The sequence below is a fragment of the Psittacula echo genome (genome assembly GCF_963264785.1).
Source record: "Psittacula echo genome assembly, chromosome: Z".
In the NCBI taxonomy this organism is placed as follows: Eukaryota; Metazoa; Chordata; class Aves; order Psittaciformes; family Psittacidae; genus Psittacula; species Psittacula echo.
The window spans coordinates 59,989,548-60,277,905 of NC_137742.1; the positions used below are offsets into that span (position 1 = coordinate 59,989,548).

The 288,358-nt window shown below is 39.6% G+C and overlaps 5 protein-coding genes across 5 annotated transcripts; 2 read left to right on the top strand and 3 right to left on the bottom strand.

Annotated features, from left to right (window-relative positions):
• Positions 1-43,200: 43,200 nt before the first annotated feature.
• CAAP1 (caspase activity and apoptosis inhibitor 1) lies at positions 43,201-62,786 on the bottom strand. The gene is made up of 6 exons (XM_080636557.1): positions 62,579-62,786; positions 61,606-61,806; positions 60,454-60,538; positions 59,361-59,436; positions 49,112-49,182; positions 43,201-44,319 (listed from the first exon to the last, which is right to left on the bottom strand). Exons 1-6 carry the CDS (start codon positions 62,705-62,707, stop codon positions 43,976-43,978), a joined length of 906 nt encoding a protein of 301 aa, XP_080492683.1. The 5' UTR covers positions 62,708-62,786; the 3' UTR covers positions 43,201-43,975.
• A 203-nt stretch (positions 62,787-62,989) lies between these two features.
• PLAA (phospholipase A2 activating protein) lies at positions 62,990-84,847 on the bottom strand. Its single transcript, XM_080637079.1, has 14 exons — positions 84,656-84,847; positions 81,743-81,936; positions 79,440-79,540; positions 79,238-79,358; positions 78,723-78,890; positions 77,577-77,712; positions 76,915-77,084; positions 75,289-75,446; positions 74,156-74,372; positions 73,010-73,078; positions 71,900-71,971; positions 70,958-71,059; positions 69,185-69,349; positions 62,990-67,714 (listed from the first exon to the last, which is right to left on the bottom strand). Exons 1-14 carry the CDS (start codon positions 84,802-84,804, stop codon positions 67,155-67,157), a joined length of 2,382 nt encoding a protein of 793 aa, XP_080493205.1. The 5' UTR covers positions 84,805-84,847; the 3' UTR covers positions 62,990-67,154.
• Positions 84,848-85,088: 241 nt separating this feature from the next.
• IFT74 (intraflagellar transport 74) lies at positions 85,089-127,046 on the top strand. Its single transcript, XM_080637383.1, has 20 exons — positions 85,089-85,136; positions 85,833-85,973; positions 86,495-86,630; positions 87,148-87,196; positions 88,033-88,131; positions 88,293-88,353; positions 89,385-89,444; positions 90,459-90,520; positions 100,546-100,684; positions 101,699-101,761; positions 102,585-102,728; positions 103,351-103,391; positions 108,979-109,058; positions 112,329-112,382; positions 115,272-115,369; positions 116,357-116,483; positions 120,042-120,205; positions 121,439-121,564; positions 123,986-124,046; positions 126,621-127,046. Exons 2-20 carry the CDS (start codon positions 85,857-85,859, stop codon positions 126,734-126,736), a joined length of 1,797 nt encoding a protein of 598 aa, XP_080493509.1. The 5' UTR covers positions 85,089-85,136; positions 85,833-85,856; the 3' UTR covers positions 126,737-127,046.
• LRRC19 (leucine rich repeat containing 19) lies at positions 91,873-95,987 on the bottom strand (the record flags this gene model as incomplete). The annotated part of the gene is made up of 4 exons (XM_080637382.1): positions 91,873-92,195; positions 93,494-93,700; positions 93,896-94,406; positions 95,904-95,987. The coding sequence occupies 4 exons, from the start codon at positions 95,985-95,987 to the stop codon at positions 91,873-91,875; spliced, it is 1,125 nt and encodes a 374-aa protein (XP_080493508.1).
• A 10,124-nt stretch (positions 127,047-137,170) lies between the features above and the next one.
• On the top strand, positions 137,171-176,074 carry TEK (TEK receptor tyrosine kinase; the record flags this gene model as incomplete). The annotated part of the gene is made up of 23 exons (XM_080637453.1): positions 137,171-137,222; positions 148,381-148,692; positions 153,427-153,537; positions 157,166-157,318; positions 159,248-159,379; positions 160,763-160,903; positions 161,623-161,751; positions 162,767-162,921; positions 163,194-163,335; positions 163,711-163,872; positions 164,654-164,788; positions 165,641-165,934; positions 167,198-167,497; positions 167,995-168,152; positions 169,961-170,171; positions 171,156-171,266; positions 171,608-171,798; positions 172,194-172,307; positions 173,474-173,544; positions 174,112-174,152; positions 175,214-175,310; positions 175,793-175,892; positions 176,000-176,074. The coding sequence occupies 23 exons, from the start codon at positions 137,171-137,173 to the stop codon at positions 176,072-176,074; spliced, it is 3,387 nt and encodes a 1,128-aa protein (XP_080493579.1).
• Positions 176,075-288,358: the final 112,284 nt, after the last annotated feature.

Genomic DNA, 288,358 nt, shown 5'->3' on the forward strand with positions numbered 1-288,358 from the left:
TTATATTGAATAATAATACTACAGGCACTTTTTCATACTATGCATATTTGTCTTCTTTGCATATCTAAGGACTGTGATACCTGTGAAAAGTTCACAAAAAAGTATTACATTATTTGTTTCTTTTTCCCTAGTCCTGCAACTAGCTGAAACATTTTCCCATTTAATTTGGTCTAAATTGTAAAAATATTGCACTATTTCTTACTAAATCACTCTCTAACATACACTAGCTCATCATCAGGCAGATATATTATCATGTATTGCCTATTTTTAAGAAATCATGTTTATGAAATTCAATTTTTAATGATGCAAACCATATGTGTGGAACACGGCACTATCTCCTTAAACCTAAAGTCTCAGATCAGAAGGTTGCAAAGTTTTCTCTGATTTCTACATCACCTCCTTGTTACATAACCGTCTGAGTGAATCTGTTTCTAACGCACTGGCAGCAGCAGTCTGGTCAGGATAATAGGAGAGCTCTCTGCCATGAGGACCACTGAGATGCTCCTGAGGCCAGCAGCAGTGGCAGGTAATTTGGAGAGCTGTGATTCATCTGAAAGCCTCCAGTTCTTTTTGACATATGCAGCACTTTTCACCTGCTGCTGCCAACTAGAAGGACCTTGTGTCTTTATAACACATGAAGCCTCCTTGTCAATTGCTCAGATACCATAGCAACCAGGACAGATAGGTAAATTTTAGGAGTAGAGTATTTGGAGGGGATATGTGGGAGGCAAACAGGCTACAGCATACCAAGGCTCTTGGGCCTGCTATAGCTATGCTATATCCTTTCTGAGCAATAAATGTGTACTGTATGAACCCTCCTCCTGAAAGAAAAATGAAAGACCTAATGATGAGACTTACATGAGTGAGCATACCAGCATAAGTTGCCAAACTATGCTGGCTAAGTTGGGTTAATTTATGAATTCTAAAATACCAAATTTTCTTCCAAGTATGATATAGCAATGCCAAAGAAATTAGATCCCCATTTTCACCACACTTCTAAATTATCTCAATACAGAACCAGTAAAAGTCTGTGCTAATAGTGAGTAATTGGACTCTACATCATCCACAGCAACTGCAACTGTCTAAGGACTAGCAACCACAGCCTGGGTGAAGAAAGCACATGTGCCTCATCAAGCAGCAGTCCTGCTTAAACTGGCTGCCACACAGGTAAATGATCCCCAGAGGAGCAGGCTGTGGTAGAGGAACTGTCAAACATGTGAAAACAGTTGTTAACATTAATAACAGTGGAACATGTCTTGTTCTGCTACCAGCTGTGACCATTGTTGTTTTCAAAGGAGCCAACTCACCCATGATGGCAAAGAGTTTGAAGGAAGTGAATGGAAGACAAAGCTCTTGACTCTTTTTGATTAAGGGGTCTCATTCTTTAAGAGAATAGCATTAGAGTGCCACACTCAGTGACAGATTTGGCTTAGGCCCTCAGTACGTGATTAACATTTGCTGAAAATATAAAAAATCCGCTGTTAATAGGGAAACACACCATAGTAAACCATTGCTTGCAAAGGTTGCAATTTAAATAGCAAGTTAGTCCCATGGAAAATCTGTAATGGAGAAGTGATCTGACATAGTTTAGCAGATCCTGTACCTATTTTGTGCATTAGGAAAGAACGATTACTGCTCCATTTGTCATAAATATGAACCAAATAGAAGATCATCTCCCTTTCACATCAGACTTGGTTAAAAAACAGAATGTAACTACCAGCAGATACATTGTGATCCTCAACTTAATAGTCAGTTGCCATGGGGATGGATTATATAGAAAAGAAATTGCTTGTAGAAATGAGTTGGTGGCCAGTCTCATTACAAAGATGTCCTGTATTGGCACTTGTCAATTTCACCAGACAAGCTGCAGAGGTTTGTGTCCCTAAAAGCAGTATGTATGTGCTGGGTAGGGGGGCTTTATTATGCTTGATTTCAAGAAGTGAAAAGCCTGTCGTCTGTTAAAGTCAGCAAAGTCCAACAGGCAAGATGCTAAGCAGGGGCTGAGAAAGTGACAGTCTCCATCCTGCTCTGCTCAGTGACAGAGTGCATGGATCACATCAAATCCCCAGGGTTCTTTTGTTTAAGACCTACAGAATTGAAACATAGACTTTCAGATTGGTTGTTCTTAAGCAAAACAATATAAAATGCCACCCTGGTGATGATAATTTCTGGTGTTCTATATTTCATTGACTGCAACAACTACATTATGGACTATTAATATTAACATCAGAAGACATTTTTGATGTATAATTTTGTTTGCAAAAGACGAATGGGTGATGAAGCTGAACTTGCTGCTTTAAACAGTGACTGTTCAAGTAGAAAATTTACAGTTCAGTATAACTATTTGTGAGAAAACTGACTGAAAACATCTCTTTGAAAACAAGTTTAGTAATTTCTGGATTCCTGAACTGGTGACACTTTTAAGAGGTCTTACTGTCACAGAGTTGTTTCCCACCTCCAGCCTTTCCATCTCTCTCAAACTGAGCACTCTAAAAACAAAGATAGTGAGTAAATTAAATTTCATCATCATTGTGAAAGGAAATTGGGCTTTTAAACACTGATCTGACAAAAGGATGTCTGAGAAGACGTTCATTGTGCTTGTGTTCTGTGTAGTGTTGTGTGAATTTCAGCATAAACTTCTGCTCCTTGCCCTTTGCATCACTTCTTTTTTAATGCAACAATCATAATAAACACAGCAAACACTCTATGTGGGTTCCTGATATATAACATTTAATATCTCACAAACATGTTATCACAAAGCAGTTTATGGAGCAATGCATTTTGTTCCTGAAATGCACTGACTTGTAAGTCTACCTGCCAGCCCTATTGTGAAAAGAGCAAGGCTATCATGAATTCTTGTACTACTGGCATTTAAACTGCAGTGATTTACTGAGTGAAATTATATTAGTCAGGGCACTGAGCCCACACTCTTTTCCTTTGTTGAGTTGTCTCATGGGATCTTTCACATCTTTACATGAACATATCAATAAGAAAGGAGCAAGGAGATTAAAAATCTGTCTTTATGATTCTTCCTCTCAGGTTTCAGCTGTTTTCAGAGAAGGGAATAAAAGTCTCATACAGTAGATCTCTTGCAGAGAGATAGCAAGATAAGGGAATTCAAATGTCACAAGAGGAAAAAAGCATTCATTCCCTTTAACTGATAAATATCCAAAGATGGTTTTGAGTTAATTGTGTAGCAATGATGCTCAGTACCATGCAGGAATTTGTTCTTCATGAGCTTCACAGCAATATGACATAGAAACAATTTTTAGTCCGATGCAAATTCTGAATCAGACAAACATGACCCTTTACAAATCATTATGCCTCAGTTTCTGTTATACTGTATGATTATGTGAACAATTCAATTTTAGGTTGTGATTTTGGAGCTGATCTTTGTCTTTGTATACATGCACAGACACACAAGAGAATTAGGTTCTTGGCAACTTCTCAGGGATAAAGAAAAGTAAGAGAAACTAATAATATGAATTTAACACTACAGAACAGACACTATAAAAGCAGCTCTGCCCACCTTCCTCAATTTCCTGCAAATACTCTCCCCCAGACAAATATTCCTTCTCCAAAGCTAGCAGAAGAAGAAAGCTTATATGATGTTGACTGCACATAGATATTGAAAGAGAGGAAGAGCATAGCTGGATAGAAATAATGTAAAGAAGTACAGATAAGCAGGCTAGATATCCTAGATTAGAGTTGAGGTTTCAGTGATTTGACATGAGTTCAACAGTGGCAGGTTATGCAAACTGTAGAGGAAAATTAACTTTACTTTGGTGTTTAAACATTAATTTAGCAATAGAGCTGCATCCACATCCCTCATAGAATCATAGAATCATAGAATAGTTAGGGTTGGAAAGGACCTTAAGATCATCTAGTTCCAACCCCCCTGCCATGGGCAGGGATACCTCACACTAAACCATGCCATCCAAGGCTTCGTCCAACCTGGCCTTGAACACCGCCAGGGATGGAGCATCCCTCAATTGTAAGGAACAAATTCCAAGTGCCAAATGGAAATAAACTGCAGCAAATTTGTATATTTCCAGTTCAAAGCCATATTGTGTTACCTGTCTCTGTCTCTGTTCAAGACTGGCCAATATGGTGAAGATGTAGAATGGGGATGTGCTGAATTTGGCCTTTCATAATAATAACCTCTGCTGATAAGCACCCTGCTTCTCTTCTCTGATTATTTCCAAAGGCAATGAACAGGTTCAAAGCCTTACATTACTGAACTTTAATTAGGAGACAAGTTTGCATACATTTTAAATGTTAATCACTGTTCAGTGAGCTGGTGAACTTTGATGGGTCACAGCCTACTCACCACTGGAACAGTTTGTAGCTCCCACTGTCCATTGGCATTAATGCCAGAAACCAAACAAGGTAGGACATGTTTGGACATCATAGAATCCTCTTCAGAAATGCAGGTTTGTTACAGAGATTAAAGTATTAAGCAGGGAATTCAAGCTGATTCAAAAATTGCTTCTTTCTGAACTGTACTTTCATGTCTGTGTTTCTTCAGACATTATCTACAGGCTATAATTTCAGACACTAGTTTCAAAATGGTTACTTGCAGCAGAACAACTGCACAGAAATTATATGTATTATGCTATGTTTACAATAAGTAACAATGTCCTAAGCAGATACTGAAACTCAAATTATGCAATAAAACCTGAAGAAATTCAGTATCAGAATAATAACAATTCATTTGAGCTTCGTTTGTTCTCCCCTGGTTTTATATAAAAAAAATAAAATAGCATTTCAAAGAACATGTTTCTACATTTTGATGCAGCCAGGCTGATAAAGAAGGATAAACACTTGAAAAGCACAGTTACACAAGGTTCTTGAAGATAGAAATTATTTCCTTAAAGTGTTTAATCATGCTTTCTGAAACCACTTCCTCTGGTGACCTAATCACATAAATCATATTAAAAGGTTAAAGATGAAGTTCAATTGCACCAAATTATATGTGATAGTTTCTCTGAAATGGATTACTTTCCACTAAAAAGTGAACTCATTCCACTAAATAACCATATTATTTGCATGCCCTCTGGACTGAAAGCTGATATTCTGTCACATACTCTTGTGGATGGACTTTTGCCTCCTTAAAACTCTGCTGCATGGGAAAATAAGAACAACTCGTGTAGCCACTTTGTTTTAGAAAGTGTTCACTTAATTACTACCTTACTCCATGGAATGAAAATATTACATGTGACTTATGATTTCTGCAGAAATCTGTTGAAACTCTGCCTGTTTTACGGCAGAGGAAACCAAACATAAAGGTACAAAGGGAAAGCGTGGAGCTGGGAGATGTCACACTCCTATGTCCTGCACTATTTTCTTCCTCCCACCCCAAAAGAGATGTTTCTGTTGCAGACTTCTTACTCTTATGCATCTATTTTGGGTGACATCAATGTATTTGTTGCATTAAAGTTTGAAGTGCTAAGGTCATCACACTTTCAAGGAACGGGTGAAAGACCACCAGCATTGTGTAGTGGCTGTAGAGGACACTAAACAAGCCCCAGCCCAACTGCGCCCTCTGAAAGCCTGACTAGGGAGTAATCAAAGAACGGAAAGACGCCATTCACTTAAAAGTTAATAATGCAAAAAGAAGTGAGGGGAAACAGTAAGCCAGACCTGGCAAAGATGTTACACTGCCCCTACATTTAATGGCAGCAACAATGTAAGCCTGAAGAAGCTTTCATTGTACCTCTTAGAAAATATTGGATACTAGACAAAGGTTTTGGCAGCTGCAGAGTATATGGCAGGCACACAAAAGCTTGTAGAAATTGTGTTGTTATGGCAGAAATATATTAGAGAGATGGACCTTCTAGAACATCATCCCCAAGAATGTTGTTGATATTGATGATTTTGATTATTAACAACCTTAATATTCTAAAACATACTGTTTGGGTTTAAGGGTCAGCATTCAGTACAAGAAAACTGGACAGGGTTCATATGTGTGATAAATGCTCTAATGTCAGGCTCTCCTTTCATTAGTTAAACAGTATTTTATCAGTTCAGATAAGAACACTTAAAAAAAAAAAAAATCCTTTAAATCTATGCCTTATGGAAGTCCCTGCAACTTTATGTATACAATGTATACACAATGTAAAGAAACAAGGCCAGTTTAAGACTTTGGTGAGACATGTGAAATAATAAAATATAACAAACTTCCCTAAATTTCCACATCATAAATCACATTGTAAAAAGATCCTAGGCCCATCTTCCTGAAAAATCAGTGCCAGATAGTTGCAATACATAAGAAAAGAACAACTCACACAATCACAGCTCTTTCAGTCTCAATTGCAGCTGAAATTTTTGCTATCCAAAAAACAGAGAGGAGCTCCGGTACCTGTGAAAATCAAGCCAACACACTGGCATGCAACTGATTCTCTGCTGGTTGCCTGCTAATTATGAAGTAGTTTCAGTAGAATACCATAATTCTTAGCAGTTAATTAGGACTTTATAATATAGCTTTGCTAGCACTACTTGAACTTAATTATGAAAGAGGTAAAACGCTTGTCCCCACAGTAGCGAGAGTAAATACATCATTACAGAGGAAATCATCTTAAGAAATAAAATAAAATAAATTTAATTTGTCACCCAGGCAATAAAATTAATACCAAATGCAACAAAGGCATCCCACATTAATAATATTTTTAAAAGGCATCACGTCTAGCAAGATATTTTGGCTGTCCACACATTAAAATACACTATTCTTAAGAAAAAAAAAAAAAAAAAAAAAAAGCCTGAGCAGAATAAAAGAGAATTGTGTACCACCAATTGGAATTTCAGGGTTCGTGTGAATTTGCACATCTGTGTGTATACAGGTATGCATGGGCCCAGTAGGGCTTACGAACCCCCTGAGCCAGTGCAGAAGCCTCTTGAACATGCAGGAGCAAGGTTATCAGAAAATGTGCATTTCTTCCATCTCTGCAACTCTCTACTCAGTAGTCTTGCTGATTCCTCAGGGGAAACTGAATCCAGCTATGGGGGTTGCACTGAATTGTTCAGGACAGCTGTGAGTGCACAGCATTCCCTGGAAGCCTAACCACTTTGTACGGGCCAGTTTTTCCTCACACAGAGGAAGAATTCTGGCAGTATGACAGGCAGTTGTATATTAGGGGGAGAAGGGAAAAATCTTAGCCTCAAAATAGGCAAAACAGAGATATGAAAGAGGTCTCCAAGGCAGTGGTTTAGCTTTGAACTGGCTGGGTTGAGTGTTGAAAAACAGAACTTTGGTAAAATTCCATGTATTTAAAAAATTTTAGAGTCTTAGGGTTTGACTAGTGCAGGAAAAAAAAAAAAAAAAAAAAAAAAAAAAGGTAAAGGTGCCTGCAACAGACTTTTGTTGATGACCTCTGAACATTTTTAAAGTCAAGTACCTCTCATTCTGTTGTCAGAGCTAATGGATTTACCAGTCCTTTTATGCTAGTAAAAGTCAGGATTTCATTCACCTTCAATGCACACCGACCATGCCGGAGAAACACTGATATAAGCATGCCTCTGGATAAGGTGGGAAATATGTCTTTCCCTTCTCTGTTCAATGTCTTCCAGCATAACTACAACAAGCAGAGTTAATGAATTACTATTTCTTTTATACAGATCTGCTTTCTGAGCTCTTTCTGTTTTGTTCTTGCCATTTTCCATGGCATTCTCATATAGGCCTTCCTAAATACCTTCACACATTTTAACAGATAAAGCAGTCAACATCCACTGAAAGCAGTGTTGCTGCTGTGCCTGGCTGGGGAGCTACCTTTGCATGTACTGTTGGATGCTTATAAACAGACCTACTTTCTAACATACACTTTAGTACCTCCAGTGATTCACATCATTTTCCAGAACAGTTTCCAATTACAGTAAAACACTTTTGACAGAACTTCTATATGGGTCTGTTTTGGGTCCCTTTTGGCTGTAAAGGTATAACTTTAAATGTCAAGAGACATACTCAAGTATAAGAAAGCATATGGGAACTGGCAGAAGCATCACTATAAAGCTTATTTCTGGAGACGAGTTTCCTGAAGCATTATGCAAACTGTACACATAAGGCAAGTTTCCTTGGTTATTATGCTTTATGGCAAGAATTTGACCTACTTGAAAGTGGGCAACATGCCATTCAAACAGATGCCTGCAAATGTGGGTAACCAAGAGATCATAAGCAGGTAGGTGCCCCATAAGTAGTTAAAAGTAAAATTTGCATCCATTAATATCTCAGCAGCTGAACATCCTGATCTGTATGGTCCCAATTAAAAGAGGTCCTCACCCCATGTATTTAAGCTGGGATGAATACTCTTAAAGAACAAAAAGCCTTTTCCATGTTCATTTGAGGAAAAGTTTATCCTACTTCAGCCATGAAGAGCAAGTTGAATATAGGCTCCTAGTCCAACAATTCTGTACATACTGACCAAATTAAACCATGGTCCCTTCATTTCAGTTTAGCTGAGCAGGCTCCAGAACACTTAACTAGGTTATTTGCTTAGAGTGCACTCTTGGCATATTGTTGGTATTAAAACTAAGCATAGTGTCAACATTAATTAACACATGACAGAGAACAATTCTAGTCCTGCTAGCCAAGAACCTTGGACTCAAACTAGCCAGTTGTAAGCCTCCAAAACATAGTAAGTATATCACAGCTGGATGCACTGAATCCTGACCCTACAAAAACAATATGACATTATGATCATTTCAGCAAACACTGACTGAATTTCTCAGCTGAGTTCAGGTATTTTAAGATTATGTTTGAATCTGAAATTTCTCATATTCACAGCCTTTCAGGTGCAGCTGAGCAGAGTAGAGATCACTTTTTGTCCCTGGTTGATGAGGCAGGTTTTTTCAGTGGCACTGATAGTGAAAAGCTTTGGACAGAAAGTCTCTCTGATCAGGTTGAAAGCTGGTACTGTGAAACAAGTAGTTATACAGAAAGCTGTAAATATTGCATTTGATCCAGCTATGGCTGGGTTACAACCCTGATTTTGCCCTTCATTTCAAGTAGAAAAATTGAAAATATGAGTGCATAGTGATCAGCCAGGCTTCTCTATTGACACTGTGCATCTAGTACATTTGCATAGCCTTTGCAGACAAACCTGCATTCACATTTCATTTCAGACAAATATGCAGTGATTTTGCTCCAAGTGATGGGGTGATCAAACCAGCGCCTCTTCCTTTTAGTTGGCTTTGAACGTAATCACAGAGAGAGCAAAAGTCTGCAACTTCCAGGAAGCAACATTGCCAACAGCTCACAGAAAGCATGACAGATTAATAGACAAACCTGCATTTTCAAAATACACCTTAAACAAGCCAATGGGGCGAACACTGACCTCCCCTACCATGTACACTTCCATGATTACCAGTGAGAGTCTCTCCATTGCATTCAGACCCTTCCTTCACAACTAAAACCTTTTGAGCTTCCAGAACATTAAAAGAGACAACATGAAAATGTAGCTAAACATTCTTTTTTCTGAACAGCCTCAGGTTCTTCTATCCCTAATTCAAAGCGAAGCAAGCAGATAGCGACAAGCACAATATGCACTCCGCACACCTCTCTTAAGGCAATTTTAATGTCAAGAAGGGACAAAAAAATTAACGAATCTCAGAAAAGAGGATTCAGAGGAGATTAATGGTATGTAGTTAGCTACCTACACTCTGTGCTATATTATTGCTTTTTTTCATGCTTTCAGTGTAGTTTTTTTGTATGTGTGGTTTAGGCAATTGCTGAAAGATGAGGGACGTTAAAATTTCTGGCCTGCTACTGGATCACTTTTCAGTGCAATTCCTCCTACTCCATTTACATGTGAATAAATTTCTTTGAGTATTTGAGAAGTATTTCTCAGCCTCACAAGATCCGCAGAAATGACTCAAAGGCTCAAGATTCACATGCACTTAGGCTGAGACACACACACCTGTGTACTCACATGTCCCAGTCATACAAGAGGAGAATGTAATTCCTCCACCTGTACAGCTCTATCCCTATATCATCAGGTCCTACATTCTAATCTTCCAGTGTAAATGCAACTTTTAGCTATTCCAGTGACACCATATTCACATGGAGCAGGAGAGTCAGCTCTAAACAGGCTGTATTTCCTTCAAAAAGAAAGGATGGAGATATTTGTCCTTTGCTCAAGTCCTCTGTCAAGTCCTCATCTATCAGTTTTGCCTGAAAAGGTAATTCTCCAAGCCTACCAACCTCAACAACACTGGCAGCAGAATATTTTTTGATTGTTGGTTCACTGCTATGTCGCCACTTCGGGGTTGAGGAGGGACTGTACCAGGCTTCTGTATGTCAGGCACTGTGCTCAGAAATGGCCACTGCACGCACAAAGAGCTCCTCTCATAGTGCAGTATGATATTCTACCCTAGCCTACTCCAGCTCTGTACACATTATGATAATCCCACAAAAGGACCAGGGTCCTCTGGGTTTGTCAGACCAAACTGGACTCTTGAAGGCATTCACGCATATGCAATGATACTAGTCGATTAGACATATATGTGCACATTCAGTAGGTCTAGTGATGGAAATACATGAAGTCTATTACTTTCAAATTAGGTATCTGAGACTGGTCTTTACACTTTGTGTACAAAACTGTGATGTCCTACAACCTAAAAACACAAAAGCAACAAAAGCAGTGTACAAAATCTGGCACAACAGGGAAAAGGAGTTCTTGGGAGAGCTGTTTGAAGGGAAAAAGCCTGAGGAAGCATGTAGTATAACAATTCCAAGTTCTGCCAACCCCAGTTTTACAATTCAGTGAGCATTTTTGTAGTACATCCTTTTGCTGCTGTCTTATCTTACGCTTGGCTTGCAAACCCTTCACCACAGATTTTTTTCCTTTTATTCTGAGTCATCATAACACCTACCAAAATAAGCACAAAGCTAGAAAGTTACTAGTTGTTGTTACACTGAGTGACAAATTGTTGTTAGGTCTAATACATGCTGAGGCTCAAAACAAAGCACATCTCTATGTGTTACTCCAGTTCCGCACTCATTTATCGCATCATAAAATTAGAGTCAGCTTGAAAATACTGGACCCATTTATATCACCTCAGGAAAAGATATTTAAGACAATGCATCATTCCTTTTCCCAGTGCTGTCTGGCTTGACAGTTCAGCATGTTGTGAATGATTTTTATTCCATTTCTCTGTTGTGGTTACGTCTTAAACTTTTTTTCCTCTGTCATGTCTGTCAGCTCTACCTCTCACTCTACAATGCAGCTAAAAGGATATTCACTACCATGCAGGGAAGCAGCAAAAAAAATCTATGTATCTTATAACTCACCACAATAGGTCCTAATAAGTTGCTGATACATTTAGCAAATAATCATGTTTAACACTGATTCACAGTAACGGAGGGTGAGGGCACTTAGTACTAATTTGAAGCACTTGACAGACAGAAGGTCTGGATCCTACAAGCTTCTTCATCCTATTGCATCAGTCAGGGAGGGTTTATGTCATTAAATACAGTGGGAGCTGAACCAGACTCCAAACAACCCTTTCAATGGTCATCGAGAACTGGAAATTGTTTCTTTCACATCTCCATATCAAACTGTAACCAACTTCAGAAAAAAACAAGTTTGCAATCCAGTGAAAAGAACTCCACGCAAGTGAATTTTAATCAAAGGACTGTGACAACCGAAGCATATGGTACAAAACATAACCCTGATAACACAGCTTGTTTCAACACTATCCAGAGGCTTTCAACAAGTTATTTGCCTTTTAGAGATACACAGTTTCTAATATTTGAGGGGGTGTGCCAGGTTTTAAATCATTACATGCTGCTTCAGAAACTAATACTTTGTACCCAGTCAAGTGTAGTAATTTTATCACAAACGAGTTGCGGGCTTTTCTCATTCCAAAATGTTACATTGTATTACATGTTAAAAAGGAAAAAAAAAGAGTACCCGGCAGGTATATCCTAGCATCCAAAGAAGACTGTCATGCCAGCTCATTCTTCCTGGTGTTATTAGGTTAGGAGATAGCTTCTAGGTGAATGACATCAACCTACAATGATCACATTAATGCAGAATTCATTAATTAAAGATGAGGTCTGGTTTTATTCACTTCTGGTGTTAGCTGAATAACCTGTGGCATTTCCTTAGCAAGAAAAAGGTATTTCTTGCCTTTTCTAGTAAAAGAAGAAAAAATGGGCATGCCATATTCTTATATAATCATAAATCAGAATAGCTCCACTGGCAGCTCCACTATATCCAGTAGAATATAACTATTTCTAACTGAGAAAAACATGCACCGAAACATGGCATAGCCTTGTATGATCGCAGAGTTTCTACCTGCTGAATTTTAAAACCCAAGTAGCTTTTTTTTTTTTTTTTTTTTTTTTTTTTTCCTGTGGAAACCATAACTTATTTTCAACTTGTAATGTTGGAAAATAATTCTCTTACCTATTTTTTTAAAGGCAGGGACCAAGTTGCAGATTTGCATAAGAATTCAGACTTTCAGTTCTACGAGAGATAGTGGTTTTAAATTTTGCCCCTACTTTTCTTCAGTAAATATTAGTAACTTAAACATGTTTTCAGACTAATTTTAAATTATATCAGCACACATTTTATTCCACAGAGATCCTGACTTAAAAATATTTATTGGTTCTATAGATAAATACTCATAGATGAATTCAAAGTCAATTTCATGTTTTGTTAGTTTCTCTGAAGGAAAGAAGTGCACTGGGTAGAACTGGCAGGTCAGATTCCACTCTTTTTGATGTTAGTTCAAAGTAATTAGATGAAACTAATGGCATTTTTTTTAATTTATAGCAGTATCCATGGAATTAAAGTGTGTCTCAAAGAGTTGTACTGCTAGTCTTTCATCAAGACTAAGTACAAATATAAAATAAGATCAAAAATCTCATAGACTGCATTTTCTACCCTAATTAAATAAGTGATGTGTCTTAATAGAGGAAAGCCCACCTCCATAATGCAAATTCTGTACCCTGAACCCTAAAAATCTTGATTTGATCTCTGTGGCTTAACCTTACTAGCCATTTTAAACACATGCTTTGTTATAGTCTCGTTTTCCTGCAGGCAATGTTCACTATTAATCTGCTTACCACCTACTTACTTTACTTTATTTTACAAAGGCACACTGCTCCCTAGCTGCCTCCTCCAGTAAAATTTAGCTTAAGTATAAGCAGATATAATCAATATTGCAATGAAATGCTTAAAAAAAATATGGAGCATTATCTTTTGCTGGCTTTGGGTGAAATATGTTTCAGAACCAAATGTAAAGGAGTTTTCTGACTGCATTCCCAATCTTGCAATGAGACTACCCTGGTGCAGGTTTTTGTTTCTTAATAACTTTGGTCATTCTATCATTAACACATCATCAGTTCAGGGAAAAGAAAACCAAAAAAAAAAAAAAAAAAAAAAAAAAAAAAAAAACCAAACAGAAATAAAGCAAACAAACAAACAAAAAACACACACAAAAAAAAATATTTAACCTTCAAACATTTGCAGACCACTGGAAATAAAAGAAAAAAAAAAAAAAAAAAAAAAAACAATGAAAATCAACCAAAACCAAGATCCATTAACTTAATTCTACTACTTGACATACAATATCATCTACGCTAAGTGTATTATTTTATATATATGCACACAGGTAGGAAGGCAGTTAGGTAGGTACACAGAAAGTTTGATAGATACATACATATGTATATATTCATTTCAACATTTCTAGTTTGCAGCAGATCAGATGGAAATTGTCTCTATTCAACAGTTTAATGCAACTTACAGTTTCTCACATAGAAAAACTCACATAAATGAAAATAAATTGCTTAGTATACCCTGTAGAAAAAGCACCTCAGATTGTATTCTCATCTAATTCACTACTCCAAGCAAAGTAAAATGTTAGTGTTCAAATCTGACAGACACTTTGGCGAAGGGATATGAGGTTTTCACTTTGGTCCCTCACAACTCGTGTCCTCTGATTATTTTCTAAGTAGAATATTATTACTTTAGCGGGTTTCTGAATAATGTGTTTTAAGAAACTGTGCTACTTTGCAATATTCAAGACATCATTTTCTATTAGCTTTCAGTCAGGCCCTTCACAGCATTCCTTTCTCTTGCTGTTTTAGTCCATTAAAAGTCTGCCACTACTGAAGGTGAGAGTAGCTATAGATGTTCACTAGATAAGAAAATTAAGTTTTCTAACCTTGAAATTGGGATGGTGCCGAAATAGACCTGACTTTAATGTTCTCTCTTTTCTTTTTTTTTAATTTTTTTTTTCTTATTTTCTTTTAAACTAGTGGTGCTCTCTCATCTAAAAGGACAAGTTCAATTTCCCTTCGCTTCAGCACTGTTAGCATGGCCCTGAGCAGAATTAATAAATCCACCGATAATTTATTAAAGTCTTTCACAGTTCTCCACTCAACCAGCTCACACGGCATGCACTTTAAAAAAATGATTCTGTCACCTGGAATGAGAGGATACAAATAATGGACAAAACAGGACCAGAATGACTGCATTTAATGACTATACTCCCAAGAAGCTTTACGACAGGCATCATAAACACTGTCATGTTTCACCACAGCTGAAATAAAGCACTTACATACATGTGGGTGCTGATCTTCACCTTCACTAGTAATGTCTCTAAATCAGAAAACCTTCATGAAACAAAGGGTCTGCACCTTGCTGAATCCAGGATGTAGTTCTTGAGAGAAACTCACTATGAACCCAAATCTCTTACAGGGGTCAGAAAAGGAGTAGAAGCAAAAACGCTATCATGTTACTACCTAAGGCTGTATCATAGGTCTATTATGGAGATTATTCCTGGGACACGCTTTCTTCTGTGTCACTTTAGACCAGCAACGATCTTCATGGAATTAGTGACTTGCTAATATGAGAGGCAGAAGTTTGGTCTCCATCTTATAGGCTCTTACATTGCCAAAAAAAAAAAAAAAAAAAAAAAAGAAAAAGGTCAGGATGGCTTGAATGAAAACTGAAGATAAATATATAGTAGATAATCATAGAATCATATGATATTCATCCAGGATCAGACACTTTTCCCTTGAGGTAGAATTAAAGGTATGAAACAAAGCACTAAAGAAGGGAAAATGCTTTTGGAGAGGTACCCACGTGAGAAATTAGCAAATTACCTTGTATTCCAGCTAATTCACAATGATTATAAGGTTAATTCATCGCTTTCTCAGTGACCGTGTTTCACATTCTGCATAATGGACCTGCTACCTTTGTGCTGCATGCTGTAAAACCAAGAAAGAAAAGATCTTGCTGCAGAGAAGGTTGGTTGAACAAGAAAAATACCCTGCGAATGAAGCATGAGGGTGGGGGTGCATTGCACCTGCTGGAAACGTTTTCATCCAAAATCAGTTTCCAGATACACATTCTGCCTAGCTGACCGGATTTTAGTGCTATGGAAAACTGGAATAAATTAAATCAAAATATAAGAAAATTATAGAGCTGCTTATTGCGTCCCTGCAAGCCAAATATGTTGAAAACAGATCGGGGTTGAATTGGCTTGAATTGGCTTTCAAAAGAATAAAATGTTCACAAAACAGAACATAAGTGCTAAATAGTGAATGTTTAAGTTTCCTTCTTAAATAACTGAACAAAATGACAGCTACATAATGCCACTGATGTTTGCTTACACTCCCCAGAGTGAAAGGTAAAATCAGCGTTAACTTCAGACTCCCTGAAATCTCCAGTTAAACACAAGCTTCATGCATCTAGTTAAAAATAGATGCTGTTTTGAACATGTTCGTTAAAGCTGCTTATTTGCATATGTGCTTGATCTCTATTTATCGTGGAAATTTCAGGAATAAATGCATAGACATCTTTCTAGAACTTTTTTTCTGTTAAGAAATTGCCCTCAACTCCAAAAAAAATTTTACTATTAGAATTTTTGGAATTTTTTTGACTATTAGGATTTGGAGAGTTTTGCTGTACATGATTTCTTTTAATTAAAAATAATAATCCAGATTCAATCATTCACTTCTTTTTTATAGGCCAGTAGTGGATGATATTGTCAAGAATCACAGAATCACAAAGTGTCTGAAACTCAGGACACCTCTGGAGCTCATCTGGTCCAACTCTTCCAGCTCAAAACAGGATTGTGTACAGTCAGGTTTTTAATATCTCCAGGGACAGAGATAATCTGGTATAATCTTTCTTGGAAACCTGCTCCAGTTTTTTAACACCCTCATAGTAAAAAATTTTGTACCGTATTTAAATGGGCTTTCTATTATTTTAGTTTCTGTGCATTGCCTCTTGTCCTGTCATTGAGCATGACTGAGAAGAGTCTGGCTCCAGTCTCTATGCTCCTCCATCAGATATTTATACAATGGAGAAGATACCCCTGATCTTTCACTTCTGAACAGTCCCAGCTCTTTCGGTCTCTCCCTGCTTTACAGATGCTTCTGTTCCTTCATCATCTTTGCGGCCCTTCTCTGGAGTCATTCCAGTATATCTGAGGAGTGCAGAAGTGCAGCCAGCACTCCAAAGCATAGAAGTATCATCTTCCTTAACCTGCTGGCATCAGTCGTCCCATTGCAGCTTAGGATGCTGTTGGCCACTTTTATCACAAGGGCACATTGCTGGATCACGGTCAGCTTGGTGTCCACCCTGACTGATCAGGAGTCAGGAATATTTGGTGCATTGTTCTTAATTTATTCCTCTATTCCCCTCTACTGAAATTATTTTCTTCTCCACCCATTGTACTTTGAAAATTGAGAAGGAAAATTAATTAGTTTGAAACAGAAGAATTTTTATGAAATAAAGGTTTCTTCATTAATCTAGGCTGATGCAATTAACCCTTTCACTGTTTCAACAAACAAGGCTTCAGACTTCATTTTCTTCACCTGTTGCTGCAGTTCTCCAAAATTAACTAAAATAATTTTACCTCTCTAAACATTCTTGCTAAGTGTTGAGAGGAAGAATTTGGGAAAAAGCAGATACACAAAGGCAGTATGAAAGCCAGAATAAGTATGTTCACAATTTCTATCAATTATGTGATTTTGTTTTCCCATAAGCACATCCTTTCCTACTGTGACACCACAATACATGTCTTGAATTAGGGATGCAAAAATTTTCAGGAACTGAGGCTTAATTCACAACAGAAACTTAAAGAAATAGGTTTATAGTCCTGCAACATGGGGCTTGGATTTGGTTCAGCAGCCTTTGTTTAAGAAAAACTGCAGTAATTTTAGAATTTGATTCCAGTGTCACTAAGGTTTGAAGAAAGACAACAAAAAGTTGATATATAGGGTTCTGACTTTGACCTGTGTCTTCTCTCTTCATCTTGCTGCATCATCCACAAGAGGATTTGTAGGCTTATACTAAAATTAGCATAAATGTACTCATTTATATCATTCTTTGCTGCATGCTCAGCTGTGCCTATCAGCCTAGTAAGAAATTAGTAGGGTTGCAGTATCTTTCATTGCTAATTTGGAATAGGAACAAAGACAAGCCAAGCCATAACATTGATTCATTTAAAAACATGTTTATTGTCTTTCTCACTATTTAGCCTACTTAGCTATTTGCCAATACTACTTCCCCAAATACAATTCATGAGAGCTATTGTAACATTTTTAAAACCATAACTCAGTTCCTTCAAAATGGCAGTTTTCCTACTAACTGAAAAATGGGTTTCATGAGGATTTTTGTAGAGAAATCACCAATCAGAGGCAGAAGTTAATGCACATCTAGTGAACACTACTGAGTGCTTTTCAACCGCTGTTAATAATGAAGATTAGCTATCTGAACTCAGCAGAAGTGCTAACTAGCTTTCAGTGCCAGGAGTTCTCAATCTGGGTTCAGAACAGCTGCAAACAGTTCGCAAACAGTTCAGTCACACTTTTGTTGCAAAATATCAGTGGTAGCTGTGAAATAGCAAGTAAGCAAGGGAGTTTATTTTAATTCCCTGCAAGCCTGAGTGATTCCTACTAATGCTAATATAGGCATTCCTGTGCCATAATGACTCTATATTCCCCCCAGACTGCAAACTGACAATCTTACTGCGTATCAGTGTGCATAAAGAAGCATTATGAATATTAACTGTGCTTCCCAGTTTCTCTGTGGAAACCTGGAATGCTGGAGGGTCTTACTCCATTTTAGCTTTTGGGAGGACACTGATGGGGGGGGTTTGGGTGTATGGAATAATAGCCCTTTTGACATTTGGATGTGTAATTCCCCGTTCTGATATTTCATTTGTGGGCTGCAGTATCTTCTGGACTGCTTGAGACCTTATCTACACACATTAAAAAATAAAAACAAAAAACCATCCCTTTCAAGTGATGAAATCAAATGGCAGCTTTTTAAGTAACAAATCAGGAAATAGCTCCCTGATAGTGAATGTGAGCAAGAGAGGTGCAGATGGCGATTTGTAGGTGCATGTGCAAAAGCTGATCTTTTTTGTCACTTTTACTCTCTCTAAAGTGAGTGACAATCATCTTATGGGCTATAATTCTTTGTCTCTGCTCCTTGTCCAGTTTCTGTACCTCACCTTTCTCTGACACTGGAGGAAGTTATTTATCCAAGAAGTGCAGATAAATCCCACCTCTTAGCACACCAAACCGCACGCATTTTGCACATATTCATATGTGCATAATACTCCACATCACAAACCAAAGACAAAGAAGAAAAAAAGCCATCATCTGAGGAAGAGATGGTCTTCCATCTATCCAAGGATACGGGTTCAGAATTTCAAGAGGGGGAAAGTTTGCTCCTGCAAGTTGTTCTCAAAGCAAATCAGTATCTATAACCTGAAAATCTCTGCAGCTTAAGCACTTAGCCTCAGATTTTCAAAGAAACTTTCAGGGAATCTGGCATTCAAATCCTATGAAGTTGCACATAAGTATCCAATAGGTTCTCAACAACACTCCATGCTATGAGAGACAAGAGATGCTTTCCATATCTGTAAAAGAGGCCTAGAGTTCAGCATTACTTTTAGCAGAAAACTGAGGCATAATATCTGCATGTATAAATATGCAATCCATGTAGAGGTATGCATCTTCCTAGCATAATGAAGAAAGTTGGAATTCCTAAAAAAGCAGGAGAAAAAGAGGGAATCTGCCCTTTTATCTGTGGTCTTCAATGAGCCGCAATTCCAGCAAACTGAGACAGCTCAATCTGTGGCTATGACAGTCAGAGTGAATGAATTTACAGCTGGTGGACAGCAGTGCGTTCAGGGGCAACCCCTAAGCCCAATCAGACAGTGCTGGGGACTTGAATCTGAAAAATTGTAGCATCTTTCTGTTGATTATTAGTCATTATGCCTGAGCTTGAGGAAGAAAATGTGTTAGAGGTTCTTATAAAGCTGATCTGAAATTGAGTTTAAATTGTTAGATGGCTCCTACTGAGAAGGGCTGAACTATTCATACTTCAAGTGAAGTTCAAAAGGGATTTCCGCCTGGCTGTGCAGTGATAGAGAGCATCCAAAAGTGGGTGAAAGATAAGGCTGGTATTAGATGCTGCATGAAAGTCTCTCATGTCCCATTCTTTTGGAAAGCCAATGCTCAAGATTCCTGCCCCACTGTGGGACTTTCCTCCATGACTGGTCCTGCTGGACCCTTGAATGATGACATAGAGCTAGCCCTCAGCTGTATGTAAAACTAAATGCACACTTCATGTAAAGAACAGGCAAAAGAGAAATTCCTGGGGAAGAGGAGAAATTCCCTATGTATGACTGAGAAACATTAAAAATATTGGTGGAGTTTGACTGAGTTTGAGTCCCATTCCATCCTCTATAGACAAAAAAAAATAATAAAAAAAAAAAAAAAGAAAATCAAAAATTCTTATTTGTTAGAGATCAAAATGCAGGCACAAAACAACTCTAGAGGCAAGGCCCCTGGAATACTCATCAGACCACTTTTCTAAAGCCACATTACACTTGTAATGTGTGCAGACACACATTTTGCATAAAGTCTTGTCTGCAGTAAAAAGGTGAAAGATTTATTTCTTATTTCTCTGTGGCTGGGCTTCACCAAAGAACAAGCTGTGGACAAGAACAGCAGTAACTTTAGATCCCCCAAAACTGATTTGTCTGCTCTCCAGGCCAGCTGAAATGCAATCAACAGCACTGACCTACGATTGACAATGTCATCATAAACTAACACTGCAAACCAAAGGAGCCAAATAAAGGTGTGAGGACAACAGAACAGGAATAGAACAGGAGTCAGAAGCATTAAGTAGTGGAAGATAAAAGATCATGTTTCATCTTGGTACTACACATCTTATTAATATGAAGAAGGAACTCATGACAAATTATCCCTCATTTTCCTTATATACAATGGATGTCTAATATATTTGGTCACTTATCACCTGCAGTAATGAAGCAGTACAAGAATATACACTCATAACAGTGAATCTAATGGCAGGAACACTGGCGAGTCTCCTTCTCCATATTAAAGAATTCTGTGTTATTTGAAAAAGAAAGAAAAAAAGTCTACACTTGCATTTCACAAAGTTTAAACATATGACAGGAAGCAACATTTACACGTTCAATTCTTTCTTCCTTGCTCTCCTCCTGATTAGATGCAACTTTTTGGTCATGCCTTCCATGCATTTTTGGTTTTTACGTATAGATGAAGTAAGTTTGAATAGGACATATCAAGCTCTGTGACTACCTGTTTCTGGAACCCTCTGAATCATGTGTTTGGTTCTGTTATTCCTTCCTCTCTAGCTGATACTGTATGTGTACATCAGCAGCTGAGGGAAAGGATAGAGCTTCATCCCCACCCACTGTTCACTTTCCAGGAGGCAAAGGAAAACAAAATGCAGTCTCTCAAAGAGAGAGGGAGCCATAGGGCAGGATTTCACAGGAAGAACTATGTTCGGTCTAAGCTTTTAAATTCTGCTTTTCCATCCTTAATATCCGGAAAGCAGGAGGAAACTAAGGCAGGAAAGCCTCATTTTCTAGTTCTACAGCTACTAGTGAAGTTCATGTGTTCTTATTTCATGTGATCTTGTTCATGGGAGCTAAAATGATGCCCAGAGGGTTCCACATAAAAGTCAATTCAATATAATTGTAACACTTGTTGCTATTTATTGAGGACTCATATGTTAAGATGAGCACTCAAACTATGCTAATGTTACAAGTGCCTTGTCTTTATTAAGCACTTGCAGTATCTTCCATAGGCACTTGTAGATCTTCCATAGGTTGCCCTCCAAGGTGCACATCCCTCTTTGGACATAATTTCTTCCAGAGTCAGTGTAGCTTACTCTTAACCACATACTTGGGGGCCGATGGCATCCTTTGCTTTCAGCTTTTACATTGATAAATCATGCTGATATCTTCTGATTGGACAGTCTTTCTCACAGTTACATGCAAAACATCTGGGATATTATTTAATCTCATGCGTGAGCAAGCAGGGAAAAAACACAGCTAAAGGCTGTCCCCTTTCTTCCTTTGATGTTCTAGTCCTGCATCTTTTCAGCTATAGCTAAAACTTCCCTGGTGCTACAGTAAGCAGAGAGTCCTGTCATGTAAAATAAAAATAAAAAAGGAAAAAGGAAGCTTGCATCACATCTAATTCAAGTGCAAACGTGCAGCTCCAAGTACACTCTGGAGATGCAATGTTTCAATTTGCAGCATGCACAGTCCGATCACAAGCTCAGTGAGCAATCAGGAGCAAATGAACCTGCTGTACCCAAGATGTGGCAAGGCAAGGGATATGCTTTCCAGCAGTAGCATCATTTAAGACACCAAATCAGAAAGAAGAAATTAGAGCAGCTCCTCACAATTAATGCTTGCATTAAACCTAGATGTACAAGAGAGAGCTTGCAGCTATATTTTGTTGCACATAATCCTCAGTCCTGACAGGATCTGAAGTGTTTGTCCAAATGAAAGGAGAATATACCATTAAAAGGTCAGGGAGGAGGCAAGGGAGAGGGGAAGAGGGAGGAACATGCTTCTAACATCGTTTTGGGTGCTACTCCACCACCTTCATTAACAGCTGAGACCTGATACTGACAAAGACATAGAAATAGCTAGAAGACAGGCAATGTCCCATGTTAACAGAACACCTGCTGTACTTTGATGTGGCTTGATTTTCATTGCATGTGTCGTAGTAACTCCAGGGTGCCCCAAAAGAACACCAGGGTTCCACTCAGTGCAGTGGGATGCACAAAGAAAGTCTTCCACAGCCCTCTCAAATGGGGCTTGAAAGATACAAAAAGAACCTTTCTGATTCCACTAATTCTCCAGCAGCCAGGATGCAGCTAAGCTCTGGCAGCAACTGCAGCAACACAAGACAGAGACGGATGTGCAACTGCACACACACTGCAGAAGGGCTGCTTGGCTTAGTTTACTGCAACCCTTGAGCTGGGCTCCCTCTTCCACTATGTAATTTGCTGTTGCTTTCTTGCTCTGGGAGAAAAAGGTAAAAAGCCGGTGTTTTTCCACTTAAAGAGACACAGCACAGGAATAGTTAAAGTAAGAAAGCCTGAATGTTTAATCTCCCAGAAACATATGAGAAGAGCAATCAAATCTGTGATAAGTAGCTCCAAATGAGGTATGCCTGATTGCTTTAGGCCATGCTGTTTGTCAGTCTTTTAAAATTCAAGTCATTACCAGATGCTGATCTGCTATAATATTGTGATATTTTATCTGATTACACTTATGTGATTGTGCCATATCTGCTATTTGCCTTCCCATTTTTCCATGTATATTAAATGCAGGTGGTTTTATTATTCAGAGAGCTAGAAAGTGTTGACTGCTCTGAATATAAATGGGGATATTATATCATTACCTTGCTCTGAAAGCAGAGTCATTCAGTGTGTAAATCATATGCAAGGTACCTAGTGGAGGCACAATAAACTATAATGTCTTGAGAGAGAAAGCAATGAGGAAGGGATAAGGAGATAAAAATTTAAGGCATTGTTAAAGAAGGATAATCTTCATAATCCTATTTAGTTCTTTCAAACCACAGTTTTTGTTGATAATATAACCTTTATATTCAAAACTTTTTTTAAGTTTGTTAAGTATCTCTTGGTGAAGATATTGCCACATGGAACATTATCAATAATGGGACTGAATAAAAACCAAGATCACCAACCAACCAAGCATTTTGACTGCTTTCAAAAGGATGCAGAAGGGAGCCCCACAATTCAGCAAAAGCTCTGTGGACCTTTTCTCTCATCACCACAAGGCTTACTGTGGCTTACACGGCTTCAGGATTCCCTGGAGAAATGTGCAGGAATCACTTAGAGCACATCAGAACAGCAGATTAGGGTATCAGAGCAAAGTGACTTCATCTGCAGATATAAGAAGGTTAATCTGGAAACCCCGTTTTGCTTGCAAGCAAAATTCCTTGATGATTTTGCTGTGATAAATCGACAGCATGATAAATCCCACTGTGAGGATGCTTTAAAATGTTACTAAATCACAGAAAGGCTGAGACTGGAGGGACCTCTGGAGATCATGGGCCAAACTCTCTTGCTGAGCCAGAGCAGGTTGCTCAGGGTTTTGGATATCTCCAGAAATGGAGACTTAACAACATCTCCAGGAAACCTGTTCCTGTGCTCAAAACCCCGCACAGTAAAAAAAGTGTTTATTTATGTTTAAATGGACTTTCCTGTCTTTTGGTTATTGCCTCTTATCCTGTCACTCTGAGGAAAGTCTGGCTCCAACTTCTTAACTTCCCCCATGAGATATTTATAAACAGCAATGTGGTCACCCCTGGCCTTCTCTTCTCCAGGCTGAACAGCCCCAGCTCTTTCAGCCTGTCCTCACAGGAAAGATGCTCCATTCTTTTCATCATCTTTGTGGCTTTGATTTGTACTTGGTCTGGTATGCCCACGACTCTCTTTTACAGGGGAGCCCAGGGTTGGGCACAATAACATTTAGAGATGATCCAACTAGAGATGATAACATTCCTCTCCTTTGGCTGTTTTAGTGCAACCTCTTGTGATCCTGCTCAACCTCCAACTGCCCTGACTTGACAGATGCAGGTAAACACTCAATAAAAGAATTACAGCATAAAATGGCTAATAACTCCCCATCCCTGCCTCCAACAGTTCTGCTTGCAGTCAGAAAAACAGCAGAGATGTCAGGTCCCCCGAAAAGGCTATAGTACAAGCGACCCTGCTGCACCTCTGTTACAAGAATGACTTCAGAGACCATGACTAGAAGTCCTGAGGGAGATGATGTTGGTCAATTGGACAATAAATCTAAGTAAAGCAAGATAATCTTATGTAGACACTAAGAGGAGGTAAAGGTGAGCAGGGTGTGTAGAAGGAAGCTGGAGGAAACCTCTATAATTAAAACAGGCACCAACTTCTCTGAAAAAGAAGAATGAAAACAGAAAAATTAAAGAGGGAGGGGAAGTGGCAGTCAACACAAGAGCCATGGGTGAACTGCTGAGAGACACAGAACTTCCAGAAGAAAAACGAGCAAATAAAATACACAAACATGGGAGAAAAAGCCAGAACAGAATTGAAGGTTAGATTAAGGAAACAGTAAGGGCAACAAAACAGAAGAAAGGATTAGTGAAGGTGACAGAATTATGAGTAAAGGTGTCTTGAAATCTGAACTGAGAAAAGGGTACGTTATTGTCCTGGGACCACAGCATACAGTGTCAAGCTGTCAGGTATGTCTTTCATCCAAATGCGCAGGCAGCCCACCTAACCCAGAGGTAAGACAAGCAGAAATGCACTCCTCTCTAAAATGTACCTTCAGAAAACAGAAACAAAGAAAACTGTGAGGACCAAAAAAAAAAAAAGATGGACATAGCACTCAAAGTAGTGGACAAACCGCCGCCTTAAATGCCTTTCTCCTGAATCTTCATTGATTATATCTGCCCAGAGGATTTTCAGCACAGTGCAACACCCTAATGACATTGATACACAAGTGTGGGTGCCAAGGGAATTAACCTACAAGCTTGATGAAATACATCTGATTTTATCATGAATATCACAGAACATGTTATTCATGAAGCCTCTGTGCTGCCGGAGCCATGTGACACGGAAATTCTTGGTTTGACTTCGTATTTCAAAAGCCGCTTTTTGTCTTCCCATCTGTGGAGAAAAGTCTGAAGACATCAGACCACGGTCAAAAAAGCAGATAGCAAGTAAAAAGTATGCCATGTTTAAAAACATATTTTAAAATTCTTTAAAGAAAGTCATTTTCAAGATTTTGGAAATCTTGATTCATCATACTTGAGCTCAGTTTCACTCCTATGTCAAATCTCCTGGACAAGAAAGCTAATAAGTGTCATACTGCCTTCCCAGGATGAAAAGCTGTTTTGCCAATCACCATTTCATTTTTATCAATCTGATTAATAGAAAAAAGTTATGCATATAGTTCCAAAACTTCAAGAACTGATGGTTAAAAAACAAGGTCTTGACTCATGCTATAGAGGCTTCTGTGTGCGAAACACTCGCCAGTAAGTGCTAAACTAGGGGATTTCTAGAACTTTTTATTTCCTGGTATTTGCAGTTATAAAGAAAAGGGACACTGGTCCTGCTCTGCTTTCAGAAAGCAACTGGTGCACTGGCACAGAAGTTCATATTCCTTTCTCCTTGGTTCCAGCACCAGACAGAGGATTCAAATAACAAACTGTATTGGTTTTTCCTGTTGACTTCTAAGATCAAGGGATAAAGGGAACGTGGGACTAGATAAACTGTATTGGGATGCTTGTGCAGCTTTCAGTGTTTTTGTGAAACCTTACCTCAAAACTCACTTATAGTTGTTTGGATAAAAGACAAACATTTACGGAAACTGAATGGCAGAGTCAAAAGTGAAAGACAGTGCTGTAAATTTTCAAAGGAACACAGGTATTCAAGGAAATGGAACTATGCCACGCTTGGCTTTATTTAAAGCCTACGTTGCATAGTGTTTTAGAGGAAAAAAAGTTACATTTGTGAAAGCTGCAAAACAATATTAAAGGTAGGGAAGCTGCAAACTCCAATTAAAGCAGGATAAAGTCTTTTTGAGAGATTAGAAAGACAGATAAAAATAATCGAATGAAGCTATTTTCTCAGGAGACCATTTAGTACAAAGCTCCCCATATGCAGTATTTCCAAGAACGATGCACCCTTGATCACAGGCTTTCCTGGTCTGCAAATGTGCCACCACAAAGACCTGAGAAGCCACCTCAGTTAATCTAGTCATGGGTGGACTGATATCAGACTCACTGGTGGGAAGAACACATCTGAGTTCTGTGGGGTTTGCTTTCAACAGTTTTTTTTTCTTAATGTATAAGGAAGAGGAAGCTGAACATTTCTCAGATGACTGTGGTGGGCACAGAACAGTTTGTTCATTCTTATCTGTGTTAATACATAATTATTTGCCTTCTCCCTAGTGCTTCTTAAGCATGGGCATGAATAAATGCCATGTGATCATGCAGTTCAGACAGGAGCCACTGAATAAGGACAATAAAGCAAAACAGTAAAACAAAGCAAAAGCCACAAAACCACCCTTGCCCCGTGTCTGGGGCTGGGGGCTGCTGGAAGGGTCAGCATCAAGGGCTGCCCTGGGGCTGGCAGGGCAGGACATGGCAGCCAGGACTGTCCCACTACCCTGCCAGGGAGCCCCAAGCATCGGGCACCTTCCTGTGACAGGGATCGGAGAGGCATAGCCGGGACACTGGCCTATTATGAGGAGTCAGGATCAGCCCCAGTGAGGGGACCCAGGGTCAGGCTCAGCTCCAGGACTGGAGCTTGAAATTTATTCATTTGTGAAAATTATATCAGAAACAAAAATATGTTGCACAGTTTTTGTCTTTCTCCTGCATTTTTTTATGTGTTAATTCCTGTAATACTTTTGCTAAAAATACAGTCTGGTTTGATTGCAAATGCTTAAGGAGCATCTCTACAAATCAAGCCTGCAAAGTCATTCAGTGGATCCTGCAACGGTGCTAAGCCCTTCAGGCATAATGTAACGTGGTCCAGTGTGGTATCCAAGGTACTGAAATGTTTTCCAGCAGCACACTCTAAATTCCCTAAATCCTTTTGTTCCGCTGCCCCCGCTAGGAACAACTGAGAGCTGCCTAGCGCACAGCCTGCAGTCGCAGCCGGATGGCATTTTCCATCCGCTCCTGTCGGGGGTGGAGGCTCCGCATCCCTGCAGCCCAGCTGTCCGCACTGCTTCGGACACCTCCGAATGCAGTTCAACTCCTGTGAGTCGTGGCCACTTGCCTGCACTTCTCCCTGCTTCCTCTTTCCGTTGTTACTTCCATTTCCACTGCTGCCATATTTTGGTTAATAAGAAAGCTCAGTCAGTTCCGTCAAGAGACACCTCCAAACTGCTATGCAAATATTGCCAAGACTTGATGTGGTTAATGCACTGCCAGCAGTATCATTTTCAAAGACCTCAGTGATCTCAGAGTTTTCAGAAAAGTGACTTTGTGGCTTTTATCACTCAGGTCACGAATTACTTCAGGAACTTTACTCACAATTTAGGAACTTGGTACATTTCAGAAACAATATGTGCATGTAATGGACTAATAATGATCATAGAATCATAGAATCATAGAATGGGTTGGGTTGGAAAGGACCTTAAAACTCATCTAGTTCTGACCTCCCTGCCACAGACAGGGACACCTTTCACTAGACCAGGTTGTTCAAAGCCCTGTCCAACCTGGCCTTGAACACTGGGGCAGCCACAACTTGTCTGGGCAACCTGTGCCAGTATCTCACGTCCTAGGATCTAATCTAAAACAATCTTCTCCCAGTTTAAAGCATTTTTCCTTGTCCTGTCACTATTTGCTCTCATAAGAAAAGCATTATTTTAACTTCTTCCTTTAAAAGCTGTCATCAGGTAAGACAGATGCATGTACATGTCTCATGAAGCACACTTGCATTTATAGAGCTTTGCAGATGTTAGGACACAATGTCATGGCCTTTTGTCATTGTAACAGGTTCCTGTCCCATATGTCAGGTCTCATTCTTTGCCCTGTGCTGCCCCTCAGTTACACCAACACAGCTGTTCAGTAGTGCTGTAACACTGAGCAGCACCTGGGTTAGAAGCAACCCTGTCAAAACAGAAAATCTTGAGTACTTCAAAACCCTCTTAGCTCACTGACCAGTTTAGCACACCTTCTGCAGTGTGCTGAGGCTGTCTTTTTTGGGAGGGTGGGTGCTTCAGGGCAGCAAAAGGGCCTTGGCCACTGCTGTGCCTAGGGAGAGGCTGCCTGGAGCTTTGCTGAAGGATTATACTAATCTGGATACCTACTCTAGGAGACAAATTAATCTCCTCAGAAAGTCTTCAGCACTGTTTCGAACTATCATTAGCTCTTAAAAAGTTAGGCAAGCTTAAAATTACTTTATTACTAAAGAAATACAATGTGCTTTCCCCATGTCCTCCCATGAAAATGCATAAGCAAACTTCATTCCTGTCCTTATTTAGAATTTTTCCACTTATAAAGAGAAATTAAAATGTCCACCAAGTCCCCTACATTACACAAGTAATGCCTTGTCTATTATTCCCTCTCACCCCACTACTACAGCTACAGAGATATTCCTATTAAGCAGCTAGGGAAAGAAACACTAACTCCCTGATCAAAAGACACGGAATCAGAAGAGAAACCTATTTCTTAAAAAGCCTTTAGTTCAGGCACACTTTAGTGAATCCATTCAGCCTTCATATACACTGTCAGTGTTTTTTTGTGGAATGATAGCATTTAGTTGACGAAAATACTGATAGCCGCTGATTTCACCAGTACCTGTCATGATTTATTTCTGATTTTTCTTCCAAGAATTTCTGTGCAGAAACCTTTTCCATCCAGTATCCCATATGATTTTCCAGTTACTCCTTCTCCAAGGATATTCTTTGTTACCTCCATCTGCTGGTAAAAAAAGAAAGAGGCTTCTTATTTATGTGCATACATGCATACATGCTGCACATACATGCACACATGCTGCACATACATGCACACACAGGAAATAGTAGCACTGTATTTTCCTTCTCTTTATTCACACGGAGACAACATACTATACATGGTAAAACCTTAAAAAGCAAACTGTTTTGCTAGCTTTCTGAGTCAGAAAAACTTGCAGTACCTCAACAACAGAAGGCCTAAAACTTGACAAAAGAAATCACCCCTCAATTAAATTTTGCAGTCTGACTAGGATACAAATTTAGGCAGTCTAATAAACTATTTAGAAAGCTGTTTCTCATTCTTTGCAGATGGCCCATATAAATTGCATCCAGATATGACAGCAGTGCATTCATTAGCAGTGTTAGCAAAATAAATATTTTCACTAACTAAAATACATCAGCTAGAAAAAGAAATATTGATGCAGAGCATCATACAGTATAAACAGGCACAACACTGATAAGGAAATTCTTATATTTTTATTTAATAATCTACAAATGCATGTTATGCATACAAGACAGAGATTGATAGCCAGGTCATTTGGAAATACTGGGGCTTACATGGAATAAGAGAACATGCTGCAGTGGGGTGACATAATACAAATACTCTACTGTGGAGCAAGCAGTCCTTCAAAACAAAGGGTGTGAGCTCCTGTAAACATTCTCCCTCTTTTTCCATTTTTGCTAGTAGTAATGTAGGCATTCAATAATTAAAAGATTTTTAATGTTATTCATTACTTAGGCACTTCATGATCAGCTTTTCTCTTAGCATGGAACTTTGCACCATCTGGGTACTGAAACATGTTTGGAACACTGTTGAGTCAGATATCTACTGCAGAAGAAAATTTTATACTTGATCTTGAAAAAAGCTCTATTGCCTTAAGAACAAACAAAATTTAATAATTTTCCAAAAGTATGTGCATATTGGATTTTGTCAGTTTTGTTTTAAGGACAGTGTTACACCAGAACACCAAGAAATTGGATTACCAACTCCATTGAATTTAATAACCTAGGTCACAAACCCAACCAATTCTCTAGATAAAATAATATATGCTTCCTCTTTCTTTTAGTGATATATATATAAACCACCTGCTCAATATTTTTTTCCCCACAGACCAAAAGGTATGTTAACAACCTCTAGCTGCTGCCAATAAAACACTTGTTGGCTGTGAAAAACACAAATCCTTTCTGTTCTCATTAGCTGGGGAAAGATTTGGCTCATTAAAACAAGGCTGTACTTCACAAACAGAAAAGGAAGTGAGAAAGGATATGAAAGGGACAGGGTCAGGAGAAGTACCTGGCAGGTAAGGATGCTATTTGTAGTTGTTTTCCACTGTATAAGCCTCAGGATTACATCAAGAACTGGCTGTACTTTTAAGGAGAAAAGAGAAATTTCTAGCTCTCTGGTAAGGCAGACAGGGTGGTCAAAGACAGCAAAACACTGCTAGCAGAAACCTTCACAGGGAGTCTGAGACACAACCTAAAAACAGAGAGATAAATGCAAATAGGCATGATAAACAGGTGCAGGAAATGTAAAAAAAGAAAAACTAATTAGAACACGTGTGCAGAGACAACCACCCTGGGAATGTGCACAGGTTCTGCCTGCATGAAATTCTTGTGTTTAATGTAACTGCACATCAGCTCTAGCCTTGAAGGTAAGTCTACAGGACCCAAATGAATGTGCTGAACCAAAAAGATTTATAGATTATCAGGGTTTCCCATGAAAGACTGTCAGTTTTTCACCATAGATACAAAAGTAGTACCTCTACCACTTTTGAAGAGGTATGTTCAATGCCCTTTTTACAGGGGAAACAAAGAGTAGGATGGGAAACTTTAAGCCTAACTCAGAGCAGCAGCTGAAAATGACTGGGGAGCTCATATCCTGGACAGCCATAATTCAGAATGTGGGACACTGGTGCAGGAGGAGTTGCCTGAGTATTAAAAATAGAGAACTATCAAGGAGCAGAGAAAGGAGATGTACTCTCTGTTTAGCATGAGTGCTAATGATAACCGAACAGTCTTTCCAGTTCAGATGTCCCTTCTAGAGGGACTGGGTTTGGTAGAAGGAAAGGTTCATCAAGACTCCCAGGCACTTCAGGCAGGAGTAGAGCCTTGCAATGATGACAGTGGGTCCAGGGCCAGCTCTGAGGAAACTTCTGGGTTCTGGAAGGCACCAAGCTGAGCAGGTCCAGAGCACTTGGAGATAAGGAAAAGCTTTTCCCTCACAAGGGCAGCTGGGCAGTGGAGCTTCGCCCAGGGAGGCAGTATCACCTCCCTCCTTGGAGGGTTTCCAGCCCTCATGGGATAAAACCCTGAGCAACCTGGTCAGCCCCCTGCTCTGGGCTGAGCCTCTTCTGGGCAGGGGGTTGGAGTGTAAACTACCCAAAGTCCCTGCTGTCTTGAAGCTCCAATGTTCTCAGTTCATGGAAGACACCAGAATGATGAAGAGGATTCTTGGAAGACCTAATTAAAGATGAATTAAGTAACTGGAAATGGTGCAGTGCAGAGGAAGATTTTAAGGATCTCAATCTTTTTACCTTAACAGAAGCAGGTTGGCGAATGCACCGGTCACTGCTCTTAAGTACCTCTTAGAAAGCACAAGCCTGATAACAGAGGGCTCTTCAGGCTGCCAGGAGGAGGTATAACAGGATCCAATGACTGAGACAAAGTCTCAGAAAGAAAAAACATGAATTTTTTTTTAATTAACATAATTAAGTATTTAATTTATGGAAATCCTCTAGTCTCAACAGAATTTAAGTAGGCTTAATTTATAGTTGCCATTTAGGCCTTTTATTCTAGGAATCTTGAGCACTGAATAACTTCTGTTTTGGGGTTTTGAGCTTTGGGTTTGTCTTGGTTTTTTTTTCAGAAAAGGAGCAACACAGAATAGAGTTTTTTCTGACCCAAAAAAATGAAAGATGCATACCAACTGTTGACTGGGAAGATACAAAAGTAAAGTGTAGAAAAACAACCTAAGGAGGGAGAGGGACCTAGTTCCAAGGGCACAAAAGTATGGAGTGACACAGGTGACAACTGAAAGTTGATATTATATGGAAGACTGGAAAAAGGAACTTGCCGTAGTTCAATTCATTCTGCCTTTCTTGTGATAGCTCTGCAGGGTTAACAAAAACACAGATCATCAGCAAATCAGATCTATAACTTTCCAATGCATAAGAAGGAAATTCATGGTACGAGCTATCTATCTGTGTTGAGAAGGCGTTATGCAACTTGTATTGTCACTGGCCAGCACCATTACAGGAGTACAAATTATGGTTGTTGTCCAGGCATAACAGCAGCACACACAGCTCTGGATGCACATGCAAAGCAGACCTTCATTGTGTCCTGGACTTAAACCAATGCTGTGCAGGGGCAGAACTGCACTTTACCATTCCATGACAACTGAGGCAAAGGTGACTCAGAAGGTTAGATAAATAAAAGAGACAGATAGCAGCCTGTACATGGTTAATATTTATTTCTAAGTAGTACAAAGACAACAGAAGAGAGTACATGGTTAGTATTTATTTCTAAGTAGTACAAAGACAACAGAAGAGAGCAATAACTGGCTGAAAATGCTTTATACCTGCAATACCTGTATACCTGTGGGTATAAAGCATAGGCTTTCGGAGAAACGGCATAATTAATGAGGAATTTGCCCACCGTAGGAGGGATCAGGCTTGAGATAGTCTTAGGAACCTGAATGTGCACAAGTCCATGGATCTGATCAGTGGGTCCTGAAGGAGCTGGCAAATGAAGTTGTTAGCTACTGCCCATCATACAGTTGCAGTCAGGTGAAGTTCCTGACAACTGGAGAAAGGGAAATATAACCCCCATTTTCAAGAAGGGGAAAATGGAAGACCCAGGGAACTGCCTGGCAGGATCATGGAGCAAATTCTCCTGGAAGTCATGTTAAGGCACATGAAAAACAACAAGGTGGTTGGTGACAGCCAGCACAGCTTCATTAAAGGCAAACCCTGCCTGACCAATTTGGTGGCCTTCTAAGATAGGGCTACAGAACTGATGGATAGGGGCAAAGCAGTTGATGTCATCTACTCAGACTTGTGCAAAGTGTTTTACATTGTCCCACATGTGATCCTTGTCTCTAAATAGGAGAGACATCAATTTGATGGATGGACCACTTGGTGGATAAAGAACTGGCTGGATGGCCGCACGGAAAGAGCTGTGGCTCAATGTCCAGTTGGAGACCAGTAACAAGTGGTGTCCCCCAGGAGTCGATGTTGGGACCGATCCTTCTCAACATCTTTGTCAGCAACATGGACAGTGGGATTGAGTTCACCCTCAGCAAGTTTGCCTTGGACTAGAGTTGCTGGAGAAGTCCGGAGGAGGGCTAGGAGGATAACCAGGGGGCTGGAGCACCTCCCATATGAAAACAGGCTGAGAAAGTTGGGGCTGTTCAGCCTGAAGAGAAGGCTGCGTGGAGACCTCATAGCAGCCTTCCAGTATCTGAAGGGGGCCTACAAGGATGCTGGGGAGAGACTCTTCATGAGGGACTGTAGCAATAGGACAAGGGGGAATGGGTTTAAACTTAAATAGGGGAAGTTCAGGTTAGATGTAAGGAAGTTCTTTACTGTGAGGGTGGTGAGGCACTGGAATGGGTTGCCCAAAGAAGTAAATGCTCCATCCTTGGCAGTGTTCAAGGCCAGGTTGGACAGAGCCTTGGGTGACATGGTCTAGTGTAAGGTGTCCCTGTCCATGGCAGGAAGGTTGGAACTAGATGATCTTAAGGTCCTTCCCAACCCAAAGCTTTGTATAATTCTATGAATTTCAATACTGCATGCAGGCCTGGTGTTGAGCTAGAAGCAGAAGCTACAATCAGCACGTGTCCCAGTACTCTAGAAATATTAGGAATAGTGGCAAACATTGAGTTTTTAGTGTGATCAGGAGTCTATATTCTCATCAAATCAGGTTCACTTTTTTAAAAGACATAGAAAATACCTAGCAAATGTTTATCTTTGTATTATAGCCTATGTTGGACATTGCTTTAGTTACATCAGGGGGTGCTAATATGGTGAGTGGAGAAAACAGCTCTGACAAGGAAAACTGTAGAGCTGATCCAAAAAATTCCTAGTAGGCATTCTGGGTTCTGGTGTGAAAAAGTTTGAGGATGCCTTCCAGGCACTGTGAATGCCTTTCATAACACTTGAGCAATGAAATGACAAGATTCATTATATCTAAAAAGCCTAGTACATTTTAATTCCCTCCTCTTCAGTAATGATTTCTGTTTCCTATGCCGCATGGATACATAGTGGGACAGAGGCTGAGCTGTTGCAGATGCCAGGCAGTACGATGTCAATCACATTACCATGCTGTACAGACGGTCAGGGTAAGCTTCCAAACAATGAGCTATGCAACAAGGAGTATGATCGTCTCTTGAACTGCATCTATCTCAGCTATAAGCACATTCCCGCAGCTGCTCCAATTATCTTTGATGCAAAAATGTCTTTTGACCAGGTTGGCTCTTCAGACCCAAAATGCTGAAAGGAATTCAGTTAAAGAAATGAGCAGAGTTTCAGCACAATAAATGCAGTGACTTCTTCAGCCTGAATTATATGTGCAAGTTACAGTAGCCCCATAAATTTCACTCTGGCAGCATAGCTCCAAGCTTATTCTATCATCCTACTATTGCACTATGGGATGGAAAGGTCAGAAAAGTTTAGCTTTTCTGTTTAATTTCTTGTTTTCCAGGCTTTGTAGCAATGACCTTATGTACGGTTAATAAAACCACACAATAAATTAAGCTACTAACTAGAAAATATTCCAAATGGTGCACACTTAAAGATCCAACCAATTTGTTTCATAAGTGGGTATAACAAAGTAGCAGCAAATTATTTCTGCAAGAACATGGTCTGTATTTATTGTGTTCTTGAATGATGAGTGCTTAGCAGAAGTTTGCTAAGATCGAGGACTTTACCCATAATTCAATATTAACAGCCCTTTTTCTGCAGAACTACAAGGACCTTGCCTATCAGCAGTGTTTTCTTCTTGCAAAGTGCACAGAACCACAGCAAGATGCTTTCTTGATAATTGGTTCTGCAGGGATTTTTTGGTTGTTTTTTTTTTTTTTTGCAAGTCGATGAGCATCCCAAGTTTTGTTTAATTGCTGCATTTTTTGTTTAATTGCTATATCTTAACTTATATTAATTCAATGCATTTAAAAGGCTGCTGTGGCTGGAATAGAAAGGAGGTTGTTAGACTACCAAATATTTCTCCTGTAGGCTGACAAAAAGAAGCTGTTTCTTAACCTGGTGGCAATGAAAGACAGCAAATAAATCACTGCTTGAGGAAACCAATTTATTTAGTCACTCTGTGTCACTGTTATTTATTACTTATCAGCATATGCTGTTAGTTCAATTAAACACAAAAACCTAAAGTTCTCTTTCAGCCCTCCCCCCTCCCCAATTTTTAAAAACACACAACAAACAAGAAAAATTACATGAATCTGCAGTGCTAAAGCAGAACCCTTTGGGTTTATTGTGCTTCTCTTGTTTTAATTAAGCTTTGTTTATTAAATTTCTGCAGCCAAGGTATGGGGATTATTAATCTTCTTCAGTAGCTAAACATAAAAGTTAGCAGAGAGAGGGGACATTATAAAAGTACAGTTTAGAGCTCCCCACAGAGATATACATTTAAAAAATGAAATGAAGTAGTGAGACAAAGTGTTGATTACAACATTTTATCAATAAAAATGCAGGGAGCTGCAAACAGCAAACATTTTCTTCCTTTTGCATATTAAAGAATATGGAATGAAACCTGATTTTTGTGTATGGGCATTTATAACATTAGTAGCAAATGTTCATACCGTCTCACAATATAATAATGGATTATGTTGTACAGAAAACACAATGTACATTTCAGTACAGCCTTTCCTTCTGCATCCGTGTCCTTTGTTTAAGATATGATGAGGGTAGATAACAGAATTTTTGTTCCTCATGAGAGCATTCACAGTTCTTTGCTTAAAGGTACAATTAACGTGAAAAGCCTTCCTTATAAATAGAAAGAGAAAACATAAAATAAACAATATAAATATAAAACCTACTGGTCCATAGAAAGTTTGGCATCTGGAGATTTGCTGAATATGGTAGTCTGAATTGCGATTCTAACCATGTTTACAGGTTGACTGTGTCACATACTGCCCACTGATTCCTGACCCTGATTCCAGTTTTCAATGTTAAGCATGTATGATACTCCAACAGCTTTAGAAGCCACCATCCTTCATCGGCCACAGCACTCACTTCAGTTAAGATCACTCCCTTTGGCCTGTTGATATTTAATGAAGAGTACTGTCAATATTGCCTGTTTATGTAGTACATAATGGTACATAGATGGTACAATCGAAGGCCCAGTGGCTCCCTCTTCTCCTCCTCTGTTGTTTATGGCTTGGCTTCCCATACAAATTTCAGTGTTAATTTAGTGCTGTGGCAGTGATATAATGTGTTTTCAAAAACTGGTCCACTAAAAAGCGTTTCATTCACATCTTTGGTATGTCATACTTTTAATGAGACAATGAAAATCTTAGCAACCTTCATTTCTCAGATCTCACACAGACACTATTTTTGTTAAAACACCCCAGCATAGCAAAAGTGAAGGATTCCTGAGACTGGAATGACCCTAGCCTGCAAACACAGACATGCCTGCAGAGCCTCATCACTCTTGCTACAGATTTACCAACTGGAGTTTTAGTAAAAACATCATCTACCAATTCCTGCATCAGTTTGTCTCACCAAATGAGTAATTTACAGACAATAAATATCATCATTCCAAGACATTTATACAGGAACACTCTCAAGATGATGAAATTGTCACAATGGGCTCTTGTGCAAAGCAGGTACAACTGTTGTATTTTTGAAAAGAATATGCAAAATAGTCAGTGAAACAACTGATGAGGTTCTAGTCTTACGTGACCTGACACTAATATTTGGCAATAAAAGACATTTGAACTGCCTAAATTCTACCTAAATCCTGATACCTTATTCTATTAGTGGTTGTAGCTCTTCAGACCCACAAAATATGACAGAGTAGAAAAACTTAGATTGTCTAAACAGGGCCCTGCTATGGTGGATGCTACCTATTTTAACTTCCTGGCAGCAACATTAATAGCTCTATGACATTTTAATACAAAAATAAATACCATAAGAAACCTATTTCTTTAAAATACACTTTTTTACACAGTTAAAAAAGAAGGTAATACTAATAGAGTTGCTTAGATCCACTGAGTATTTAAAAAAGTTGGTAGAAACTGAAGACACAAAGACATTACCTGCCTTCGCAATGGCAGGAGGTCCCTACGGTTAATTTTCCAATACTGCCTCCACTCGTGTTTCATTACACCTGAAACATCAGGTATACTGAAATGTCTGCAACAATGTGCTGATGAGGCCTGGAAAGAAAGTTGGAGCAGGTATCAAACAGTTAATCTCAATTTTGCTTTGGATATAGAGCAGACAGCTTCCAAAAAAGATAGTTTAAGGAGTGCCTGTATTTGTAACAAAGAAATCTCACAACCATAGTGATACAGGAGTCTTTTCTGTAGTGATCCTGTAGTGATACAGGAACTGATGTAGCCAAACAAAAAGTATGCTAAAGCAGAAGCACTGGGATATGCAGCATAGAGAAATTCCCTGTTATGGAGGAGAAAATGCTACTGCTACTGCATCTTGATAAAGAGCAACCTACCTGTCCCAAATTCCAACAAACTGGGTTATACATCCTAGATCTCAAGTGCCACATTAGGACTGAAGTAAACAAGGTACTGGCCTCAGCCTTTCCATCTCAAGACAAGGACAGCATAGCTTCATCCTTAAAATTCAACATTTCATCTAAGTATATATATATATATATAACAAATTTTCCTTGCTCCTACCTTATATTTGTCTACATTGCAAATCATTCCCTTTTATTCTCCTTTACTATTCTGCTCCCATCTCTGTTTTTATGTAGGAAAAAGTAGTTCTTACAACTTGTTTATACAGTTTGGGTTCTGCTCCGAGAATACAGCACATCGAAGCAGACATTGTTGAAGCAACACAGCCCCCTAGTGTGGATGCAATTCAGAAGTTTAATTTCTATGCAGTTGTGAGATGCCAACTTTAACAAGGCTACATATAGTACAAACTAGACCGACTGCTTAGAAAACCCATACCAGTGATCAGGGTTATGTAGACTGGCAAATTTAATAGCTAAAATTATTTACGTGTGGAGCAGTTCAGCTACCATTTGTGAATGGAGGTCTGCATCACTCCAGCAAGACAGAAATAAATCATGGACCTTTATTCTGATCCTTGATATCTAAAGGACTGGAAAAACCTGGAGTATCTCTTGTGGAAGATAATCCATTTGCAGTGCCATTTTCAGCAGTTGGATTTTCACTACTTATTCTGTTGTGCCAACAGAGCAAATTCAATCAGGATGCTGATCCAGGCTGGGGGGAACAAACGGCCAGGATTCCCTGCTCAGATGGGTTTCTTCTTGTGGCTGTCTACATACCCACATAAACGCTAGCTTCACAGCAGTAGTATGGGAGGGAGCAGAAAAGGAGGCAGTCTGGAAACAGGTAAGCTAATCAAAATGTATTCATAGTTGCTTGCCAGCATTGGTATCAAGCGTAAATGTCTTTCCCAGTACTCTATTTCTGCCAGTCTTTACAGGAAAGTTTCAACATGTTTATACCAAACAAGCTTTTCTAGTCATATCTCATGTCATCGAACCATAGAATCACAGAATGGTTAGGGTTGGAAAGGACCTTAAGATCACCCAGTTCCAACCCCCCTGCCGTGGGCAGGGACACCCCTCACCAGACCTTGTCACCCAAGACGCCATCCAACCTGGCCTCTGTTCCTATGGTGATCTTAGAAGACTTTGTCTGCTTTTGTTCCACTCCCAACACATATGCCTTTGATACAGCCGTGAAGAGCTTGCACACAGTATTACAGGGAAATAAAACTGAGATTTTGTACGTAAATCTGAAAATGGAAGATGGAATGCAAGATCACAGATTCAACAGTTTATGGTGTAAGATACCCACCTAGACCAACTTTGCAGAACCGTTTGATGCAAAAGATGAAAATTCAGTTTTGAGTCTGACAATAATCAGGACAGATCCCATCAGGAAAGATGACATTTTCCCAGGTGCTGAAGAAAGCAATGATGCACTGAATGAACTTTCTTTTTTTTCTTTTCAGAGATGACTACTTATGCTGTACAATGAAATAACCATGCAGAATGTACATTTAGGCTTTTGAGATAATTCCCTGTCTGACTACAGAATCAGTCTGATTAACTAGTATGGGGTTAAGCCTTTTTACAAGCTTTAGATTTTCATCCAGCTTTCATGTATTCTGCTCACGTATTTTAATATTAATGCCAAGAAAAGCCCATGAAACATGTGACTTGAGGAAAAAAAAAAAATCCAGGTTTTTAACATTTAAATTTGGCCATAAATAAAGTGAACAAACATTGTTTTCTCTCTGCATATGGCAGATTGATTTAGCAATAAACATGAAGGCTTATATTACTGGGACTAAATTTGAGGACTTCATAATCAGCTTTTAATTTGGTGCTTGTGCTCTTAAAGTTACACTGTTGTTCTCTATATTTCTGCATCAATTAACCACCTCATCTCCCTTCCTGGTTAAAGGGCCTATTTCATGATTAATCTTCAATTATCTTCTGTGAAAAGGGCACGTTTACCAGCATCAGCAATCTCACAAAGCTAAATCAGTGCTAACAATTTTAAGATGGGGATTTAAAATGCCATACATATGACAACTTGCTATGCACTCATGTGCACAAAACGTTTTATCGGTTGCTACTTTTTAGGAAAACGTTGACATGCCTTACCCACAGACGAAAATGAAGTAACTTCAGTAAAGACAACTGCTTTTGTAGACTAATACTTTAAAAATAATAGTAGTAACCAAGCAACCATTTACAATCTTTAAAGCCCCCACCACGTAAGGAATCGGCTGGTGAAGAGACATATTGCCTCTTTACAGGATCCCTGCACTGTGGCTGCTGTCTGTGAAACTGTGCTTCCGCAAACACAGACAAGGCTGCAGGAATGCTACCGAGCTGCCTCAGTGGGTGAGATTCACAACACAGAGCCATGCCGCTCATGTTTAACACTGCATGTCAACAGTATTCCAGTAGAACTGCAGCTTCTCAAATCATCTACACAGATGCTTTGATCCCCTACGTTCTACGTTTGTATCTACTTAGGAGCAACCTGAAGCTAGTGATCAAAACTATCATTCACTGTGACTAATAATTACAATAATTTTAAACAACAAATAATGTTGTTGTAATCTTATAGCACAGCTTAAGAAAAGTTATGCAAGGCACTATGCCTCATAAGCAAAATAACCTAGAGTGTTACAAACAGAACTAATTCTTTACTGAGGAAATGCCTGTGATTTGTCTCTCAAAAGTGGCATCTTGAATTATTATTCTCCATAAAATCACCACAAAAATAATGTTAAAGCATCTGAACAGAAATAGTAGATACTTTTGGCTCTCTGGGAAGTCACGCCTTTTTATTTAACCTAATATAAGCACAGTCAACTCTCCTCCTCAAAAAAAAAGCACTGTGCTTCATCTATAAGGACAGACAAAATCCATTAGAATATATTTCTGTTGCAGCCCAGAATATAATCAGTCTTTTTCCTCATGATGACCAACACCCAGTGTATATTTTTTCCCAACAAACTGGTTGATCAAAAACCCATAAAAATTGTTTTAAGGTTTCATAAATAATTCATGACTGCATTTTACAAACAAATTGACTCTTCCTCCAAAAGAAAAATTAATTTTATTTTTCCAGGAAAAATCAAAGAGATATTTAGAAGTGAACAACAAAATAGTTGTATAACACATTTTAAATATTATGTGTTAATGTAATTTATATATAATCCATATAAATGGATTTTTTTAACTATGCAGTAACACAGATCAGTGCAGGAACCCATATAATTTATCTGAGCTGTTTTTAACCTACGCAGCAATGGTACAATATACTACAAATGAATTAGCACTTCTGTAATCAATCACAATCATATTTTTTATTTTTGTAAACAGCTTAATTTAATTTTCTTGGAATCCTTCTCCTCTTTTCATTTCAAATTTAATTAGGCTGTAATTACAAATCTTCTTTGTCAGATGCATAGTAAACCTGTTTCATCTTTGTCATGGTGCTTATTAAAGTTAGCATACACAACTTCTTGATACAGACCTTGAAATAATAACCTTTGAGAGTTCAGCATACTACAAAATGAACTTTGAAAGGTGATCTGGAAAGTCAATACGTAAACGAAGCTTAGTTCAGAAAGAAATGCCACATACGTCCAGCAGGTAGGCAGTGGAAGAGAACTACACTCTAGTTTATCTAGTCTTCCTAGCCGTATTCCTTGATGCCAAATGAATGGTTTGACAAAATCCCCGAATGGACTTTGTATATTTGACTATCTAAGTTATTCTGGTGGCACAGGAAACATAAATTTCTAATTAAATCTGATTTGCAGCCAGCTGTCCTAAAACACCTTTACCAAATATGGCTTCTGCATTAAGTAACCTTTTACACTTCAGTGGTTGGCAAAAATACATGTGAGCCACACAGGAGTATGCAGTCAGTTGGGAATCACCTTGGTGGGTGATGAAACCACAAGCATTGAGAGTGCCAGCAGCAAACGAAAGATATAGTTCTATAAACATTTATTCTTTCAATCAACTGTTACTGTATTGTACATTTTACTCCAATATTAAGGACTGATTTTTGTTTGTTCCTATTGCTTGGGATTTTGCAAGCCTCATCAATGCTATGGCACACTGTAGAACTGGCAAATGAACACTGACATGAAAGAGAGAGGCAGACAATAGGGGATAAGTTTTCCTACTGTTTGCACAGTAGGACTAGGAAACAAATGTCCTTGAGGTGAGATTTTTTGTTTCCACAGCAGGCAAAGTGAAGTGTTCATTGCCTTAAGAAACTAAGCATAGCAGCAGTAAAACTTATTTTTACAGTCAACCATAGTTCCACTAGCCTCTGACTCTACAAATAACAAGAACAGCACATCATGTTTCGACAGCTGTCTGTCTCTCATTACCTGCTTTTGTTTCCCTGTAATCTAATAAATCACAAGTTCACCAAACAGCCAAGTGAAATTAACTAGAGACAGCACGCACACACAGTTAAGTTACCTTTGGAATTTGATATATATATATTCTAACTTACATCCTGCATTTGCTAAAAAATAAAAAATGTTTCTGCCATCGTTAATAGTCAGGAGAAATTCACTCAGGTCACTGCCATAATTTTGCAAATGAACACTGTAATTCTCAGCTATATTTAATACAGGTTTTAGTTTATAATCAAACTTACACTGCACTATTTTTCTACCATTGTATTCCCAATAGTGTTGATTCTAGAGGAACTCAGTAAGACTAGGAAATATACAAGCTTGCTACTGAAGACAACACACTTGATGACCAAAAAAGAAAGGAAAATGGTGGAAAGGGGGTTAAATGGAAAAAAAGGGAAGAAAGATAACAAGGGGAGGAAATGAAAAAGACATGATATTTGCATAGAACATCTGGAGTAATATTACAAAATAGCATGTGGAAATTATCTATGGTACTGCTGCTAAGTATCTAATTTGCATTATAGGTAAAAACAAATGGAAAATCAGGACTAACAATATATAATAGTTTCACTTAACAAGGACCAGATTCGCAAACTTCATACCTAAGGAAAAAAAAAACAAACTCAATTTGTGCATGTGTGCATAAAAACAAAACACAAATATTTTAATAGGAAAAGGGGGAATGGGTTCAAACATAAACAATGTAGATTTAGGTTAGATATAAAGAAGAAATTCTTCACTGTGAGTGGTGAGGCACTGGAAGAGGTTGCCCAAAGAAGTGGTAAATGCTCCATCCCTAGCAGTGTTCAAGGCCAGGTTGGATGGGGCTTGGAACAACTCAGACTAGTGGAAGGCATCCCTGCACATGGCAGGTGGATTGGAACCAGATGATCTTTAAGGTCCTTTCTAGCCCAAACCATTCTTGCATTCTATGATTCTATGCTTTTAATTAACAGCCAAGTATAAAACCAGCACTAAATCAAAACAAATTCATAGTTATTTTAATTATTGTAAGAAATCATGGAAGGAAAATTAATCCTATAATACAATTTTCAGAGAAATGCCCTTGAAATGGATAAAAGTGGAATAATTTAAAAACCTTATAAAATAAATGTCCTTTCTAAAAAAGCATATATACTGAAGTTTGGTGGATTTTCGTATTTACAGGTGACATAACTACATCAGTTAAATGTTAAAAACCTCAAGGTCTTCTAAATAGTCTGATTTGCTGCGTTGCCCTAAATATTAAATGAAATAGCAAAAAAGCTTCACAGTCAAGAAAAAAACTCTCATTTTCTTTATTTCAGTTATGACACAGGACATAAACAGCAGAGTGACAAAATTACATGACAAACAGTATAAAAATCCACTATTTGTCACTTTCAGGCACTTTCATAACTTTAAAAATAACATGGTTCAACTGTTTATTTGAAAAGAAAAAAAATCTCTTCCTTTAGGAATTCAACTCCCTAATATTTAAGTATGCTTTTAAGTGAATAATCATTCATTTCTCAGAATACCTATGTTATGATGAGGTGGATGCCAAAGAGAAATAAGTAATCTTAAATACTATCACAGACTGCTGAAGGCAGTCACACAATGAAAGACCCCTTAAAAATGTTATTTTTAACCAAGTACATATAAATCAAATTTCTCAAATAGTAGAACAAGTTGTTAACAAACAAAACAGCTGGCAACTTCTAACCATGGGGTTAGAAAGAACTTGATTTTCCTAACCTTTCTGAAAGGCAGCAAGCTCCTGGTATATATATATATGTATAGCTCTATACTCTGTGACTCCTTGAGGAGACAATCCAACACAAAAAGATCTGATCTCAGTGAAGCATCAAACTACTCTGTCTGTGGACATCATGGAAGCAGCACACTAAAGGCAATGAAGCCAATTATCAGCGGCTTAAGTCACAGGTCATGATACAGAACAGGTTTTGACTGAGGAATGTTATACTCAACCCAAACATAGGTTAGCACTGAGGATAACAGACATCACATCCATCAAAACAAATACTGAAAATTTAATCTAAACAATCTCAGGGCTGTTTCTTTACATCACCAGCTTTCATCAGAGCCTTAATAGCTCTGGCTCTCATCTCAAGCTCCAGAAGCTCCAGCTGCTGTGCTGATGGCTGAACATCTTCTGATGGAGCAATGGCTAAGGTTGCTGCTTTGGGCTCCTTTGAGCTGGACTCTGCCAACCCCAGTATCTCATTCACACTTTTCTCAATGTCCTTCTGAAGGTCGTCTAACTGACTGGCTCCACTTCTGACAGTGTTCTCTTGCACATCTGGGCCTTCTTCTTCATTGCATGGGCCTTCTATGTCACTATCATATGCATCTGCATTTATGCTGAGGACATCACTATCTTCTCCCTTGCCTGTAACACAAGTGTAACAATCATACAGCTGCCGAACAGAAACAATTTTCTTTCAACTTATAATATCACTTCTGCTTAAAGTGTTTCTCTGCAGATGAAGAGTTGCAAAAAAGATTCACGAAATTAAGACAGCTAATTCCTCCTCTTTTTCTCCTCCAACTTTTAAGGCTGATCTAATTTAGACAATTGTTAATGCATTTTTATGCCCATTTAGAAGAACACACAGTATAGCAAAGGAGCAGTACCAGGAAAATTTATTCCATCCTATGGAGTTACATGATCTATTTTCGCAGTTAAAACGTCACAAGGTTTTTTTATCACAAGGAAGACTCTGCAGTGCAAAACTGATTACTGTTTATCGTTAAAGTAAACTTAGTAAAGTTTTCAAAATGTACTTTTAGAAATGACACTTTAAAACTATTTCACATATTTTAAACAGAGTACTTTTTTACAGTAGTAAAACAAACTCCACTTACAATTCAGAATCTCTCAGAAGTCTTTCAGACATTTAACTCAGTAAAAACATGAACACAGTTACGGCATTGACTTTTAACGCTGGGTAAAAGTTGAATTTTATTAAAACAAACAAAAAAAAATTAGAAGAGGCAGTGCAACTAAAAAAAGGCTAAACTCTTAAGAGAACCTGAGCAACTGTTCTCATAACTTGGCTACAGCGAGACTGCTGCTTTTGACACATGGGCTTCAGAAATTATTAGTTCTTCACCAATCATTTCATCTATGGGAACTTACAGTAGGACTTGCTCCTGCTTAAAACAAACAATTTATAGATCAGATGATGGTAAAGTTACTGATTCTAAAGCTTTATAATCGGTTTAGGTAGTATCACTATCCAAAGGTATAGCTGTGTTCCCTTTAATTAACAACAGGAGTCTAGAGCTAAATATCTGTGGGTTTGAAATACATATAATTTCTTACCATGAAGATTCAAAGAAAGTTTACATTCTTTACGAAGACAGGCTGAGAGAGTTGGGCTTGTTCAGCCTGAAGAAGAAAAGGCTCAGGGGAGACTTTAGAGCAGCTTCCAGTACCTAAAGGGGCCAACAAGAAATCTGGAGAGGGACTTTTCACAAGGGCACATAGTGACAGAATAAGGAGGATTGGTTTAAGATGACACTAAATTAGATTAGATATTAAGAAAAAAATCTTTACTCTTAGGGTGATGAGGCAGTGGCACAGGTCCCAAAGAAGTTGTGGTTGCTCCATTCCTGACAGTGTTCAAGGTCAGGCTGGACAGGGTTTGAAGCAATAAGGTCTCGTGGAAGATGTCCCTGCCTGTGGCAGGGGAGTTTGAACTAAATGATCTTTAAGGTCTCTTCCCACCCAAACCATTCTGAGAAAGTTACTTTAGTCTATAATAATTCTCTATATATCCAAAATATTCTTTAAGATATATTCAGACAGTATTGCAAACCTGGTTTTTAAATTTTCTTTAATTCTTCTTTGAAAATATGGGACAGCATGAAGACAAGGGAGCCAAATTCTTCTCAGCACTGCTCACTAACAGGATTAATGGCAATGGGCAAAAATTAAAACACAGGAAATTTCATCTGAACACACTTAACTTCTAGACTTTGAGGGTGGTTAAACACCAGTGTAGGTTTCCCGGAGAGGTTGGGGAGTCTCCATTCTTATACATATTTAAAATTCAACTGCACAAGGTCCTGATCAACCTGCTCTAGCTGACCTGGCTCAGCAGGAGCATCAGCTTAAATGATCTCAGAACAGTTCCTTCTAGTCTAAATAATTTTGTGACTGATTCTTAAAATTAGTGTGTTGACATCCGGCTTTAAAAGATTCCCTTTCATCGAACCGTTGATTTTATTTTTTTTTTAACTGTTACTTTCATCAACCCATACCTTTGAGTTCCTGAACCTCAAATCTGCAAGGCAGAAGTAGAGATTTACAAGGACTGCTCATCAACAACAAAACAATCTATACACTCAAAATCCAAGCAAGTACTTCCTTTGAGAATTGCTCTTTTTTAAGAGCCTGCAGTCACAATCTTGCTGACATTCAAAGAATATAAAAAAACCATTGACAATGCAATCTACCACAGCAGGAACCTATGGTTTTAATACCTATAATTATCTTCCTATCAGTGGCTTTTTTGTTCAAGATGCTCACACATGTTTTACTGCTGGAAAACTTCTCAAAATTTTTTTAATAATTCCTCTCAGTAAGAATGTACTTTTGACATGAGTTTCAGATACAAGACAAACAATCCTTTAAAAAGGAATAAAGGATATTAGAAACAACATTTTTAGAAGTCCTTGGTTTACACTACTGTTGCACTGTATTTTACTATACAGGAAATATTTAAAAATGCAACAAAATAAATGTGAGACTTTAAGAAAACACAAATGTGAAGTGTAAGAAAACCTCCCCATCCACATAGTGATTTTATTTTTTTCTTGAGTTTTTGTGCAAGCCCCTCACAATAGGTGGAAGCTGTTGTACAAGAATAACAGTAGAATATGGATTAGAAAAATTAAATTCTTTGTTCAAAATCAGTTTAATCAACCAACCTTAAAAAGAGACCACTTTTAAAAGAAAGCTAAGTAAGGCTTTAGAAAAATACTACTCTCTTTTAAAATATTTTAGAATGCCTTTTGGTACAAGCATGCATTTAATTCATTAGCAGTGCACAAAAGCCTTAGAAAATATCTATTTTTCTTGGGGCTTATGACATTCTTGCTATGCTGAAGGTGTGGGGAAAAAAAATAATCAATACTGACTACTAAGAAAGCTATTCATGCACATTTTCTGCTTAAAAAAAAGGAAGTAATGAGGGGATGGGAGAGAGAGAGGCGGGCAAGCAAACTAGTTCTTATTTTCTAGTCAAAAAATCTCAAATTGGTTTTATAAGCAACAGTAACATTTTAAAACTAACTCCAAGGATTTTATTGATTCAGGATTAAAGATATTCACATATTCACTCCTGATCACAGGCTATGATTTTTCATGGCATTTCAGTTTCAATTTAGAAATACTGCCTCCAAAAATGTATAATACTGCACTCATACAAGCTCATTGGCCTACAGATCTTCAATTAGCTGGTAGGCTGTATTTCCCTCTTTTGCAGTGTGGTTTTACCCAGTGATAAAGATCATGGTTCATATTTCTCATCATCTTTTTCATTTTGATAACTTTTCATTTTTTCTTCAGCTACAGTTGCAAAATTATTTTAGCACACTTAATTCCATTTTTTTAATTTTATTTTATCCACTTTTGCTTACCCTCTCATTTTCTTTTTTTTCGCAAAGCATAACAGGCTGCAGCTCAGCAGAACGATTTACATTTTTAAATTCATAGGGATGAATTTTGGTTCTCAAAGCTCTTTAAAGCTAACATGTTGAGTGGAGCCACTGTTACAGCCCAAAGCCATCATGATACTCTGGTTGATTAAGTCATAAAAAACAATGAAGCAATCACCTACAGCAGTCATCAATTCCCTTTCATAATACAAAAGTAAGAGATCTGCAGCAAACCTGTCAGTTGTCTGGTCAGTCCATATAGTACAACAAGCAACACCTAAAGCATTCCTCACGAAGCCATAACAACCTGTTCCTAAAAATTTTGATGCTTTTGACTCTTTCCTCTCTGTTTAATTCCCCTCACTAACTACTCAGAAAAAAAACCCAACATTTTTTACAAAGTTATTCCAAGAGACATCTTTTAGACAACATTCTGAACTGTAAAACAGGAGCTGCAGGAAGCAAATAATGTTCGATATTTGCAGGAGAGAATATAGCTTAGAAGAGTCTGCAAAACTCTTTGATTGGAAAAGCTATTTCTGATGTTACTGCATACAGCTCGTCTAAACGAAAATAAACAGACTGAGACAGAACACCTACAATTCTAGTGCTTTGTGCAAGAAAATAATACTGGCAGTTGTTACACAGTGCTGATTTAATGACTGGAATATAACAAATACTGCTGCAGTTTAGGAAAACTGTTTCATGATGCAGCACGTAATCAAATGTGCACCACTAACTTACCTGCTTTTGCATTTTCTGTTCTTTCAATCATTGTAGTTTCTGAGTATCTCACCCACTACATTTTTGCATTTAAAAAGAGAAAATATACAAGACAACGTTCATCCTCAGAGATTCAAAGATTTAAGTGTGCACTTCCCCTGGCACTAACTTCAAGTAAAAATATGTCAGTTACTGGGAGTGTTGGGTGTTAAGCACCATACCATTGGACCTTAGCTCTGCAGTCAAAGCAAGCAAGGTACCATATACTAAGACTGAACAAAATTACAAGCAGTCCTTTGGCAAAAAATTATTATATAATGGATTTCTATGAATATCAAAACAGAGTACTGTCGACTCTTCTGATCATCTCAACAGAAAGCAAAACTGACTCTAAAAAAATACAGCAAATAGTAATAGCAGTATTAGCAATTGCCTGTACCAAGAAACTGAAATTACTGAAGTTTCTCTTCAGCTGAAAAACTAGATATGAAGAGCTAAACGAGCCTCACAAAAGCGTCAGATATGTTTTAGAAGCTAAAGTAGCAAATTTCGAACAGCTGCAATTTGCTTCTAGCCAAAGTTACTACAATGTCTTCTTCAATGTTCCCTTCACCTTTTCTGAAATTGGTCCCAAGGGAGATGTTGTAACCCCATGCAAGCTGATTTCTAAGAGGGTGCTTCTCTTGCAACTACAATAGATTGCAGCTACTGTTCAAAATAGAGCTGTCACTTACATGGAATTAGCCCCAGCCCAACAGCAAGAAAACAGATTTTCAGCTTTCTCTACTACATACCTTGTTTTGATTCCTGACTTTCCAGCTTGTCTTCTCTGAGACAGGAAGTAGAGTCTATACTGTTGTCCTGTCTGGAAACAAGTAAGAAAACATTTTAATCTACACCTTTTAAAATTTAAGAGAACTTTCTAAGAAATATTTACTTTAATTGAAGAAATTATGTGGAAATTATGTGAAACTTAATTGGAGAAATTAAAGCAAATATTTCCACTATGCCCTGGCCTTTCAGAGTAATAATCTTCACCACAAGTCCCTTAAGGAGCTTTTCTCTAAAACTCAGAATAAATAGTCACACAGTTGAATGACTTGAAAAAACCTATCATTTCAATTGCATTTATATAGTGTTTGCTGTTTACTTTTGAAATCAAGAAGCTATTTTCATGAAGTTACCATCATCCCACAACCATCCACCTCTCCTACATCACAACCTCATAGTTTCACAAAGGCACTCTTTTTAGAAAGAAGCGCAACTCAACTGAGATTGTATTCAGTATCTGCATTTCTCTTATTTCTTCTATTTCAGGATTTTTACCCTTGACTTCTAAAGTTTCAACTGCTTTATACAACAAATGAGGAAGAGATACTTTTATGAAGTGTTCATGCCTTCACATATTTTGCACAAACTAGTTACATAAACTGTGAAAATACTGAGAAATATACAGGAAGAAGGAAGGCAGAAGGAACCAGAATCACAGGACGAGTCTGATGGTCACATTTAGTGAGCATTTTGACAACTGAATTGACAATTTCCCACCCTAAATATTGGTGCGGCACTGGTTTCATACGTATTAATATGGAATCAATGCAACTATGCTGTGGGAGCTAAACAGCACTATAAAAAGGATAGCAGTATTCTGGTAACACAGATGTAAATATAATGACTTTAACACTTGGGTTTTTTCTGTAATGACCTGAAGGATTTTCCTAAAATTGAATACAGATTTATTTTCCCTATGCTTTCAAAGATTTTTTTTTTTTTTAAGGTGTCCAATCACTGTGTCAGGAGGAAGAACACCAAAATACTTTTAGCCATCCTGGTTTGAGAGAGAGTTATTTTGATTGCTATTTCCCTTTCTGTAGTAGCAAACATTACAAATCAATAGACTCTTCTATTTCTCCCACTTTTTGTACCCATTGCTACATAAATGTGTATGGCAGCATGGAATAATAAAGGAGAATGTGTAGCACACAGCACCCAGAAAGACTTCTGAATCTTCGGCACCTTAAGTAAAGAAACAGAAATGTACAGCTGTTGTGGTTTAAGCCAGTCGGCAAGTCAGCCACACAGTTTCTACTCCCCCTCCTCCGCCCCCAGAGGGATGGGGAGGAGAATCGAAAAAATGTAACTCCCACGGGTTGAAATAAAAGCAGTCCAGTAACTAAGGTACAACACAAATCACTGCTGCTACCACCAATAATAATAATGATAAGAGAAATAACAAGGGAAGAGAATACAATACCACCTGACGAAAACGAGTCCGACTGAGCAGCGCGTGCCCTTTCGGGTAACTTCCAGTTACATCCCCGGGCATGACGTGCTGTCGTATGGAATACCTCCTTGGCTAGTTTGGGTCAGGTGTCCTGTCCCTGCTTCCTCCCAGCTTATCCCCCTCCCTGGCAGAGCATGAGACTCACAAAATCCTTGGTCAGACTAAACATTCTGACCAGCAACTCAAAACATCAGTTTTATCAGTACTATTCCCAGGCCAAAAGTCAAAAACACAGCACTGCACCAGCTACTAAGAAGGAGAAAAAGTGACTGCTACTGCTGAACCCAGGACAACAGCCTTTTATTTCCTGTTGGAACTTCCATTCCAAGGCAGGGCTGAAAGAGAAAGAATGGATACAACTAGATGTTCAAATAGCTGTGCTGAGCAGAAAGTTCTATATGTATGGCTAACCCCTTCTGAAAATTATTTCAACTTTGCCTCTTAAAAAGAGAGTTTGCTAATTTGTTTTCTATCCTAGTCATCAGTCTTGTATTACAAAGGCCAGAGGCATTGCAGGATGGATTATAGCCCTCACTCATTCGATGTAAAATAAACCCATGAATCCAACAAATAAAATTTGTCTGCTGTATGTGGTATCTCTGTGTGTATGTGTTGAACAAATAAAAAGGTCTGCTGTATAGGGTGGTTTAGACATGTTAACAAGAGTCTCAAATCTCCCCACTGTTATGGGGGAAAAGGAACATTGCACAATCACTAGACTTGAACATGATATCACTATGTTCAAGTTGTTAAGTAGATCAAACAGAGGACAGGCTGTGAGGGAAAGTTTTGCTCCAATACACACCCCCCTGTGGTCACAGTTAACTGAGACTACTTTAGGCTGTGCTGCCATCCAGCGAGACCTGGACAGGCTGGAGAGTTGGGCAGGGAGAAACTTGATGAAATATAACAAGGGAAAGTGTAGAGTCCTGCATCTGGGCAGGAACAACCCCAGGTTCCAATATAGGTTGGGGAACGACCTGTTAGAGAGTAGTGTAGGGGAGAGGGACCTGGGAGTCCTAGTGGATGGCAGGATGACCATGAGCCAACACTGTGCCCTAGTGGCCAAGAAGGCCAATGGCATCCTGGGGTGTATTAGAAGGGGGGTGGTCAGTAGGTCGAGAGAGGTCCTCCTTCCCCTCTACTCTGCCCTGGTGAGACCGCATCTGGAATATTGTGTCCAGTTCTGGGCCCCTCAGTTCAAGAAGGACAGGGACCTGCTGGAAAGAGTCCAGCGCAGGGCGACAAAGATGATTAAGGGAGTGGAGCATCTCCCTTATGAGGAAAGGCTGAGGGAGCTGGGTCTCTATAGTTTGGAGAAGAGGAGACTGCGGGGGGACCTTATTAGTGTATATAAATATATAAAGGGGGAGTGTCACGAGGATGGAGCCAGGCTTTTCTCAGTGGCAAACAATGATAGGACAAGGGGTAATGGGTATAAACTGGAACACAAGAGGTTCCACTTAAACTTGAGAAGAAACTTCTTCTCAGTGAGGGTGACAGAACACTGGAACAGGCTGCCCAGGGAGGTTGTGGAGTCTCCTTCTCTGGAGACATTCAAAACCCGCCTGGACACATTCCTGTGTGACCTTATCTAGGTGTTCCTGCTCTGGCAGGGGGATTGGACTAGATGATCTTTTGAGGTCCCTTCCAATCTCTAACATACTGTGATACTGTGATACTGTGATACTTCAGTTAGCCTGTGCAGCCTATACCAGGGGAAACACCCTCTCAGTATTCACAGTGCCAAGTCACAGCTTACGACCAAAGTTTTGCTGGTCCTCTGCTATAATACAGTGCCGGACTCTTGGATATTAACATTTCTCTACCCACCTCCACTACTGAGTGGGGTTAGGCCAGCTGCCAGCACAGACCACCAACTAAATCTGGCCATGACGCAATCACAGCACATCTTCCCAGGAATTTCAGGTTTTGGGTCTCTTGTCACTTGTCAAGGCTTATCTCACTCAGTTTTCCATTGTACTGTCCTGTCCATTAGGTTATCCATTTAATGGTGAGCCACCATAAGCACAAAGACCCAGCAAGGAGCCCAAGAAAATGGCAAGCAGAGCACCTCAAGTAACTTCACCAGTGTAGAGGGACCACCCTACCTGAACTGCTCCTAGGGTTGTGAAAGGAGAGCAACCAGCCCATCCTCCTGGTAATAAAACCTTGTAAGAACAGTCAGCTAGAGAAATCACTTTATAGACTGAAGGGTATTACTGTCTACACGAGGAAGGGGGTCTTTATGGGACGCTGTGGAAGAGCATTTCAGGATTGCCCAAAACATACTCTTTTAAGGAACATATGTCAGCAAATCTTTTTAACCAAAAGTACTCCTATAGCACATTTTACTCCTTCCAAACTGATTGGATTGGACTGTATTTCTGGTGAACTTCCACTACTTCATTTAACAGGCAGGCATTCTGCACCATCTTGTGGCCAAGCAGAAACATTTCAGTTCAGTTTAGTTTTGGTCTTGTTAACCTTGTTTAATTTGTTAGTAAAAATACTTTTTGTCCTAATTATCTATATTGCATATAGGGTTAAGAATGGGTAGTAAAACATCATGTCTTCAAACAATGGCAGCAGCAGATGTATTAACCTAAAATTAAGATACAGCATACCAGCATACAAATTTAATACCCTCTTCCATGCCATGCTCATAAGTGATCACAGTGATTTGTATCTCCATATTCTTATCAGTCTTTAAAGCTATTTCCCCCTCAGGATAACAGTTAAGTTCAAAGTCACTCTTTCAAGAGACAGACTCAGCATTTTTTTTTTTTTTTTAACAGAAAAACATTTGCACAGTATGTTCTTTTCAGCAGAAAGAAGCTAACTACTACAGTTCATTGGTGACAAATACTATGAATATCTATTTGCCTTATGCTAGCTTTTCACGTTGACATGCTCCACACTAGTGCAGTGTTCACCTGGGCTCACATACATGGATTCTGTATAGAACCTATTACTTCCAGAAATCTGCACAGCTGACAAAGAAATCTAGGTTTGAGGGTGGTTGGGTGCAACTCCAGCAAGAGTGAGGTAAAACTGCAGCACAGGTTAGGAAAAGGGGTACTGGTCAGAAGAGTGGATAGCTAAGGATTAAAACTGCAACACTGGTTGGTCACTAGGATACCAGCCTTCAGTAGCATAAGTGTTGTCAGAGACCAGGAGGAAAAGTTCTGTGACAGAAAAATGTATCTTAATGTACCATGCATGAAGACAGTCTGACAACATAAGATACACTCATGCTGAGACTTTCCTTACAGGGCTTTTAACTGTTGTTAAGAAACTTACTTCTAAATCTCTGGAGTGAGCCTTGAGATCAGTATCTCTGCTATTTTTGGCATAATGATTATGTACCTTCCTAAACTAAAATTTGTCTTTGCAGTTCCAAGTCTAAAAAACATTTCTAGTTGAGTCCCAAGTCCTCATAAGCTTCTGGAAAATTTCAGTTCTAAGGGTAGTTTTCCAGGACAAATGAAAACTGAAAAAAACCCAGAAAAAAGCCCTTAGGAAGCAGTGGTCCTCAGGAAAGGTATCCTAAATGACAGATGCTAATTAAACAGTTTAATGAGTTATGAAATGTCCATCAGTCTGATTACAGGTGAAGTTTGAAGATACCAGAACACAAGATGGTGAACAGATGCCAAATGCAGATATATCTGTTCAGAGACTCACGTAGCCTATTGTTCCAGTGATTCCAAATGACGAAGATAATCAAATTGTCCTAAAGGTGTAAATATCAGAAGACAACTGCATGCTGGAACAGCCCAGTACCCAGCAGCAAAACATGTTAAAACAAGGCACGCCTTTAAAATACTAATCTTTCTAAAACAAAACAAGCAATACTGGACTCATGACTGCAAAGCACAAAAAAGCCTATGAACTCTTGAAAGAGTGAATATTAAATTGTAAACTTTCACACAGTAAAAAAAAATAAGCACATTAGATTTTCAAAGCAAAAGATAATTTGCTCACTTTATACACAAGAATATATGATCACTAACAATACTAGCATGCTTGTTCTTTTACTATATGTTTTGTTACTACAACAAATAATTTACTTAGTCCTTCTGTTGGAGGGTATTTAAAGAGCCAATTCAGGAAACAGGAAAAAACCGGCTCAAAAGCATGCTAATATCTTTTGAATGAGATGGAAGAATGCCTTCTTCATTTTGTAGGACATGAACTGGCCAACTCTTTTCAATTAATTATCTGTCATTTAGTTCGGAAGCGTGGCATACAACAATTCTCTTGGTTTAACAATATACCACTGCAGACAGTAACACAGAAACACTAACAAAAATCCGAGAACTGCATAACCAAAAATCTACACAAAGCTGAAGTAACAAAGCATATCTATTGTAACAGCAATTTACAGTTATTGGCAAACACCTGCCCTGCTTCTTCAGTTCTCTTGTCGGCTTATTCCAGGATTTCTAGTGTTTAACTCAGGAAGCAGCTAGCGACAGAATAACAGAGCAAGTGTTTTACATGCTAATGGAAGCATGTGAAACTTTTATAGAGCTTAAATTTAGGACTAAGCCTCAGGACTTCCAGTTCTGCTGTCAGAATGAGGATATGTGCATTAGAAAAAGGAAGGCTCAATGTTCAATTTACAATTACAGATGCAATACCATCCAAAGCTTCTGTCATAGTTTAAACCCTGTCATCAAGTTAGCCACGCAGTCCACTCCCCCACCCTGCCCTTTCTTCCTTACCTCCCCCGCTCCTGGAGGGACGGGGAAAAGAATCAAAAGAATGTAACTCCCACAGGTTGAGATAAGAACAGCCCAGTAAGTAAGGTATAACACAAACCACTACTGCTACCACCAGTAATAATAATGATAAGGGAAAAAACAAGGGAAGAGAATAAAATACCACCTGACGAAAACCAGCCCGATTGAGCAGTGAGCCAGCCCTTCTGGGAACTTTCAGTTCAACATCCTGGGCACGACGTGCTGTGGTACGGAATATCTCTTTGGCTAGCTTGGGTCAGGTGTCCTGTCTCTGCTTTCTCCCGGCTTCCCCTCCTCCCTGGCAGAGCACGAGACTCACAAAGTCCTTGGTCAGACTAAACATCTGAGCAGTGACGAAAAACACTGTTATTATCAGCGCTGTTCCCAGGCCAAAAGTAAAAAACACAGCGCTGCACCAGCTACTAAGAAGGAGAAAAAATGACTGCTACTGCTGAACCCAGGACAGCTTCACATAAAGATCTGCATTTTGCAATTTTCCCTGCACCTGAAGAAACTAAATCGCTGCTCCTTTTAGATGGTACAGACAGGAAGCTGGTGTTTAGACAGGTAAGTCCCTAAGGCAGCGGGAAGAGGGATGGTCAAACTACACCTTTCTAAGAAAGCCTGAATTTTTTAATACCCTTGTGACACTTGTAATTTCTTCAGATGTATTAATTTAAGATTTCTGCATTTCTACTGATATATAGATTGCTGAAGGTACAAGTCCATTGATTTTTTTAAGGAACTATAAAAGATTAAAAGAAATAAACTGATGTTTCCAATCAGTTAAATTTTTTACTTGAGTACCATCTGCTTTTCACATTCTCCCCTCCCATGTTTACATGTCCATGAAAACAACTAAGACAAGCTGTATTTAAACAAAAAAGCTTTAATGTTGTGTCATTGATAAAATGCAGAAAAAAGTTTTCATTTACAAGAAAACAAGTAATGAAGACAAACTAGGAAGAACAAGCAGTAAGAATAAAAAAAAGAAACTGCCTTTTTAATTCTGAAAAGTCTTCTTTCTTCCAGGGCAAACAAATTTACCCATTTAAACTCAGGTTATAATTAAAAATGTGATAACGATTACAAACAAGCAAAGTTTAGCTTACCAATGTGGTTTTCCCTATTTGTTCGCTCTTGCATCTTTAGCTTCACTACCTACTGACTGACTTGTTTCTGTTCTGGCTGAAACACAAGTTTTCTGAAGTTTTGCAAACTTGCATTTACATTTATTTACAGAGAGGTTACGATAAAAGTTAACCTAAATGCCAAAAGATTAGACCTATTTAGTAAAAAGGGCTTGTGGAATTTTACAGTTGTAAAAGTGTAATACTGCTTTACTTACTGAGCACTGCACTTAATGATTAACATAAAACCTTAATATTCCTCATTTCACCTACTTCTTCCTATCCCTTTATTTCTCTATCATCCAAGCAGCTTTCCCTTTTTTTTTAATTGTTAAAGCTAACACAGCTGAACCTACGAGACAAGGCTCTGAGATGGCACCCATCTGTGTAGCAGTACTATTTTTTCACCCACTGCATTGTAAGGGGAAGAAAGTCACAATTCCTACATCAACATATCTTGCCTGACCAGCTTGGTTGGGTCTGAAATATTAAACTGTCAGGGTGGAGACAGAGATAAAAGAACAAGGGGCACCTCAACTATTCTGTTTGTCAAAGGAAGCAATCTGCTCTATAACTTTGATCAATATCTCTCAGTTTTTTACATTTTTAAACATAATTTCCTATTTTTGCTCTCAGTTACTCCTCCCATCTTTCATCTGCAACGTAAGGTGACCTAGCTTTGTCAGGTTTTGGTAACTGCAGCAATGGTTAAAGAACTTGGTCAGTTTTAATTCTGCTGTACCTCAACACAGCTACAAGAAAAGGTAAACACCACCAACTCACTTTGGTTTACTCACTGCTTATACCTGGAATATTATTCATGCAACATAAAACCAGTAGATTCCCAAACTGCAATTTATATCCTATGGATGTGTTTTCCTGGAACTTTCCTACTTGCCCCAGGCAACTGGGTTATTTAGTATCTTCTGATACCTGCTATTTAAAAAAAAAAAAAGTAAATCACTCTTGCTTTCCTTTTTTTTTTTTTTTTTAACCCATTAATTGTCAATAACAATTTCCCCTTCTTAGGCTTTTAGTAGCTCAAATCATTACTAGAAAGTAATGCATATAAGCAAGACTTCACTCAATCTACTGTCATAAATACATGTCTCAACAGTAGTTTTGAAACACCTTGCAGCCATGGAACTATGCAGCCATGGAACTGCCCTCCTGAAATCCAGCAGCACTAATCCTGCCATACCTCTTTAAAGTCAAGAATATTTAATGTATTTCGCAACAGTAAAGAGCTTGTGAATTAGGCCTTAAAGAAATCATATAATTTCTCCAAAAATCAAAATCCTGGGGCATTTTTCATGGTTTCCTCAGCCAAGTTTGTCTTCTCATTTTGTTAGAAATTTACTGGCAAAATATCAGTCATTTAACAAAGACTTCTTTACACAGAGACCTGGTATTTAGCCTTTTTTTTTCCTTTTCTTTTTTTTTTTTAAATTTTGTTTTTTTAAAATAGCCAGCAGCGGGCAATGTCCAAAAATAAGAAAATTAATCTACATAAACGGGTGTACTGACACCACTCACAGATCACGTAAGCTTGGAAGTAAGGGAAGTACAGTCACAAATCAGCTTTAAATGGAACGCCAGAAGAAATAGTGCCAGAAAGTATTAAAGCTATCACACAAGAAAAACTGAAACCACTTAACTTACTATCATTCCATTTGCTAGTATATTTGTATGATGAGATGCGATCAAAGAAAAACTACTTCATTCAATAACCTTATAACTTGCTCTGAATCAAAGACAGGATCAGAAACCAGGTCCCTTAAATCAAAAATACTGACCAGAATGTGAACTATGGATTATTATCACCACCTTTCCTAACCATTTGTTTCTATTTGGTACACCTAAATGAACTAACTAAACCAGCAACTACAAGGAACTTTAATGTGCCTAACATTGGTATATTGCCTTGCATTGTGTCAGAGGTTTATCCAGTTTGTGCGCTGAATCAGTGGACCAACTGCAATCAGGTCAACGTAAAAGCTTTTTATTTTGTCTTTTACAAACAAGTTAGACTCAAAAAATTGGGGGTGTTAACTAGTAACCTTCTTTTTCCCTTCACTACTTCTATAGAAACTGTTGGAATGTGTTCACCTATTCAACAAAGTGACTTTGCAATATACTACAAAAGACTTGCCTTCAAATAACAGACAAGTATTTTAAGAAAAGGTTATAAAGTACTGGCCTTTACAAAACTGACAAATGCCAACCTAAAACCAAGAAACTAGAAGCTTCTGTTCTTGAAACTCTAGACATTCTACAACATGGATGAGGCCTTGGGTGGCATGGTTTAGTGTGGGGTGTCCCTGCCCATGGCAGCGGGGTTGGAACTACATGATTTTAAGGTCCTTTCCAACCCTAACTATTCTATGATTCTATCCCTGACTGAGAACATGGGAACAGGCAAGTGTTGATGTTGCTTCAATTGGGTCAGGAATGAAGGAACGGAAGAGTGGAAGAGGAGTGATACACCTCAGCTGAATTGAAAATAAACAATTCGCTGACCTAAGTGGGAAAAGGCTACTTAACCTGCTTTATCTCACTGAAAGAGCGTTAACTTAAACCATATTAATTCACTTCTCCTGCAGGCTAGGAGTGTGCACATGTTCAACTACCACAACTCAGCTAGGGGACAGTAAAACCGCTATGAAACCCAGTTACATGCTTCTGACAACACTATAAAGTGACAAAGTCACTTTATAGTTTAGCGCTTGCTAGCAATCACAGCTCACTGTCATTCAACTGAAGTAATTACATAGCCAAGGATATAGTGACCAGGTCTTTCAATGTTACATTTGATCACTTCTCATAAAAAACGACTGCATTGTTCAATAATCTTAAATTCAATGTTTTGTCTTTTACTCACTGACTGACTGATTCACCTCCAGTCTTGCCTCTTCCATCTGTTTCCTCTTCAGGATCAGAATCAGCTCCAATCTTCCCTAGATATACACAATTTCAAACATGAAAATTTAAGCAGATGATATAATTAATGCTATATAGTTAGGCTTAGTCTTAATGACTGCAATCAGCAAAAGTTTCTTCTCCTCGGTTAAAGCAGATGCTCTAAAATTAGACTTAATCAAAACCAAAAACCTTATTTGTGAGTTTTCTGCTAGCCATATGGCTGGCATTTTCAGTCCTATGGTATTATGAAAATACCCAACAGAATAGACATTGCTAGTACAATACTATAGACACTAAAAATAAAGCACAGGAGACAAAAATAATAGAAGGTACTCTGCAACATTCAAGATTCAAAGAGTTCCACTTCATTGAGAAGGCAGAATATGTTTACAAATAAATTCTAGAGCCCTCAAATAGCAAGTTCAAGAAGATACTGAAAAGCTGGAATGTCATATCCTTAATTTAAGTACATGAACCATTTGCCTCAGCAGAGCAGAGGGATCCACCCAGAATCCTTTAACTACACCGAATATCCTAGGACAATTGCTAATGTAACTGAACTGGTATTGCAGTTATGCAGATTTCCCTGCAGAGAATCAGGAAGCAATTTAATGTCAGTTTATCTAAATTAATGGATTGCAAACAATACCTCTACACTCCTAGGTCTGGTTTTTTGTTGTTTTGTTGGTTTTTTTTTTTTCCAGTGAGTCAAAAGCTTTGCTCTTCATTTGGGTACTAAAGAAAACAAGCTTATACTACTGTTTTCTGAATGTGTTCTGAATAGTTTCTAAATCAATGGACAATTTTATTCAGGCTTAAAAGGTCAAAGCCAGCATATATACATATACACCCCCCCCATATATGCTATTAGCAGGTGTATATACATAATACTAACATACATATGTATACTAATATGTGTAAGTAATAATAAGTAATATATACTTATTAGTGCATATATGTCTTCATAAAGTAACTAGAAAGAGAGTGAAAAATCCAGTTTAAAAGCAGACTATTCTCTGGGGTACAGTGGCACTTAGAAGTTTCATTCATACCTTCAAGTATCTTCAACAGCTTTTTTTCAGATAACAGCTCCAACTGCTCCAAGCAAAGCCTTTTGATTTCATCCATGGAACAGTTCTAAGACAGATAAGACAGATCGCAAACTACTAAAAATTTCTGAGGAAAGAGTAATCATGAATAAAAGAGTAATCATGGTAAATAGCACTCCAACTGTGTTGAATGAAGAGTTAACTCAGAATGCAAGTCCCCTCCCTATTCTGACCTGCATTGATAGAACTGCTGAAGAACACCAGGTAGGTGTTTCAGTTTTGACAACCACCAAAAATAGTGTGTATGCTTTTTTCTGGGATAGTGGTAAGGAAGGGAAGCAATACACAGTATCAGTTACTTGACCTATGGCTTGGGAGTTTTTACTGCAGCTGCAACACTGAACAGTAGAAATATTGGGCCATGTGTCTGAAGCACAGAACACCAAAGAACTATAGCCCTGTTTGGTCCTAATTCCCCATCACTCGGGAGCAGGTGAATCACATAATTAAGCAACAACATTTTAAAAACTATTAACAAACACCTGTATTGCAGGTGCCACTTTGTCTGCAGCTTCTTCTGTACAGGCTAGTAACCTAACCTAACCAAGTCCTGCAGTTCACAAGACTCAAAGGGCACATGTACTAAGCCAGTAAAACTAAGAACACAACCGCCAAAATCTACAGAAGTTACAACTTCAGAAGCTATTTATCAAGAAGGGGTTTTATTGCCTCATCTCAGATTTTAATTTAATGCCATACAAAGAAATTCAGCTGACACAAACAGAAATCAAGCTTTCATTAAGAAATCAACATATCTATTAGTGAACAACACTACTGAATCCACACAATTATGAAATTCCTTTTTCATTTAACTAACCAGTAGAGACAGACAGTATACAAATATGCAGCCTACAGTTCAGAAATGGCTGAGCACCAGAAGAAGTAAGCTGAAGTAACTATATCGAATCTTAAGAAAGTCTCACTTTCAAAGCCATGAACAAATATCAAAGGCATTTGTTTAAGAAATATACAGGCAGCTTTTAAGCTGGAAATCCACTACATGTGAGAGATAAATGTGCTTTGTTACACAAGCATTCAAGCTTGTAAAAAAAGGTATATAAAAGGTATATACAAAAGGTAATTGTATTTCACTACCTTTAAAATATCAGGGAGCATCTTCTGTAGTTTTTTCTCTCCTATGACACAGAAACACTGTTGAAGCATTTCTTTTTTGTCTGTGATGTAGAAACTGACGGGTTTGAGTGATACACTGAGATCTAGTCCTCCTTCTTCTATATCACTGAGTTGATCAGCTTCTTCCACTTTTTCTCCAGATGGCACACTGCATTTTGCTTCCTATAATAAAAGAGAACAAGTAGTGTTTCTCCCTTTTTTAGTGAACTGCAGAAGGAAACCTACAGCCTCATTCATGCTTGCAATAGTTTTCCCTTCATAAGCGTAAGGTGCATCTTAAGGTGGGCTTCTGAACTTCCCTACAGCGTTTTAGCTTGCAAGGTAACTGCATTACAGAAGCTACACTTTCAGTTATTGAAGCCATTCTTATGTTAGAGTAACTTTTAAAAGCTTAAGGAAGTGAAACATACTTTTAAACACACTCTGGAAAATATTAGCTGCAAATACCTAGCTGCTGTTTATATGTGAAAGCATGCTTTAAAGCAGCAGAAATCCATCTCTCATTTGCTGTACAGTAACACCCGTAATTTCATAATTTGCAGGCAGAAACACGCTTTAACACACACGCTTCACTGAGGAGGGCGCGGCACGCGAGTGTGTGTCCTGGCGCACCTACATCTTCTCGGAGAGACCGACACCCAGGTCCGGCCACGGACCAGCCTCACTCCGGAGGCCGCACCGGCCGGTCTCTACCACCGGTCGTGTTCTGTCCGAGCGTGACCGGTGCGGGCAGCCACCGGACGCAATCGCCGGCCGAGAAGAAGGCACGACCGCCTGCCCCCGGCCCCTGTCGTAGCCAAACAGCAGCGACCACCGGACGCCACGGAACGGAGACGGGCGGACGGCAGCCGGGAGCGGCCCGAGCCCTCTCATTTCGAGGCGGAAGAGACACAGCAGCATTAGGCTGCTCCTCCCTCCCTCCTTCCCGCACTACCTCTGTAGCGCCGTGGCTAGACTCAGTCCTTCGCCGCTTCCTGTCGCCGCTGTCCACCACGGCTCCCTCGGGGCAGCAGGACCGCGACCGACGCCGCTTCTTGTCGCGGGAGGACTTCCTGCCCGGCATCCCCCCCCGGGGCCCGCCGACTCCTCATCTACGCACAGCCACCGGCTCGCCTTCCGGCGGAGCCTTCACAGGCCGCCGAGCCGCGTGCCCCGCCCCTTCCGGCGGCTGCGGATGTGAGCAGCCTATTCCGGGGGCTGCTGATGTATGCGGAGCCGCCGCTGCGATGGGGTAGCGGCTGCGTAGGCCAGGGTCCCGCACTCCGCGGGCTTTCCGCTTGCCTGGGTCTCGAGCGGTCTTGGGATGCTTCTGTAATGTTTTTCGAGTAGCGAGGTGGGGATACAACTGTTCGCAAACGTAGGCAGGCCAGCCGTTTACAGAAGTATCTTTGACCCTTCGTAGGTACTGTTTAATCTCCATGGGACCTCCATGAGCTGCAGGGGCTCAGCAGCCTCAGCATGGTCTGCACCACGGGCTGCAGGGGAATCTCTGCTCTGGCACCTGGAACACCTCCTGCCCTCCTTCTCCACTGACCTTGGTGTCCGCAGGGCTTTTGCTTTCACAGGTTCTCACTCCTCTCTTTAGCTACAGTTGCCGTCAAATATATATACATATATATATATATTTATACAGTTCTATATGCAAGGCCAGGTTGAACGGGGCTTTGAGCAACCTGGTCTAGTGGAAGGTGTCCCTGCCTGTGACAGGCGGGTTGGAACTAGAAGATCTTTAAGGTCCCTCCCAACCCAAATCGTTCCATGACTCTGTAATCTTGCTGCTGAACATTTAATTTCACAGTCTATTCGGTACACATTATTAAAAGCTGAGAAATGTCTGCTGTTTTGAGACTTAAGATTTATTGATACTTTAAAGGAGAGTGAAGAAAAAAAAAAAGGAAAATGATCACAGGATAGAGTAACTTACCAACTTAAGCTAAGACTGCTTAATTAAATATTTTTAAACAAAGAACCTCACAGAATTGGAACCAGCAGGTTGTAACATCTCCTAAATCATTTAGTTACCTCTTTAGTACTGATCTACAGTACTACTCTAGTGGATTAATTTAGAGTATTACATTATAGAGGAGTGACTGAATCCAGCAATTCATGAATGTATAGTTTAATGCTTTTAATAAAATAGGTTTGCAGACTGAAGTTAGTCCATTTCTGCCTGCAACCTGAGCATGACTGAGTAGTTTTTAAGTCTGCTTAAGATCAGACCTTAGGGAGAGCAAGGTCCATCAAAATAAACATAATTACGGAAATCTTGTAATTTATATATCCACAGTTATGTGTCTGTAGTCTCCATTAGTTTTGGCAAGTACAGTGACTGGTGGTCACCTAAGTCAGCTTTGAGTTCTCATTCAGTTCCCTAGTAAGACATTTCATATTGTATGATGAGTGATGGTCTAAGCAGATCCCGAGTACTTCCCTTTCATACAACCTAAGGCAGGCCTATTGAGAAAGGTTTAATGTAAAGTGCTACTACATGTTATTTGCTGTTCTTTCTAAGAGCTTTCATTCTAGCTTGGAAAAAGATGCCAAACTAATGATTATATCATCTTCTGAGAAGCTTTGAATTCACAGCAGAAGACACAATTTCTCACCAAGGGGCTCTTGAAATCCCTCAAACATACTTTTACTGTTCTCCTGATGAATCACATCAGGAGCACTTAGTACACAGAACAAGCTATTTGAGGTTTAATGCTGTGGATAGAAAGCCAGCTGAGTTCTGTGCTAGGCACATAATTGTTTTCAGTGTCCTCAAAATATTGTATACTATGTATACCATGGACCTCTTCTCTGGCACGCTTCCTAACCATAGATTTAATATCCTTCCACCGAAACAGGAATTTCACCCTGATGACATCCTTAAGGTCTTCTACTTGTTAGTGACCTCAGCAGCAGACCGTGTAGTACACATATATATGTGTGTGTTCATGTACATGCATCCTCACCTGTACCACAGAGGAGTTTTAGAAGAGTGTAATTTAAAACAAGAGCAGTACCAGTTACTTATTGTCAAGGGAATGCTGACAAAAAGAGGACATTTAGTTATACATCTAAACACAGAAAAAAAAAAAGGTACTCTGCTCTGTAAAAGATGTGAGGTTCTCCCATTTTTGCATTCAACCTGTGTTAGCACGTACTGAGTTTTACTAGCTTGGGAAAATCTTCACTGAAAGCTGCACAAACACATGAAAGTGTAAGACCACCACCACGCTTCTGTGTCAATAAAAAACCTCAGCAAACCAACAAAACAAACAAACCAAAAAACCTTGTTGTAAGATGTTACAACATACTGTAAGATCTTGGTGTGTACTGCAACTTTTTTTTTTTTTTCTCATTAACAGCCTAGGCTGCTACTGCATGTCTCTGTGGAGACAGTCCAACAATTCCCACAGGAATGGAATCCAATGACTCCCACTCTGTTTCCTCAGACAGCGCTAAACCACGGAATGGTCAGGTACCACAGTACCCTGTAGTAGCAGCTGTCCTTCTATTCAAATGTTTCTGGCCTGATTTGTGTATCTTACCTAACACAATACTGAAATCCCCAGATGAAGGATTTGTTGCTGTGCCCCATCATCTCCCTGCAATTTGAAATTAATTTTGTAGTACCTCTTAATGTACCATTTCTTAGAGTTGCCAAAATGTATTTATTAACACAAACATTGATTTTTGGTCTGGGAAAATTCATGACAATTTTCACGTAAAGAGGTAATCTGTAACACAGCAATCCCACAGTAATAAGACTAAAATGTTAGTTGAGTATAAATTTCTCAAAATAGCATGTCTACAAACACAGTTGAAAATCACATTAAAAAAAACTAGGCTTCAAGAACAATTATATAATAGGCAACCAAAATTCAATAGACAGGCACATCATTTCACAGACATGTTTCCTAAAGATAGCCTCTTAGATATTTTCCCAAGAAAAGGTTGATCTATTGTTTAGCACTGTAAATCATGACTAATCTTTTGGACTGCCTTATACATGAACCTGTGATGCACTAAATGAGACAGCCTGTGCCTAAAGCTGTAATCAAGACTGTGAGGATATGTGTCTGAAAATCTATCAGAATTGTAACACTACAAGTGTGCAACTAAGTGTCCAAGAAACAAGGTCTGCTGGAAGTAACTCACAGTTCACTGGATGGAGCAAAAAAACTTAGAGCTCTTGGTTACATAATCCTTCACACCTAGCACAAATGAGGCAGACAGGTATTGTGAGAAAGAGCTCGTGTGTCTGAAAAGCTTGCCTTTTTTTTTCATGTTTTCCACTCTATTAGTCAAATGGAAAATGTACCTTGAATATTGACCATCTTCATTGCATCTTAATTCTAAACCAGTGTAACATTTGTAGGAAATCATATCCCCCTTTTGAGCTGAACATCTTGATCTGCTCAAATAGCTGTAAAATGTTATTTTCCCTTTTCACAGTCTCCACAGTTACTATGTTAAAGCTACTTCATAAAATTTGACTTTACATTTGTACAGTTTAGAATATTTGAGTTCTAAGGGCCTTATAATGATCATCTAGTCAACTGCCTGACCACTTCAGAGCTGACCAAAAGTTAATGCTGTTAAAGCTAAAATTGAGGGCATTTTCTAAATGCCCATTAAACAGGGACAGGCCTGGGGTATCAACCACCTCTAGGAAGTCTCTTCCAGTTTCTGCTCTTCAGTGCATTCTCTGCACCTGAATTTCTCTCCCAAAAATTAGTTTTTATTTATTTTATTTTAATCACCTATTATGTAACATGCTTTGGGATGAGATACTTGCTATCAAAAGGTGGAGTATCCCTGTCATTAGAAGTTAAAAGCTATTGTAGAAGTTCAAGCCATTTTACAAGCTACAAGATACTCACTTTATCAGTGAAGTGCAACATCTACATGACAATTAAAGATTCCACCCCTCAAAAAGTCACCTAGTTCTAGGTTAAAGAGCCATAAAGGAGCTCGGTTTCAAAAAGGAAGTGGAAAAAAGCAGATGCATAATGAGATAAATGTCATTTCCTTAGCAGAATATTTGACCAGGATTAATATTAACCACTGTTAACTGGTAAGTATGCGAAAAGCGCTACTGAACAGTTCTCAGAGCCCCGTATCCCCTGGCCAAAAAAGAAAAAAAGAAAGTCAAGAAAGAGGCTCTTGCTGAAAAGCAGAAATATTCCTGAGGTGGGTGCTGGGAGTTGATGGTCACTGAATCACAGCCTTTTCCTACATTGCCATCTAGATAACCTTTAATAGCAAGATTGTCTGACTTCTTGGTGATCTATTTTTATCTGAGCTACATCAAAAGGACTTCCTGTGAAGATCCTGTGCACTACAAACCTCAGAAAAGCAGTCAAATGACAAACAGTGTAAAAAGTTTTATTTGCTTTGTGTCTTGCAACAAACCAAGTGTAATTCATCCCCAGTGTTTTCTCAATTGTAGTTTGTCACAAAATATGAACAAAAGCATCTTTTTTCTGCATACAGTGTCTCCCAAGTGCAAAGAAAAACAATTATAGCAGATTAAGCACAAACCTACAGCATTCCTTTACTTTAGCCGGTTCTGATACAGAGGCATACTTTTTTACTTGAGAGTCAACTCCAAGAGCCCTAGCTAATTGCACAGCATTTGTATCATCACTGATTAGCGTCCCAAGAGCCACAAGCAGTCTAAAAACAGCTTCAAGATCTTGAACAACTTCCATAACTGTGCTGATTACTGATAAACACTGAGCTTTGCCCTCAATGTTGTTGTCTTTATGTAAACACACAGCATAGTTCAGTGTCAGTGTGGCAAGTGCAATGTGGATGTTCTTATTGCCTGATTTTGTTTCTATTGCTTGTGTCATTATTTCACCCCTGTGTTCCATCATGAGCTTCTGGCCTGCCTGGCTGACAAAACAATTGCAAAGAGCTCTAAGTGCCAACAGCTGGTTTGCTTGCTTTCCTTTAGGGTTCAGAAATTTAAGGAGGATGGCAAGATGTACGTGATCCTTTTCACTGCAGAAGTTCTCATTCACAGTGGGATGCCTGACAGACAATCTAAGAATGTCTAGGGCTGGAAAGACAATATCTAAGAAACAAAACAAAAAATGTTTTAGTATTAATATTGTACAAATGTGCTGCTGATTTTCTTTCAGATACAGACTTTCTTAAATCCCTAGCTTTGGGAACAAACAATAACAGTTTCATGCAGAAAAAAAGCAGCTGTTTGAAATAAAGGGAAGTACTGACAAACCCATTCTAGTAAAACTTCCATTAATCACAAAAAGACAAGGCTCCTTAATTTAGGATAAACACAGTGCTTTGCAAAAGTTTTAAAATCCTAAAAACTAATTGATAACACTGAAGGCAAACACAAAATACGGTTAACTAATCCAAAACATCTCTGAAAGCTTCTCAGTGACTTAACACCCCTACATAGGCAGCATCTCCTTTTGTCCTCATTCTGTATCTTGCAGTTTGGTATAGCTACAAAACTGCTTACAGAAAGAAAATTGAGAAAAAAAGAAAATTAGACCTTCAGCTCTCAGTTATAGTTTGCAAAGAAAACTAACAACAGTAAAAAGATGTTCTCAGCTGGTCAGCTGGAAATCATTGTAAGGAAGTGGAACTCAAGAGTTTGTTCCCACCACTTACCCAAATTTCAAATATATCTGCTTCTTGGGTCTGCTATTGGTATCCTGTGCTTATAACCAAATCAAAGCTGAACCTGCTTAGCTAGCTACTGGGCAGTTTTCCCTGCAGACATGCAGAATCTTGAGATTTAATGCTTTATACAATGCAAAGAGTCTGGAAGGTATAAATACATTAGCCATCAGCAGGTATGCAAAACATAGTTTAAGTGATGTTATATAATGAACACGAATTTTTAACAGCAGAATAATTTTCCCATTAATAAATCTTGAACTGCAATTTCAAGAAAGCAGTTCAACTGGATGTTTTGATATTTGTACATGCAATGTATCCATTTTTCCAAATGTGCCCTAACAACTGAAACAGCCTTTCCAATACATCAGTGCTGATAACTCTATGTTATCAAATGAAATTCTATCACCTTCACTTCTATTCATTCAGAATGTCATTTCACTAATGCAGTTCTGACCACATAACCTAGCTTCTTTTCTACCATATTAAACAGGAGATACTTTTGAGATTATTTTTTTTTTAAGTAATTTATCTCCATAAATTTCATCTCTCATTTGATAATTTAGGACTCCAACCTCACACTTGCTTGCTCTATTTCAAACAAGATTCTCACTTCTTTCTCGAGGATGCTCCTGCTAATGAAATAACCATACCTTATGTTATATCAACTTTCTGCTTTATGTTTACTATTGTGCCAACAGCAAAACCTGACCAGTTACCAATTTTGCAACTGGTGCCACTGCATTATCAGTGCTATTAACATCTGTTTACCATCTTCTGGTTTCTATTTAGGAAGCCTTTTTGCAACAGCCAGCATAGTGGGACTTCTAGTTCATAGTATTGATGATCAACTATTGATGAGATGATGGTACAAAAAATAATCATAAGTATCTACCTTCTGGCCAGTTAACTGCTCTCCATAAAGTCTGAAGTTGCTGCGCTGTAGGTGTTTCTGCAGAGGTGTTGCATGTTGCAGACAACAACTTTTCTAGAATTATCAAGTCATCTTCTGTAAGCTTATGCTCTTCAGTTGCACTGCTGTTAAGTTCCTTTAATTTGCCTGAAAGACCAATAGAATAAGCATGGGTCTCTGAAATTAGAACTTCACAAATTCAGATCTTGAATTAAACACCACATAAACATTTTACAAACAAGTTGCAACTACTGTAATTTGGTTTCTTTGGCGGGGGCGGGGCTGCGGGTGAGATTTTTAAACATTACTTCTCCCAGTTTTGTTATTTCCTCATTTCAAGTTTTAATCATCACAATGATTGCAACAATTAAGCCTCTCTAATCATAGAATCATAGAATAGTTAGGGTTGGAAAAGACCTTAAGATCATCTAGTTCCAACCCCCCTGCCACGGGCAGGGACACCCCACACTAAACCATGTCACCCAAGGCCTCATCCAACCTGGCCTTGAACACTGCCAAGGATGGAGCATTCACAGCCTCCCTGGGCAACCCATTCCAGTGCCTCACCACCCTCTCAGTAAAGAATTTCTTCCTTATATCCAATCTAAACTTCCCTTGTTTAAGTTTGAACCCATTACCCCTTGTCCTGTCACTACAGTCCCTGATGAATAGCCCCCTCCCAGCATCCTTGTAATATACTGCAAAGTATTCAGAATTCACATCTTAGCCTATATACTGGCAAAAATGCAGAATAGAATCACAGCACCAGTAGTTTTCATAACTGAAATGTGATTACTTTTTGATCTTTTCAATTTTTAGACAAAACTGTATGTTCTTAGTGTAATCAGAGTTTCTGTATTTTTACTTAATTTAGGTGCCAAAAGCAAAATATGATTGCACTATGTCCTATATTCAAATTTCAAAGTAATTTTAAACAGTATTGGAAAAAATATTTTAATATACAACATTTTGCTTGAAATAGATCTAGCATTAAGCACCTCCAAATCATGATTCTTCCAGAATTCATGAGGGCCATGTCAATAAACACACAAGCAGGCAGCACCACATTAGTACGTAGCAGGTATATTATGAATACAAGCTAGTTTTACAAAACCCTTAAATGTACTAAGGCACTCTAAAGAAACATACTGAAGGAAACTGGTGACAACTAGGGTAGAGATTATGTAGAACATTTACAGAAAATATAGAGGAAGAGATAGAATAGAAATGAACCCTCAGAAGAGACTGAAAACGAAGCCAATAGCTTTTATCAAACATGAATAGTTACTAAATATTGTATACTGTTTTCCTGTTATGTAGTGTTCCTTTTAAATATAGAAATGAACACTGCAACCCGTGAAAGTGTAAAATGACATACTTCGGCACTTCACAGATTACATTATACAGCTATCTGGTGAACCATGAGCAAAATCAGGAAGGAATTGTACAAGACCTGCATACCCAGCAGTTCAAATATACCAGCTTAATAAAATTAGATGCCAAACGACAGCAGATATAAGCCAAGGTGGGGAAGAAATGATATTCTGCATTAGGTAGAGTTCTCGTGAAATTCAGTCATATTCCTAATCCTCCAAATACATGCACCATTCAAGTGATGAATGCAATTTTAAAAGGTCAAAACCAAGAAATAGTAGGAAAGCTATTGGAGACCAACTAGCTTTTTGAAAAAATCAAAAGTAAAGTCACTTCCAAATAGATGAAAAATAAAACCATCATTGGAATTAAAACACTGACCCAATATCTGTGAAGGATTGGCCTTGTCAAAGGTGACAGCATCCTTTTTTGGAAAATAAATATTTTCAACTTTAGCTTCAGATGACTGGTAGGCGCCCATTCCTACATAAAGAAAACCCAAAAAGTTCAACAGTGTACCAAAGCGTCTGAGACAGAACAATATCCTATCAGCAAGCCTCTCCTGAGTAACACTACCCAGAAGAAACACCTTTTAAAAAAATTGAATGCTTATGCAAATAGCTGTCATTCCTTACATTATTTTTCAACAGTTAAAATTTAAAGCAATACCATTACAAATTTTCTTCCCTTGTGTAAAAATTTACTATATGAGTGCAAATTAGTAACAGTGGTTTCTCAATTACAAGAGTTAAATGCGGAGTCTTTCATAGGAATGGATATTGCACTTAAGACATGAAAATGGCAAGCTTCATTTTAGAGAAAAGATCCCTTCTGCCCCTGAAATCTTATCCTTTGATTACTATCATAATGAATAGGCAAATTTTTATCTGTGTATCTTCTGATATATATGACCAAGTTATGTCATATGCAATAGTAGCCTGAAATCTCTTTAGAAAAAGAGTAATAAAAACCTTTAATTATGACCCATAATGATTTCCAAGAATCACAAGTGATTTAGTGGCTGATATTGTATAATTTCCATGAACTACATATACAGTTTCTTTGACCAACAACCTATTAGGAAACCACAAATACTCTCAAACCCAGACTACTATCATACATTTTAAACCTGTGCATGATACCTGCATATAAAGGAAGGCTATTATCCCTATTTTCTGAGTAATTTCCAGAGTAAAAGCAGCTTCGATCTGCTTATTATTTTAAATTAAGTATAAATTTTCATCAATACAGAATCCATGTCAACAGAAAAAAAACAAAGCAAAAGATCAGGGATGCTTTTCATTAGCAGGCATCATTTCTTACCTGTATATGGATCAACCCCACCCACTGGAGCTACTTCATTTGATGCCGAACCAGGAACATAGCGACCAGCACCTGAACAGAGACATCAGGCTTTTTAAACACTACCACTGGTGAAAAGGTAATGTATACTTGTACTTATTTACTACTTTTCAACCATCACTATTAAAGGTGTTATTTTGCACTAGAGGAGTTAAAAACAAGTCTTCGCAATTCCTAAAATTAAGGATTAAATCTATGCCTATATGTAAGGGTGGTGCTGGAGGTAACAATGCCATTCCAAGCTGAATGACCCACAGCTGGGAGACATTCTGGCATGGTTTATGGCACCCACTGGTGCCAAGACCCTCATCACAGCAATACCTTATACATGTCAAGCTTCAAGGGGGAGGGCACTGGCTGCCCAAGCCTGGCTTCCCTCTCCAAGGGGAGGTGGACTCTGGCATTGGGGCCTCTGGTGAAGGAACTGAAGGGTCTTTGCATCTGCAGAGACCACAGCCTGAGCCACGCAAAGCCAGGGAAGAAAGACAGATGGGGACCACAGTAGAATAGGAACAGAGAAAGACTGTCAATATGGGGCATCTATAGACTACAGGACATCTTTGAGGAGCAAGAGCTACTTATCAAGGATGAGATAAGTCTGACAATGCAGAGCTGGAATGTCTTTTCCAATCGGTTTGCTGAACTAGTGAGGAGGTCATTAAGTTAGCTATACCAGGGAGGGTTCGAATCTAAAATATAGGGTGGAAACTACAGAAGGAAAAGAAGGAATAATAAGGAAAAAAAAAGTACTTTGGTGAATATACCCATTCCCATGTTGGCCATGCATATAAGAGTTTGACAAAACACAAGGTTTAAGACCTTACTCCTCTGCTGTAGAGGACAGAACAACATGAGGCAGACCAGACAGCAGAAGGCTGCCCTCTGGCAAACAGATCTGGACATATTTTGACAGTGGCAGGGTCCATGTCCACCTTATTGGTCTGTCCCAAATCACTGCCCCAAATGGAGGACTGCAAGAAATAGTCATCTGGAGTCGAACACTGAATGCAACTGAACACCATAACAAACGTATCATAAATGCACGCAAGACAGATTACGATTTTACGTTACCTGTAAATGGATCTGCCCCAGGTACTGTACTTGATCTAGATGAAGAGCCTGGAACGTAACGTCCAGCACCTAGTGAAACAGTAAGAAAAGCGATGACTGCTATACAGTTTGATGTTATTAAAATGTCAATAGTTTTCAGACAGAAGCAGCTCAAAAATTCAGCTGAACAAATAAATCTTACTGTTTATTGTGGTATTATAAGAAATCTGATCTTATCCACATAAAAGCTCCCTGATTTTGAGGAAATTCTTCCTAATTATTTGAGGGTCAGAAATCTGTTTTCTGGAGCATATATATTACACTTTTGGATACAGCCAAATCAAAATATGTAAGTTCAGATGACTGCAGCTCCGTGAGTTACATCTGCATCTAGTTTGCCTTTATTCTTATTTCTAGCTCATTACAAGAAAAGAGATTTAGCTCAGTTATTGTGATGACATTTTATTCCTAACTTCTTCTTTGTGAAACTAGTTGAAACAAGTGGTTTATTTTGTAAATATGATAAGCAGGATATAATTAATTAACTGATTCAGTTCATGAGTAATTAACTTGTTCTTGCCTGGAAAAGGGTAATTTATGTATTTCACTCAGTTTCACTTCATTCTCTAGCTACATTTTTGTATATTATGAACTGGCTTAACAGCACCTGGCCACTTCTTAAGACTACTATGAAAATTGGTGCTTTCTCCCACTGAACAAAAAAAAAAAAGACTAGACTGAAAAAATACAACTGGCTTGATTACTAATTTTTTCAAGATTTGTTCTGACAAATACTTCAGAAATTTGCCAAGTTTTCATATTTGTCTTGTCAGATCTATCTGGGCCTTGCCCTCAGTCATCTGAAGACAAGACAGTACCGTACAAGAAGCTCAAGAGCTATGACACTGCAATCTGCCTGAGCAGACAGTGGGGTGGATTGAAAACTGACTGAAGAGCAAGGCCCAGTCGGTGGTAATGAGTGGTACAGTATCTAGCTGGAGGCCAGACACTGGTGATGCACTCTAAGTGTCAGTACTACATCCAGTCCTGTTCAATATCTTCACTAATGATCTGGATGATGGGGCAGCATGCACCCTCAGCAAGTTTGCTGATGACACAAAACTGTGAGAAGCGACTGATGTCATCATTCAAATTTAAAATTTTTACCTGTAAATGGATCAGAAAATTCAGAACTTGTACTCAGTGTTTGTCCCTTAGTGTTGTCCATAATAAACTTGGCCACCTGATCCAGAAACATAGGATTTAGATCATTCTTTTGCAGGAAGTTGTATGCAGTCAGCCAAGGATCATCAGTGATGTTATATGGCAGTTTGTAGGAAGGCCCACTTTCATTTACATCAATAGTGAAAACATAGTCATACTCCTTTAAGCAGAATAAGAATAAAAATTAAAACAGAAGTTTGTCAGCAGTTATTACATAAGCATGTATCAAACACAGACCAATAATCAACCAGGTTATAAGCCTAAAAACTTTAACCCTGCTACTTGCAGATTGTAGCAATAATACTCTCCTACCTGGGCTGCAATTAAAAAGTACCGAAACCATATCCTGTGTTTTGCAGAATTCTCTGTCTCAAGAAGAGCAGAGTAGAACAATATAGCACAATAATGCGTATGCAGATATATATTACAAAATAACAGATACATCAAGTAACTGTCATGAACAGCTCTGCCTGCCTGCAAAGCTACAGGGCAGTCAGATGCCTCATAAAACTTCAGTATTAAAAGCATGCTTCTAATACTTGAAAATAACAAATTCTTAAGATTTCTTTAAAGCCTGAGAGAAAGTAGTATCTCAAAGGCTTTCCTTCTGTGGTGGCACTAGACAAGACTTTTCTGTGTATATTTCAGTAAAGGAAACATTTTTCAGCTTACCTGTGTTTAGGCTCAAAAGTTACTATAGAAAAGGGGCAAGAAAGCCTGGTGCCTAATATTTTATGTAAGCTTTCCATTATAAATTGTACAATTCACTTCCTCTAGAAAGGAAGTTAAAACTAACTTCTCAGGGTGTTAGCAATAAGTGTTAGAGAACTTGGTAATTTCTGTACTAACAGTTTACCTATTTCCAAAATAATTCCTCTCCACTGTTTCAAAAGTAACATATGAAGCAGTACCCAATTACACCTCTGAGTTTTAATAGATCAAAAAAGACAAAAAGTACCAACAAATACTTATTTTCTAGATTATATTTAATTTAAGCAAATACTAGAATAATTTTTAATGGGAAATTAAGCATTTTACTTAGGAAGAAATAAAAGCAATTAAAGTTTGCATTATACCTTTCCTTCAAATAAAACTTTTCCAGATGTTTGTTGTGTGGCTCCAGAAGAACCAACAACATCACCAATCTTTATCCATCTTCCTTCACTAACACTCCACTGATAAGCTTCTACTTTCCCATTATCTTCAATAAGCCTTGTCTGTCCATCTCTTGTTCCTGTAGACAGAAGTGTTTAAGACTTTGAACAAATTCAAGAACATGATTTACTTTAGGAGATAAAAACATCTTCAAATACTGCTCAAATCTAAAGACGAAAAGATAGTTCACCAACATCTCAAGACGCAACAAAGGAACTAACAAGATACTTGTGGTTTAATACCAGCTGCTCACTCACTCTCCTCAAGTGGGACAGAGAGAGAATTGGAAGATAAAAGTGAGAAAACTTCTGGGTTGAAATGCAGTTTAATTGGTAAAGCAAAAGCCATATACACAAGCAAAGCAGAACAAGGAATTCATTCACCACTTCCCATGGGCAGGCAGGTGTTCAGCCATCTCCAGGAAAGCAGGGGTCCATCATAAGTAATGGAGACTTGGGAAGACAAAATGCCATTGCTTTGAAATCCATCTCCCCTCCTCCCTTCCTCTTTCTTCTCCCAGCTTGAAATGCTGAGCATGGAATCATATGATAGGGAATATCCCTTAGGCCAGTTGGGGTCAGCTGTCCCACCTGTGTCCCCTTTCCCAGCTTCTGGTGCACCCCAAGCCTCCTCAATCATGGGGTGAGAAGCAGAAAAGGCCTTGACTCTGTATGAGCATTGCTCAGCATCAAAGAAAACACCCCCAAATTATCAGCACTGTTTCCAGCTTCTATTGAGAAAATTAACTCTACCTCAACCAAAACTGGCACAATACTACGTGTCGCAAGAATAGCAAAAACATTGACAACATCCTTTTACAGTTATTAGTGATGGTATCTGCCACCAAAATAAATTGCAAAAGCAATCCAAGTCAAGTATTTCAAAAGTTTACCTATTTTCCAGGGAAATGATAATTAAGAAAAGTGCGTCACCCATGGTCTGAACAAGACAGAAAGCATATGACTAAGACTTATGCCACTTGCTGACCAGAGTCAAGACCTGAGGTCACTGCTTACTCTGCGTTGGGAAAAAGTATTTGTGTATTTACGAGTAAACTTAGCTACTGCTGCTTCCACTGTATTCTCAGTAATCTCCGAACTACCCAGAAAGCATGACCCGAGTCAATCGGGACTGTTTTTCAAGCTGAAAGCTAAAGCAGAAAATTTGCATTTACTTTTTGTTTAGGAAAAAGTTTCCACATTCAGTAGTCCTTTTGCAAATTACATAACTGCCTCATATACTACTGGCATGGCTGGCATAACGAACCCAAAACATATCAAAGGCATTGCAGCATCCCAAGTTCCACTTTTTTCTAAATTATCCCATAAAAGAAGTATTTTTTGCTGTTTTAGTCTACAAAAATAAATATAATTAAACTACAGTCTTTCCTCCAAAGAATCAATGAAAGAATAGTAGAGCGGAATTAAACTTTTTCTCCAGCAATTTTAATGAAAGTGATCAAAGCCTTAATTTTTGAAACTATGTGAAGTTTCCGTATCTCAGAACCAAGATTTGGAGGCATCTCTAACATAAATATATGAACTTACCAGGATCCTTGAGATGTTCTCTTCCAGGAAGGTCATCAGCATTAATATCTCCCAAATCACCAGTTTTAGGGTCAATAGATGCTTGAGAAAGCTCATATTCAAAAGCCTGAATCTCCTCAGCACTTGCTGTACGTTCCAAAGACTCTGTAAACACTCTTATAATTCCATCACTGAATGGAGAGAGAAGATTCAAATAGAAATACTATTTTAAATGTGAAAATTAATACATACATTCTAATAGTGACTTTTATGTCTTAAGAAACTACTATTTCTAACCCATCCAACTATTTTTATGAAACAAATTAGCTCTAACGTTAAAAACACCCAGAGAAAGACGTAAGCAGGTAACCTTGTCTGCAGTATAATCTAAAAATCAAGGTATGATATACCTATTACAAGGGGTCTTTATAGAGTACTTTTAATTTCATTCTCAGTCTATTCACAATTTGCCACATTCCTGAAGAACTCGCTCTATCTCTGAGATTCACATAAAAAAAATGAGTTTTTGGATGAAGTATAGCACATTTAAATTTAATTCCCATACACACTTTGATGGCTGCATTTTTAAACATCAATGAAACTGATATCCAAAGTGATGCTTTTGATTTCATCTAGGGCTTGCAGATTTAGATCCAAAAATACAGATGGTAAAACCCAGATACCTTGCACCAACTACAATGTCACCATTGTCTAACACACAGCAGCACCACACAGACTGAGCTGGGAGTCTGATTGTTTGAGCACATTCCCCTTTCTTCCAGATTCTAAGAGATCTATCCTCTCCAGTAGTCACAAAACCTGAAAAGAAATAAATATAAATTTTTTTAAGTATATATTTAGTGTACTGTGATATTAGATGCCATTCTGCAACTGGGTATCTAAAGATTAGAACACTGAAGGACCTATCTACGGTTTTCTTCAATTGCAAAAAGAGAGCTAAAAGAAAGCCACCTCATAGCTGTCTTCTCAAAAAATAATAAAGTGCATACCTTGCTGCCCAAGCAGCCAGACAGGGAATGAAATTATGCTCAGGACAAACAAGATTACTTCCTCCTTTCAAGAATTTAAACAGAGAATTTTGACAAGGTTTGTAACTATCACTGTTTTATCTTGCACTGTACTTGCATAGTTCAGCATTTGTTTTAAATTCAGATTTTTGGTAGCCCACTTTTCCAGGAAACATGCAGTAATAATAAAGCACTCTCAGAAGTCTATAAACACCTTAATGAGGAATTACAAGGCATAGCCGATTTACTACATGCACATCCACCAATATGCATGCACTTTCCTTGTTCAAAAGCAAACCCATACACCACACAAAGGTCACTGACTTTGCATTTCTTCTGCAACTGTCAGCTGCAGTTAGCTCTGAACCTCTAAAGCTCTAACTCTGAAAACAAACACAATTAAGCCCCACACGTAAAATTCTTAACTTAAACTACTTACAATGTACTTCAAAAACAGGTGACAAACTGGATGACAGTTTTGCCTATCACTTGGCTGAAGTTTCACTTAACTCTTACAATTCGGCCTAACCCAGGACCTTTCATCTCACCTACTACCAGAGCAATTCTGCCAGGGGTGTGATCTGGAGTCAATCATAGTATTTTTTTTTTTCAATTATTTACAATTAAATTTTAATTATTTTACAATTAAATTTTAATTAATTGGAAATAATTGTAAATAAACAAGTAAAGTAAACACTACCCAAGTTCTTTAGTTGTGGCAGGTCTGCAGAACTACAGAATGCCTACTCTGTTATTTCATTTTGGAAGAATTTTGGGTTCTAGTCACAAAAATAATCCTACCTTTGCATTGAGGGAAGACAGAGATGCTGTATATATAATTCGTATGTCCATAATACACATTCAGGCATGTGCCAGAGATTTCCCATCTTCGAACAGTAGCATCATTAGCACAGGAAAGGAATTCCATTTCACTGAGAATAGCTAAACCTCTCACACAATCTTCATGTCCTTTACAAAATAAAAGTAAAACTTCTAATGCATCTTGTCTTTCCATTAGCAGCAGTATACTATTTCCGTTTAGCTCACATCTAAATCCTGACAATCAATCTTCATTATGGGAGCAGTTTAAAAAAAAAAACATAAACAAAATAAAGAAAATAATTCATTGCTCATAAGTCTCTGAAAAAAAAAACAAAACACAACTAATTCTTTTAAAAGTGATGTGATTTCTGGCCATACAAATGAAGAGTCTTTAAAAATCCTGCCTGAACATTGTTCAATCTATCTATGGTTTTGTCAGATTTTTCAAATTAGCACTTGACCCTGATGAAATTACCAACTGCAGCAAAGCTTACCAGTGAATGTTCTTTCACATCTGCCTGCCTTCCACAGTTTAATGGTTTTGTCAGCTGAACCAGTCAACATTAATCCCTGTTCAGGCAGTATTATCACTGCCCATATTGCAGCTGTGTGACCCTGCAAAATAACAACATTGTTAGGCTTGTCAGAATCAAATTCAGGGTACCTACTTTATATTCATGTAGAGGAACTTCATACCTGTAATGTCATCATACATCTGTCATTCAACCAGACCTTGGCCGTTGTATCCCATGATCCACTTAATAATGTGCCAAATTTCCCAGATGAAAGGCTGCAAACTGGAACCAAGATTCAAATTAGCACTGACAAGTACATTGCCACCAATCATATACCAGCAGTTTAAAAAGATTTATTTAAGGGCCTTTACTTGGTAATAGTAGCATATTTAGTCTTGAGGAGTCTGGGGAAAAATTAAGTAGAATTGTAGTTTCATTGTAACCTAGGAAGCAGGTGCTTAAGAATCTCTTCACGTTAGATTACAAAATTTCACATCTTTTACCCATTCATATTTTTAAATTTCTCTTATTATTAGATCTCCTCAGACTGATATTTTGACAAGCAAGTTAGATAACTAGTCAAGACACAGAATTAATGCAAAGGTTTAGTTTTAAGATTACAGAGAAAGCCAAGATTTCACCAACATGATGAATTAATTTATGTCCTTCCTCAAAAAAAGCAAGAGATCTTACAAAAAATACTTAGCTCATCTCATTGGAAGACAAAATACTGCTACCAAGAAACTGCAGCAACATTTAAAGACTTTGCAAAAAGTTAATCTGCAAATGCTCCAGTAATACATTAAGTGTAAAACTGAAGATACCACAGTGACAATATGGTTTACTAATAAGTTTACAAAAAGAGTTAAGTCATAAACAGAGAGTACCCTGTACACCTAATTGTTCATTGAAGGAAAGTATGGCCTTATGTTTCTTCCTTCTCTGACTCCAGACTGAGAACTGGACAGTGTTCTATCCTGCCACTTGTCAAAAGTACCTGGTCATTTTTCCTCCCACTTTGAAACATACAATTTTACAATTAATGTAATTTTACATTTTATAATGTTTTACATTACTGTAAAAATTGCTACAAATACTTCATTTGTAGTGGAATCCACAACATGTCTAGAATACTTCATTGCTTTTTTTTTCCAGCCCTGGAGGTAACGTGTCACAATATTTTAACCATTGATCCATCCCATGTTTCTCATAAAGTACATAAGCTATTCCATGGCTCCTTACACAGGCCATTATTCTCTCAGAGAAAGCCAGGAGGTTTATAATACAAAAATACATTTTAAGTGGTCTTTAAAAGTCCAGGGTATTTTTGAACTGGGCTCCACAGCCACTCAGTAATACAGATGGGAAAAGAAAAAAAAAAACCAGAAAAAAAACCCCACCTCAAAATCTCCAAGACTCTAAATGTTTATTTTTGACACCTAGTAATTAAATGATTAGACAGTTCAGAGGTCTGTTAAGTATTAGATCAGCTCACAAAATGCAAAACTTGGTACGCTAATATGAAAATTGCTGAATCTTCTTTTATATAGCTCAAAAGAAGGTGTACAAAGTTGGTTTAATATGTCACATGTTGTACTGACCTGACTAAAGAGAGATGAAATTTCTGCAGTGAGATTTTGTTCTTTACTATGTATTTAAAGCACCAATTAATATTAGGTCCCTGTCTAAGTTAAAAAATGGGCATTGAAATCTTTTATTTTAGAAGATATTTATTTAGGAATCTGACTTTTTCTACTTCTATCAACTTTGACATAAAAATTAAGCTTAATAAATGTAGAGCTAAATTAGCTGCTCTTCATTTAACTATTTTAAATTAAATGCTCTTAACTGCTAAATTACTGCTTCTTAATCATGCAACTTCGAAGTAAAAAGGTTATCCTATCATAGGCATATAGTTTAAAAAATGGGATTTATGTCATGTAGACATATAGTTAAAAAATGGAACTTGTGTTATATGGAAAAGCCTGAACAAATACAAGTGCCTCCTAAAATTTCAGGATAACCCAAGAACAACAGTACTGACTAATGAAGAGAACTGACAGCAGGGGTGAAGGCTTTGGCCTTGTGTAGATGGTTTAAGAAACAGGGCTAATGTATCTCTAATCAGGAAAGACTCCTTAAAGACTGTTTCATCCTCAAGACACAGATATCAACAACGAACAAACATCTCAGTTATGCGTGTGAAGTGGCTATCACACACCAGGTGACAGCCTGTGTTTTCGAGACAATTCTGTATATTGCCACGTAAAAGCTTGAGCATTCATCAGTGAAACTCAGAAGTCCTTCTAATGAACTATCACTGCATGAACTGCGATTATAAAATACTATTTGCAGAGGCCATAATTAAGTAGTTTTCTATGTTAAACATTAAAGAAATCAAAATTGAGTGTTTAATTTAATTTCTTCTCTAACAAATTTTGCTAACTTTTATGCAACAAACTCCAAAATAAAGTTACTACATACCTGTGTTCTTATGACCCTTAAGGATGTAAAGAGGAGCTGGGTTGTCAATTGTGAAAATGCAAATATTATGATCATTGCCACCAGTTGCAATTAGCCCGCGAGGATAGAGTTCACTTGGAGGTATGATGCATACGCAGGATACAAAATTTGAGTGGCCGCTCATACAGTGGATTTCAGTAAAACCCCTGTTAAGACTAAACATAAATGATAATCAGTTCAGAGTTGTAACAGAAACAGCACTTATTTGAGGCATTGAATTACAGCAGGTGTTATTATACTCCAGCTCTCGAATTAATAACTACGCTTGCACTGCACTGAATAAATACTCTGGATGACTTAGAAAGAATGAAAAGCTTAAGAGAAAATTATATCCCAGCATTCCAACCATTTATGCAATATTTAAAGCTTCCATGGCAGGCCTGGAAGGACTTAGTTTTGGTTGTCTTTGCTTACTGGCAAACACTATGTTCAATTTGATCAGAAGTAGTTACAGTTTGCCTTTTGAAATCTTTTCCTGTCTCAAGCCTCAGATACGTATCCCAACATATCCTAAAATATAAGAGTATCTAAACAAAGGAAGTTTACTGCCTCTCAAATCACTGGCACTTAATTAGGAGCACCGTAGATGTTTAATAATTAAGTAGATTATAACTGATTCAAGCAGCACTCATCTCTTCATCATGGTCCATCCTCAACAGTTATAGCACTGACTGGAAAAAGGCCTACTTATTCCCACAGAGTAACTGTGGATTGCAGTGGGGTTTGCTTGTTTGGGTTTTTTTTTCCTTTCTGCATTTGTTTCTTCCTTCCCCTCACACATCCCCCTCCAAAAAGAAAACAAAACCATCAAACAACAAAACTCATATCAGACTGTAATGTTTGAAATGCTTAGAATATGTATGGAAATCATGATACTCTTTTAAATCCTGAAACTTCTTCTCTGCTGAAGGCACAGAGAACAAATGAAGGTAACGTATCTTCCTGTAAAACAAAAATAAGATACAGCAGTCTGTCTACTGACAGAACCCTGCCTACTGTAATCCCAGAGTCTTCAAAGCAGAGATAATAACCACCAATGCTATGATTCTGCATAAGTTACTCACGTCTTCCTCACACAGCCATCAAAAATTATGGGTTGGAATTAGATCTCCTTTCCTGCAGTAAGTTTCCAAGCAATTTAACAAGTTCTGCCCCTTGTGAGGACACCTTTAATGAGATTAATGTTCCTCTCCCTCAACTCCAGAGCTACAAAGCTCAATTTGAACACATATGTGAGCATTCAGGTGTATTTGCCAATTATCTCTGTTTCACTGGAAGTGTTCAGAGATATCAGTTATTTAGCTTAAATAAGTAAGTTTTAAATAGTTTGAGTCACTTAGAGTTCTGGTATTGTGTGGTTTAACATGAATAGCTAGATTTACTAAAGCCTTGGGTCATAAGCTTTGGACTTTCCCCCAGATACGCTTTTGGCTGAAATACAGTTAGTTTTCCTAGTAATCTGGTACAGCGCTGGTTTTTGTGTGGGAAGAATGTTGATACCACACAGATATTTTAGTTGTTGCTAAGTAATTTTTATTCGAGGCCTAGGACTTTTTTAGTGCCCTACGCTCCAGCAGGTGCACGAGAAGCACAAACCAGAAGGCAAGAAGGCTGCCACCATCAGCAGAAGCTGCGACTCAATAAAATAAGAACAGTTAACAGTCTGCCTGTATGAAGACAGAGTCCTGCAAAGTGTTAGAAGACTCCAAACAAAAACAAAAAATCACCACAAAGGCACGTGAGGGGTGGGTGCACAGATCATAAGGGTCTAATTGCCCAGGATTTCTTTGCTCAGGTCCCTCTCCAGAGGCACCAGCACGGAGCTGTACCACTCCATTAAATTATTTCTCACTGGAATCAAAAAACTGACACTCTGCTGCAAGGAACCTTGAAGTGAGCTTGAAGGATGGGGGGGGTTCAGATGCGGTGAGCAAGGAGTTGGAAGGGCCATCCATGACTCAGAGGGACTCTGGTCTCAGCAGTAAAGTCTCGGGTGGTGTGTATGCAACTCCTTGAATGGCGTGTGCATGAGTGCTCGGGTAGCAGCTTCTCCACCAACAGGACAGCAGTGGAAATAATATCCATGTCTAGCAAATTCAGACTGCAGTTCACAATTTGGAATTATAGGCTAGTAAGGAGGTATGTCCTGTGTTCAATGCCCTACACATCCCCATGTCCTATTCAGACTGCTCAGCAGTACCTCTTCTGGTCACAGTGATATCCTGAAAAATTCACTGAGTGAATTCAAGAAGATAAATCTCCTAGAAGACAACCCTGTACAACGTGAAAATAAGAGAAACGAATGTTGGGTGTTGTGGGTTTCTTTTGGTTGTGTTGTTTTGTTTTGTTTTACGATTCATATTATATTCTATGTTCAAAGTCTGCTCAGCAAGGGCCAGAAAAGAGGCTTTAAAAAAATACTCAAAGCATATCACCTTACTGCCAAAAATGCAACATTGCTACTTAGCAGGATTACTTTGGCACTGAATACCAAGAGATGGAAACAACATAAATACCACCCGGAGAAAAGACGCACAGATTCACAGACATCACTAGCGCCTGCAAAACACGCTAAACACACCGACACTCAGTTAATTGCCCGAGCAAACCCGACCTGGCGTGGGAGCGGCAACGCCGTGGCCATTCACAAACCCATCCGGACATCTCCAGCGAACATGCTTCCACCACCGCCGCCACAGGCACATACCGCCGCCACAGCCCCGCCGACCCCGCCGGGTCGCAGGAGCGGGCACGACCTCGGGCCAGCAAGTGGGCTCCCAAAGCCGCACGTCCGCTCTCTTCCGCACAGCACAACCCGCAGCGGCCGCCCAGCGCCGGCGGCTCTGTCGACAAGGGCCGCGGCCCAGCACTCACCCGTCAAGAGCCCAGAGCCGCGCAGTCCGGTCCCGGGAAACGGACACGAAACCGCCCGGCGGAAACAGGCTGCGGGTCAGGCCCCGCACGTCCTGCCCATGCCCCAGCAGGGAGCAGCGAAGCCGGTACGCGCCACCGTCACTCGCCATGGCTGGAGGCAGCCGACGCGTTCTGACACAGCAACCACCCCTACTGACGGAAAACGGCGGGCGCCGCGCCGGAAGAAGTATCAGCAGGCAAGCCATCGGCGGGGGAGGAGACTCCATGTCCCGGCAGGCAGCGCGCCCCAGCGCAGGGCACAGCACTGCACTTTCTTCACGGGGCATTCTGGGAGCTGTAGTTCCTCGAGCGGCAAGCTGTCGGCCGTCGCCGTGAGTTCTCTAAATCTCGCGATAGCGGTGGCGCGGCGGTGTTTGGTTGTGGAGTTGCTGCGATACCAGCGGTGTGGTGTGTGGAGAGTTCATGGCGGCCGGGGACTCCGGTGAGAGGAGCTGGGCCGCGCCCGCCTGCGGCTCCGTGAGGTTCTGTAGCTCCAGAAGCCCTCAGCGTGCCTGGGGGAGGGTCTTTGTCGACCCGGGGGAACTGCGGCACTTCTGCCCTTTTAGGTCACGGCCAACAGTACCACCATCTCACAGGCCCGTCTGAGCCACTACCTGGCAGCTTCAGCCATTCAATAATTGTTTCTATGTACTATGGCCGTGGCGTTGCTCCTCAGGGGCTGGTGAAAGCTGCTAGGATTTGTCAGGGGGAGTGTGTTCTGGGTTTGTGTTGGTGGTGGTGATGCCTGAAGGACTGTCCCCAGATAACCCAGATAGGTGTTGACAACAGCTGTTCACTTCCAGTTTATTTCATGAGACACTTGAATTCTGTTAGCAGATGCCGAAACAATAAGTGCCACAAGAATTAGGAGGAATCATCTGTTTTAACAGTACCACCTGAGGACTCAGCGCTTGGGACTGAAAAGGCACTGCTGTCTCTCTTTACTCATGGATCTTCTGTGATCCCTTCTGAGCACTGTCTTGTACTGTGCTTTCTCAGTAAGGAAGTGCTTCACAGATTTTTAAAGAAAACTAAACTCCTTTTGACAGGGGGAAGAATTAAGCTTTATAGAGTTGATGCCTGATATTTTTAAAAGACCTTGTGCAAAATAAAGGAGTATTTCTATCCATTGTTCCAGAGAGAAGTTCAAAAAGAAACAAATATGGCCAGCAGTCACAGACCTCCAATAGCTCGTCCTTCTTCAAGAGCGGGAATAGGGCTGACCACAAGGCCTGCCACTTCATCAAGGACTCCATCAGCAACCACAATAGGAACAGGGGTATGTTAAAAAAAAAAAAAAAAAAAAAAACAACCCACGAAAACTTGATATATTTAGACTTTTATCATTTTGGTGGGGTTTTTTGTTTGTTTGTTTGCTTGCTTTGTTGTGTTTTGTTGGTGGTTTTTTTTTTAGTACCGTGACTGGAGTGATAGTTTCTCAGGAAGAATTTTAAGATTTAAGCATTGTAAAGAGTTTTTGGTTTTGGTTTTTTCCCTCATTTTGCCTGAAAGGGGTCAAGAGAACACTTGCATCTAAAGTTCAGCTGGGAGACCTCGTTAGCATTAATGTTGCAGACAGAGGGAACAATGAAAAGCTGTTCAAAAGTAATTTCTTACCCTTTTGCAGCAGACATTTGACTGAAGCTTTGTCTGAGGAGATGTAAATACTAAAAGATTCCTACAGGAACAGTATAGAGACGAACTGAAGCTTTTAGTTGCTGTGACAGTTGTGTAAGGATAATAAAGTCATAATTCAGTGTTGGAGGTTTGTAGTTTGGTTATTTGGTCCTTTTCTTATAGATGCCTCCTAGTACATCAAGACCTGTTTCTCGTGGTGGCCCTTCAGCTACTGGAGGAGTCTTATCATCTCAGATTAAAGTTGCAGACCGTCCAGTGACTCAACATGGTTTAAGTGGAATGAAAACCGCAATGAAAGGTATTTTTTTACTGAAAGTAGCTATCAAGGTGTCTGTAGACATTTTAAAGGAATATGTAGGTTTCTAAAGGCAACTTTTTCATTCCTGTACAAAGTGCTGAGTGAATAGCTATGAATGATAGGAGTAGGAGAAAGGAAAGGAAGATTAAAACATCCCTATTATTTTCTTAGCTCTTGGCAGTCATAGATGACAAAGGATTTTCTGTGCCTGAGCTGTCTTTAAAAATCATTCAGAAGCATAGAAGAAGACAGATTGTGTCTTCTTCCATCACTGCAGAATAATTAAAATACTGTGTTATGTAGTAACTGTTAGTACAGCTGAAAAAGTAATGTTTATCTTCGCAACAGTGTGAAATTAATTTCTGCTTTGATTTGTTATAATGAGGTACTATCTTTTTAAGAACACTGAGAAGATGGCAGTTCTCTGCCTGTAAATTCTGCAAATTATTTTCATAATTTACACTTCATCAACATTAATTGTTTTCTAACAAAATGTCATCTTACTGTCCTTTGTCAGGTCCTCAGAGACAGATAATGGATAAAACATATTACCTTGGTCTGCTGAGGTATGTCTTAAGAACACATTAAAACTGCAGGAGGTTTAATGCTCTGTTCCCCTTCTGACATGAAATTTGTTGTGCTTAACAAGAGCGTGGGATAAGTGGTGTTCACTTACAATAAAATCTGTCCTCTTATAAGAGGTATGGTCATTTTGTAGGAGGGAGGAAATTTTATGCTTATGTGTAAGTCCAAGAGAATGCCTTTGACATTTTGTGATTAGACTTGCTAAATTATATGCACTCCCACAGCGTTAGTAAAAAGAGGGTCAGTGATTGTGAGCTTCCGCCTGTAATGCTTCATAGGTCTGATAGCTGCATTTGGAAGAAGTAGCATCACAAACTAAGCACTTTGTAGTGTACATTTCAGGTGGTTTACTTGAATAATACATTGAGCTAATGCTAACAAAGGCAAGGCTTAGCAGAAACTGTACTGTATACAAGGCTATTTTGTCAGTTGATCATATTGCAGTATTGAATGATCAGTCCTAAAATACATAATTTTACATATGGATGATATCCATATTCTGTGAAATAGTATGATATATACCATACTATGATCTTTTTATCTGTCCATTTGAGAATAATTTACATCTATTTCACCAGCAGGGACACAGCTAGTTAAAGCATTTTATTTCATATCCAGGTTTTCCAGCAACTACTTACGAATTTATCTGCTAGAAACAGTCATCTTTTTTCCTCACTTACACAGCTCTTCTTTGAAATATTGATTTGAAACATCATGCAGTGTGAGAAAGAGATACTGATTGCACAGCTAGAGTAAAATACAATTTCTGTTCTGTGTTATAGTTGTACATTCCAATGTTTTGTTTATTTTTTTGCAGAAGCAAAACAAGTGAACTAACAACAGAAATTAACAAGCTCCAGGAAGAAGTAGAAATGTACAAGCAAGAGAAATCTGTCTACTTGTCATATGAAAAAAGGTGAGATGTTGCAGCTAATTCAGTGCTAACTTTCTCAGTAACAAAACTATTCTCAGGTATTGTGCTGCCTTGAAGGAACCATTAAGTAGTATCTTTTTTTTTTTTCCATTATTTTATTTTTACATGTACAAGTCTTAAGTTTGATTTTGTTTTATATTTAGGGCAGAGGCTCTAGCTGGAGAAATCAAAGAATTTCAAGGTCAGCTAGCAGACTACAACATGGTATGCTGCTATCAACTTATGATACTGAATGCTCTCCCATATCTTGTTTACTTTGTATTGCTTTTGCTTTACTTCAGCATCTTTTTTATTAACTTTTCTCTGTAAAAATACATTGCTTAGTTCCACCTCAGTATTAATAATAAAATACACTCGTTAATACCACCTCAATAATTTCCGTTATTGGAAAGTAAAACTATGGAAACTAAGGAAATCATAAAAGAAAAAAGAACACCACACTATACATTAGGAGAAGCAGTTGCATGTGGATTTAAGAAATCACTGCAGCATGATGTTTGTGGGTTATGTACAGCTACGTATAATGACAATAATTTCTGAAAACTTGGCGTACTGTATACAGTTCTGGTGTCTTCAGCATAAAAAGGACATGGAGCTGTTGGAGGAGCGTCCAGAGAACGGCCACGAGGATGATCAGGGGACTGGAGCACCTCCCGTGTGAAAACAGGCTGAGAAAGTTGGGGCTGTTTAGCCTGGAGAAGAGAAGGCTGCGTGGAGACCTCATAGCAGCCTTCCAGTATCTGAAGGGGGCCTACAAGGATGCTGGAGAGGGACTCTTCATCAGGGACTGTAGTGACAGGACAAGGGGGAATGGGTTTAAACTCAAAGAGAGGAAGTTCAGGTTAGATATAAGGAAGAAGTTCTTTACTGTGAGGGTGGTGAGGCATTGAAATGGCTTGTCCAAGGAAGTGATAGATGTTCCATCCCTGTCAGTGTTCAAGTCCATGTTGGACAGAGCCTTGGGCAACATGGCCTACTGTGAGGCATCCCTGCTCATGGATGAGGGTTTGGAACTAGATAATCTTAAGGTACTTTCCAACCCTAACCATTCTATGATTCTATGATTTTAAAGCTGCATGTAATCAGATTCCCACATCATGTTTTTTCCATTTGCAATAACACAAAACTGTGTTTTCGTAAGTGCTTTGTGAGTTACTACTTACTTGTCTGATTTTTTGTGTGTAATTTAAAACAAAAGGAGAGCATTAATAGGTTGGAATTCTGTCTCATTTCAGGTTGTGGATATACTTAATACTAGTACAGATATGGCAGAAGTGATTCACGATTACAATATGGTAAGAAATAGGATATATGCTATGTTTGAAGGGTGAAATGTTGTGTTACATTCTTGGAACTTTGAACGTACAATGTATCTAAAATGGCATAGCACTAATTTAAAACTTACCCATTTTTTCAAGTTAAATAAACCATAATATGGGCACGTGTTTGCAGTGAGACAGTTGTCTGAAGTGTTGCATTAACAGCCCCATGATATTTTTCTGTGGTTTAGATTTGAGAAGGATGTTGTCCCAACCCAAATTTTGAGTGTTAAGATATATTCTTTATTTGATTTGGGAACACTACTAGTCTTATGAAAGGCAAATTCACTAGACTGGACTGCCTTGTAAAGCTGCCCAGTCTTCTGGAAAGGTAGTTATATTGTTTCTTCAGCCTTTTAAATTACTCCCATGTTATAAATATTAAATATTTATTAAATAATAAATATAACCACAAAATCAGTGAGCTTTCATTTGCCTTTCTTTATTTTCTAATACAGATAGAGTGTTCCTCTAAGTCTTAAGACACTAGTGGCATTAAGCATGTTCCATTTCTTAGGATAACTTTGTCCATAAGCAAAAGAAACTAGTTTGTTTTTAGAATAGGTTATTTTGGTCAAAACAACATTTTCCCCTGCATTTGATTGCACAATAAAGTCACAATATCTGTGTCATAAAGAAAAGAATACTTTGCAAGTGTTACATTTTCATCATGTCTGTAGGTTTAAACAGTATTTTACTAAATGTTGCAGGAATAGATCCCACAGTGAATTGATTTGTAACAAACTTGATTATATTTTTTAAACATAGAGATGCCTTCTTATTTCCTTTGGTTTCCAGTAGAAGACTGTAATTTCAGAAGGCCTTTGCTCAGTATCAACTGTGAAAAATCTCTGGAGCAGGTGGCCTCTGCTGCTCCTTCCTCTAATGCATTCTGAGCTGCTGCTTCTCTTTCAAAGGAAACTTTTCAAATTTATATATAGAATGCGTATCTTTATTACTGTATATTATATCACATTTTTTTTTTTTAAGTTAAAGGTTCAGAATGACCGAGACACTCAGAGTGTGGATAAAATTTTCACAGAAAGACAAACGTGAGTACATGAAGTGTATGTTTCTCCAAAGCTGTTAAAATTGTAACTGAACTTGTCAAAATTGAGGTGGTATCTGATTCAGAAGTTCCTTTACAATTCCAAGCATGCCACATGTGATACCTGAGCAATTTCAGGATGGTATAGTAGTGCCATACTGCAGCTGGGTTCCTAGCTTTAAACTCTTCTGATTAACTGCTTGGAGGAGATACTTACTATGTCATCCAGGAGGACTTAAGCGGCAGTGGAGACTCCTGTCTTTTGAGAACCTGAGTTTTGTGAGTTGTGTTGTGGAGTCCAGAGTGGGAAAAGTAAGCAGAAGTGGGAACTAGCACTGAGTTTCCTGTGTGGTTAGGTAGGGATTTGTGGAAGGGAAGATGACAGCAAGATGCTTGCAGTAACAATTTGTATGCCATGAGAATGGCTTGTGTAGTGATAGGCTGAGAGGGTGAGTTTCTGAGATGTTTAATTTAGGGACCAGAGATGTGAGGGAGAAAGAGATATGATCTGGCTTGTTGCAAGAAAGAGCAATCTCAATTATGAGATTCTACGTATAGATAAGCACTTTAAAAAAACCAATTTGCCTTGTAATAAGAAGTCACTTTTCAATAAAATGGCAGTTTTCAGCAGCTCACAAATGTGTCTATTTTATCCCTGAATGCATTTTTAAGTGTTAAGGAAATAAGTATAAAAAGAAGAAACTTGATTCAGTAGCAAACTAAGGAGTAAAGGCATGAGGTATGCAGTAATAATAAGTTCTTGTTGTAGTGTATGTAGGTTCACTTAAGGGAATGGAGCGGTTGGTCTTTCCTGATCTGCTAATTCGGGTAAAAAGGAAAAGGAAAAAGAAAACAACCCAACAAATGCTCTGTTCTTCTGATAGCTTTGGTTTAGCCTAATAGCCTAATGAGCTGTGACACCATTGATTTGGATTCAGTCCGCGGTCTGGCTGTGATCTGCTCCAACATTTTAGAGAAATTATTTTTCCTTTTTGGACTTATTCATAGTTAAAGCATTAGTGATTATGCCAACTTTACAAGCTACTTTGTAAAGAGTTCATGTTAAGCAGTATACAGTAAGCTCTCCTCCTGCCATAAGTAACCATTAGGTTTTTATAAAAGGTGGATTCTGAGTACTTTTTGCATGTTTTGAACTACTTATTGTGACACTGAGGCATGCACATCACCACATTTTTTTAACTTCATGATTCATGCAGCAAACCTTGTTACGGATTTGACAAGATGAAAGGAGATGGACTGCTTAACCTCCTTTTGTATTGTACATAAGTAGCATAATACGGAAGTACAAGTGTACTACAGTTTTGAGAAATCAGTTCTTCATCCATTATGACATTGTTAACTCTCCTCAGTTACATAAGAATCAATGTATTTATCTTCAATAAATCCATCTTCCCCAGGCACAAATGTTTGAATTTTCTCAAAGAAAATTGGATCTTCATTGTTTGTATCCGATAATGTAGGAAAAGAACTCATGTCAGCTGAGAATTCCTGTTCAAACATCTCTGAGTCATTTTCTTCCAGATGACGGTGACTGTAGCTTATCAAATAGCGATACCATGTTGGGCATTTTGCAGCCATAAAAATCAGGAGTGTAATGCTTAGGACGAACCCTAGGACACCTGCTAGGAAGGTCCAGCTTTTGCCAGGAAGTGGTAACTCTTTAAAACAGACAGGAAAAAAGGAAGAGTCATCCTCATGAGGAATACCAGCAAGAACTCTAGTATGAATTTTTTCATAGTTAAATTGGGAACTCACAAAATAAACAATCATAGGGGAATTACTGAGTATGTCCAAAGCTTTAGTAGAATTTTATTGTTATGTTCTTGGGGAGTTAGCCACATCACCTGACTAAAAAATGCATGTACATCTTATATTTCTTAGCAATATATATCCACCATGCATATTTATAAAAAATAATATCTTCAAAGTCAGATAAAATTCTGGAGGCATGTAAACTATAAAATAATATTTTTCCAAAATTTAAATTCCAAGATTGGGCTTTGGGAAAAAAAAACCCAACCAAACAACAAAAACGAACAACCCCAAACAGTGATTGACTTCAAATTCTATTTCACAGGCTTAAATTTCTATATGGTGATGATGTCTGCAGCCTAAAATATTACATCTTTTGTTTGGCGTATCCTTTCAATTGTGCTTCTTTTAAAATAAAAGTTTCAATAGACTGTAGTTTTCAGGAGTCTTTATTTAGAAGCTGGTTTTGTGTGGTGGCCCCTGTCCTAACATAGAATCTAGCTGTTATGGTAAAAGAAGTTTATAGCAGTGGCTGTCTACTGTTTGTGTACATATCTGGATAATAATATTTCTTCTGCTTTAGTCAGAAGCAAGAAGTAAAACATTACAGTATGGAAGAGCGGAAATTTGCATGTGAGAAAGAAGAAAGTGACTTTACCAAAAGAAAAGCTAAAATATTACAGAATGATGATAGAATTAACCTCAAAATGGGTAGAAAAGTAAGGAGGCTGAAATTTTGAAAGAATATGGGATGGGCACATCTGTCTCCTTTACACTGAACACAGTTGAAGGTAGGAGTAAAATTATTGCTCACTATTGCTCACTATTTCACATTTAAGAAGACAGCTACTTCTAGAAAGCAGTGATTTTGGAAGAAGTAACTGAAATTTTTAAAAGATCCTTCCCCAGTTCTGCTAGGTAGGTATGGGCAATTACCTGAATTTCAAGTCTTTGAAATGTCATCGTCAGGTTGTAGTATCATTTGAGAATTCAGATGTGGTTTGTCAGTTTTTAACACTTACTCAGTAGAGCTTAGCATTCACTATAGCCTGTATGCAGTCTACCAAAACCTGGAAATATGCCTGTTCCATAATCACAGCTTTTATGGAAGAATTATAGTGTATGAGGTGTACAAATGGTACGAAATTGTGGAATAGCAAATCCAACAGCCTGTAAACAGTAATGTGGAACATCAGTATATTACCTGCATGCGTCCCATTGTTTTCAGTGATATTTGGAGTCCGAGCTGTTAGGAAGGCACTACTTTTAAGCTTAATGGCAGAAGTGGAAGTTACAGTGTTTTCTAAAGAAGCTTGTTCAATTTTGCAGTCAGCTGGTTGAATAGCTGCTGTTTTGACGGAGGATTTTTCCTTGGTGTTTGGGAACGTACATATAGTGTTGTTTTCATTTTCTGTGGATGCGAGCAGTGGAAAGGCTATGAGATATTGTTAATTAATTGGCACTCAGATCTAAAAAAAAATCATAGGTAACCTAATGTATTGTTGCAAAAAACAAATAAGTTAATAGTGGATATTATCCAGATCAGTAAAAAAATAAGGCTGTTTAATATAAACAAGTATGAAATGTTGCTCTAACCAAAACTTACCCATTGTCACATTGGAGGCAGTTAGCCATATCTGTAAATCAAGGAGGTCACAGGAGCAGGTCCAGGGGTTTCCAGCTAAAACTATTTTAATCAATTTAAATGATGATTTTATATGAAAATATTTAAGAGAGTTATACTGTAGATTTAAAGCTGTCAGACTTTTTAGAGAAGTAAATATATCTGAATCTAGTTGAGTAATCATGTTATAGGATAGATTCAACACTGACAGTCGGTTTAATCCTGCAAATGCTGTCTTATGAACTGTGCTAATATGGTTGCTGCTGATATCCAGAATTACTAGTTTTGTCAGATTGCAGAAGCTATTGTTATACAGTACAATAACCATGTTTTCATTCAGGTAAAGTTCAGTGAGTTCAATAAAACTTCGAAGGATCTCTTTGTCAATATCTTTTAAAGTGATTTTATTATTTTTGAGGCTTAATATAGTAACATTTTGGGAAAGGTTAGTGGGTATATTAGAGAGGTTCTTTCCAGACGCCTCACAAGTGACCTGTTGAAAAACAGACAACAATTAAATACTATAGGGAAGTCCAGTGAAGATGTCTCAGTGATGAGTATTGACGGCATGAAAAATCTTTCTTGTATTTTTTAATTCCAGTGCTTTAAAAGTTCTACTGCTCTTCATGCAATTTTATTTATATTTTTCTTAATATACCCATGGTCTGGTGATAGAGGGGAATGAATGCTCCTAATATATATAAACCTGAAGTTTCAGATCACTTAGTGCTTGAGCTCTGTTTGGCATACAAGATTTTTTTCTATGATGATTATTCAAACTATTTGGCAAATATTCAAATAGTTTCACATGATATTTTGGAGTTAGTAGGGCTCTCTGGTTTAGTATTCTATGTGAAGATTGGCTAAGTAGAAAAAAGATTCATTTCCCACATAATCGGGAAAGTAGGTGTCAGAGAGAAAGTGGATCCAAGGCTGAAAACTAATTCAAATATGCCTTTTTGAATGTATTGTTTTATTTTAAAAACAGCTGTATTTACTTTTAAAAACATGTTTGGAGTAGACCTTCAACAAAACATTTAGTTTTATTTTTGTTGGATTTTTTTTTTTATTATAACACTTAATTTTGGTTTTCTGGGTTTTAAGTTTAGCATAGCTGCAGTCTTTTCAGGTTTGAGAGTGTTAACTCTCTATACCTTAAAGGACTACTGTTTACTGAGAAGAGCAGATTTCTTTATACGTACATGTGTGCATCACTGCAAGCTATAGTTTAGTGTCAAGATACTTGAACTGGGTTTAAGAAGAGATTCTTAGCCTTGGAAACTGATTAGTTGTGTTACTCCTCTTCCTAAATAAGTAGCCTACGTTCGGCTTGTTACTGCTGTGACTAGATTGAGTATAGCTAGATAGCTGGTTTAAAAACAAGTGTAGTGGACTGCCTTTTCTGCACTGCATATACCCACTAAGTGGTTTTTTTGTTCTTCATCTTTGTCCCAAAGATTAACAAACAGTATATACGGTACTGAACCAGTGGGCAGTGAGTCAGAGCAAGTAGTGCAATACCAATTTTATTACTTGACTGTTAATCAAGTTTTCTTCCTTCCCCTCCGTTCTCCAGTAAATACAAAATCCATTACATTAATCTCTGGAAGAAAAAAACCTTTAAAATTTCTTACATACATTTTGATATGACTTGGGCAAGTACTAACTCAGTAAATCTCTAAACTTGAGCAGTTTTTGGCCTTGTCCAAATAACTATTGCTTTTTAGGTCTATTCCAAAATAATGTAAAGGTAAAGGAGGCACTCCTGTTGTCAGCAAAGAGATACGGCTGGTATACAAATCCATCTCAAATATGTTTCAGTGACTGCCAGCAGCTAGTTGTCCATTTCACAGAAAGCCATGTAATCTTATTTGTCTCTGTGTGCTTCTTTCTTTAGTAATTCTGTGTTTACAAGGTGGCTTTTAAAATGCCTTTAGCTTCTAGTGTAACTTTCAAAAATAAGGGTAATTTACATACATATAAAACTTACAGTTTGAGAAGTAATGTTGCAGTCAGCAGTGACAGGATTCAAAAACAGTGTTCCAGCACAGATCACAAGCCAAGAGGGCATCATGTTTACAGCCTAGTAAAAAGCAACACTTTTGTATGCCAGTATGAGAATACCGCTGTCTTCTGTAGTGGTTTCTACAGTGATTCTGTAGTTGAACAAATTAATAGGTATAGTTATTTCAATGATAATTTAATCAATTTTCTTCTACACAAATACAATGAAATGCAAAATTGAGAGGAAGAACATAGGTTATTAGAATTAATGCATTCAGCTTTCACTTTATTGAGCTAAACCTAAAATCCAGTGAGCAGACTGTGTCAGCAAATAGAAGAGGGATTACTAGACAGCAGTTTCTTGTATGTGTAAAATGAGTAGGCATGGATGTACTTATTAATTCCCTGTTAAAGCAATTGCAGGTACTTGGAAGACAATGATAGGAGCATACTGCAGAAAGTATTCAGGCTTGTGTGCTCTCCTGAAATAATATCTTATGTTGCCACTGACAGAGGTAGAATACTGTACTAGATGAATTGTTGTTTATTCAGTTCTTTTGTAAGTTATTTTTTGTGAATTTTTACTTAGAAGATTATCTTCTAATGTCTTTATTATCTATAATATAACATAAGATGTAAACCAGGTCTTCTGATTATTATAAAGGTACAGTTTTGGAACTAAGTAAACATTGTTCAGTCTTGATCCTGGGGTTTTTGTATGAATTTGAACTTTATTGTTTTGAGAGTCAGGAAAGCTTTTCTGACCAGTGGTATTCACTGCAGCATTAACGTCTCTCACAGAAAGTGTCACTCATCCATCTCCTTTGAATCAGGCATTATTTGCAAGATCTCATAGAATCATAGAATAACCGGTTGGAAGGGACCTCAGGAATCATCTAGTCCAACCATTCTAGGCAAAGCATGACCTGGACTAGACGTTCCAGCACTCTGTCCAGCCAAATCTTAAAAGCATCCAGCACCAGGGAAACCACCAGTTCCCTAGGGAGATTATTCCAATGGCTGATTGTTCTCATGCTGAAAAAATTCTCTCTTGTATCCAGTTGGAATCTCCGCAGGAGTAACTTGTGCCCATTACTCCTTGTCTTTTCCATGTGACTCCTTGTAAAAAGGGAGTCTCCATCTTCTTTGTAGGCACCCTTTAAATACTGAGACATGGTGATAAGGTCTTCCCTGAGCCTTCCTTTCTTCAGGCTGAGCAAAACGAATTCTGTCAGCCTTTCCTCATACTACAGGCTTCCCAGTCCTTTGATCATCTTTGTGGCCCTTCTCTGGACCCTCTCAAGCCTGTCTGTATCTTTTTCGCATAGCGAGGACCAAATGCTTATTGTATCTTGAGCTGTAGAGAGTATCACTGAATTTAGCAGAGAAGAGTGAGGGAAATTACATAAGGAAACTCAATTGCATGAACGATGCTAAACCTAGGCAACCAGTCAGATTTAAAAAAACTCCACAAATGTTTAAAAAGAGTGCCAGGAGGCCTTTGCCAGTCAGCATGGAATATATGAGAGCACAGAACAAATTGGTCAAGTCTAACTGATTGCTTCTGCAGATTAGGGTGTCTGTGGACTGACCTCATTCACATAGCTGAATCAGCCTTGGAAACTTACTAACTTCTTGGAAATAAGAAAATAAAAGCCATTTACGCTGCTCTTATCCATTGTGTATTTCTACTGCTGTTGGAAATCTACATTAAATACAAAAAGAATTCATAAACCATTTTGTTAGACATTGTCAGTGGCACGGACCAGGGGTACTAGCAGCAGCAGCCACTGTGGTACCATAAAATTATAGAATCAACTATGCTGGAAAAAAACTGTAAGATCATCAAGTCCAACTGTTAGGTTCTGTATTAGGCGTTGTTCTTGTCAGCGATGGTGCTGGTGAGCTGAGTAATTCATTTATTGGGCCAGTTTGTATATTACTAGTAGAAAACCTTTTGCAGTTTGAGAACTTTAAGTATAGACTGTTAACGGTCGGATCTTGTGGTATACTTGGACCTTAAAGATCCTGCTTCCAAGATTTTCAGAAACAGAGTGGCCTTAACTAGGCAATATAGAAATAGAGATTAATAATGTTATTGTAGTTTGCAGATTTCAAGAAAAGTATTGTTTCCAATACAGTGAGAAAAATATATTAAAATATTATTTTGTATTAAAATATTATTTTAAAATTAGTCTGTAAGTTGGTAACAAGTTGAAAATGAAAGTAATCTTTAAAGTTTTTCAAAACTTCAAGGAAAAAGTTAAAATGTCTGAATTAAGGAGATGCCATTAATTTAAAAAATCCTTTTCTTGTTTAAAACTTCACTCTGTATAAAAATTTGCTCTACATATGTCTAAAGCATAGTTCCTATTTTTTACTTTAGTTTCTAATGACAAGTTAGGGTTTTTTTTTTACAAGTTTGATTTCCTGTATTGTATGTGTGGGAACCTGTGGAAGAACAGTAGAAGAAAAGGGAAGTATCTGTAATTTTAATTGCAATCTAGCTTTTCACTAAAACCAAACTTCAGGAATTGCTGTTTAAAGTAATTACTTTGGAAAGAAACTGAGCCTGGCAGTACATTGGTAATACCTTGTAATTACAAATGTTTTCTTAAAAAGTTTTCCTCTGAGAATTTTTTAAGATGTTACTGTTTAATAGTAACGTAATTCCTATTGGTTTTCTTGCATGTGTAAAGAAAAAGATTCTGGGAGGTAGTGGAGTTTATGTAATCAGCTACTCTGTTTTCCAGAGAAGACACAGTCTATTCCCTGGCTTTCTACTGAAGTACAATTTACTCAGCAACTTGTCATGTCCAAGGTTCATAGTAATTCCTGAACTTTTAATGTATCTCAAGATGTACTTTTTTCCAGTCTAGCAATAAAGTTACACTAATAAATCTTTGCCTATATTTTGAAAAAGATGTGGCAAATGTCTTACCTTTTTGTTGCTTGTTAGAGCAGCATATGTACACAAGAGCAGATTTTTCAATGCACTGACAAGAAATAATGATGCAACAGCACTTTGGTTTTGTTCAACCTTTGTACCTGATGAATAAGCAGGCAGTGTAAAAAAAATAATAAACCTAGAAGATCCTTAGCAAAAGATTGACTAGGTTGAGCAACATCTTATAATCATCTTGGATTTAATTGGATCTGCAGCCAATAGGAAAGTCTAATAGTAGTATGCTCAGGTGTCAAGTTCCAGATCATATAGAAAGTACTGAGTTGAAATGCCACAAGGAATTTACAAGAAAGTTTGGTTATAATCAATTAAAGATAGGCTGGAGACAGCGAAAGACTTGCATTTTTTTTTATGTGATCAGTCATCAAATGAAGAAAATGTCAAGATATTTGCATACTAAAGTAAGGATTTCTAGTAGTTAAATTGGTGTTAATTCTTGTGGTTTGAAAAAACATCAGAAGAGCTGCAGGGTGTGATACATAAAGTTCATTGTTTGCAAAGAATTACAAGCACTTAAGGACGCATGTCTGTTTCATTTATTTTCTACTAATTTCTATGAAATTCCTGGAGGCTAGTCAATTAAGAACATAGCTAAAGGAAATTTACAAAAAATCCTGAGACTATGAATTGTGTACCTTCCTTCCCTTCACAGTTCGTGAAAGATTATTTCAACTGTGTGCTTGTTTCCAAGTGATTTCTACAACTAAGAATGGCAAAATCAGCTGGATACCTGCCTTTGGGATTTAGAATCATAGAATCCTTACGGTTGGAAAGGACCTTAAGATCATCTAGTTCCAACCCCCCTGCCATGGGCAGGGACACCTCACACTAAACCATGTCACCCAAGGCTCTGTCCAGCCTGGCCTTGAACACCACCAGGGATGGACCATTCACAACTTCCTTGGGCAACCCATTCCAGTGTCTCACCACCCTCACAGTAAAGAGCTTCTTCCTTATATCTAACCTGAACTTCCCCTGTTTATGTTTGAACTCATTACCCATTGTCCTATCACTACAGTCCCTGACGAAGAGTCCCTCTCCAGCATCCTTATAGGCCCCCTTCAGATACTGGAAGGCTGCTATGAGGTCTCCACGTAGCCTTCTCTTCTCCAGGATGAACAGCCCCAACTTTCTCAGCCTGTATTCATACGGGAGGTGCTCCAGTCCCCTGATCATCCTCGTGGCTGTCCTCTGGACTTGCTCCAACAGCTCCATGTCCTTTTTATGTTGAGAACACCAGAACTGCACACAGTACTCCAAGTGGGTCTCACGAGAGCAGAAGGGAGGGGCAGAATCACCTCCTTCGACCTGCTGGTCACGCTCCTTTTGATGTAGTCTACTTTTTTTTTTTTCTTTCTATTTTTCATTAACTCTTCTCAAGTTTCAAGATGCAAAAAGTTTTAAATTGTGAAACCAGCAGTTATCAGATCAATGACTGCAGCCAAGAATTCCCTTAGGCTTGAAAGATGATGCAGAATTTCAGGGTAAGTGAATACTGAAAAATTCATAGAAGCAGAGTGGAGCTGATGTCTTCTGAAGTCCATCTAGTCCAGCCCTACTGCTTCTAGAGCAAGTTGTCTGTGAGGCTGGAGGAATACCAGAGTTTGAAATAGATTCTTAAAACAAACATCAACTAGTAAAATTTACAACTCTGTTTTTACAGCACAGAAAAGTTAATTCAGACTGTAGAAGAAGGTATCGAACGTGAAAAGGTTGTAGCAGAAGACATGATAAAAGACATGTCACAGGAAAATCAAGCTAAATATATGGAGATGAAGGCTGCAAATGAAAAACTCTCTCAGGTTGGTTGGTCTCGTTGTACTTATATGAAATGTTTCTCAGCCTGGCTCTATTGGTTCTGGGTACAAATTAATTATTAAAGAGCTTGAGAACAGAGTAATGCAATAAAAAAGTTTGCTGGTATCTTAATCAATTGTAGAATTGCCTTAAAAACAAATAGAGCAATTGACTAAAAAAAAATACTTTGTCTTTTTGTGTATCTTATATAGAGAACAAATGATGCTCATTATCTTCCTTTTCAATTTGGGGACTGATACAAGGATTTTAAAAGTCACTGTAGTGCTTAGATGTTTCATCATGTGTAAAAAGCAAGCAAAAGGGAAGAACAACCTCAGCAATATTTGTAGCTCACTTCTGTAGAAAGTTTTCTTCTGTGCAAAAGTGAATCTGGGGTTTTTTGTTGTTGTTCTTGTTGTACATCTCAGTATGTCAGAAAAATGAACTGGGCTTTGTAAAATTTTTCTGACTTCACGAATTGTATTAGCAAGAGCAGTAAGATTTCTAGGTTCTCTGGGATCATCTGGCTTCAGGCACACAGTCTTAGAAAGTTCTTCTGTATAGTGTATACATTTTAGGCATCTTTTGAGGCCTGTGCTTCCCAGGTGTGTTAGGACGAGCTAAATCATTGATTACGGCCTAACTGTCTCTTTCTGGACTTTAAAGGAACTCAGGTGACTAGTTCAGATTTTAAAATCTAGCTTTAAACTTCTGATGCAGAAATGATAAATTCCACCCTCAGTACTAATTTTACGCAAAATAGTGGTAAAAGGGTAAACACGTTTTTCATCATAGTCTAACTGCAAATAATGCTAACAGTTTATTGAAAAAGCTGGATGCTGAAAGTAAGTGGATATTGTATCTGAGTCACTTGGAGAAGCTGGACCCAGTCTTTTAAATTTTTAAGAGCAGCAATAAGATATTTTACACATTTTATTAATAATAAGTTTCAGAACAAAAAATGTTACCAGGTAGTAATTTTTATGTGAATTTTGCAATATTTTTTTTTTTCTTTTTAGGAATTGGTTGTTCAACAGCAGGAATTGGATGCACTAAATATAAAGGAGGAGACTCTAAGAGCTGTATGTATGATAAGAAGTGGTCTCTGTACCAGTCTTTGCTCAACTCTAGTGTAAAAAATAATGCAGAAATTATGGGTGGAAATTTCTATTGCTTGAGTAAAAATTGTTTCTGTGGATGCCAAGCATTAAATTTATATGGCAATAGCAAGGTGTGTGACTTTTGATTAATTTGGAATTGCTCTGTAAAGATAAACATGACATTATCATTCACATCCTTCTCAAGGATTTGTGAGACCTGATTTTTCAATATATTTTCAGCTTTCAGGTTGTGCGAGAATGATTTTCTTCTTCCAAATTCCATTTTAAAAGCAACTGGTACTTGGAACACAAAGTGGTACTCGCTAAGATATTTTTTTATCCCACATGCATACATAAACACTTCTAATACACTGCCATATTGCTAGATTGAGTATAATTTTCTTGTACTGGCTCTTCCATGGATAAAAGGATCTGTGAGCTGAAACATCAGTCATGTATATATATTCAGAAAGTATAAATTTCAGAAACTACTAGACATTTTTCCAGTCCTTTTGAAAACTGTATATGGTTTGTAATCCCCTAGAAATGATGAGGTAGTTAATCTACTCAGAAGATTGGCTCGAGGATAGGCTTACATAAAGAAGTAACTGAGTAATTCCATTCCAAAAATACCATATTGAGAATATGGATTACAAAGTTTATTGTTTATACTGTCTCTGTACTGTTTATAACAAATAAGCTTCAGTTTCAATGTATAGGTAAGTGTTGCTTAACTAAAGCATAATTTCTGCAATGCTCTTTTGACATCTGAAAATAGCTAGTAGGTGTTTACTTTTCCCAACAGGAAATAGAACACTCCCAGGTGAAAAAGGAGGCTGTGCAGATGTACGAAAAGCTCCATGAGCTCGAGGAACGTCGAGATCAAATGATTGCAGAGGATAAGAATATGGAATCTCCGCAGGAGGAAAGAGAAAGGTTACTAAAGCAGGCAAGAATATAAAATAATATCATGTAAAAGATTCTCTGAGTCAGTATTTTAAGGGATGATAATGTTTTAAAATACTTTGGTTTGAATCTTGACTTTATTTGCTCTTTAAGCAGCAGAAACTAGCTGAAATTAAAAACAATTAATGAATTGGCTGGATGGGATATTTCAGGTTCAGACAGAACAAAATTGGCACAGTCATCAGTCATGTTGTCATGGGAAAATTGATCCTACTGAACAGTTCCATAACATAATTCCAGACAGTATCCTTGGGGGGTACTGAGCAGACACACTAATCCAGGAACAATTTAATTAGTTTACAAGCATCTATGCTGTGTTGTGTAACTTTCTATATATACTGTACAGATTATTGGACTGAATGACACTGGTGTGCCTGATTTTTCGTTATGTACTTAGAAAGCAGGAGAAAGTTTGGAAGAAGTAATGCTTAAATCAACTTCCATTCAGTGAAGAGTCATTGTTGGACAATGTGGCAGCAAGTTTGTGATTTCATATATTGACTCTCTATTCCCTGTGTACTGAATTAAGAAATCTCTTTTTTTGTTTTCCTTTCTTCATTTGTAGATTTTGTTTCATGTGTTAAAATTGTTATAATTTTTTATAGGTTAAGGATGACAGTCAAGAAATAGCAAGTATGGACAGACAGTGAGTAATCCCATTATACTGTTGCTACAAATTACATTTAGAGCCTGAACACAGATAGCTGAATTCCATTATATGTTTCTATGGACTTTTAGAACATCACCACGTTTTCCAGCCTCTGCTAGTGTTAACCTTCCACAGAGAATAGAAAATACTCTTCTGTTTCAGCTAAACAACTTCTGTAGTGATAGGACATTTATTTGTGTATAGTAAGATACCTCCTATCCTTATGAACATGCCTTAAGAATATAAATCATAGAATCATAGAATCGTTAGGGTTGGAAAGGACCTTAAGATCATCTAGTTCCAACCCCCCTGCCATGGGCAGGGACACCTCACACTAAACCATGTCACCCAAGGCCTCATCCAGCCTGCCCTTGAACGCCGCCAAGGATGGACCATTCACAACTTCCTTGGGCAACCCATTCCAGTGTCTCATCACCCTCACAGTAAAGAGCCTCTTCCTTATATCTAACCTGAACTTCCCCTGTTTATGTTTGAACTCATTACCCATTGTCCTATCACTACAGTCCCTGACGAAGAGTCCCTCTCCAGCATCCTTATAGGCCCCCTTCAGATACTGGAAGGCTGCTATGAGGTCTCCATGTAGCCTTCTCTTCTCCAGGATGAACAGCCCCAACTTTCTCAGCCTGTCTTCATACAGGAGGTGCTCCAGTCCCCTGATCATCCTCGTGGCTGTCCTCTGGACTTGCTCCAACAGCTCCATGTCCTTTTTATGTTGAGGACACCAGAACTGTACACAATATTCCAAGTGAGTTCCCATGAGAGCAGAGTAGAGGGGCAGGATCACCTCCTTCGACCTGCTGGTCACACTCCTGTCACATGCAGCGAGGATACGGTTGGCTTTCTGGGCTGCGAGCGCACACTGCCGGCTCATGTTCATTTTCTCATCAACCAACACCCCCAGGTCCTTCTCCGCAGGGCTGCTCTGAATCTCTTCTCTGCCCAACCTGTAGCTGTGCCTGGGATTGCTTCGACCCAGGTGTAGGACCTTGCACTTGACATGGTTAAACTTCATAAGGTTGGCATCAGCCCACCTGGCAAGTGTGTCAAGGTCCCTCTGGATGGCATTCCTTCCCTCCAGCATTATCAACTGAACCACACAGCTTGGTGTCATCATCAGACTTGCTGAGGGTGCACTCAATCCCACTGTCCATGTCCCCGACAAAGATGTTGAACAAGACCGGTCCCACCACCGATCCCTGAGGGACACCATTCGTTACTGGTCTCCAGCTGGACATTGAGCCATTGACCACAACTCTTTGCATGCGGCCATCCAGCCAGTTCTTTATCCATCGAGTTGTCCACCTATCAAATTGATGCCTCTCCAATTCAGAGACAAGGATGTCGTGTGGGACAGTGTCAAATGCTTTGCACAAGTCCAGGTAGATGACATCAACTGCTCTACCCCTGTCCATCAGTTCTGTAGCCCCATCATAGAAGGCCACCAAATTGGTCAGGCAGAAATTCCCCTTACTGAGGCCATGCTGGCTGTCACCAACCACCTTCTTGTTTTTCATGTGCCTTAGCATGCCTTCCAGGAGAACCTGCTCCAAGATTTTGCCAGGCACAGAGGTGAGACTGACTGGTCTGTAATTCCCTGGGTCATCCATTTTCCCCTTCTTGAAAATGGGGGTTGTATTTCCCTTTTTCCAGTCTTCGGGAACTTCACCTGACTGCCATGATTTTTCAAATGTGATGGCCAGTGGCTTAGTAACTTCATTCGCCAGCTCCTTTGGGACCCGTGGATGGATTTCATCAGGGCCCGTGGACTTGTGCGTGTTCAGGTCCTTAAGATGGTCTCGAACCAGATCCTCTCCTACAGTGGGCCTAGGGTCTTCATTCTCACAGTCCCTGTGTCCGCCTTCCAAGACTTGGGTGGTGCGGTCAGAGCCTTTGCCAGTGAAGGCTGAGGCAAAAAAGTTATTAAGAACCTCAGCCTTCTCCAAATCCAGGGTAGCCAGTTCTCCTGATAGCTTCCGGAGGGGGCCTACTTTTTCCCTGGTCTGTCTTTTATTCACTACATACCTATAGAATCCCTTCCTGTTATCCTTAACATCCCTAGCCAAGTTTAATTCTAGCTGGGCCTTAGCTTTCCTGACCTCGTCCCTAGTTTCCCGGACAACATGTCTGTATTCTTCCCAGGCCGCCTGTCCTTGCTTTCACCTTTTATAAGCCTCTTTTTTCCTTCGTATTTTCCTCAGCAGCTCCTTATCCATCCAAGGAGGTCTCCTGGCCCTCCTGCTGCACTTCCTTCTAGCTGGGATGCAACACTCCTGAGCTTATAGTAAGTGATCCTTGAATATCAGCCAGCAGTCTTGGGCCCCCCTGCTCTCTAGGACTATTTCCCATGGAACCTTACTAAGCAGGTTCCTGAAGAGGCCAAAGTCTGCTTTCTTGAAGTCCAGGGCAGTGAGCTTGCTTCATGCTCTTCTCACTGTCCTGAGGATCTCGAATTTGACCATCTCATGATTACTGCATCCAAGGCTGCCCTGGAGCATCACATTTCCAACAAGCCCTTCCCTGTTGGTGTGCACGAGGTCAGGCATGGCACCTCTCCTTGTTGGCTCCTCTAGTACTTGCAGAAGGAAGTTGTCTTCCACACAATCGAGGAACCTCCTGGATTGCTTGTGCTGGGCCTTATCATCCCTCCAACAGATATCAGGTTGGTTGAAGTCCCCCATGAGAACAAGGGCCTGCGAGCTTGAGGCTGTTGCTATCTGTCTATAGAGTGCTTTATCCACAGATTCTTCTTGATCAAGCGATCTGTAACAGATCCCCACGGTAATGTCTCCCATCACTGTTCTGTCTTTAACCCTGACCCACAAACTCTCTGTTGACTGCTCACCTGTCCCCAGACAGAGTTCCATACTCTCCAGCCTATCCGTAACATAAATAGCAACTCCCCATCCATGTCTGCCAGGCCTCTCTTTTCTGAAAAGCCTATAACCTTCCATTCCAACACTCCAGTCATAGGAGCCATCTCACCATGTTTCTGTGATTCCTATTACATCATACCCCCATAGACGTGCACACATCTCTTAATTCCTCGTTTGCTCCCCATGCTACGGGTGTTTGTATAGAGGCATCTGAGCCGAGCTCCAAATGAAGCCGGCTCATAGGCTGGAGTGGCTGGAATATCTCTATGTTGCTCCGAGCATTTATTATAGGTGCTGGCAACTGACTGGGTGTGTTGGGATGGAATGATGCCTCCCTCCCCCAACACATCTAGTTTAAAGCATCCTTGACCAGTCTGGCAAGCCTCCTACCAAAACTGCTCTTCCACTTCTTTGTCAGACCAGCTCCACCAGCCCCCAGTAGACCTGGCCTACTAAATGGAGTCCCATGTTCAAGATACCCAAACCCTTGACTATGACACCACTCTTCTAGCTATTTATTAACCTGGCCAATCCTCCTAGCCTTTTTAAGGTCCTCCCCTTTATCCTGGAGAATTGACGAAAAGACTGAGCTCCAGAGCCCCTAACCTCCTCTCCCAGAGCTCTGTAGTCCTTCTTTTTGTTCTCCAGACTACTGCTGTCTGTATCACTAGCACCCACATGGATCACTAGAAGTGGGTAATAGTCAGTGGGGCTTACTAGAGCAGGCAGCCTCTCTGCAACACCCCTGGTCCGTGCCCCTGGTAGGCAACACACCCCCCTTGAGACTGGGTCCCACCAACAGATGGATGCCTCTGCTGCTTTCAAAGTAGAGTCCCCTACTACTGTGACCCACCGCTTTTTCCTGGCAGCACCAGTAGTGATCTTCTTTACCGGTGCATCAGCCGGTTGTTCCTGGTGCGAGTGCGTTTCCTCATTAGCCCCCTGCAGGACAGCAAAGCAGTTCTGGGTGGGGACATCAGATTTAGGAGGAAGCCCCTTGATTTTAATTGTCCTCTTCCTCCTTTTTTTGTTGTTTTTTTTTTTTTTTGGTTGCTCTTTCCCAGCTTCCTGGGTTAATGGCCTCCTTTCCTCCATGAGCTGCAGGGGATGCTTGAGGCCCCTGCACAGTTTGGGCCTGGAGCAAGCAGTCCTATCAGCTTCCCTGACATCTTGCAGCCTATTGACAGCGTCCCGCAGCTCAGCCACCTGCTGCAGGAGGACCTGCACCAGGGAGCACCGAGTGCAGCCCTGCCCATTGTGCACCGTTCCCTCGCGAGACCAGTGCAGGCACTCTCTACATTCCGAGCTCTGCACTGCAGCTCCCCTCTCATCGGCTCTGTCTGGGTGTCTACGCTGGCCACCGCCGGGGCAGTCAGTGCAGATCTTCCATATCGGGCCCTGGTCATATGACGGGTGCTCACCATCCCGTTCGCCTGCCTGCTCAAACTGCTGCACAAGCTGCCTCGACTCGCCCTGGTGGCCGCGCTCCCTGGGGCAGGTTTTTAATCAGTCAGGGCTGGCGCCGTCCCTCCTGGCTCCGCCCCCTGTGAGTCAGCTGCTCGCGTCAGCTGAGCTGCGGGCTCTTGCGCAAGGCTTGTGGGGGACTTGAAGCTCCGTCGGTGGCTTTTGCCGCTTTGAGTTGAGGGTCCTGGCCGCTGAGCTTGCCGCCGCTCAGAAGTTGAAGGCGTCCCCTCTCGAGCAACTCACCTCAGCAATTGATAATAAATTGGTAATAGCATTGTCATAAACTTACTTTATGCTGAAGAAGACATTCATCCATAACAGCTACTCATCTGGGACATCTCTGAAGTTGAGCCTACATTATGCTGCAGTAACATTTTGAAGAGTTTATTTGTTATGTGTTCTTAAAACCTAAAAGTTACAAAGTTGCTTACAGAAAATTCCATTCAAAGAGTAAGAGGGAATTGCTTTTTGATTCTTGGGTATTCAACCTTTCTGAAGATTTGCCAGGAACTCTGGAAAAAGTTACAATAAATAGTAATGTATTGGCATGTAGGAGAGAAAAGAGTAGAATGTTTTTGTGAATTGAGCCTTTTAATTTCTTGCTCTTTACAGAAAGACTGAAATAATGCCTGAAATCTCCTAGAAACAATTTTAAATTTTTTAAAGCAGTACTTCCAACTGTAAACATACATTAATTTTTAATGCATTAACACCTTTGAGTGGATAATAATGCAATTTGCTTAAGAGATTTTTTTTAAAAAGAAACACTGTCAGAGAATTATATTTGAGAATTTACATAGGTTTTTTTAAGGTGATTATGTAATATTGTGGTTTACTTGGCAATGTCTAATGGATTTTAGTGAACACATGAGTAATTTTCAGGAATACAGTTCCTGGCTGCATTTTATGAATTATGTTGTACCTCTGCAAAGTGGTATAGCAGCCAACAGAGGGACCAGTTGAGTAAGTTAAAACTACTGAGTACTCAAAAAAGAAAAATTATAATAAACAGAGTAGCAGTATTTCCATTTAATAGATATAGGGACTTACGTGACAGGTGCTTTACATAAATCTTTTATAATAACAGAAATCCTCCTAGTATATTTTTTTGTTTTCACAAATTTAGGTTTGCTATTTTTATTCTTGATTTTTCTCTCCACTTTTGTGTAAAAAAATTAGTGTTTTGCAACACATTTTTAACCATGGATTTTGTTATCCATTTTCAGGCTGGCAGAAGTAAAAGAAAAAACAAACCACTTTAAAAAGGTCATTCAACGACTTGATATGGATCTGGAGAATTATGAAGGTAATATGACTAGAGTTTTAGCAGCCTATGCAGAGCTGCATCTGTATTATAACTCGTATTGTTATGGACATTAGTTGCTTGCAACTTTTAGGCTTAAGCAAATGTCTATTATTCACCATTAGAAGAAGGTTTTCTGTTTAGGGGTGCACACTTCTCCTTTCAGATATGAGAAATGAGGAGTACCCACCTTTACTGGACAGTTCATCAAGTTTATACTAAGTAGTAAAAATACCGTATAAAATAATAGTACAGCTGTCTGGTTTTCTGTCCCAGTTTTATTTTTAGGACTACTTGAGGAATAGGAGTTTCTCCTAATGGGAGCATTGCAGAACCAGCTCAGCTTTAGAACAGCTTTTATTTATTTGACCTTTTACATGATCTGATATACTGTCAGCAAATGTGGAATTGAGGATGTTGAATAATAATGTGTAAAGTAGACAGAATTCAGTACTATTTTTATCTGTCTTTCAAAGTCCTTGTGTTGATCTTTACAAGAGTTTGGGAGTTGCTTAGAAATAGCATTTCCTTAGAAACTTAACCTCCAGCAGACACCTGCTATAGTACATTGGGCTAGTTTAGGATGGGATTTGTCCTAGCATTGCACATATGGTTCTGATGTAACCACAGTTGAGCTTAGGCCCTCAGTAGCTGTGGAAGATTCTCCTTAAAACGGAAATTGATCCCATGAAAAGCCTTCTTATAACTATAAGGAATCTTGATTAGATAGGAGTTGCATAAATATATACATACATTCTGGAAAACTTTTTAACAAGTTATTGAAATTCTGTAGGACAGATGAATTAATGTGTTTGTGTCCTTTTTACTTTATACCTTTTCTCAGGTAATTGGGATAAAACTTAACTGTATATTTTTTGAAGATGAACAAATATTTCTAAAATTGACCCCTATACAAATGTTTGATACCTCTGTTTCTCATCTTTTGCATCACAAAATATCTCGTGTTTCTGCAGATATTTCATTATTTCTGTGCAAATAATTCATTAAGACTGCCTTACTAGCTGTTTCCAGATAATGTCGTTGCCAGCTTTACTATTCTGCTTTAATTCTTCCTTTTTGTTTGGCTTGCAACTCTTTTTTTTTGTATCTTTGGAGAAATGCAGAAGGTAAGAAGTGAGTTGCTTTTTTCCGTTTTATAATAACTTTTACAGACACATTCATTGCTGGACTGCATGTATTTTAGGAAAAGACTTCTATTGAAGAAGAAATGTTAAAAGCATATATAGGAGAAAGCACATGCTTTCTGTCAACAATCAGGAACAGACAGGATATTCAGAATATAGTTAACTTGTGGTATAATAGAGGGAATTGTACCTATTGATATAACATACAGGAGATAAAGAAGTTGTTCGTAAGGAGTTGCTTTAAGACACAGAAGTTCGGACTCCCAGATTCCTTTTCTTTAGTGAGTAGAGAAAGAATCCCAGAGAGCCATTCATACTTCTGCTCTAAATCAGCACTTTGTTGTGTCTTTGAGGTTCCTGTCCTCCCTCCCTCCCACCATCCCCAATCAACTTACTTCATCCAACTTAAATACTGGCTCAGTATTTAAACTGTTTATTACAAAGCATTCCCAAAACTTCAGCTCTTTAAGTTTTTCAGTTAAATTTAAGGTAAAATAGCCAGTAAAATAATTACAACTAAGGATTTTTTGAATGTTTCAGGATAAACATTTCAGTGCTAGCAACATTTTTAAGCAGGAAAACCAAAATAAAAAGACCATTACTAGAAATAACTATTTTTAGTTTTCACTTAAGAAAATCTAAATAAGGAGAAAAAATCACTCATTTATATGTTCCATATATTAGCAGTTACCGTTAACAAAAATTGTCAAAGGGCCGGAGCACCTCTCCTATGAGGAAAGGCTGATAAAGTTGAGGTTGTTCAGCCTAAAGAAGACTCCAGGGAGACCATATTAGTGGCCTTTTGGTATTTAAAAGGGGCCTATAAAAAGATGGGGAGAGACTTTTTAGTAGGGTCTCTTGCAACAGGGTGAGGGGTGATGGTTTTAAACTAAAAGAGGGGAGATTCAGGCTGGATGTCAGGAAGAAATTCTTTACAATGAGGGTGGCAAAATACTGGCATGGGTCACTCAGAGAGGTGGTGGATGTGCCATCCCTGGAGACATTCAAGGCCAGGCTGGGTGTGGATCCTGGCAACCTGATCTAGTTGAAGATGTCCCTGCTCATTGCAGCGAGGTTGGACTAGATGACTTTTGAAGGTGCCAAACTATCGTGTGATTCTGTGATCCAGTAACTGATGAGTCAAAATCAACATTAACTCATAATGGAATAGACTTAACACTCCAGAAATTGCATGAGAGGCTAAGACATTGATGTAATAATGTTGTATTTTAACAAAAACTTACCTGTAAAAAAATTTTAAAGGTTGTGGGGTTTATTTGATTTTTTTTTTTTTTTGTTTAAATCATGTAGCTCTGTGTCTCATGGTTCACAATAATTAGACTTTTTAAGAGTAGAAAAAACTGAGTTATTTAGTGTTGGGGACTTGCTTTGCAAAATGAAGGAGAGATCCAGCAAGGAACAAAGCCACAGCTGCAAGGAAATAGAATCACAGTCCCCTAGGGACCCATGGGTGTTCTTATTGTTTGTATATATGAGATAGAAAGGAAAGCATGGGGTGTGCAAGTAAAAAGACCTAGAGAGATTTGCTTGCTCAGTTATATCTGTGTCCACTTCATTTTTTTTCCTTATATTCTTTAAAGTTACAATATTATGCTGAAAAATTATCAATGGCAAAAACTCAAACAATTAAAAATCTGGATCTTTGAAATTTAAATTATTCTTGGAGGCTGAATTGTCTAATCTTCTTGAAATTTGTAACATATCAGATCTCACACTTTAATAATGCATTTTAATTAAGAGCTATTTGTAGTCAGTATTTTGGTGCCCATATACACAAAAGCATTTGTTATCTTGTCTTGAAATTCACCTGACGTCAGAAAAATATTGTTACTTTGTTCAAACCAAGTATTTATGCCACTTTTATTTATAAAAAATGCTAACCTCTAAAAGGTTCTAAAAACTGCATTGAGAATGATTTATTAATCTATTTTTTAATATAAAAATACGGATGACATAGTCAGTTGAAGTGATTACATTAAATGACATGGAGTGAGTCCTGTAGTTTCTAGGCATGTAGAATCTGAATTTTTAAAACTGTCATTTTGCCTTCCTAAAGGAATCCAGGACTAAGACAAATAAAGTTAAATCCATGTTACATCCCTTTCAGGAGAAGAAAATTGGAGATACAAAGAGCTGAAGAAGAGGGAAGAAAGCATGGACAGTAAGTTGTCTATTATACTTTAATTAGGCCTAATTCCAGTAAAATACAGGTTTAGAGCTGGAAAGAACCAATGCCCTGATCTTTGCATAAAATTTCTGTGATCTGCCCCAAGACAAGATAATTGCTATCTTATGACTTATAGGACAGTTACAGATATTTGGAGCATCGTTCAAGGCTTTTCATCAAACATTAGAGGTCTTAGGCATACAGCTTTATTGTGTGAAAACAAGGCTGAAATGAATTTTTAAACTAATTTAAATAAAAGACATATGCAGCCAGCTGTTCAGGTCTGATTAAAAGCAGAAGTTAAAAATGGAGAAGCATAGGCATCATATAATTTTTTAAAATTAAGGCTTCTCATATCTGTTTATTCAAAATAAATGTTATTAAAGCTTTCTTCCACAAGACAAACAAGGTCAATCAGACAGCTGTGATGAAATGGAGAGCTGCTTGCAGAAAAACGATGAGATGAGATGTAAATATGGACCTTGCTTGATGTTTCTAAATAAATTCAAAGCAGGTTTGAAAAAAACAAAACCAAAAACCAAACAATAAAACAAACAATTAAAAAAGTCCAAAATGCCAAAGGACAAAAACATAGTCAAGTCATATAGGTACAATTCTTACATCTTAATTCCACTCGGCTCATTTTTACAGAATTATATATTTGTGGATGTAAAGTATTTTAGTTTTGTTCTCATTTCATTTTATGAATATGTGAGAACGCTTTTCTTTCATGAAGGCACTTTTATTTCACTCCTGTGCCTTACCTACCTACGTGTTTTGGAAGATTCAATATCCTCATTGTCTACAGCCTCCTTTGAAGTAAAGAAATAGGTTTATCAAGATACTGCAGTCAACTTACTTAAGACCTCTTTGCTAAGATGCGTCAAAGTCCATCGCATCGTCTGTTATGTAAAAAGAAGTGGCTCAGTCCCCCACAAGAGACAGACATTAATGAAGCCTTTGCTCACCACTAGAGCACTAAACAGTTAAATGTTATTGAAAGTTTTGAGGTAGGTTGTTTGAATGATTCCCTTTGTAAAAACTGCCTACATATTTAAACAAAAAGAGCTCAAATGTTTTAAACACAAAACGTTAAACAAAAATTTCAGTACTATTGCTTCCTCACTACCTTTCTCTTAGTTCTGTTTTGCTATTTTCTTAGTGTAGAAGATTCCTGTCTGTATTTCACAACAACAGATGGTATGAAATACCCAGTAAGTGCCCTTTGAGAAAGGAGCTCTTTTTGGAGCTGACACTGTTGTCCCTCTTATTAAAGTATAGTTGTCCCATCTTTAAGATCAAACAAGACAAATTCATTCTGAAAGAAAAGAACATCACAGGGAGAAAATAGCTTAATTTGTAGCCTGGGTACTGGAGAAAAACAGTCCTGGCAGTGGTCTTATTCAGCACTTGGGAAGTGACTAGCCTCTTTCAATTGCAAACTTTTACACTTTGGTTTTAACTCTGTTCCTGGTTACTAGTTCACAGCAGTGTTGGGAAAAGGTATGTCTTTTTACATTTTTGACAAGTACTGTTCTCTACAGCTACTAGTCAGCATCAGCTGAACCAAAACTTTATTTCAACTTTCTGAGCCAATTGAATCTGCATCAGAACTGGTCATTTTTAGTAACCAGCTGTGCACATTACAAATGTGTTTTCTAATGCAATGCATTTGACTTCTAAGAATTCCTAGTATCTTTAATCCTGAAACCTCTGCCTCAGAGATAGTCTTTGTAGTGTCTTAATATTGTCCACTGGCTCCAATAATGCAAATTTTCCACTTTACAAGTTTTAGAAGCTGTACTCTGTGAAGCATCTCTGTTAACTTTCATGGGCAGCATTGCAGATGATGTCAGATATTACAGTAGTTTTCTTACCCATGAATGTTTTATTAGTAAAGAATCTTAAAATCAGATATTTATTAAAACCCGGGATGCTCTGGAATCCAGAATTCTCTAGTCAGTCTTCATCCCTTCAGGATTTGTCAGTATTTCCATTAAGTAGATCCTCTTATCATCTTTCTGTGTTCTTGAATTTCCTATTATCTAATCCTTCTTGCTGAAACAAGCACTTCTCCTCTTTTTCATCTAGCTAGAAAGTTTGCAAACTCATATATTTTTTGAGTGCCTTTGTGTATGTAAGCCATGTTTTAGGAGGAAACGGGAAGAGGAGGGATGATCATAACTTATAGCCCTGGATGGCATCTTGATAGACTTTCATGTGATATGTTCAGCACCCTTTTTTCAATATTCCTGTCATCAGAAATACATTGTAGTATGCCCGGGACACGCATACAGAGGGTATACCACCATTACAAGTGTCTTACCAGATTCTGTTGGACACTTACTAGAATGAACATAAATTAGAGATGTAGCAAAGGGACATCATACATAAAGAAAAAGATACCAGGTGAATATTGGTCTGAGGTGCTTAGCAGTGTTTGGCATTTAGTCCACTCCGTTAGAGATGATCAAGTCCCTAGTGAAGTACCTGTTCCCTTTATATAGTAGCCCATTTTGATAGCCCTCAGAAGAATTAAGACCGACAGCTGCTGGGACAAGCTTTCAAAAAGCTGCCAGAAATTATCATGATGAAACTCATTATGCATTGGGTGGCAACCTTCACCTAAACAGTATCCAAGAAGGTGGTTACATGATATTGTTAATCAGTCAAATATGCGTCTCTGCAAAAATTGTCCTCTTTTTCATTCTAACCTATAAGTTGATGTATTTCAAGGACTCTATCGCCTGTGTCTTAAATAATTTATCTTAAAGTAACCTGTCTGAAACTGTACAGCTTACAAAGTTTTGGCTGGAAACTACAAGGGCTTGTGCTATACCCACACAAGCAGCAGCTTTCTTTGTCATGTTTCTTGATCTCTAGATTTTTTTGAGACTTTTGAAGAGGTGAAGAATCAGGAATTGAAACGAAAAGCCCAAATAGAAGCCAACATTGTTGCACTCCTGGAGCACTCAAGCAGGGTAAGCATATTTTTCTCCTCCTGTGGTAAGCTAGGAATTTAAAAGGACAGACCAGGAGAATGTTTGGTTAAAGAAGGGTGATAGGTTTTATGTATTATCCATCCAATATCTTCATCATAATCTCTTAAGAGAATTAAACACTAAATCATGTACAGATGTAGTTAAAAAAAACAAAGGAAATCCACAAAAAACAAAACCAAGACATATTTGGTTAATTTGACTTTATTTCTGGGAAGAGACTTTTGTATATTAGATAACACTTGCCACCAGAGTAAAAGAAATGTGTGCATAATTGCTGTAACTCATCATCACTGGTATAATGAACATTATTCCATTCATTATAAACATTTCAGAATACTGCAAATAAAACTACTGCAATATTTTGTTTACTTAAGGTCTGCAAATATCAATTCATGGGTATTCTGTCACTACTATTAAGTAACTGGCAATATTCGAATACCCTCCTGTGTAATATTTAACGTAAACACTTTAGAAATTGTTCCCATTTGCAGTCTGTTATTTTTTTTGCACTTCCAAAACATTTGTTCTTACAGCATTTTTAGTTCCCATGGATTTTTTTTTATCTTACAGAAATCTTTCATCTGAGTAATAGTTTGATTATATCAGCACTTCATTGTCTTCTACAACTTTTTCAGTATGGTATTCCATAGGTATATTTTAGGCAATGACAGTTTAGTAGGAATTAATAATGGCAACATAGTATACCTTTATTGCATTTTAATGACATATACTTGCTGAATTTTTGTTTCATCTTCACTGGCCTGTCAGTACATCTTTTATCAAAAGTTGGCAGAATGAAAATTGTTCACATTTAAGTTACTTCAGAGTATTTCCAGTATTTTCAGTCTTTGCAGAAGCCACATGACAGACAATGTACAGAGACAAGAGAGTTTTTCACTAGTCCAGTTACCACTTGTTGTTTCAAAGATACATCATATTCTCATTATTTTTGTTGGTAACACACAGAATGTGAATCGTATGAAACAAATTTCATCTGTTACCAATCAAGAACTGAAGATTATGCAGGAAGACCTCACTTTTAAATCAAACGAAATGCAGAAATCACAGAGCACTGCTAAGAATCTGGTTACAGGTGAGATCAGCAATGAATTTTCAAGTTAATTTGTAAAAAAAATTAAAATTATCTGAGTTATATTAGTAATAAATACAAGATCAGTGATCTCCAAATATCAAAATACAGTGGCAAGTTAATAAATCCAAACTCTTGTGGGTAGCAAGTTCTTTATATTCCATAGGAGTATTTAGCTTACTATTATGATGCTTCTTTGCACGGATAGACATTAAACATATGTATTTTAATAAAGGGGTACAAAGTTCTTTGATCTAGAAGTTTGACTTTATTAATATTCACCTTGAATATAAGCAGTTTTCACTGTCTTAAAATAGTGTTTAATAAATTGAAGTAGAGACTTTCGTCAGTTATCTAACCATGTATTATTTGTAAATGTAGTTCTCAGAATCACTTAGTTATGGTTTTGTGCTTTTCTAAAAGGGAATGTACCATGAAAGAATAATTTGCAACAATAGCGAATAGCTCTCAAATTATCAGGCTTTGATTTTGCAGAGTGGATATTAATTTTTACTTCATTTTGGAACTACTGAAGTAGGTAAGTGTAAGAATCTGCGGGATCTTGCCTGTAATTTAGAAAAGTCTTACAGTATTGTTCTTTCATTTCCATGGCAAGTATCTGTTTAGTTCTTTCTTTCATTGTTTACAATGGAATTGTTGTCATAATTCTAAGCCTTTGCCAATATCATTATTGGTTCAGCAAGCCTTTCCTTGTTTGGCTAAAAAGAAGGGGCAGGGATTAAGAACCATAAATCATTTTGATAGAAGGCTATTACATGCTCTACTTGGTAGTAATTTTCAAAGTAGGAGCCTGTGTTGTAACTTCAAAGTAGTTACATGCAAGTAGGTTGTTATACACATAGTGTTACAGAAATAGATTGTTCTGTTGTGTGTTTTAACATTTAATGTTTGCTTGTCTGCAAATGCTCCTTTTGCCATTCTAGCATAGTTTAAAAGCTGGGCCATACATTGCAAGTTCAAATCTGACTTTTTATTCTTTCGTTTAAGGATCGTTTCTTATTACTTTACAATATAAGGATATTCTGGAAGCACATAGCGCTATAGAGCCATATTGAAAGGAAGTTACAATACATAATTTTCAGTAGGTCATTTATATGACTCATAAGTAAACTCCTGAAAGCAAGGAGTCACAGAAACTGTATTAAGCAATACAAGATTCTTGAAAAGATACAGTGAATATTCAGTTTGCACAGTTTACATTCTTCCTAGCCCTTGAATTATAGCACAGTCATCTTCAGGATTCTTTTACTGTGTTTAAACAAATCATATTGCTGTAAAAATGTCTACCAGCAGAACCCTTACCAAAAAAAAAAAAAAAAAAGGAAAAAAAGAAAAGGAAACCATGAAGAGTAAACAAAAGTGCTGATGGCATAGTTTCCCAAAAACATTTCCCTGGGTCACTGTAGTTTGGTCTGGGAGTTTGCTACTGTGTACACACTGCTTGCTAGACACTGCAGCTTCATGGCGTATCAGAAGGAACTGGGCTGCATCCTCTTCCTGTCTCTTCCCCTAGAGAAGTTTTGATTTTTTTTAGTTTTGATTTTTTTTTCATTTAGGCTGTTGATGGATAAGGATAAAATTCACTCCTTCCAGTTTCTTCTCTTTTCACCAGAAAACAGGAATGGATAGGAATAGCCCATTGCTGTCTCAACGTAGTTTTTACCAGTATATAGATAGAACAGTCATAAGAATCCTTTCTGGCATTTTGCCATTTATTTTGTTATGACTCTTCACATGTAAAATAAATCCCAATTAGTCAACTATGTATAATTTTAAAATAAAAAGTAAATATATTGGAACAGCTATATGAAGAGTGAAAAGACTGTGATTATGCCTAAATAAATGCGTAAGAAAATCAAAAGTTGTTTTCTGCTATTTCTCTCCAATTTGAATTATTTTTATTTTATAATTATTTTTTTTTTACTAGTTTTAATGTTAAATTCTTGACTTATTAAGGTCCTTAAGCATTTGTCTGTCTTCAAACCACAGTGGCAGAAACAAAATAAGGAATAAAAGAAGCAGAGCTGTGGTCTGTTCAGTTGTGGTTTAGGATCTGATACTGTCAATAGCAGGAACTTCAAAGTGAAGCTATAGGCAGTTACAAAATACTGTAGACACAGGGAAGGTGTCTTCTTAAGTCCTTTAAGGTGGATTTATACCGTACACCAAAATCTTGACTTTTTGTTATTTTGGGGTTCTTCAGGAAATCATCAAAGCACTCTGTAATAAGCCAGAAATGTTAATTAAAGCAAATATTTCACTCTAAAAAAAATAGTATATTGCATAAATACATAAGAGATGAGTATCAAAATCTTGCTATGACAGGGTTTTGATCACATGAGATTTTCCAGAATAATTTCACTAAGGAAACCATACCCAGAGTTTTTGGAAAAATTAGCTTGCACTCTACATATGCATATCCACTCCCTGCTGCCATAAAGATCTATACTGCCTTGGTAAAGTTGGAGGAAAAAAATCCTACCCTTTTTCCAGGAGATCAGCACAAACCTAAGTCTGTGAGCAAAACATGCAGCCTACGCTGATAGAAGTTCCTTTGTGGTGTCCCATCCCTCCCAATAGCCCACTTTGCCTAAAATTTTAGAATATAGGGAAAACCCTGCATTATTTGTGTCATTCTTCTGAGTTAGACACTGCTGTGAATTGTAAGGTTATGTAGCCATGTTCAGATGTTCAGGAAAATGAAGAAAAGACAATGACAAGGCTACAGGTCAGACAACCAGTCTAGCCACATTTGGTTCTTCCACACTCAGGGTGGATAACTTATCCTCAAAACCGGATAAACCTTGAGCTAGATCAAAGTGTATTTTCTTGTGTGTATCTTTGTTGTGTCCTCTCTTGAGCATCTCATGACTGAACAGTTCCAGTATTTCCATCTCTCTTCATATAAGCATCCATATTTCTAACTCCTTTAATTATCTGCATCTCTTTTGTTTGTTTTTAATGAATTGTCAGAAGTAAATGCTGTATATTGTAGCACATACTCATTTTATAAGCTATGACAGTATTTATTCTGTGGGTATATGGAAGTGTTTTGCTGTACAGAGTGAATGCTTAAAGCAAATTTGGCTATTTACTGTCATAGAACTGTCTTATGACAAACAAGCAAAATGAATAAAACCAACATAAACAACAAATAAATAAATCTGTCTGGATTATTGCAGTCAACTTTTTGTAAGGTATGACCACTGCTTAAGTATCACCACCATTCACAGCCTTGTTGCTGTAAACAACATTAGAAATACCACACTGTGATGTAGAAAATCACATTTTCAATACTCTTCACTTACAGAGTATAAGGCACTAATTGTAATACAGGAGTCTGACAGGATGATTTTGAAGATCAGTCTTTTTTCTTTGGCTCACATTAACATTCCCATGCATATCAAAACCAGAAAAATAAACAGGAGCTGTTTGTGTTGCTTAAGATATAGAATAAACCTTTATATAGTGGACAATGTATCATGAAATAAAGTGCCGCGTTAATTGGTTGTGTAACTATTCTATGATTCTATGATCTAGAAAGTCAAAAACTGCAGATGGACCTACAGAAGATGGAACTCTTGGAGGGCAAGATGGTTGATGAACTAGCTTCTCTTCAAGACAAAATAGAACAAACAAAAATGGATTTGAAGGTCTATAATAATTTGCCAGCTCTGAAAGCATCAGGAGAAGAGAAGAAACAGGTAAGGAAAAGAATGAATCCTTTAAATGCAGACTTTGTGTGCTTTTGAGCACCTAATGGAGGGGAATCCAGGTCTGTGACTGGGGATCCTAACTGACTGCTGAACATGGGGCTTGCACTCCAGGGCAAATGAATCCAGATGCTTTTCTCCTTATATATGTGACTAGGTATTTGTAGCAGGCTATCAACTGGATACCTTTTGATAATTTCTTTCCACAAAATTTCTCATTTAGTGTTTCCTCTAAACTTTTCTGCTGTAACTTAGGTCTACCCGTAAGTTTGAATTTAGCAATCATGGAATCAAAACACTAAAGAAAAATTATTCTGCATGTATTTGCTCTAAGACAAACTCCGTCTAAAGCACTTCGCACTTTGCAGATGATACATTTCCTACGAATTCTTAACATTAGCATTCCCGCTAGTGCTATAAGCCTCCAAGTTGGTCATAACCATTGAATAATGTTTTTAGGACAGAGAATGCATGCTAGAGAAAAGCATTATGTGTTCTTTAAGCTTATGATTCTGTTCTGAAAGGAAGAAAAAGTAGCATCTTGAAAGCTAAATCAGAATCATAGAATCATAGAATCATAGAATAGTTAGGGTTGGAAAAGACCTTAAGATCATCTAGTTCCAACCCCCTTGCCATGCGCAGGGACACCTCACACTAAACCATGTCACCCAAGGCCTCATCCAAACACCGCCAGGGATGGAGCACTCACAACCTCCCTTGGGCAACCCATTCCAATGCCTCACCACCCTCACAGTAAAGAATTTCTTCCTTATATCCAATCTAAACTTCCCCTGTTTAAGTTTGAACCCGTCACCCCTTGTCCTGCCACCACAGTCCCTGATGAAGAGTCCATCCCCAGCATCCTTGTAGGCCCCCTTCAAATACTGGAAAGCTGTTATGACGTCTCCACACAGCCTTCTGTTCTCCAGGCTGAACAGCCTCAACTTTCTCAGCCTGTCTTCATACGGGAGGTGCTCCAGTCCCCTGATCATCCTCGTGGCCCTCCTCTGGACTTGTACCAACAGTTCCATGTCCTTTTTATGTTGAGGACACCAGAACTGCACACAATACTCCAAGTGAGGTCTCACGAGAGCAGAGTAGAGGGGCAGGATCACCTCCTTCGACCTGCTGGTCACGCTCCTCTTGATGCATTTGTCTGCAACCCAAAGCAAATTAACTCATCCATTAACTGGTTTGTGTTGTTTTCTTTTTTTCCCCGACTAGAGACTCCAGGATGACAAAGAAAACTTAACAAAACGTACCCATGCTTTCAAGAAAATAATGGAACACTTGAATACAGAGTATGAGACAGTAAAGAGAGAGCTGCAAGAGAATGAGACACATTCTCAGGTATATATCAAGCTACATACTATCTCTTCAGTTGTTTCCATTGTAGTTTCAGTTTTCTCATGCGCATGAAGCGTTGTATTGACAGAATCCTTTTATCCCTTCTCAGGGAGTTTTCAAAGTTATGTGCTGTAAATGTGTAGCCCTGTTTTCTGTTTTCAGACAAAAGTTAATATCGTGCCAATAAATTGCTCATAAGCTTTGGATTTCAAAGTCACTAGCAGAGGTCTCTCTGAGCTTAAAAACTGGGTGAATCTTTAACTGTTTGTATTAATCTTGCTCAGAGCTCTTCCCCTTTTGCCTTTCCTTTGCTTGAGGAGTTTTGAGGACAGCTTAAGAAATTACAAGAAAAAAGAGTCACTGGTAATTAGATAAGATCCCTTTTGGTTTTAAAGCTATGTCAGTAAGTTTTTTCTTGCAACTTGTACTGTTAATTCCATTTCAGTTTTCCCAATCCTTCTGCTCCTTGCAGAACACTGAATTTTTAGGGTTTGATCAGACTTTTTAAACCCAAGGAACTTTGGTATATGAGTGTATTTACTTTTACTTTTCCAAAGTGAATCAGGAAAGATGATGTTTATAAACTCTTGAGCAGCCTTTTTTCTTCCATTATAAACACCCAAAAATTGCTGTCATTTTGACAACAAAGCTTTAATGGCATATAGGTTTGAATGCATAGAAAGAAAATGGACAACATCAAAATAAGCTGAAAAAATGGAAATTATTTGCTCTGCATTTCACAGATTTTAGTTGTTTCAGGATATTGAAATCTTTGCCCTTTAGAACTGTTACTTTTTTCTGATTCAGTTAAAAGCTGAAAGAGATATTTGTACATGTTTAACTTTCTTCTGGAGTGGATTTTATGGAGCAGATGAGAGGGCATAGCTCTAAATCAGGAGGTATATGTATAGATTCATAGCATATGATTATTGTGGGCTAACTCTTAGGTGGTGATATAAATCCCCAAAGCTACATGCCAGAGTCCTCAAGACTTCAGTTATTGTTTATGTTTTATGCCAAAATCAGATTCTTATTCCTAGAGGTTATGTAAATCAGACCTGGATACCTGGCCAGTGTTAAGGTATGCATAATGATGCAAAAAGTTAATATAAAATAACATTATAATGTACAGCATTTATTTAGTTCATTAAGCTGTGGCAGTTCTATTTCAATGGGTGCAAAAAGGATTTGTTTCTTTGCTTTTTATGTCATGATTGCAAAAGTCATGAGGGTGAATAAATATAAAATGGCTGACTAGTTGACATGCATCAAGCATTTTGAAGTACAAATAGCATTTACATCTCTTGAGGGTTTGGGCAATTTTGTAAGCAGTCGACTGTATGAGCTGTGGCCTTCAAGGACTTACTACAAAAATGCACTATGTCCTTTGATATATATCAGATGGGCTACTAGACTGGCTGTATTGCACATAGCAGTATCTACAAAGACAGCAATAAATATTGTATTTGATCAGAAATACCATATTTTGGAAATAAATGACTAGCATGTTTGCAGTGAACCAGTACACTAGGTAACTTGTTCTTCACTGAAAGATTTTTGTGTAATATAGGAATTATTTTCATATCAACTTCTAGCTTAAAAATAAGCTTTTAAGTAAAATCTTACAATATTTTACTAATTTATTACCTTAGTTTCCACTGAAAGTTTAGTCTTAGAATGATTTTCAGGTTTTGCATTTAAAAATAACATCTGCATATCTTGAAATGCAGAACCTTGAACAGTAGCATCAGAAAAACAAATATGAAATTGTATTGTAAGGAAGCAGCCATCAATATAATGTCCACATTAGTTTCCTGTTGATGCTGAAAGTATTGAAGAAGTGCCAGCACTTAACCCACACTCCTGCAATCTTCTTACTGCAGCTCTGTTCTTATCACAGCTTCTGGCATCAGACAGGAAACTAAACTATGGAAGTAAGGAAGTTTCTTCTGTATAGCTGAAAGTCCAAGACAGTGTCAGGAAATATTGTATCTTTGGTGATTTTAGATCTTACTGATTTTAAGAAGAGATCATTTAAATGATATGAACTATAATGAGAATTAGTATCTCTCTGTAGTATTTGCCTTTTTACTTCTGACTTGCTTACACATTTCCCCATACGACAAGTGTTGAATTCGCAGCTGTCTTTTTTTCCACCTACCACTGCAGTTAAATGCAGTGCTTTTATATAAATAGAAGTATGAAGTGCTAAATTATATGTAGGTTAATCATTAGCAGTTTTAAAACAATTTTGCTATTGTTTCTCATTTCTGTGTTAGTTTTTTTTTTTCTTGTGAAATAGCTTTGATCTTATCAGGTGATAGGGTACAGGGTATTCGTATAACCTTTTTTTTTGAGAGTCTTTGTATAAAGTATGTACGTAATAATAATAGTTTTAATTTTTGGCTCTTTGTGTGTTTTCAGCTTATAAATTTGGAGAGGAAGTGGCAGCACCATGAGCAAAATAACTTTATGATGAAGGAATGTATCCTTTTCTTTAAGAAATACAGTAAAATTCATGCAGTGTATTAACTGAGGAAGAAATCTGTTTCCTCCAGCAGAATAAGACAGGATGGAATGGGCAGCAAAAGACAGGGGAGGAGGGGAAAGGAGATGCCTTGCAAATGTCTGTTTAGCTGATAGATATTATATATAGCAAAACTTTCATGTGTTATCTGAAACAATTTTATGTGGCTCTTAAGCATGAGATCGGTCTTGCAGTCCGGAGTTTTCCTGTTGGATCAGTCTTGCGTTAAGTTTCATACAAATATCATCCTATCATCTGTCCAGTCTTATCTGAAATCATGCAGCAAGTGTAGCGTTGTTGGAAAATCTGTGTAGTATGGTGACTTTACATGTTAATTTGCAATCTTATAACACCATGATATCAGTGATGAAAAAGTAAACAAAAAAATATGAGCATTTACTCTATTTCTTATCAACTAAAAGAGGAATTGCATATTAGAGACAAAAATTAGACAAATATTGTAAGATAAGAGGTGCTTCTACTGCAAAACGGGCTGGGATGGGGGAAGTGCGTTGTAGCTTTCTCATTATGCGTTGCTTATTGAAAGTTACATTCTGTTAATCATAGTATCATAGAACAGTTTGGGTTGGAAGGGACCTTAAAGATCATCTAATTCCAACCCCCTTCCTTCCACAGACCAACCTTCCGCTAGGTTGCTCAGAGCCCCGTCCATCCTGGCCTTGAACACTTCCAGTGATGAGGCATATAAGACCTTCTGAACCATCAGCAAAAGGTTGATTTTCATAAGGTAGTTCTTGAAATTAGCGAAAGCACTGAAGTTTTTTTAATTAGAATTGATGGTTCTCATCTTGTAGTATTCTCTGTAGTTATTGAAGAGATCTGAGTAGGGCATAGTTACACTTTTATATTTTAGGGACTTCAAATTCACTGCAATACAGTAACTTCTTTAAAATGATTCAGATAACAAAAAATCTATAATCTCAAAGATGCATATAACCCACTGTTAAATGATTATTACAGTATAAATGTAGTTGGTAAAAGTAACAGCAAAACTAGACAACACCATCACGTATTGTGTGTTGAACAGTGTACATCACTACATGTCTCAGCAAATGGCACAAGAATATATTTCAGGCAACTCTGTATCAGCCTGGCCATCAGGGAAATAAAAATAATAATACAGGATATGCGTATAGCATTATCTTTTTCATATACCAAATATCCCATTTCTCATATCTGGTAAGTGCAGTGATTCATAGAAAAAAATCAGAAAAAAATCTTGGACAATGTAAGGTAATTAGACCCCACCTCCTCTATGAAGAAGGCTCTACAGGAATATCTTACTAAGGCAAGAATCTTAGATCGTATTTTTTCTAACAGGAAAAACTAAAACAAACCAAGAAAAAAAAGTTTATATTAAAAGCACCTCCTTACTTGCTACAGTGTATTGCCTATCCAAATGTGAACCCCTTTGCAGAGTTTTACATCTGCTTGGGCTAGTCCTGCTTTCTTGGACTGGGACTTTTATAGCCAGAGTTCTAAAGTGACAGACTGAATATACGACTGTAAATAGCTGAGTGACATTGCCTTTTGGAGAAGGACTTGGGGGTGTTGGTTGATGAGAAGCTAAACATGAGCCAGCAGTGTGCGCTCACAGACCAGAAAGCCAACCGTATCTTGGGCTGCATCAAAAGGAGCATGACCAGCAGGTTGAAGGAAGTGATCTTGCCCCTCTACTCTGCTCTTGTGAGACCTCGCTTGGAGTATTGTGTACAGTTCTGATGTCCTCAACATAAAAAGGACATGGAACTGTTGGAACAAGTCCAGAGCAGGGCCACAAATTTTATCAGAGGCTTGGAGCACCTCTCATATGAAGAGAGGCTGAGAAAGTTGGGGCTGTTTAGCCTGGAGAAGGCAAGGCTGTGTGGAGACCTCATAGCAGCCTTCCAGTATCTGAAGGGGGCCTATAAGGATGCTGGAGAGGGACTCTTCATTAGGGACTGTAGTGACAGGACAAGGGGTAACAGGTTAAAACTTAAACAGGGGAAGTTTAGATTAGATATAAGGAAGAAATTCTTTACTGTAAAGGTGGTGAGGCACTGGAATGGGTTGCCCGGGGAAGTTGGGACTGCTCCATCCCTGACGATGTTCAAGTCCAGGTTGGACAGAGCCTTGGGTGACATGGTTTAGTGTGAGGTGTCCCTGCGCATGGCAAGGGGGTTGGAACTAGATGATCTTAATGTCCTTTCTAACCCTAAGCTTTCTATGATTCTATGACTTGGAATGATTTTTTTTGCAGTGTTACAATGGGAAGAGTCTTCCACAAGGGACCTATTGCCTATATAAATGAAAATAAAGCTGACTCAGGTGTGTACTCTTTTTTTATTCTTTTACAATGCATGGTATGAGATTGCTGCTACTAAATTGGTGTAAATCTTTTAGACCCAGTTTGAGATTTTTCCATTATTTGCACCCCTTGACAGTTTTCACAGAAGGAAACTTACTGTATTGCGGTCTCTAATTATCCTAGTATTTATACTGGCAGCTTGTTTCCTTAATTCTTTTAATCAGTCATAGCAACAAAAAGTCAGGAGACTGACTACCAGCCAATAATGAAGAACGTGAGAAAGCTGATCACAGAATACAACAAAGCTCTCATAGAAGCTTTACAGAACACCAAGAACTGAATCCAGGCACTTCCTTCCTGCCCCAGTGGACCAACAATGAAAGTTGTGCACAGGCAACATGGAAAACTAGATTACTGAACTCATTCACTCACCACTATGGAAACAGACTCTTAAAAGAAGTTCTTCCAGGTTTTTAGAACTCACAGTTTTTAATACTATTCTTCTTTTGCAACAGTTAGTTAAAAATTTTAGAAATGAACTTCTGAATTTTATAAACTTGTAGAAATAAAAAAGAAATACTACACAATGAGTGTAAAATCAGCAGAATATTTTACTGAGGCCCATCGCTGGATTGAAATGTGAAACTTTAGCCTGCGTTACACAGTGGATCTCTAATTGTCTTGTAGGCCTATCCCTGCCAAACGTAACGGGAGTTTTTTCCTTGAATAAGGATTGCCTGGCAGGCTATCATACACATTATCTTAAATGAAGTGTATAATAAGATTAATGGTAATATCAGCATACCATCCATATTTAAACAGCAACTTATGACAAGGAAGGAAAATATCTAAGGAGGACAAGCATCCTTTTGAGTCAGAATTGCTTTATACTATAAATGTCTTATAATAAAATAGTCTTACAATAAAAGCAAATATACTTTATGTGTTAGAAAATTTTCATTTCCCAATAGAGAACTGATTAACTTCTTTATATTTTTTTAATATAACCATTCACTTTTTTCATGCAAAGTGAAGCATAACTATTACAGATCTTGTGCAGAGCATTTTACTTTTGTAGTATTTACCAATAAAAGAAATAACAGGGAAAATTATTTGTATTTTCTGCAATGCTTTTTTTCCCTCAGGTTTCAAGCTACAGTGTCATGCGCAACCTCTACTTTGAAAAAATACTTAGATCCAACGTCATAGAAGAAAAACAGGACTGATGCAGAAATAACTGTACTTTTCAGAACTTTCAGAAAACATTTACATAAAACAAAATTTCCATGTGGGTATTTCCTGCACATTCCACATGTAATTAAAAACTCCCTATTCATAATTTTCTCTACCTCGTATGTTGTAACCTAGTCCTGGTCAAAGAGAAAAGAAAAAGCACAATTGACTGTAGATAGGAATCTTAGCCGGACAGTAATCCAGCTTTTTCAAAAAGTAATGACAAGCAGCAGGGTCTGGATTTGTAATTGTTCTGCTCTCTTAGAAAAGTTTTCCAAGACAGAAGTAGACTGTATGCTTCACTTCATAGAACTGGGGTAGACCAAGAATTAGAAAATGTCTGAGTCCATTAAAATAGAAGTTCTGTATTTATGTCACTAAGTTTCTCAAATCTGTGATTGTCATTGGGAGTATAAAGAAGTATGTAAAGCAAAAATATTGAAGATTCTCGCAGAGAAGCACCGTGTTCCAAATTCAGCACAGTAAATGCTGTTGCTCTGTATATTTATGTCTGTATAATATTTAGAGATAATGGAACAGGATTTCTATAAACCAAGGACTGTTATCTAGGGGAAATTCCCACTAATGTCTCTTCCTTCCTGTCAAAGTTTCAGCTGTTCGAGAGAGAGCCCATTATTTGCTGAGATAAAGTTGAAGTCTAATATTCTCACCAACCAAACCATCAGCCAGAGATCATCTCCTGAATTCCACTTCGGCTATGATAACACATTTTAATGAACAGTGGAAAAAAAGCTGCAGACTGAATAAACACAATGCTTTGAATTTGCTTTCACTCAGGGTAGGGGATGGTTTTATTCTTTGGTAGTGATTCTGTAAAATAGCATGGCAGAGTTTACAGTTTTTTGTGGTGGTCCTAGGAGATACTTGTCCTAAAAGTCCTCTCCCCAGCATGGTGTTCTTTTCCTTGTGCTATTCAGGGATCTCCAGGTTACCTGTTCTGTCTCAGAATCTTGTCAATTGTTCTGACTTTTAACAGTTCATCCTTATGGCCCTGGATTATGGTCATAGTATCTGTAGCTGAAAAGAACTATATGGATTCTAAACGCTGAGGTACACAGCAGGCATTTTATCTCTCTCAAGGAGATTAACAACTCATTCCCAGAAGTGAGCTGAGTAAATTGTATCCGTATCTAGCTCTCAACATCTCAGTGAAAATAACTTTACCTCTTTTTATATTTTCTTAAACACAAGTTTAAGTACTGGACACATGGCATTTTTTCGCTAAAGTTCTTGTGTGTATCAAGACAGTTACTCAGTAACACAGGTCTCTCTCTCCAAGCAATCTTCTATCCATTTTATGTGATGACTTCAAACTGAGAGGACATTAAGTGACAACATCTATGGGGTGAAGAAATCACCTTTTCTGCTCACCTGTCTCACCAAGGCTGATTAGACTACACAGTGAGCCTCAAGCCAATTTTCAGTCCACCTCACTGTCCACTTACTTAACCTGTACTTTGTCAGCTTATCTATGAGGATCTGATGGAAAACCATGTCAGACACCTTGCTGATGTTGAGGTAAACATCCACAACTCTGTCCTTGCTCACTGAGTTAGTTACCTCATTGTGGAAGGCTGTCAGGCTGATTAAGCATCATTTCCCCTTCAGGAATCCGTGCTACCTACTCACAATCATTTTCCCATCCTTCATGTGTTTGGAAATGGTTTCCAGCGTAAGTTGCTCCATTACTTTCTCAGGGATTGAAGTGAAGCTGACCAGCCTGTAGTTACCTGTTTCTTTCTCTTCCTGAAGATAGTCATGACATTTGCTTCCTTTCAGTCTCCAGAACCCCTCTCATCACCATGGAAAAATGATAAGTGAGCATGGCCTCACAATGCCATCAGCCAGCTTCTGCCAGTATGGGTGCATCCCTACGAGCCTTACAGACTTACGCATAGTTTGTTTAAAAGTTGCCTCACTTAGTCATCCTCCAGAAAGACGCTACTGAGGCATTAGAATACCAGGTTTGACAGTGTCTGTGAATCCAAATACTGCTTCACTGTCACACTGCACAGAAACGAGCATTTCAATTTCAAAATCTTCAACCAAAGGGTCTGTTGTTTCTATGTTTGTACTTTGCATGTTGAGCATAGGAATGAATGTCACTCTTCCCAGCTCGTGATGGGATGATACTGCACCAACCTTGTTCCCCTATTCAGAGATATCATACATCCAGGCTAGCTGTATTTTTGCTGCAGGCATGAAGTAGTCCTCTTGTTGGTCTTCTTGCTTCATCTTATTTCCATTGATTTTCATTGTGATCAAAAAAATGTATTTTTCCGTCAAAATGAGTTGATTTTTTCCCCTTCCGTTAATGAGCTTTAGAAGACAACATTCAGCATTCCTGTGTGAAATTCCAGGTGGGCAGAATACTGAGGTTCTTTTTTAGTTCTTTCTGCCTGACAGTACTTAATGTTTCTTAGTGCTGGTGTGGTCTGTTTCACAACTGGAGGGAAGTTTCCAAAATCAGTGGTTGTAAAGTCTTTCCGGTTTTTTAAGTCTATTTTTCTGCTGCAAGTGTAAGACAAAAATACAAGGCATAAGGCAGATCTTATGATGAGGTACTAGCCATAAAATACCTTAGTTTGAGGAGAAAGATGTTAAAATGCTTACTTTATAACAACTATTATGCAAAGTATCTGCTTTGTGTGAACTCCTTGGAAACACATCTCAGTGATAAAGCATCTGCGTGGTGTGGATGTGGCAGTTGTTTGAAGTGAAAAAAACCCCCTCAGATTCTAAGAGATCACAAAATTGGCATTCACTTGAGCACATGCAGAGTGGTGAATACTAGCTGAGTGCTGTATGTATTTTAGGTGATAATTCAACAAGAGCAATACTGTGGCATACACATTAATCTCTTCAGAGGGGAACTGAATTACTCCCAAACAAACCAGTTGTCATCTCTCTCTTTTTCGGTTAAGAGGAAGGAAGCCTTTAAGCATTTCATAACTGCAGAGATGATCCACATTCAAAATCCCAGCTTTGATCAATCATTCATTGGCATTGGCAGAAGTTTGAAGCAGAGGAAGAAATGTTCCTTTCCCTGGTTTGCAGCGTTCTTGTGTCAGGAAGGAGGACTGGCTGGTCAATATGCCAAATGTGTGAAATGGAGGAAGTCTCCCACATCTAAAAAGAAAAAAGAGAGCCAGAAATGTAAAATGATCCGCTCTTGTTTCCTCTTGTAAAGCTAATTCCTTGAAAGATACAAAGTGGCTGGGCTTGATTCACTGAGCACTGGTATCTTTGGATCAGGCCCAAGATTTCTGCTGTGCAGCAAAGGATGAATAAGGTACAAGACACTGGTCTACAAAATACATCACAAATTTGCCCATGATACTATTTCAAGTGGGGTGAGAGGGACTCACCACCTCTGAAAATTAGAAAATTAAAATAATGATTATAGCAGAAATTATCAGTAGTATCAGTCGCCCCAAGGGTTATGCATGAAAGAAAAAATTCCAAATAAAGCCTTCAAATCTTCTGTATCCTTCCTGCTCCTTCTTTTTCTTCCAAATTAAATGAAGTGCTTAGTGGCTTGGACTTGTGCTCACATTTTTTAGGATTATTGAGCTGAAAGTTACTGAAGTTCTTTATGCAAATCTACATTTTAACTTCTCATCTTAAGATGTACATGTCTCTTTCGTGCTTCCATATTTAAAGAATTGCAAAAATTGTATTGATCAAACACTAAAAGAAGTATGCGATTTAGAAATCTTTCTCTCACAGGGAAAGAGAAAAAACTGAAGGTAAAGCTGCAGCACTCAAGAGAAGGAACAGTTACACTGCAGCTCACCAACAGTGCACATGTGGCTCTCCTAAATCAGTACAAGCTTTTAGCCAGTCCCAGTGTGACATCAATTTGGAAGCAGAGCAAAGTAGACAGCAAATTTATCACTAAGTTGTACTTGATGAATGCTGGTTGTAGTTAAATAAAATTCAATGATGCAGTCGTCAAATAAAAATAACCATTAGAATCACATTAACAGTGTGAGATTAATTCAGTGGCAGATAGTGGGTCCTGTAAACAGGATTTTAAGAGTGATTTTTGGTAACTTTAATGGATGAAAACACTAACCCTGAATGGATGAAACACTAACCCTGAGATCTAATGAGCACAACCCATTTCCTGGTCCTTGGAAGCAATAGTCAGATCTGCAAACCTCACGTGCAATAAGTGGCTTACACAATTAAGTCTTTCTCTCTCCAAATTGCTCAGATAAGAAATTTGCCTCATTAATGCTAGGCTACTTTAGGCAGTCACATCTTTGCTGCTGTGCATCATTTGGGGTGATTCAATGTCAATATCTTGAAGACATTTAGATATACAGTTGATACTGTTAAATATATATTTGGATATACGGTTGTTACTGTTAAATACACAGAGTCAGTTGTCCTTCAAAATGTATTATTGTAGAAAAATTAAGTAGAAAAGCAGTAACAGAACAGAGGGGGAAAATCATAAGCTCTGTAGCTTTTGTATGAGCTCTACTTATCTTCTGCTGGGTGACCTCTTCAGGCTGGAGAATCTCATTCATCTCCAGGCTTCTTTTGACTTTGATACAGCAAATTAACATTACTTATGACTGTGCTCCCACAACCTGATCCTGAACCTGGTCTTGGCAGAGAAACAAAAGCTTGATTTGGGGTCAATTTAGCACATAGTCAGAATCATCTCTTTTATCAGATCTTTTGAAAACTAGAGTGGATGTGCTCAAAAGTAGGAAAACAATGTGCTCAAAAAACAATGACAACAAGGATGCAGGCTTCTTGTTTTCATAACAAAAGCTAAGTGGGATTAACTAGCCTACTTACTCTTACTCATGTGATTTCATATATGTGTTTGACACCATCAGGGGCCATCATCGTTGCTGGCTCATAACTTCTCACACTTGCTTTCTCCATGTACTTTTTAAAAAAGTCTCTTTTTTGTCAACAGTGAATTTGGAAACATAATTTTTTTGTCATGCCGACAACAGGCCTTTGTAAAATCTACATAAAGCCTATTTCAACAAAATGCAAGTGACTCACAAAGTAAATTTTTCCAGAATAGGGACCTTAGTCAAACAGCCTGATGCCCTCCACAGTGGCTTTACTGATGCAGAGGCCCTAAAGTACTCCTCTGTTTTTTCATCAGCTGAACTTTCCACTTGAGAGAAACCTGAGATTCCCATGACATCCTGTGTTTAATTCTGCTGTAGTAAATTCCCTTTTATTTCACTAACTAGGAAGACAGGAAAGCAACAGCTGCCTTTGGCTAAGGCTGTTCTGTTGACTGCTCAATACTCAGCCATTTTCCAGACTATGGTCTCCTGAAAATCGAAGAGAAGCTCTTTTAGGAGAAGAAAACAAAATCTCTGAGCACAAAACCCTGATGATAGCTGTGTTTGCAGTCCTGACTTACCTTTTGAATATGCATATGCAGAAGAGGCAGCAGAAAGAGCAAAAAGTAACTGCACCTCCTCAGCATGCCAAATGGAAGAGAATGAGCTGCAACAAAAACCAGATTCTACTACCTTTTCTACCCCACCTTGAAGTTTCTCACAACCACTCCTCTATACTGTCCTTTCCTGTTATTATGACTTATCTTTAGCTGTGTACCACAGAAACCTTTATCTCCCCCAGTTTCTACACTGCCACGGCACCTTGTAGGGATGGTCCTCCTCCTGACTGCTTTGACAAGCCACTGTACCTGTGTTCTGACTGGCCACCTGGATCCTACCTCTCACTTCCAGGTAAAATAGATGGCTTAGGGGCTGTGGCTGGCCTCAGTGGCATAGGCTGTTCTGTAGGGAAGAACAGGATTTGTTAAAGAAAAGTAGCTTAAACTGTCTTATTTATGAGCCTCTGCTTCACATTAGCTGATTGCAGTGAGTAATAATTCCTAAAGTTCCTTTTATGCCACACATTAACATCATGTCAAGGCCAAAGTAATGGCTTATTTCCAAAAGGCAGAATACAGCCAGACACTGCAAGAGGATATGTGCTTTCTGCTAACACATCTACCTGATTAAAGAAGTGCAGAGTGGCATTGTTTCTTTTTCCTTCTCACATATTTCCATGTGCTGCAGCATGTATGAATGGATTGAGACAAGCGTGCTGCTTATCTAAAGAGGAAAGCCTGGTGTCAGGAGTTCAGGGCACTTGACATATCATAAAATTAGCCTTCAGCAAACAGAGTTATGAAAAGCCATGTTTAACGCTAGGATTGTGTTTACGTGTTGAAAGACAATTTATTTCCTTGCTGTAACTAATTTAAAAACTCACGCATACCATTGTGATAGGCATTAAATTAGATGTGAATGCTGACATGTATTAACCAGCAGTTAACCACCCACAAAAGCCATGTTTCTGCAGGGAACACTTTAGAAATCACACAGGGGTTGGACAGCCTTTCTGAGCCTTTCAAGTACCTTTGGAAAAGACGAAGGGTGTAGTCTGTGGGGCCCAAATACCCTCATGAGGGTGTGCCATAGGCCTGCTCATTGGCCAGCCCAGTAGTCAAGAGTCTTTGCTAGCCCTATGAGCAACAAAAGCTAGAATAACTTGGTATCATATTTTACTCTTCCTCTTTTTCAGCTCAGTTTCTTTCATCGGCAATCTGGTTTTGCCAGGAGGCTATTTCCAATTCTTCCGCTCTTTTATAGTCAACAGAGGCTGAGATTTAGGATCGTCTTTTTTGTCGATCTGTCAACATAAGGTGGGGAATAGGTAGCAAGAGACAGAAGCATGCACGGGGTCTTGTTATGATATCATTGCTGCTTCATGGAAAGGATAGACAATTTTACTGCACTTCTGTGTTGTTCAGTAATCAGAAGGATGATCAGATCATAAAAGTTCTAGTTCATAGGACAGAAAATTGGTATGACCTACTTTTAGGAAGACTTATAGTCTAATAGCACAGGATCATAGAATGGTTTGGGTTGGAAGGGACTTTAAAGATTATCTAGTTCCAACCCACCTGCCATGGGCAGGGACACCTTCTACCAGACCAGGTTGATCCAAACTCCGTGCAACCTGGCCTTGAACACTGCCAGGGAAGTGGCATCCACAACTATAATGATGAAAATATAGAAGGTAAGAATATGCCAGAACAGTGAAATCCTTTAATTTCCACAGTCTAGCAAATGCTTGTGTGATTAATTTTGATATCAGCGGAAGCAATAATCAAACTCTGGCACTTAAAAACCTTCCATATAGAAACAGAACTTACCCACTTATTACACATAAATAAATACTTAGATGTTTGCTGAATCATAGATACTATTATTTGTTTCTTCAAACTGAAATCATATCATGAAACACAAAACAAATACATGAGCCTCCTGAGGCTGGTATCCTACCTAAATTCTGACCTGGGTAAGTATGTTTCCTTTTCTCTAGCTTCAGCAAGTGTTTGCAGCCTTCCTGTGTTTGTGAAGTATTGCACATTCAGGCTGTCTGCTCTCATTCTGGAGATAGCTACCTTGTCATGGCAGATGACCAGTAGGCACAAGCTGATTCTTCAAAAAGAGTGAATAGCTTACCTGGCCAATTATGCATACTGCAAAACCAGTAGCAGCAGCAGTCCGTATGCATTGCTTTGCATTTAGATGCATTCAAAATAGAGATATGATGCATTTCTCACCAGTGACTGGTTTATGCCCTGGGGAGTGAGATTTAAGTGAAAAGTTTATAAACCTTTCTAAGCTCATAGTAACAATCTGGAGAACCACAGCCTTGACTGGAGTTGCTTAAGCCCCTGCCTCCAGCAAATCAAAAGATATTGAAAACAAAATTAAAGATAGGTCATGTTAGAAGTAGGTTAAATGAGCAACAGAACAGAGCTATCCACTAGGTAGGAATTATGATAGTACTTAGTGTAATACAGTAAATATTCTGCTAATGTGCAACTGGCGTGTGGTTAATCACTGCCTCTCCATGCCTAAGAGCAGAAGAAAATGTGCACAAAATCAAGATGGAGAAAAGGCCAGGTTGGATGAGGCCTTGGGTGACATGGTTTAGTGTGAGGCGTCCCTGCCCATGGCAGGGGGGTTGGAACTAGATGATCTTAAGGCCCTTTCCAACCCTAACTATTCTATGGTTCTATACGTATTTTGGTTTGGAACCAGACCAAGTAAATATCTTATATTCTGCCTTCTGTAAGCCTCAAAGTGGAATTTTAGTAATGTTTGGACAACACATTATGGTTTTGCACTGAGAAGGTATTTTCAGTTTAAGTTCCTAGGCGGTTTGGCTTTCAGTTTTGCTTTGTTTTGGGTTGGGGTTTTTTTGGGGTGGGAGGGCAGCATGTAAGGAGCAACTCTAGGTAATTGCATTGAAACATGTGGACGGCAAAACCCTTCTGTGCATATGGCAATAGATTTTGGGTGTAAAGGACTTCCTTTGTGAAATCTACACCAAGTGGAGCCTTAAAAGGTCTTGCTAAGGAAATCAAATCAAAGTAGGCTCAACCCACACCCCATTTCCAAAATGTTGCTGAACATTCACTTTTCTATGCTTCTGTAAAAGTCACTCTGGGTGTTAGCATCTTGGCAGAACTACAGGACTTTCAAATGCTACATTGTCATATTGTCATGGGTTATATTTAGCCAATGGGCAAATAGGATTGCCCTTTATTTGCAATGCTGTTTGAATAGTGGAGTGCTGCCTTTCCATTTTTTTTTCTTTCCTTTTTTTTTTTTTTCGGTGGTTGTCTTTGTATTTTTCCCTTATGTTTTGTTTTAGCTTCTGAGTTTTGAGACCCCCGCTAAGTAATGTGGACATTTTGATCCCACTGAAGTCATAATAACTCTAACTTGGGTGTGATTTATTATTGCAACAAGTTTTCAGTCTGTTTCCAATTGTCAGAGCAGAATTGTTTCCAGTGAAGCACATGAACTAATGGAGTAGTTTGCTGGATTGTTGCTGGCTTTGATCTATACTGGATTCATCTGGTTGGTTTGTTACCGTTTACTTCATATTTTCATTACTGTATGCTGAGATGCGTTGCAGCCAGCAGCTTACACATGGTTTTAATAAATAAGGGAAAATATGATAGCACCATGAGAAATTAGCAGATATGTGCTATGAGGAGGGGATGACACTTTTCCCCTCCTGTACCTAGGTGGAGGAGCTTTTATTTGCACTCTCCCGCCTACTGGAGGATGCCATCATTGTTCTTATTTTGCTGACTGTGACCAACAGCAGTCCCCTGCTTCTCCAGCAGCTCCAGATAACCGTTTTGATGTATTGCTGGATGGACGGGATTTGCACTGCCCTGCAGTCCTGCTGATACAAAATGCCTTTAAGATCCTGCCTTTCCCATCCTAATCTACAAAGGAAACAGGAAAAAGGAACTTAAACTCCCTGTACTCAGACAGCAATGAGACTGTTCCAGCCTGCGCCAGTGCTATGATTTCTTGTCTGTGACTTGTAAACAGCGTACCACAATGGAGAAGAGTAACCAGTAAACGTCTACCCTGAGAAAAGGATACTCCATGAGCGACTGTAAGAACTGGATGGATATATTTTGGAAAGCATGGACGCTTTAGCACATCTAGTTCTCTATGGATTCAGCCTGATGATTTCAGGTAAGCCTTTGCTTTAATATCTGTGGTTGACCTGTCATGCCTTTATTGTTTCTCATGCAATGTGCAGACAAAGCGCATGACTCCCTACTCCTTACTTCAGCACTTACCTTTAGAGATGAGTACTCGCGTTTGTTTCAGTGAGTCCACTTACCTCTCTGCAGTCCTTTTAAAGCAAGTGAGGGCAGGACTGTGGCCAAGCTGCTGGGCAGGGTTTATACACATGTAAAATCTGCTCATACCTCTTTTTAGTTGTTGAAGTAGTTCGTTGACACAGAGAGAGACTACAACAGGGTTTCTCTTCTGTCTAATGGTATTAACTTCTTCACAAAGCTCACAACTTTGAAACCATTGGTGTCATTCGCCAAGAATATCTGCTCTGTGTCTGACTTTATGAACTGGCTGTGTGGTGGGAAATGTGACATTTCTTGGTATACCAGTATCTGATTTTAGACAAGTTTTTAGACAGACAAGATTCCAGAACTGGAATCTATATGAAAGTCAGTGGACAAAAAGGGCACCTTATAGAAGATCAGTTAGTAACACTTCAAATACAGCTGAGGAATGGTTCAGTATTATCAGCAAATGTCATTAGTTTAGCAAGTCAGAATTTAGCCATAAGACACCTGCAGAAAAGGTACACAGTGAGATTATACTAATGGAAAATTAGTTTACAGTATTCGGAGAACTAATGTCAGAGATGTTTTGCTGAAGTTATCACTAGCAGAGCCCTAAGGAAGCCTGTTCTCTTGCCATCAGATTCTTAATTGTTCAGCATTGGAGTGTTGCTTTCACCATCCATGTTTTGATTTTCTAGACAGTTTGTTCTGGGTAATATACCAAGCAAAATCTGTAAAACAGAAACACAATTTACACAATAACCTTAGACTTAAGTCACTCCTAACCATTTCATTGAGGTATGTATATGTTCTTCCAGTCCAGCAAAAAGGTAGTGTGCTATAAAACTGCAGGTTGTCCTGCAAGGAAAACCAGAAAGTAGCAAGAAAAAACAGAAGTCCTCATTGCTGTGTAACTAGCTTTAAAATTCACAGATCTTCTGGATTAGCAGCATGAGAATACCTAAGAGAAATTACGAACAAATGAGTTTGCAATTTTACTTTTGGCACCTATAAAAGGCTAGAGATTAATACAGGCAAAAATATATGTTTAAAATCTGTTCAGTATATGTTTGGTAGTATTCTTATCTAGCCTTTGATGTAATAGTCTGCATATTGTTTACAAAATCCTCTTTTATGGCTTTTAATTGTGCACATTGATTCAGCCTGTTTAGCCTTCAGATCACTTCAGCTTGTCACTTGAAGGAGACAACCTGATGCTGTAAGCAGCATGAAAGAGGAGGAAAGGGAGTCCAGTTATCCCAACTCTTTTTCCTTGTCTCTGCTGTTTCTCTGCATCAAAACATACACCTAACTGACACAGCAGGCAAGCGACATTTGTTAAGTCAGAAGCAGGGGAAGAACAAAAGTTGCCTGCAGAGATTAGCTGTAAACATGGGCAGTGCAGACAGCTCAGTACTGAAGAGCTGCCAGTCAGTGCCTTTTCCACAGGGGCTGAGCAGCGAGGTGTGTGCTGTAGTCACACCCATCTCAATAGATCTGTCAGCTTTCCCGCTTTTGTTTGAGAATGATATCATGTTTCCTGGGGCAAGCAGTGGAAGACAATGCAATCCCGCTTTCCTCTAGATACTGCAGGCGGAGCTCAGGAAAGCAGGAATGACATTCCCTGAGCAGGGGAGGCTTTACACTCAACGCAGACAGTGAACTGGCTTAACCTTGTCCCCAGTGATCATGGGCTTCTCTGGGTGTGTTGCTGGGTAGGCACAAAATCCACTCCACCCTTTTCCAAACTGAAGACTGTTGGCTTGGCTCCTGTTACGAGAAATGGCCATTGATCTAATGTCTTTTCTTGTTGTTGTTTTAATAACAGTGCTCCATTTGCAGCTAAAGATCTGATTTGGAAGGTAACATTCAAAATACACACAAATGCTTACTTTTGCACTGCTTGACATAGCAAATGTTCAATTAAACTGACAAGGGGTTGAATTTAATCCTATTGGGATTCGTGAAACTAGACTGAGCACATTTTTCTTTTGGTTCATTCTACTCCAGTCAACATTTTGTAGAATCAAAATGATCCTGGAATCCATCCTGAAGTATGGATTCAAACCCCAAGGTTGTGACTAGGTACAATCTAGTTAAGTTTGTTAGATCCTGACCAAAGAGAGCTGCAGACTCACCTATTCCCTTGGAAGGCAGAGGAAAAAGGAAGGAATGACTGTCAGACCTCACCTTTTCCCTTTTAACCTCCTCAAGTGGTCTGATAATTTGCTTTCAGATTCTCATAGTGGGCTAACTCTCAAAAATGTTCATGTGTAGCCTTATTTTAGCAAGATGGCCTCCATCAGTAAAAGACTGTGGAAATCAGCAACAATTAAAACCGGTTTCAAGCACATTTCTTTGACTATTTCTGGCAGGAAACAAATACGTTGTCCAGTGTCTCTCTTCGGCAAGACAAACGCAATCTTCTTTGCCATAGCTTTGTTCTACCAATAATCTTAAATCTAAAAATACTGGATTTCTTTTTGTGAGTGTGTGTGATTTAGCTTTGGATCCATATATGGTAAAGACTCAAAAGGTTTATTTAGCCTTTTAAGAGAGGGTAACAGTGGAGCTAACAGTGGAGTGGCATTCAGTGGTAGCTTTCTAACATCCCCATTGACAGCTGTGTTTTCTTTGGGATCAATATAAAAAAAAACTGATAAATTGTGTATATTATCATTATTACATGACACATTTACATGTTTAGAAATTAAAGCAACTGTCAACATACATTGCGATACACACAAGCACTGTTATGATGCTGTAGGCTCTTCAAATTTACAAGAAGTCATGATATTTAATTAGACTGGAAAAATGCTAATAATAGTTTCAAGACCTGTTTTTCTCTTGCCAAATTTAACTTAACCTAAAGAAAACCTATACTAACCTCTGGTTAATACACACCTGTGACCATGAGCAGGCGCTCATGTTAGAATGTTATTCTTCTCATAATTAAAGGACTAGGCCTGTGTGAGTATCTTCAAACATGCTGCTATCAGATCAAATCATGGATTTAATTTCTTGTTCCTGAAGTGTATTTGATTTGTGAGACTAAGCAATCCCATCTGCCTGCCACACTTAGGTTATTTACCAAGAGGGAAGAGTGTCCTGGTGCCTTTTTCATGAGTCTGAAATTTACATGTAATTTAGACTCTTCTTGAGATGTAGCCTTTATCTAATCCAGGAATGATGATCCTGTCGCAAGGATCACTGGTTGAATCTCTGACCTGCTGAATGTTAGTGTTTCTGCACAGTTCTGTTAGGACAATCATGATTTACAGATCTGTCTTATGGAAGAAAGAGAGCTGTTCTGGTTTAGTTACCTTGCTGCCTATATGTTTGCAAAGAAACAAGTTCCAGCTGTCAACTAACTCATTGTTCCTTGACTCTGCAGCTAGAAGGCAAAAACAACAGTAGGCAGCTCTGTGTACTGACCTAAGTAGATTTACAAAAGTGGGCTGATTATCTCTGGTTTGCCCTTTTATTTTTTAGCTTTGCAGTTTGCTTTCAGTACATGACTGGTTCAGACCCAGTGAGAGATAGAGTAGCTATTAGGAAGCCTGTGTTTCCAAAGGCCATTTCAGCAGCAGGGAGTAATCAGGAGTGAAAAGGCATAGCATCAGACTCTGAGGAATAAAATCTAAATGGGTGAAATGAAATCACGCTACATTCACAAATGTTAACATGTGTTATCATTTTAGGTACAGAATTCGTATCTATATATATACATATATATATTAGATTTCGGGAGTATTTAGTCATAATTAAGCTGGTTGGATGGAATTTTTTTTTTAACTTCATTTAATGGAAAAATTAAAGTGACATTTTGCAATAGTCTGATACAAGAATTTCATCTGGAAAGCGTTAGGTGGACAAGGGGGAGCATAGAAGTCAGAAGGACTGACTGCAGCTAGCAGCTTGCTTTAGGCAAGAGAGATATGTAATTTGTCCTTCACAAAGAGAATTATCTGGGTTGGAAACCTGATCTGCATCGGTCACATAGATTTGAGCCTGCATGGCCCAGACCCATCTCCTAAACACGAAACTCCTGTTTGTCTTGCCATGGAAAACCAAGAAGTCATTGTGATGTGGAGAGTGTTGGGTAGGCGTAGAAGAAATGAAGCAAAAATGGATGCACCTTCCACTTGCGCAAGAGATGCATGGTTCCATGGTCAGCTCCCACTGTGATGCAAAACCTGTCTGGAACTGGACGGATGAAAATCTTCGAGAAACTGTAATGAAGACCTGTCCTCCAAAGACAGCATCGATCCTGTGCTAGTAGCAAGATCATACTTAGGATGCTGTTCCACTGCGGTTTCAGTGGAGATGTGGGGAAACTTGAGACTTTCCTGTTAAGCATTCAAAATGCTGATTTTTTTAGGGTACAGGTTTGATAACTGTTCTTCAACTAGCACCCAAACTAAGAACATGCACTAATAATGTTAAACAAGGGTCATATCACAAAGAAGTAAAAAAATCCATCAAAATTAATTTTGTAATTCAGCACTAAGAAAGGCAAACACTTTCAGGGTGTGAAGATATTAGGAATTTATTATGTTCTGGAAGGGTTTTGAGATAGTTCATAAATGACATTTCTGTATTCAAGGGTAATATATTTATAAACTTTTTACTTCAAGACTGGTATTTTGCTTGCCTGGTATTTATTTACTTTTCACGTTGTGTCAGCCTGTCCTATGAAGTGTCTTGGTTAATTTCTTCTTTGGACTGCAACAGGTCCCTCTTGACAGCGCAGTTCCATCTGCACTTCTGACTGTGCTGATGATTTTCTTTCGTGTTATTTTCAGGCTGTCACTAGTCAGGGCCCCGAGCCTCATTAGTCACTAACTGTGCTTAGCACCAGAAACAACTCTCATTACTCTAGTTGGAAAAATCAGTGGCAAAGTGAGAGTACTGTACAGGCAAAGATGTATTAGAGTATGTCCATCCAGCAGCCAGCACTCACAGGCATTTCCAGACAGTTAACCTTATGCATGTTGTATGCACTGACATATGCTATGAAGACTAATTGATTGCCTATGTTATTTTGCATACTTCATCTTGGTACATGCACAAAAGCAACATAAAGTATACTCAGGCAGTATACACAGTGGTTTCATAATGTGATTTGTAAGCACCACCCTTGTTTTGGACATATTTATTCTTGCTTGCAAGTACTTTCTTGATGGTAGTACCCATATTTGGCTCGCCAGATGTTCAGCCAGATGTAGCTGAACTACAAGTCTGTTCTAGTCAAGCTATCCCACATGCCTTATTCTTTTGCAGCATTACCTAGCATATTGTCAGCTGTTTGTTACATGCAATTTCTGCTGATGTGTTGTATTCTGCTTTACTTGCTTATGGTCTACAAGAAAAGTCATGAGAAAGCATCTTTCTACATTTTGGTTACTTACACATGCATTTAGGCACCCTCACTAGGAAACCCCCAGAAAAGCTGCACCAGTGTTTCTTTTCTAGCTTTTTCATCTTGAAAGACTGTTTTGACAAAATGTAAAGAAAATAATTATATGTTATTTTAGAAGAAGGCATTTGCTTCACCTGCTCCAGATGTACCCATGGGCCTGTAAGAAACCATTAGCTTTGACAGACTATTTTATTTGTCACACTTGTGCTCTGGTTTTCCCACTGCTACTGAGTAGCAAAGTGATGTCCTGGCACTAATTTTTTGTTTCATATTAGTTTCATAGGACTTTTCCTCCTCCATTTTGAAGGGTGAGAGTCCTTGGTATCTGAGCTGTCAGCTGTCCTACAGCTGCTCGGTAGTGTCACATGAGATACAAGCAGTAAGATTCTTTCCATGGACAAGAAGAAAGGTTTCATTGAAAAACCTGACTTTTTTGCTCATTTATGAGCTGTTTTCCAGCAGTATTCTGACTCTTTATTTTTGCCCCGCTGCTGCTGTGTGGCAGAGAATCTTAATCTGTTTGGGTAATAGTAACATTAGCCTTGTTTTCCTGTGGAGGACTGAGCTGTGAGAGGAAAACTTGACTCACTAGGAGAAATTACCTGAACTGCTGCTATCCTTGCTTCTCAGGACACTAAGAGGCTACTGAGCCCATACAATGAATATGCGATTTCAAAGCTCCCCCTCACTGCTCCCTCTCCCAATTATTTACTTTTTTAAAGCATGACCAAAAAATAACCAAGATTGATGAATGTGGAGTTCACAGAAAAAGGGAAATAAAGTTTGCCAAATTCTGGTGCGGTATATGTTCCACTCTCCACATGAAAAATATTGCCAGATGGCTTGATTATCTTTCAAATTAGCTAATTACTCAAGAAAAAATAACTTAAAAAAAATCAATGTGATTTATTAAGTACTTCTGTAAGAATTAACAAAAAGCTATATCTTTTTGGCAAAATCGCTTACATGATCGCCAACTGTGTTCCTAAATAGATAAATTATTTTAAACTGTTATGTGATTTCTACAGAAAAATACAATTGAGGAGGGTACAACTGACCTTGGAACTGCAAAACGTGATAAAATGAGAAATGCTGAGGTGCAGGCTATTTAGCAAGTTAGGTTTGTTCTAAATCAAACTCTGTTCTTCCAAGCAGCGGGAGTGCCTGGAGGTGTTTTTAAAGAGACTTGAAGGAGAAAGGGTTGATGATTTGATAGTCTGGGACATTTGTTTCCATTGGTCTCAAAATGATTTTTGAGATTTTCTGATTTCTATTTTTATCCCCTTTATTCCCCTTGCTTCACCTGGTGAAAAAGGGGTGCAATTTACTGGAATTTTCTGTCCTTCCCTCTTCTATGAAATAATTAGTACTTCTAAAGTATTAATTTTCCACTTATCTCTTATCATAACCCTTCCCTCTGTTATGCTCCAAACGCCAAGGGAAGGACTTCCAGCTTGTAATCACTTACAATCACGTAATCATAGAAGGGCCTGAATCATAGAATCATCACTTCAAGCAATTAATAATAAAGCTTTACAAATATAAGGAAAACAAATACATAATTAGATGTGTAATGTCTAAGCAATTTACTGTCTTTCACAGGTACTCAATTAATAGCTAGAACATATACTCAGAACTTTGCAGTCTCAATACACCTTGCAAATACTGACTAGTGATTAAATGTGTTTGGGTGGCAATGGGATATGGTTATCCTTTACTTTGATAAAGCTGATCCTGCTGGCTGCTTATGTTAGCCACTCCACAGCACTGAACACTTTTACAGTCTCCAAGCAACTTTGCAAAGGCCTCACACTAGGTAGAACTTGTTCTGAATATTCACCACGATTTTCCTGAGGCCAGACAAAGCTTAACAGAATAAATTTGGAAGTATTTGGGCAGGACTTTCTGAGACAAGAGGACAAATCATAACACTTCTCTGCTCTTGTGAGGCTTGTGGTATATGTACTCATCTATGGCATTAACTACCTCAAGCTTAACATTGCTGCATGGCTTTATTCCCTAACTAGTGTCTATCACCAGTTCTGATGTAGCAAAGTGATGTTTTAAACTCTTATCAGAGATTTTCTCGCTCTTTGATCAGTCCTATGTCTGGGATGTGTTCCAGGGAATTTCTGAGAGCCATTTCTTCCAGCTGGTCCTCACTGAGTTTTGCTGGTGCAGCACAGCACAGAAAACATGATGAACCTGTGCCTGTATGAAGGGCATTTTGATAGGGAATGAGACCACAGAGGGGCTACAACGACAGCATGATAACACACTAATTCTCTGCTCAGCGCAATTTCCCCAGGAGTGCATGTACTAGAGACGTTCTGAAAAATACAGCCAGGTATAACCTATCAAGGGAGAACACAAGCCTGTGGTTAAGGGTGTGTGGAGAGGAACAGCAAATGTCTCCCTGTATTCATTTTGCTGTCTGGGTTATACTGGATGTGCTGTTATTTAAACTTACTGATTTAGAGGATATCATTTTCCCTGGGTGGAAGAGCCCGAAGCACTGCACCAAAATGAGTAAATACTGGGCAATGAATCCTCCCTGCATGTTATTTCCCATTTCCAACATTAGTCTTTTGCAAGCGCTCTGTCTTCTCAGAATCTGTTTGCACGCACAGCAAATTGCCTTCCTGATAAGGTCAGTTCTTCAAGGACCAGGGCAGGAGTCAAAGGAGTTTTTCAAGGAAGCACAGAGAACTGTCACGGGTACAGGGAGAGGGAGTTTCCTGTCTGTATTTTTGTGCTTTACTCAGAGAGCTAAATCCTGTTCTCCTTATTTGGTCCTTACATACTCGAAGTCTTCATTAACATCAAGGGTAGGATTTGCTTAACTTTTGCTAGACTAAGTAAATTCCTCTTTAGCAAGGCCAGTTGGGTTATTTTAAGTTGCATTACCAGAAAGAGATGCTGTAGGGATCCATAAGCATACGTATATTTTACACTTTTCTGGGCTTTTTTTTCCCCAGTCTGAGGGTAGCAGCTCTCAGTGGAGTCAAAGAAAGCATCTCTATCACCTCAGAGGCCTAGGCTAACTTTAAATTGACAGTCCTGCTAGATTCTGAGTTGAACAAGTGAGTTGCCTTCAAATCAGTGTGCTGCTAGAGTGCTTTTTTTTCATCCTTTTTTGCCCCAAAATACACCTAAAGCACAGCTGTTCTTACTGCAGAGATTTCACTTGTATATATTTTAATTTCTGCTTGTAGTATATTCCAGCTGTGAAACCTTAGCTGTCAGATTATGCCTGGCATATAATTCCATACTTATGCATAGGTATTACTCGCTTTTAGACAAATAAAGTCCTTCTAGTGTTTCTCTAGAAGACATGAAACTTCACCTGTGCTCCATCTGCTCGATGCAGGTGTCCAGGTTACTCTGCAGTGCTTAATATGACAAAACCCCACATATATTTAGACAATCAATCAGAACACTATCCGTCCACCAGTGGCTAGATTTTGGTTCATCTTGAATAAGCACAAGAGTAAATAAGCAATATGCCTGAGCTGTGATTGTTCCACACTTTGATTACACAATTTTATTCCTACAAAGAAACAGAAAAGCTTCAGCAAATGCCGTGAATCTACTTTGTTATTTCTTGCATAGGGATCTTGCATAGGGATCAAAGACAATACGAAAACTAGTCCTCAAAACTCAGACTTCTACTGCTTTTTCTTAGTGTTTTAAAATGTTGAGATGCAGGGCGGGGAAAAGTATTCTTTTCACCTTCCAATCTGTGTTGGAGTTGGAGAACAGAGAAATGATAGAGAAATGAAACTTGAGCCTTGGAAGAGCAGCCATCCTCTGTAGGACCCCAGCAACTTGGGCCCATATCCCTGTACTGGAAAGACAGGTGCAGCTCTGTGCCCTGTGGATGCTAGGCACAGTCCTGATATGCAGTACCCTGCCCCACCTCAACACAGATCAACACATCAAGTCATGGAGTTTGGATCCAGATTTGATTCCAAGTTTCACAGAAGTCTGCAGAAGTTAGGATCCTGCAGTTTATGATTTTAAGATGCTCTACTTGGCATGTGATCCTTGCTGAAAGAAACTGAAGCCCTCTGCTTTTAATGTTGGTGTCTGTTGAATTATACCTGCCTTCAGATGATGCATCAGACCCATAGGGAGAGCACAAATGTTCCTCATATAAAAGTAAAAACGTTGAGATAAATGCCCTACAAAATGAATGCATGGGTGTGGCCCCGTTTCTATCACTTACTTCTGTGACTTTGTTTGAAGGATTAGTTTTTGCTGCATGCAGCGGGATGAACTGACTTCTGCGACCTGCACCTTTATGCAATACGCAACTGCGGTGGCCCTTGCATCCTTTCCAGAAGGCTTCATTTCTCCATTATGTAACCTCAGGTTATCTGGGCTGGCCCATTAGAGGGTGGTAACTGTGGCAGGCTGGCTGGGTGTGGTGAGCGTCAGTGTGCTGTCAAGATACTTAGGTCCCCAGAGTGGTTCCTGGCATTGACAGCAGAGGAGGACCTCCTCCCTTGGCCCCGAGCACTAGAGGGACACACGCAAAGACTGCAGTCAGCACTAAGACCTTTCGACCTCCCTTATCTAAGACTATACCCCTTCCTTCCAATCTGAGGAACATTTGGAAGCTGAGTGGCTCTAAATATTAGGTGCCTCTGTGTAAATACAAAACATACTTGTATTTAAAGCAGGAAAATAGATGTGGTGAATAAAAGAAATCAAGTATTCTTCCTGTTTCAGCTGGAAAAAATGTTACTGTTTCCCTTCTCCTTACTCTGAATTTTAAAAGTAAAGGGAAACGCCTGTTATTTGCAAATTGTTGATTATAGGAGAGCTGTATTTCCCTCCTGCTACGCTCATTTCAGCAGCTGAATCTGTAGCACTCTGCCAGAGACTGTTTTAATCAGGCTTGTAGCTGCCATTTTCAAATCTCCATGTATTTCTGGCAGTTCCGTTGAGCAAAAGGAGCCATTTCAATTGATTTAAACTTAACCTCATAAAAAATGGTTCTACTAGCGCTGCTGACTTGCTCTTTGTTTCTGAGAAAGCTTCTTTATGCCATAGTTCTTGCCGCTGTCTGTCAGGGCTTCGAATGGTTAACCTGTGCATGATTATGAAATCATTAATCCTGATTCATAAAACAGCTGTCAGAAAATACTCCAGCTGTTCAAAGTGCTACCAATTCGCATAACCAAAAGATATATCTGCTCTATATCAATTCACGCGTATTAAATCCATGTGAAGAATGTAAAAGAAACACTATCAAATTGACCCTGAAAATGATCCACTGACCTTGTTACCAGCACCGCACTTCAGACATTTATGTACATGTCTAACTATTCAAGGATATGTCTGCTTCTGCAACCCATGGTTTTCCAAAAGAAATTCCACAAGTTTGTGATCTTATTTTTGTTTCTGAGAAGAGCAAGCTCTATCTGTTCATGACATAAGAAGTAAATCCTAAAGTCAGTGTAGTGGAATAGTTAATCTGCAATCTTTCTGTTTTGCACAGAAGCTGTGCAAGAGAAACCCTGAGTAATGGGTGAAACAGCTTATCTGGTGATTTGATCAGCCACATACACAAACTCTGCAGTAAACTTTTTCCACTTGCTGCTTTTTTCCTTAGGTAAAGTGGAAGCGGCACTGGACCTCATACTGATCAATTCATTCCCTCTGGTGGACAACTCCGAGACAGCACTTATCTGCATCACTTCCAAATGGCGCTCCCGTGAGTCTATCACGATAGACCGAGACCAGGAAGATGTGACAAACCAACACCGGGAGCCGCTGGAAGTTAACGAAGATCTGAAGAGACCAACAGCCAAAACAGTGGTGTGGAAGAGGGAACAGGCCAGTGAAACTATTGGAGCATATTACTGTGAAGGGAAACTCAAGGATGAGGTGACAAGGATACACACCATGAAGATGCCGCTGAGAGGTATTGTATGGTGGTCAGATCAGGATTCTGTGTGTCAGTGCTTGCAAGGCTGGCAATTATCGCTGGTTGACACAGGTGGGCACCAGCATGGCAAGGCAGTCTGGAGTCAACAAAGATAGTCTTGGCTCAAGCCTGTGTTTTTTAATGAAATGCAGAGACAACTGGTTGATACTAGCTGCTAGGCATTTCCTCATGGAAGTCAGTCAGACATCTGTAGGTATTCTGCCTGTGTCTGGCTACTGCAAGGAACACGAAGTCAGGTGGCAAATAAGATAAGTACTGGCCTCACTGACCTCATGAAATTGTAATACGGTAACTCCTGCACTGGCCTTTTCATCAGACCTTTGATTTCTAAATATGCTTCCATTTTAAAGTCTCGACAGGTCTGAGGTGTAGATAGCAAAACATCAGTACCCTTTCCTTTATAAATGGGCAACCTGAGCCTAGAAAATAACTGCCTTGCCTAAGGTTCACTAAAACTACAGATCAGCAGCATTGGATCAGCGCAGTCTGTGTCAGTATGAAAAAAACCCAGTTCAGCTCAACACTGGAAAGAAACTCCAGAATCTAAGAGGGTTATTCACAAAAATAGGTGATGCATCTCACTATTGACTTGGGTTTGGGTTTAAGGCTAGGCACTGTAGAAAAAGAAAATATGGCAGGGATATAGTGGGAAGAGAAGGTGGGATTTCCAAGGTCCAGCACTCTAGCCATTAAATTACATCTTCTTGTGTGCAAGCTTTTACTTGTCTCTGTACCTCACTGGACTTCTGGGACAAGTTCCAAAGAAGAGATCACCATAAACTACAGATAAGTGCAAGAAATGTTGGAGAATTTTCAGCAGAAAATAAACTTCTCAAAACTTGAGCTGATTTTTAGCAGACTTAACTGTATTTCTAATGTTTTGTGCCATGGCAGCTGGTCTGTGAGGAGACTTGACACTTTTAATCTTTCATTATAAGGTTTTAGTAAGAGCAGTTACCACTGTTGGTATCTCCTGAAATTATACAGCAAATTTAGACAAATAGATTTTTCATTTCTCAAAGCTACAGCTAGTGTCTTTTTGCATCTCACAGTATGGGAACGTTAGAAAGAAGGTTGGCAGGGCAAGTGCCTTTTTCACTCACTTATGTTTTCTCTGACTAGTCACCAAGAAAGCTCTGCAGGTGCAGGCTGACAACTCTATTGTTTTAAGGGAGGTTGCAATGAGGAGATAGGTAAGATAACAGTTCATGGAAAGCCGGTGTGGCCCTGCCTGTGTGGCAGAATGCCAGTGAGCTGAGCTGTCCCTGACTGTCATGTACAACAACCTCTGTGAGTGGAAGAGTGTCTTGTGAATCAGTCAGGTTTTTGCATGTTGTATCTCTGGACCTAGGAGCAGGGAATTTAAAGTAATCAAACTTTGAGAGCTTCCTATGTGACCAAAGTTGTTCTAACCAGAAATAACACAACCCTTACACCAGCGGTAAGTAGATTCCTTTGGATAATTCCTGGGCTGAATCCATTTTTCAGACTTTCTCTGCAAATGCTTCCACTGACAGAATTTGAGCCAGCAACTTGTTGAGGAGTGCATATAATCTAATCAGGCTAGATGGGTGAGAAAGAGGCACGACAGAAATTCTCAAAGCTATTAAAGTGCACAGAGAGAGGAAGAAGAGGTCAGTGAAGGACTGTGAGGTTTGGCAAAGCATCTATAGTTGGAAAACAGGCCTTTTTCCCTTTTATGTTATTGTCTGAATAAGTTTTAAAGGCAGAACATGTTTTTCAATGCCAAAAATTGAGCAAGAGTTGAAATGTGTAGTTTCCCATTGAGGAGACGAAAGGCACGGGAAGGAGAAGCACTTCTGAGAATCCAGTCACTGTTTTGCAGCCTTAGGGCAAGAAGCTGAAACACTGCTGCTGAAACACTAATTACTAATCATTTGGGTAGCCCCACTGATGTGTTTGGGAACTGACATCTGCCTGGTTATGTATTACCACTTATGTATTACCTGGTTATGTATTACCAGTTACAGTGAAGATTTTTGCTGTATAATACAGAAATGCAACAGGTTAATTTTCCTATTTTACTCTACACATGCGCCGTGCTGAAAGAAACAAATCCATTCTCCTGAATTCTTTATGGGCCTTCAAGCAACCTGATCTAGCGGAAGGTGTCCCTTCCTTGGCAGGGGAGATGGATCTGGACGATCTTTAAGGTCCCTTCCAAACCAAACCATCCTATAATTCTACGATTATGGGATCGAAAGGGAACAGATTATCTTTTATATGTGTTTGGGGAGTAATGCTTATACTGTTTACAGCATACATATCTAGAAAATAACAATATATAACCTGTTCTGCATCTAGTCAAATATAATTTATGCAATTTCTCTACACATTAAATGTGTATTTTCATATAAGAAAGTGAGTTTCCCACACACAAACTCTCCAGAGTGGGCAAAGGGACAATAATGGAAATGCTAACATCAGAGCATTATGGCACTTGCCCTGCAACTCAGTTCATTATGTCTCTATAAGGAATTGGTACACTAGAGATGTGAAATACTGAAATACAAGTCACAATCTAAAAATACGTTGGAACTGATCCCACCAGGGAGTGTGCATTCCTTTCCATTGCAACAATATTCTGAAGAAAAAGTCTTGTGGTTAAGCTAAAAAATATACAAAGAAAAGAAAATGGTTATGAAAAAGTTTAATATCTTGTTAAAACAATTATTAATGCCTCACTAAATTTGGTCCAAAACCCACTGCAAGTAAACCACTTAGGATCATTTGTAACTAGCAATTCATTTTTGAGTAAGCTGTTGAATTTTCTGTTCCTAAATAGATCGTGATTTTCACCATGCATTTTTTATTCATAAATAATTTCTAAATCAGGGGCTGACAGTAAGTTTGGACCACTTTCAGTTTTATTTGATGGTTTCTAATGAGATCTTATTTCATTATTCTATATTAGAAATCTATGCTTTTATAAGATGTAGGTCAGGTACCAGTGCCTAGGTAAGATGTCAAATGCTCAATAGACCCTTATGCAAATGCTTAGTATCATGCAGGAACAGTCCTGCTGAAACCAATTGGATAACACTTACCATGGAATGAAAACTCATGGCAGAGGCTCAGAGCATAAACACTAGAACTGCACAAGGGATAGAAATTCCATTCTGCAAAGAACTGTGAGTTTTCTATAGTTGTCTTATTTCTAAACAGAAATAAAACATTAATCTGTCAAAATTCTCAAGGAAATAAAATTTTGGGAGAGAGACTGGCTTGGATTGATAGAAGTGTCTTCATTTTTACTCAATTTTTCCTTCTTTAGTTTTGCAACACGTAACACAAAAGTTTTGATTTTTAATTAAAATGCCATTCTAAAATGGAAGTATTATTTTTTTTTTTTTTTCCTCAGATATTGCATAAATACTACCCTTCTTTCCCCCTTAGATTTTACTGGAGGTACTAACACAGTTTCAGCCTTACACAAACTGCATGTAACATCTACCTACTCGTTTTTTACAGCTCTTTTACATATATAATGTAATAGAAAGTTAGTTCATAATTTTTCCTCTGCTTTCTGATCATATCTCTGTGTATTTCTTTGCCACCAAATTCCAGCTTGAGACTCCAAATTTGTTTTCTGCAACCACTGGTATGAGCCAAAGTATAATTTATTGACAGTATTCTAATAATGAACAGAAAAATAGATGCATGACTATAAATAAATATCAACCTTTTATGAAGAAGTTGTTTAACCATTTGTACTAACCTCTGTGTGTGCTCCTTAAACAAAATATTCCCAATGAAATAAATGTGACTTTAATAGAAATGGAGCCTGTGCAAAAATGCAGAACTGACTAGAAGCACAAGTGGCTCTTCGAGGATTCCTTCCTGCAGAGGCTCAGCTGGGCCTTTCTGTAAGAAAGGTCCCTTTCACTTTGCTGGGGAGGCAGATGGCAGCAGAACCTGGCTCCCAGGAGCAGAACAAAAACAAGATGCAGGATGGACTTGCCGAAGAGGAATTTGCACAGGAGGAAATCTAAGGCTAAACAGCCTCAAAACCAGAAGGACAAAAGGGGCTGGTGAAAATCAATGCCTCACTCCCCTGGGTGGTGTAAAAGGAAAAGTACAGAGGTGTAACACTCTCACTCAAATAAAAAGCTGAAGAGTTTGGAAGTTAACTTTGCCTCATTTTAGAGGAGTTTCTGTAATTTATTTTTTTTTCTATACAACATATCAATGATAGTATGACGTAACAACTCAGAGCTAAAAATGGTCAGAAACCTGAATTTGTTCTCAAAACACCTCATAGCCTTCCTCTGGAATTTTCCAACTAAATGGAAGAAAGCATCCTTAACTTCTGACTTGTGTTTGCCAATGACAGCTTGTTCCCTAGAACGCATTTTCCAGTGCTTTACTCAGTCTGCTTGAAAAATGTCTCAAGGGATGAAGAAACTTGTGGAAGTGTTATGCAGACAGTTGCAGCTCCTAGTTAGGAAGTGTTTCGAGTTACTCCACCAAAATCAAATTATTTTTTTTATTTCATGCCCCATGTTCTGTTGTCGGCCAGAACAAAGAGCTGAGGTTGCTGGTGATAGAGTCAATATGTGCTGTAAAGAAATTAAAATGTCAAAATCTGAATCAGGGCATGCTGTAAACCATTCTCAGCTTTCAGCCTGGAGACTAGATAGAGATAACTGCTGCTATTTATCCCATACTTCTGTCCTGTTCTGTTTTCAGCCTCATTCCATCCAGTGGCATTAACCGTTACAGCAAATAAGGGAGAGCATGTGAATATTTCCTTCATTAGAATGGCAGCAAAAGAGGAAGATGCAGTTATCTACAAAAATGGTAGGTAATTAACCTTTCTCCCTTGTCTTTTCTCTTTGTGCTATCAATCTTACCCAAGTGCCATGTAAGTGTTTTAAAGTCATTGCTGATGATGCCCATACTGTGCAACTGGAGGAGACGTAATTCCTCATGCATTTAATGTTCCCTAAAGTAGCCACTCGCCATATCCAATATATTGAACTGACCTGTTTCTTTTCCAAAAGAATGTCAAATTTTCTCTTTATACCTTTGTTTTGTTTCTCGTTTCCCTTTTTGATTTTCTTCTATATTTGCCAGACTTACTTTAGCTTTTGTTTTTGTTTGTTTTGTTTTCCTGTGCCACTGTGAAGGCCTAGTTACTACACCTCTTATTTACATTTCTACTGCTTTTCAAGTGCATAATTTTCCTTCTTTAAATGTCTTTCAGAGGCCATTTAGCTTCTATGAAGTTCTTCAGGCTAAGAAAATTAATCAATAATAATCTACTATTGGAAAGGCAAAACTGTCAGCAAAATCTAATCTTTATTTCATTCAACAACAAAAATTAGTCAGGTTGTAAAATTTATTATATAACTTTTCTAACTAAGATGTTCCTTAAATCACATCTAACTCATTATTCAGCTATGTGTTACTACTGCTTGACACTGGTCACTAAAGCTCACAGTGCCTTCAGAATGTTAGACTGCAACAAATCAGTTGTGGAAAGCCCACTTAATGTACTGGTCCATCTTTGCCTACTGATAGTCTAGCTTACAGTGATCTACCAGGAAACAGGGAGTAAATAGAGCAGGATGAGGTAAGGAAGTGTCAACACACTGCAAAAGAATGCATGCAGTGGGTCAGCCTCAACACAAGTTACTGAATATTTCGAGCACTTCTTTACAGGCTGAAAGAGAAAATGAAAAAAAGAAAACAAAAACAAACCCAAAAATGTGTCTTTTAAGAAGGCAATATCAAAGCAGATTTTCTCAAAGACCTATTTCTTTGCTCTTCAGAGGTTCAACCATGCAGTGCACAGTGGAGAAAGTTTGCCATCACTTGGCCTTTCAGGGTCCCCAAGGAAATTCTATGATCTCTTGTCAGCATCTTCTCATACAAGAACCATTTGCTGTATCAGAGCAGGAGTGCTTATATCACAATGCTGCCTCAGCTGGGATTCCAACTGGAAACTTGGCAAAAAGCCCCAAATTAACCATGACTCTGGACAGTAGGTCAAGTTCTCCACCTGAGATTACAGCTGAAATAGCATCCCTGAGAATTCCTGATACAGCAGCTGGCAAAGAAAATAATTGTCCTGCTATATCTAACTGTTGCAGTCTTCCACTTCAGTAATTTAAAACACCACTTGCCCCTTACACACCCTCACAAAAGCTGCCTGGAGAATAAAACTGTTCTGCTAAACAAGATTGCTTTAAGACATTGACATAAAATGTGCCATCTTGGAAAACAAACCACAGAAAGTGAACCTTGCTAACAGACTATGAGTATAAGGCTTTATTGATACTTTGCTGCCAAGCTTGTTCTGCAGCTTGTAATTCAAAAGATATGCAAAAAATATAATAATAATAATAATAATAACAATAATAATAATAATAATAATAATAAAAACAAAGCACCACAACTCACAGTTTCAGAGCTAATCTCCTTCATTCTTTGCTCTTTTATTTTGTTCCTGTTTTCTTGAAGAACTGTTATGTGTTGTCGTGGACTAAACTGACCCAAGATCTTTTTGCCATTTTGGTTATGATCCTCAGCATAGTTTTATATTTCTAGGCTGCCTGAAGTTTGACTATAGTCAAATTGATAATATGATATTACGTATGGTCACAGACAGTAAAGGTCCTGCCTGACACTGCTTACCTTCTAAATTGTTTCAGCAAAGTGGAAAAAGTTGTTTCATTATCAAGGTAACTGTAAGGGGATGTAGAAGGTAAGGGAACCTGATTTGTGGGAGTACCATCCGGTGAATGGTCATTCAGCACAAAAGGCTAAGACAAGAAACAAGAGAAGTAATAAATAACCAGACAGACAAGCCTTAAGCAGTGGCATATGGCTGAGAAAGCACCGAAGGGCAGCTTCTGAGGGCCACTGCGGAAACAGCACAAAGCCCTGAGCAGCTTCAATCAAAGCTTTGGAGGTATAAACAGGGACTAAAATTATCATGAGTCTCAGGGAGAAAGAGTAAACTTACTATGGAGTGATTGAGAGGGAGCATGAGGATGTGTGAAATAACAGGATATTGAAAGAAAGAGCCAAAAGGAGAAAGGGAGGGGTCAAAGTGAACAGAAAAGGAATAAGAATGGAAAAATGGGGTGGGATGCAGGTAAAAGATGCCACTGGTCCAGCCAAGCTCTACCCTACAATTGGTTTGATCTTATTAAACTGTATTATTAATTATTCTTCAGCATAGGTGTGCTGTCTACCTGGTGGTCATATGTGCAATCTGCTAGTGACCTTCAGACCAGACTAGAAGGCACAACAGGTTTGACTCCTAGTAACTGGAAACACATGCCAGGGGTCAAAACATCCTGTCAAAAAAAATTATTTGCTGAAACCTCTCTCCAGGGGTCAGCAAATGGAGACACTGTCTAAGGCCTGTTACATCAGGGACCCATTTGTGTGTGCAAGTGTGTGTGTGACACACTGGTGAACTTTAAGCCAGCAAGTAGGATAAGAGGTCTGAGAGCCGTTTATTAGAGAGGCTGTAGGTCTGGGCCATAAGACCCATTTTTGGGTGTATATGAGGCTTGACTAGCTGGCAAGTGAGAATCGGATTAGACTGTCTGGGTTGTTCATGTGTATGTGAGTCTCATGTGCACAGGCAGTACACGTAAAGGCGCAGTTCTGCTGCATGGGTCTGTTGTGGCTGGATTTATCAGCACAGTGTGTGTGAGCATGAGCATATATGTTTTGGGGATAGCTGGCTGAATCTGGCGTTAGCTGACTGCAGCAGTCTTGCTCTGGCAGGTGAGTGCAAGGCATCCCAAGAGTCCTGAAGTCCAGTGGATGCAACTTCTTTTTGATGGCAGCAAATGTTCAAATGTAGCTACTTGGTGATCCAGAGTGATGGGAGAAGACCAAAAGCTATTGCATTACTTAGCAAGCATGTATGATCAATTACAGCAAACCTAGAATAACACAGATAAGCTTCCCTGGTGAAAAAAAATATAGAAGATGCAGAAACATGCTAAGTCTGGGAAGAAAAGATAAAGCTGAGCTCTGCTCTTCCTGCTTTGGTCTCCTATGGAAATCTTTGTGCTACTCAGATTAAGTAGGACCTGGCTGGCATTTGCTGTCTGACTCCTTCCAGCCACATTAAACTCTTTACAGATTGTTACCTTTCACTTCAGGAAAAGCTAAGAAACAAAATTAACCCTTTTAACCACTACATTTGCAGCAACATTCCTGTAAAGAAACACTGAACATATAGTTGTTTGTCACATTCATCAACTAAATCTCCTCAGGATCTAGCTTCATTTTTACTTGCATCTCTCCAATTATCAAAAACTAGTTTAGCTAAAGAACCATCAGCAAATTCATAACTAACAAATAGATTCTGTTTAGCTCATCCCAACTGTCCTTCCTCAATAACCAATGCAAACTCACTTCTAACTGTAGAGGGTGAATGACTTCTGTGCTCCTTCCCCAGGTTCCTTCATCCACTCTGTGCCCAGGCATGAAGTACCAGGGGAGCTAGAAGTCTCCTACTCTCAAGTTCAACCACAAGACGCAGGGGTTTACTCTGCCAGATATATAGGAGGAAACCTCTTTACTTCTGCTTACACAAGGCTTATTGTAAGACGTAAGTTCCATTAATGTGTGCTGACAATTAGTTGTTTAAAGTCATAATGAACATGAAATTAAACATATACTATGCCCAAATAAGGGCCAGAATCTTTCTTGGCATAAACCGCTCTCAGATTATGTCAGAAGATTTTTTTTCTCAAGGATCTTTGGTACAAGCTGGTACTGATTTAAGCAGCTGGGAGAGGAAAAGAATCAGATTCCGTTCAATTGATCTTAGCTATTGCCAGCACAGCTAGCTCTCTTCTCAGCATCCCAGCTTCTCAAACATCAAGTAAGTATGAAAAAAGAAGGTGGCACTGGGTCTCCCATGAAAATGAGATGTGGGTCTGAGCACAAAATAGGAATTTCAAATGTCTCTGTTCCTTATGGTGGGCTATATCCAAACTCCATTTATTCCAAGATTTACCTTTAGCACACATTATTCTAATTTCACTAGCTACCCCAGCCTTAGTTAGCTCTTGAAGTTCATCTCCCAGTGGATGACAGGACCAGTTTACAATGTAGATGGATATTTTCCATTAAGCATTTTACATGTCTATTTTCACCAGATATAAAGAATATTATATTCTATTAACTTAGAAATATAAAGCTGACTTGTAAAAATAAATAGCTGCTCAAATATCTTACATAATAGAGAAAATGTTTCTGATGATAAAACATATTTTACTTGCTAACATCCACAGGATGCTTCCAGGAGTCAGAAATCAATAGATGTAATGCCTTATGTCTGGATTTTGAAGCTATTGCCACCTTATTAAATAAAATGATCCAAGATCTGTTCTCTACACTACTACCAAGCTGCACAGCACAAGACTTAGCAATAAATTCTGCCACAGGCTTTTTTCTTGTCTATCCTAGCTACTGGGAAAAAACTTGGGGCATAGTATGGGAGAGTGTTAGGGAGCACACTAACAGCAAAGAGAATGGGTGATGCTACTGCTCAAACATGTCCTGTCTTTCTTTGAATTAGGATTATAGACACAGACTGATGATTTTTAGCAAAAGCCTTTTTTTAAAGTATCCACATGTAAGAATTTCATTGCAGGAGATGGAAGATACAGAGCTCCAAGTGCCATGTTGATTTATTAAATGCTTTCTGATAAAAACCCGGAACTGAACCAAGCCTGGATTACTCAGTTTTAGTGAGCCTGCCTCAGGACTTTCCAGTTTATTACTTTCAAAGAATTTTGCATCCTGTAGGAATAGATTAAGCATTTGCAAGATTAAGTCATATATACTTGTTTAGAACTGGAGCTGTGCTTCTATCAAATCAGTAGCAAACTACTCACTGGCAAGATTAATGGTAGTAGCATCTTAAATTATGAAGTGGGAAAGAAAATTATGACAGGCTTTAAACCAAGTGATTGCTCTTAGTCCATTTAGTTCAAAAACAGGTCATCAACTGATTGATCATTGTTATAAAGACCCAGTGACGACAGTAAAGAAATAACAGATGTGAATCTGGTCTAATGAACTTTCAAGAAATACATTATTACAGAAAAAAATCATTACTTGCCAAATGCTGGTACAATATCAGTGATGCCAAGCTTGACCCTGCTGACTTACTACCAGTACAACCAGGTCCAGGTGAAGCCTCGGTCTATTGTAAGTCTCAGATCCTTGCTACAAGCATAGCAATCTTAAATATATAATATTTTTCAACTTACAAACTAATCTTGCAAACTAAAAAACTCTACTTTCAAACAAGGAAGAATTTTTCAGTTCCTTCCTTGAAGATGTTATGTGGTAACCATGGTGACAAAAGTGATTCCTTACACTAGGTCAGGAGGGTGGGATGTTGGGGGGGTCCATATGGATTTTATTTTCATGTATTTTACTGTTTGTCTTAATTAAAAAGAATTTTATTGCTTGATTTGTTACTGAGCAAGAAGACAAAAAATGTCATTGTATTTTTCCATAAAAGGATGTGAAGCTCAGAAATGGGGCCCTTCCTGTAGCTCCCACTGCCCTTCCTGCACAAACAATGGCATTTGTCATGAAGATACTGGGGAATGCATCTGTCCTCCAGGTTTTATGGGAAAAACATGTGAGAAAGGTAACGAAATATTATTTTCACAGATTACGTATTAATTTGTTCTCAGTAGCAGAAGTTAGCAGAATACTGAGGGAAGCATCAAATGGAGTAGCCTTGTTTTATTCTTTGTACGTATAGTATTTACTGCTGGTGCTGGAGCCAGGACAGTGTTGGTGAGATGAACCCTGAATTAATAAGGTTGCTTTTGTAGTTGTGATTATTTAGATTAGATTGGATATCAGAAAAAAAATCTTGACTATGAGGGTTATGAGGCCCTGGCACAGGTTGCCCAGAGAAGCTGTGTCTGCCCCATCCCTAACATTGTTCAAGGCCAGGTTGGATGGGGCTTTGAGCAACCTGGTCTAGTTGAAGGTGTCCCTGCATGTGCCAGGGGGGTTGGAACTGAATGATCTTTAAGGTCCCTTCTAATCTAAACTGTTCTATGATTCTATCATTTAACTTTTCCCTCTTTTCTCCTAGTAGAGATTATATTGTTTCCAACTTTTCTTGATTGATATGTACTTGGACAGTGTGCTAGATAATCTCATCTGGGCTCCTTTTCCCACAAAAGGCTGTACCAGATTGTCTTTTGAGGTCCCTTCCAACCTGGATTGTTATGTGATTCTCTGGAGCTACTGACTGACTGTTAAATGCATGGTAGAATAGCAGATCTTAAGGATACACTAACACTGGGAAATGAAGACCCTGGGTTAGAGATTCCCTGGCTACTTCTGAACAAGGTGCTAAATATGTCCACAGGGTGATTTGTCTCTGCAGGGGCTTATCAACAGTATATGTCTATTTATTCGTATCTTTGTAACAATTTTTTTAGATTCTGGAAGAATTACAGCAGGCATAACATTGCTGTGATCTCCCCAGACAATTCTGGGGTTCAGCACTTTATATGTATCCTAATGTTTTGACTGAATTGCAGTGCTGCAAATACTAGAGCTAAGATGTTGGAATAGTCGACATCTGAACCACTCTAATGTAGCATTGACCTTATCAGAAAGGCAAAACCTTTAGCTTGGCAGTTTCATATGCACTGACCTATAAAAAGAATATTTGTTATTTATGGCACCGTTTGTCCATTTTATATTAAAAAGGCCTATAAAGAGGATTTATTGTTGAAGCTCATTCCCAGCATATCCAAAACAATGGGTGATTTGTTGATGGATCCTCACATGGGAGAAGGTTATGTTTGTTTTTGTGCTTCCTGAATTTAACCATTAGTGCAGCCATGGCTTAAATTGTTATGGATGTTAATGTTACTGCTATTTGAATGGTAAAAATGCTATTTTTTATTTTATGTTTTCTGTTGTCTAAAGCTGTATTATTAGAAGCATTGTATCTTTTGCGGACTTAATAGAGTTGGGCTACTCTTTCCCTCTCTCCGTTAAATAGCTTGTGGAGCAAATACATTCGGCAAAACATGCGAAGAAAGCTGTAAAGAAAACTATGGCTGCAGAAACTATATGTTCTGTCTACCAGATCCATATGGTTGTTCTTGTGCCACGGGATGGATGGGACTGGAATGTGATAAAGGTATAACAAAAAAATATGAAGAATAGTAGTGTCCTTAGTGCGCTGCACATAGGAAATACAGAAGGGAACTAACAGAGGAAAGTAAATGACAGGGTATTTTCCATTATGTAGAAAAGGAGTAATATATTTACCCATCTCAGATGACCATGTCAGATTCTCATCATAGTAAAGATGAAAACTATTCAAATTATTCTGCAAAATGAGCTGATGTTCTACTGAGATGTTAAAAATTCTCTAACAGCTACAGTCCTTCTGTATATATGCAAGCCAAACTGAGCAATTCGGTGCCAAACATATATCCATTGCTGAACAATAATGAGCATTATCAGTCTTGTTCATTTTTATTAGACTGCAATCTGTTTGGGATACAAGCCACATATTCCTTTACGAATATGTGCCATCTTGTTCAGTGGTAACATAACTGATGAAGCCTTTGGACACTGTGACAGTCTAAGTGATAAAAGAATAGAGAGAGAAAAAGCTTTCACACTGGCGTCTAGTCTACAAATGACAGATGTGCATACAAATGTGCTTTACATTTTTGATGTTAGTGTTGTCTCAGGATACTTTGGGAATGGTTTAGTGTTAATACATACAGTTTCAAACTCAAACCAGCTGAGGTAACTAAATCCTATTGGAGAATTGATGCATGAGATTGAGAACTAATGGAAGACATTTTCTAGAACCTTTACACTAACTGGAAACATATATACTTGCAGAATGCAAACCTGGTTTTTATGGGTCGGACTGCAAACTCAAATGCAATTGTCAAAATCGAGGGACATGTGACAGATTTAAGGGATGCATCTGCTCCCTTGGATGGCATGGTCTGCAATGTGAAAAAGAAGGTAAAGCAAGGTAACACGGTAGTAAATGGCTTTTCCCGGTGTAACTGAAACAGATCTTCATGCTGGTACAGCATTACCACTCCAGGCTGGTATCCTTGCTCTGACAATTACATTTCAGGGATCCAGACACTTGTGTATTTCCTTATTGCCTCTGCCCCATATGCTGCATTTAACAGACTGGTATGCTACCATTTCTTCTGATTTTGTTTTCATTAGAGGTAGATTTTCAACCTTACTCCATAGGATTTGACACCAACCTTAATATCAGTTACTGACAGAAACCGCACATGCTATCTGCTCGATCAGTTTTTGGAGACACTAATGCTATTTTACCATTACCAACCTCTTATTCGTCTACATACATTCCTATACCATATACCTCGTGTTCTGAAACTGATAACTGAAACACCAAGACAACCCCGGAGTTTAAATCAGCTCTGTCTCTCTGAGAGTTAAACTTGCAGAGCTGAACGTATCTTGTTTATAATCCCTCTGGATTCAGGGAAGGTTCACACACAGTATTTTAATAGATACACTCAGCATCTATTATTTCTGCTTGATAAACAAAGTGACAAATCCACTATTCATTTGCAAAGCTTTTCAAGTGCAAAAACAAGCAGCAAAGTAAGACTGTGTTCCAGACATCCAAACTATACTCTTGTGATCTGACTGCACTTAGACAAAATGGAGAGCAAATAGATACTGTACATTCAAAACAAAATGTGTACATGATTTTGCCATAGTTAAACACTTGCTGCTTTATAATGCAAGTGAGAAAGAGAGGAGAGGGGAAAAGAAAGAAGAACAGTCACTGGGCTTGTTCCTTCTCACATGGTATTTACACTGACGTAACAGTGCTGACTTTGGCAAGCGTGATCCTTGCATAAGGCCTCGAGCGAAGGGAGAACCAGGCACCTATGCTGCCTCTGATCACTATACACCTAAATTTGTTTTGGTGCTGACTTTTAAAGTTATGTTTGAAGGCTGACATTAAGATACTATACATCTTCTGTAGGTTCAGCAGATCTTTCACCTCGGATAGAAAACTTACTAGATCCTGTAGAACTCAATTCTGGCGTCGAGTTCAAGCCTTTTTGTATAGCAACTGGAGTGCCGCTTCCAAAATCTGAAGAATTTAAACTTCTGAAGCAAGATGGAACTGTCCTAAGGGTAGGCTCCTGACTATTTGCATCCCATTTTTTCTGATGCTTACATTGATTTTATCTGCAGTAAATGCACATCATGGTTTTCAAGCATAATGTGAAATTTCCACACTCTGAGATACCTCATGAGCTCAAATGAAACTATGGAATTGACCATTATAAATCCTTTCTATTGATATCACTAAACTCTAGATGAGCTTCTGAACTGTGAGAAAGTGTCTTGGTAATGTTCCTAAATGCTCACATTTTTCAGGCCCTGTATGTCTTTGATCATTTCAGCCTTCCCTAATTGTTACCAGTAATCGCTCTGAAGCCATGTTTACAATTAATCGAATCCAGCTCCGTGATACAGGAACCTGGGTCTGCAGTGTGCAGACAGTAGCAGGAATGGCAGAGAAACCATTTCAAGTTACAGTCAAAGGTAAAAAGCATGAATCTCTTCAAATGTCTTTGCCTCCTCTAATTTTAAGGGCAGATTTATATTGTAATATGTCAGAACTTTCTGTTCTCTACACTGCAGGAAACTGTCTGAAAAAATATCTACGGTCAGAATATGAACAGGAACCCTTTATAAGCAACATACTAATTATGTGTATTGAAAAAATAACTGTGATGGACTAGAAGAAAGCTGAAGGGAGTTTTTTGAAAGATCTAAACTGACAGCTTTAGGATGTGAAGTCATGTCTATAAGAGTTTTAAAGAACATCTCCCATTTTCCTGTAGATCTAGGAAGATGCCACAGTTCTGGTAATATAGGGAATTAAAAGGCTGATATAATATTTGCATTTTTGGTCAGTTCCTCCTGTGCCACAGTATGCCCCAAGGCTGACAGACAGTGGACATAACTTTCTCATAATTGATATCAATGCTGAGTTACATCTTGGAGATGGACCTGTTGTGTCAACAAAACTCCTCTACAAGCCAGCAAAGCGTTATCAGTCCTGGATGTCTGTGGAAGGTAAGAGAATGTTTTTTAATTCCCTTCAGCACAAACTTCAGCTGCATGCTGAAATATAACGTGATGTCTGCTCTTGAGTAGACTCAAAAGACACTATAACGCATAAAAATTGAATCTTTTATGATTGGACATGTGACTCTTTGCGTATCATATATATAATGTTAAGAATTCAATTTTCAGTAACTAAGGGGTTCCCCCCTCCTTCATTAAGATAAACAGTACTCAGTGTTGGGCCCAGCTGTTGAAAGCTCCCATGTAAACAGCAGGTTTTCAAAAGTAGTATGGAGATGTTCTGGATCATCTACAATCTTCCTTTGTTTCTATTGTGCCCTTTAGTGAGATAAATAGCTTACCTAAATATTTATAAGGAATAGTATAAGCAAAATGAAGCCTGCTTGTTATTTAGATGACCTCTTTGAGCCCCTGTTTTGACGTTTTATGCAAGGCCTAAAATACTACAGGAAACACTACAGTAACTTTAACAAGTAACAAATGACTGTCATTACTAATTCAAGATAACCCAATGCTCATTGCCCAGGCAACCAGTCTGCCCTGAAGGAAGGGAAGATGGAAACATCCCTTGGGCTGGGTTGGAGCTCAACTTAAAAATAAGTATTTTATATTTCTACATAGTTTATTTTAGTGAATCAGGAATAAAAGAAGAGCCTGAGGATCTTACCTTCTCTGTCTGGTGGTTCAGGAATGTTTTCCAAACCTTTTCTTTCTTAACATCTTTCAGCATGGTCTGAACATGAGATTTACTTTCTCCTTTCATTGTCAGTAAAAGGCACAACCAAAAGACTGGACAATCTGGAACCAAAAACAGAGTATCAGTTCTGTGTTCAGCTGAGTCGGAGAGGGGAAGGAGGGGAAGGCCATCCTGGACCACAGGCTAGCTTCATGACAGCTGCGCTTGGTAAGTTGTCACCCTGGCTTTTCACTAAAGGGATGTTTCAGCTGTTTTTCTCTGTGGTCTGTTCCCTAATCTCTGCCAGAGCACTTTCATTTGAGCAAAGAAGGCTGGACCTGAAAGCGATGTAAAGTCTTTCAAAACAGTCTCAGGCAAAGGAAAAAAAACCCTAAAAAACCAAAAGGAAACCAACAACAACCCCATCCCACCCCCCCCCAAAAAAACAAACCAAACAAGCCAAATCAGACCAACCACAAACACATCAAAAGCCAAATACCCCAGAGGTGAAAAAAACCAGAAAAAGGCACAGCTATTAGTCTCCCTGATTTAGAGACGGGAGGTCTGGGAAGGTAAAATTTACGTATTTTGGCTGGCTATGCAGCAGAGTTGGAGATATAAATCCCTTGTTTTGCATGCCAGTCCTTTCTACTAATACTGGATAAGTCCTTCCTCTTAGCATTAGATCAGTTTACTTTAGAAATGCCTGAACAAACACATAAGCTTTTAGTTCACCAAGGATACAGCCCAAAATGAATAGAGACATATAAAATAAAATAGTATTGTAACAGAAACTGTTTAACAACAGAGCAAGAGCTGGCTTCTCACATCTATAAAGTGCATCTGCAACACCAGCTCAGTGAAGAGACCTTTTAGTTGACACAATAGGTGTTGATAGGATACTTTGGGACTATCAGGACCTTTTAGATGTAATTTCTGCCAAATTGGGTAGGGTGGTGGGGAGAATTACCCTTTGTCACCCCAAGATAGGGCAAGTGTTTGGGAATAACTGGTACCCCTATTTTAGCTTGCATACCAGAGATGAAATGTTGTTCCCTGTCTCACTGTGGCTTTTCCAAGGTCTTCCTCCACCAGAAGGTCTCACTCTCTTTCCAAAAAGCATGACATCACTGAATTTGTCATGGCATCCTTTAACTCTGAGGACAGAGGATGACATTCGTGTTGAAGTGGAAAGGAAGAGTGTGAATGACAACGGTGACGAGAGCAGTGTTATTACTCAAGTGCCAGGAAATATGTCCACCCTGATCATTAAAGATCTTGAGCCTAGACAGCAATACATGTGCAGGGTACGGGTGAACACCAGGTCCCAAGGAGAATGGAGCAACTATTTGTATGCATGGACTTTCAGTGACAGTAAGTAGCTGATTCACATCCTTCTGTTTAATTCCTCCTCTTTCCTGCGGCAATCAGACTGATTGTGACTTGATGACTACATTAAATGTAATAGAGTGTCCTGGTAACTCAGTTCCTGATGATCCTTTGTGGTTGTTATTACCAGTATTATGAAGATAGATCAGTTTCCAAAGAAATTCTTATGGTGGAAATTATCAGGAACGAATAATGAGTTAAAAAAAATGAGAAAAACAAAAGATTGGGAATCCACATCTTTATTTCAGTGCAATTCATGTTTCTGATATATGTGGCATTTTCTTTCATTACCCAAAAAACCCTTTCAGACCTGCAATTCAATACAAAAATAGTCAGCAGTCAATCAAAGAAAAGAAGTTACAACATGAGGTAAAACCCCTGTAAGCAAAGAGTAGTTTTGTGCTACACTGAGGACCAGTGGTCACACCTGAATTCCCTGAGTGTGAGTAGTGTTCTCTCTTTGTGCCACAATAAATGCCCTATCTGAATGAACTTCCATCTAAACAGATGTCCATCTGCATGGCTGATGTGTGCCACCGCCTATACCACACACTAGAAAGGTGGGCTTCCTCCTCCTTGCAGATCATGAGAGGAGGCCCTCACTGAGATCCTGCATGTATTAGCAGAAGTATCAGTGGCCATCATGGGGCACCATGTTGGTTACATGAGCTTTGACACCAAATTGCACTAGTTAAAACATAAGGTTACTGTTTTCCAGGAGCAGGTACTTAGCTTATCAGCCATTGGTGTGCTCACAAGTCTAGCACTCATCCCTGCTGGTGGTCTTCTGATGAAATTTGTGGAAATGTTGGTATTGATTTCCCTTCTTTCTAACAGCTTTTATCCTGACAGGGAATTGCTCCATAAAGCAGTGAAAGTATGGCACCTGGGAATCACATGGGAATGATGATTCAGTATGGAAGGAAGTTAGCCTTTTCTGCATTAATCTTAAAGCTATTATGCTGTCTCTGCATACAGCTCAGAGAATTCGTATCTTCTGGACAATCCAAGGACAGGATTATACTTAATGCCACTCCAACCTCTGCTGGAAGTATGGTGTACTGCAATATGGGTGACAGCACATCAAGTTCATAAAACTGTTGCATTCAGTTACCATAACTCATCAACAAAATTCTGCTTCTGTTTAGCACAGCAAAAGCACGAAGGAAAGTGCTTGGCTCACTGCAGGAAGGAGAAAAAGGTGGATGTACACTCTAACACTTTGTTTGTGTTTGTGTTTGTTCTCAGGAATCCCTCCTGCACCATACAACATCAGGTTTTCTAACACCACAGACACATCTTCAGTCATCTCTTGGACAACTGCTGAGGGTCATTCCATCTCCTCCATCATCATCAGCTACAAAATTTATGGCAAGGCTGAGTACAACCACATTGACATTATCATAAAGAACACCAGCATTACTCAATACCATCTCAAGGGTCTTGAGCCAAACACTGTGTACCAGGTTCAGATTAATGCTCAGAACAACATTGGCTTGAGCAACCCAAACACATCGTTTGAACTAAAGACTCTTCCAGAAACTAAAGGTTGGTTATTCCAGCATGCTGGGTTTGCACAAACCAGGGCCAGTGGTATAAACTAATTAATTAAGGCAAAGTCATAATATATTTTTTTTTAATACTAGTTTTCTTCTGCTCTTAATTTTGACATGCAGCACAGCATCACCAAAATCTGATTTTCAGTTCACTTCATGGCCCTGGTGAAGTGTCAACTTGTAACATTTGTGTGTATCCACTCGAAAGTGCCCATCAGCTCATAGATTAAAGGAGCTGCATATAATAGGACTATTATATCACTGAATGTGACCTCAGGCCTTCTCTGCCTGAATTCGGCGGGATCTGCAGGTGCTTGTGCATCTGAAAATCAGAGCATCTAATGCCATGATATTTTTTGGAAAACAAAGGGATATACATCTATGCCTTTATAGAGTTTACTAGACAGGAGTATTTAGCTACATATTGTTCATGGCTTTTTCAGAATTAGCTGGAAATAATGATGAACTCCTTATGTGCTTTCTCAACAGCTTCCTACGAATCAAAAGGAGGCAAAATGCTGCTTATTGCTATCCTTGGCTCTGCAGGGATGACCTGTGTAACAATTCTCCTGGCGTTTCTCATCATGCTGCAGTTAAAGAGAGCCAACTTCCAGCGCCGAATGGCTCAAGCTTTCCAAAATGTGGTGGTCAGTTTTCGGCTTTCCTGTGTCAGTGCGGTTATTAATTTTGGCCCCATCTTTTTCTGTTTTTTCAAATTCCCTTTTCTTAGCCTCCTCAAATACTGTCTTCTCTTCATGCGTGCAGCTAGTACTGTTATTGTAAAGCTTCTCTGCTAGTGACCCTGGAGCTGAGGCAATCACAGCTATAAGCTATGAGGTAGAAAACCTGACTTCATGCCATTTACCTTTTCCCTTTTCTACTTTGTCACACCTGTGTATGACAAGTACCAAATAGATAGAATGGAGGAGCCTTTTCTCCCTCTATGGGTTGTGCCTGATTTTGAAAATGACAGTATTTCTTCACATTGCTGTTGAGCATCAGTGACTGCTCCGTCATGGTTTTCCAACTTTGGAACAGCATACCAGTCAATGGCAACATCATAGTTGTGGCTGTAAGGAAATTGCCAAAGGTTGTAACATTACATAGAGACATTTCTCCATATGCACACATATACACATATACATATATATGTATTTGCATCCTGCTGTAGTCTATCACTTTGCCTTCTGGTACTATTCGCTCACTTCAGAGGGGAACCTTTGAAGAAGAATAAAGCTGGCCTGAAAGGCTCTTCTGTATAGATCTGCATAGGTTGTTTCATAAACAGGGGACAGAGGGGCTCATCCAGAAAGATCCTCTGTCCCAGCGCACACAGAATAGTTCCTGCTCCTTTCCAGAAACTTGTCCCACAGAAATATTTCATGGGGATGTGCAACTGACGTAGAGGTGTCCCTTCAAGTATGGAGGAAGATCATTTCCTCTCTCTTTTGTTTCCTTGTGTCACGGTTTAAGCCCAGCCGGTAACTGAGACCCACGCAGCCATTCACTCACCCCCCCACCCCCGCCTTCTTTCTTCCCCCGCTCCCAGAGGGATGGGGAGAATAGAAAGAATGTAACTCCCACAGGTTGAGATAAGAACAGTCCAGTAACTAAGGTATAACACAAATCACTGCTGCTACCACCGATAATAATAATGATAAGGGAAATAACAAGGGAAGAGAATACAACCGCTCACCACCCGCTGACCGATACCCAGCCTGACCCTAGCAGTGATCTAGCCCTTCTGGGTAACTGCCCCCAGTTTATATCGTGGGCATAAGGTGCTGTGGTATGGAATACCTCTTTTTGCTAGTTTGGGTCAGGTGTCCTGTCTCTGCTTCCTCCTGGCTTCCCTTCCTCCCTGGCAGAGCATGAGACTCACAAAGTCCTTGGTCAGGTAAACATTACTGAGCAACAACTAAAACCATTGGTGTTATTACATTGTTCCCAGGCTGAAAGTCAAAACCACAGCACTGCACCAGCTACTGAGAAGGAGAAAAATGACTGCTACTGCTGAACCCAGGACATCTTGCTTCTTCTTTCCTCAGCCTTTTATTGAGCCTAATCAGAACAGGATTTATCCAAGCCTAGTGCAAGATAAATCTCAAGCCTGAGACTTACAACTGCTTTTGAGATCAGTTTTACCAAATGATTTTTGCCCATCACCTTCATCTTCAAGATGATAAAACTGCTCAGGCCTAGGTCTACTAAGGTACTTATGTATAAACTAGGAACCTGACTAATTTTGTGGATCTGGGCAGAAGCTCTTGATGCAGTTAGTGTCTAAAGTGGACGTAATTGTCTACTATACTTACTCTTGTGTAAGCAAGAGATAGATCAGGCTCTGTGTGTGTGTGTACATGAGTGAGGACACCTGTATTTGGGGAGTGTAATCAGAGCATTGATCAGTAAAGTGTAAATTACAGTTAATGTCATTTACTTAACTCTGTTACAGAGGGAGGAGCCAGCTGTACAGTTTAACTCAGGTACTCTCACCCTGAGCAGGAAAGCAAAAAATAGCCCAGATCCCACTATTTATCCAGTTCTTGAGTGGAATGACATAAAATTTCAAGATGTGATTGGTGAAGGCAACTTTGGGCAAGTTCTGAAGGCACGCATTAAGAAGGATGGCTTACGCATGGACGCTGCGATTAAAAGGATGAAAGGTAGTGAAGATCAAGACTCTGAGACTAAAGGCTTTGCTTGGTTGTTTGTTCCAAGTGCTTCTGAAATGTCAAAATAAATGCTTAGTAGCCCTCTTCTAAAGGTAAAATAAATATTCAAATTTGCTAGTGAAATTCTATCAGCTGTTACTAGCCCAGCACCTGTGCCCTGGCAAAGGCTGTATTTCTGCACAGTCATGTTGGTTTATATTTCTCTTTAAATGTTGATATCATTAACTATTATGTATTTTTCAATTCATAAGTCAGTATGAACTTCATGTATGAGTTCACTTGCAGAAGGAAAGCCACTAAAAGATTCATGTAAGAGAAAGAGGAGTGCAGAGGTAGCCTCAGGGCACTGCATGTGCTCATCTTGCTTTACCCTAACCATTCAGAGACTACTGTGTCTATGCACCTATACGTGTATACAATATCATGAGGATCACTCATCTTCTTTGTACTCATGGGGCATGACTGCCACATTCTGGAGAAAACTACAATACACAAAATACTGCAAGAATGTACATATTTTCCTGCAATTTGCTAGGTCATTATCTAGGCAAATTGGGAGACATCCTTAAGCATGATGATAATTTCAAAAAGACCCAGGGTCTGCATGCAGGCAGAAATAATCAACAGCACACTTATGGAAAGATTTTTCACACAATCTGCTACATTTTACGTTCTTAAGTAATAAGGGAAGTGACATGGTAGATTATAAAACAGAAATAGGTAGAAATACGTGGGAAAAAAGATGCTTTATTTCTCTGCAAATGGCTGCTACAGAAATTAGGTTCTCTTTTTTTTATCTTTGATGACAAATACTACTTTTTTCAACAAATATTTAATTACCTTACAGTTTTTTCTCTTCCTGTCAGGGCTGAAGCAGTAGTGCTCCAGGCAGCCCAGAGTCCTCATAATCAACACCAATATGGTCATAAACTCAGTTCAATGGAAAACATAAATGCATGTTTATTTGATTTCCAGAGTATGCCTCAAAAGATGATCACAGAGACTTTGCTGGAGAACTTGAAGTTCTTTGTAAACTTGGTCATCATCCCAACATCATAAATCTTTTGGGAGCATGTGAACATCGAGGTAAGATACTCCTGAATACATGTACAGAAACAAATTGTATGAAAAAACCCATTGTGCATCTCATACAGTCCATAGAAACATCAGTTCATAAGCAGGTCGTTCTGCACCATTTGCTAAAAAGCCAGATAAACTTGGGTTTTGATCTACAAGCCCATATTAATCCTCCAGAAATTGTGTTCCTCAATAGCTCTAAATTCTCCTTTGCACCTAGGAATTATGCTGTTTGATATTCCCCCTCCTGTTTTACATTTATTTGTTTTCCACTCAAAGTGGTGTGTCTAAATACTATTACTGATCATCTTTTATTTTGTGATGTGCTCACTATCTCAATGTTTCATTAGGATATCTTTATCTTGCTATTGAATATGCCCCCCATGGAAACTTACTGGACTTCCTTCGTAAAAGCAGAGTGCTAGAGACAGACCCAGCATTTGCTATTGCCAACAGTACTGCATCTACACTTTCCTCTCAACAACTTCTGCATTTTGCAGCAGATGTTGCTAGAGGGATGGACTACTTGAGCCAGAAACAGGTCAGTCTTCTGCTCTCTACCCACTGAAAGCACACCAATTCATTGTTCAGGAACTATGATTTTTAATGAAATCAAAATAACGTTTTAATTTTAGCTTCTATAGCACCCATTGCATGAGTTTCATTTTGTTGTGTTCACTCAGCCCTATCAAATACTATGTCATGGGAATCAAGGAAGAGGCATTAAAACTTACAGACAACATGGTAACTAACTGAGGATGAAAGGATCTTCAGATAAAGTTTAAAATGTTCTTAGTAGTGACATACCAAGCTGTTTGGTTTGAGTTTTGTTCTTATTCTGGATATTTACAATTTTCAATATAGCACTTAAATAATATATGTAAAGTTTATAGATACTGTGGTGATTTTGGTTTGGGCTTTTTTTTATTATTTTAGTTTATTCATCGAGATTTAGCAGCAAGAAACATCTTGGTTGGAGAAAATTATGTTGCAAAAATAGCTGACTTTGGCTTGTCAAGAGGTCAAGAAGTTTATGTTAAGAAGACCATGGTAAGGATGAAAAGAAACTGATATAGTCCATTTTTCTCATGTTTCATTTTCTCATTTCTTGCTTTGTGTTTTCGTATGAACAAAAATGCAACTTATGTGTACTACAGAACTGATTATTTACATGTTATGTATTAGCATGTATAAATATTTATATTGTGTTTATTAATATATGTACATTGCTTGTAAATCAATTCTATTTTTTTTTTATAGTATGTTTATAGTACAGTTTAAGGTTATTTATATGAATATGATTTGTAGTGAAATCAACAATTTTGCAGCCAGTTATGGGATTTAATAAAAATCACAGAATGGTTTGGTTTGGATGGGACCTTAAAGATTATCCAGTTCCACCCCCCTGCCATGAGCAGGAACACCTTCCATTAGACCAGGCTGCTCCAAACCCCACCAAACCTGGCCTTGGACACTGCCAGGGACCGGGCAGCCACAGCTTCTCTGGGCAACCTGTGCCAGTGCCTCACCACCCTCACAGGGAAGAACTTTTTCCTAATGCTAACTTAGATCTCTCCTCTGTCACTCAAAGCCATTCCGCCTTGTCCTGTCACTACAAGACCTCGTAAAAAGTCCCTCTCCAGGTTTCTTGCAGGCTGCCCATATAATACACATTTGACAAATGAAGAGAATATGTGCATGTAGGTGGATCTGTACAGCTATGAAAACAGTATTTTTATACCAGATTTTGTTCAGCTGAGGCAAGTTAGTCTAAGTCTATCAAATGAGGCAAAAGTTAGCAACATGGTGAACAGAGGCATTTCAGCATCTATGAGCTGAAAGAAGAGCTGCCCAGAGCTAATGCTTTGGAAGATTTGAAGGACAAAGATCTGTAACAAACATCATGCAGACCAGGAATAATACCATGTGATTACAAGAACAAAATTGGTTAGAGGCATCATAAGACATCAGTCAGGAATTATTTCCATTTCCTCTTGGTGCAGGATAAATTTTCTATCAGCTTTAGTGTGAGCTATCCCTTTGGGAAGTAAACAAACAACTTAAAGAAGAAATACGTTTGTTTATTTGACAAATCTTACTCACAATGACGTCAGTTTTTGTGAAGGTAACACTCGGAACAATTGTTGGGGTATAAATTGCCATACTGCTGTTCCAACCACCCACCAACAAATAAACTTTCATAAAATAATTTCCAGGGACGGCTTCCAGTGCGATGGATGGCAATTGAATCTTTGAATTACAGTGTTTACACCACAAACAGTGATGTGTAAGTATGTTTTTAAGTGGCCTTTTTTTAATAAAGTATTTTTCAATTGCAAGAAAAGGTTGACAGCCAGGATGACATCCACGCTTAACTCAAAAATATCCATAGCTGTGTCAGCATGAGTGAGCAATGGAGTCAAAAAGTGAAAACCACAAAAAAAAAGTGAATTTTATTCCATCATCCGTGTCTGAACAAGCTCTCTGTTCACAAGGTAGCTGCATTTGAGCCACTACTTTAGCTATATTTCTCATTTGAAATCTCTCTCCTTGGGAGACCCAGAGGAACTCAATATTTTCATCGAGAAATTGGAAGTGCTATTTGGCAAAGCAATTTTGTAATAGCAGTATTTGCTGAGAGATCACAGTCTAGTAAAGGTCTGTGGTTGATGGACTCACTGTGAATTAATTTTGCTAAAGATCTTGCTCTTGCTGACTGATTCATTATACAAAATTTAATAAAGAATATTAACAGAATGAATCACACTTCTCTGTATACTAGCAAAATTATCTACCATTTAAAAATATGAAATCTTGCATTTTTGGTGCACTCCATAATATCCCTCTGTTGCAGATGGTCATACGGTGTCCTTTTATGGGAAATTGTTAGTTTAGGTGAGTATCTGAATTTTATACTACAGAAATAATCCAGTCTGAGCCAAGCCAGCTCCATTCACTCAGTCTGTAAAAAAAAAAAAAAATTGCTTTGCAACTGATTTAATTTTTTGCTGTTTCATTCTGCTAAATTTTCTTTATCTTCAGTGTGCTTGGATATGCAATTATCACATTTGCCATTCAGGTAACATTCTAAATGAGAAAACCATATTGACCATGCTTTCACTCCAAAACCTAGGCTGTATCTAAATATAAAATACAGCATGTCACATGGTATATATGCCTCCAATATGTTTTGAATGTGAGGGCTGGCTTTTCCTTAGCCTGCCTGAGTTTTAAATCAAGACTCCTATTTTAATGACTTCTGGGTGATGGAGGAGCAAACATCTCCTACAAGATTTTTGAACGTTAATCTTCAGAGTTCCTTCCTGCACACACCTCTATTCATCATGATACTGATGAACAGCCTCAAACCATTCAAAGTTACTGTTACATAGTCTTTACGTTTTGCCCTGGAATGTGCCCCATGGTCTGCTGCCAAGAAACGCATAGGCTGAGGTGTACCTTTTGAACTCTTGCTTTCTAATTTCTTCCTAGCTTTCCTTACTAAACGGTTTGTGCTAGATATGGATAGGAACTAACAGCCGCAGTGTGGAAAATCAAAAGTCTAAGCAACCAAATATCTGCAAAAAGCTGGCAAAACTAGCTTGACAGTAATAGCTCCATGAGTCCATACTGGATCTCGTTAATACCATGATAATGAAGGAAAGACTTGCCTATTGCCATCAAGAGTATTGCAAAGTCAGTTCGAATACAATCAGAAGCGGGCCCTCAGGCTTGCAGAGAAATTTAGGCCAGTCCCACAGATGATAAAAGTTTTTATTCACTTTTATTTTGTTCCATGCATTAAGCAGAATGGAAACCTAAACAACAAAAATGTAGCTGCAAAATATTGCCTAGGATTGGATGTCAGTCACTTTTGTTTTCATTTCTGCTATGAAATTAACTTTTTTTAATTAAAAATGCCTTGTGCTCATGACAATTATTAAATTCTGCTTTAGGAGGAACACCGTATTGTGGAATGACATGTGCAGAACTCTATGAAAAACTGCCTCAAGGGTACAGACTGGAAAAGCCTCTCAACTGTGATGATGAAGTGTAAGTAACTGCCTCACCACAAAAGACCCAACAAAACAGAGTAGCACAGGATCTGCTATAGGAAATACACGATGTCTACAAGAACCTAATAAACCAAACATTTTTTCCAGAAAAACAAAAACCACATTTATCTAAAAAGCATTTTTGAAGGGGTGCATAAGTGGAAATAAGTACAGAAGTCCTTTTATAACCACCACACACTATTATTTGCCATGAACCCTTTCCCAGGCTCTCTGCTCCTGCCAGATATCCTGTTCTTTACATGTCTGTCCAGTCTTTAGCTCAAAGAGGGCTTTCTGATTATTCCAGAGAAAAAGAAAATTCTATTCAGACAGCAACCAGCCGTGCAAAATGTAACTCCAGCTATACATGAATCCATTTTCTTTTGAAAAATGGAATGTGCATCATCTTCCAATAAACATGAATTTATAGCTTTTATCTATGTATCTAAACTATCAAATGTTGGTGTTTGATTTTTAAAGGTATGACTTAATGAGACAGTGCTGGAGAGAAAAACCATATGAAAGACCATCATTTGCTCAGATACTGGTGTCACTGAACAGGATGTTAGAAGAAAGGAAGGTAAGAATGAATCTCTAGAAAAGACTTAGGCCATGAATAATTTCAATATAGTTTGTGATTCTTGAAGTAACACACATTGCATCACACTCTTTCTATTTCCTTCCCAGACCTACGTGAACACTACCCTATACGAGAAGTTTACTTACGCAGGCATTGATTGCTCCGCTGAAGAAGCTGCTTAAGACAGGAGAAATCTTCATTCATCAATGACATATTGAAAAAACCCAAAACTCAATCTGCTGGAGCCTAAAATGTGATGTGCTGTGTAGAACTGTGTATAGCTCTAACTGTATATAATACAGTGATACTGTTTTACTACAGATATGTATGTGTATATCACACAGTAACCTCTGCCTCCACAGGCTGCAGAAGTGTATATACTGTTCAGAGTAGGAATAGACTGAAGTCACGAAATATGCCATTTCATATGCAGGGTTTTCTGTTTTTCCCAGTCTGTAGATATAGTGTATACATACATATTGTAATGCATTAGGTATTGCCATCTTAGATATTTTTGATACTTTTGAAGAGCTACTGATAGTAAATGGGGATATTACTGCAGTATTTTGTAGACATTTCATTGTGATTCAAACAAAAATGCTAAGCTCAATGTGACAATGGAAATTGCAAGCAGATGTCAAACCAGCATGCTCATCAAGGATTGTTAAGACCCCTATTTGAATGTAGAAGTGAGCTAATGGAAATAATCTGTTGTGAAATTCTATTGACACTTGTAAGATAAAAGGCAGGTTGTGGTTCTTTCATTGTCCAGTTTAATGGTCAGTGTTTGCCTGGATGAAAAATAAGCATATATTTTGAAGTGTTTAATGCTATCAGGGGCAGCCATACAGCAATTATCATGAAGCATAGAATTGAGAAATATACTATGTATTGTAAAACACTTTTTTACAGTTAGCCTGGTTATACATGGGGCTTATTCAACTTGTATTTAATAATTTCACTGCATAATTATAAATTACTACCTACCACATACAAGCAGGGCTTGCTTACTTTTGCATATTTTACCCCTTACGTAGGCTATATTCTGGTATGGCCTGTTGAAATACTGTACTGAAGTGCTTCAAAACAATGATATTTGGCCTGCCAGAAAGGTCTTCTAGTCCTTAGGACAGGCAAATAGAGTTAGGATTGGCCTGAGCTTCTGGTATCAAGTCAACCGTGTGGGATCCTGTAGACTTACCCTATTAAAACTTCACTTATCAGCTAACCTCATGCTTTGCGCATATGTTCCCCCCATGCCCCACCCCATAACTCGCCAGCTCATAACTGACCACCAAACCACAGGAACTTTCTATCTTGGGGGATCAGGTCACCTCCCCCAAGACTTGGAGGAAGATGCTAGAGAGATTAAGAAAAGAAGGCTTCCCCTTCTAATACTCTGTGAGTATAACATTGGTTACAAGGCAGGGATATAACAGCAGGGATATAATGTTACTATAGAGTAACATTACTGGAATATGTCAGGCTGACTCAAATAGAAGCACCAAGAGCCTTATTAAAAGGCAGTAAATCAAGAAACAAGGGTGCTGAGATCATTCATGTGGTCCTGAGTTAAGCAGAACTTGCACTGTAAGAACAGCTGGCAGGTGTAAACCAGAATTTTACACAGAGCACCCAGGTTCACTGGACCAAGAAACAACTCTAAAATGGAAAACAGAAAAAAGATCCACCATATTTTTCAGGAAAAAAACTACTTGGCCAGGCTCTTTTGAAGCATGGGCATTGCATTTTGCTGTCCAACCAGGTTCCTACATGTCGGTGAGGTGAATAGGAACAGACTTCCATGGGTGTTTTCTAGGCAGCTTGGCAAAGCTAGCTAACAACTTCTGTTAGAGCTGCTCTGCTCTCTGTGCAGAATTTTTCACTTGTCCAAACCAGCTCGCTGTCTCACACATTCCTAACAAGCAGACACAACTGACTATTCTGCTACTTGATGTGAATCCCTTCTTCTGTGGCAAACTTCTACCTGGACCAAAATGCCACATAAAGAAAGAATCAGCATCATTCTTATACCCAATAAGTCTTAGCATTGTCTGCATTTTAAGTGCTCAAATCTCACTGTAAATTTAGCTGAAGGGCATTTAAGTGTTCTTATAAATGTTCTTCATATTTTCATTTAACATTGTGGCACACATTAGATTTCTAAAGAGCTGAAATGATATTTTTCTTTTTTAAACTGCTATTTTGAAAATACACAAAAGAAAACAATAACTCAAATACACAGCTTTAGATGTAACTATTCAGTCTATACATCACAGAACTATAGGTAGAAGAAACGTTAAGTAGCTCTGTCAAAGTCTCAGGCTAGCTGCTTTTATATTTGCCATGTGCGCTGGGTATCCCAGGTTCAGTAGCTAGATTTTGCTGCTTGTTGTCCAGTGCTGGAAAGCCTGATTTATGGCAGTAGGTGGCATACAAAAGTCTTTAGCTTAACCATTAGCAGGTTTTATGTTCTGCCTTTCACAGCACATTACATTAATTCCCAAAACACCTCTTTCCCAAGTGTCTTCTATTTGTTTCTGTGCTGTGAAGAGCATAATGCTACCAGTGCCAACAGTTTTCCATTATTTCAAACACCCCGTCCAAACATTCTTCATACACCTCCATTTATTTACATCTGTTGATATCTATGCATGACTTCAGAGTTATCATAATTTATTCCCCATGTTGTATTTCAGTATTGCTGCAACAGTTTTCCCATATTCTCCCTCACACAGTTATCCAGCTCATACTCAGCACAAGTTTTTGTTTAGGAAAGAAAAGAATTGTTTCAGACAAGTGGAGCTGGCCATGCTTTGAGGAGCATGTGACACAGAATGACAGGTAACTGCTTATAGTCAACTGTTATCTACAGTTTGAAAGAAATGATCAGTCATGTGATCAGAGAAAATGGAGCCTCTAAGAAAAGAAAGGCAGAAGGCCTCGACACAACTTCTCCCAAGCCTTTCCCCTCACCATCCTCAACTTCCATTTGGCACAGCAGCTCTGATTGTTCAACAGTCTGAGTGCAGACAAAATTTAAACTTCTTAATATGTCCAAAACGCAAGAGCTACAGAAGAACACAGTGTGTTTGATAGGAAAGCTAAGAAAGGATCTGAGAATAGACATCAATGGCTAATGCAATGCAGAGTTAACTAGATACCATTGTGAGGGCAGAGGTAACAAAAACTCCAAATAAGCACCTTTATTCTCATTAGAATGGCTGCTGAAAAGTAAGGTATGACTACCCTTTGTGGTGTCTAAATTCAGATGATTCACTTAACGGCTGCAATTCTCCCACTCTTCAGTAATGGTATACAAATAACTGGTGTTAAATAATGAGGATATTTAATTCTTACTTCTCTGTGGACAGATTTTGCCTGACACAACTTTAAGGTCAAACACAGGCCCTCTCCACTACCTAAAATATAATGGTCAGGCATTTCTGAAAGCAAAATACAAATTGTTAAATATTACATACATGTCATCAAAACATATAAATACCTGGTGGAAGGAAGTAAGTCAGATGGAAGTAGCCGCTTCTGAACAGTACCCAGTGACAAGATGGGAAGCAGTGAGCATAAATGGAAATCTAGGAAATTCCAGTGAGGGTGGTCAAGCCATGGAAGAGGTTTTGCAGAGTCTCCACCTTCAGAGATATTCAAAAACTGACTGGCCACCACAGAGGACTAGACTAGATGATCTTCCCATATGCCTTCCAATCCCACCTATACAGTGGTTCTGCGAACTTTGCAAGACAGGGGAAGAAAAATGCAGAACATAAGCAGAGACCCAGCTAAAGAGCATGAGCAATTAAATTACAAAGGCGTAGCTCAGCCGTGGTCAAACACAAGCATTCCCCCTTACTATTAATTACCTCCCTGTGAGGTTATACTACATTTCCTGCTCCCAATACACAATTTTGCCTTTACCCAAGTCACATACTGATCACTCATTCCCATGTACAAGGCAACTGGTTTGACACAGGGAAATGCTGATTAACGAACAGTTGAAACAAAATAAGCCGAACTATTCCAGTCTGTAATTCAAAGTCCTCAATCAAGTAAACCTAGTGTGATGTTTCCTTATAATACTTCAGAGCTCTTTCACATATTCACTTAATAGCACAACATGACACAGGTGATGGCATTCTCACCATGGGAGCCAATACGTTTAGCAAGTCCCTCTAAACAGTGGAGGTCCAATCAGACCACAACAGTCTCTCACATCTCAAAACCATAAGCTAAATTTCCAGCTCCTGGCAACTAAGTACCATGGAGCCACTCGCTCACCACCACACCCTGCTTGGTGTGATGGAAAGCACAATCACAGAAAAAAACAAAACAGTAAAACCCATTGGTTGAGATAAGAGCAGTTTAATAATTCAAATAAAGTACAATATAATACTAAGGGAAATAACAAGGACAGAAATATAGAACTAAGAGGGAAAAAACAAAGCAAAAACAACCCCCCCAAAATAAACAGCAGTGCTGCACAATACAATTGCTCACCACTTGCCAACAGATACACGGCCTGATCCAAGCAGTGATCTAGCCCTTCTGGGTGACTCCCCTCAATTTATATACTGGGCGTGACGTGCTGTGGTATGGAATACCTCTTTGGCTAGTTTGGGTCAGGTGTCCTGTCTCTGCTTCCTGCTGGCCTCTTGTGCCCTCCCTCACTGGCAGAGCATGAGATTGAAAAGTCCTTGATCAGGGTAAGTGCTACTGAGCAACAACTATCATCATTGTTCTCAAACTGAAACCAAAACTCAGCACTGCACCAAAGAAATCTTCCCTGCGAGGGTGGTGAGGCACTGGCACAGGTTGCCCAGAGAAGTTGTGGCTGCCCGTGGAAGTGTTCAAGGCCGGGTTGGATGGGGCTTGGGCAACATGGTCTAGTAGAAGGTTGGGTTTGAACTAGATGTGATTTAAGGTCCATTCTATGATTCTATCCCAGCTAAAACTAGAACACTATATCATTGATATATGTGGGCAAGAGAAAAGTATGCTTATGGCACCCAGCATCAAAGAGATGACAGAGATATGACTCAGAGCTAAGTCACTGTTCCAATTAACTGCTCTTATAGTCACACCAGGTTTCAGTTTTGCTGAAATTTTATTACTTTCAGCATCAAAAGACTGTTTATTTTGAAACAATTACAAAAAAGTTAGTATCTAAAATTATTTTACTTATTGTGCACTGTATTATATGCACTTGGTTTTAATAATTCGATAATTCAGTAACTTCAAGAAGTTACAAAGAAGACAAGTCAGATGTTTAAGGTTCCTTACAGGGCCTCAGAGGTACCAGTTTGGTCTCTGCTAACAATTTGCTGGATGACTACCATAGGTTTCCCTGCAGAACAGGTCCTACAGAGTAGACATTTGTACGTTTTCTTAGTTTTACTCAAAGCAAAACAAAGGCAATTGTCACTAAAAAGACCTACATTCAAACCTGGGAGGATGATAAGTAAAGAGAGCAAGTTTGTAAAGAATGTGTCAAAGCCCCTTCTCAAAACTGTAGCAGGGCCCGTATGCAGAACTCTTCTGTTAATACAGGAAGAAGTATTCTAACAAGAGCTATTGCCGATAAGTATCTCACAGAACAGGAGATGGCCCCAGGTTCTTTAATGCTCAAGAAGCAGCTACAATGATTTTTAACCTTCAACACAGATTTCATCATGCAGTATAATCATTCTTCAGGGTACATCCGAGAACTTTTGAGATTTTTTACACTACTGAGTTACTCATACACAGTCCTCAGTCAGGATCATTTTTCCCTTACCACTTTCAGCTTTTTTCGGCTAATCAGTGCAAGTATAACTTCAGCTGAGAGCTAGTGTTGTACAAAAAAGGTGGTCCATTCTTACATTTCCTTCACAGAAAGATAAGTGGCAACAGACTTTAAAACCCTCCTCTCTGAAGGTAGCAGATGCTGAATCCTACCTTATGCAGGAGACAGGTGATTATATCTCAAAGTATAGCCTAGTGAAGGTATTTACTTCTTGAAACTTTCTGGGAGCCTTTGTAAGTCAGCAAAACTTTTTTTGTTTCAACTGCTTTTACAGTTGAAAAGCTTCATCCAGGCTTAATTTATTTAAGAGACAAGCTGACTCTGCTCCAGAAGAGGTCACATTTCTACCTTTATACCATTTTGTGTCTATTAGTACATTAAACATGACTAAGTTTGTTTTCTCTCTCTCCAAGAACTGATGGAAAGGTAGAGAGAAGCAGGAAGTGAAAGGGGAAAAGGATACAATCTCAGACTTTAATGACACTGCAGAAACTTGAGTTTTATTTCAGAGGCTGTACAAGGTGAAATCAAAAATTATATCCACAACTTGAAACAACAGTACTTTCACTTACTGCAAATGATAGTTTTCAGCTACTCAGAGTTGTGAGGACAATCACAGAAATACTTTCGACAAAAACCCAAAAAACCCCAAAAACCCGTTTAACACCAGAATTTACTCTGTGCAGCTTACTTGCACATATTTTCTGCATTTGTGTTTTCTCCTTCCTGCACACCTTAAGCATCAGAAGTACAGTCAGGTTTTTCCTTTAGATTTTCACCTCTTTACATCAGAAAAATAACTGGTACTGAAGCATTACAGAGCAACAAGCCAAGCTGAGGTTGACTTTTTTCCATCCACATCTTGTTCCTCCAGAACCACAATAATCACTGTTTTCTCGTTCTATTATCCTCTCTGACCTTCCAAAGGATTAGTTCCATACAAGCCACTGCATTTTCCCTGGAATTATAACCAACTAGAAAAGAACAAAAAAAAAATATTATTTTGTGCTATATTTTTTATTTCTTTATGGAAGAATGGTAGCTTTGCTTATTAAAGTGAACAATTGTTGAACATACTAAGATAATCCTTGGTATTTGACAGGTTTTGGTGCAACTTCCTGCTACCAGGATTCAAGGTAATAATCACATGCTTCTAGCAATCCAGTATTGTCCAGCAATGTTCAGTTTATCACCACATCCTCCAACTCCAATATCCAATGGGGCCTAGATTACCAGTCTAGTTACTACCCAGAGTAACCTCCAGTTACAGCCAACATAACCACCTTTGGAAAACCAGCTTCCCCAAGTCATGTACTTTCAAATCAGAAGTTGAAGGAGTAACATATGACAAGCTGATTTTGCAACTAGATGATAAATTTCTACCTTAAAGACAATCTACTTGTCCTGATCTACTAAAATCCACCACAAAATCTGAACAGAATAAAATTATATATACTTAAAACAACCACTTAATAAAGTTAACAACTTACAAGTTTATGCATTTTATGCAATTCCCATAACTTAGTAACTATAATAACAGGAATTACAGTATAAAGATTTTAATGCATTCTGGATGGGGAAAAAAATTGGTAGTCATCCAAACAAGAAATGCATACAATCCTCTCATTAGTTGGCACTTACTATAAGGCATCAGAATACCCTTTCTAAATCAAAACAATATAAGAAAATGCTGGCTGCCAGGCTAATGGCAATTAACTACTGAAAGTTCCGAGCATTCCCTGCTGAAAGCCAAAGCTGTATGTTGAGATTTCACTGCAACTTTAGGATAGGTGAAGAACAGACCTACTATATTCAGTCATCATCTTCATAAGCAAAAGTTTGACACAGTGTCAGATTTTCACATGGACTAATTTGAATGCATACCTCAATGCCTATACAAACTGATGAAGGCAAGTCTAAATCCTGTATGGTTTAGATTTTACCATTTAGAATATAAAAGTTTTAATAAAGGTACTGAAGATATGAGATAAACAGGTTGGGATAGCATCTGGTTATTGAGAAACCAGAATAGTTGTGGAAGAAAAGACAGCATACAGATGCTCCATCCCTGGCAGTGTTCAAGGCCAGGTTGTACACAGCCTTGGGCCACACAGTCTAGTGTGAGACATCCCTGCCCATGGCAGGGGGGTTGGAATTAGATAATTTTAAGGTCTTTTCCAACCCTAACTATTCTGTGATTCTATAGAGATCAGCATTTTCATTTGAAGGTGGCAAAATCCCCTCCCCATTTTACGTTTCTGAGCTAGTGGCTCAAAATATAAAGTTATTGCTTCTTTGCACTACAGCACTGAATTACTGCACAGATTCCACATCTACCGATTCCACAATCACTTCAGGCAGGGGATAAAACCTCAAAATAGTAAGTTAATAATAAATAATAAAATAATAAATAATTCTTAGATTTAATTGAGGTGTTTCATTCCCCAGAGAAGCAGAGGACTTAAACGCTATCACAACAAGAGATGACTCAAAAGTATAAGCTTCTAGCTTTCTCTAGTAAAACTGAAATGCCAGTGATTTGAGACAATTTTTCACATGCAGCAGCCTAGACTCAGAAACAAAGATTTTCAGACATTTAGACATGTCATCGCAATTCAGGTATCTTCTGGCTTAAAGCAGTATAGTCAAAGCAAGCTAAATCATCAGAGACCTACTACTTTCTGATAGCAAAGGGAGTTTCATTCTAATAATCCCTAGTTTACAAAGAAAGCAAATCCAGACTTGAAATTTATAATATATATATAACGAGTCAGGACTTTTTAGGTTTGGGGTTTTTTTTCCTAGACATGGCAGCTACATAGCTCTATAGTTTAAGCTTGGATTTTAGCTCAGTGGTGATCAACAAAGAGTGATTAAATCCAAATTTAAGCAGAAAAGTCTGCTAAAGGCAGAATTTTTACTATTTGAGATAGCCATCTTATAGTCTGTAGAAATAACTTTTGACATTCTTCTTACCCTTACCAGAGAGGTGTGCATCAGCCTGCAAGGGCAAAGGAAGTCAGGGGATATAAGCTTTGTCAGGCAGACATAGCTACTCCACTGGGTATCAAATGCCACTGAGTTTCGCTGTGTGACCATTTATGTATTCCCTGGGCAGTGGAGGTATGTTAGCAAAACAGAATATTATTTATTTTCCGGAAGGCTTCACTGACAAAGGCAAATATGAATCTGCCAGTTTATTTGAACAAATTGAGTATCTAAAATCAGATTAAAAAATCCTTTAGAATGGCATGGCTAACGCAAAATGCATTTGTCAAATGCAATTGTTCATAAGTATTATATGCATGCTGTAGAACAGATCAGTTGATTTGTCTTTGAGGTCCAGCAAAGAACCTTGCTTTAATTTTATTACTTAAAATCCCAGCTGAAGAGTTCCTGTATCAGTCTGGATAAGCAAGTGAATCCTGACATAGATGTTAGACTCATCACACTACCTTCAGAATTGTAAGAATGTCCCTTTGCAAGTGAAAGAAACTGGAACACTTTTGTATAACCCTTTGACAAGCCAGCTGTACTAGGGGGAGAATGAGTGAGAGGCTTTATGCTACTCAGTTGCCATCCAGAGTTAAATCACACCACCAACCATCTTACTGTTCAGGTATATCCTCTGCGTTTACTACATAATTGAAAAAAAGATATCCATGACAAAGCTTTAAATGACAGCAAGTGTATTATTATCTTTTCAGTTTTCTGGGTAATTCCTGTCTCCCATTTCATGAGGCAATATATTGATTGCTTAAGAAGAAACCAAGCTCTTACCATCATCTTGATGAATTCTCCTGAGGTAATCAGCTGTCAGACATTTAAGTGTTCTTTTGTGAGGCAAACCTAGCGGATGAGGAAACACTACTGATGTGTCCACCACCATGTCATGAATTAGCTGAAAAAGAGCAGAGGCCATAGTAATGATTACACATCCAGTTACAGTCTTGCATGTCCTTTACTTATTAAAAAAGGATAAAATCCCATCTAGTATCTAAAGTACTTTCTTTTCTCAATAATACGCCCAAACTAACCCTTCAGCTCCAAATACAACGTCATCTGTCCTGTGTGCCACTTTCTATTACAAAATGGCAAACTGTGGAGCAAAAAGCTGTGGAAAAATTGTCCTTTGCAGTGATTTCTGTACAATGCATTGACATTTATTCACCAGTTATATATTCACTGTATATATACAGTGAACATGATTCATTCTTGTTTTAGACAGTCACTACCATACTGCAAAATCTCACTTGCATCAGCCTTTAGATATCAGTAGCAGGGAAGCCTATCAAGGCTAAATTCTAATTCCTTCATTAGTAATATCACAGAATGGTTGAAGTTGGAAGGGACCTCTGGAAGTCACCTTGTCCAAACGACCCCTCAAGCAGGATGTCTGAGAGCCTGTTGCCCAGCAACTTGTCCAGATGGCTTTTGGGCATCTGCAAAAGAGAAGACTCCACAACCTCTCTGGATAACCTGTGTCAGTGCTTGGTCACCCTCATAGCGAAAAACTGTTTCCTGATGTTCAGGAGGAACCTCCTGTATTTGAGTCTGTGCCTGCTGCCTTAGGCCCTGGCACTGAGCACCACTGGAAAAAATGTGGCTTACTGTTGTTCACATCCTTTGAATCATAGAATAGTTAGGGTTGGAAAGGACCTTAAAATCATCTAGTTCCAACCCCCTGTGCCATGGGCAGAGACACCTCAAAGTAGACCATGTCACCCAAGGCTCTATCCAACCTGGCCTTGAACACTGCCAGGAATGGAGCATTTACCACTTTTTTGGGCAACCTGTTCCACTGCCTCATGATAAGAGCCTTCCTGAGCAGATGGCTATGTTTTTCGTGGAATATTGCTGCCTTTGATATTTAATAGCATAATTCACATATTTCTGGCACCTAAGGTAACTACATGACAGACAGCATAATTGTTTACAGCAATTCCAAGAGAATACCTTAGTGTTACTTGAATTGTCACTCCCTTTTATGCATTGGGTGGCATGAGTTCAGCGAGATCAGAAAACATACAATTCTAGGTTTGTGTGAACCCAGAAATAAAGACAATATTATTCAGTAGTGATGTATGGTTCCACAATTAGAAGCACAAACCAGCAAAGTAGGAAGCTGAAATGTGAAGATCTTTACCATAGTGTATTTTATATAGACATCTCTTCCTGATATGAAACACTTTTAATACAGCTATCGTTTAACAATCAAGTACATTTAATTCTTTTTTTCATACCCATTGATCTCCTGAAATGCAGCATTCTTTTTATTTTTTAAATTTATTAGAACACAGTAAAAACAAGTAGTCACCTCCTAAAACTGTCTTCAAAACCGACTATTTTACCTTGAGAGCAAATAAGTCATTTTCCAAGTTGTGTCCAATTAAAATTGTATCCACACTGAACAGGTTTAGCAGCACTGCCTGTACAGCTCGAAGAGTTGTTGTGGTATTTTTCAGATCATTCTCCTTTACTCCAGAGAGTCTAAAGAGAGATTAAAAGAGTTTCATTAATAGAAATACTAAGAAATACCTAGAACTAGGTTTGTAGTGGTCATTTCCCCAGCATCTAAAGTTAACTCTAGCCAGCTTTAAAAAAAAAAAACCAAATATAAATCACATGGTGTTAAAGTCAATGTAAAACATTTTTTCATTCTCTTCCTTTTCACCTAGGTAGTATAAGATAAACTAAGGATAGGTGATATTAACTTAGCTCTACCACTACAAGTGACTAAGCATGTTTAAGCATGACCAAAAGACAGGGCTCTGAGCAAGCAAATATTGGTGCCAAAATAGGAACACATTACACTGATTCTCCTCCAAATTTCTTTACACTAAGGCTCAAAACCTGTGTTTCTTCACCCAGCTGTTGCAGGACTTCAGAGAACTAACAGGAATCAAAAAGGTGTCTTTCAGATGTCAATGACAACACCCAACAGGAAGAACAAATACATGAGATCTACACTAAATACAGACAAGTATTATTTAAGCTGTACAGTCTGATGACCTCAATGGCTTACGACTATATTGCTTTTTTGTGAGACAACACTTACAGATGAAATTTGCATTTGCTTCTGTCACCTTAAGGAATTCAGCAAGTTCTGGGAGGTTTAACTTTTTTTTTTTTTCTGAATTGGAAAAAAGGTCTTTCAATGTGAAAAGAAAAAAAAAAGTGGAACTAGGCAAAGAGAAAAATCATTCTTAATTGAGCCTGTAACAACAGAAGCCTCATTGGTGATTGAAGGTCTTTGATTATGTTACTAGAAATAGATATTTGAGAGAAGCCTGTTTCTTCTTATATAGTTATCTGCCAATTTATTAAGTCTAATCCTGAAGTATTGTAGAGTAAGTAGCATACCTTATATCGTAGTCCACAACTTTACCATCTGGTTTAACAAATACATCATACACAACCTGTAGTTTAGGATCAACCACTGTGACTCTAGTTAGTTCCAAGCCATGGGTTGTGTAACACTAGAGAAAAAGGTACATTTAATGAGCATTTACACAGCAATGCTTCCTTACATTATGCAAGTTGTTCATAAAGCACAACAGGCTACCAAGTCAACAGATCCAAATAATTTTGCCCACTGAATACTAAACACTAAAAGGTCAGTCTTGTAGGATGATTAGTCACACTGAAAGGTCTAGTCAGAGTTCTGCAGACCTAAGAGACTTCAGTGCCAAACTACTACAACTAGGAAATTGCTTCATAAAACAGCAATATAATTTTCCATTAACTGAACCAAAGTTTTTAGGTTGCGCATACCATCTCGCAGTTCAGAGCATATACATCACAGGTTCCATCAAGAGGCGGTGATTTAATTAATGTCTTCATGAAGCCTTCCAATTTCTCCCTTCTCCCATCATGAACATGAAGCTGCAAAGTTTCCATTGGTATGTAAGTGCAAGTTTACTAGATATATCTTACACAAATTGCCAGAAAATTTGTTTTTCCAAAAGACTCAGGAACATATATATAATACTTCTTGTCAGTATTTGTCACAATTTAGTTAACACTAATAAATAAACCTAAAAGGCTTGTACCAAATCATTAACACTGAGCCATACCTTTCTATAAGATCAAAAGAACAGACAGCGAGACACTGCTTTATATAAATCTTCTTAGAACATTATTCCTACCTTTGCAATCTGACATCCAGGAGACCCAACTACTCTCTCACAACAGCTATAACGTTTTTCCACACCACCGGGTACTGACAAAAAGAAAAGTTGGTAATTGAGCAGTAGTAGCAGCAACCAGCAATGGCAAAAACAAATCAGTATCCTCACTCGGCCTCTCAAATTTCCTTTCCATTTTCTTCTGGAACAGCACTGTGGAAAACAGCAAGTGCCACCTATGCCAAGATGACAAATTCTACATTGTTCCCTCCTAAGATAAGGTTTTAATAAAAAAGAAATACCAATAAATAGGAAAGAGAAAGTTGCACTATGTTCTAGATTTTCTGTGAGGGTAATATTTCATACAGATTCTGAGTATTTAAGGTGTCTCTTAGAAAATACGACAAGGCTCTCTTAGAAGTCAATGCAAGGCCACCTTCTTCCCACACAGTTTTATTAATATCAGCTTTCCTAAAGTTAGGGCATATTCGGAGAAAACAGGCTTTACTAACTAGACACATTCCCAGAAGAACAGCAGAATGTATCTCAGCTGAACCTTGTGGGGAGAAAAGTTTCCTACTTTGGTCTTGTCCAGCTTTGACACAAGATGTCATAACATTTAACAGCTTCCATAAAGACTGAATGCCAAGGACACCTACCTCTTTGTTTCAATATTCCACCAGAATGATAGCTGCATTCCTCTTTACGTTGATGTGCTCCCGAAGAAGTAACAGCATATATTTCACCACACCTACAGCAGACCCTTTTGAAAGCTAAAAACACCCCAACAAACAAAAAAACCAATAAGCAGAGTATATTTTCTAGGTGGCTTGCCATGAAGTTAAAAAATGCTGAATTGAAGTATAAAAGATGTTTCATGAACAGCAAGTGAGAAAACAGAAAATCAATATACAAGAAGCCTCTCAAGATTAGCCATGTATCAAGAAAAAGTTCCTCTACAGCACAACAAGAAATTCAAGCTTACCTACAACTTTAATTACTATGTTGGAACAAAAATTTTAAAAAGACCTGTGAAGACTCATGGTTTAGCTTTGAAAACTTGTGAATTCACATACAGTCTAGGAACTAAATATGGAATATTGGGATAATGCATAATTTTATACCCATGTATTTTACTGTCCTGTGAACAACTGACTGAAAATCAATTTTGTTGCAGTCTACTAGGCACTTACCATTACATCCAGCATTTTTTACACCAGTAAGAATAGCACTACCATTTTTTTCAGGATGTTGTTGAGGGAAGTTATTTTCATTCAACTGTTCCTTAGTCAGAAGATACTTTTTTAAGAGTTCATATAGAGCACCACCTGTAAATGCTAAAAAAACCAAAACCAAAAGCCAAAACATAAACAAACCGAAAGCTTAAGCAATATTAAAACAACTGTAAGTAGCACTTAAACACACTAGTACTTCCAAAATAAAACAAAAGCAAAATTACAAGTTGCGCACTATAGTTTACATATGTTTGTTTATATGTTTATGTTTACATATATGCTTGTATCTCAGAGCAATTAGATGTGATTAGAGGTGAAGCATTATTCAAAATAGACACTATATAGGCATGATGATTCACTAGCTATCCCAGAAAAGTTAGATATGCAGTACTAAAAAACATTGTCTTCCCAAACAAAAGTTCCAATATTTTCCCCCTAGGAAAGAGTTTTCAGTTATAAACAGGGAATTGTGTACGAAACCCTTGCAAATACATAAAGGTTGACCAAAACCGGAGCAGTATTTTCATGCTGAAATAAGCCCATTTATAGGCTGCAGTGGAGAACTGACATCTTCCTTCCCCGTTCTTTACCTTTTTCTTCCTCTAACTGTAGAGATCCAGTGGCACTGGAAGATCTGCTGTTATTAAGTTGCCCTGAATGCAGGAAAACATGTCTTCAGTATTTCTTCTCAATTTCAGATTTTCTGTTGATATCCTAATCAAATATTTATAAATCAATCCACCAATTTATTTCAGTGATATATTTCTATAAAAGGATTTAAAGATACAGAAATATCTTTAGTAAAGTTAAACTAAAAAATGATTTTCAGACATTTTTCTGTTGTTCTAATTTCTACATTTAGAACCCATTAAAAAAAAAAATCTTAATTGAAAGCAAAACTACCAAGACCTCTTAGCTTTTTGAGAGTCTTCACAGCAAGATTCAGGTACATCTTTTTATTGCCAAAGCGATCATAAATGGATTGTTCTTCTATTAGGGCCTACATTAAAAATAATAAAAAAAAAATACTTAAAAAAAATAGACATTTAGTGAGTACTCTATGTTCTACAAAAAGCACTGCCATTTAGAATCTAAGACTGTGAACCTAGAGATAGTTACACATGCAAGTATTGTCCTAAGTCTGAAGTACAACAGGAAACACAAATTTGAATGGATTTAAAGTCCTGCTCAGGGAGGGAGATACTACAGTGAAAGACACTGTTACCAAATAGGATCTACAGAGTATTTTACAAACCCACCTGAATATTAGAGCTCTGTTTGATGTAGTGAAGATGCTGAGTGCTATCACTGCATATATCATAAGTATTTTAAGTAGGAGTACAAGAGAAAGACTTAGATCTATATAATTCAATTATGAGACCATTATTGGAATCTAATCGATTTATCACAGGGATTGAGGAGGTGAACCTTTTGGTCTATAAATACTCTCATAAAAAAAGGAAAAAAAAAAAAAAAAGAAAAGATCTGATTGCAGAATTCAGTCTGGCAGAGCAGATGTAAAACATGTATGATCCATTGGGTGAAAGCTAAAGCTACCGAGGTTCAGGTTAGAAAGAAAACCCATATTTTTTCACAGCCGGGATAATGAACCATTGGAACAAGTTTTCTGGGCATGTGGCAGTTAAGAAGACAAATTCAGCACCTATGAAGCAAAGATCTGTTGGGGAAAATCAGTGCTTCAACTCAGAATTTAAATCTAATCCCTGGTAGGATTTGAGCACTCTTAGGGTAACCACTCCTACTGGTAAACATTCCCTGGCTAAAGACAGCTTCTTCTGATCCTGCGTCAAAGGAGGCATTATTTTTAGGTCAAGAAAGGTCTCCTTAATTTTCTTTCTGTAGTGGTGTAAGGAACAGAAATGAGAGGAAGATCCAGCACCTTTTAGTGAGGAAGAAGCATGCTCAAAATAAGAAGTACATGCACTAATCTTCTGGGGAAGAAAAAAATCATCTTCCTTGGTTTTATTTTACTGTTAACACTACCTGGGTAGTTCACAAAAAGTGATGCTTATTTCAGGCATAAACAGTGCCTTCTAACAATCACTACAGGATGTACAATTCACAAGTTACAATCTCTAAGCAAAGGAAGAAAAAGGGGAAAACAGATGAACCTGAGAATTATCACAGGAAGAAATTCTTCATTATGAGGGTGAGTATGGTGAGGCATTGGCACAGGTTGCCCAGAGAAGTTGTGGCTGCCCCATCCCTGGAAGTGTTCAAGCCAGGCTGGACAGGGCTTTGAGTAACCTGGTCTAGTGAAGGTGTCCCTGCCTGTGGCAGAGGTGTTGGAACTAGGTGGTCTTCAGGGGCCTCTCCAACCCAAACCATTCTATGATTCTATGAAGTTAAAGGGAAGGTAAAATAAACATTACTTCATGAGAATGAAAATCAGGCATACCAAGATGTGCTACATAATACAGAGAACAAGGTAACAGCAGAGTAGTATCATGTGATGCTTTCCAAGCTTCCTTTCAAAGTATAATTAAAAACACCCACAAAGTCTTATCAGCACACCTCCATAAATTCTTTTGACTTCCAGCTTGTGAGAAATTTAGATCACCTAAAGGTTAAGCTTGGGATATTTGTGCTTGTCAGACAATATCTGCTGGGAGTAGTACTTGGTGTGGTGTAAACAGAAAAGACAAGATCAAAGGCTCGAAATGGTTCACACGTTTTCTTTCTGTTCTGAATAAATCTCAAAGCCATTATTACATTCCAGGAAGCTCCCAGTATTCACAAGATTTTTATTTTGCAGTAGCAAAAGTTTTTCTTTTTTAATACCAAAATGGCATGTCTTATTAGAAGCTAATTAACAGTGGTAAAGACAAATACTTTTACTCGGAGAAAAGTGATTGACAACAGTGGCAAGTGTAAGATTGAGTACATTTTAACTTCTGCTTACTGAAATATTTTACTTTAAAAAAATTAACCAAATAAAAAGAACCCCACCAACACATTGTGCAAGATAAAACTGTTGCCTTAATTCTGTTGAAGATCTGTAAAGAAAGAACTATAAACCGTAACAAACCTTGTTAATAGCCTCGTTCACTGTGCTACATGTTTTGACACATTCTGTAAGAAAACAAGTGAAATATCGCTGTCTTGTTTCTTGTGGTACTTTGCATCCTGATTCTGGAATGGAAGGCCTTTTCCAAGTAAAAACCTTAAAAAAACCAAACCAAAACAAAATCTTATGGTAGTGGTCAATATGCAACAAATAACCCAAAAAAGTAAAATTAATTCAGCCAATTTTTTTTTTCATCCTCAGAGGAAAAGCCCTAAGTAAAAATCAAACACTGCTGAATAGCTATTCAGAAAACTGGAGTTGCACAATACAGGGGGCCAAGAACTACCATCAGAAATAGTAGCTATGGATATTTTCCCTACTTGAACTAAACAAATCAGTCTTCTCCTCAAGGTTATGGCAGATATTAAAACTATTTAATTTCTTTTTTTTCCCCTTACAGAAAGTTCAGTTGTTCAGCAAGGACTAGCAGTTCAGTTATGACTTAAGTCATGGTCTCCATCTGGCCTTTATTTCAGACAGTACTCTACTCAGAGCATAAAGTCTGAAAAAGACCCAATAAACCAGACTGGGAAAAAAAAAAAATTATTATTTTTCAGAATCTATAGCCTTTGTTAGATAATGCAATGTAGAGTTTTTGCATATCACATTTTGCTTATTTTAAAATAACACAGAATTCATCACAGAAAATCATCACACTCAACAATCTGCCTTACGTTAGGTTAACTATAGTACTGTCACACCCAAAAAAGTCCAAAAAGTTACAAAAACGCATTGTGTATCAAACATGGTAATTTGAGTCATATGTCTATATCACATTTATTTGCTAAGAAAGATCCTTTAAGAACAGCATTTAAATGTGTGCTACTACCAATGAGAAGGGGGGTTTTGCATAGAGGGAACAAACACAGTATCACTGTCACAACTTAGTCTCGCTGTTATTGGGGCATGCAGTATTCTATTTAGGAAACCAGGTACATACTGGAGAATGGAAGCTTGCTTGCTGAATTCCTGCATTATGATGCTGCTGCCAAGGAGATGCCTTGAAAAGCACCATTTCATTTTTGTTAGGTACCTAATATGCACATACACAAAACCAGAGTTAATATTCAGGCAGTTCCAAATCACAGCAAGATGGTGTTAAAGTTAACACACTGCTTCTTAAAAAGGAATTTTGCTCTCAAATTCAGCATGCTGTTCCTGAAAGGAAAATGCTAAGCTGAAACAGCTTAGGGGTGGTGGAGGTGGGCTTAAAGAACTATGCCCGCTGTTAACATTGTCACCTAAAGCACTGTAAAACCAGAAAAAGTGAAGGCCACACACAAGTGCTGTATCGGAAATTTCATGGTAGATACCTCCACTCCAAACTGACTTTTTAGTTCTTAATGAGAACTCTTGTCAGCAGCTTGTTTTACCTGCATCTGGAAGCAGCTCTAAGTACTACAATATTTGCTACAGCTTTTAACAGAAGAGTTGATGAGACATTTGCTCTAACTAATTCCAGAATATTTTTTTCAATTAGATTACAAAACTCTGCCAATTTGAAGTTCAACACATATTATGCTGATCCTCAGTTTATTACAAGATTATAACTCACATTAAATTTTGCCATGTGTGCAATTCTTCTCTTTTGCCCAGGAACATTTACTTTGGTTTCTAACAAATTGAGATCTTCATTTCTTCCATGGGCCTATTAAAAACAAGAATAGGCTATTTAAACCAAATGTTATGAAGCTCTGAACTTCAGCAATATTCTCATGACCCACTCACTCTGATGTTTCAGGATATACAGTTAAAAACTCACCAGGAAGAATTACAATTCCATCAACGTTAGACAGTTATTTTACATTCAGAACACAGTACTTCGAACATGAGGCAGTGGTACTCAGTGTAGCTACATTTGTTAATAAGAATGGGAGACTACTGAATACTCAACTGCCTCTAAAGCTTTGCTTATTACAGTAAAAGTAATAGATATCAATTTAGCAGGAAACTATTCAGAGCAATTTTCTACTTCAGGAAGCAGAGATCACCCATTGTTAGACTAGAGAACCATTAAGTGTTCCTTATGACTCTGTCTACTGGTCGTGAAGTTTCAAATATTTAACCATTACTAACACACATTTTTGGAAAGAGTACTTGAGCTTGACTAGCTATCACATCCTGCCCTTATATGCTCAGAAAAAAAAACCCAGTCACTGAAAGGGAAACAAAATACCTGCTTATCATGGTCCTTCTTTTGTGCTTCTCTTTCAAACTCATCAAAAATTCTTTGACACTCCTCCAAAGGATCATCTGATTCGAAGAGCCCTGTGTCCTCCCCACTGGCTTCTGCTTCCTCAGTGGATGAACCCAGCCCACTTTCTTTCTTATTTAAGTAATAAGTTGAATACGGGTATGTATCTTTTGCACTGTCATTACCCTCACTTTCTTCTATACTCTGTCTTTTCTCTGTATTTATAATTTCCTTATATGGTCTTCCAATTGCAGTTCCATCTTTTGATGAGTGACCAGTACACCAGGGAGACTCTGTCGCTCTTCTGCTCTTCACACAGACTTCATTAGTAGTATCCTCCTGAAATGCTTTGACTAATATATTAGTTTTTGCATTTCCTTGCTTCAGAATTCCCTTCTCCATGCCTGCCTCAGTAGAAGCAGCTGAAGATATATGTTTGTCCTCACTGTAAGTAAGGGCATTTGTTTCCCCTAAACCCTTCAATATATCAGTGTTTACATCAGGCAAACAAATCTCACTTGCTTTTGGAGAAACACTGTCTAGTTTTCCAAGATTGTTTAAACTTTTGCTGTTTTTCTGCAAAGTAATTTCCTCAGATTTATCTTCTCTACTCCCAAGAATGTCTGCTATAGCATCATCATGTAATTTTCCTGCACACATTACAGCAGCCAGTTCTTTGTCCCTATTTTCATTTATACAGTTCCCTCTTATTCTTGGCTTTTTATTAGGAACTTCTGGTGGCAGATCAATGACAAGTCTACCTTCATCATCAGAGTCTGAAAGTTCAATTTCAGGTTTCACTGGAAAAGAGTTTCTTGGCATCTTTGTGATTGCACATCCACTCTTAAATGGAGGCATCTTTGAGTTCCCACCCCAATTTCCACATGGTGGAATGGTTGGGTTAAACAGCTGTTTAGCATTTTCATCCTCATTTGCTTCAGAAGAGAGACCTGCAAAATAATTTTGAAGAAGATTATATTGAATAACAGTTGCTGGACAACCATAATCAACAATGTCTTTCTAATTAAAAGCCAACAGCCATCATTTGTATATATGGAAACTGAAACCACGTGACATGCATGTGCTAAAGTGTGCTACAATTGTTTCCTTAGGAAAAAGTGTCTTTCTGTAAGATAATTTTCAAGGGTTAAATTGTTTCTAATCATTTAATCAGGAATACTGTACTGTGAGAACTCCTGTTCCTTGACTTGATTCTTGACTGAATCAACTGCTAATTTAATTCTTTTGAGTTTTTGTAAATCACCTACCTCTCTTTGAGGAAAGACATATCTATGACCTTAAATTAAGTCATCCTAAACAGCAATCTACAAATTTCAGCTGAGGAAAAAAGAAATAATCTATTTTATTAATCATGCACAAGATTACAAGTCTGATTGTCCTAAATACTCAGTAACATTTCAAGCCAGGCATATTCACAATTTTGCAAAAACTTTAAGCAGCCTCAGAAACTGAATTTCCAACAGCAGATTTAAGTGACTAACTGCTACCTTTTTAGCTTTTATAGGCTGTGGACTGCATACCAAAACTCAGCCTGATATTTTCTCAATGCATTACATCCTCAAACAGATATTCTGGCAAATCACAAAATGCAGTGGTTATTGCCCTCCCAGAATTTTATTACTTGTTTAGAGATCCTGTAAGCCATGAGACCTGTTAGGATCAATTGTGCATTTTAACAAAAATGTTATTTACATTGTCATTTAAAAACACATCACCATTTGATTTCAACAGTGATTGTATCAGTAATTACAAAACGTTTCAGGGAAATGATAGAAAGTCACATTTTGTTAGTGAACAGGATCCTTTGCAGGTTACTCAAAATAAGTAGTTTTGACATTAACGCAATAACAATACACTAACACAGGGTAGCACCACAAGGCCTCACTACTCTGTTGCTGTGGGTTAACCCTGCCTGGCAGCTGCAGCCCATGCAGCTTCTCTCACTTACCCAATGGGATAGCAAAGAGAATCAGAAGGGTAAAGTGAGAAAACTTGCGGGTTGGCATTAAGACAGTTTACTAGGTAAAGCAAAGCTGTGCGCACAAGCAAAGCAACGTGAGGAATTTATGCACTAGTTCCTTTTGGCTGGGAACAACACCTATTCCAGGTGTTTAGCCACTTCCAGGAAAGCAGGGCTTCATTGTGCCTAACTATTACTTCAAATGTCTCTTCTTCCTCTTTCTTTCCCCAGGTATTATTGCCACATACAGCATCATATGGTTTGGACTATCCCTTTGGTTAGCCTGGGTCAGCTTTCCTGGATGTGTCCCTTACCAACTTCTCACCCACCTCTGGCCTACTTGCTGGAAGGGCACTGTGAGAAACAGAGAAGCTCCTGAGGCTATGAAAACACTCTTCAGCAATAACAAACATGGGTGTATTGTGGACACTGTTTGGGGCAGAAATCCAAACATTAGCACCATACAGAGCTGCAAAGAAAACTCACTCCATCCCAGACAAAACCATACATCTGACTACCTCAAAGAAATGCTCGTCTTAACAGAATTGTTATTACCAGAGAAATATATCTCAGAAAAGTAATGTTTCCACACCTTTTATACAGGTGAGGTGCTACTCAGACTATGCAGTAAGCCATGTTGTAGGATTATTCTTTGACTAACTAGAGCCTGAGTGAACCTTCGGGGTTCAAGCTTGGAAGAAATTGCAGAATAAAGAAGGAATTGCATTTAATGACAGATGCTGGTCACTTGAGAGTAAACACCTATGGACAGCCTTCAACAAGTCCCATCATGCAGCACAGCTACCTGCAAAATCAGCAAGTGGAAGTCAGGAAGGGAATGACCCCACACTGGTGGTAGTTTTCTTTCTTTTTCTTCCTGACTGCCACAAATATTAGCAACCGTCAAATTATCCCAGTACTTTTTCCAGGCTGCAGTTCTTTATGCTCAAGGGCAGACCTCTTTGAGGAAGAAAAAACCACCACATTACCATTTACAGTGAACTGTGAAAACCAGTTTCCCATGTTGTGGAAATTAAGTTCCTGCTTCATTGAAAGAGGAAATACAGAAAGAGGGAATCTGCACTATGACTGAAATTTTGGCATTCCTGAGCTGTGAAGGCAGAAAATGAGTAGCATCTGCTTAAAAGCCACATTAAGAGACACTTCGACTCTCTCTTTGGTTCTCTGGACTAGATACTTAGCTAGTAACTCTTACCCAGTAGCAATGAATGTAACCCACAGCAAACCATATGAATAAGACCAACCCAGGGCAAAGTAAAGCAACTCAGAAAGCTACTACTTACAAAGTAGCTGCTGGTAGGTGATTACAAAGTAATCAGAAAGCTGAATCAGGTTGTTTTTTCCATTAGCATAGGTTGCTAGCATTTTAGTATTGTTAAATTTTGTGGTTTCCATTTTAAAGTCATTTTAGTACTCAGCCCTTGCCTTTCATGCATATTTGGCTTTATTGCCAACAGTTTGAAAACAATGTTCCTGCTAATGAGATCTAGCTTACTGTCCTGTGAAAACACTCAGCCACAAGAGGAAAGAGACAATCATCAAGAAAGCTGGCTACAGATGTTATTACTCATCATGCTTAGGAAGAAAGCGGAGCACGATGGGAGAGGCATACTCCTCTCATTGAAGGTTCAGTAGAAAATGCCAGAATGATGTGCAAAGCAGGCCCTTTGCAGACTGCCAATCTGGAAGCAAAGCAAGTACCTTAACGAAGATTGAAACCAACCAATGTTACAACTTCTCTCCAATACAAAGACTAAGGGTCACACCTCGTGAAGGACAGGTGACATCCTCCTAACAGAAACAGAAGTCACCAGTTTTAACTGTGATATCACACACCAATTATTTTACCAAGCCCAGCTTCCTGAAGCCCAACGTCAAACACAGGTTTATAACCTAATCCTAGTATTTGCACTGCTATTGGTCAAGGTGGGGGGTTTAATTAATTACTTTTCTCAGTCTCCTAAGAGCAAGACCGTGAAGACCCCCTATCACATTATTTCACTCTTCAGCTCTCACACACGGCACTACAGCCGTGTGTTAAATGCTTATTTAACCATTCCAAAGGGCAGGAACGAAGCCAGGCCCACACCTCGCCACCACCTGGAAAGCGGCATCCCCTCAGAATGGGTAGACCCCGGCTCCCTCTGGAGAGGCGGGCCCAGTCATCCTCACCCTGCGGTCGGGCGGAGAGTGGCTGCTGCGCGGCGAGGAGCGGCTCCCTGCGCTGGGAAGCTCTGAGGCGGTAGCTGCGGCGAGGCTGCTGGGCGGGGCCGCCGCTGAAGGAGCGGCGTGGGGCGCGGAAGCAGCCGGCGGGCCACATCCCGGGCCTCGAGCACCCGGCGAGCAACGGAACAGCGCGGGAAGGGTCGAGGAGACCGCTTCAACGTTGCGCGCGGGACCAGCAGTCCAATGGGAGCGGGGCGCGGGAGTGCGGAGGGGGAGGGACCGCGGCCCCCGCCCCGCCCCCTGCCGGGAGAGTCAGGGGGATGTGAAGCTGTGGCAGCGGCCGGGCCCGGCGGGAAAGAACGGGAGTGGGAAAGGAAAGGAAAGGAAAAGGGAAAAAGAAAAGGAAAAGCAAAGGGAAAGAGAAAGGGAAAAGAAGGGGAAAGGGAGTGCAGCGAAGGGAAGGGCTGAGCAGGGCAGGAGCAGGGATGGGGTGTCATTGTCTCCCCGTCCAGGGAGACAAGGAGCCGCAGTAGGAGCTGGCAAAGGAGGAGAGGCCCAGGGCCTCCCCCAGCCCGTGAGGAAACGTCTCCGCGAAGGGAATGCAGGCGTCAGTCAGTGTCCGCGGTGGCGGAGTGGGGAGCGAGTGTCCTGCCTCCGCTAAGGGGAAAGGACGGAGCCGCGGGGAGCCGTGCTATGACTGAGGCTTGCAGCCCTAGCTGCGGAAAAGATGTGAAGTGGCAGGGGGCGGGAAACCCGCTCTCCGCGGGGAAGTGCTGTTCGTTCCGCGCGGAGGGGCGCGGCTGCAGGTGTGTACTTGTGAGATGGATGTGAAGGCTGCCGGTAAGAGCCCTCTGGCCCGGACAGAAGGCGAGCCAGCGTTCCGCCGAGAGGCCTCCTGGATCTGCGGGCTATAACGACCGATCCGCCTGTCCTGGCCCCAGCAGCTCCTATCGGCAGAAGACAAACGTCGGGGTGAGTTCGCACCAGGAGCTTCTGCCCCAGTGCTCTGCCTCCGGCAGCGGCCAGGAGCAATGTGAAAACAAAGAGCTGTGAAGACAGAGCAGGATTGTGCACGTCTCCCCTGGAGTACCCTCCAGGACTCTGAGCAGAGGGTTTGCTGAGCTTACCTGTTCAGAACATGCAACAGCTTATATAAGTCTACTCACTACCCACTTCAAGGACAGCATCTCTTACATGCTTTTAACCTGGCTACTGTGGATTTCATTTGATGCTCCTTGCTTTTATTACTGGAGTAATAAATTCTATGGGTACTCTGTGACCAGGTAGTCATAGAATCATCGAGTGGTTTGGATTGGAAAGGATTTTAAAGATAATCTAGTTCCAACCCCCTGCCACAGGCAGGAATGCCTCACACTAGACCGTACTGCTCAAAGCCTCGTTCAATCTGTCTTTGAACACTGCCAGGGTGGGGGCATACACAACTTGAATTCAACTGCAATCTGTTTTATCTCTGGCCCTCAATATTTATAATAGATTCTCCCCTCCTCCAACCAACACATACTCTTCCAGCCCACTTTTACGGTTGCTATTGTGGAAGCAGTTTCATACTCTGATGATCTTTGCTGCCCTACCTTGAAACTTTTCTGATTTTGATATGATTGTAATTGTAAATTGTAAAAACATTTTGATAATGATGACAAAATCATTACCTTAAGGGTAAGGGATTAGAATTGCTCTTGCTATCCACAAATTGAATTCGCAGTCTAACTGGGAATCTGTGGAACAGTGCCATCATTTTTCATATGCTGTTCTGTATTCTTTTCCTATTAATTCTGGTAGGTTTAGTCATCAACACTGTCAGCCAATACAGGTGGGCTGAGTTAAAGTAGCACCCGTAAGGCAAAATTTTAATTTCGGATAGTCAGGGGCAATTTCGAAATGTGAAACAAATAAACAAAAACCAAAAACAAACACCAAAAAACAAGGAAAAGAATGAAGAAAGTAACAGAAAATTGGCTGCTAGTGACCCCTGCTGGCTGGAAATGAGAAGTCTGCTCTGTCAGGTGCCAAAGAAGATAATAACTACCAATTTATAAGAAACCATGGAGAAAAAGAAATCTTGCATTGCTTCCATTTTGGCAGCAGTTATTTGGACTTGCATGTTCTTATATACATATAAACAGCATAGAGGGCTGTTATGTACACAAAGATTCCAAAATGCACATATGCTTACATAACTTTGCCAAAGGGTGTTTGTTTAAAAAGTTAGTTATTGCTAAAAAAGAATAATCCTTATTTAAAATGTAAGCATTGTTTAGAGATCCATTACCATATTCCTATTCAGTGTGTCCCCCTAATGTTGAATTGCTTGACTTCATTTAAGAAGTCATTGTATTCCAAATGTTCCTTTTCAGCATGAGGAATAATGTGGAGCTAGCTTCTGGCCATGGCTATATCTCCTGGCACTTGATTCTGAAGCAGTTAATGTTTGCCTGCAAATATTTATGGTCTGATTTTAATGACTCATTTCTGTCTTATCAGAATGTAAAGTTTATTCTGTCCTGTCATGAAATTTCAAGTTACAAACTTAGAGAATCACAATGTTTGTATAAACATAGTGTGTGTATACCAGCATCTAAATTGGAAAGCTTGTCAGTCACTGAATGAGATTCTGCTTAGTTTTGATCTCTATTTAAGTCTTCATTTGAGAAACTACTGGGGAGACTCGGTACACTAGAAATTTGTGGCATAGGAACTACAGTGTTTGTGATGGGTGATGTTTCTGATTTTGTGTTTTTCCCATTCTTGTCCCACAGGCCGTTTTCTGCAGCTCTGGAAACAGAAGCATCAGGACTGGTCTTCACATGTTCCAGGAAAGGTACAGATTGTTTCTGTTTTTCCTGTGAACGTCTGAATTTATCACAAAAATTCCTAAAATACAGAACAAAAATAATTACATTATTCTATCCAGAGGAATCCAATAGAAACTTAGCAGATATTACTGAAGATGGATAATTACTTTTTTTCCCCCAATATTTGAACTGACAAAGGAGAGAGCATCTCAGCTAGCAAGGAAATGTTTCGTACATATATCATTTCTCTTATCCTTGGTAATAATATAATTTTTTATTTTGTAATAATTTCTGCCTTCACTTTTCATTTTCGGGGGGAAAAGGAAGCAAATTATCTATATCTGTGTACAATCTTTCTGAGCTTTTATCACATTTTCACGCAGTCTTTAATCTTATGGAGTAGCACCTTATTTTACTATCCAAATAATAAAGCCCAGCATTTAACTGGAGAACTTACCCCTTTTTCATTTTGTACTTGATGAAAGCTATAAAACAGCATAACATAAACATGAAGGAGCAGATAAGAGTTGTACATGACACAGCCAGCATTACTTTAACTTTAACATCTTCTTTGTAGTTTTCTTGATCTGTGTTCTTTCTAAGCAGGTCAGCAGTGTCTGACACTACAACAGTAAAGCACACCACACCACTTGAATGCATGCGGGTAGTGTCCTGGACAAAGTAAGATACATAAAAATGAGTTATATCTGTGCCATTTGCTAATAAAAATAAGCACTTCTTCATAAAAGAACTAGGTCTGTGAAAACCCAAATCCATTTAGTTATTGATGAATTGGCCAAAAGCCTGTCTTACAATCATCCTAGATGTGATTTGTATCCATCATAAAGGGTAACACTGAAGGAAGTTTAGCAGGCCCCAGGGACTATGGAGATATTGAGCTATGGACTCTGAGTTATGAGAACCCATTTTTTTCACCTCTGAGGAGATGGGGTGGTCTAAAACATCCATGGAACCATCCATTCTACATGCTCCTAATTTACTGTGTGCAAAACCACAAAACCAATCAAGAATGCTATACTATATTCTTATTTGGATTTTTTTTTTTTAATACATTGTGTGGATGGTATATGATGTCACTGAGATAAGGAATTGATTATGCGTTCATGTTTGATGATAAAAATGTCTTTGATGTAATCAGAAAAATCCCTCTATTTCACGCATTTCCATTGATTGTTATTTGAATATGTAGCTAATTCTTTTGTTTCAAGAGAAACAAATGGGATTACAAATTATTTGCTAGCAGTTGGCTGTTCTAGGATTTAAAGCAGTTTCTGTGTGGCTGCCACAACTCAATTGCAACAGGGTTACTTCTGTGAAAAGAAATGAAACTAGGAGCTGTCTGCAGTGAGCTGGTCACTCTGTCTTAACATTTTACAATTTTTTTACTGCTTTTTAAGACTACCTATGTACCCTAGTTTTGCTATAGTTTGTACAGCTCTAAACCCAAATCAGTTTCTCCTGGATCTTCTTAACTTTCCTAAGGGCAATTTGTTCTAATAAGCAGCACCAATCAGATCTTTTTCATTTAGGACTGTATGGCTTTTAAGTGATGACTAATTCTCAGCCAAAAAAGGGCTCCAAAGCAGTCATAAAGATACTTTTATCTATCACGCTGAAACTCCCTATTTGTGTTTTTCTATTACATTCAGAGACATTCTCATAAACTTTTATAAATTTGGCTCTGGATCTGAAAGATGTAAGATACAGTAATACTGCAGTGTCACTGGAGTAATTACTGGAGGTTTTCTACAAGGAAAGCCTTACATTTAAGTAATAACTTTTATTTCACCATTTATGATCCTATATACAAACTCAAGGAAGAGACGAACCTTTTAGGATAATTTCCCTCCTTACAGTTTTGTTTATAGAAATGCTTTTGCTTAAAAGCCCAATTTAGAAAATGAAACAAAGTATATTTGGTATATTTTTCTAGATATTCAGAAATAAACTGTTTTGTTTGGGTTTTGGTTTTTTCCGTTTGTTTTTTTTTTTTTCCCCAGAGATACAGAAAGCATATTCTGCTGTTTCATTCATCAATCAATATGGATAAACCACGCACAATTTCAGAGACCAGATTTTGCACGCAAATGTGTGTCTTCCATTCAAGTTTGTAGAAACTGAACTTCATCCATACATTTGTAAGTACACTTAACATTCCCTCTCAGCTGCAAAGTAGTAATAAAATGTAACTGGAGGTAGGAAAACAAGAGACACACAGACTAAAGCAGTCTTCAAAGTTTTGGGGTAGCAGCATGTTTTCAGATTCAAAGCACTTCATTTCTTTTTCTATAGCTTAATAATAACTAATATGCCCCATGCTGAGTTTCACGATCTTGGGACTTCAATTTGTTTACCTCCTAATAACTGTGTGTCTCAAAGAATGGGCTTGCCTAATAGTTTTTACTTCTTATATGATTCTCAGATGAAGATGTGAAAATGTCTCTTGATTTCAAGTTTCTTTTTAATTTCATTTTCGCCCACAATATTTAGAACTGATGTTGTTCTTACACTGTCTAGTTAGAAGAATTTAACTTATATTTAATCTTTTGCTGAGTCCTCTACCATACCGTCCAAAGGTGGTTCTTCACCGTGGTTCTGTTGTGTAAGGTAATGGGGTCCAAGTCTGGATTCTGGAAAGAAAAAAGAAAGTAGCTGCAAAGATTATTCCTAAGATAAAGCATAGAAAAAAAGTCTGGAAGTTCAACATCTGAAATGAAAGGCAAGGAGATGAAGCATGCCTAGGAAACCTGCTTCATCATTGACGAAAGTCTGAAAGCTAGAGGAAACGGAAATGAAAGTAGGTCACTAGCAAACATGTTTGGAAAAGTGATAAAAACTGCTTTCTTAAAAAAACCAACCAAACAACAAAACAAACCAAAACCAAAACAACTGTATGTTTTATTCTGCAGTAATCTGCAATTTTGCAGTGATTAACAAATGGAGAACTTCAAATAGGTATATTATGAACCCACAAATGGCAAAGGAACACCTGGTCTTGAGCTCAGTGAAACTGAGAAATTCATGTCAGATCAGCATGTCAAGCCAGACTTTTTCTAGTGTGATGGTATAATACTAGAAATGCCAATGAAAACACCCATTAGCTGTTACCTAGTTCCTGCTCCTCCTGGAAACTCTCATCTTCTCCTCCTTTGGTGACGAATTTTGCTACAAGCAGTTATAATAAAGAAGCTGAAGTTAGGCTGGGTCAATCTTTTAGGAGCAGAAATTAAGTGCTCACAAAAATCCTAGTCTATGTATAAATATAAAGTCAAGAACATTTGCCAGATTCATATTTGACTTTTGATGGCCGTGTATGGAAGACAATGTGCTATTTGCCTGTGATGCTCTGGATGAGTAAAGTTTTAACCTGAGACCATCTTTCACACTTGTTGGCAGAGTTGATAAGTGTAATAGCCAGCATCAGCATGTCACTTCCTATATGCAGCTCGTCATTCAGCAAAAAACCACATTACTATTATAGTCCCTTTTCATAATCATCAATTGTTAAGTCTAAATTGTAACAGAAATATCTTAAAGTAATGATTCAGGCAGAACTGGAAAGGGACTTTGTTGACCTGTACACAGTGCCATGTGTGTTCACACACTGTGGCTTTACTTATTTTCTGCAATTAATTATATGTGGGCTATCTTTAAACACCATGTTGGCGATCACAAAGGTCATCAGTGAGCAGTAGGTAGGATAAGAGGATTCTTGAAACATAGTATATAGTTTCCCACTGCATTGATGATACCTTCTGCTACTTACATTTCTCCTGCAAACTCTGAATACTCTTCCTTAACAGATCCTCTTCATCATCAAACCGGGACAGAAGTGTGCTTGCAGAAATTTCTAAATGAATGCATATTAAGTTAAACGCTTATCTTTGCCATGTAAGTTTGGCATTTTCCAAAGAACACAATAGGAATATTCACACAAACAGTCACATTCAGGTGAGAGAAATGGTTTCCAAGCTACCTAGTTGTGCTTAACTGACAGTCATTTTCACAAAGGAACCAACCATTCTCTTTGAAAGTTTAGATTGCTCTATTCTGTAACTGTCTAAAGTGCAATTGAAATGGGTATTCTGAAGGCCACATATAACTTGTCTTTTTCAATTTTTTTATTCATAACCTGTTTTGTCTCCAGTATACAACATGCTTATGAATTAGTACAAATTCTGAATGTGATTAGTTCAAGGACTGAACAGTACAGCATAGTTCCTCTCTCTTCCATCTTCCCCTTCCTAAAGCATTAGAGGAAAAACCAGTTAACTAAAATCTTTTCCTTACAGGGGTATTTTATAATTCCATTCTCTAACACTGTAATAGGCTGGTATTACAAACCTATATAATTCAAATGTTGCCAGAAAAAGAGCCAAGCTGACTTTGTCCTTGAGGTGTTCTATAGTCCACTCTTTTCTCACCATAGATAGCCTTTTCATTTCTCTCCCGTCTATAAGCACTAGGCATGCCATTGCATGATCAAAGAACAGGGTTTTGTTCCAAGGACATAGCTAACATTTATCCCATCCTGTTACTAGGAACTCGCCACTGAATTTGTATGAATATATAAGCCAGTCAGTTGGTTTGTGTGGAGACAGTGACTCTGTGAAACAATACTATGAGTAGAGACCATAAACATCATATAAAATATATATAAAAGGGAGGATTCCACTTCAGTAAAATTTTGAATACCCTATCCTGAGGTGACAGAATGTCTATACTTTGCAACTTCACTTCATTTTGCTAGTTTATACGATCTTCTTACCAGGACTTTTTTTAACAGTAATCATTTTTTCATCGTCATCAGTGTCTTCCTTCTCTTCTTCCAAATAATCTCCAGGTAGTGCCACTTTGGAGCAACCCAGAAAATTTTAGTCAATAACTTCTAAGTGAAATGTATGTTGGTTTATTAGAAAAAAACCCAAACCCAAACCAAACCCTCTATCTGCTGATTATTTGACAAGCTGCAGAATACTTTTGCTTCAACAAGTGACTAAAAGCAGTTTTAGTAAATGATAAAACAATACTATTCACTTTTTTAAATGCTTTTATAGTTCTATTAAGATCTCAATAGTTCTATGATACTGTGTTTCTAAATATGGCCTGTTTCCAACAGCTGTCTACATACACTGAGTTTCAGGAACTGTCTCCTGCATCAGGCTTCTACTTTGCTCGAACCTTCAGCCTTTACAGCATGCCAATGAGAATATTTCTCAGTTAAGATGAAAAATTATATATGCTAAGAAAACAATGTTCCAGTCTGGGGTCTGGAGTGTAAGACCATGTCTGCAATGGTCAGGAAAACAACAGTCCTTTTTTGACCTTGTGAAACAATTGTTTTTCATTTTCCTTTGTGAAAGTAAATCTGAGAAGCATCCAGCCAGAGAAACAGTTGAGTATTTCAGTGTTCCTGTTTTGAGTTCCTGATGACTGAACTCTGTGGTGTGTCTGCAGGATTGACTGTCCCTGCACCATTAGAAAGCTCAGGAGCAAACCTTGCGCAATTCTCAGTTAAACTCATTGCTTGGCTCACAGAACTTTGAGCAGATGCTCTTCTCTCTGGTGTTAGGAATTCTAATGGTTATGTTCTGACTGGGTGTCATGTCATTGCTGGACAGCCTGGGCAAGCTCTGTGATCTTTTGCTTCCTACATGCCTTTGCACCTGCACACAGGCAGAACAAGTCAAACTGTGGAACATGCTTTCAAAACAGCAATGCTACTGCGGTGGAAGGGAATGGACTTATTATGCTCTCTGAGGAAAAAGTGAACTGAAAAATAACGACAGGAAGAAATACCCTCTGCCTTTTTTATATCTAGAGGATGTAAGCTCTGCGACATTTTTTAAAAGAATAAAGTTTTGATTAGAACATACCATCATGTGAAATGAGTTTTGTAGTAGTCCCTGCAGAAATTAGGAGGGATAAAAAGACAAGCAAAGTTACTTCCATAGTGCAAATAGTGCTACTTCTCCAGAGATTATCCTGGTCTCTGTGCTCTGCTTAGTCATGAGAAGTGTAATACGCCTTCCAAGGTGGGGCACTGTGACATCATCATCCTGCTGAGAGCTGTCATGAGGCAGTCAGAGGAGAACACAAGCTTTTTTTGGTCTGGAAATACTCCACAAATGACACTGGAGTAAAGAGGACGCTTACTTAGGGTGATACGACCAGTCTCACAAATGGAGGGCCCTATGGATGTAGAAAGACTGAACGGCTCCTTTCCCATGTAACTCCACACTGTTAAACCATGCTGTGGGTTGCTCAGGGGAGGAGGTGCATTTGATAAAAACCAAACCAGCCTTCTCTTGCTGAGTCTTACTGCAGCATACATCCTGCAACTCCATCTGCAAGCGTAAGATCAACACAGCTTTCAGTTCTCACCTATACTTTTTCTTGACTGCAAGCAACAACTGTTTCAAACCCATGTTTCGAATTACAAGGGTTTTGTCTAAAGACTTCACTGCTTCAAAAGCCAATGTTTGTTGTTCAGATAGTGCACAATGTAGACTTCTAGTACTATCTGGCATGGTTAATTTTTAATGAGAAACCTGGAAAAGGTACCCTATTCCTAATGTGTAACAGTTTGTCAAACTGCCTATGTGACTGCCACTGTGCCAGAGCCTATTAATGAAATTTTAAGGCATGAGAATCATTCTAGCTTGTGGGAACTGGAAAAGAGACAAGATTCAAAGCAAACTGCGAAAGTCCTACATAAGTGAGTGACATAGCTCCCTCTGCTGACTACAGAAAGAAAAGTCAGGTTTCTAAAATCGTGGAAAACATTTATGAAAAAATGAGCTCGAGGAGAGTGAGACCAATATAATTGTATGTGGAGGGCAGAAGTAAATGTGACAGAAACAGTACTGGTTTCACATATTGGGGATGGGGCTTTACAATATTAAGGTTTTGTAATAGTAAGGCTTTGCAATATCAAGACTTTGCAATGTTGGAGCTGAGGCTAAGTTACTAAGGGAATCAAACAAAGGGTTTGAAATACCATGGCTTAAACAGACACACTTTGTAGTTAAAAACAATGTCATCTTTGGCCGGCAGACACACTCTCTGGTTAAAAAGAATGCTATCTTTGTACAACCTATGAAACTAAGCTGATGCAAACTGGTTCTGTAGTTAAACAGTAGGTTGGGGTACCACATGTCTGCCAGAGAGTTATGAAATCAAATCATAAAAGCAGACAAATAGATAAGAGGAAGGGGTGTACGAAATTGAGTAAGGGGAGATGTAAACAGAGGTGGGACAGTTGTCATGCAGATAATATGTGTCAGATAGGCTGCAAACCTTGGAGCACCCAACCAAGGGGGAAGCAAGGGAGAGAACTTGCAGACGGGATAGGAAATATAAATCATAGTTCTGCTTTTGCTGTGTGAGCCTACTTGCTAGGACACCAGTTTTTGCACAAACGTTAATAAATAGCTGCTGCTTCACTGCTGTGTCTATCCTGAGCTTCTACATTAAAAGTTTTTATTTAGAGACCATTTCTCACACTAAATACTTATTTAATCAACACTCACTGGAGTTACTGGTGACCCCATATTACTCATGTAAGCAAAAATGTTAAAGTTGGTGAAATAACAAACACAAAGAGGAGAAGGAAGAGCATTTCTGGTGTAGCACATACGTAGCACATACAGACCCAGCCTGCAGCTTTAGGCAGTCCAGTAAAATAAACTGCGATCTCACAGCCATCACCCTTCCTTAAAGGCATTTGGTTCTGTTTGCAACAGTCACGACTTTTTGAAACTTACACTTGGACGTGAGCGCTTGAACCCTTTCTGGTTCATAAGGTGCCTTTTGTAACACCTGGACACAGAGAAAGGCTCAGCCCCTGCCTGAGGCAGACTGTATTCCAGTGATAAACCCCTCACTATAGGTGAGAGGACTGACATGGGGGCAACTTGCATGCGATAAACGTGATTGGAGGTAGCACACAGAGGAATTCAGGTCAAGCAGAATGGGAGCCCTATGATAAAGCACAGTGTGGTGGCATAAAAAGGGAGGATTCATATTCTAAGTAGTCTAGAAGTGACTGATTGGCTAGTTAATGAGCAGGGACATAAAGCAACATTAAGAGCTACAAGGAAGTTTGTGCTGCAAGACACGAGCAAATGTAATGAGGGGCTGATTTAGCAGAACTGGATGCATGGTTAACAAGAGGCTATAGGGAAAAAAACAGACACTTGACATTTTAGAAGATTTTGAAGTGAGGGGATTGAGGTGAAGGAGTAATAAGGAACTCTGAGTGGTCAAGAACAGTCTTTTACCCCAGGGTCCAATGATGTTGTGTCACCAAACCGAACGAGTACTCCTTACCCTCCTTGTACTGCTGCTGTGGGGAGAATGAAACTTGAATAAAAGAAAAAGAAGGTGGAGATGAACATGGGGGGGGAGAGGAAACAGAAGGAAAAAAACCAAACAGAAAGAACCAGTGTTTAAATCAAAGCCACTAGCTTCAAATTATTCTTTCCCTTTACACTGCAAGTTGCCTTGGAATCAGTGATGTTCTTTCAGCAATTCAGTGAGTGCAGCTGACAGGGGGAGCCCAGATGTCCAATAGTTTGCACAATAGTTGGTGCAGGAGGCAGGAACTCCCCAGAGAGCCGTGCCTGCATGCTCAGCACATGTGCACCACTGGGCACAGTCCTGAGCACTCACTGGAGCGACTGCTCCTGGCCTTGACCCAGCTGGAAGTCCCATGAGAGGACACAGGTCTCTGGGTGAGGGCTGAAATGCAGAGGACTTGGGCCCTACTAAGGCTGGGGCAGGAGATGGTGCCCTTCCTCACAGGAGGTGTGTGCTGCTGGAGGAGCTCTGTTACCAAGTAAAGGAGCAGCAAGAGAAGGTCAACAGGCTGCATAGTCTCAGATCCACAAAGAAAGAGCTTAAATGGATCATGTCCAAACAAGAGCTGGAACATCTGGTTGTCCCAAGGGAGGGGCGGGCAGAGTCTGTGCTTATCAAGCTGGGAAACAGAGACTCCCTTGATGGTGAAGGCTGGGAGCTGCAGAGGGAGGACCACTCCTGCTCTACCTGTAGATCTTCAGCTACAGAGCAGGGAAAGTGTCCTGACAGCATTGGAGAGACTTGGAGCTGTGTCCAGTGAAGCCGCAGCACCAGGAGGAAGTGAGAGGAACTCCCTGCCATGAGGACAGATGCCCCATCTGCTGACCTGGCTTGCTGTAAAGAGACAAGGGCTTGGGCATTGTGGAGAGACTGCTGGTACTTGCCCAGCCCCTGAACTAGTACTCTCCATGTTCCTCCTCATTGATACCAAGTGATGCTGCCAGGAAGACCTAGAGAGTACCATCTGAAGCTAAAGTAATGATTGTACTTTTTGATGTAGCATGTACTAGTTATTACAATAATGCTTTGGAATATCGAGGCCAGTGAAGTCAGAGTGACAGCCAGACAATAAGTGACACGATAGCAGTCACAAAGTGCATCCTGAGTTACCTTTTATTTTCTTGCAGAAAATAAAACTGATAACAAAAATAGCGCACAGGAAAGGTAGGTTTCTGCCTGCAGTCACAAAACAGCAGATTTAAATTGCCCCTTCATTACCGATGTCCAAAAAAATTTTCAAACCCAACATTTGTTTATTTACATGGCCTAAACCACCTTCTCACTTTAACCACAGGAGACTGAAATTATCCAGATGGGTTGCGTATATATTTTGCTTCTATGCATAGAAAATTAAGATATATATGTAGATCTTTATTATACAGATAATCTATAACAGGTACAATTAATTTCAGGATACTAGTTCTTAGCTGTCTTGCAATAAATCTACAACAACTTAATTGTCTTATTACTTGCTTTTCTCATTCTACCATAGATCACAGATTCTCTTCCATTTTCATTTTTCAAGAAATAATTATACTGCCTGACATCTTAATGAAAAAGCTACAGGATCAAAGTTAATGAGATCCATCTTCTTAATTTCCTGTCATGGCCTTTGAAAATGCAGAACTTTACACACACAAATATACATTTCATTTAGGACTATCTCTTCTTCTCTTTGCCCTCACTACGTGCTCCAGGATGGGACCAGCTGAGTGTTCACCAGAGTGGTAGCACTTGCTGCCTGTGAAGGATATTTTTGAGACAAATGATGTAATTTTCTGTGGTTTCCTTACTTAATTTTTTCCCAAAACAAGTACCATAGAAGGTACTAATGAACCTCCACACATCAAACAGGCACACGCACACCAAAAAAACCCCAACCCCAACCAGCGAACCAATGAACCACTGAATCAACCAACCAACCAAACCAAACCAACCAAAGCAAAGCAAAGCAAAGCAAACCAAAATAAACACAAAGAAGGAATCAAAACCCCAGAACACAGTAAAATGTAAGGAACTTCAAAGTAACCTGTGAACTAATTTCTGCTCAGAAAACCCTTAGGTCTATTCCATTCTGCCCACCAACCACAGAATTGGGTTTTTAGTTACAATCTGCAAACACAGTACATTACATTTCATTTTGAAAGAAAATACAGCTTTCTCTGTCTCAAAACTAACAAGCATATAGTGATTACACAGCAGTGTTGACCACTGCAGCTCCACTGCCATTTCTAGCTTGCTGATCCCTGGGAAGGATTTTAGAAATTTCTGGTTTGACAACAAAGAGCAAGGCTTGATGACTTTAGCCTACAGAAAGGACAAGATAAAAGGATTTTGACATTTCCTTATTCTTTTCACATCACCGCAGGCTCAGAGCAGAAGGCCAGAGGCAGTGCAGCACAGACACTTACAAAAATAAACCAAAAAAACCCAAGAAAACCCAACCTGGAGTGCTTGATGTCTGGATAGTCAAAACAGCTATGGAAGAGACATTCTGGTTTGGTTTTATTTAAAACTGACAGTACATGGGCAACAGCTGAAATTTGTATATTCACATAGGAATCAGAATAGAAAATACACTATTTAAGAGTTTTCACTTGAAAAAAAGTAATCTGTTAACAGTTTCCAGCTGTTTCACTAGGAAAAGCTGAACACCACACTTCACTCTCTGTATGGTCTTCTGTTCTTTTATTTGGTTCAAACAAAGAGCTTTCTCCTTTACTCGTTCTGCTGCTTGCTCTGCTCTGTAACTCATTCCTTTTGAGCAAAACAAGCTTTTTTCATCCTTCTGAACATGGCACATAACAAATGCTAACTGGATCTAATAACTAGCCTCTTGCTCGGCCCCAGACCCTCAGGGAACAGCCAACCTGTTAGAACAATTAAGTGTTTCGGATTAATGCTTCTAAAACTTTAAATCCAGGTCACTTTGAATCCTGCAAAACCACCTCCAAACGAAGAACAGGATACGGCAATAAAGATTAGTCCCATTTGTTATTCCAGTCTGTTAATGAGTGAGCTGATGCAGTCAGGCGTTTGAACCACTTGATTTATGGAGGTTTGCTTGAACTCAGGGGCAAGTTTAGAGTTTTGTTACGGTCCAGTAGTTTGATCACTTTCCAGTTTGCATCATGACAACTTCTAGAAAAGCAGTAACAAAGTAAAGACATTGTGTTTCCCAGCACCTGCAGTGGCAGTTCAGAAACAGCAGTGCAGGCTTCAACATCACACTCCAGACCTACAAAGTAAACCTACCAGCTCGGTTTGGCAGAGCTTTCTTTTGTTTTGTTTTGTTTTAACTTTACCTGGATATGTTTCTTCTCTGCTGTACTTTATTTTTTAATTGGTTTTTTCTAATGGGCAGGCATAAAAACCAATTCATTTAAGTCTGTCCAACAAAATCAGCTTGTGAAATGTTCACTAATAGCAACAAAATGCTGTGTCAGACTAAACTACCAGCTTTACCACCATTCCTGCTCATATCCATTCCGGTTGCTTGAGCTGAGAACCCTGACAGGCATGAAGACATCCATCTGTCAATAAAATTCAGTTTTCTGTGCATTATTTGGAACAGACATCACAAAGCTCAGGATCATGCCCTGGTAACACATAAGTGCCACTTGTAAGCTGAGTCTTTTGAGTCAACTCAGCCTCTTCCTTTAGCCTAACCTTCTTCCCTACCCTTCCTCAGGTTATATACACCAGCTTACAAATGCATTGCGTACCATCCAGCTTGAGAAACATAGAATCATAGAATCACAGAATAGTTAGGGTTGGAAGAATAAATGCATGTGCGTTCGACACTGTCCCACATGACATCCTTGTCTCTAAATTGGAGAGACATCAATTTGATGGGTGGACCACTCAGTGGATAAAGAACTGGCTGGATGGCCGCACGCAAAGAGTTGTGGTCAATGGCTCAATGTCCACCTGGAGACCGGTTAATGAGTGGTGTCCCTCAGGGATCGGTGTTGGGACCGGTCTTGTTCAACATCTTTGTCGGCGACATGGACAGTGGGATTGAGTGCGCCCTCAGCAAGTTTGCCGATGACACCAAGCTGTGTGGTTCGGTTGATACGCCGGAGGGAAGGGATGCCATCCAGAGGGACCTTGACACGCTTGTGAGGTGGGCTGATGCCAACCTGATGAAGTTTAACCATGCCAAGTGCAAGGTCCTACACCTGGGTTGGAGCAATCCCAGGCACAGCTACAGGTTGGGCAGAGAAGAGATTCAGAGCAGCCCTGCGGAGAAGGACTTGGGGGTGTTGGTCGATGAGAAAATGAACATGAGCCGGCTTCAGTGTGCGCTCGCAGCCCAGAAAGCCAACCGTATCCTGGGCTGCATCAAGAGAAGTGTGACCAGCAGGTCGAAGAAGGTGATCCTGCCCCTCTACTCTGCTCTTATAGAGAGACCTCACTTGGAGTACTGTGTGCAGTTCTGGTGTCCTCAACATAAAAAGGACACGGAACTGTTGGAACAAGTCCAGAGGAGGGCCGCGAGGATGATCAGGGGACTGGAGCACCTCCCGTATGAATACAGGCTGAGAAAGTTGGGGCTGTTCAGCCTGGAGAAGAGAAGGCTGCGTGGAGACCTCATAGCAGCCTTCCAGTATCTGAACGGGGCCTACAAGGATGCTGGGGATGGACTCTTCATCAGGGACTGTAGTGACAGGACAAGGGGTAACGGGTTAAAACTTAAACAGGGGAAGTTTAGATTGGATATAAGGAAGAAATTCTTTACTGTGAGGGTGGTGAGGCACTGGAATGGGTTGCCCAGGGAGGTTGTGAATGCTCCATCCTTGGCGGTGTTCAAGGCCAGGTTGGACGAAGCCTTGGATGGCATGGTTTAGTGTGAGGTGTCCCTGCTCATGGCAGGGGGTTTGGAACTAGATGATCTTAAGGTCCTTTCCAACCCTAACTATTCTATGATTCTATGTATTTAGATGATTAGGATTTTTTTTTGGTTATTCCTGAAGAGTTTGTCAACTTAGTTTGATCATGCTACAACTACTTTAAAGTCAAGCAAGCAAGTGGGCAGGATAATTTGGTATAGTGTTAAGATGTTTATTATGGTAGTAACTGGGATGGCAGGTGACTTAATTCTTGGGCTTAACTGTTCAGGTCTTACATATGTGTGCCCCAGAAACTACTGGTAAGTGAGAGTAACTAGACTGCACTGTTAGTGAATTTCTCTTATTTCTTTGCTAAGAGAAAGTCTCAGGAAGTCAAAACATGTTTTTTCCACTAACATAGTGTGAAATGCACAGGCATTTAGTTTACTAAGCACTTGTCTGTTGGCAGCAAAGCAAAACAATCTGTGGAAACATCTAATGACTTTTACAGCTTGAACTCAGGAGAGCCTGAAAGACTCAGAGACTGTGAGTGACATTCACTCCAGTGCAGCATGCGACACCACTCACAGCCGACTTCAGACCTATCTGCAAGACTGAGGAGGTCTTCCAAACCTGGGCCTAAATTCTGCTACTCTCTTTTCTGTCATGAATATGGACGCCACTGAGCAGAAAACAAACTGTTCAATGATTTGTCCAAAATGACAGCACCACGGAGCCAGAGGCTAGCAGCAGTGAAGGATGCAGCTATGCTCAGTGTGCTCCCAGCCACTCACACAGCACTTTCATTGCTCCATCCACATGAATGTAAGCATGTTCAGCAGACTGCTTCCCTCGTTTGATGAGAGTGATGCCACTGCTTAGAAGTCAGCCTCTTGCTGAGCAGCAGTGACAGCTACAAGTACTGCAAGCTGATGGAAGTTGCCCATTTTAAGACAGCAAGAAATGTGACAGGTTCTTAACACTGAACTAAAATAAGTGTCCTGATTTGCAGAGCTGACAAGCCTGGCAAGATTTTGCAGTTCTTTAGGACTCCTGCAGTATAAATGTCAAATTTTAGAATGGCCTGGTTTTGGTTTTGTTGCTGTGGGGGTTTTTTATTGTTTGACTGATAGAATATGATATAAACTGGCTTACAGCAGGAGAGGGGCTTGGTTTACTATTTATGCAATGAGGTGCCACTTCCCCTCCTAACTACTACTACCCCTTGTGCCATTTTGATTTGTGTACGGTTAGTAACTACCTACAGTGTGGCTTTTAGGGGTGAGAGTAACGTGTAGCTTTCACTCTGCTATCAGTGGCGTCAGAATGGCCCCACTTACTGGGCCACACAGTGGCACACACCAGGTGGTGATACCTTTAGATGGCCAGTCAATTTACTTGAATTGCTCTAATTGCTGTGACATACTAAATAAAACCCAAGGCCTCAAATCATGAGGTCCATATGGTGCATGTCAGAATTACTTTTAATCATCAGGTCTGTTCATTTTTCAGTGTCACCTGCTAGGTTTGCCTCACTTGTATTCAGTGTGGAGGACTGTGAAGGGCAGAATGGAATAGAAAAGGAAGGCTGAATCCTGCTTTGCCATCTTATCGTGCAGCAGCAGGCAGTCATCATCCCAGCTCTAGTGGCAATGATGCAGTGTAGCAAGGCGTGTGACATGAAATAGCCAGTCTCACTTCTCTCCTGCTGCTTCACTCCTTGGCTGACCTAGGAGATGCTTTATGGTTTCAGCTATGTTCAGCTTTTTGGATTCAGCTAGGGAAAAAGAGGCGGGCATGCAGCAAAGCAGGGAGGGAAGAATGTACTGCAGCTCTTCCCTCTGACAGCACAGGTCTTTTCTGGCCTAGACAGGGAAACTGGCAGATTGAAGGGCCTCATCACTGCTGAAGAGCCTGTACCCACTGCTGTAACCGCAGGGTCAGCACGCCACTGGGCTGGAGGCACTGCTGGAGGTTGCTAGAGCAAACCTTTACGCAGAGCAAGGTCACTTTGAATAGGTAGCTCAGGGTTGTGTCCAGCTGGGTCTTTCAGTGTCTCCAAGGGTGGAGACTCCACAACCTCTCTGGGCAACCTGGTACTGTGTCTGACCACCCTCACAGAGAAAAAGATCTTCCTTAACATTTGTCCATTCCTTCTGCCATTGGATACTACGGAGAACAGTTTGTCTTCTGCATTTACCTCATCAGAAACCTACACATATGGATTACATTCCCCATGAGCCCTCTCAAGGCAGAACAGTCCCATCTCTTTCAGTCTCTACTTGTGTGAGATGCTCCAGTCCATTCATTATCCTCATGGCCCTTTTCTGCTCTTGCTCCAGCCTGCACTGTGTCCTGGACTGGTGAGACAGGACTGGATACAGCGCTCCATGCATGTCTCACTAGGCCTCAGCCCTTGACCTGCTGGTGACACTCCTCCTAATGCAGCCCCGAAGGCCTTTGGCCTTGCTTGCCATGAGGGCACATTGCTGGGTCATGGTCAGCTCACTGTCCACCCGGGCCCTCTCTGCCCACCTGTATGGCCTCTGCACACCCTGATGCCTGGGGCTGTTCCTCCCTGAGTGCAGGACTTTGCATTTCCTGTTATTAAACTTCATGAGGTTCTGGCTGGCCTTTTCCTCCAACTATTGAGGGCCCTTTGAATGGTGGCACATCCATATGTACACATGCTATCCTCAGAAACCTCACACCTCCCTTGCCATTGGGCTTCTTTCAGCTCTACCAAATTGCCCAGCTTCCCTCAGCAACTTTTCCAGTTACTCCATTAGTCTCAGCATCAACAATCTTCAGTTCCTCCCCATCATCAGAGAGACACACAGGTCAAGCATCAGCTCTTCTTTTCCCAGGTGCTATCTCTACACAGCTGCCAGCCATTCTTAACCCCTATGCTCTTGCTCCCCTCAAGCTCCATAACTCAACTCATACTCAGTGTATAGTAACTTTATATATAATAATGAATATACACATATGGTTATGTATGTTTTAGGAATCAAGCCAAAGGATAAAGAGAACAGTCCATATGAGAGAGCTGTAAGTCCCTATGCTGGAGATAGTTTCTGTTGCCCTATTGGACCAATTGTTTCCTTCTGCCACAGCCAAATCCTAACTAAGGCTTTTTAGTTTTAGGAGATGAAACTTTGCCCTGAACTGGCTTGGTGCCATTTATATGTCCCTCCTGTCTTGGAGTGTCCCATCAGGAATTAGCTGAAGAACATGGTGCTGCCTAAGTTTGAAAAACTGTCAGGGAAGACCTGGCAGGGTCTTTAGCTTAGCTACAGAAAGGCTACGTGCATGGCTAGTCCAATCCCACTGGTGTTCCTGAAAAGATGGACAGTTTCCATTAGCATGAGAGTTGGTTTATTTTTCTTGCTGCCACATCGGTGCCAGGAAGGCTGTGAGGAAACTGGTGCATTGGCAGTGATGGTCCTAAATCCTGTGAGCCCGCCAGGAAATTCCACCCCATGGTATGAAAGCCACAAGCGTTTTTCTTGTTGAAGAGTTAGACCCCAAACAACTTCACAACACTTCTGCAAGGCTAAGTTTCTTTTATTCATATTTGGATTTCATTGCTTCATTTACTAGGACTGATTTGAAAAGTACTCTTTCTTTTAATGACTACAACAGTTAGCATCAGTTTCTATTCCCATACAGCTGAACCAACCGTCATTCAGTAACAAACAGAACTAAAAGAGCCTAAGACACACCTGACGTTTCAAACAACGCTGATGCATTGGAGAATCGTGGAAAAGGAATTAAACTCTTTTTTCTCAGAAAGACTTATCCCCACTAAAAACTATCAAAATGAAAAAGTGTATTCTGTGAGGGACAGCAGGGAGTGTACATATGCACACACAGACTTCCACACACATATCCCCACCCAAACATGTATATACGTATGTGCACACACCTACAAGCATGCACATGTATTAGACTGGACAAGTATTTATTTTTTGCCCTGGGAGGATATTATTATAGCTCAACATGATATTATATCTGTCTTTTGAACAGGAAAACTTATTAAAACAGAAAAGAAACAACTACTTTAATAGCTCAAACTTATTTGGCTAAACCTTGAAAAACACTCTCTACTGAGCTTGAAATACGTGAAAAATCAAGTTTGATAGTTTCAGATTTACACGTATACAACTACCAGGTTCTTACCTACTGATTTGGTTTATTTGCCCTTGGAATATTCTTCATAATTATTTAAGAAAGTATTTAATTTCTTCCAATACACAGGAAAAAATGTCTAAACACTGACCACTTGTGTATACCACATCCCCCAGTGTTATCCCCTCTCTAAAGCAGTTAAAGCATGTTATGTGATAGCAAGCATGTATCTTTTTTAGACGCAGTGCATCCTGTTTTGCGGTGCTGGCAGGTACCTCCTGCTCTCTGCTTCTGCTCTTCTGAAAACACAAGGCAAACCCCATCCTTGTTGGTCTCTCTTTGGAGGACACAGGTGAGAGGTATCCTTTCTGGAGGCACAGAGAGGTGAGAAAGCTGCGCTTTGTAACAACATTGTCCTTGGGGAAGCAAAAAGAAGATTAAAAGGCAGAAGGCCACCTCTGAGACCCCATTCCTGGAAAATGTGAGAAACCTGCAGAACACAGTGAAAAGCTAAAAAACCGCTTCTTGTGAAAAGGCTCCAGGATGTATAATTTATTCAACCCAAAGTACAAAGGTGCTGAAAGATCCTCCTAGTCTATTATTAGTAGAGCCTTGGTAATAGCAGCTCCCTGACTACAAAGGGTTCTGTTCTTTGTGTCCTTTTCACATTGCTCCGGGAATTATTTCGTACAAGATCACTGGTACAGTGTTTACCCCTTAGGTTTCTGCACATCTTGAGCAGTTTTCCGTAGGTCCCCACAGAGTTACACATTAACTGCTCTCCTCCTCTTTCCCTACCTTTGTTCTTAATGAATCCATTGGTCAGGAGAGTCAAGTACCTTACCTGGTGCGCATTTTGCTGCTTAGAGCTTTAGGTTTTGGAGAAAACTCCTGTTTTCATAAGTACCAAAGTGCTCTCAAATCTGATGGAAAATATCAATTTTACTGCTAAGTATCAGTAAAAAAAACCCCTTTGATAGACCCTGGAACTCCATCCTTCCTAACACTGAAAGGCAGGTGACATTTTGTTTCATATTGCATTTATCACTACTGTGACACTAGTCTATGTTGATACAAAGCAGAAGTTCACTACAAAATGCCCTATTACAGAGACAATCAATGAAAGCTATTAAGTCTTTAACCACCGAAGGCAATTTGGTATCACAGGAATCCTTCACACTCTGAAGTAAAGCTGTGGTCTCAATCAGCTGAAGCGATCCCTCTTACAGTGTCTTGAAGCTTAACACAGCCTATCTTAAGATAAGTACAAGAGTAAAATAATTGTTTTTTAGGCAAGAAAACAAGACCTGATTGAAAGAGTAGAAAGGTGAATAAATTCAAACCAAACCAAAAGAACAAATTCAAACAACGTCTCCCTCTTGCAATCCCAGAACCATATGGAATGCTGGAATGATTAGGGACATACATAATCAGTAAGATCAGGTAGAAAGTTTTTCTCAGTAGGTGAAAATGAAGCCTCTGCACACAACCACGTTTAAAGTCAGTTTTCGTTACATATCCTGAGGAATCACGTAAATCAGGACCTGCAATTAACAACCAAAACAAAATTCTGTCCAGATGTGGCTCAGAGCCGATTACTGACGCAGCTGGAATCCTTGAGCATGAGATCCAGTAGGATGCTGCACCTCTCTCCTCTGTGAGAAGGGAAATATACTTTCACATAGTGATGCCATGTTCCAGACATTATTTTTATTTGCATATCACATACCAGGTACAGGAAAAGAGAAATGGCTCACAGCATGAGATGGGCTGGCTCTGGCGGCACACCTCTGCCGTGGAAGCAAGTGCACCTGTTCGGAGGCATATTTAGCCAAAGGCCGAACTCTACCATTCACAGGAAATTTATTTCCTCACCTAGCAACCTCACTATTCTCCCCAGCGGAATAAACAACCAGAACAAGTACGTTTTGCACTTCTTTGTGGCTGGTTCAGCTCCTGGGTTGTAACAGGCTTTTCTAACTACAGGAATTTTGGCCAGGTCAAACACAAATCCTCTAGTGTAAACTCTGCATTTCCCTCCTTTGCCTGATACAAAGTGCTGTACTAGAAAAGGGAACACAAGTGTTTATGACAAGCAGTTTCAGAAGAAGGAAAATACTTCAACAGATAAGTTTTGCATTCACAAGATCAATACATTCACAAAAAGGTTATTAAAATATAATCCAAAGTAACTGGCAACAAATTCTACTTCATCTTCAGACAGCTACAGTGAAAAGACTCAAAACAGCATGTGGTAAGTAGCATAATAAAATGAAGGTATTTTATGCATATAATACCATGATTTTCAATATATGTAGTGACTTTGATCTTTCTGAACAAAATTTCACACCTTTGCATGTTTGTGTTAATCTTTAAAATACAGCACTGCAGTATTGCCCAGCCACAAGAACAGCAGATGGCAATTGGCCACACTGAAATTCACCAACAGTGCAACAGCCCAGGCACTTCGGAGGGGTGCAAGAAACCTTTTTGTACGCAATTAATGTTGTAATTCCAGGCAGCCGTCATCCATATGTACCATGTACGTCCTTCCACGGATGTAACATTTCTCATCTTTGAAATCAGCCAACTAAGCTTGGCACCAGCTGTGGCAATGAATTCCACAAGCTAGTTATATCCTGCAAAAGTGCCAGCAGGCCAGAAGTTATCTGTGTGCACATTCCAATCCCCAAAGAATTAACCCGATTGCAAAGACCACCAAAGGAGGTAGGAACACTTCAGTCCATCCCCTTGAAAGCAAAGGATAATGCTGCTTGCATAATTTAAAGATGCAGAAAAGCCTTCACCCTAGCTACACTGAATGTTCACAAACAAAAGCCCTTTGTCGTGGAAAGGACAATCACCAACATTTACAAGCCCCAATTTAAGCAAGCAGGCAAGCAAATCAGAATGTACCTTGCACGTACCAGAGCTTGAAACTGTTCGCTGTTACTCTTTAGTGCATGCCACCCCTTCATTTTAAATGTTCCAGTCACTGCATGATCTGTGAGATTTGCTTCTGATACTGTCTCAGAAGATGTAAACATACCTAACTCACTTGAGAAGAAGGCAGCAACAGAGTTCAGCACGTAGGAAGGAATAATCTTTCACAATAACACAAGTGTGCAAAATTCATTAGAAGGCACAAAATATGTAAGTGTGTTCCACTTGACTCCATGTACTCAGCTGTATGTCTCTTGTGATCTCTCTGTGGAATATTGCTTTAATATTCTTTTTTTCTTTTTTGTTTTTCAGAAGAAAGCCTCTTATCAGGGCGTATTTGGCATAGAAGACTTGATTTACTGCAACGTATGCTTCCAGGCTGTACATACATGAATTAGTTAAGTTGGCCTGAGTATTGCAAAAAGATTTTGTGTGGAAAGCAAGCCACACTGCTGGATACTGTTCAGATGCTACAGAGACCTTCGCTTAGTCCCTCCCTCTCTAACCTTTATGTTACATGTCTTCGCTCTATCTTCCTTCCAGGAAGTAACTATATTTAAAAACAGTAACTAAAATTGAGTTTATTTTTCCCTGAAAAGATGAAACTTGAAGGTGAATGAGAGATATCCTTTTTCTAAGAGGATGGGAGGATACCAAACCACATCGCTGGACTTCATCCGGTACTTCAGGAAAATGCTGAGTACAGCAAAGATGCTGAGCAGATCTGCTGTCAGTCACAGAATGAATTCAAAGAATAGATTTCAACACTGCAGAGCTGTATCTGGATTTCTACTCATGTAACTGAGATCAGAAACTGTCCCCCGTCACCCAATTCAGAGTCACAATGAAGCACAAACTGCCTGATCAGCTGAAGAACACGGCTGTGTTCCTGGAAACACAAAGCTTGCTGACATTTGGGAACAATGGCCAAGCCTTGGGTGGCCTGGTGAAGGGAGGGTGCATTAAAGGCTAGACGTCTTCTGTGATTCCAGATTAATTCCAGATCATCTTAATATTCTGCTGCACTTGGGAAACAAAGCACATACCAAGAAACAAAAGAAAACAACATTGCAGCTAACAATACAGTTTCGTTTCTAAACAACTAATCTGGAGGTCAGCCCAGAGACCTGACCTGAATTTCAGTAAAGCTTTAGCAGCAGGAGCACAGTCTGCCATCATTTGTGGCTGAAGAGGCCCTTATCCCTAATGGAGAAGCTAGAACTATATATGAAATTGGTTCTTCTTTTTCTCAATAATCCACGTTGCTCAGACGAGGTTCCTAGCAGCATATGCAGGGCTAAGAACACTGAAAGTGGTGGAAAGCATTCGTGAAATTAACTGTGGTTCCCATCTTTCGTGCTTTCATGGATTAACAAGCAGGCTCAGTCCACAAGGGCTGTCACATTCTTGAACTCTGTAGTAAGAAGGAAACTGGACTTTACCTTTCTTCAGTGGATAGCTTTTTAGTGACACATCCTGGTTGTCATCTCTTTCTGTAAAACAAGAGGGGGAGATTAAAAAGCAAATAGCGTTTGTTGTAAAGTGTGCACACACATCTTTCTAGTTAATATTTGTGCATCTCTGCTCTTGGTTTTACATACCACTGTGGTTCCGTCCCCTCTGTCACCTTCAAGGACAATGAACATAACTGTCAATTAGCATGCACCATTTTGTCATTTTTATCAGCTTTAATACCCTACTAATTCCTGAGGTAAATGGTGCTGCATCCCACAAGAAAGAAATTATTCACCTGCAAAAGCAAGAAACCTTTTAATTTAATGTAAAAAAAAGGACTTAAATCATTGTTACTGAAGCTGTGGCCAACAGGAAACATGGAGATACATTCTCTGCCTGGTTAGTTCTGCCTACACTTGGACACAAAGGGCACATGGACACAAATCTTCTTGAAGACCTGACCAGAGCTGTAGCATGGGGTCTTGGAGCATTCACAGACTCCATTAGGAACGGGGGTTTGGGATCCATACAGGCTTTTTTTCTAATCTGATTTAGGGGCACTCTGATATAAACTCTCTGGTAAATGCCCCATTCTATGAAACTCTCCATATTTGTCATCAGATTTTCTGGAAAGAAACATCAGATGATCTGTCCAATAGCCATGCACATACATGGCAGAAACGTGTGCTGTTTGCTGCCAAGGCTGAAGGCTGCCACATATAAGGGTCACCACAGTTGTGCAGGTTTTCCATTCAGGTCCTCTTTCATATTGTCTTCAGACCATACAGCACTTCTCTTGGAGAATCTATTTAGATATACCAAGTTATGGGAAGTTTTTGAAAATCTTCTTAGCTGGCTCCAATAGTTTGTCATAAGATCACTAATATCTAATGCAAACAGCTTTCTGACAGTCTTGTAACTCTATCTTTGTTCTCCCATGCAGAATTGTACGGCTTTTTTCCCCTTCCAGAGCTTTAGTTTTCATTTCTTGTAGAATCATAAACTGTCTTGCATCACTTATTATTTTGCTGCCATGCATGTAACAGAATGGAATAATGTCATTTGCAGCTGTTATAAAGACAATGGTAATTAGTACAGTAATGTGTGATCTCCACAGTGATCCATACAATGATCTGAACTAGTAGTTGCTTCTCCTCTGACTTACTAAAGGTGACAAAGGTGAATGTTCATGGAAAAGTCTGTCCCTTTTTCTCCTTAAATATTTTTGGGGCTTGAGGTGTTTTATTTTTCTTTTAAACATCCGCAGTTAGGCTTATTCCTTCAGAGCAACGAACACCAGAAGCATAACTTAATATAATTCAGCACACTGCTGGACAGCTTCCTAATGTTTTATAAGTAAGGAGATACAAAATGCCTCTCCCTCTTCTTTCTTTGAAGGATCATAAAGAGCAACTATAATAGGAAGTAAAGACAAAATACAATTTACAAATACATGAACACCATGATAACTAGGTCTGACCAAAGCAGGTGCCTAGAAGCTGGAAAAACCCAGCAGCACTCTGTTTGAGAGGAAGCTCTTCCCAGGGAGGGCAGGTCAGTTCCACAAGCCCTGGTGTGGTTTGACACCATGCAGAAGCGTTATTGGGAGGGCCTGACACTGTTTCCAAAGCTGATTTTCCCATCTGAGGATGCCCTGTTGCTGCCCTGGCCACTTCCCAGCATCTGTGCTCCAAGCTGCCTCCGCATGTGCTGCCAGGCTTGTGCTGCTAGGCTTTTGTACGGGCTGCAGGGACACGTGCCTTGTGGAGGCTGTTCAGTGACTTCCTCTGGAAAAACCTGCTGCTAGCAGAAAGGAGATGAAACATGCTCAGGAAAAGAGCACTTGTTGCCAAAGTCTCTGATTTCTTCCCACTTTTAAATTATTCCTTTATCTCCCTTATCTGAAGATTAATTAGGTGCTAATGCTGCTTGAAGCAGCATTAATCTTTGCAGTCGCCTGCATGTCCATATTATACTATCAATAACCACAGCTGATCTGTGAGGTAAAACACCACCACTTAACTATTCTATGATTCTATGATTCACTTTCTCCATCTGCTGCTGAACAGATACTTGAAGACAATAGCATCTTATCCTGTTAGAAAAGCAGTAAAGAGGCTAATGTGGACACTACTGGAGTTGTCGTAAACTTGGACATCCAGCTTCAGGAGCAGTAGGAGGCAAACTGCTTCCTGATAGAATAATCAAACATCATAAGCAACACATTCAACAGGCAAAATGTGTCTCCATTCTTAACTCAAAGAAAAAAATGGCATCAGACACAGGAGTTTAGGCATTCGTGTGTCTAGGCAAAGGCAAAGAATAAAAGCCTAGGTAATTAATGCCTAAAACATAACTAGAGGGCTTTAAATCAGTTTGCCATGTGTTTCAGCCATATGCAGCTGTGAATGCTTCACTGCTCGAGAGTTATGAAGCATGGCCCTACCACGCCATTCCTAACTTTTCTGTAGAGTCAGAATTTATTTTTTGACAGTAATACAAATTCTCCCGAAGCCTCTCCCTCCCTTCATGCCTGGGTTTTTGTTTGGTTGCACAGTTATATTCACGGTCCCTTACATTCACTACATCCTATTCCACCCATCCTGTCAGGAGAACGTTACTGGCAAATGGCTCTGCAGTCTTCTCCCTGCTTCTACTTAACCAGCCTTCTGTTTCAACATCTGCTTGGCTTTGGAAATGCTCACCAAAATTGTAAAGTCAGAATAATGTTAAAACTTACAAAACATCATCATCTCCGATGCAGAGAAACTCAGAGACTTTCTCTGTGTTCACCTATATTATTATCGCTAAATGAAGGACACAGAAGTACAGACATACAGTCACATTGCATTCCTGCATATGTTTGCTTAAGCTTTTACTGATTTCAGCCATGACAATGAAATGGATGTGCTTTTTTTAAACAAACAACAAACAAACAAGCAGGCAAACAAAATCCACATGATCCTTGTAACAGTGACCTGGTACATGTTTTGCGAGAGGGATCTACTTCCAGTTGTTTGTTACAATAGGGAAGAAAAACAAACAGGAAATGTTTTCTCCAAGAGACAGATAAAATTATGAAGCAGGCAAAGAAAAAGTTACCTTACTGAAAATGCTGGTGAGAATGAGAGGAAAGCTCATACCCACAACATCCATCAAGGCATGCGGTGTGCTGCAGAGCCTACTGCTGAGCTTTTAACAGAGGAAACCTCTCCTACTTGCCAAATACTCCTTCTGGGATGCTTACCTTTACAAACTAATCACCTGCTCCTTACAGAGCCTGACGGAAAATCCCTCACTGATGAGCACAAGGGAACTTGATACAAAGCTCCATTCTGCTTAACTCAGTGGAGAAGTCCCCCTCAAACCTCATCAAAGATCTGGTTCCTTCTTTATCCTGGTGGTAATACAGCCATTAAGTGAGCACTGCCTTTGACACAAACTCAAAAACTGAGTCTTCCTCAGTGTTTCCACAGTTGTCCCACTTTGTGCTTCTCTGAAACTTCACTGAATTTGGCAAGGTGTAAAAGCATGTTCTTGAGTAATAACTATCAATTAAAAGCACACAAGGGTAATTCCCAAACATTGGAAATGACAACTTCCTGTTGACTGACTCTTCTGAAAAGGCAGGAAGACTGGTAATGCTGACACTTTGGTTTAAAGTACTATGATACCCAGCCGCAGCTGGATATTAAATATAATATACAGGCTAGATAGACAAGTTGGAGAATCAGACACAGAGACACAGACACACATAAACATTTTTAGAGATATTCAAAACTTTCAAAGTCTTCCCGTGCTGACTAAACACACAAGACGCCATCAACAGAAACTCTCCACACCAGAACTTTTGACCAGATGCACTTCCTCTTGAAAACACATCACAAGAAATTCCACAGCATTATTCTGCATTGCTGCATTCAGACTTGCCCTGCTTTCAATTTTGGATTACACAATTGACTAAAAAAATGAAGGCAGAAGTAAATGCTGTTTTTCAAACCCAAAATACAAACCAGAAAATAAATTCTCGCTCTTATCTGTGTGTTGAGTATGGCCAAAGACCAGCCACTGACAAGAATCTAACACAGAACTGACTTCTAAGTAGCTTAAAGAGAAACGTTCGTCATTCTTCGTCAAGTCCTTTAAAGTACTGCCTCACTTGCTGGAGTTAATACTAACAACCGACTTTGTAAGCACCAGAAGTCCATCTGGTTTGTTATTATCTGTGATTTCACAGAAGGATTCATTCCTCAGTATTTTTTGGGGAGTACCAACCAACATAATTCTCCAGAAGAAGGGAGAAAAGCAACACACAGTCTTAAGAGGGCAATCAATCTTTATTTCTGATGGGTATCTGGTTCTCTTCCCTCCCTACTGTTCTAACATGCGTGTCAGATATATTCAGCACATAAATCTATACCTAACTGTTTCAATTTCCACTCCTCAGCTTGTCTTTTTCTGCAGGAAAAGAACGGGAAAAATCTGACATCTTACAGCATGCATGAGTAGACGAAGAAATCTTTTTAACAGGACAAATAATGAGTTCCCAAATAAAGAATCACATTTTTTTAAGAAAATAGCGTTTCTATGCTTGCGTGAGTCAAATATAGAGTTGGAAAACATAAGTTATAAAAAAACAGGTACCACCTATGTATCAGTATCTGATGGAAGCAAGAGGTCTGGAGTCTGTCTTGTGCAAAAGCTGATGGGAAAGTGGGTGAAGTGACATGAGTAAATAGTATAAATGACAGTATTCTGCAAGAACACCAGAAAAATTAATTAATGCAATGATCACTAAAACCAGGGCTGTTTTCAAGATCTGAATCCTCATTCAGCGTCCATGTCCCACCCCCCACCCCCACTTCCTCAAACCACAGGTGCATAGGGCTTACCACCTCCTCGTATTGCCAGTTGGCAAGCCTAAGGATGATCTAACAACAGCCTGTTCTAGCCCTTTTCCAATTGTTTTAAACAAGGTGAGGGTGGAAGATGTGAATACAAGTGTCTCAGCAGAGCAGTGGTTAGAGGAAACGCGTTGGCTCTTGACAGGCAGGGATACACTGCATGGAAGTGCCCAGCACCTTGGAAAACCAGACCAAGCAGCAACAAGGAGATGTCAGCAATGGATAATATGCCTAATTCACTTGTCCCAACTAACTGATTTAGAGAAAACAACCTTCCGCATGTATCCTGTCACATACTGATGTCTTCAATCACTGCAACCCAAAAAAACCCCAACATTGCTCAGTCTTAATCATATTCTTATGGTTAAGGAACTTAACTGTGTAACAATCCTGTGAATAAATACATGATGTTGGGCAGGAAGCTAATAACATAATCCTTCTGATCTGTGTCGTTCATGATTGACTGCACCATCAGCAACTTTGCCAATGACACCAAGCCGTTGGTGTGGTGAATGGTGGAGGTAAGAGATGGGATCCGGAGAGACCTGGATACAGAAAGCAGCCCTGCAGAGGAGGACTTGGAGGTGTTGGCTGACAAGAAGTTCAACATGAGCCAGCAAGTGTGTTTCTAAATTGTTCAGCCTGGAGGAGAAAAGGCTCAGGGGAAACCTTAGAGCAGCTTCCAGTGCCTAAAGGGGTCTACAAGAAATCTAGAGAGGGATTTTTTACATGGGCAGGTAGGGATAGGACAAGGGGGAATGGCTTTAAGCTGTCAGAAGAGGGATTTAAATTCAGACATTAGGAAAAAGTTCTGCCGTATGAGTGTGGTGAGACAGTGGCACAGGTTGCCAAGAGAAGCTGTGGCTGCCCCATCCCTGGCAGTGTTCAAAGCCAGGTTGGACAGGACTTGGAGCAACCTGGTCTAGTAGAAGGTATCCCTGCCCATGGCAGGGGGTTGGAACTGGATGATGTTTAGGGTCCCTTCCAACCCAAACTATTCTGTTATTCTATAATTAGAAGGCTCTGCTGGAGCAAACACAAGCATCACTGAGACATACCTTTCTCCTCCCTACTCTCACAGACAAAAAAAGCAAGCTACACGCAAGGGGAATCTCATATATATGCAGAGAGACTCATCCTGGCTCAGTATGGAGCCAGTTCACAGCCTTTTTGCTCAGATCAGAGCCACAGAATAAGTAGACGAAGAAGCAAAAGGATTAAAAGAACATTTTACATACTGTTATTCAAAGCACAAATGGCTGTGACTTTTGCAACCTTCTTGCTGTTTTCTTCATAAAGATTTCAACAGTTGACAAATAATCACCATGTGGACAAAGCTCTTTGCATCCTGGTCACAAAAGAAGTTGTTTACTATGGAATACCACAGATCACGAGGTTTAAGTTCTGTGCTGTGCAACTGATCTATACTCAGACAATTAATCGACCAGGATAGGAAGGCTGAAGCCAGATTTGTAATAGCAAAGCCATTTGCAAAACTCCTTTCTTGTAGCATTTTTAGTTAGAAACACACCCTGAATCTTCACTTACAAACTGTTTCCCCAAAGTTTCCTAAAAAAATTTCCTCTACTTCTTTAGTTACCCCTGTCTCGTATACTGACAGAAAAAACCCCAAAAGATTGGCAATTTCTATCTAGCGGGCATATTGATCATTTGGGTGTTTCATTAGGTTTCAGGATGTTTTCTGCATAAGTGAGTCTCAATTATCATCATACACAGGACCAAATGAATTTCTCCTACGATTCGTTTGGCTCCATGGTAGTTACTCTGAGGCTATGGATGGCCTGATAATAGTCCCAGCTGATTACTCCTGAATTGGTATAGTGATGTTTGCAGGATAATACTCCTGTCTACAAACGTAATCCCTTACCACTGATGACAAACGCACTTTATCAACTAACTGCAAGCCAGAAGAGGAACAGGAAATTGTGCTGCAAAATGCACCTGTCATTAGGGTTATCTAAGTAGATACACAGAACATGCATTTGGATGGCAGACTTGCTTAAAGGCAGAGTATTCCAAGGAGGTACTTTCACTTTCTGCATGTTTTTGTCTTCTGTATCTCACCTTACTAAATGGACTTTAAATGTGCTGCTTTTGGCACTGAGGTCATGAAGAGTGAATAAGCAAACAGTAACACTATAGCATAAAATTTTGCAGAAAATTTATCAGGAGACATGCTAGTTCTCTATTATGAACTACAGTTTTGTTACATATAGTAGGTACTTTACATAACTTTTTATACACTAACAGATCTATGTAAGTGAGACAATAATTACATCTTTCCTTTCCTTCTTTTTTTTTTTTTTTCCCCACAAAACTGCCAAGTTCATTTTTTTCCTTTGGCAAACCGAAAAATTTTATTTGCTGTTTCTCAGTTTTCTAGTTTGTGTGGATTTAGAAAAACTAGTAACAGCCTAATCCAACACTCAAGAAAACCAACAGTCACTCAACAAATACTGTTCAAATTAGGAAAATATGTATTTTTTGTTAGGTAAAATAGCTTTCCTGAAACTTGTTCTCAATAATGTCTTCACAGTTGTCTTCTGATGCCAGTTAGGCTACTGGATTAAGTTGTTAAGTGCTACAGAAAGGAAATTATAGCTATTTTTTGAACAGTTTTCCAAAATTTCAAGTTGTTTTGAGCTATAGGAAGTTTTGCTTTCTTTTCTTTTAAGAAGTTTGTTATTTGCGATGATCGATAACAATCAGTGGATTGCTTCTTTTTTTCAGTCTAGTAAGGGCAGCTGATCTACATCATTCACAGAAGCACAGGATATATCTAAACTGCAATGCTGGTGAAAAAGCTTTTTCCAGTCTCTGCTTGCTGTTAATGTGCTTTCCACACAGAGCACAGATCATCAGCAAGGACCTGTTTTGCTAATCAATAAAAGAACCAGGGTAAATAGACCCATACAAATTACAGATGCAAAATCATATCAGATTAAATTCTTAGTGGTTTTGCCACTTTCTGATTCCACTTACAGCATATTCTCCACTGTTTTTCCTTGATGTGGCATGAACTGCAACTCTGATTCACATAGTCTACCAGTTATTAGAACAGGCAGAGTAAGGCATCACGTGGTTACTAAGGAGCAATTCTGGCTCTGACTCATCTCAGAATTTCAACAAGGGCAAGCCCATGTGCAGGAAGCTCCCATGTGAGTAGAGCAGGAGAAACACTTACGTATCCATTATAAAGCAAATAGTTTCAAATCCCTTTTTTATATCACACCTGACCTGGAATGCCCCTGTAATTTTTTGTGGTTTTGCAATCACAATTGCTCTTTTCTACTCTTGTTTTTTTTCTCCTTGTTGCTATAACCAAGCCAGCTACTCCCCATGGATACCAAACTAGCACAGAGCAAAAACCTAGTCTAAATTTCCTTTATTCTGCCCTTTTTTATCTTGTTTTAATAATCTCTTTGAAGTCCAAATGTAGTACTGTTTATTGCAAACTGTGAAATGCGGATTAATTTGGAGAACCCCTTTTAATCAACAGGCTATAATTTTAATTCACTGGCTAAACTTTAAAACAAGACTTCTGTGGTATACTCCTCACCAGTAACAGACACTTGTACTTCTGCACCCACAAAAGACAGTTAATTGTATCAAAGCACAAGACAGCAGAGTGGTTAATCCAGAGCACCTTCCAGAACCACTCCAAAAACTCTGGTGAGTTGAAGACACACAGAAAATTGTCAGTAGGAAAGTCATTCTGTCCTCAGCAGTGTCAGCAATACCTGTTCAGTTCCCTATGAATTTGGTTTTATTTCCTCATGCTCATTTCTAGAAATGCCAGAGCTGTTTCCCTTCAGAAAACAGACTGAAACGTGAAAGCCTGAGAACAACAGTACTCCATCACAGAGAAGGTCCATCTGGCTCAATACTCTTGTCCCCAAAGTAGCCAACCATCAGTGTCTAAAGGAGAGCCTATGAGCTGAGCCAGTCTACTTCTGCCAGAGTTCTGCGGGTGTTCTAAGGCTTCAGTGGCTGGACCCATCACCTCTAGCAGCCCTACCTCACTGCCTCCTGCCAAAGGCTCAGGGGACATGCCTCAGCTCAGCCTGTGGCCTTCAGTCCCTGCCTGAGCCATGCTGTAGCTGTGCCTTTCTGTCTCCTGGATGGGTCTGGGACCTGCAGTGCAAAAAGCGGCTCTCCTGGGTGGATGCCTTAGATCATAACTTGTAGGCGTAACATAGCCTAACCTATTCCAATTCTATTCTAGTCTAGTCGAGTTCGTTTCATTCTCTTTCATGCCATTCCATTCCGTTACATGTTTCATGCCTCTCAGTTTCATTCCACCTCATTTCATTCCCCACGCTCACCCTGAGCTGAATTAACAGTGAGACTGATTTCTCTGCAATGCCAGGGGTTTTCAGCTCCAAAAACACTTTCAAGGACACAAATCACAAAGCTTTCAAGTGGAAACAAGATTTTATTATTCCATTAGAGTTTGGTTTGGTTTCTTATATTTTATGTTATTTTAGAATCATTAGATCCTAGAATTATAGAATAGTTAGGGTTGGAGAGAACCTCAAGAACACTTAGTTCCAACCCCCGTGCCATTGTCAGGGGATGCCTCACATGAGAAGCATGTTGCCCAAGGCGCTGTACACCCTGGTCTTACACCTCGCCAGGAGATGGCACTCTAGGTTCTGTACAACCTGGTGTTACATGTCGCCAGGGGTTAGCGCACACACAGCTTCCTTGGGCAACCTGCTCCAGTGCTCAGCACCCTGACAGTAAAGAACTTCCTCCTCACATCCAACTTGAAAGTTTTATGTTATTATTTATAAGCATCATCACAGACCACACATAAACGTGCAAGAAGAAGGTGGTGTGTGGTAGTGTGGGGTATTTCTCAAAGCATGACACCTATCGATTATAAGTACACTACTGACTTCCAACTCTTGTTTGTCCGCTGCGCTTCCTGGCCAATGATGCATCAAAAGTGCTCTCGTGTCTGCCTGACGCTGGTGTTGCATGCAGGGAGAGCTGGAGAGTGGCAGCTGCTGATGAGGCAGCAAGGCTGGAGCTCTTCCAAGCACAGGCTGCTGTGCACAAGCAAGAACCTCTGGGGAGATGGAGCTAAGGGAAGAGCAGATCTCGCTCCCACTCCCACTTTGAGCTTGCACTGGGCAATGGAGCCAAAGACAGCCAGGGCACGAGAGTGCCTTGGAGGTGCAGGAGCAGCGGGCAAGAACCTAGTCCAAAGGGGACCCCTGACAAGGGGATGTGCTCAAAGTTACAGAGGACAAGCAGCAACTCCTGGGGCCTCCCCTGGGAGGCCAGAAAGCTTTCTCCCCACGGATGCGGGGCAAGAGGGCGACCTGTGTGGAGCACAAGCAGTTGCCTTTGGGCCACAATAACCCAAAGAAACCCTGCTGGAATTGTGCTCAGTGCTGCAGAGGAAGGCAAAAAATCCCTGAGGATGCTAGCAGCGCCTCTGTGGGTTTCCACATCTCTGACACTAGTAAGGCTTGAAGCCTCAGCCTGAAGCAGGACATGCTCCTCAACAAAATGGGTGCAAATCTTCATGAGGTGAGCAATAACTGTTCAGTTCCCTATGCATTTGGTTTTATTTCCTCATGTTAATTTCTAGAAATGCCAGAGCTGTTTCCCTTGGAAAAACAGACTGAAACATGAAAGCCTGAGAACAACAGTACTCCATCACAGAGAAGGTCCATCTGGCTCAATACTCTTGTCCTCAAAGTGGCCAACCATCAGTATCTAAAGGACAACCTATGAGCAGAGCCAGTCTACTTCTGCCAGGGTTCTGGGGTTGTCCTAAGGCCTTTCTAAGTCACTCTAAGGGTGACTTATTGTGGCCTTTCAATACTTAAAAGAGAGCTTATAAGAAAGATAGGGACAGACTTTATAGCAGGGCTGTGTTGCCAGGACAAGAGGTAATGGTTTTAAACTAAAAGAGGGGAGATTCCGGCTGGATATAAGGAAAAAAAAATAATTAACAGTTAGTGCAGTAAAACACTGGCACAGGTTGCCCATAGAGCTGGTAGCTGCCCATCCTCAGAAACATTCAAGGTCAGGTTGGATCTGATCAAGTTGAAGATATTCATTGTAGGGGGGTTGGACGAGATGACCTTTAAATTTCTCTTCCAATCCAAACCATTCTGTGATTCTATAATCATGTGATAACCACCAGTTTTGGCTGAGCTGGTGCCCAGCTGATCCATCCCTGGATCTGATAACACAAAGGCTAGCTCTGAAGGAAGTTGAGAGGGCTATCAATTTAGCAGCAATGAAGGGCAGTATCGCTGCTTCCAGTTTCAGACTGCATTCATAATGGCTTAAAATGATTGTGGAACTATACCTCGAGTGATTTTTTTTTTTTTTTTTTTAATAGATTATGTAAGATACTGGCTTGGAAACGGAAGCACTGTGTTTTCACAATCAATGCCACACATATGGCAGAACTTCTGACATTCTGGCTATAAGTACAAAGATAGCTTTCCCTTTCCCCATGTACGTTCTTTTTGTTGTTCTGCTGAACTTGCCTACAATCCTGTAAATTAATACAACCATGGGGTCAGAGCACCCTACAGCAGCACACAAAGCAGCATCCAGCGTAACACCAATGTTGGTGTAAAACACATGAACATATCACCTGTACAGCACATGAACATACCACCTGTGACTGCAGGGATAAATTTTTCTTTGAATTTTATGCAAAGATCTGGAATAACTCCACTGACTGAGAAGAAAGTACCTCAGATTCATGTCAGTGCCATCAGGGCATCAATGACTCTCTGAATCATAAATATATGAAGTTAGAATTATGGTCATTACGCAAACCCCAATGTGTAATTTCCTGAACACATTTATCTTTGAAATCTTCTGTCACCCAGACCATAATAGGTTTTAGCAAATAATATATAATAAGACTTTCTAGGGGGAAAAAAAGAAGATAGAAAAAAAAAACAAACCCAAACAACTGAACAAAGTTTAAGGATTAGGTTAATTTATTAGACACTCATCTCTTCTCTTAGTAGGCTGCCTGGACAAGCACTAGAAATTTCATTCAGAAAGACAGCTTTCTACAGATACAAGGAACTTCCCCTGCATTTAGATGGTTGCTTTTAAACAGCTCTAAATATTGGATAAAAATATTACCAGAAGCCAACCATGCTGTAAAGCCAAAGGAAGCTTTTACACTGAGAATTATGGAGAATAAGGCAAGAAAATCTTACTGTCTTTGCTTACCCTGCAGATGAACTCCATCCTCATGGAGGCAATTACCAGCTTCACCATTTTTGTACACTGAGCTCCACTGACTGCCACCACTTCCAGCCCCAATGCTATCCACTTGCTACTGGGGCTGACTGTCTCTGCATCTAAATGAAATCAGCATTTTAACAGCTATCAGAAGAGCACTTGTAAGTAATATCCTTCTTTATTTTACTTCATTCAAGTGTAATTATTACTTTCTGTTCTCATAAATAAAATGTTAATAAAAAACTACTTTTGAGAAGAAGGTCAACGTTTCAACAGGATATGACTTACAAAAGAAAAAAAAAAGTGGAAAATGAGTAAAGCAGATGGCCACATTCTTCTGTCTTTTACCCTGTCCTCTGAGGGAAATTTCACTATACGCTACAAAGTTATGTAAGGATCTGTTGGGAATCTGACTGGTTTGTAACATATTTTTGATATTTCTGTAAGAGCACAAAAGTTCATCTTTGCTCCGAAAGAGGACACTACCTTGGTTAAACAAAAAAACAAAAAACTTGTTCAAAACTGGTATATACTGGTATCTCTGGCAAACATTTGTGCATTTGATGAATCCTAGTAGCTTTGAGAGAAGCAGATACACTCAAACCACGTGAATAATTTTTTCCTATTTGGCAGGGCCCTCCTTGTGCATAACTTCCCTTTGCTCACTGGCACAGTATAAATACTTGACCTGCCTACATTTCTGTAACCATGTGGTCATGGAGACTTGAAATATACTTGGGTTTGCCACCCAGAATTTTTATTAGATCAAGAGTTTTAGGGTATATATTGAATATATAAGTGTGCATAAACTCTCAGGCCCTCGGTGAACTTGCACAGGTATCTGGAATCATAGAACGGTTTGCATTGTAAGGGACATTAAAAGATCATCTACTTCCTCACCACTCTCATAGTGAAGAATTCCTTCCTTATATCTAAATCTAAATCTACTCTCTGACAGATTAAAGCCATTCCCCTTGTCCTATCCCTACATGACCTTGTAAAAAGTCCCTCTCCAGATTTCCTGTAGGCCCCCATTAGGTACTGGAAGGCTGCTCTAAGGTCTCCCCGGGAGCCTTCTCCAGGTTGAACAGCCTCCACTCTCTCAGCCTGTCTTCAGGCTTCAGGCCTTGGATCATGTTTGTGGCTTCCTCTGGACTCGCTCCAACAGGTCCACATACCTCTTATGTTGGGGGTCCCAGAGCTGAATGCAGTACTGCAGGTGGGGTTTCACGAGAGCAGAGCAGAGGGGCAGGATCACCTCCTTCGACCTGCTGGTCGCACTCTTTTTGACGCAGCCCAGGATATGGTTGGCTTTCTGGGCTGCAAACCTGATCATCTCCTACAGTGGGCAGTTCCTCATTCTCCCAGTCCCTGCCTTTGCCTCCTGTGACTTGAGCAGTGTGGCTGCAGCTCTTGCAGTGAAGACCGAGGCAAAAAAGCCACTGAGTACCTCATATTTCCCCATGTCATAGGTGATCAGGTCTCTCGTTTCCTTCTGGAGAGGGCCCACATTTTCCCTTGTCTTCACCAATGTACCTATAGAAGTTTTTCTTGTTGCCCTTGATGTTCCTGGCCAGGTTTAATTCCATGAAGGCTTTAGCTTCCCTAACCTGATCCTTGGCTGCTCTGACAATTTGCACTCCTCCCAGGATACCTGCCCTTGCTTCCACCCTCCATAGGTCTTCTTTTTATGGTGGTGTTTATCCAGAAGCTTGTCTTCATCCACACAGGCCTCCTGGTGTTCATGCCCAACCTCCTCTCTGTCAGGATGTATCGCTCCTGAGATTGGAGAATGTGATCCTTGGATATTAACCAGTTTCCTTGGGCTCCTCTTCCCTCCAGGGCTTTTTCCCATGGCACTCCATCAAGGAGATCCCTCAAGAGGCAAAAGTCTGCTCTCCTGAAGTCCAGGGTAGTGAGCTTCCTGCACTAACTGCTTGCTGCCTTAAGGATCTCAAATTACACCACTTTGTAGTCACCACAGCCAAGGCTGCCCTTGAGCTTCACATTCCCCACAAGGGCTTCTTGCTTTCACCAACAAGGCCCTCCTTGTTGGTGAGAGCAAGATCCTGCATTGCACCTCTCCTCGTTGGCTCCTCTATCACTCAAGAAGGAATTTATCATCAATGAATTTATCACCAATGCATTCCAGGAGCCTACTGGATTGCTCGTGCCCTGCTGTGTTGTCCTGTCAACAGATATTGGGGTGGCTGAAGACCTCCATGAGGACTAGGGCTTGTGAACGTGAAGCTGCTCCTATCTGTCTGGAGAGGGCCTCCTTCTCTTGATTTTCCTGGCTGGGCAGCCTGTAGCTGACTCCCACTGCCATGTCCCCTGTCCCTGCCCTCCCTTTAATCCTGCCCCATAAGCTCTTGGTCAGCTCCTTATCCACCCCCAGGCAGAGCCCTGTGGTGATCCCTGATAGAGAAGGTGACACTCCATCCATGTCTCCCCAGCCAGTTCTCCTTCGGATACAGCCTGTATCCTCCCATTCCAACACTCCAGTCTTAGGAGCCATCCCACCACATCTCTGTAATGCCAATAAGTCATTACTGCAGGCATACACACATCTCTAACTCCTCTTGTATATTCACTATGCTACATGCATTTTCATAAAGGCTCGTAAGCTGGGCCTCTGATGAAGCCCACTTACTGGCTGGAGAGGCCGGTATTTCCTTGTGCTGCTTTTCAGGTGCTCCCCTGCTGACCTGCGATCCCTCTCCAGGCTCTAGCATTTCTTGCTGGCACTAGCACCAAACTGGTTGTTACAGGATAGACTGAGGTTCCCCTCACCCAGCAAGTCTAGTTTAAAGCCTTCCTCACCAGCTTGGCAAGCCTTTGAGCAAAGATGCTCTTCCCCTTCTCTGACAGATGGACCCCATCAGCACCCAGTAGACCAGGTTCCTCAAAGCCAGTCCCATGGTCTAAGTAGCATAGCAAAAAAGACCAAATTCTATATATACATTCTTTTTTCCCCCCATCTCTCCTCTTCAGAGATGCAATTTAAGGTTATGATACTAATGCTCAGTAGTGAGAAAAAAACCTAGGTCAACACCTCCCACAAGTTTAAAAAAACCCATAAAAATAACTTCAGAACTTTGTTCCTTTAAGTGAATTATATCATGATCAGATCTCTAAATTTAACATTGAAATCTCACCACATTTTTAGGTGGTTGGGGTTTCTTTTACTTAACTCTGGCAAACACAAGGCACAGTGGAATATCAGTAAAACTAAAATGCAGAGATTTAGAAATCATAACAAGATACTCTGATACACACAGACCAATGTTGAGAAGCTGGGAGCAGACTTGGCTGCATCACCAACTGCTATCTGACAAAATGCACTGAGACTGAGTAACAAATCTCTAAGGCCTCTGAATCAGAAGGATCTTACATGACTGAAGGAGAGCTATAGCTCTTTGCCTCTGTCCCTCTGTCTGACAGGCAAGCTCTGCTGGGGAAAAAGGACCCAAACAAACCACTTTGTAATTTAATGCCTCTCTGGCATTAACTTTATGACTTTTCAGAAGCTTTCAGTTTTTAATTTGCCTGCCCTTCCTAGAAGCGATATTGCTGTAGCTCTACTGATCCTCAGGTTTCATGACAGGAGTGCAATGTGTATCAAAATCAAAGTGAGTTGAGACTTGGAAGGGAGGAAGAGAAATTTTTTACTGAATTAGAACCTGAGAAAGAAAGGTGTTTCTTCAACAAGTGTTTTGTTTAATTGTGGGGTTTTTTTTTTCTCAATATCCAGATCTGTAATGAAAAGCTTTGTTAACTGGCAATAAATTGACTAAAATTTCCTGAACCAAGATGTTGCTCATGACACAGAGTACTCATATTTCTTCAGTCCTACATACTATGAAATCCATTGTTAGAGAAAGGGGATCACAGGAAGGAAGTAAAGAAGCATTACTTGCTGTAGCTGGACTGCCATCTGAACAGTAAGCTACCGTACTGAGGCAGCTGCATTAAGATTCTCACTAAAAGGCATGTTCAGGTGAAGTGTTTAAAGCACCCTATACAAACAGACACCCACACAGGGTGAGGGTCAGTGGGATGGAGGTAATAGGCACCACATCGCTAGACAGTTTTGGCCATGGGAAGAGGCTCAGAAGTGAATTAATGTGCCAGTGGGAAATAAAGCCAGTCACGCAGGGAGCCACCACAAAGCAGATGTCATATCTTAAAATTCAAATCTTAGTTTATTCCCTGATAGCTTCTCCATGGAGGCAGGCCTTAAGGGTCTCCTGAAAACTCTCATGGTGTGGGCTGCCTTTTCTGCCTGTTAGCTTCAGGAAAGGACAGATATGCACTCAGACTTCTTCTTTCCCCCCAGATTAACCAATTGGACATACATTTTCTTCCTCAGGACCACCTGTGGGGTCAGTGACTGTGCCAGCCTCCTTTTTTGTCCCCACATAAAACAGGTCTACAAAAACTTGGGGATCTGTCAAATTAACACAGTGACGGGGATGAGAAAAAGACATGCAGCATTTTGAACTATATCCCCCTCTTTGATTGCAGAAAGGGTAACCTATATAACTCCTGAATGGGAGGGGGAACCCTATTTGACTCATTTGCTTCATTTTATTTTATAACTGCTGCACTGGGTTGCAAAAGGCTGATAAAATCTAAAGAGCAAAGTCCTGCAGCCTAATATTACTATTCATCTACTGCTTGCTTCCCCTGTCATTCCCCCTTCTTGAAGTTATGTTGATACATCAGTTGCCTCCCTGTTTAATAAAGCATGTGACAGTTTATTTAATCAGCTCTTGGCCCATTTTCTAATTAAGGGAGATAATGTGGACTCATTTCCTGCTATGGTGAACCTGGCAGGGCACAGATTGTACTCAATGACTGCATTAAAATTCAAGAGTGTTTGTAATGTCTGCTTTCGTTTTAAAACTGCTTCCCTTCTTTCTGCCCAGCTGAAGACAAAAATACAGATGTGTTATTTCTGCATTTCCACACTGCTGACACCCACAAAAGTCAAGGACAGGAAGATGGAAGCAGGTGGAGCTTTGACAGTTTGCTGACATGGTGCTTTCCCAGTGCAGGTGAAACATTTTTCTGGGAGACTCTGCATCCCAGCAAAGTTAATAATACTCCATCATATGATGGTCCTAAAGATAATGTTGTGAAGGAAGGGAATGCTGGAATGCACACACCAGCTGGAACACATTAGCAGCTTGCTCTGCTGCTGGGTTTGGGCCACCTCCTGCACCACTGGCCCAAATCCTTTGTCTGTCCACTTAGTGCAGGAATATTAGAAGCCATAAGTGCCGTATTAAATCATTTGTGTGCTCTCTCTATTCCAATGTAAGCAAGTAACTTGTAATACCTTAGGATTCCCTCTGTTCCTACCTCTGAAATATCCTACCTTGGATCTCGCTTCTGACACATCTCAGCATTTAATAGCTACAGCTAATCCAGAATCACTAGTCTGGCAGGGAAGTTTTCTTTTGCAGGCCCTCCTTCTGTCCCTTAGGACACATTCAGATGGTATATTAAGCTCTTCTATGTAGAAAGAAACCATAGGTACATTGCAAGTTATTGATACATGCCATATGCAGTGTCTTTCAGCAGGCCTTGTGAACTGCTGAAAACAAGACCACCCATTTTGTCCGACTTTTCAGGCTTTTCTTCAAACCAAGTAAGCATATACATGTACCACACCTGCAACAGCTTCGATTTCTGTGGAAACCCAGGCAAAAATCACTTTGCCACACTTTCAGAAGTGTTTCATACCAACTATGAAATACACCTCCCCTTGCAATCTGCCTTTACGTGGAACAACTGAAAACTTGACATGGTCCTGGTCAGCCCTTTCTAAGTGACGCTGCTCTGAGCAAGGATTTGTACTACATGATATCCATAGCTGTCATCCAACCTCAGTCATTCTATGATTCTGTGGAGAAAAAAAAAAAAATCCCACTGTTTCTAGCACTTCATCAATAGCTATATGATACCATATTTCCAAACTCTGACACTTGGAGAAACATTGCCCTGATCACTTTTAAAGTTGGCTAAATCCTGCCAGTGAGGATTTGCATGTAAACTGCTTCCTGAATTGCACCTTACTTTTCCTTCCCTGCTTACACTTTTATTTTATTTGCATTTGAAAGCAACAGTGAAAGCATTTCCATTTCTGGAGTCTTATTTTTGGAAACAATGAATTTACCTTTGATCTATTTCAGTCCAAAAGGAAATGTCTGGTTTTGTTACGCTGCTAATTGTCTGAACCTCTGTTTCACTTCACCTGTCTCACTTAGATCCAGAGTGTGCTCTGGATGTAACACACTCAATACCTTCACAAACACCTACTTAAAGATTTTAAAAAAAAATGAACAATTCACCTTTACACAGACCACTCTTCCCTTCACATGCGCTTGAGCGATTTGAGGGTGTAAGTATCATGCTGTTACTGACCAATGAAAAAAGATAGAATAAAATTCTATATAAAATATGTAATACAGGAAAAAGCAGAAGACAAATAAACCTCTATTTTCAAATGGCACTATTTCCCACCTTATATTTTTCCATACAAAATACATTGTATTTTTCTCTTTCTACTGGGCCTATCAAGCATCACACAAATACTGCAGCAGACTTAATGGGTCTATGGACAGATGCAAGCGTTTATCCCTTTAAACCATCTGTGTTCAACCATGGATGTTACCCCCAAAGGAAACCCACTGCAGCAAGTGGGGGGAAACGCTCAGTGAAAGGAGAAGAAAAACTTCCTGGAGCTTTCCCCCCAACCCCACACTTACCAAAGGCTCTAGTTCTCTGCGGTCAATGAGATTGAACTCTGTCACAAAATAATAAAAATGCTTGTAGCAAGTATTGACGTGAGCCTCAGCCCCCATAACAATGATACGGTCGAAGTGATGGATGTAGACATGAACAAACACCCGAAAAAGTCGGCAGAGTATCTTCTTGCAGATCTGAAGGAAGTTCTTAGGAAAGGGAACACCTGTGAACAGAGAAGGCTGGATTGTCATAACCATCCTGTCATCCTCCCAAGACAACAGCTTTGGAGCAAAGTGTGAGTTGGAAATGCGAATTAGGTTATGACTTCTTAGGTCTCTTTTGCAGTCTAGAAGGTCACTTAATGCACACATTTATCTGACCACTAGGATCAAAGATAACCAAATACTTAAGCAACTTCAGTGGATCAAGACTGAGAGGTACTGGTCCTTCTTCCATGAATAACTTAATGGAGAAACATCCAGTACTGTAACATTCAGAAATGTGATTTTCACTGCAGTGCACACTGTCCCATTAACTTCAATGGTTTTACAACCCGACACAGCTGTTTTGCATACAGATAGACACAGAGCTCATCCTAGAAGTGACACTCTCCTGCTCATCTCATTCAACAGCAGCATTTCATAGCATCAGATTTAATGGTGAATTTGAAATAACTTGTTTGAAGGACATACCTCTTTGTTTTCACCTTCCTCCCAGTTGTGTGTACCAATCTGGCTGCTCTTTTAATAGAAAAACTCTTGAGATGACACAGGGATAGCTCATCCAAAATACCTTAGAAGTTAAACCACTTCACAGCCAGAGACTCCAAAGCAGCAGCAGAAGCAATATTTGCAAGTAAGCAGTCAGGCATCCACAGTGTGGCACTACTAATTCCTTCAAAACTGCTCTTCATTAAAGACTGATGAATTGCACGGCATTGTGTACTGAGCTCTTCCAAAAAGCTGAAGAGTTCATCTTCCTTTATGATTGTCCCTCAGACGTGATGACTTTAGAGCCATTGTCAAAACAGTATTGTTATTTTTCTCTGCTGCACATCCTCCTGACTTCTTATAGTACATGTTTTAATCAAATCTGAACTACCTAACTGTAAGTTATTGCTTCTTTTAAAACAAAAAACAAACATCACAGCCAGCCATACTCTCTAAAGGCCCAACTCATGCTCAACAACAAAAAAACGTTTATTATTTGCGGAAAGAAGCTGGAGATAGTAGATTTAATACTGTTGCAAGCTTTCTGGTTTTCAAATTTTAGTCTCTTTAAATTAAATACCACTCAGCACTCATAAGAATGTGAAATAATGGACAAATTGCCCAGTTTCACTGAGGGGGATATGAAGACATACAGTGACAATTTCCATACTGAAAGCAGATTTTTGATTATAGGTCACATATATTATCAGCTGTGGCTGTGTCAGTCTGGGTCCCATCAACAGAAACATGCACCTTATTTTCAACTCCTTAGCCAAGGAGGTACAAGGGTATATGCACTGCAGACGTGAGCACTGCTGTGTTTGTTACCATGGAAGTAACATGGCACATTAGCATGCAGAAATATTGTGCTCAGTGTATCCCTGAACTGCCTCTAGATTTGCCACTGCTGAGGTGGCAAAGTGCCTTAGGTTTTTTTGGCCTGTACTGGGTTCATCAGAGTCAAATCCTTTTGATGTAATTTCAAGCAGCGTTAGAGATGCAGTGCAGCTCTTCTTACTCTTTAAGTATTAACCAGGAACCAGCGAAATCGTCGCATCTATCAAAACACAAGCCTTTTATTTCCTTAAGAAATGTTTGCTTTGTGTTGTCACATCCATTCATCTTAATCCTAGAGCTAATATCAAAGGTCCCAGAGGAGGAGGCCTGAATGCTCAAGCATGAACTGAGACATCACTAAACTACAGAAATGATAATACGTACAGCTGTCAATACTTGAATCAAAAAACTGCTCAATTAGCTGAACACCTGGGTTATAATAAATGATTGTTGTTATTTCCAAGGGTAAAATGAATACAATCTACCAAAAAACATAACAGAACCCCCAGTTAGTTGCTTATTAACTAGGTGGACCACATTTCTGCTACCAGAGCATGGCTAAATTCAGGAATGATTAAAGCAGCAGCCTGCCTTACATTTTTGTAAAAGCTACTCAAACCAGAATTTTAAAATATTAAGCCTTAATAAAGTGGAAGGGCAATAGCTGGCACTTGTCACTGCAAACTGGTTCAGTTATGAACAGATATAAAAATTCTTTAAGGTGCTGTATGTTCTGATCCAGAATAGGTACGTCCCAAAATGAAGAAAAATTACTTTCATCTTCCAAGGGCTGATCTCATTATGACTAAAGAATGTTACTGTAATGAAGAAACTCATGCTTCTGTATTAACTGACTAAAAAATGCTGAATAAGCCAAGCTGAAGAATCCTTTTAACTTCTCTGCAGCCCATGTTCCCACTTAACAGTTACAGGCAGTAAGTGCAAAGGCCATAGAGCACTGTTTCTGCTGCGTGTGAGGACTTTCATCTGACAGCTTTTTAGATGTGTTAGGCAGTCAATCTGAGGAGATGTAAATAACACACAATAAAAAAAAAAAGCTGCTGCAGAGCAGCTTAGGGTACGTAATTAACTTGCAGTGTCCCCACTGCCCCTCACATGCATTAAGTTTTCAGACAGGCTGTGCAGTTTCACTTGCCACTGCGGAACTTCCTCAATTTTTCAAAGCTATCACTGTTTCATTTATTCTTAAATAAACAGTGGAACACTGCTGCTATCACAGTATTATTATCTAGGTACAGCAGAATCCATAATGGCTCTCTGACTTCCCTCCCTTTCCTGCAAAACTGGTTTACAAACTGACACAGTGTCGTAAATAGTTAAAAAGTGCCTCCTTGTGCCACTGAAAGCAATTGGTAGTGGTGCAGTGTGGTAGACTCCTCAGCCTTGGAGAGCCTGCCAGGCAGCCTGCCCCTGGAGTGCAGAGGAGGCTCAAAGCCTGGTCATCTTCAAGATATGGATTAGCATATGGAGGCTCCTGCAGCACTAGTTTAAACATACACTCTGCTGCTCTTCGTGTTCAAAATTAGACAAAACAAACAAACAAACAGAAAAGACAGAAATCTGGTGTCAGAGAAAAAAAAAACCTAATACAACAGAACAGATCTTGACCTCAGTTACAGCAGGATGAATTCAAAGTAGTGCCATTAAAAAAAAGAAAAAAAAGAAAAAGTGAAATGATTCTCGATTTATACTCTGAGGTCAGAATTTGGCCTAATGTTTTGTTCCCACTGCAACTGCTACAGTTATAAATAAATCAGCTACAGAACATAATCATTATGAATGGCTCTTGGGAATGGAGCAGCTTACATTTAGATCCTTAACTTGCTAAAGAGTCTGTTCTCTGTTCTTCAGCTCAGCCACAGTAGCCTTTGCCTTCTTCTCCTCTAAGCCCTCATTTAACATTTAAAATATCCAAGAATAAAGATGGTTCTCTGACTATATGTAAGGTGATACCTTAAAGAGATACAATGTAAACCCACCAAATTAGACTGCTAAGTTATGGTTAATAAAAGACAAAGAAATACAAAGATGACACTTAAATTTTTGAGCTATCCGCTACCTGCTGAAAGAATTTCTGGATGAGTGAACTTGCAGCCTTGGTTCATTCATAGTCTGAGTCCCAGTGCTGCTGTATGAGAAGAAAATAACTTGGTATTCAAAACCCCAGAGCTCCCCATTGCGTTCCAAGGATGTTCAAGGATCCTTGAAACATCCTTCAAAAGCATCCTTCGAAACATCCAAGTCACAGAGCAGAAGCTCCTTTGACTCAGAGTTATAAATGTAATTGGGGAACAATTCAGTGAGAGGTTGTTAGGCATGGTGTAACCAGTAACAAACACCACCAGCACGACTGTACACATACGTAGAATCATAGAATAGTTTGGGTTGGAAAGGACCACCCCCCCTGAAATGAACAGGAACACCTCCCACTAGACCAGGTTGCTCAAGGCCTAATCCAATCTGACCTTGAACACTGCCAGTGATGGGGCAACCACAACTTCCTTGGGCAGCCTGCTGGCAATACTAGGCAGTGCTCTCACAGTAAAGAATTTCTTCCTTATATCTAACCTAAATCATCCCTGTTAACTTGTCTCTGGAGTGTGTGCTGCACTTGCCAGTTCCGGACTGACAGACTTCCCCTGCAAAAAAGCTGCACCCATATACCTCGGTGACAGATGCACCACAGCAGTGCAGGGGCATCCCTGTACTCTCTTGACCTTTTTGCTTCTGTTGACTTGCTGGAAAACGCTGCTGTTAAGATGAGCAGGAATCTACAACTTCCAAAAGTCAACCTGCCTGATCCAGTTCCCACATTCTTTTCCATCAGAAAATGGAGGGACACTGCTCTCTATAAGCTATCGACTTTGCTTCTTACACATTCTTAGTTTGATATCAGGTGATTTGTTCTTGTACAGAGTGAGCATCCGGATCTGATCTATCGATTACCAGACAGACATATATGACAACTGCAGACAGTGTTATGGCCTTCTTATGATGCTCGCTCCCCAAAAGCTGTATTACAACCGCTATCTGCTCAAAAGGCTGGTCACAATAACATGGAAGAATATGTTGACCATCTTGTGCTGTGATTACCAGTAAGTCAGCGGTATGTTAGTTTAAAACACCGATGCCATGATGAAGGTCCTCATTTAAACCTCACTGATACAACACCTGTTTTTTGCATGATGCAAAGACTAAATGTTAAAGAAACTAAATCAGGTGAGGATAAAGGAGAGTAACTAAAGGTTTGAGATTAAAGCAACAGGCAGAAAGTCTGTCTCATCTGATACATTAAAATCTTGGATCTTCTTACTTCAATGTGTATCACAACCTCCTCTGATGTTAGAGAGGAAACAGAAGAAAAGTGATGATACAATTTGTCTTTGTTGTCTGATTATCCCAATGCAAAAGTCAGACAGTATATGGTCCCAGAAAGTCAATACTGAGGAACCAGAGCGAACAACCCAGACTTTTTGCCCTGTAATGTTACATCCATTTCTCGACTGGCTCACACATCCACATGGAATGAAAATGACTGCCCAGTTAAATCTTCTGTGATGCCAGATGATGAGTATTTTTGAGCTTTTATACTTGCATGGTTTGAAGTCTTGCTTTACTCAAGGGAAGCTGGTGAGCCCTTTAGCAATTATGTTCAGAAATTTCACTGCGCATTTGAAAATCCTTTTACAGACCATCGTCATAATTCATTCATTTTTTTAAAATACACATATGGGAAAAAGGTGAGACTCTCTTCTCCACTGGCAAAAGGATTCACACTATACTATTGCAAACACAGCTCAGAAACCTAACAACCTGCTAAAGTGATTTTTTTCTAGTGTTGTAATATAGAGCATGAAAACAGTGTTACCAGACACTAACAGTCTGGAGAAGGCACCTGAACCAAATCCCTACTCCCCTCCTCCTACCCTGCTTTTCTTCTCCTATCCTTGATCAAAGTACAAAGACTACCAAAGACACCCTTAGCTACTGCTAGAAGCTCTGCTACAAAAACTCCTACTCTGATAGAAGCAGACGTTAAATGTTATCTCAATGTGTTAGTAGAGGAAATGTCTGTCTCAAGGGCCAATGAAAACAAAGTCAGTTTTGCTGGACTTTGCTCCTCACATAAATAACCAGACAGCTGCAAAATACTCAGGATAAACTAGACTACCTCTTCCTGATACTGCCCTCCTTTCTGTTCTCATATCAGAGATGAAGAAAGCGTATCTCAACACTTGAGATACAGCTTTCTAAGCAAAAATGGTGCCCTTCTTTTAGTATGAAGCAGGACTGTCTCTAACAGTGAATAAATCAGCAGGCAGGCCCACTGCCAGATCTTCAACAAAGGTACTCCTCTGCTGTCCTGGAGGTAACTCTAAACGGAACAGTGTACAGATCAGAAAATTGTTTGAGGCTTTGCACTACTTGAACATCCACAATGGCTCTCCATGCTGCTGTTTATCAAAAAATGGGCAAAGGTACTGAATTTTGCTACACAATTACCAATTTCACCAGAAAAGATGTCCTAAAATGCAAATACTGCAAAGCACCTACAGTATGCAAAGCACCTAAATTTACTGTCACTGAAACTACAGGAGAAAGTGACCTAAATCTGCACTGCATAAGCTAGATCTCTTGAATTTTAAGCAAATTTGCAAGGGCTGTTCCTGACAATCTGACCTCGTTGATGTTACTTATTATTTCTGCTTCTGCTACTGCAGAAGAACAGAAGAGAAAAACAATGCCAGACAGCAGAATGCTCTTGTTGCCTGTACCAAGCACGGCTAGTCTTACCCCAGACAACAATCTGATAAACTCATTAGAATAGATCTGCAGGTCTGCAAGGCAATGAGAACAGTGAATGTCATAAAGAACTGCACAGTCATGGTTGAGTGCCCTGGAAGATTGATCTTCACCATAGTAACAAAACAAGATTTGCTGGAGCACTGCATTTAAACAACTTTATGAGGCAGTAATGTATACATAACCTAAAAAAGGCTTGGAGATCCAGTAGAATAATTTAGAGCTCTCCCTGCTTTAGCAGAAACTATAGTACAGGTGAACAAAATGCAGCCTCTTCTCGGACAGAAAATACAGCTGCCATTTGGCAGTGTAACAGCTTAGGATGAGAAAAATTAGCCCAGTGAGTGAATGCAAGGAAAAAGTATTTGCAAACACTGTAACCCAGCCAAGATATCAATGGAAGAACTTTCCTCCCCACCTGGCAGAGGCTTGTTAATAGCTTTTTTCCTACAATACTTACCATAGTCTGACAATCTCAGAGTAATGGCATGGTTTCACCTTTCCATGCTGAGTGCACCATTACCCAGCATGGCCTTTATTTTTGTTAATAACTTCTAATGTCTTCAGGAAATAAACATTCTGCTCCCCATTAATTTTACAGGGACATTGGAAGAAACGTGCTGTTCTAAGGGCCCCTCTCGGGCTTACTGATGCAGTGAGATGCAGCAATATAAAACATCAGGAGCAACAAGCAACATGGTCTTGGAGATGCACTCAGAATCAGATAAAACAGCCGCCTGTCCCCAAGGCACAGATGTTCCAGCAGTTAACTGAAAAACAGAGCCCTTACATCTGCCAAAACTCATGGCATGACATTAACAAGTAACTGTACTTGAAAGATAATATCACAAAAGAAACGTGTTCTTCAGATTACTACTGTGCTGAATTTCTTTTCAGTTGGCCATTAGAAGAAACATTCAGGTAGTTCTAACACTTCAGATCACAGATCTTGTGTCTCCTACTGCGAGTCATTTTCTGGCCCTTTAATATCTGTGCTGACTTTGGGATCTTGTATGTGTATGAGAATACCCTCAGTGCACACTGATAGTTCATTGGAAAGGGGATTTAGAAGTTTTAAATACATTATTTTTTCTCTTCAGTAAAATGTAGCTCTTCCATGAAACAGGGAAAGACAACTACATAGCACTGTGGAAGAGATGTTGAATAGAAGATTGGAAGTTCTCATCCAGAAAACTAAGAACAAAAAACCCAAGAACATAATCTTGATCCCTGACTTTGCTTGAGTTAAGCCTGGTTTACAACAGCCCAGCCTGGAATAAAGTCCAGCATCCTGGGAGAGAATTCTGCAGGCTGATAACAAGTGCTAGCTGGAGCTTTTCAATCTGTTTGTACGTGTTTAACTATTTTTGCTTTAGTAACATTGGATCTGAGGGTAACACAACAGATGTTTTTCACTACTCTGTTTTTACAGCTATTAAAGGGTTGTAAAATGGAATGACCACTTCAGCTGAAGAAAAAAAGAGCCAAGCAACCAGCTCCCAGCACACTCAGACAATCCCAGAGCAAAGCCAGGTTCACTCTTCTGAAGTCTGTAACTGCAACTTGAGCTACTCCGTCTTCAGCTGCTGTCAGTTAATGCCCTTGTTTCACCAGCAACCTCTCAGGCACTCGAAGTTTCACCTCTCTTGTTTTCTCAGAACTGCCTTACTGGAAGAGGTCTGTCCCTTGCTCCCATGTAAATGCTAACTGATGTTCCAAAAGGATATGCAGCTTTTTTCTGAGGAAAGCTCAGCACATGCCTGGTATGCACTGGTTGCATCAGGTTCAATACCAAAGGCAGTTTTCATTTTGGAGCAGAGCCAGAGAAGGTAGTAGTGCTGTGTCTTTTATGTATCATTCAGTTTTTCTGGAAGTATTTCCAGAGTTAAAGACACTCAAACTTCTCTCTATTGTTTTGCAGGGAAGTATATTTAACATAAAACTGATGAATCTGGGCAGCTGCACTCTTTGTGCTACCTTGAAGCCACTGTGTTGAAAAGAAGGGAAGACTGTAGCCCAGTGAGCGAAGTCCTGCTCCTGGAGGTGCTCCTGCATTTTGCAGTAGTATACTCATCTCAAATCTTTCTGGAATAGGAACCAGAGTACATGGGACTCCACACTCACAAATGGCAGCACCTTCCATGGGATTTCAGCTTACGTCAGCAGGCATGTACAAATCCACACAGATAAACTCATCCACACACACTCATACTGTGAAGCCTGTGAAAAAGCTGTCATTGACTGACAGGTCAGCAGTGCAATTCCGAAACAGAAATAATAGAAAAAGGATTTGTGTATCTTGATTGCACATGCCCCTATAGACCATTTTTGCTATTAAAGTACAGGCCAATGACACTTGGATGCACGAGGCACTCAAAACCTATTACTGCCCAGGCAAAGGAGTTACTATCATTTAAAAAGATTCTTCCAAAATGTCATAAATGGGTAAGACCTGTCTGTTCATATGCCTAAGGCTCCATTTGGTACCTGGAAATCAAGGGAAGCTTTGCCACTGATTTCACTGAAAATGAGTCCGGAAAATGAATGAGAGAGCAAGGAACCATATCCTGATTCTTACAAAGGATCATGAAGCTAACTAAGCAGCACAATATTATCTTAACGTCACTAGCAAAAGACAATTACAGAAAATATTTCAAAAGTTGCATTACTTTGATCTGAACCAACTTCTTTTGCAAGATTCATCTGCTAATAAAAATTCTGAATAAAAGTCAGTAAAAATCTGTCCTGTGTTCAGCAGTAGCAGTAATTTTTTCTCCTTCTTAGTAGCTGGTGCAGCGCTGTGTTTTTGACTTTCAGCCTGGGAACAGTGCTGATAACACCAATGTTTTTAGTTACTGCTCAAATGTTTAGTCTGACCAAGGACTTTGTGAGTCTCATGCTCTGCCAGGGAGGAGGGGAAGGCAGGAGGAAGCAGAGACAGGACACCTGACCCAAACTGACCAGAGAAGTATTCCATACTACAGCACGTCATGCCCAGGATGCAACTGAGAGTTCCCTGGAAGGGCTAGTTCACTGCGGGGTTGGACTAGGTATCAGAGCTCCGTCAGGCTGAGTGAGTATTACTGGTCGGCGGGTGGTATTGTATTCTCTTCCCTTGTTATTTCTCTTATCATTATTATTATTGGTGGTAGCAGCAGTGATTTGTGTTATACCTTAGTTACCGGACTTTTCTTATCTCAGCCCGTGGGAGTTACATTCTTTCAATTCTCCTTCCCATCCCTCTGGGAGCGGGGCAGGGGGAAAAGGGGGGGAGTGAGAGACAGACTGAGTGGCTGATTTATGGCTGACTGGGTTTAAACCACGACAAAATCAAATGCACTACAGGATCAAAAGTTTTCAAAGAGATCAAATGAAATTAATATTTTAAAACATACCTAGCCAAAAAAGTTTGGTTTGCTCTATTATCAAAATCAGTTGAGGAACAGAGGCACCCTGCTTTAACTAGGGTAAAATTTTCTCTTTCTCTTTTTCTCAGGTCTTTTACAGGGTTAATATACTTTGAATCCTTCATAATTCAGCATCCCTCCTTCAATTCCCTCTCATCACAGCTTGGAACATCAATGATTTTTGACAGCTTCAAAGAAACACCTCAGGCCCCACTAGTCATGGGCAACACCACCTTATCAAAACAAGTGTTTGTCCTGTTTTCAGCAATAACAGTTACCTTTTTCCCTCTTATTAGCTGGTGCAGTGCTCTGTTTTGGCTTCAGTATAAACAACAACAACAACAACTAAAACATCGGTGTGCTATAAGCACTACTCTCAGACTAAAGCCAAAACACAGCACTGTACCAAGTATTAGGAAAAAACTTATCTATCCCAGCCAAAACCAAGACACTTTCACAGTTCCAGTAGAGTGCCACCATCTGTAAATACAGACAGGCTCATTGAACCTCAAAAGTAGATTTCTACAAACACTAACTAAACACTTGTGAAGTTAGACAATGAGTTCTTTAGGCAAGCACTTATTTGCACATGCCCTGAGATCCAGGTTCCTCTATTGGCTTTAAGAATTAACACGACTGAGGGCAAAAGAAAGTACTGAGGAGGCTTTTCAGCCCACCACTCAGATTCAGCATGGATTTGTGCTTGAAAACATTATAATATTCAAAGACAAAGTTATTACAGAATGTGTAATATAACAAGGGAAAGTGCAGAGTCCTGCATCTGGGCAGGAACAACCCCAGGTTCCAGTATAGGTTGGGGAACGACCTGTTAGAGAGCAGTGTAGGGGAGAGGGACCTGGGGGTCCTAGTGGATGGCAGGATGACCATGAGCCAACACTGTGCCCTTGTGGCCAAGAAGGCCAATGGCATCCTGGGGTGTATTAGAAGGGGGGTGGTCAGTAGGTCGAGAGAGGTCCTCCTTCCCCTCTACTCTGCCCTGGTGAGACCGCATCTGGAATATTGTGTCCAGTTCTGGGCCCTTCAGTTCAAGAAGGACAGGGACCTGCTGGAGAGAGTCCAGCGCAGGGCGACAAAGATGATTAAGGGAGTGGAGCATCTCCCTTATGAGGAAAGGCTGAGGGAGCTGGGTCTCTATAGTTTGGAGAAGAGGAGACTGCGGGGGGACCTTATTAGTGTATATAAATATATAAAGGGGGAGTGTCATGAGGATGGAGCCAGGCTCTTCTCAATGGCTAACAATGATAAGACAAGGGGTAATGGGTATAAACTGGAACACAAGAGGTTCCACTTAAACTTGAGAAGAAACTTCTTCTCAGTGAGGGTGACAGAACACTGGAACAGGCTGCCCAGGGAGGTTGTGGAGTCTCCTTCTCTGGAGACATTCAAAACCCGCCTGGACACATTCCTGTGTGACCTTATCTAGGTGTTCCTGCTCTGGCAGGGGGATTGGACTAGATGATCTTTTGAGGTCCCTTCCAATCTCTAACATACTGTGATACTGTGATACTGTGTGTTCAACAAACTGCTGCAACAAACATGCTATATTGAGGATAAAAACCTAGACAAAAGAGTGGTAAGAAGACAGAGATGGCTGTTACACTTCATTTAGCCATAACAGACTGATACTACAGTACAGTGTTCTTCAATATGTGTAGCACAGAACTTCACATACTAATTTCTGCATCAAGTCATACCTTCTGGCTATACCATGGCTACGAATTCGAAAAAAGATTTGAAACATGAACACTAAAAGCAGAATCCAGAAGACTAAACTAAACAAATTCATTTAAAAATCTGTTCTTTTTCAGTCATTAAGACAGTCTTAAGGTTCAGTCAAAGGTGCCTTTTAAGTTGTGTTTTAAGTTTGCATACAAGATGACTGAAGAGCACGTAGAGGCATCACACTGATCCCACTGTGTGTTCATTCATTCAAAATTTGCTATGGATGGTTCTTTACAAAAGACTTTGCTACAGTTTTAGAGCTCCTCCAGACCATCACTGAGTCACAGTAAGACCCAACGGAAGTCTTGTCACTGCTGTGGAGAAAATCACCTAACAACCAGGTAAATGGCAGAGATAGATATCTGTCTCTATATAGATATATAGAGATTAATATAAATAAAAAGCTCTCTCATGAAGCAGTATATACAGTCCATAATATTTTCACTTGCTTCCTAGCAGTAAACTTCAAGTTAGAATAAAGGCTGCATCAACTCCTGAATCAGAGCTGTTTGTGGCTCCCTGCCAAATAAAAAAAAATCTGTTTACAGCACAGATGTTTTCAGGATGCACTAGAAAGCACTAAGCAGCTGCAGTATCTCCAGTTAGCTTTCTGGTGCAAAAAGGAGAACATGCAGCAGCTCTGAAATATTAAAAAGAGAAACCCAAGTGCAAATGTGAAGCTTCATTAGTCAGCATACAGATCAACCTTCCAGATCCACTTATCTTTAAATTACTGTTTTCAGTTAGATTTAAGTGGTTCCAATTCAGAACATACTATTAAAACTTACTCTTCAATTTTTTGGACAAAAGCTCTGTGTGACAAAAAAGGACAATCTCTGCCATTCTGATTAATAATCACTTTAGAAACCCCACAGTTTGGGGGGAAAGTAGAGAGAACATGGCCTCTGAAGGTAACTCCTCTAAACTATTCTTTGACTATGCAATTGTGCTAAAGCACCACATTCCTCTTGTCAGAAAGCGGGGGGGGGGGGGGGGAGGGGGAAGGAAAAGTGTCAGAAAAAATAAAAGACACATAATGTAAGGATATAATGATGGAAGATTCCCTAATATTACTATTGTCCATTTTATGTCCTTGCAGAGGCATAAGTGTGCAACTGAGGAGGAGCAGTTGAAGTACAAGCTAAATATTTAATATATAATGTAGGGCATTGTGGAATCACAGGGTTACATCCCACCTGCTTTGTGCTTTCTTTCCTTTTTCATTCTGTCTTTTGCTCTACTTCCTTTGTATTTTTCTCATGTTAGCACCAAAATACTGCTCCATACAAGTGGGGGATTTCAAACATAGCTCTGCCAGCCTCTAAGGCTAGCCCTTCTCCTCTTGGTGTTCTGTATAAAAGAAAACTTTTATAGAGTCAAGTTTTTCATCCAACAGTCTGATCTGATTTTGATGCCTTATCAAGTTTCCTCATTAGCTTGACTATTTTTGTGAATATCTTTATGCCAATAAATTTATTTAGCATTTTTTGTTTTACCACAATTCGTATTATTCTTTTATGTGATGAGAAAACTCCCAAAATCTTATTCTGACAAAAAGCAGAAAAACTAAGAAACCGTATTTTTCCTTAGGCACTCTTGACTCTGGTTTACATAGTCTGAATGTGAAGAATGGCAAAACGAACTGATTTCATGAGGTTATCCTTACCCTTCTGACCCCCACAATGAGATAGAAATTAGCAGTGCCTACTGAAATTGCCATGAAGTTTAACTTCTACTACAGTATACTGAAAATTAATGGTTTCTGATTCCTGGGTGATCCATGTAGACAAATGCAAACTGCTCAGAACTAGAAAGGAAAACAATGAGGTTGCTCCATCACAGTATTTGCGAAAAGGACAACTGCAGTTTCCCACAATAATACAAGCCCCAGGAAGAAATGGAACAATAATACTGCATTAAGACTTTCTGCATAAAGCTTTACAAAGACTATTTACAAAGACTCCCTTTTGGATGCTACATAAAATGCCCAAGGACAGTCCTTTCTCCTGTGTCGACTAAATTAGTATGCATGGAAGCCCAGGAAAATTATGGCCAGCACTCCCTATGACTCCTAGGACTTGTCCAAGCACCAAAAAAATCCCCAAAACCACATCCAAGGTTATTATTCCTGGTCCTTTATAGTGGCAAAATATACTGCCTGAATACTTCAAATGAGGAAGGGGTACTTCAAGAAGCACAGAAAATTCTTAAACAAGTTGGTTGTTTTGTTTCTGTAAAACTAGAGAAGCAGCTGTACTACTTGACAGCTACTAAACACCTGCCTTTGTAAAGTGGTAAAGCTTCTTAAAATAATTCAGTATACAACATAAGGTAACAAGCACAAGTTATATGGGATGCCCTAGTATAACAAACATCCATTTCTCACTGCAGTGTTACAAATTTTCTTACCTTTCAATTCCCCTTCTTGAAAATTTAAAATGAGTATTAGTAACAAAGCTACTAAGTGGAGGAGAAAAAGCCTGTTGTACTCCGTGCTTAATGCAACACTACAATAACTCAAAAGATCTATTACACTGCCAAACATAATGGAGATTTTCAGCTTGCCATCCACAAATGTGTGTGTCTTCCCTGAAACTTACAGCTCAGGCAGCCAGCCAGCGGGGCACAGCAAATCAACTGGCTGTTACCGTTTCAATCTGCCACCCTACTCCCTTCACATACTTCACTATCACTATGATACGTTTGCCTGATCTACTCCTAAAAGTTACATCAGGGCTCAGTTACTGTAATGTGCTGAGAAATGCAGTAGTTAGGGTACTGGTTCACAAGCAGGCCACAAGGGAAGGCACTGTCTGTCAGAAGCCTAAATTACTCTGTGATTCTGTAATTCTGCCCAGTATAGCTCCAAGGGCCACAGTGCTCAATGTCTTACCATGCTGCACTCACGGTCTTTAATAAATACTTCTACATTGCAGCTGCTAGGGAACTATTTAAACATGACCCCATTTGGATGTGAAGAGGCCTGTTCCAATCTGGAGCCGTACTGAAGTTGTACTGTACAACTCCCATCTGGACCTGTATTCCAACATCTGTAGGTGTACTTTGACAGAGTAACTTGTGGTACCAGACCTACACCAAACAGTACTGACTTGACAGGTTCAGAGGGCAATTCCTTCCCCAGCAGCAGAAGATGAATTCACTTCCACTACAGACTAACAGCACAGCCAGGAGTCTGGGAACAGATTCAGGGGTCCAGAAAACTTAGGAACGTACTCAGCAACATTTCTGTGTACTTCAGTGAAGGCAGAGTATGGCTCTGACACTGGACAGTTTGTTTTTTTTATTACTGGAAGAAGAGTGAAAGTTGTCACTGGAAAGGTTTGTAACTGCCTGTTTAATAGTCTGAGGCCAGAAATTTAGCAAGTGACAGTTTATATGTAATATGACTGAAAAGAAGTTGCTCAATTTGAAAATGTAAGACTCTAAAAGCCAAACTGTTGAAAAAATGGGGACTGAATTCTCTGAAGGAATAATGCTTTAATGAGACCTCTAAATCCATGTGTGGCCTCCATAGCTATTCATCTTCACGAGGCTGGAAGGCAGGAACTGCTCATTATCTGTTGCTATTTCAGATGAGTTTTTGTGAGTTTGACTGCAGGATAAAGCAAGAGAAGAAACAACTTTCAAAGGTGGCTCTCATTTTTTTGCAGGATCTCTGCAACTACCTGACACAGAACTCTGCCAAAGTAGAAACCCAGTGGTGCACCTCATGCTACATCCCTGCTAAAATGGGTTTGGTGTACTACAGTGCTACTGGGGTATGTCTGAGGATCCCTCCTGTGGGAGAAATTTTCCCAGACCTTTAGGACAGCTCTAGCTAAGCAGTGAATACAGACTGCAGCTGGTGGAAAGAACTGGGCTTTTTTCTCTATTTATATACTTTGGCCTACACGTTCTGAACTACTCACAATGACAGAAATCATTAATGCCCCCTGTTATGCCATACAGAATCAGTCTGTCTTAGGAAGGTTTTGTGAAAGATTCATATTTCAGATTCAGAAATCTCACCGGAAATCAATGACATTTGTCAGAACCTGTCTCTGTTCCCCCTTACCTGCAAAACCCAACCTGATGATAAAAGACTCAGGGAAAATTACACTACAAACAAGATAAAATCCTGATACAACAAACCCAACTTTTGTAAATTAGCCATATAAAAGTTCACATTGAGAAAAGCCCGCTCAGAAAATCAAGGAAGGTTTCATTTTCACCAGCATTTACTATAAAAATTGAAAGATTTCTAGATTTTGATATTTAAAGAGGAACTGTTAAGACATATTTTAAATGGAATGCAAAGAAGTTTAGTGAGTGATAACAGCTGAGCCCTCTAATAGGAGACATGCTAGGATAATCTTGGGCAGATAGCAGGCAAGATAATAAGGAAATCCTTCATTTTAGCTGAAGGCTACATTCCATGTGACAATTTTTTCATCTTGAATATTTACATCATCACCGCTTTAGTATAAAGCATCTTAGCTTTATAGTAAAGCAAGCAGCTGTAACTTCAAAATTAAGTTCTCAGTATCCTACAACTCAATTGTCTGCAGGAGACATGGACTATGTAAAACTAAAACTTTAACACAATCCTGGTGGCAAAAGTCCACATCAGTGAATAGTCCCAATTTCTTTGCATCAACGAGGTTCAGTTGTGAGTTTAAGTTACAACACAACCTGAATACTAAAATGAGCACTGATTTCTATTGAAAAATTTTTGGTCTGGACATGATGGCTCCTGTGACATAAAGAATTTTTAAATATGCACATCTAAAGACAATTTAGAAAGTATTCAAAGGAGCTGTAAGTGTAAATGAATGACAAAATGGGAATAAAGTTTTAGATCCCTTATTTTTGCTTCAAAGGAGAACAGAACAATGCATCTTCAGCCCAAACGTCCAACTGCTCTTTTTTTTCCATCAGGAAAATTTATGGACAGGAATTCTCAATACAACCCAAACCAGCAGAAAACCAAAATGAGAAGAACAGGGGGTCACCCTGAAGATAGAACAGTGGGACTGTCATTTGTGAGATCCTCATTCTTGCCAGAATTCCCTGGATCAAAGGATGTTCTGTTCCCCTTTTCTTAGGCTCTTCTCCCGTGGACATCCTCCATTCAGCTGGATGAACTCTTGCTTTGATCTTCACCGCCTTTCTTCTGCAAATCATGTGCTCAAAAGCCATGGATCTGGAACCAAATATTCAAAAGACTGGAATCCTGTAGGTCCTTCTAAATACTCACCACAGCAAAACCTTTTTCTGTTTGATATGCAATTTTAATTCCTCCAGAAAATCCATTAAGCATTCTCACAGAGGGACACAAATACATGGGACTGGAGTCTTTTTGAAGTCTTTCAGTTTCCATTTCTTTTACTCCAAATGCATCACTAAGCTGGGGGTTTAGGAGCAAATCTAAAGTACACTCAGCATCACTGACACTACTTGTTTCTGGATCCACCAACAAATTACTGTGTAATCCAAGAAAAATCACTTCTATTCAGAATTTCGTATCTGAATAGATACTCCTACATTATGTAGACTACTTTGATTGCCTCAGCTTTGGTCTCTTATTTGACAAATTAAATAGAAACATTTACCTGGCTTTACAGGGCTCTTCAACAATTAGATCTTTAAAAAAAAAAAAAACACCACCCAAAACCAAGCCCTAAAACTCCAAAAGGAAGGCAGCCATAGTATGCAACTAATTTTAAGGCACATAAATTCTAAACAGATGTATTGTTCTAATGCCCAAATATTCACTGGCACTTTTCTAATAGGTCTGATGTCATCCAGCATGCGGTTTGGAAGCGTCTCAGTTGCCGAGTACTATAGCTTAAGGGATCTGTCCATTATATACTGAGTTCTTTCTGTTAAGGCTGTTTAGATCTGATGTTGTACGAACAACAACTACCATTATTTCACCATGCTAATATTGACAGTATACATTTATTGGTAATCTATACTGTTTCTCAGTTTAGATGAACATCCATTTCTTAAAAGGAAAGGTACTTCTTTCCATATCCAGATGAGAGTTTCAAATACAAGCTGTTCATTATCTTCCCTTTCCCCTTTCAACTATTAACGGACTTTGATTATTCTCTTCTTGATCATCTCCGATTCCAGATGTCTTGGCAACCTGTTTTGTTTCTTAGGATTTAAAGTGTCACTGATTCATACTGTGAGATGGAAATACAAGTTTCCACTGTGTATTTTCAAGCATATGAAAAGGCACAGCCCCAGTGCGTTCCTCAGATATGTGACTCACTCTGAGATGGAAAGGAGAAAAAAAATCCTCTTTGTCAGCAATGTCAGTAAAGCCTGTTTCACTGTACTGTGCTGCTGAGATGCACTGAGCATTTGTCAGGTCTTTTCTCATCTTTCACTTTGCTCTAAGTGGGATTTTCTGCTCAGTCATATTAACAGTCACTCATCTGGTTCCACGGCCTGCACTTACCCCTATTCAAGGATTCTAAGCATGACTCAGAGGATTTTCCAAATAAAGCAAAACTTTCAAAAAGAGAGACTCATGAAACACTGAACCTGAGATCTTTTAAAGGAAATTCCTTTATCCCTTTGCATGTGGAGGAAATAACCCTGTAGTGCATTATCTGCTGGATAGTGTCTTTGAGTCAGTCTTCACAGAAAATGGAACAATTTAGACCTTGGCTTTATGGTTTTCTCTACTTGAAAACAATTTTCGGAGGTTAAGTATGTAACCATAACAGGTTGGGTCTCTTACAAACACTGTTAAACACTGAAAATTATTTGATATTTCCACAGTCCATATGCTGCACATGTGAGTTTTGTTGCACACAGCTTACTATAACCGAAGAGTTTTTACTACAAGAGTTGGTCATCCCTGTGACACAGAGCTTACAGCTGAGACTGTGAATGTCTGTTAGGCTGCAGAGCCTTTCTCTGGGCACGCTGTTGTTAATGCGAGTTACAGAACTGCCACCACTGTGAAGCATCTCACAGTGCACTGCTTAGGCACATAGAAGCTACATTAACTACCAACAGGGGAGAAGGGAAGTTTGTTGCTTTAATTACAACAGCTGGTGCAGTTTTCTCCATGTGGCTTGCAAAAGGTAAGAGTAAAGATAACTATTCCACCTTACTTCTGCTACTCCTCAGATCTCTTCACAGAACAAGTGCATGTCCCGTCACAGCTGCACTAGTAAGACTGGACTTGATCTTTTGGTTTCAAACACCGCAAGGCTTATGAAGGATGCATACTATCATAGAATAACAGAATGTTTTGGGTTGGAAGGGACCTTAAAGCTCATCCAGTTCCAACCCCCTGCCAGGGGAGGAACACCCTACACTAGATCAGGTTGCTCGAAGCCTTGTTCAACCTGGCCTTGAACACTGCCAGGGATGGGGCAGCCACAACCTCTCTTGGCAACCTGTGCCAGTGTCTCACCATCCTCATAGTGAAGAATTCATTCCTAACATCTAATCTAAATCTCTCCTCTTGTCAGCTTACAGCCATTCCCCCTTGTCCTGTCACCACATGCCCTTGTGAAAAGTCCCTCTCCAGATCTCCTGCAGGCTTCCTTTAGGTAAGGATGCTCTAAGGTCTCCTCTGAGCCTTCTCCTCTTCAGACTGAACAAGCCCAACTCTCTCAGCCTGTCTTCATAGGAGAAGTGCTCCAGACCTCTGATCATCTTTATGGACTCCTCTGGGCTCACTCAAGCAGGACCACATCCCTCTTGTGCTGGAGGCCCCAGAGCTGAATGCAGTACTGCAGGTGGGGTCTCATGAGAGCAGAGTAGAGGGGCAGAATCAACCTGAGTGTGACCTGCTGGTTATGCTCCTTTTGATGCAGCCAGCATATGGTTGGTTTCTGGTCTGTGAGCACACACTGCAGCCTGCTTATGTTCAGTTTCTCATTGACCAACATCCCCAAGTCCTTCTACTCAGGGCTGCTCTGAGTCACTTCTCTGCCCAAACTGTAGCTGTGCCTGGGATTGTCCTGAGCCATGTGCAGAACCCTGCACTTGGCCTTCTTGAACTTCATGGGGTTGGCACCGGCCACCTCACAAGCGTGTCAAGGTCCCTCTGGATGGCATCCCTTCCCTCCGGCGTATCAACCGAACCACACAGCTTGGTGTCATCGGCAAACTTGCAGAGGGTGCATCAATCCCACTGTCCATGACCCTGACAAAGATGTAAATATCACCAGTTTATGTTTCCTTTATATTTCCTTTTTCACTGCAGGCAGTTTTTGAACTGTGTTGGCTGACAGGTTCCCAGTCAGAACTGTACAGCTTATGGGGAAAAAAACCCAATTATGCCAGCAGCTACCTATGTTAAGAGGAGAATGATTGAGAATAACAGTTGACATTCTAGCTTGTTATGTATCTGTGCAACTCTAAGAGTCAAACAGTAAGTAGATTTCTTTGGGGGTAACAGCACTGTGTAGAGGTACCTTGAGGGCAGACGGGGCCCATTCTTGATACAGAATAATAATAATTAGTGAGTTACACACAAACTCAGTTTTTGCAGGCATTCTCCAGTGTTCAAAAGAAAAAAAACCAAACAGTTAAGTTCATGATTTAAGAGTCAACTTTAGACCCAATCCCCACCTTACTAATCTCAATTTTGTTCTGCTAGCCCAATGCTAGGCTTGCATCAGCTGAATAGAAACTGCCAACTGCCAGTCCCAGTCCTGTGTGGTGATGTTAGCTTGGAAGCTATGTAAAAAGCTATAGCAAGCTCCTCTCCATTACTGAGCCAATGACGATTTGAACCTGCTTTCAAGAGTAATTAAGCTCTTCCTGAATGTAGAAGATAATCAAGCTCAAAGTTCTAGTTTAGAGAATAGATGAATGACTCCAGTGCAGTCTTGTGGAACAGAAACTACAAGCCTTGGTCCCCTTTGCCAAGGACAAAGGGGCAGTGAGTAAGCTGGAGGTTTGAGTGTACTATAGAAAAGTTGTTTTACCAAAATAAACATTGTTCTTAACGGTGCAAAGATTTGTTCTTCTTCTCTGCCTCCTAAGCATCCTTATATGTTTTGTGTTCAGAATTACACCAACTTAAATTTAAGGGCGGAAAAAAGCCCTCCAAAAACCAGAAACCCCAAACTGTTGTCCTTTCTCCTTTATGCCTGTTATCTGTTAAGGCCTTTCATCATCCTTCAGAATCAATATAGTAGAAGGAATACAGCTACTTACTTCAAGATCACATCAGAGTCAAGATTTCAAGTTGTTTTCTTCAAGGTACTGAATGTCAGCACCAAGTACTGACATGAGGCACTACAGTAGTCCACATACCATAGAAATGGTTAACCCAATGAACACAAAGTTAAACGGAAGCTACTCTGAGGCCTTGAAATACCATCATCATCCACAGCTTTCACTTTCTTCGGTATGGCCTTTTCCAGTGCAAACACACTCATGAAGAAAAGACAAACCATTAGATGCAGCCATGGAGACAAGGGCTAATCATGTCATGTGCAGCACTACCAGTGGGCGTTCAGCTGAAGACACTGGCCAAACTAATCTGCTACAGAAAAATAAACTCTAGCAGGAGCCGTGCTAAACAGCTTTTCTCTGGGAATAATAGTTTTTCCCATAATCTCTTGCTGACTGTTGTTTCTCCAAGCATGTAAGCTCCTCAAAGCAGGAAACTTCCGCATAACAAAGCACAAAAACGTACTACTACATTTGTCTTTAATGGTAAGCATGCAAGTGACATAATCACATTTACAAGTAATACTGACAAGGAAGTGTCATGGTTTTCTCTGCAGCACTACCAGGATTAACACTGCTTACAAACGTTTCAGATTTTCTGAATATGTTATTCTTGCCTTTGTGTGTAACAATTAAAGAATCATAGAACAATTCAGGTTGGAAAACACCCTTAAGATCATCAAATCCAACTGTCAACCTAGCACTGCCAAGTCCACCACTAAACGATGTCGCCAAGCACCACAACTAAAAGTCACTGACATACCACCAGGGATGGTGACTCAACCACTCTCCTGGGAAGCCTGTTCCTAATACCAAATCTAAAACTCTCCTTGCTCAACTTGAGGTCATTTCCTCTCATTCTATCACTTGTTACTTGTGAGAAGAGATCGACTACGACCTCACAACAATCTCCTTCCAGGTAGCTGCAAAGAGCAATAAGGTTCCCCCTGAACCTCCTTTTTTTCCAGAGTCAATGCTCTAGCTCCCTCAGCAGTTCCTCATCAGACTTGTTCTCCAGGCCCTTCACCAGCTTCACTGCGCTTCTCCTGGACTCACTCCAGCACCTCAACATCTGTCTTGTAGCAAGAGGCCCAGAACTGAACACAGGACTTGAGATGTAGCCTCACCAGTGCCAGATACAGGGGGATGATTGTTTTCCTAGTGCTGCTGGCCACAGCGTTTTGATACAAAGGCTCACACATGCATTTTATCAATACAAGGGGTTTTTAACCATGTATTTTTTAAGTACATATTTGACTTTCCTCCAAAAAATACCAATAAAAGACATGACGACCTCATTTAAAAGCAGCTAGTGAGTCTTCCCCTCTTAAGGTTTCTAATTTTACTGTATTTATATACTCTATGTGAATCTAGAATACCAAAATTCTATTTGGAAGAAGGTGGCCAAATGTAAAGGCAGTATTGCTTCATACACCTTTGGCTGAAGTAAAGACCTTGTCCTTGCTTAAAGCTTTCCAGAAGTTTCCTTAGAACACTACTGTAGCACTCCAGCTGGTCCACACTGAAGTTAAACTGAGACTGCACTTTAAACTGGACTACATTATTTTATTTTCGTACCTCTATGACCACACTTTACTCTGATGATTGTTACCACACATCTGGGGCAGCTGAAGACCCCAATAAGATATGTCTCTTCCCTTGGCTAGATTCTGCATAAAACATGCTCCAAATCAGCATTGTTCTCAAAAGACTGACCTTAGGGATGAAAATACTCTGTGGGGGTAGAGACTGCCATGAATTTTCTACAACATTTAAAAGCCTAAATAACAACTTAAATTTGGCAAAATATACACAGGCAAGAAGTAGCCACTAAGAAAGCTGATACTTACGAATCTTACTTCATTTTGGTTCCAAAAAATGAACTGCCAAAGTCATTATGACCTGTAAATACTACTCCTACATATATTCTGCTTTACCGCATATCAAAGTCTGTTTTGTAAGGTTTCAAATCAGGAGTTGTTCTCGTAGTTCATCAGGGAAAGGAATACATACAACATTGTGGAATGCAGACTACTCAGTTCATAAAAACCCACTCTCCAAGGCAAACCATATTCAAGGTATTGAATTTCCCACATTTCTGAGTTGGGCATAAGCTCAACCCTGGTATGCCATAGACTTTAACACACTGCAGACATCAGCCTTGCTGTGAAGGTAGCTAAGGAGAAGAGATCACAAGTTCAGTTAGGGTAGCAGCTGTGGCTGTGGAGTGGCAGATTCTTTGAGAGACTAACTTAAGTGATGTCCCACAGTATATGCAATCACAATGTGCTGAAGAGCTACACTATTCAAGAACAAGGGACCTGGCAGCTACAGGACAGACCACTCCAGTTCCCACATGGGACATCACTTCTTGCAGGTGTTTCATGCTTCTTTCTTCCTCCCAAAACAGTATCAGAGTGAGCAGAGACCCCGAAAACCTCTCAGCCTTTGCAGAGCCAGCTGACATATCCCTTTCCCCATGAGCTTTCCTCCATCATTCATGCTACCACTGATGTTTAAACACCTTTTTTTTTTTAAAAAATTTTTTTTTTAAAAAAAAAAAAAAGGTGTTTCTGTAACATGGAGGAAGAAGGAAGCTGCTGAAATCTGCTTTTCTACGTGTTAGGAAAAGTGCTTTTTAGCCCTCAGTAATTACCATAATACAGAAAACTGAGGCATCAGACTTGTGACATACATTCTCTAGGTGAGGTAGCATTCCTTCACACCAGCAGTGCCAAATCCTTTTCATGGAAAAACAGAGAATGTGCTAAAGAATCTGCACTTATCATTGCATGCATTTTGTGTTATCAAGACTAGACTCAAGAATGGGTTAATTTATACGTCTGAGCTGGAAGCAGACCTACATGTGCCTCCAATTGCACATCTCGCATCAGAACAAGAGGGTACACTAGCTAAGACAGCTAGGGAGAATAGCTTTGGGAGCAGCCACCTGTCAGTCAACAACGACTGAGCTTGAGGATTGCCTAAACTACTCCTAAGCTTCAGTCTCTATTGTCATATGAGAAGAATGCCTAATCAAGGTATCTTAGATACTAGACAAAAATAGGGAATTAAACTGCTGCAATGTATAATCAGTCAGCAAGAAGGTAACGCAATGCTAAGGCTAGATGGATAGCTAACTAGTAAACTGTGCCGCTCACCATACAGATGGAACCAGCACAGTTTTTATCAATCTTCTTTGATGGTACTCTTGAAACATGCGAGGTTCATGGGTTGATTCATCTGCCAGCCTAGTTTACATAGAAGAATATGTTGGATCATGAATCACAAGAACAGGAAAAAGGGGAGAGGAGGAGAAAGCTCTGACGTATAATCCAGTTGTAAAATATCTATCTGTATTTTCCGAGTGCATATATTTCAAGACACCAAGCCTTCTAAGAGGATAGATGTGCTGCTGCTATAACTTTTCTGGAACAAAATTTGCACAGAATTCACAAAGTTTAAAGACTAAAGGAAAGCTACAGCCATACAATAGTCTTATCTCTTGCAGAATTTTACTTCATTGGCACAAAAGATTCCCTCAAAGGACTCAGCAAGCACACTCATGTCCAAGGAGGGAACAAGGAAGGGCAGCAACAATGAAAAGAATGTAAGCATTTCAAAGCTAAATTCTTCTTTAGCCCAAATCCAGCACTGGTGTGACAGGTGTAAAGATCAAGAAGAAAAGAAATTGGAATTGTTTGGAATTTACAGCAGTCTTCAACTGGTAGCCTACAGCTATACGCACCTACCACTGGGTGACTGAATGACCAGTTAACAGCCAGCAGTCTGACTCTTCCCTCCACTCCCTGGCAAAGATTTGTCTTAAAATGTAAGAAACAAACTACATAAGAAGCACAAACCAGAAGGAGGCCAGCACCATCAGAAGCTCAGGTCCCTCTCCAGCGGCACCATCACAGAGTTGTCCCTTTGTCTGTACCACTCAATTATTAAATGATTTCTTGCTGCAACTGAACAATTGAGACTCTGCTGCAGAAACCTTAGGGTGAGCCTGAAGGATGGTGAGGGTTCAGGTGCAGTGAGCAAGGAGTTGGAAGGGCCACCCATGACTCAGAGGGACCCTGGTCCCCGCAGTAAAGTCTCGGGTGGTGTGTGTGAGACTCCTTGAATGGTGTGTGAGTGCTCGGGCAGCAGCTTCTCCACTAACAGAACTCTCTATCTTCTGACTGTCTTCTCATTTCAAGCTTTGGACCTGATGAAAAAAACACATGGTGATGTTTCCTCACCTGTGTTGTGCTGGAAGTCAGATTAGAATAAATGAAATAATTCCCTGTGGCCTTAAATACCTCGATATCTTTCCCAGTGACTGTTACAACAGAAAAAAAAACATTCCATTTAACGAAAATCCAAACAAAACAGAACTACTCCAAATTTAAGGCTGCAATGAGGAGGAGAGAACACCTAAGGCAACTGAGTTTGTCTTGTTTGGGAATCAGGGTCTGCAGGGAGCCCAGCAGTAGAGCACTGCTTGCTTTGGCAGCTTCTTTTTTTGATGCAGCCCAAACACATACAGTGGAAGCTGACAGCTGCAGTTCACCAAAAAACTGCAACTGCCCAATCGATCTACTGCTTCCCACAGTATTTCTTCAACCTGTTTACCAAAAACAACAGAGATAAAAAACCAGGGGTGGGGAAGGGAGGAGAAAAGGCACTTTTGAGTCTATGGAGTATTGAAGTTATCCATATGAGCCTGGGAAATAGATCCCTTGAAATGTGTTTAACTAGTGAGACTACCAGGTGCCTGGAAAAGCAAGTAGTATTTACTGATGAAAGAGTTTACCCTACAGCTAAATAAAACTCCAGCACACTACAAAAATTCATGCTGGTGACTGATATGGATAGTTTCACTCGTGTGGCCTGAGCAGGGATATAGAGTGAATTCTCCACTCTGCTCCTGCATCCTTAACTCACTGAGGTCAGGATATATCTGTGGCTACATACAGAACTTGTTTCCAGAGCTGTTGGCCTCTTAGATGTATTAAATCCATGTAAAAATGGATAAAGGAAATTGAGAATAACAAAAGTAAGAGCAAAGAAATTAGCATGTTTAAAACCCTATACAGGTTGTGAGGCCATTTACAAAGACAGTCCATAAAGCTCTGCTACACAAAGAAGTGGTCCTAATATTCATCACTTGCTTTTGTCACCTGCACACAATTCTTGACAACTCTCCCATTCCCCTACCAGCTCCCCTTTCTCCTGTCAGCCAGTTCAGTTTTAGTAGGAGAGTGGCTGGAATAAGAGTGAATAGACCAGAATGACTAGGAAGAGCAGAGAGGAAACAGCATCAGACCACAGGAAGTACAGAGATCGGTAAGTGGCTCTAATGAAACCAGAGTGGTATTAAAGATGTGCCTCGTTGGGGTGCTGTAGCATTGTTATTCATTTCAGCAGCGAGAAACAGCAGCTGAATGCATCACCCTGAAGCACTGCAATTCACTCCAGGACATTGTTTGCTGTAGCCTTTCGGGTCTCTGCCCAGTGCAGGCTTGACCTATTTCCCTTGCCTTTCATGCCAGTATCATGCCAGTGTAAACACTGAGAGGGTTAAATATAACATTCATGACAACTTATAACTCAAGTGCACTCGATGGTTCAGGGCTTTTTAAACCACAGAGGAACACCACCACCAAAAAAAAAAAAAAAAAAAAAAAAAAAAAACACAAAAAAAACAACCTACCAAGCCTGGCTATCCCTGTCCTGCCTATCCTGAAATGAGTGATTTTCCTTGAAAGTAGCTCTTCAATGAAAGCTGCACTCGATCACAGTTCTTGAAATCCCTTTTTAGATAGTATGCATGAGATCTATCAAATGAAAGAGGACAAGTTTAATAGGATTAAACTGAGAAAAATATGTTCAGGTTTCTGTGGACAGATCCTATCAAGCTGACTGGATCTCTTCACCAAACTCATTTGTTAATGGAAAGGTTATCCCAAACCCCATCCACTGGACATACACTTTTACCAGAACAATTCTCTGCAGACCATATGTTACAAAGATCCAAAGCCATAATTAAGCTCTTTAAGTTACAGACACTCAATGCTTTAAAACTGCTGTCCTATTAGCAAGGATATACCTAAGCCTGTTTTGTTTTCACTGCTGAGTATATAATCTTTCAAGATCTGTTTCAACTTCTTTGAAGAATGAACAATCATCATTTTCACCATCATTAATTGCTCTGAGTGAAAATAAAGGTTAATTTATTAATATTAATAAAGCTTTAATACTAAACCTATGGAGGGTAGATTTAGATTACATATTAGGAGGCCTTCTTTCTACCCGTTAGTGTAGAAAAGTGATAGGAACTGGCAAACAAACCACAAGTCTGTCTGCAGAGACAGCTGTCAAGGCCAAGAACAAGATTATTTTAAAGGTCAGAAAACACTGATAGACACAGTCTCTTGATGTGCCGTCTACCAACTAACCACAGATTGCAGTTGCATATAAACTGCAAAATACTGGGCTGAACTCATTTATGAGCATTCTTCTTGTTTGTTACTCATCTGGGCTGAGTACTTATATATGATATCTCACATTTCCTACAGCAAGCTCCCATCTTTCTGACTTGCAACAAGTGAATCAGGACTTATTATCTAAAACTGCCAAAAAATACACAGGTACCCTGACATCTCTAAGCTACAACATTCTGGGGGTTGTTTTATTACACGCAGCCACAGCTAAAGATTCAGGCTGCTTACACTACACAAAGCAATCTTCATGCAGAGGAAACTATTCCAGCAAAGATACTTCCCCCTATCCACCCCACTCTTCAGAAAAACTAACAATAGTATTATAAAAGGAAAACTGTGCAGCTCATATGAGCTGTCTGGTTAAACTATAGCAAAGCTTGTTAGTTATATATAGTCTTAGAAACAGTACTTTGGAGAACAATTCACTACTCAGTTCCTCAGATTTGGATGGGAAATCAAGAGAGGGTGGGAGGCCAGAGTTCACTGCATTCCTGACTCTCCACTGCCTTGTACGGCACATAACTGTACATACTTTTAAGGGAAGATACCACTCCAATTATGCTTTGCTTTCCATCCATTCTATATCGGATATAAGTGCCTAAGTGCCTAGGCAAAGTGCAAAGCAATGTAAACTAGCTTTCAACAATGTAAATTAGCTTTCAACCAGCTAATAACACAATATGACCACACTTAGTGATTAACCTGAGAGGCTTACCAAGGACAAATGGAATGATAACATTTTAGGCTAACATACCCCATCATTAACCTCACAGTAAGCCACAGTTAACACTTCATACATTTGACACTATTCCTACAAGACACCTTCCTCCTTCTCACCTGGTGTTTAAAGGCTTGAATTTCACAATCACTAAAAAAGAGGGTGGGAAGAGAACATGCTTAGTACACATCATGAAAGGCAGTTTATGCTTTAGGACTTCTTTCTTGTACTTACCTACATTTGTAGGAAATAGATCCTCATTGTTGATTTGCACCTCGATCCAGTCCATAAGAAGATTCATATACTGGGGTGCTGGCAATGCTGTGGGCTTCTTGTATTTCATGTCGTCCTGCCACCGATACTCATACTTAGGGCCTCCAGCCATCACTGGGCAGGTCTTCTCTGTGCAGAACTCACAGATAGTTCCATAAATGAGGTTGATCCTATTGAAGAAGTCAACAACATGAACAGCAACCCAGTCATTTTGGTCTTCTCCACTAGGCAACTGCACAGCTGCTTTCAAGTCCACGCCTGAGTTCAGAGATGCCTGTGCTCGTTTGTGAAGTTCAAACCTCTGGGTTCCAGGCTCAAACTTGCGTTTTGGGCGGAAAGTCTTGTCTTTATTAAAGACTTGCTTGAGTGCAGTGGACATGTCTGCTAATCTTCTCCTCTACAGCAGCTGGCAGAAAAGCAAGGCTGAGATTTAATGCAGGTACCTGAAAACAGTTGCTCTCTAACACAGGTCCTCCAAGCCCTGCTGTTTTTCTCACAGAAGCTTGTATCGACTTCAGAGCAGTCTGCTAGCTCTTCCCCTCTGGAAAGCCTTCCTGAAAGGCTTCATGTCCCTGAGAATGTGGAAACAGTAAACATTAGTGATAAGCTCAAGTCTAGCCCTTTTGGTTTGTTACTGTTTTACTTCTCTATCTTTTTTAAGTATCTACCCAAATGGAGGCTTCTTAAGTTACCAGAAAGATGAGAATTCAGTAAGTCTTGCATAATCTTTCCATCTTTAGATCATTTTTAAACCGTTTTCACTTTGCTGCATTTTTACAGTGAGTGCATACTACACATAATGTATGTATGAGTTTAGTAGACAAAATATTATGTTACAATGTAGAAGTCTTACCTAATCACTCCTGAAGTGCCTAACAGTGCTCCTAAGCATTCACCATGGCTTTAGCGTCCTTCTCTAGGAAAAAAATCCCTCAGCAAGATTTTTCCATATTTGTTCTCTACTTTTAATTAACAAGCTATTTGTTTCTGCGAACCTTGTAGAACCGACTTACAGTGAAACCTACGGTATTGCACAGAAATAACTTCTGTTTTCCCACAGAACTGTACAGAGATTGTTATTTCTCTTGATGCACCTTCAGGAATTCAGTAGTGGTCTTAATTTTCTATTAGATTGGGTAGATTGATAGAAAAGCAATAGTGAAGTTGCTGCTTTACAGCTCCATTCATCTCCTCTACAGGGGAATACTTGCCATTGTCATTCTTACAAAAGAAAAGAGCCTAGATTTTGCATTATTCCATCTAACCTATTCTGGCAACAAAGAATAGTTTTAACAGCCAAAAAAAAAAAAAAATAAAAAAAATTACTGCATTAAAACCTTGCTTGTTCTTACACATATGTGCAGAAGAGTATTATCATCAGTAAACGCAGACGATTAGAAGGCAATCGGGTAGACAGGGGCTATCTCAATTAGACTTTTATTTTAGTACTGAAGATCTTACGATTAAAGATAGAGAATAAACATTTAAGGCATAATTTAAATTAAATAACACAGTATATTTTAAATTTGCACAGCACTACAAAAATCCTACCTTATCAGTGGCTGATGAATTCTCATCATGGGACTATGTATGCTTCACTGTTTCCCTTTACAGAAATCATGTCCATGAAAATTTTACCAGGCTGTGTGTGGAAAGCACTAAATTCTTCTGAAGACAGTTGCCCAAAGCTTTGCTGAGGGGCAGAAACAAAGAGAAAGAGGTGCTTCTTTTTTCTTAAGCACTGCAAGAAAGCAAGACATACCTCAGTAAAAAGAAATCTGATGTGCTAGACCCCATCCCCACACAAAAGAACATAAGTGCCATAAAAAAGTACTCGTCCAAATAGCTGAAAGGTTAGCATCCAGGCAATTTTTCAGGAAGCAGCAGCTGAACAACATGAGCAGAGAAGTGCTTCTTTTCCCTTTTGCTGATGGCATGATGGAGGGATACTCCAACTATGACTTTAAGAACAATCATTCTTTCTGTGCCAGCAAAATATGGTAAATTCAGGGATGAACTACCAGGAGACTATTGTCCTATTTGACATGTCCCGTGGACTTGTGCAAAGTGTTCGACACTGTCCTGCATGACATCCTTGTCTCTAAATTTGAGAGACCTCAGGTTGATAGATGGACGACTAGGTGGATAAAGAACTGGCTGGATGGCCACATGCAAAGAGTTGTGGTCAATGGCTCAATGTCCAGTTGGAAAACAGTAATCAGTCGTCCCTCAGCAATCAGTGTTGGGACCGGTCTTGTTCAACATCTTTGTCAGTGACATGGACAGTGAGATTGAGTGTGCCCTCAGTAAGTTTGCTGATGACACCAAGCTGTGTGGTTCGGTTGATACGCCGGAGGGAAGGGATGCCATCCAGAGGGACCTTGACATGCTTGTGAGGTGAGCTAATGCCAACCTTATGAAGTTTAACCATGACAAGCGCAAGGTCCTACACCTGGGTCGGAGCAATCCCAGGCACAGCTACAGGTTGGGCAGAGAAGAGATTCAGAGCAGCCCTGCAGAGAAGGACTTGGGGGTGTTGGTCGATGAGAAAATGAACATGAGCCGGCAGTGTGCGCTCCCAGCCCAGAAAGCCAACCATATCCTGGGCTGCATCAAGAGCAGCGTGACCAGCAGGTCGAAGGAGGTGATCCTGCCCCTCTACTCTGCTCTCGTGAGACCTCACTTGCAGTATTGTGTGCAGTTCTGGTGTCCTCAACATAAAAAGGACATGGAACTGTTGGAACAAGTCCAGAGGAGGACCACGAGGATGATCAGGGGACTGGAGCACCTCCCGTATGAAGACAGGCTGAGCAAGTTGGGGCTGTTCAGCCTGGAGAAGAGAAGGCTGCGTGGAGACCTCATAGCAGCCTTCCAGTATCTGAAGGGGGCATACAAGGATGCTGGGGATGGACTATTCATCAGGGACTGTAGTGACAGGACAAGGGGTAATGGGTTAAAACTTAAACAGGAGAAGTTTAGATTGGAATAAGAAGAAATTCTTTGCTGTTAGGATGGGGAGGCACTGGAATGGGTTGCCCAGGGAGGTTGTAAATGCTCCATCCTTGGCGGTGTTCAAGGCCAGGCTGGATGAGGCCTTGGGTGGCATGGTTTAGGGTGAGGTGTCCCTGCCCATGGCAGGGGGGTTGTAACTAGATGACCCTGGGGTCCTTTCCAACCATAACTATTCTATGATTCTATGACTCTTCATTAGAACTGTAGTGATAGGACAAGGGGCAACGGGTTAAAACTCAAATAGGAGAAGTTTAGTTTGGATATAAGGAGGAAGTTCTTTACTGTGAGGGTGGTGAGGCACTGGAATGGGTTGTCCAGAGAAGGTGTAAATGTTCCATCCCTGGTGGTGTTCAAGGCCAGGTTGGACAGAGCCTTGGGTGACATGGTTTAGTTTGAGGTGTCCCTGTCCATGGCAGGGGGGTTGGAACTTTATGATCTTAAGGTCCTTTCCAACCCTAACTATTCTATGATTCTATACTGCTCAAACACAGAGGTCCTGAAACCTGCCAAGAGTCAGGGAAGGAAGACACTAAACCAAATCAGCCTTGGAACAATTAAGTTAAGTGTCATTGGCAGGAAATGAAGGTACTTTGAAGACACAACTTTGTGCTACATTATGCTATTTGTTACCAAGACCCATAACCTCCAGCTCTCAAACGCTCTTTGAGAGCATTTGAGGCACTCAGCTGTTTATTTAAAAGCTTTTCAAAGAATAATACTGCTGCAAAGACTGAGCTTGTGACTGACACACTTTTGAGATGGCACGGAGCCAATGGCCCAGTTTGCAGTAATAAGGATGTTAGCTTCAGGGTTTTACAGCTCAGGTAACTAGTTTTCTTCCCACTTTAATATACCTGGCACTCTGATGTGGCTACTTTGACTCTCTTCCTCACTTGTAAATATTAACCAGATCATGCAAGGAGATTTTATTTTAAACAACAAACTGAGCACCAATTAGAACTCGTCTTCAAAAGACACATTTTGAAGCACAGTACTCACTGCTGTAAACTTTTCGGAAAAAAAAAAAAAAAAAGCCCCCCCCAAAAGAAGACACCATATTTTATAAGCTATTTTCTACTGAATATGGAACATAATCAATCATAATAAATACATACGCTTTACCACTCCTCTTCCTACATTCAGTAAGTCCGCATAACACCATTAATGTAGAGAAAAAGCAACCAAAACATTCAGCAAACAACTCATTATCTCAAGTCAAAGGAATAACATGTTGAAATTGTCTGTGGAAGCACACATACAACACAGGCAAATTCAACCCAAAGACTAATCCAAAAGATTACTATGCAGCCAAATGAAACTCTTCTTTAACTCACCAAGGCAGAATCAGAACAAGAATTTCCTATATGTTTCCTATCTGGAAAGTCTTCTGTTCAGTGTCCTGCAATAAAAGCTAAGGCTTTTCTTCTTTCATCTTTCTATCACTTTATACAATAAAAACCTTATACAAAACTTTATACAATAAAAACTATCTTTACAAAGCTGGACTGCAGAAGTCAAACTCACTGTTTAACTTCGCTTAGACACTTAACTCTGCTAAGAGCTGATTTTTTTTCTCTCTCTTAAAAACTTACTGAAAGTTATGCAAACCCAGGGGATGGATAGACTTGTTTTCTCCTGCATTTTCATGTGCAAGAATAGAAAACTGAGAAGTGTATGACCTGAATTTCACAGAAATACTGCAGTGAATCAGCCATTTAAACACTTTTTTGCATCCTGTTTCCTGAGGGTATTTGCTACCTAATTAACCCTTGTCTTTGCCCAAGAGCTAGCAGAAATAAAAGAAATAAGCAAGAATCTTGAGACACCTCTCACCTGTGAAACAGATTGCAGGTTATACAGCTGCCCCTACTTCCCCCACTCAAGCAACCAGCTCAGTTAGGCTTTTCGGAACAGTTACAAACAGCATCACTATTACTTCCCTGCAATGAAGAAGCTTTCACTTCACTGGCAAGAGACAAGAAGAACAGGCTCACCCAATTTTCAGCGGAGATTAAACACAAACTGTTTAGGTTTGTATCCTTCAGAAGCTGAAGCCAATAGGAAAGTTCTAGAGGAAGTCTGTGGGCTCTAAAAGCATCTTGACTGCTTCTGCAATAAACTGATGGTAGTTAATGGTAGGATGGCTACTCCTCTACTTTGGACTGAATCACTAAGCCACTGCAGGAACTCATTCTCCATTCGGCTTTCAACACATTGTTGCATTGTGTTTGTATCAACAATCAGCGATGAGAGGTTTGCCACTGCATTCTAAATCACGCACTGTCAATTAAAACTTCCTAGTCTTGGGACTTACAAAGCAAAGATTTTGCTTCAAAATCACATAGCATTAGCAAAAGGAAAACTCATCAGATAGACTCAACAACAAATGGTGAGCAAAACCTCATTTTTAAAGCACTGAGAATGTAACCTGGCTTGCTAGGCACCACTTTCACGCCCATGACACTTTTCATCTGACAAGAAAGAGAAATCATTCCAGTTTCATTATCTCAAATAATGCCAGCAGAACTGCTCCTAACTTATACCTGTGTCAAAGGTGATAGAAACTGGCTCTTGATCTTTTATGACAAGTCCTACAGGGCATGAAGAATGGCACTGTGGCTCATGGTGTTTGGTTTGATGGCATACAGAGCCAAAGTTCTGGATGCTCTTCTGAACTAGATGCTTTTAGTATGGGCAGCTCAGGTAGATAACTCCTTCTGACACTTCAGCTTCTCTTTTCAGAGCAATGCACTTCTGAAGATGTGTGACAGTCACCAACAACTTTTCCCAAGGGACTATTGCATGAAATGAATAATGCAGTTGGGTGAATTGCTGCCAGAGCCATGACTGAGGATGGTACCTTTACCCACGGTGTCAGCATCACAATAATCAATGCTGTCCTCAGCTTTACTTAGAAACATTCACATATAGAGAAAGCAACTCAGTCTAAATGTCAGGTATTCCAAGTCAACATACGGAAATAATAAACCAGTCCCAAGCATGCAGATTCCACTTAAAGAAACCATCCACAACAAAACAGACACCACGATCACCATCATGCCTGAGTCACTGCCGAGTTAGAAACATGCTATATCATTCTGTCATGTGTTTTCTATTAAATCACAGGTAATACGAATGTAAAATGACACACGGTTTATAAACACCTTCCATCAGAGCACTCTAGTAAGCATTACGCAAACTTCAGAAAGCTGCTCGGAAGGTAACTGGCATAATTCCCATTTTATTAATCAAGAAAGTGAGGAGACATTACTTCTCCATCACCAAACACACAGTAAGCTGTGCATCCAGACAGACACTGTCTGAAAAGCAACTGCATCAGCTGATTTTTTATGTTTCTTTCTAAAATATGACTTCGTTTAGAGCAATTGCACAGTCTGATCCAAAGCCATCTGAAGCCTGTAGGAAAGCACATATTTGATCCAAATCCCATTAATGTCCAACATTTTGTAGACTTCTCATGTTTGGCTTCCTGCTTGACTATCCACATAAGGAGCCATTTTACTATTGATACATCAGACAACCAGGCCAGGAATTGCTTTATATGGAGGCACATACACATACCACGCTGCTTTCTAATTCAGCAAATGTACTTTTTCTACTTTCAGCCTCTTGACTTACAGCCATTATACTCACACAATGAACTATATTGTTTATCATACTACACAATGAACAGGTTCTCTGTTTAACACGCTGAAGTACAAAGAATTATTCAGTATGGAAAGGCCTGACCTGAAATCTGAAAACACCTTTTCCTATTTATAAAGCAAAAATTATCCAAGTGAGTAGAAACAATAATATTCCATGTATCCTATTTACATACTTAAATTTGTTTGGCTCTGCTAAGTTTCACTTGAAATCACAAGGAAACAAAATGTGCAATTTTTTTATTCACAGCAAAAACTTCAGGATTGAGAATACATTCTTCGATGGACAAAAAAAACCCTCCCCTACTAACCTGTAGTTACACAAGGAGATTAAGATTTGCCTTATGCTTGTGCCAGAGTTGAAAGGGAAAGGAAAAAAAGATCAAAGCAAACTTAGGTTACTGATAAAATGCATCTTAAAAGCAGTGTACCCAAACACAGGAACAGGGTTCTAAGGGTCAGCGTATCTTTTCCTACATTCCGTCCTAGCCTCAACGATCTTGCAAGATCCATAAAGACTAAGCTCCCAGAATTGTGTCTATTACTGTAAGACTTCAAAGAAATATATAAAGATACATAATGTAAATGCTCCATCTCTGGCAGTGTTCAAGGCCAGGTTGGACAGTCTTGGGCGACACAGTCTAGTGTGAAGCGTCCCTACTCACGGCAGGGGGGTTGGAACTGGATGTTCTTCTGTCATCAGGAATTTAAGGTCTTAACCCTCTACAGACTGGCACTCATGCAGAGGTATGTGTGGCTGCAATTTTTTTCTGAAAAGTCAGCCCTGCCTCACCGCCTCCCCTTTCATGTTCCTGCTTTATCTCCTGCCCAGGTGTTAATACATCCTCTTGCAGGGAACTGTAGGAGACCAAGACTGCAGTAATTAAATAAACCATCTACTTTTCATTGCAATCAACTTCTTTGATCCCCTGCTTAGCCACACAGCACAGACAAGAGGACAGAATCTGGAAGGCAGAGGGTGAGACAGATGGAACAGAAAACCTGTGGGAGTGTTTTTTCAGCCATGACCACTTTAGGGAATCACAGTATTTGCCAGATCATTTCAGACCTTCTAAACCTTTAAAGCAGGTGGGGAACTTCCTTTAGCTCAGTCAGCTACCGCAGCTGAAGTTTCGCAGACTGACAGATCACACAGTGAAGCATGCAGCTCTGACAGTCCCTTTGAATGCTGTTTGTTTTGGGGTTTTTTGTTAAATACCCATGTTCTTCCAATTATCTCCTTTCATCAGCTTTTATAGGTCTGAGCTGTGACTAGCATGTGTACAAGCACAGGCACTAAACCACAGTCTCTGTAAGTACACAAACAGCCCCTGCTTTCAGTTATCAAGTGTTTGTGACCTGCCATGTCCTTCCACCACCAATAAAGCAAAGCCTTCAAGTATGCATCTACCCCATTTCACCAGCTGCTCTTACAATCATTGCTCTTGTAACATTTACCATACTGGTGGATTGGGTAGTTCAGCTCACTTATTGCAGCAAGAGTAGCAGTAGAACCAGCTAATAGAACCAGAACCAGCTGCGCTTCTGCCAGAATCTTCCAGGCTCTTTGGATGGAACCTTCGCCATGGTAGTGTATGGCTGTTACCCTTCTGTAGCTTGCTTATAGCAGCATTTGCTTCAACACAGAACTTTTATCCACCATTTCTTTAGAAACAACATTCAGAGGACATGTGGAAGGAGTAAGAAAATTTTAACGGCCTGGAAGAAGAGGAGGAGATACAAATTAAATTACATAGTGACTCTCTATGATAATACACATTTGATTCCTCCAGTTTGTTCCAATCCTGACTCCAACCTGTTTCTGAGGATGAAATTTTGACTATGCTGCAGCCAATGCAAGCTCTCACACTGACTTCAACAGAGCTAAAATTTTACTTTGACACTCTGAATACTCTCCTTTACAAGACTGTAAAAACTCATTATTAAACTGCGGTTTAATTTCACAAATATCTTTGTTCTGTTCATCTTAATTCACTCCTAAATCTATATTCTGGCTTTAAAAGCACTGACACAACTGAGTTCACAGTGAGACAGTTACAATATGATTTCTTGCTCATTCCTACACTCTTCAGAACATCAATCACAATTCCCACACAAAAGCCTAAAACCAAATCCATGGAAGTCTGTTGAAAAAATGCTAGTCAGGACATGCTAGTGATAGGGCACAGCAAAACATGAACACAAAAATGTTGCCTCAGACCTCACATTTCAGGCCTTAGTCTTCTTCACGTACAGATCAACCAGAGAGCAACCTGCCAGGTACAACCTTCCTGTACAGAGCAATACAACATTTTCCCTGCTAGAAGCCAGCAGTTCATCCTGTAGAATTTTAAGTGCCCTACTTTGCATGCAGTAGCCAAACTTAAGTTTTATTTTTGGTCTAAATCTTAGCTTTAGGACACCGTGTATGTGTTCTGCTTTCAGAAAAAAAGTCTAAATCATATGTTTCATCTCAGTGACATTTCAATTAAACCCATTGATTTTCTTTCATGAAAACATGCAAAGAAACAGAGATACAAAGGCAGAATCATGTTACGTACACTAAGCTGGCAGAGACAAATTAAAAGAAACTCCATGGAGAAAGCAAGACTTCCTGCAAGCATAGATGCTGAAAACGAGGTGTAAGAAGGTCAGCTGACATCCACTAAGACCCTTTATTTAGCCTCAGTCTAGCTTCTAGACCAAAGCCCAAGCTAATGTGGGGAGAGTGGACAGGAGAAAGGCAGATTAGCAACACTGTGCCCCAGCAATTGTCCTAAACACCTCAGGATTTCAGAGATGTTTTACAAAGCAAAGACCTGCAAAGAAGGCTATGTTCAGCTGGTGCATTGCACCCTTTCTAACAGACACTGGTAATTCTCAACATGGGCATGACGGTTTTCATTTACAAAAAATAACCCTCAACTCCATGTTGCTGAGAAAAAATTAGCTTAAAATCATGTGGGAGTCAGTAACTGATGAGTCAGTCAAGCCTGACCTATGCAGACCCTCAAATTGACTGCAATAACTCGAAACTAAGTGGGATTGCTGTGGGCACTAACCACTACGGGAGGAGGACAGTGAAAGTAGCTTCAGTATTAACAAAGGAGACATAGGATTTATTTGTATTTATAAAGCAGGACTGATCAAGACAAAGAAAAATGCATAGTTCTTTACAAATGGAGTACGGAAAAAACCCAGATAATTTAACTGAAAGTATCATTTAATTATACTATAAATATAAAATCTTGTCCTGAAATGGTGTTCCAGCAGCTGCTGGGCCCAATCCATTGACTTTAAACCACAGCACTGCATAGCTATTAGAAAAGCTAACAGCATCAAACAACAGATTAAATCTTTGTTTCCCATGGTTTACATCAAAGAGCTCAATATAGTAGACTGGGAGAGAGTGGTGGCAACCACAGTTGATTATGGATGTTTTCAAACTCACACCAAGGAGACATTAAATCATGGTATTTAAACACTGGGGCAGAACCTGTTGGAGAGAGACAGCTGGCCCAAGCCCAACTGACACTGACCAACAGTCATGGCAGGTACAGCAGCAGCTCCAACTCCTCCTGGTGCTCCTGCCCTCCAAGGAACCCCCCAGCCGGCTCTGCCTGCCCATGTCTCACCCCACCACCTCTCTCTGCTTCTTCCTAAAGACAGGTTTCCCCTCCAGCTTCCGATGCCATTAGAAGTATCTGGTCTGAGCTCCACTGCTCTAGCCACGCAGCGTTCTGTCCTTTACCCACATGTTACCCTCTGTCCCGGGGCTCCCGGTGCCCTTGGAGCCTGCCCACAACCAGCCTGTTCCCCACCAGCTGGCACACGGGGTGTCAGGGCCCCTCAGGGCCCCGGGGCAGCTGCTGCAGCTCCCCTCTGTGGTGCTGTCCCAACCGTGGCACAGCTCCCCTGCGCCCATGGACAGGAGGCAGACCCCAGCAAGGACAAGGCAGCCGTGGAGGACAGCATCCCCACCAGCCTGTCCAGGACCTGCTGACCCCCGGAACCACCATGCAGCCCAGAGATGAGGCTTGGGGGGATTGAGGAGCCTGAGAGAGGTCAACCATTTCAGTGGTGACTACAAAGTCCCTTTGCCACCCGGGACTGGTACTGCTCAGCTGCTGCAGCACACACTCTTGGGAAGCTCCAAGCTGATGGCCAGTCTGGGCAAAACTGTACTTGTGGCACCCAAGCAACCATCATTTATGATTCTATAAGCAAAAGTGCAATTAGAGCTGGAGCACTGTTCCCCCTTCCAGACTGTGGCAACCAACAACATTCAATTATCTACCCCACTGTGCCCATGGGCATTAGCACCTGTACTTTAGAGTTACCTCTGTGGCTGAAATAATGCTCCACATTGTTCCTCACTGTCCTGAAGAAACGCAGAGCTGTGCCTGCTGTCACAAATAAAACCATGCTCCACCACTGACCCGGTGGATAGTACCTCTGCACAGCCAAAGCTATTCCGATACTTGGCGATCTTCTGCATCCTCTTTGAGGAGGAGGCTGAACTGAAGCATGTTCTCTCTCACAGAGATGGTGTCCAGCAGCTTAGCACCCATCTACACCATTGTGCAACCCAACTGGTGCCTATTTATGGCAGCATTTGAGAACTTCAAATGATTTTAGTATCTTTTGAATACCCTCAAAGCCAATCTGCTCCTTTTGCTGAGAACGAGCATGTAGCTGCACAGGTTTCAGGCCTTGCTTAAGGCTCAACAACTATCTAAGAATGTCACCAACAGATCTTCCCCAAGGCTGAACAGCCATAAGTGGCAGGGTGTGTGGGACAGCAGAGGCAAGTACCCAGGCCACTGGCACCTCCAGTGCTTGGAACTTCACCCCTGAACAACTGTAAGATCTGGACAAACTAGTAAAACCCTTAGAAAAGGTGTGCTGTAGTCCTGGCACCACCAGACAAGGACAAACCACAGAAACCTGCTGCGGCTGACCCCATGCTCAACACTATGCAGTACCCTCAAGAGGAAAAAGACTTCTCTGAATCTGATGGCAAAGCAGCAGACACAGCAGCTACTCCAACCCCAGCAATAAACACTATGCCCACACCAGCTAAAGCAACAGACACTGCAACTGCTGTCTGTCACTGGGGTGGACCAGCTGTAGTCATTGCTGTTACTCCAACTCAAGCAAGAGGCACTGCAGCTACTTCTTCCCCAGTAACAGACACTGCAGCTGCTGCAACCTGGACTGTACGGATTAGATGGCCTGGCAAGTCAGAGCCACACAAGTATAACGTCCTCGTAGACATCCTAGTAGTGTACCCTAATACCATCAAGGGTCAGAATATATTTGTATTTCTGGAGTGACGGGGGATTCCCAACTGAAATAAGGTTGATTGCGAAGGACTGGCAAAAGCACCTCACTGTGATTGGCCCAGAGGCATTTCAACGACCAAAAAGGGTACCTGTGGGCTTTTGGAATAGCTGCTTTAGACAGAGCAAATGAAGCAGCTCTCTATCTTGCCTGGTCTCTCTGTTGTGGGGTTAGTGAAAGTCAAACAACAAGCGCCAATTGCGACCATGACAGTGCACCCGTACTGGACATGCTGGAATTTCAGTATGAACTGGAGTCAAAGGCAGCCAAGTGGCATCCCACAACCGATATGCCGGTGCGGTTTTCTCAATTCCTTTGGCAGCAGAGCACAGGCCACAGTTTACTTTACTTGGAGGGGTGTCCCATCCACTTGGAATCAACTGCCCCAGGGGTGGAAACACAGCCCTACCATCTGCCATGGACTGATCCAGAATGCACTGCAATAGAGCACGTGCAATACATTGATTACACCATTCTTTGAGGTGATACAGTGCAAGAAGCTTTTGAGAAAGGGAAAGAAATAATCCAAATCCTTCTGAAAGCTGGTTTTCACATACCTTGACAGAGTAAGGTCAAGGGACCTGCACAGGAGATTTAGTATTTGGGAATAAAATGGCAAGATGGACATCACCAGATCCCCACAGATGTCATCAACAAGATAATAGCAATGTCTCCACCAACTAATAAGAAAGAAACACAAGCTTTCTCAGATGTTGTGGAGTTCTGGAGAATGCACATCCCAAACTACAGTCTGATTGTAAGCCCTCTCCATCACATGACCTGGAAGAAGAATGATTTTAAATGGGTCCCTGAGCAACAACAAGCCTTTGAGCAAATTAAACGTGAGATAGTTCATGCAGTAGCCCTTGGACCAGTCCGGAATGGGCCAGAAGTAAAAAACGTACTGTACACCGCAGCTGGGGAGAATGGTCCTACCTGGAGCCTCTGGCAGAAAGCTCCAAGGGAGACTCAAGGTCGACCCCTCAGCTTTTGGAGTTGGGGACACAAAGGATCTGAGGCCAGCTATACCCCAACTGAGAAAGAGATACTGGCAGCCTATGAAGGGGTTCGAGCTGCTTTGGAAGTGACTGGCACTGAAGCACAGCTCTTCCTGGCACTCCGGTCGCCCATGCTGGGATGGATGTTCAAAGGCAGGGTGTCTTCTACATATCATGCAACTGATGCTACGTGAAATAAATGGGCCTCACTAATAACATGTCGAGCTCAAATAGGAAATCCCAGTCATCCAGGAATCCTAGAAGTCATCATGAACTGGGAGAGGGCAAAGATTTTGGAATGTCACCAGAGGAGGAGGTGACACATACTGAGGAGGCCCCACTGTACAATAAACCACCACAGAATATACCTGCTGGGGAAAACAGTCTGGGTTATTCCTGCCTCTGGCAAAGGCAAACCCACTTGTCGGACTGCTTTCACTCAGGGACCTAGGTGCACTTGGTGAGTAATGTGGGAGGATGGGGAAGTCCACTGAGTACCTCAAGGGGATTTAATCTTGGGTGACGACAGCCACTGAAATGAACTTTATGATGCTGTACACACTAGATATTATCACTTCCATGGCAGCCATACACCCATCACTGTGCTGGATGACTTGTGGCACCCATCTCCTCTGCTCTGGATTTGAGGATCTGAATCCGACTCCCTTTCGATCACCACATTAATGAAGCCTGAACTCTGATAAAGCTGGACAAGCGCAGCAGTGATGGCATCTGAATAAGCTTCAGCATCCAACAAACCACTACTATACACCATGCATCCTTCCTGCCCAAAGAGACTCATGATTCATGAGATTCATGGAGCCCCAAGTCATGGACTGAATGAACTCAACAAACTTTTATACAGATGGTCCGTAGACTACGGGAACGATATCTCTGTGTATGTGTGTGTGTATATATATGTGTGTGTGTGTATACATAACACATATATACATATATATATCTCAAAGAACATATACATACATATACATCTCAAAGGACAGGAAAGGTGATGGTGGAAAGTATGGGACCTGGCATGATGTGAATGCTATGGAATAAGGGGTGCATACTGTCCTGGTTTTGGCTGGGATAGAGATAATTATTTCACTAGGAGCTAGTACAGGGCTGTGTTCTGCTTCAGTCTGAGAACAATGCTGATAACACAGAGATGTTTTAGTTGTTGCTCAGTCGCACTTACCTCGATCAAGGACTTTTCAGTTTCTCATGCTCTGCCATGAGGAGGGGGACAAGGAACCAACAGGGAGCAGAGACAGGACACCTGAGCCAAACTAGCCAAATGGGATGTTCCATACCACAGCACATCATACCCAGTATAGAAACCGGGAGGAGTTATCAGGGAGGAAGCGATCTATGCTAGGGTCAGGCTGGGTGTCAGAGGTGGTGAGCAATTGTATTGAGCACCAATTGTTTATTGGGGTTCTTTCTCTTCCTTTTCTCCTTTTAGTTCTATATTGTATATAAATATATTCTATTATACTTTAGTTATTAAACTGTTCTTATCCCAACCCACAGGTTTTACGCTGCTTTGATTCTCCTTCCCATCCTATCTGGGATAGGGGCAGAGGGGTGTGAGCGAGTGGCTGCATGGTGCAGAGTTACTTGCCAGGGTTAAACCACGACAGGAATACCAAAGTGAAAAATCACTGGAGGTGTATCTGCAGATGCCATGATTACAGCAAATTGGATGGTAATTAATAGCTTCTCCCATACTGCTTCACACACCCTTTATGCTTTATGATCAGAAAAAGATTGAAAAATGTTTTCCCCTACTGTTTTTTCTCTATAAAGAATTTCTCTCCCTCCTTCTCTTTGTTCTGAAACATCCTATTCATTTTTCTTGTGCTTTTTTTCCCTTTCTCATGTTCTTCACTCTTAAGTATTTCTCACAGTCATGTCTCACAGGAACTGCAACAGGCTTCTGTTTAAGTGCCGGCTAAACAGCAATTTAGGAGGCTGACACACACACTAAGCAAAAGCTGCTGGCTACATCCCATTTTGCCTCTACTGAGTTTCTAACCTCGGTTCACCTAGGTAAAGCAAACAGGTAAATATACAGACAGTGTAAACCACCTATGTTTGATGCTTTTTATATCATTATGTGTATGCAGGTTCAATTATTAAATTATTGCAAGTGTGTGGGAGTACAATGCAATTAGAGAAGTATTTTTCTTGCATACTTCCTGTTTAAAGAACAAGACAACATACTACAAGCTATACAGCCTGTAAGACAAGAGCCTATCACCCAATTCTTCAACCTGCTTACTCTAAAATAAAGTGAGATTAGCTCTATTTAGGTCAGAGCCAGAAATGTTGCGGCAAATCTGGCATTCAAGAGAAAACCCACTACTCTGTGATGTATTCTTTAATATAACTGTTTGAGCTGGCATGAAAAGTGTGGTGCTATAAATAATATATAAATTTAGAGAACATGATCACTATAAAGAAACGTGATAAAAAGAGGAGAAAACCTCAAATATTGACTACACCATTTATAATTACAATGGAATTAATCTACTACTGCTGAGAAATTAGGATTTTCCAAATTCTGCTAAGCATCATCACTCTTCTGTTTCCTTCAGCCCCAACTGCTTTATTTTATAACAAATACGAATACTGGCACTATATATTCCACTATCTACTAAAGGGAAAAAAAAGAAAACCCAAACCCAAACCCAAACCTAGTCAAAACAAAAGGCAAAACTGAAACATTCTGAATATGGAAAAATATAAAGCTGTGTGGCAATGCAAGCACACATTCATATTCAAATACATTTTGATCACTGGATTGAACAGAAAGAGTTAAATTAAGCTCACAGCAATAAAATGGTTAATGCTGATATATTTTAACACAAGATAACAGATAACTTTCAGAAGTCCATCCAGACCTCTCTCAAGGCCTGGCTGAGACTTATTTTATTATAAACATATTGATAAGTCTTGAGAATATAATAAAAATGTAAGGGTGCCTCTGAAGTTCTATTGGCCCTTTGGAAAGTGTACTATTCAAAGTCCAATGTAACTTAGTGAAGCAGATTACATCTACAGAGAGTTACACAGATATAACATGTAGCTGTTCTGGCTTACAGAGATATAATAGTTTCCCTTCACATTCTATAGATTTTCTTTAAAGCTTGTACATTTGATGTAACCTCCAGTTTTTCAAGACATATACATGAAGGCATAAAATAAACCTTAATTTCTAATACACAGGCACCTAACAAACACCCCTTAAGCCAAATGACATCAGACCTTAAAAAACTCCACAGAACAGTTGTAGGTAGGCTGGGCACATAAAACTTTTGCTTGTTAACAGCAGTCTTCCGACATACTGCCTCATATTTCATCTGTGTGGCAGAGATACCGTATCCAGACTGAAACTGCATACTCTGTATCTGAACTGTGCCTCACACAAAGGAGATGTCAACGTACGGTTGCTAAAAGGTAAGAGGTAACCTTATATTCTTGCTTCTAATCTGTCACATCCCTTTATCATTAGGACTGTTAGATTAATTGCATGGTTTATTCCCATATGAGTCAGACATTACAGCTTCACTTTGAAAAACACAGGAAACATCATGTCAAGCATTACGCTTCTTGTCTGCTTAAGACTTAAACTGTTTCAGTTCTTAAGACATTATCAGAGGAATACAATTAGCCTACACGTGAGCATTAAAAGATGAGACTTTGCTGGAACAAAGTCTGAGAGTGCAGGAAGCAACCCAAACAAGTCAATCGGTTCAGCTGCTCTGAACTGAAAAGTCCTTTGTCAGGGAAAGCGCTACTGAGCAACAACTAAAACATGGGTGTGTTATCAGCATTGTTCTTAGACTGAAGCAAAAACACAGCACTGCACCAGCTACTAGGAAGAAAATGAACTTTATCCCAGCTGAAACCAGGACAAAGCTGCAGATCCCATCGTTAACATCCATTCATGTTCTCATCACTAGCACATCATTAGATTATGGGCATGCTCCTCTGCCCATCTTCCTCTTAACAGAAACACAGTAATGCTTATATGTAAAATAAGGTTTCATTAACAGAAGCAAGGAAAACATTCTCAGGTGCAATACAGTTTTGGAAATACAAGGAATCAACTCAGTTTCAGGCCTCAGTATCCCTGAAAACTAAACCAACA

What these genes read in the sequence shown, in the direction of transcription:
- CAAP1 (XM_080636557.1), bottom strand. Translation starts at nt 62,707, where the DNA reads ATGCCGGGCAGGAAGTCCTCCCGCGACAAGAAGCGGCGTCGGTCGCGG. An exon ending in CTAGCCACGGCGCTACAGAG is followed by an intron (nt 61,807 to 62,578) that starts GTAGTGCGGGAA and finishes CTTTTATTATAG; the next exon opens with GAAGCAAAATGCAGTGTGCC. An exon ending in TGCTCCCTGATATTTTAAAG is followed by an intron (nt 60,539 to 61,605) that starts GTAGTGAAATAC and finishes TATCTGTCTTAG; the next exon opens with AACTGTTCCATGGATGAAAT.
- PLAA (XM_080637079.1), bottom strand. Translation starts at nt 84,804, where the DNA reads ATGGCGAGTGACGGTGGCGCGTACCGGCTTCGCTGCTCCCTGCTGGGG. An exon ending in CGGCTCTGGGCTCTTGACGG is followed by an intron (nt 81,937 to 84,655) that starts GTGAGTGCTGGG and finishes ATTTATGTTTAG; the next exon opens with TCTTAACAGGGGTTTTACTG. An exon ending in GATGTATGATGACATTACAG is followed by an intron (nt 79,359 to 79,439) that starts GTATGAAGTTCC and finishes GTTATTTTGCAG; the next exon opens with GGTCACACAGCTGCAATATG.
- IFT74 (XM_080637383.1), top strand. Translation starts at nt 85,857, where the DNA reads ATGGCCAGCAGTCACAGACCTCCAATAGCTCGTCCTTCTTCAAGAGCG. An exon ending in TACTTGTCATATGAAAAAAG is followed by an intron (nt 88,132 to 88,292) that starts GTGAGATGTTGC and finishes TTTTATATTTAG; the next exon opens with GGCAGAGGCTCTAGCTGGAG. An exon ending in TGCTAAGAATCTGGTTACAG is followed by an intron (nt 116,484 to 120,041) that starts GTGAGATCAGCA and finishes TCTATGATCTAG; the next exon opens with AAAGTCAAAAACTGCAGATG.